At 42.8% G+C, this 235,145-nt stretch overlaps 7 protein-coding genes and 3 long non-coding RNA genes across 20 annotated transcripts; 6 read left to right on the top strand and 4 right to left on the bottom strand.

The window, feature by feature from the left end:
• The first annotated feature begins 4,575 nt into the window (after nt 1–4,575).
• rwdd1 (RWD domain containing 1) lies at nt 4,576–12,694 on the top strand. The gene is made up of 7 exons (XM_003454860.4): nt 4,576–4,783; nt 5,651–5,716; nt 8,327–8,457; nt 9,673–9,816; nt 9,915–10,047; nt 10,132–10,194; nt 12,144–12,694. Exons 1-7 carry the CDS (start codon nt 4,711–4,713, stop codon nt 12,254–12,256), a joined length of 723 nt encoding a protein of 240 aa, XP_003454908.1. The 5' UTR covers nt 4,576–4,710; the 3' UTR covers nt 12,257–12,694.
• A 4,667-nt stretch (nt 12,695–17,361) lies between these two features.
• On the top strand, nt 17,362–32,182 carry kpna5 (karyopherin alpha 5 (importin alpha 6)). Of its 4 annotated transcripts, none has more exons than XM_003454859.5 (14): nt 17,362–17,538; nt 23,732–23,865; nt 24,336–24,437; nt 24,523–24,622; nt 25,100–25,194; nt 25,843–25,974; nt 26,260–26,348; nt 26,424–26,523; nt 26,649–26,812; nt 28,691–28,769; nt 28,857–28,982; nt 29,070–29,197; nt 29,675–29,853; nt 30,474–32,182. In XM_003454859.5, the coding sequence occupies exons 1-14, from the start codon at nt 17,466–17,468 to the stop codon at nt 30,659–30,661; spliced, it is 1,689 nt and encodes a 562-aa protein (XP_003454907.2). In that variant the 5' UTR covers nt 17,362–17,465; the 3' UTR covers nt 30,662–32,182. The 4 variants fall into 4 exon arrangements, with proteins under 4 accessions (XP_003454907.2, XP_005459457.1, XP_005459458.1 ...); XM_005459400.4 differs by lacking the exon at nt 17,362–17,538 and adding an exon at nt 20,733–20,889; XM_005459401.4 differs by lacking the exon at nt 17,362–17,538 and adding an exon at nt 20,745–20,839.
• A 3,057-nt stretch (nt 32,183–35,239) lies between these two features.
• cnih4 (cornichon family member 4) lies at nt 35,240–40,900 on the top strand. The gene is made up of 5 exons (XM_003454858.5): nt 35,240–35,397; nt 36,718–36,786; nt 36,977–37,089; nt 39,119–39,259; nt 39,339–40,900. Exons 1-5 carry the CDS (start codon nt 35,329–35,331, stop codon nt 39,364–39,366), a joined length of 420 nt encoding a protein of 139 aa, XP_003454906.3. The 5' UTR covers nt 35,240–35,328; the 3' UTR covers nt 39,367–40,900.
• Nucleotides 35,434–36,570, bottom strand: LOC112848244 (uncharacterized). Its single transcript, XR_003222253.1, has 2 exons — nt 36,179–36,570; nt 35,434–35,758 (listed from the first exon to the last, which is right to left on the bottom strand). It is a non-coding gene; the product is annotated as an uncharacterized LOC112848244 (long non-coding RNA).
• A 12,465-nt stretch (nt 40,901–53,365) lies between the features above and the next one.
• On the bottom strand, nt 53,366–79,337 carry wdr26a (WD repeat domain 26a). Its single transcript, XM_005459396.4, has 14 exons — nt 78,667–79,337; nt 77,822–77,921; nt 77,623–77,679; nt 75,766–75,902; nt 75,364–75,461; nt 73,587–73,743; nt 73,195–73,333; nt 72,940–73,080; nt 61,886–62,005; nt 59,539–59,684; nt 55,724–55,802; nt 55,489–55,618; nt 55,094–55,288; nt 53,366–54,090 (listed from the first exon to the last, which is right to left on the bottom strand). The coding sequence occupies exons 1-14, from the start codon at nt 78,969–78,971 to the stop codon at nt 54,068–54,070; spliced, it is 1,827 nt and encodes a 608-aa protein (XP_005459453.1). The 5' UTR covers nt 78,972–79,337; the 3' UTR covers nt 53,366–54,067.
• Nucleotides 79,338–82,992: 3,655 nt separating this feature from the next.
• On the bottom strand, nt 82,993–148,966 carry adcy3a (adenylate cyclase 3a). 5 transcript variants are annotated; one of them, XM_003454856.5, is made up of 21 exons: nt 148,898–148,966; nt 124,816–125,937; nt 121,706–121,855; nt 117,956–118,086; nt 116,453–116,564; nt 112,367–112,494; nt 111,769–111,927; nt 110,291–110,456; nt 109,998–110,117; nt 107,325–107,467; nt 105,461–105,622; nt 105,129–105,216; nt 101,486–101,602; nt 100,977–101,257; nt 100,369–100,450; nt 97,992–98,150; nt 97,747–97,893; nt 91,869–91,982; nt 91,084–91,210; nt 88,000–88,124; nt 82,993–84,378 (listed from the first exon to the last, which is right to left on the bottom strand). In XM_003454856.5, exons 2-21 carry the CDS (start codon nt 125,488–125,490, stop codon nt 84,199–84,201), a joined length of 3,366 nt encoding a protein of 1,121 aa, XP_003454904.1. In that variant the 5' UTR covers nt 125,491–125,937; nt 148,898–148,966; the 3' UTR covers nt 82,993–84,198. The 5 variants fall into 5 exon arrangements, with proteins under 5 accessions (XP_003454904.1, XP_005459452.1, XP_005459451.1 ...); XM_005459395.4 differs by lacking the exon at nt 148,898–148,966 and adding an exon at nt 128,331–128,415; XM_005459394.4 differs by lacking the exon at nt 148,898–148,966 and adding an exon at nt 128,054–128,303.
• On the top strand, nt 138,358–140,310 carry LOC109204187 (uncharacterized). The gene is made up of 3 exons (XR_002063741.2): nt 138,358–138,826; nt 139,547–139,625; nt 140,205–140,310. It is a non-coding gene; the product is annotated as an uncharacterized LOC109204187 (long non-coding RNA).
• LOC109204188 (uncharacterized) lies at nt 140,700–141,587 on the top strand. Its single transcript, XR_002063742.2, has 2 exons — nt 140,700–140,761; nt 141,144–141,587. It is a non-coding gene; the product is annotated as an uncharacterized LOC109204188 (long non-coding RNA).
• A 62-nt stretch (nt 148,967–149,028) lies between the features above and the next one.
• preb (prolactin regulatory element binding) lies at nt 149,029–166,061 on the top strand. Its single transcript, XM_003454855.4, has 11 exons — nt 149,029–149,378; nt 150,797–150,898; nt 151,941–152,103; nt 152,438–152,633; nt 153,865–154,115; nt 159,455–159,535; nt 162,744–162,871; nt 163,572–163,745; nt 165,211–165,283; nt 165,362–165,521; nt 165,599–166,061. Exons 3-11 carry the CDS (start codon nt 151,969–151,971, stop codon nt 165,691–165,693), a joined length of 1,293 nt encoding a protein of 430 aa, XP_003454903.1. The 5' UTR covers nt 149,029–149,378; nt 150,797–150,898; nt 151,941–151,968; the 3' UTR covers nt 165,694–166,061.
• A 990-nt stretch (nt 166,062–167,051) lies between these two features.
• On the bottom strand, nt 167,052–214,464 carry hace1 (HECT domain and ankyrin repeat containing E3 ubiquitin protein ligase 1). 4 transcript variants are annotated; one of them, XM_005459392.4, is made up of 25 exons: nt 214,182–214,464; nt 212,995–213,039; nt 212,545–212,599; nt 212,214–212,303; nt 211,470–211,574; nt 208,107–208,182; nt 207,881–208,012; nt 203,259–203,341; nt 203,006–203,102; nt 202,811–202,912; nt 202,622–202,728; nt 200,398–200,548; nt 199,862–200,163; nt 197,455–197,523; nt 197,236–197,323; nt 192,751–192,862; nt 187,157–187,254; nt 186,874–186,961; nt 186,287–186,436; nt 175,002–175,198; nt 174,637–174,768; nt 174,142–174,240; nt 169,515–169,585; nt 169,296–169,409; nt 167,052–169,039 (listed from the first exon to the last, which is right to left on the bottom strand). In XM_005459392.4, the coding sequence occupies exons 3-25, from the start codon at nt 212,571–212,573 to the stop codon at nt 168,937–168,939; spliced, it is 2,595 nt and encodes an 864-aa protein (XP_005459449.1). In that variant the 5' UTR covers nt 212,574–212,599; nt 212,995–213,039; nt 214,182–214,464; the 3' UTR covers nt 167,052–168,936. The 4 variants fall into 4 exon arrangements, with proteins under 4 accessions (XP_005459449.1, XP_003454902.2, XP_019220184.1 ...); XM_003454854.5 differs by lacking the exon at nt 212,995–213,039; XM_019364639.2 differs by lacking the exons at nt 174,142–174,240; nt 212,995–213,039.
• Between the last annotated feature and the right edge of the window lie 20,681 nt (nt 214,465–235,145).

Raw genomic sequence — 235,145 nt, forward strand, 5'->3', positions numbered from 1 at the left:
GTGGAATTAAGACACAGTTCCAAAAGCAAACACAGCTGATCAGTGCTGAGAGTGGTCCTGTTGCTGAGGTTGGGGTGATCCTGTAATCTCTTACGAACTACCTCCAACGCTTCTATGACTGGGATGCAAGTGAAGACAGATGTAACATCTCTCTCTCACTGTACATGTACTGTTTATAAAATTAGGGAAACATAACCTGCACAAACAAAATAATTTGCAGGACAAATGTTTGACATCAATTTTGTTCGATTTGAAGAAGGTAGGGGGGCCAACTTCACTCACATGTGTTTATAAGATCTGGGAAACCTGCAGTCAGCTGAGACTGAAGAAGTCACTTGGATGAGTGACGAAACGTTTCTCCAACTGAAAATGTCCAGATGAACAGAATCAACCTTTTGGGATTTACTTACCTGGACGATTAAGCACGCATCAAGACGTTATTTTATTAAAATTTTTAAAATGATAGCAGCACAAACAAAAATTTTTGCAGCACAAACGTTTAACATCAATTTTGTTTGATTTGGGTAATGTGGGGGGGCTGGTTGACCTTTTGACTTTTACCTTTTCATTAATATCTTTAAAACAGAAGCAGCACAAACAACAATTTTAGCAGCACAAACGTAGCACAACTGATTGACACCCATTTTGTTTGATTTAATTAATGTGGGGGGGCTGGTTGACCTCTGATGACCTCTAGAAATTTTTATTAATATCTTTAAAATGATAGTAGCACAAACGAAAATTTTTGCAGCACAAACCAGCACGAATGTAGCACAAACGTTTAATACCACTTTTGTTGGATTTGAAGAAGGTGGGGGGGCCAACTTCACTCACATCTGCAGCGGTACTGCCGGCGGACAGACTCGACATTCCCAGCGAGCTGAGGAAGAAAAGACGGGGGTGTCGTGCTGGGAAGGAGCGCCGTCGCCCGAGAAGGAGACGTTATCGACCATCTCTTCCTTCTGTAATTATTGGAAACGTAAGATCTTTGCCCAATAAGATGGATGAGCTCACGTCGCTAACCTGGTCACAGAGGGAGTACCGGCAATGTAGCATCATGATGCTAACAGAGTCGTGGCTAACATCGCTAACTCCGGACACGAGCGTGACACTACCGGGATTCCAGCTGCTGCGAGCGGACAGGACGAGAGAGAGCGGTAAGAGGAAAGGAGGGGGACTGGCAGTGTTTGTGAATGACAGATGGTGTAACCCCGGGAACATCACTGTAAAAGAACAACTCTGCAGCAGAGACATTGAGCTGTTAGCCGTTAACATGCGTCCGTACTACCTGCCCCGGGAATTCTCGCATGTTATCGCGATAACAGCGTATGTCCCCCCCTCGGCCAACGCGGATGCAGCCTGTGACTCTCTCCACTCTGTGGTCAGCAGACTGCAAACACAATCTCCGAGAGCCCTTCTCATAATATCAGGGGACTTCAATCATGCCTCACTGGACTCCACACTGCCCACCTTCACCCAGTATGTGACCTGCCCAACCAGAGACAATAAAACAGTGGACTTACTGTATGCCAATGCTGAAGAGGCATACAGTTCATCAGCTCTCCCTCCCCTGGGCAGATCTGATCATAACCTGGTGCACCTCGTCCCTGTGTATGAGCCCTTAGTGCGCAGGGAGCCACCAGCCACCCGCACAGTGCAGAGATGGTCGGAGGAGAGCGAGGAGGCTCTTAAGGATTGTTTTGAGTCCACTGTGTGGGAGGTGATCTGTGACGACCACGGAGAGGACATCGACAGCCTTACTACATGCATTACTGACTATATTAATTTCTGTGTGGATAACACCGTACCTACCAGGACTGTACGGTGTTTCTCCAACAACAAACCCTGGATTACCCCAGAAATTAAAGCTGTCCTCAAGCAGAAGAGGAGGGCCTTCAAATCCAGAGACAAAGAGGAGTTGAAAAGGGTGCAGAGAAAGCTGAGGGGACTGATAAGGAATGGGAAGGACAGCTACAGGCAGAAGATGGAGAACCAGCTTCAGCAAAATAACGTTGGTGAAGTCTGGAGAGGCCTCAGAACCATCTCAGGCCACAAACATCAGAACTCTCTGCCTGGGAGGGATGTGAGGTGGGCAAATGAACTGAATCATTTCTTCAACAGATTTGATTCATCCATGAGGCAGTCTCCAACATCGGCTGCAGACTCACCCACCCCCACTGCTGCTGTTCCACCTCTGACACCTCAGACACTTCACACCTCCTCTACTCACCCTGCTCACTCCTCCCCACCCCCAACAACAGCATCCAATACACACTCAACACAAGGCTCCAGCCTGTCTCTCTCAACCACCCAGGTTAGGAGGGAACTGAGGAGGATTAAAGCCAAGAAGGCAGCGGGTCCAGATGGCATCAGCTCGAGGGTCGTCAGGTCCTGCGCAGACCAACTGTGTGGGGTGATGGAGCACCTCTTCAACCTGAGCCTGAGGCTGGGGAGAGTCCCACAGCTCTGGAAAACCTCCTGTGTTGTACCAGTGCCAAAGACTTCACGCCCCAAGGACCTCAACAGCTACAGGCCGGTGGCTCTGACATCCCACCTGATGAAGACCCTGGAGCGGCTGGTCCTGGCTCAGCTTCGGCGCCTTGTGAGCTCATCACTGGACCCACTTCAGTTTGCCTACCAGCCTGGCATTGGAGCGGATGATGCCGTCATTCACCTCCTACATCGTTCCCTCGCTCACCTGGAGACCGCTGGAAGCACTGTGAGAATCCTGTTCTTTGATTTCTCCAGTGCCTTCAACACTATTCTTCCCTCGGTTCTGAAGGACAAGCTGGAGAACTCTGGAGTGGACCATCACCTCACTACCTGGATTCTGGACTACCTCACCGACCGACCACAGTATGTGAGGACTCAGGGCTGTGTGTCGGACAGGGTCGTCTGCAGTACGGGGGCCCCACAGGGAACGGTTCTGGCTCCGTTCCTCTTCACCATCTACACTGCAGACTTCTCCCACAACTCCACCCAGTGCTTCCTGCAGAAGTTCTCTGATGACTCTGCAATAGTCGGCCTCATCACTGATGGGGACGACAAGGAGTACAGAGGACTGACTCAGGACTTTGTGGACTGGTGCCAGCTGAACTACCTCCAGATCAACGCCAGTAAAACCAAGGAGCTGGTGGTAGACTTCCGCAGGCACAAACATCCTCCACTGCAACCACTGAACATCCAAGGTATGGACATCGAGGCTGTGGACAGCTACAGGTACCTTGGTGTTCATCTGAACAACAAACTGGACTGGACTCATAACTCAGACGCCCTCTACAGGAAAGGGCAGAGCAGGCTGTACCTGCTGCGGAGACTCAGGTCGTTTGGAGTGGAGGGCCCACTCCTGAAGACCTTCTATGACTCTGTGGTGGCCTCAGCCATCTTTTATGGTGTGGTCTGCTGGGGCGGCAGCATCTCTGCTGGGGACAGGAAGAGACTGAACAGGCTGATCCGAAGGGCCAGCTCTGTTCTAGGATGCCCTCTGGACCCAGTGGAGGTGGTGAGTGACAGGAGAATGGTGGCTAAGCTGTCATCCCTGTTGGACAACATCTCCCACCCCATGCAGGAGACTGTGACAGCACTGAGCAGCTCCTTCAGTGGCTGCGGCACCCACGGTGTGGGACGGAGAGACTTCGCAGGTCTTTCCTCCCCACTGCTGTCAGACTCTACAACAAAGACTTTAACTGATCAAACACACACATCCACACATGTGCAATAACACTAATGTGCAATAATCTTTTTCTGGCATCGTTGTATTTTTACTCAGTTGTATATAGCAGTTGCATTCTATTTTTATCTTATTGTATATTTTATTCTATTTATTCTACTGTATATAGTATTTTATTTTATTCTATTCTGTACAGTTGTGTACAGTATTTTATTCTTATTGTATTCTAATTTTGCTATATAACTTTTGCACTGTCCACTTTCTGCTGTGACAAAACAAATTTCCCACGTGTGGGACTAATAAAGGTTATCTTATCTTATCTTATCTTATCTTATCTTATCTTATCACTTTTTGGCACCTGAGAAATCCTGTAGCCTTCCTGAAAAAGGACAAAACTGTCCACTGCCATTATGTGAAAAACGTCTGGGTGATAAAAATAAATAAATAAATACCAACAAAAGTGCAAAACAAGATTTGGTAATTTGACTGGTTCTTATATAGCTTATATAGATTCTTATATCTCAAAGTGCTTTGTACAACGTGCCTCATTCACCCATTCAGACAAACACTTTGGATACACCAATGGATGAATTGCAGATTGGTGGACTGAAGGTTCATGTGTTGAAGAGCAACTTGGAGTCAGTATGTTGCCCAAGGATACAGGAAAAGGGAGAACATCCCTGTTAGTAAAACGGTTCGTTTCCCTTATCTATTTATCTATTTGTTTGTTTTCCTCTAAATGATAATCGATAAACGAGCCGATTTTTTTTCTCATTCATAAAGAAAAATCGCAAACACACGGACGCAAGTTTTTCTCTTGTTCTTGCGTCGAGCGTGTGATCTACATAAGTCCAGAAGGTGGCGGTAATGTACGTTCAAAGCTGGTTTGCTAACCCCGCTAAACCCGAAAAGAAGAAGAAGAAGGAGAAGCGGCGGATCGTCGAGATAATCGATCGACTGTTTCAGCTGAGTACGCAGCACACAGCGAACGTATTGGTGATGATTTTACGAACTTCCAGATAACCTGTAGCTACACAAACATGACAGACTACGCCGAAGAGCAGCGGAATGAACTCGAAGCCATCGAGTCCATCTACCCAGACTCCTTTACAGGTCTGAATGGCACGTAACGTTAAGTAGGATTATAGCACGAAAGTAGCAGCTAGCTCATAGCTAGCAAGTACACGTTACTTAGCTTGCTGGTTTTGGTGCATGCTCAATGATCCAGGTAAGTAAATCCCAGAAGGTTGATTCTGTTCATCTGGACGTTTTCAGTGGGAGAAACGTTTCATCCAGGGGACTTGTTCGGTCTCAGCTGACGGCAGGTTTCCAACCTTAAATAGGACATTTGTACAATGACTGAAACTTTTCACGTGAAAAGAGAAAGACCATCTCTGAATCGAAGAGGGGGCCTAAGGGTACACCTGTCTCCATCTTACAATGCTGTGATTGCAGCCATTCCCCAACTCTCTGTGAATGGGACTCATGGTCAGTGATCAGTGGTTGTTGATCAATGGTCATGAGAATTTGCAGAACTGACCTCACAGCCCATTGTTATTCAGCGGTGCTAGTTTCAGTCATTGTACAAATGTACTGTTTATAAGATTGGAAGCCTGCAGTCAGCTGAGACTGAAGAAGTTGGATGAGTGACGAAATCTTTCTGCCACTGAAAACGTCCAGATGAAGAGCATCAACTTTTTGGGATTAGCTTGCTGGTGTTCTTGTATTTGTGAAAGGATACTCATATTAATGTTAAATACTAATACTATTTCTATTAGCACTCGGTAGCTGTTGGGAAAAGCAAACATTGTTATGCTTGCCTGAAGTCTTTATTGTTATTGGTATACAAATCTTTATTATTTCTAAATGTGAATACTGACAAAGAGAAGAGATTGGGTAACTAAGGCATATTTGAAGATTTTACCAATCAGTTATGAAATCATAGTAGTAGTGATGTTGCTAATGAGTGTGTACTTGCAGTGCTCTCAGAAGATCCCACCAGCTTCACCATCACGGTCACATCCGATGCCGGGGAGAACGGGGAAAGTAAGTAAACTGATGAATGTGGTTGGAAAACAGTGTTTTGGTAATAGCTAGCACTGCAGCTGTTATTATGTCGGGTGTTTTAAACTGAACTGCTCATTGGTTTCCAGGGCGCACTGTGGAACACTTTATTATATGTTATGTGTAGGTCGTGTCTTGTTATATCCTGTATGTTACCTAAATGTTGTGCATCTGCACTTTATTGTTGTCTATGTCTACGCATGGGACAGTGTGAAACGTAATTTCAATTCCTTTGTATGGCAAGTACATCTGAAGAAATTGACAAATAAAACTGACTTTGACTTTGACTTTATAGAATGTGTGTGTGTGTATATATATATATGCATGCGTACATTTATAGCATATATTTAAAAGCAACTTAACATTTGAAGTGGATCACGATAATAGGACAGTATTGTGAAACCTCTGGTGTGAAATCTATTAACACTGAGCCCATTCAGGACTACACTCTCACAGCAGTTGAAAGAACCAGGTCAGAAGGAACACTGGTCCCAGTGATACTGCTTTGCTTCTAAGGATGTTCCCCTGCATGGCCGCAAGATCAGTGGATCAGCTTTAACTGGCCTGTAACTGTTCACTTCTTCCTTTGCCTTCCTAGTTGATGTTTCCTGTGATGCTGTGGTTTTGGTGAGTAGGCTTGCCGAAGCATAGCCATTAATGCAGAGTCCTTTGGCCTCTTAATTGGGAGGAGCATCATCCATTTCAACACAACCAGAGACAGACACAGTTCCTCTGTCACCATCAAACTCTTGCTGTTGAAAGTAGGGCTGCCACAAACCATCATTTTGGTAGGCGAACTAGTCGCCGATTATTTTTGCGACTAGTCGACTATTAAATTAGCCGTTTATGATTTTGATAGTCGACTAATCGTGGCAGGCCTAGTTGAAAGATGAAAAAATTATTTAAATTTATTTGCAAAATAATTTTGAACTCACCAGAGAATTGAAAATATTAGTATTGCTGATGGAAGGAAATGATTATTTGGGGTTAATTTCAAGCTTTTCATCTGCTTCTGTCATGATGGTTCGTGTGCAGCCAGGTCACTTAACTCGCGCGTGGCTACCTCATGTTAACTGATTGGAAGTTTCGACCAATTCCATGTACATGCTGAAACAGGAATATTATACCATTAAAGACCTGGGTGACCTCGGCTTCTAAATGTAGATAAAACTTCGGTTATTGAAGTCAGCCCTATAACCAGTAATCAGATACTTAGTATTACCTTGGCCTCCAGTAACACTGTGATATTTCCTCTACTTTTAAGATTAGGCTTCAAACTTTTCCTTTCTGCTAAAGCATATAGTTAGGGCTGGACCAGGTGACCCTGAATCCTCCCTTAGTTACGCTGCAATAGGTGTAGGCTGCTGGTCGCTTCACATAAGCCCATAAAACTACTTGGATCAACTCAGCACAGTTTCCAGGGCTTTCTATTAGCACAGTACTTGGTACCAGCAGGTACTTTTTAGTACCTGCTCCGCTGGGATTCCAAGTGATCCAGACCGGTGCTAAATTGTGACATCGTCAGACTGCATGCCACCGATTGGCTGGTCAGTAGCGTCACTCGATGAATAATGAGAGCATCTTGTTCACGATAAAATCAAAACTGCCAGGAAACGGCTACAAAAACCGACGCCGGGGGGAGGGTGATGAAAAGCTCCCGACAGAGCAGCAGGTATATATTCACTTCAACATCCACCTTTGTTGTAGCGTTCGTGTCGCATATTAATTACCTCGCAGGACGAGCAGACACGTTGCTATGACGACAAGCACACCAGCAAGGTACTACTGGGTTGTAATGGAAAACCAGTTGAGTGGCGCTGATCCATAGCGAGTCAACCCAAGTGGGTACTAAGGGAAAAGGGGCCATAATGCACTGGGCAGTTCTTTTTAACTATGTCTTTATGCACTATTCATTAGTTAGTAGTAATCCAGATCTCTTCCACAGCGTGTCTTTGGCCCATCTTCTTCCTGTGGCAGATGGCCGCCGCTCCCTGAGCCTGGTTCTGCTGGAGGTTTCTTTTAACAGGAAGAAACCTCCAGCAGAACAGCTTTTCCTTCCCACTGTCACTGAGGCACTTGCTCATAGAGGGCCTGTGTCCCTGAAGGACCTGACACACGTTCACGTTCAGTGTTCTTTATTTGCTTCCACACTGTGTTTGTGTCTGTTTCACATTGCTTCAGCACATTGCAGTACTCCCAACTCCGACTGCTGCAGCCGCTCCTCCCTCCTCTCCGGCCCGGCCGCTACTGAAATAGTGAAGGGGAGGGTCTTAGTAACACAGCAAAGGCCACTTTAATGTACCCCACTCAGGGGCTCCAGGAACGCTGGGTAGACTGCATCGTTGATTGAGAAGCACGAATAACAGGACCCGTTACGTGACCAGAATGAAAGAAATCCTCCCGTCCACTAGTGAAAACCCCACTATGCAGGCACTAAGCTGGGGGGATACATGTGTATCCACCCTGTTTGACTTTACATGTAGTGAATAAAGAATAAATGAAAGTTTTATCTTTAGTTAAATAATAAAAAGAACTTTTTCATTTTGCACTCGTAAAGTTGTGGAACATGAACTGTCTGTTGTCTTTTTGCAGCTGTGGAAACAACTTTAAAGTTTACGTATGTAGACAAGTACCCAGACGAGCCCCCGCTGTGGGAAATCTATTCCCAGGAGAACTTGGAGGAGAGTGACACAGAAGATATCCTCACACTGTTACAACAGCAGGTCTGTCATTGGATTTATCTGGGCAGTCGTGGGTCTGGTGCTGGTTGAGGGCTAATTAGTGGCTTCTAGATCTTTCCAGATGCTTAGATGGAAGCCCAGTGCCTTGGATGACAGCTTCACTGCTGTGTGTCTACATTTGTGATTTAGATGAAGCTCAAACCTCATTAAGAGGAATCTGTGAAGAAATGGAAGAAATCCTGCTGAATCTTAAAGCTCCAGACTTTTAGAAACAACATTTGTACAGCTGGTCCATGGGCACGACTAAAGCAACATTTTAATGAAATATGATTCAGTCTGCATATTAATAACAGTGTATGTTCATTGAACTGTTCAGTGAAGCATGTCAGACATGCAGCGAGATGGAGACAACTTTAAAAGTTTACAAAGTGTTTAAAAGGATTGATAAATGTATTATTTTTATCAATATAATTCAGAGTATCAGATTGATGTAAGCTTTATACAGGGCATACACGAGCAGTCAGGAGTTTGGACATGACCTCTTATTTAATGGTTTTTCTTTATTTTTATGACTATTTACATTGTAGATTCACACTGAAGGCATCAAAACTATGAACACATGTGGAATTATGTAGTAAACAGAAAGTGTAGAATACCATAATGCTGTTTTCCAACAGTCTTGAAGGAGTTCCCACAGATGCTGAGCACTTGTTGGCCCTTGTGCCTTCACTCTGCGCTCCATCTCATCCCAGACCATCTCAGTTGGCTTTAGGTCAGGTGACTGTGGAGGCCAGGCCACGGTGCAGCACTCCATTGCTCATATATCTGATGTCTTCGTGTTGTATCTACAATGTCCAAAGTAGTAAAAATAAAGAAAAACCATTGAATGAGAAGCTGTGTCCAAACTTTTCATAGATTTGTCTGTGACAGTCAAATAAGAACGCATCAGCGGGAGGATACGCTTGATGAGAAAATTTACTTTACTTTCAATTTTGCATTTTTTATGTGAACTAAGAAGCTTCACAGGTGAGAAGTGAAACATCTCCAAGAACCTTACAGAACCTTTCTTTCCAAGCTCCTTAAACTACACAGCAATAATAATAATGATAGAAATGTAGGTGACATCAGACATCTCTCCATCTCCTTATTGCAAAAAAAAAAAAAAAAGAACCAAAAGTGTTGCACTGTTCTTGGACAGTTGGTGAAATGTGGCTCTATCAATGCAGTGTGCTTTGTATGTTTGTGTTCACTGTACAGGCAGAAGAAAACTTGGGCATGGTGATGATCTTCACCCTGGTTACAGCTGTTCAAGAGAAACTTAATACAATTGTTGATGTGATGAAAAATAGGCAAGAAGAGGAAAAGCGGAGGAAAGAGAAAGAGGCCCAGGAAGCAGAGAAGGTAGAATCCAGACTGGATTTATGACCATTCACCCTCTGCTTGAGTGCACACAATCAACCAAGGTTTTACTCCATTATAACAGTAGTTGCTTTCAACAGGTGGCTTTCCAGGGAACAGTGGTAACCATTGAAAACTTCCTGGCATGGAAAGCCAAGTTTGAGCTGGAAATGGCTGAACTGAGGAGGAAAAAGCAGAAAGAGGAAGAGCAGGCAGGAAAACCCAAACTGACAGGTACGTGGTGTTACTCAAACACATCAAAAACTGTAAAGATGATGACATACGTGTCCAGACTGAAGACCCTGCATCTGTCACCAGGTAAACAGCTGTTTGAGAGAGACCACAACCTGGACACATCTGACATTCAGTTCCTTGAAGATGGTAAGGACTGTTTCTGAGTGTTCTGCTTCTTTTTGTTATACGGACTAAACTGAGTCATTTATAGGACAGTGGAATCTAAACATAACACTTGTTTGGACGTCTGTGTTTGGAGGTATTCACTAGGCACATGATCAGTCATGATGGGCTGATGGATGGTTGTTTCATTCGGGATGGTGGTTTTGACACTCAGTAGTCCCTGACCTCCTCCCTTCCTATTAGTGTACAGTCTCAGTGTGCTGTGTCTGGGGTGAAACGCTCACGTTCTTGCCTCGGTCTCAGTGGCTTCCACCTTTTCCTTTGGCCATCCTATTATCCCAGCAGTGTTGATTGCTCGGATCTTGTTCTTCCCATTCAGCAGACTCCTCGGGTTTGCCTCACTCTCTGCAGGTATTTGGTGGTTGTAGTTTTCAGAGCTTCCTCTTTACGGTTTCCATTTTCTTGTGGGATTAAAAGATACTTATAGCTGTACTCAGTATCTGCAGTGTTGCCTTCTAGTAGTGCAATTCCCGACCAACATTTTTTTGTTACCATCCGACTACGCTTCAACAGTCCAAATGACATTCCGATGTTATTGCTGTAGATCCCAGCGGTGTCAGTCGACGGGTTTATCCTTCAGGAGTATGAGGTCTCTTGTCTGTCGTTACAGGGCGTTAGGTACGTGTAGTGACGGCCATATTGTCGGCAGGAAGTCGGACTAGTTTCTGGTGGATGCTGCCCTTTGTCACAGATTCTGTTATGGACGGTATCTAGGTGCAGCAGGTAGTGAAGGGTCTCTGTTTTGGTGGCATCAGGATTTCAGCTTTGCTTTTTGCGAATGTTGTGGTTCTCTTGGCTTCATCAGGTGGTGACCTCCAGCTTTCACTGGAGCGGTTTGCTGCCGAGTGTGAAGCAGCTGGATTCAGAATCAGCACCTCAGTTTCCGAGACCTTCTCATCTTGAAAGGGTGGAGTCAAACTCTGTGTCAGGGATGAGTTACTACCCCGGGTGGAGGAGTAATATACTTGCATATCTATATTAATGCTAATATATATTGTAATATATCTATATCACGGCTAAAGCACTTCTGGATGGATGCAAACTGCATTTCGTTGCCCTGTACCTGTGACATGTGCAATGACAATAAAGTTGAATTTTATTCTATTCTATTCTATTAAGTATGTCGGGGTCTTGTTCACAAGTGAGGGGAGAGTGGAATGTGAGCTTGTCAGGATTGAGCCACAGACTTTGTATCATCGTGAAGAGAGAAGTGAGCGTAAAAGCGAAGTTGTTGATTTACTGCGATCTGCCTTCCTACCCTCACCTGTGCTCATGAGCTCAGGTGAGTAACCAAACCAACAAATTTGCAGATATAAGTGGCAGAAGTAAGCTTCCTTTGAAGGCTCTCCTTTAGTGATAGACTGAGGAGCTCAGCTGTTTGAGAGTAGAGCCGCTGCTCAGATTAGGTGGTTCAGGCATCAGACTAGGAGGCCCCCCCTAACCTCCTGGGTGAAGCATTCTGGGCGTGTCCTACTTGGTGGGTGCTCCCATACAGACCCAGGACTTGCTGGACAGATTATATGTCTTGGTTGGCTTGTGAACAACTCATTGTCTGCCCAGATGAGCTGGAAGAGGTACCCAGGGTGATGGAAGTCTGGGCTTCAGACCCCGGTGACCCGAACCTGGATAAGTGGCAGAAAGTGGATGGAATTGCCTTTGTGTTTGTGTGGCTAGGGAGAAACAGGAACGGTTGAGCATGGATATGGATTGGCAGCAGGCAGAGACAAGTGAAAGGGAGAAAAAAATGTGACTTTCTAAGTGATATATCGCAATTAGCTGGGGGAAGATCTGATTGCTGTGTAAGGGTCACAGATCATCTGGGTCTGTTGAGAGAACAGCTGTGTGTGGATTTGGTAGGAATAATCTTTTTCCTGTGAAGTTTCTTCTAACCCCGTGGCTTTCTTCTTATGCAGCTGGAAACAACGTTGAAGTGGACGAGTCACTATTCCAGGACATTGAGGACTTGGATTTGGATGAAGATGACCCAGATTTTGACCCTATAGAGATGGGTAGTGATGAAGACTAAAGGCAGAGCAGGACGGTGGAATTCAAAGGCTTCAAGCATGATCGTAGGAACATGCTGCTCTTGCCCTGGACGCCGTCTTCTGGCCATTAAGGACATGTCTGCTTTTTTTTTTTTTTTTTTTTTTTTTACAAACTCAGAATGAAAGGAGAGGAAATTGTTTAAAAACACAGACACACACAACAGTTGGTGTTTATTTCAACTGCCTCGATTATTAACTCTGATAAAAATGTGTGTTCCCTCTGGGGGTTTGTCTTTAAGCTCATCCCAGTGTCAGCGATTTTCTGTCCAGGTGAGGGCACTAAAATGTCAGGTATGGCCAGAGAATAAAAGTCTTGCTTTGCTGAGGTTGAAGTAACTATACTCTATTACATGTGACCGCATTTCCAGAAAAACTGGAATATTTTCCAATGTGCAGTAAAAACATTCTGTGACAATAAATCAGGTGAGCAGTTATTTACGTGACCAAAGTAGGATTGTAGTAGTTGGACTGACTAACTCCAAATCTGAATTTGATGGCTGTAACACTGTGGGAAAGTTGGGCATGTTTAGCAGTTTGTTACATCAGTTTTCCTTCAAATAGTTTAATTTGGAAGTGAGTCTAAGATGTGTAGCAGTGGTTGCATTGTTGCTTCAACGGTCCTGGGCCGGAGCCTTTGTGCATATACATATAAATAAGATTAAATCACAAGCATATGTGAGCAGGTAGAGCATATGTGTGTGTATATACACACACATATATATACACACACTACCGATGAAAATGTTTGGAACAGCCCAATTTTTCCAGTTATTTAATGCAATTCAAGTTTAAGTCCAATGAATATCTTAAAATAGAACAAACAAGTGATGAACTGCCAGGTTGAAATAAAATATGTGGTAAACCAAAAGTGAAAAATAATGCACATTTCAGAATTATAAAAAAAAAGGTCTTTTTCAGGGAACACAGCATGGGTTAACAATTTAAAGCTGCTCTGCAGCAATGGAGACTCGAGACTTGAAAGTTGGTGCTACTAATTCCTGCAGGTCCAACCCCCTCTGTCTGTTGGACACACTGTGGTACCCTGATGAGCATCAGATGAACGGTACTGTACTGCAGAAAGTAGTGTGTTGGTACAGAAATGGTGAGAAAAAGGTCATTAACAATGGAAGAGAGACAGACCATCATAACACTTATAAATGTAGGTCTGTCCTACAGAGAAACTGCAAAGAAAGTCAAGGTGTCAGTGAGTACAGTTTCCTTCAGCATCCAAAGGCTCAGAAACAAACTGTGACAGGAAGGTCTGCAGACCCAAAGACACGACTGAATCAGTTACAGTGTGATAGGCGGCTCACAGGACAACAGCTTCAAGCACAGCTTGATAGTGGTCGTAGTAAGCAAGTCTCAGTTTCAGCTGTGAAGAGAAGACCCTTCACAGTCAGACCAGGAGTGACATGTTTAGCCGCATGTTCTCCTTAAATTGCTGGCTGTCTGAGTGGTGTCCCAGAAACGATGTGGGCTTCATAGATAATTGGCAAACCTTCTGGAGGAAACCTGGTCTTGTTGGGAGAGACGGCATCCATCCCACTTTGGATGGAGCAGCTCTCATTTCTAGAAATATGGACCAATTTATTAAACCCCCCAAAATATGACTATCCAGAGTTGGGACCAGGAAGCAGAGTTGCAGTCTTACACGCCTCTCTGCAGCTTCTCTCCTCCTGCTACCCCCCCAAAAACCCATCTCCATTGAGACTGTGTCAGCTCCCAAACAGAGAAAAAACAAACTAAAAACCAGCAATAAACAACTTAAACATAAAAAATCACAAAGAAAGAACAATACAGTATCCACATCTGAACCAAAGAGTAAAACAGTGAAATGTGGATTATTAAATATTAGGTCTCTCTCCTTCAAGTCTCTGTTAGTACATGACTTAATAATTGATCAACAAATCGATTTACTCTGCCTTACAGAAACCTGGTTGCAGCCGGATGATTATGTTAGTTTAAATGAATCAACACCCCGAGTCATTCTAACTACCAGAAACCTCGAAGCACAGGCCGAGGGGGCGGTGTGGCAGCAATTTTTCACACCAGCCTATTAATCAACCAAAGACCAAGACAGACTTTTAATTCATTTGAAAGCCTGATGCTTAGCCTCGTCCACCCCAGCTGTAAAACTCAGAAACCAGTCTTACTTGTTATCATCTATCGTCCACCTGGGCCTTACAGAGTTTCTGTCTGATTTCTCAGACTTTTTATCTGATTTAGTGCTCAGCTCAGATAAAATAATTATTGTGGGTGATTTTAACATCCATGTAGATGCTAAAAATGACAGCCTCAACATGGCATTTAATCTGTTATTAGACTCAATTGGCTTCTCTCAAAATGTAAAAGAACCCACCCACCACTTTAGTCACACTCTAGATCTTGTTTTAACATATGACATAGAAACTGAACATTTAACAGTGTTTCCTGAAAACCCTCTGCTGTCTGATCATTTCCTGATAACATTTACATTTACAATAATTGATTACACAGCAGTGGAGAGTAGACTTTATCACAGTAGATGTCTTTCTGAAAGTGCTGTAACTAAGTTTAAGAATATAATCCACCCACTGTTATCATCTTCAATGCCCTGTACCAACATAGAGCAGAGCAGCTACCTGAACGCTACTCCAACAGAGGTCGATTATCTTGTTAATAATTTTACCTCCTCACTACGTACGACTCTGGATACTGTAGCTCCTGTGAAAACTAAGGCCTCAAATCAGAAGTACCTGACTGCGTGGTATAATTCTCAAACACGTAGCCTAAAGCAGATAACTCGTAAGCTGGAGAGGAAATGGCATGTCACAAATTTAGAGGATCATCATTTAGCCTGGAGAAATAGTTTGCTGCTTTATAAGAAAGCCCTCCGCAAAGCCAGAACATCTTACTATTCGTCACTGATTGAAGAAAATAAGAACAACCCCAGGTTTCTCTTCAGCACTGTAGCCAGGCTGACAAACAGTCAGAGCTCTACTGAGCCAACCATCCCTTTAACGTTAACTAGTAATGACTTCATGAACTTCTTCACAAATAAAATTCTTATCATTAGAGAAAAAATTACCAATAATCATCCCACAGATGTAATATTATCTACAGCTACTTTCAGTACCATCGATGTTAAGTTAGACTCTTTTTCTCCAATTGATCTTTCTGAGTTAGCTTCAATAATTAATTCCTCCAAACCATCAACGTGTCTTTTAGACCCCATTCCTACAAAACTGCTCAAAGAAGTCCTGCCATTAATTAATGCTTCGATCTTAAATATGATCAACCTATCTCTAATAATCGGCTATGTACCACAGGCCTTCAAGGTGGCTGTAGTTAAACCTTTACTCAAAAAGCATCTCTAGACCCAGCAGTCTTAGCTAATTATAGGCCAATCTCCAACCTTCCTTTCATATCAAACATCCTTGAAAGAGTAGTTGTCAAACAGCTAACAGATCATCTGCAGAGGAATGGCTTATTTGAAGAGTTTCAGTCAGGTTTCAGAGCTCAGCACAGCACAGAAACAGCTTTAGTGAAGGTTACAAATGATCTTCTTATGGCCTCTGACAGTGGACTCATCTCTGTGCTTGTCCTGCTAGACCTCAGTGCAGCATTCGATACTGTCGACCATAATATCCTATTAGAGCGATTAGAACATGCTGTAGGTATTACAGGTACTGCACTGCAGTGGTTTGTATCATATCTATCTAATAGACTCCAATTTGTGCATGTAAATGGAGAGTCCTCTTCACACACTAAGGTCAATTATGGTGTTCCACAGGGTTCAGTGCTAGGACCAATTCTGTTTACATTATACATGCTTCCCTTAGGCAGCATCATTAGAAGACATAGCATAAATTTTCACTGCTATGCAGACGACACCCAGCTCTATCTGTCCATGAAGCCAGGTAACACACACCAATTAGTTAAACTGCAGGAATGTCTTAAAGACATAAAGACCTGGATGGCCGCTAACTTTCTGCTTCTTAATTCAGATCAAACTGAGGTTATTGTACTCGGCCCTGAAAATCTTAGAAATATGGTATCTAAGCAGATTCTTACTCTGGATGGCATTACCTTGGCCTCCAGTAACACTGTGAGAAACCTTGGAGTCATTTTTGACCAGGACATGTCCTTCAATGCACATATTAAACAAATATGTAAGACTGCTTTCTTCCATTTGCGCAACATCTCTAAAATTAGAAACATCCTGTCTCAGAGTGACGCTGAAAAACTAGTTCATGCATTTATTACTTCCAGGCTGGACTACTGTAATTCTTTATTATCAGGATGTCCTAAAAACTCACTGAAAAGTCTTCAGCTGATCCAAAATGCTGCAGCAAGAGTCCTGACAGGGACTAGAAAGAGAGAGCAGATTTCTCCTGTATTGGCTTCCCTTCATTGGCTTCCTGTTAAATCCAGAATTGAATTCAAAATCCTGCTCCTCACATACAAGGTCTTAAATAATCAGGCCCCATCTTATCTTAATGACCTTGTAGTACCATATCACCCTATTAGAGCACTTCGCTCTCGCTCTGCAGGCCTACTTGTTGTTCCTAGAGTATTTAAAAGTAGAATGGGAGGCAGAGCCTTCAGTTTTCAGGCCCCTCTTCTGTGGAACCAGCTTCCAGTTTGGATTCGGGAGACAGACACTATCTCTACTTTCAAGATTAGGCTTCAAACTTTCCTTTTTGCTAAAGCATATAGTTAGGGCTGGACCAGGTGACCCTGAATCCTCCCTTAGTTATGCTGCAATAGACGTAGGCTGCCGGGGATTCCCATGATGCATTGAGTTTTACCTGTCCAGTCACCTTTCTCACTCACTATGTGTTAACAGACCTCTCTGCATTGAATATCTGTTATTAATCTCTGTCTCTCTTCCACAGCATGTCTTTATCCTGTCTTCCTGCTCTCACCCCAACCGGTCGCAGCAGATGGCCCCGCCCCTCCCTGAGCCTGGTTCTGCCGGAGGTTTCTTCCTGTTAAAAGGGAGTTTTTCCTTCTCACTGTCGCCAAAGTGCTTGCTCATAGGGGGTCATATGATTGTTGGGTTTTTCTCTGCACCTGTGAAGCGCCTTGAGGCGACTTTTGTTGTGATTTGGCGCTATATAAATAAAATTGAATTGAATTGAATTGAATTGAATTGAATTGAACTTCCTGCTGTAGGTTTGACAGGACGAGCTGCAGCAAGAAAGCCAGATGTCAGAATCAGACAAAGAGGCTTGGCTGGCCCATGAAACACCACCATTGGACTACTGCAGACTGGAAGAAGGTATTATGGACTGATGGATCAGAATCTGGAATCTTTGGTTGTTAAGTGTTAGCAAATACAGAATGATTATCTGGTTGAAGGTAACTTCAGAGAGGTGATCAGTGAGCAGCAACATGGTTTCACTACATACGTGATGTTTCCTTTGATAGTGTTGATGAAGACAGAAGGTGTTACACTGTCTCTTTAGACAAGAACTGTGCTACTGTATGACGACTGGTTCCTATATAGTACATTTCTGGTGTACTTGACCCCAAGTACTTTATTCAGGGAGCTCTTTGGGTGTAGACATCTATTAAAGACTGTACAGAGAAAACCATGTTGGCATCATCAGCTGATGGATGGTGACGAGATGAGGTGATAGTCCTGCTTATACTAAAGTTAAAGACAAAAAGTCAAAATGATTCATCATCCATGATGTCACATAGACAGTAACTCAGATCTGCACAGCTTCTGTTTTAAACACTGTAGTCAGCTGCAGAAAGAGAACATGAGATTTTCTCTGACAGCATTCAATACAACCTGATGTAAGGTCAAAGGTCGTCACCTGATGAAATAAAAACTTCAACAAGGAATTCTTTCACACTGGGTCTTGCCAATAGTGTGTTATTTACCATAAAGTAATTCAGAGTCAGTCATATCTGAGTAATGACAATGTAATATATTGTGGAGGTAAGCATTACGACACCAGGTTCCCGTGCGCGCCGAAGACGTCCCTAAGACCGCTGTCATTACCCCCTTCGGCTTGTTCGAGTTTTTGCGCATGCCGTTTGGCCTGAAAGGTGCCGCCCAGACCTTTCAGCGGCTGATGGACTCAGTTTTGCGTGGGCTGCCGTTCGTTTTTGTTTATCTGGACGATATATTGGTGGCCAGCTGCTCAGCGAGCCAGCACGAGTCCCATCTGCGCCAGGTTTTCCAGCGTTTGGCAGCGCACGGCCTGATCATCAACCCTTCCAAGTGCCAGTTTGGGTTGCCTGTTCTGGATTTCCTCGGGCACCGCATTTCCGCTGAAGGTGTGGTTCCGTTGCCCGACAGAGTCCAGGCCGTTTCAGCTTTTCCACGCCCCACGTCGGTTAAAGCGTTGCAGGAGTTCTTGGGGATGATAAATTTTTACAACCGCTTTCTCCCCAGAGCTGCCCACCTGCTGCAGCCACTCTATGCTGCCTTAAAAGGTAAAACAGCCAAAGATCCGGTTGACTGGCTGCCGGAACGCATCCATGCGTTTTCCGCAGCCAAGTCTGCGCTGGCTGACGCCGCCCTGCTGGCACACCCGCTCCCGTCGGCGGAGATCGCGTTGACCACCGACGCGTCCGACGTGGCAGTGGGTGGGGTGTTGGAACAGCGGGTTTCAGGTCTCTGGCAACCGCTCGCCTTTTTCAGTCGTACGCTCCGGGATGCCGAACGCAAGTACAGTGTTTTTGACAGGGAGTTGCTAGCCCTGCACCTCGCGACACGGCATTTTCGTTTTTTCCTCGAGGGTCGCAACTTTACTGCGTACGTTGACCACAAACCTTTGACGTTTGCGATGTCCAAGGTCTCTGACCCATGGAGCGCACGCCAGCAGCGCCAGTTGGCGGCCATTTCGGAGTTTACCACAGACATTCAGCACGTGGCTGGTAAGTCCAATCACGTCGCTGACTGTCTGTCACGTGTGTTGGTTTCTCCAGTGTATGTCGGCGTCGACTACGCTGCCATGGCCGCCGAGCAGCATGCTGACCCGGACATCCTGGCGCTTCAGTCAATGAAAACGGGCCTCGTGCTGGAGGACACCCCGGTGTGGGACGGCGGTCCGCGCCTTCTTTGCGACGTTTCTACCGGCCGCCCCCGCCCGGTGGTTCCCCTTTCGTGGCGTCGTCGTGTTTTTGACTCGGTGCATGCCCTCTCTCATCCCGGCGTCCGGGCCTCGGTCAAGCTGGTCAGCGCCAGGTTCGTTTGGCCGGGCCTTCGCAAGACGGTGAAAGAATGGGCGGCGGTTTGTGTCCCATGCCAACGCTCAAAAATCCACCGGCACACGCAGGCACCCCTCGAACCTTTCCGTATCCCCGGTCGGCGTTTCGATCACGTCGGGGTCACCAATGTGGAGGTAAGCATTACGACACAGAGCTCTCAGTTCACACTCCTTCTTTATTTGTCTCCAACATCAACTGGACATATCGCGCCACAAAACAGAAGAACACACTTCCTCAACACTGGGTGTGAGTGGAGCCCTCTAGTGGTCCACCACAATATATAGATTTTTACTGTATAGCGTTCTACAGGACTGAAGGAGGTGCTGGTAAAGACTACGAGTCCTGCTTGATCCCTGCACTGAGATCTGGCACAGGACAGCTGTGATGAAAGACCTCTGCACCCAGGAGACACAGTTTGGTCCTGATGGTCTCCTCATTAGGTCTTTTCCAGGCTGAATGTTGACGATCATAATATCATCATATATATTTAATCTCTCTAATATTCTGGGTATTTATATTTGAGGTATTTCTTCTATTTTGTAACTTTGTTACATAATGTATAATTTGATTTAGTTCAGTCTGCTCCTGTTGTCTTGGCGCAGCTGTAACCACATCATTTCCTTAGGGATTAATAAAGTATACTGATTCTAATGTGGAATTTGGATCCTGTTATCAAATGCAAAAGAACAAATTACACTTGTATGAAACCTGCTGCTGCTGTGTTTTTAGATCTAACGAGCTGTAGAGTGCTCATGGATCTAAAACTGTTTAAATCTTCAGGTTTATATCATCCTCAGTCTTGTTTCAAGGACAACATTTAATTTCCAGGCAATTCTTTCACAGTACTCTGTGGAGTGTGCAGCTGATGTCATCTCTGGGGAGAGTGCTGAGAGTGCTGAAGCATTCAAACATAGAGACTATTAGAGTAACACAGGTGTGTCGCATTGCTATCTAATTAACAACAGGGCCTACAGAGTGAATGATTCTTATAGTATCAAGTTAACAATCAGAATCAGTCTATGCGAAAGAAGACCCCCTGAACACAAATCAGCGTGATGGGAATTACTAATAATGGCAGAAAAGCATCTTTGGGAAAAATGAAGAGAACTTTCTTGTCCCATCCGCTGATCTGTGACCTATACCGCATCAGACACCAGGGGGCGAAAGAGACGTTTGGCTTCATGTTTGTGGAGCGCTGGGTCGTCCATGGGGAAAATGGGGGTGATTTGGCGCTTTCGGCTTTCCGTACTATACCGGTGGACGGAAACGGAGGTGTTGTTGACGCGCGGGGTTTGCTGGGAAAGTTTTAGTTTGACGCCATTTTGGATTAAGAAACAGAGGGAGTAGTCGAAGCTGTAGGTATTTCACAGCCGTACGTGTTTCAGCTACATTAGATCTTCACTGGGTAAGAATCGGGGAAGGCTACGTAATAAGGGTAGAGTTAGTAAAACCGCTGCATTGAATTTACAGCAGAGATGTTGACCACAAGTTAGCATTAGCCATCGAGTTATTCGCGAAGCTAATTTAGGGTCTAACCAGGAATAACTTGACCAAAATCCGTTTTGTTTTGTTTCACGGAGTGAGGTTAGTTCCTGCAAGCCAGTAAAACGACGTGTTACGAAATCGCATAACGTGGGTATTCAATGTTCATGTTTTCTGTTAAATGTGTGCCTATACTCTCAAGAGGGGAGTGATTTAAGCAGTTAGGCATGACCTCCTTCCTGACCGGGAAAGCGGGTCGTGTCCACTTCCTTGATAAAGAAATATCCTAGTTTAGGAGCGGCTATCGCTGTCATTATTTACAGCCATAAGAACGCTTCAGTTTAGAAGAAAGTCAGCGTTATCGCTCATCATCTGTGGAGGTGCTCTTAAGATCTTGGGTAGGAGAACTCACTTGGAGGTGGAGATTGCTGTGACCTTAAATACTCTACAGTTTTCCAGGTTATGCTGCATGTCTTCTCCGACTTGCTGAATATTCCCGAAACGATTCAAACTTGGTGTAGATTTAGATGGAAACGAAGTTCCGAAGGTGAAGCCATTGTTCGAAAAAGCGCTTTACTTTTGGAGGTGTGGTTCGTTTTGTTGCAGAGATGTACCGTTTCTAGCAAATTCTGTGGGAGACTTGGACTATTGCTCTTTAATTGCTGTTGAACTGCTTCTATTGTGCTATTTTCTGTGGCTACAATAACAAATAAAAAACAAAAAAAAGAGTGCACTCTAATTTTGTAACCAAGTTTAAATAATAAGGGGTTGAAAGTAGGACTGCAACGATTCATCGAGTAATGCGAATAATTTGATTATAAAATTTACTTCGTTTAATGCATGGCTCTGAATTATGCAGATGAAATGTTAACTTGGTCTGAGACCATGTTTAAGTTATACAGCTTGGATGGAAGCGATACCTGCAGCAAAGAGGGGTTTGAGTCTAAAGGGCGACATTCATTTCAAGGCTTTCGTAACATTTTTCACATTGAAAGTGGAATTGGGTTGATATTTAAACATATTAAAATAAAAGCTTGTTTTACGACAGGTTGTGTGGTAAGCCCCGCCCTCTGTTCAAAGATGGCCGTTCACAGTGGACATAGATGCTTCTTTCACTCCTCTTTCCAATCATCTGTGTTCTCTGTCCAAAATGTGAACATTGGCATCCTTGAAAGAGTGACCTTTGACCTTTAGATGCAGCTGTCCAGCTGACAGAAACAAACAAAAGTCTAGATAGTGACTATAAAACCCGCTGAGAGCAGTCACAGGTATCACAGCTGGTGTATTTAACGTGTTCCTTGGTGTGTGGGGAGACGTTGACATGTGGAGCTTACCACAGTTTTCATGTTGACTTTTAAGCCGGTAGAATAAATTTGTGGTACTGCTACCTTTTGTGGCATAGTTTTATGGCATGTTTTGAAAAATACTGCATTTTGTTCGACATCCAAACGACAGCGAGTCTCATTCCTTCGCTCATCTGAGACTTCTGCTGTCGCCATAATTCTCTCTGTCTGGTAGTATATAAACGCGCATGCTGGGCACATTCCAGCCGGTAGGAAATTTTCCAGTTGGCAGGTGTGAATAAATGATGCATTTGCAGCGTGTGGTAGGAAAAAAACCTCACAGTGAATTACATGCAGACAGTTTTTACGATGCAGCCATTTTAACCGATGTACATGGAAAACCCCGCGATACATCGGGTATATTCGATATATCGCCCACCCCTACCTGAGGGTTGTTAGGTTGGACGCTGAATTATTGATATTATTATTATTATTATTATTATTATTATTAATTACCATCTACACCATCATGTCTTCTTTTCAGCAGCATAAAAGCGTTGCATCAAAGCACAGGGCAAACTCGAGAATGCTAATATGTTCGCTTTCCGTCACTGCAGACACCGCTTAGTCTTTTAAAGGTTTACAGACACAAACTCACTCATTCACTTGTCAAGACAGTGAATCGCCCTATTGACTAACTAGAGAAAGATAATGTGTCAGTGCCATCAACTCCTACTGTGCTTTACCAGTTCCTTTTTTTTTCAAGCAGTTTTAAATGTATTGGAAGAGAGAATAACAATCATTGACTCAGTATATAGAAATAATAATCATAGCATTACTATAAGGACTCACAAATGTCAGCAGATTTGTGGGGGCGATTGCTGAAATGATCGAATGGACATAAGAGAATGTAGTGTGTGTTGCTAGCAGCCTGGACAATCACAGAGTGGTCCCAAAGCCACTCTGTGTGCTTAGGTGGTGCCTGGTTTGACACTTGGCATTCAAGTTCAGTCTTTGTTTGATCAAGCTGCAAAAAGTTTTTTTAGGTACCGTTCCCCATTTCTTTGCCTTCATATGTTCCTGTCCTGGACACCTACAGACAATTTGTTGAACTTCATAGCTTAGTTTGTGCTCTGACATGCACTGTCAACTCTACGGGATCTTATAACAGCAGGCACGTGCCTTCCCAAATCATGTCCAATCAACTGAATTGTGCTTAATTTTGAGTGTCATGGCAAAGGCCGTATTTTAATCTCGTCCAGTGCAAGTAAATGTGATGAGGGTGTGAGGATAAATGCAAACTGCAGCTTTACTGTAGGAGCCTTTTCTATAATTGTCCCACACAAACCAAACAAACTGTATTGTGTTTCTATTTGTGCCGCGTACACGCTGCTTGTTGATGTCATTTCATATGTTGTAAACTCAAATGTACCGAGGCTTCAGCATTTGATGATGATTGCATCGATCTGCTTAAATCCTCAGACACAATGGCGAGTCCAGGGAAAGACAACTACAGGATGAAGAGCTATAAGAACAAAGCGTTGAATCCTCAGGAAATGCGTCGAAGGAGAGAAGAGGAAGGAATTCAGCTACGCAAACAAAAAAGAGAGGAACAGGTGATCTTTACTAACATTTAGTGTATAAAATGGAATTAAGCTTAACCGAGTTCAACACGTGTGGGACTGTTATGGTCCTGTTTGGACCTGCTGTGTTCTTCCTATCAGGGTGTGAGGTTTGCTCTCCTCTGCCTTTGCTGCCAGCTAACTGCACTCAGCAACTGGGGCTCAAGTTCCCATTAAAGTTTGAGTTGTGTCCATGTGGCTTCTTACTCGTCTGTGTGTTTGGTTAACATTTGATTTTACTGAGCTGTTGTTTTTTTGACAGTGACTGGATTGTGTTTCTCTCTTTACTTTGGTCCTGATTCTTCTCCGTCTCCATTTTCAGTCTGGACTTCTTTATAATATTCAGGCTGCGTCTCTGCTCTGATCACTACTGTCTCCTGCAGCCTTTCACTTACATTTGTACGTCTGTGCAGTTTTTTGGGTTTTTTTTAATGTGTCGTTTGGCTTTGTCTGTATGACTGCAGCTGTTCAAGAGAAGAAATGTCTGCATACCTTCAGCTGATGACTCCATGCAGGAATGTCCAATCCAAGATCCAGACATCAGCTCCACAGTACCCATCACAGGTGTAAGTGTAAACTCCCTTTCTCCCTGTGAGTTTGCTTTGCTGTAGTCTGAACTAAACATCAACTCTGTCTGATGCATTTGTGCAGGATGGAGTCATAACAGCAGATATGATTCAGATGATCTTTTCTGAAGACCCTGACCATCAACTAATTGCTACACAGAAATTCAGAAAATTGCTTTCCAAAGGTGTGTGTCTGTGACGTTTAATGGAAGATTCTTGTTTTTGTAGTCAGTTTACTAAAAGAGAAATAACAGTTTGGAGCAAAGTTGAACAGAGTAGCTGCAAAGTTATTTTATTCTGCTTTCACCTGGCTGTCAACAACAGACTCCGAGCTCTGCTCTGTGTGCAGCTTCTGTAAAGCCTCGTTTCTACAGGAGCAGTGCTGCCTCGGTATCAAAATACTAAAGTAATCATTTGCCAAACTTTAGCAATGTTGCACCACACCTGTACTGACTTACATAATAGAGATTAAACCAAGAGAAACACACGCAACGACCTGAAAAAGAAATCTTGCTCTTTGAGGTATTTTTCTGCAAAACACAAATTTAATTGGTTTTCTGAAACCGACCTGAACATTTCACAGCCTGGTAATCTGTCTGTGAAATGCCTTTAACCCTTTAGCAGGCTCGTGCTCAAAGTGTTCACTCGTTTCTTTTGCACAGAACCCAGCCCACCCATAGATGAAGTGATTTCCACTCCTGGTGTTGTGACTCGGTTTGTGGATTTTCTGAAGCGGAGTGAAAACTGCACACTACAGGTCAGAGACTCCAACAATACATTAATCTGAGAGTAGCAGGACATTCGGTCATTTGAATGTCTGAATAGTTTCACTATCAGATAACAGAAGTGTTCCTGTATCATGTGTTCACCATGTGACGTCTCCAAAACTCATCAGACGTCTACAGTCAGATTCATGCTTGTATTGCATGTATTTAACTTTGTCCTTTGATTAATTTGTTATTCATCTCAAAGCGAGTGGGTGACATGGTGTTTCACAGGGCAGCAGTTTACATGTTGTTTTGTTATTAATCACATTTGTATTTATTTATTATTATTAATAATACCTAGAATGTTGAAACGATTGGTGGGAGTTACACAGCTATTGTGAGCATTGAATTAAGAAGCTTTGTGAGCCTGTAAACTTCCAGTTATATTGTGAAAGTGGGCTGGGCTGGCACGCTTATTAGTAAAAACAATGAAGTGCTATTAGAACTCAAAGCTGTTTCTGATCAAGCGAAATGTCCTTATACTTTGTGGAGGTTTGTACTAGCGTCCCAGCAAAAACGACAGAGAATAATATTTCTGAAGACACTGAGTGTGCCAGTATACTCGTTGTCGTCGTCGTTGTTGTTGTTGTCGGCATCATATTGTTTTAACCGTTGTACACGGTGTGTGCTCGTAACAGTTCGAAGCAGCCTGGGCACTGACCAACATCGCCTCTGGGACCTTCTTGCACACCAAGGTTGTGATTGAAACAGGAGCCGTTCCCATTTTCATTGAACTGCTGAACTCAGAGTACGAGGATGTGCAGGAACAGGTGAGAGTCACACAACAATCCCTGCTTAGTTACAGGTGATCTGCTGTGATTTTTCACACACACAATGATCTGTATGTTTCCAAAACTAGCCTGAAATAGAAAAGCATCCAGTGAGTTGCCATCTGTATCGTGGATGTTCAGTTTCTCTAACAGTTTCAGGACTTAAGAGAGGAACAAACCTGAATCAGTGTAAACTGCTCTCATAGTGTTTGACTGGACGGGTTTTAGTCTCAAAGGCAGTCTGCTGGACTGTAACGTAGTTGAAGCATGTTGGCTGTTTTTCAGGCAGTGTGGGCACTGGGGAACATAGCGGGCGATAATGCTGAGTGCAGAGACTACGTACTCAACTGTGGCATCCTCCCATCTTTACAGCAGTAAGTGTTCGTCGTCTGTCTGCGTTTGTCTGACTGTGTCAGAGCTGTACTAACAGCTGGCTCTGCTCTGTGCAGGCTGCTCGCTAAATCCAACCGTCTCACAACAACCCGAAATGCAGTGTGGGCTCTGTCCAACCTGTGCAGAGGCAAAAACCCACCGCCAGATTTTGCAAAGGTCAGTCCAGTCATCGTTATTGAATACTGGAGCTCATTTGCCTTCCTCCTTCTTAAAGTCATATTTCCTGTCCTGATCATCCGGTTCCAATATTAAATTGTTCCTTGTCTGTGTTATTTTGTCAGGTGTCTCCTTGTCTCAACGTTTTGTCCAGGCTTCTGTTCAGCAGTGATCCAGATGTGCTGGCTGATGCGTGTTGGGCTCTCTCCTACCTGTCTGACGGCCCCAACGAAAAGATCCAGACGGTCATTGACTCCGGGGTCTGCCGCAGGCTCGTTGAGCTGCTCATGTACGACACTGACATACTCTTTGGTTGTTGTTTTTTGCACATTTGTTCAACTTAAAGGAAAAAGTCATTGCTCCCTAAATGTAAGAGCTGATTGCGCTGTGACCAAGCTTTGAGTGTTCCACATAACTGTGAAGGAATTTCAGCCCACTGTTCTTTGCAGAATTGAAGGGCTGTGGAGCCAAAACATAACGTCACAATTGGATTTAAATTTCCTGAGTGTAGCTGAGGTTCAGTGCGAGCTGGCTGGGCATTGTCCTTCACAATTTTCTGGGAGACAGCTGAAATAATTTTTCCATCCATGTTCTTTTAGTGTTACTGTTATGCTAGATGTTGGTGGGCAGTGGGATCATTTGAAAACTGCATTTTAGATTTATTTGGGTTATCTGATATTAACATTGGTTTGATCTGCAACATCTGAGTGTGACAAATCAGAAAAAAAGCCTTTTATTGAGTTATAGTTGGGCATTCAATTGATAATTGATAAGAATTTCTGTTTCCATTATGGATATTGCTTATCTGTTCTCATTAGCTTCACTTTGAGAGTCACCAACATCTCTGGGCACACTGGCCATTTGCCCAGTGTGCCGATGGGTTAATTGAAGGGACGCTCCACACCAGCCCTACAAGTGCTGACACAAGCCCATTCATTCATTTTCATTGCTGATACTGTACTGCCTAATCAACTTGCTTAACACAACCAGCCCCTCCCCTACCTGTAGAACAGTTTAGTGTGTTGAAAAGGCCACACTGAAAAGCTCCGAGGAAAAAGGATAAAGACGTGTATTCAGGAAAATGTGTCCAATTAAGCGACATGTTAGAAGCTGCACGGTCAACAGTAGGACCACCAACGACTAGTAAGCAGCCCTCACGGCCACAGGAGGCTGTGTCGTTAGGGTTAGGTGGAAACAGTGTGGGCTGGGTGTGGCATTTACTCAGGTTTATCATCAGTCTGGGAACTTGGCTAGCTTAATATTAGCATGCTGTCTCTTCAAATGCTTGCAAAGGGCTGAAGTTTACTGTCGCGCTTGCATTCTTTTGTGCAGTAAAATTAAAAGTATGCTGTAGATTGTGCAACTCTTTTTGTCCTTTGGCACATGAGCTGAAATCAGCTGATTGTAGCGATAAGCACAAACATATCTAAAAAACTGAGCTTCTGGAAATCGGTTCTTCATTCCCATTCCATTTCATTTTAAAACATGGTCGTTGACAAAAACCATAAGAAATTATTGGTGTTTGAAATAACACTGCTGAGTATGGAGCCACCAGTCCGAGGGCAAGATTCCTTTAATATAGTAAAGGGCCATGTTGAATGCTAAGTATTAGCTGAGACTGAGATGAAGTCCGATCGGGGGTGGTGACACCTAAAGGCAGCAGCCAAAAGAAGAAAACCGAAACAGTCATTAATAAACGAAGTACTATGGTGAATAAAAAATGATGTTAGGTGGTGCTGGATTTAAAAAAGAAGGGATCGGCATGTGAGGCTTTCAGGGTTAAACAGAAATGTTGGATTAACAGTCGACGGTATTAGTTTCCCTTGCAATGAGCCTATTCATGCACGGTTGAAAATGTTCATTGTTGTATAAGCTCCAGCTTTCAGTCCTTTGAGTTTCTTATTGGTGGTATGAAACTTCCAGAGTCATAGATTTTTTTGTTTGTTTGTTTTCTGAGAGCGTTTATTCTGTTCATCTGTGTTTTCTTTGGGAGACGCAGCGTCCAGTAGAACACAATCAGCTTTTTCTGATTTCGTTCCCTGGACGATTTGAAGCATCAAACTTTATTTTATCTTTATGGCGTCACATTGTTGCACAAAGAATCTGTCGTCTTTGATCCCGCGCGTCTCACCGTGCGCGCGTCTCACCGTGCGCCTTCTGTTTCTAGGCACAGTGACTACAAGGTTGTTTCTCCTGCCTTGCGTGCAGTGGGAAACATCGTAACAGGAGATGACATCCAGACTCAGGTAGAGCCGCTGTTTCCTTCATTGATGCTGATTGGCCTTTTCTCATTGACAGCATTAAGATCATTGGCTTCTCTATTTTCGTCTCAGGTAATCTTGAACTGTTCAGCACTGCCATGTTTACTCCACCTTCTCAGCAGCCCTAAGGAATCCATCAAGAAGGAGGCATGCTGGACTGTGTCCAACATCACAGCAGGAAACCGAGCTCAGATTCAGGTATTCTGCTGCGTCATCTCCGTTTGTCGTGGCGAGATGAAAAGCTGCTGTTCTTTGCTGCTGACCACGTTTTTCTGTTTTTGTCAGAACGTTATTGACGCCAACATCTTTCCAGTGCTGATCGAGATCCTTCAGAAGGCCGAGTTCCGCACGAGAAAGGAGGCTGCGTGGGCAATTACAAACGCCACCTCTGGGGGCACTCCTTCACAGATAAAGTGCGTTTACCAGACGTACCCGCCCTCGTCTTAAAAACACTTGAGTCACGAGATGTGAAGATTCCTCTTTGCTGTTTCCCACAAATACAAAGCTTGAGGCACGGTTCTGTTGCTAATGTCGATTTAGTTACAGCCTGTGATGAGTCATTAAAATCCACCAATGTTAGCTGAACACTGCTTCAGATGGTGCACCACACTCTGAAGTCTGAGCTTTCCTACAGACACCGTATGGATGTTAATGTGATTCATTCAGACTGTGGAGCTAAATCAACAGTGCTGATCTGAAATATTTCATTTTACATGTTCATATGTTTGGTTTATGTCAGATTTCACTGTGCTGGGAATTCTCTACACATTCCACATTGGTGTTGGTGTTCGGGGTTATGTTTAGGAAGTGGTGGAAATCCAAAAATCAATCGTACTTTATAAACAAAGTGAAATACTCCTGTGCACTAACGTTTGTGCTTTATGTGACAGGTATCTGGTGTCCCTGAATGCCATCAAACCTATGTGTGATCTGCTGACAGTGATGGACTCTAAGATTGTTCAGGTGTCACTGAACGGTTTAGAGAACATCCTCAGACTGGGAGAACAGGAAGCCAAACAGAATGGAACTGGCATCAATCCGTACTGCGCTCTGATTGAGGAAGCTTACGGTAATGCTCGGAAACCACCAACAGAAAATTCACCAGCTTTCATTCACTCTCAGAAAAGTGGAGATGTTCTTTTGTTTCATGTTTGGTTCCACACCCACTGTGTCTTCACTGCACCTCAGTGGGGTTGTTTTGTTTTTTTCATTTTGTCCCTTCTTGGCACCTCTTTGTAACCAAGCGTGCACGTCAAAAATCATGTTTCCAACAACGTATAAGTTAAAGTGTCAAATAAAAGCGAAAGCTTTGCTTAGGAAGTATGTATGTGAGGGGGGAAGGCAAAGTTTAGACATTTTAAGAATTACAAGGTTTTTTTTAGCATGTTGGTATTTTTTGTCTCACACTCGCTCCCATCCTTCTCTCACACACACACACACACACACACACACTGCTGAATGCAGTGGAGAGGAACTCAGGGTTCAGTATCTGACCCTGGTGTACTTTGGCACACAGACCGGAGCAGACGGGGATCGAAACACCAACACTTTGATTGGTAGATGCCTGCTGTAGCTCCTGAGCTACATCAGAACATACATTATATTCCCAGAAGTTTTCTCTCACCCAGTGTTGAAACTCCTGTTGTGTGAACATTGTCAGAAATCTGAGATTTGCTTCCATTCTTTCAGGATTGGACAAGATTGAGTTTTTACAGAGCCACGAGAACCAGGAGATCTACCAGAAAGCCTTTGACCTGATTGAACACTACTTCGGTGTGGAGGAAGAGGATGCCAGCCTGGCTCCACAGGTGGATCAGAATCAAGGCCAGTTTGTCTTCCAGCAACAGGAAGGACCCATGGAGGGTTTCCAGCTTTAATCCCACTGCACTTCCTTAGTTCAGTCTCGTTGGACTTGGAACGTCTCTGCGGCAGACCCATCTCTTCTCTGCTGTGCCAGATCTTCACGTGTACTATGCCTGAGATTTGTGAAAATAGAGATCAAAAGTTTGGCTCCTCTGGAGTCCTAAATAGAGAGCTGAGCTTTACTTGTTTCCATACCGTTGATAAAATGTCTCTGCCATTGAAAGCCGACTCAAGTTAAAAGGTTTTGAAACCTTGTTTTCAAATTTAGTGCTAAATCACCATGTTAAGCTTTCAGTGGTGTTTTTTTAATCATTCTAAATGATGTCAATATTTATGTCTCCAAGCCATCATCCATATCCCTTTGTGAATGTGAAACTACCTCTTCAGTCTCCAGAAAGAAGAGTGAAAAGGGAGAGAAAAGAACACAGAGCATTGCTTTTTTTTCCCATTGATGTGGAAATCGGAAATGAAATCCGGATCGGAAATGTTCAGATTCAGGGTCACCTGTAGAACAACACTATTGTATGTCCCAGCGCTGCCGCACTGTCCGTCTGAAGCAGCGGCACATCCACCTTTGCTTTTATTTCTAAACTCGAAGAACGTGGGCTGTTGTGTCTGCTGAGCACGTTTTTCCTTCACCTCTCACTGAAAGCAGCTGCTTCCTGGATCGAGTAGGCAGCCGGCCGGCCTGAGTTAGAGTCTATGACAGTGTTAGCTTTTCATTGCTGCTAATTTCAAATGTTCTTTCAGTTGATCCACAAGTTTTATCAGGACGTGGCAGGTAATGTCTGTTACACGATGCTGTGTGCAAAACTTTCTCGTGAGATTGTTCAGTTGTCCTGTTTGCCAGTTAGTTATCTGTCTTAAATTATTTCTGCCTGGTGTGATGGGATTTCCTGAGCGACCTGGAGGGTTTTGTATATTATATATACATGTAAGAAAGTGCAAAGACGATATTTAAGTGGCTGTGGGAATAGGTTATATGCAATATTTTTTCTGCTTGATATGCAGTTTTGACAGTTTCATTTTGAACTTTATCTTTGAATATTTCCACTTTATTTTTTCATGTTTTGTTGTGGTCGAGGTCTTAAGAAGGAAGCGGAGGCTTCTGTCCTTCTTCGAGCTCTGCCCCCGAACACTTTTGATACGTGTCGATTTGAGTACAGTGACATCAACTGGACGCAAAATCAGTCTATATTTATGTGAAGTAAAACTATTTGTAATGCAGAATTTACATCAAGCACATTCAGTCATATAGTTTTCTAATATTTCTGGTTTCTCTGTTTGTCTTTTTTTTTTTTGTAGTTTTGGGTTTTTTTCTGTTTGGAAGTTAATTTGCTGTGTTCTCGTCGCTCTTGGAGTCATGTATTTAATTGTCAACAGCCGATGTACAACAGTGTAATACTATAATATGCAGCCTGTGTGGTTCCTGACACACACGGAGACCTGAGGCTGTTTTAGTCACTGATCATGTGTGAGGCTGCAGCTATATGATGTAAAACAATGTAATAAATTTATCCATTGGATAAAAACTATGTGAGCTGTGGTGTGCTGCCAGTTTTCTGGAGGAAAGTTCTTGTCCTGTTTTACTTTGGCATTTAAAGTCTGTGAGGAGGAAAAACTGCAGGTGTTGCTGTGGAGTCAGATTGTTTCAAAGCCTCGCTGTGAACTGTTACTGGTGACGGCCTGTTTGAAGCTGAAGCTCCGGCACGTGTCAAAGAGTCAACACACGGCTTCAGAAACGCTGTGCCGAGGCGGGGGCTGAACAGAGTCACGTGATCAATGACGTCCGAAGCTTCGTCACTGCTTCAGTACCTGATTCAGTGGTTTATAAGGAACTGAATCACTGGTGGGATGTGTGCTGTGTTTGGGTGATTTAGTGTGGGAGATGGAGGATGCTGCCTGTTCCTAAATAAAAACCAGCTCCATTTTATTTAGCAACAGTCGCCTCAAGACGCATTTTAGTGTAAGGTAGACCCTACAATAATAACTGCTGATAATAAATCATCAGCAATTCTGCTCCCAGGTCTACAGAAGAAAAACACTGTAAATATAGAAGTTATAGTATATATAAATGCATCTGTCCCCTGGTTAATTACATAATCACGTGGAGGCAGGGACCTCACAGCACCTACTGTAAGATTGCTGTACATTGTTATATATAGTGGGGGGTTATTAGTAATAATCATCAAGAAGTCACAAGCAGGAGAACACCCCATGTGTTTAGACATGGAAGGTTTATTAATCAAAAATGATTTATTATTAAAATAGACATAACATTTTCACCCTAAAAGCACATGTTCAAAGCACCATATCAGCCTGATGTCAGACAGAAGCTGTGCAGTGATCAATCATAATGAAGCTGTTCATTAGAAGTTGTAGATTCAAGCTGCTCTTCATATTTGTGGCCACCAGATGTCACCAAAGAGCACTGCGTCGCATAGCTTCGAACCGTTTTTCACTTTAAGCTTCAATTCTTCAGAAAGCTTTAGCTGGCCATCAGTACGAGAAAGTTGAAACTAGAACTGGTACTCAAACACAGAGCACACAGCTCATGGAGAATGTAAGGCAACAACATGACAAAGAACATAATATATACACAGGAGGAAATCAAAGCAGGGAGGACACACCTGAGGACCACGGCTGACGAGACAGTGTCCAAATAACCATGACAGGAAGGCTCGTGGAGTTGGAATTCGTCCAATCAACTGAGAAACTGTAACTCCGGAAAAAGGTTCAGTACAAATGCAGCATTTTATGGATCGACTGCACTTTGCCTTCCAGCCCTCCAGAGGAAGATACTCTGACTTTATGGCATGTACTGCACACTCATCTGGAAATTTTATTTGTGGACTTTTTAATGTGCCTGAATGAAGATTCAGGCACTTATATGTCTTTTATGGATTCTTAGCGATAGAGGACAGAGAAACTTAACCCTTCCACAGGGTGTCCTCAGAGTCGGTGCGTCTCTGTTGTTGTTCATTGTGGTAGGTGATGGACGCAATGTTTATGGACTTTATAGTCATAGAGAGGACAAGAATCAAATTCTGTGGTCTCAAGACCTCAGCTCTTCTTTTTTCAGATGATGCATTTGGCTTCATTGAGCTTCACTGAGCTCATGCAAAGGTGGTTTACAACCAAATATTGTGGCTGCAATGACAATTAGCATGTTCTCAGGCCTTTTCCACAAGTGAGGGAAGGATGGAGCAGGAGACTGATGGACTAATGGATGTAGCATCTGCAGTAATGTGGCTGTGTGTTAGTCTGAATCTTAAGGTGCCAGCAGAGGTGGCTTACAGTTTGTAGCATAAAGGTCTGAGTTAACTGAGACTTAGTGCTGTTTTCTGTGTTTCTATATTTGATCCTGTGATGTTTTTGTTAACTTTAAATTTCAATCATAACATTTCATATCTGTAAAAATGTATAAACGTCCCACAATGCACTCGCCTGCTTTTGTGCTTGGATACAGTATGCACTGGATTTCTGTATATATTTTCTGTACCATTTATTTTTTGTGCAGGAATTATGTTAGTCGTGGAATTCTGTTATGGGTTTAGGCAAAACCAGAATGAAGAACTCGAGCGCAGACATGACCAAGACAGTAACTGTTTTAAAGATTTGACTGAGTTCTGTAAGACAGCATGAGAGGTTTAGTTCACAGCTGAAGGTGGTTTATCTGTTCACAGGGGAGAGAGCCACTGTGAGAGAGGGAAAGGGCGCTAATGGCAATGAACCAAAGAGGAGAGCTCCATGGAGTGAATACAGGGCTCTCTGAGTGCATGGAGGCTTTTGCTTACTTGCAGCTGTGAGCGAGTCGGAGAAAGGCGGCTGGTTTGTTGGCTTACAGGCGAGTGAGTCCCAGGACGGCAGGCAGGGAAGCAGTAACAGTCAGTGATCCAGTGTAGGTTCTCTCTTTGGCCCAGGGAAGGGTTACTGGAAACAGGAAGACAGAGATGTTAGCGCACAAGACCGAGAGGATAGTGAAACCAACATTTAGGAGCCAAATTGCCTCTCAGTGGATGCTCAACCCAGTCAAGATTTGTGAAGCTGATGAGAAACAGATAATCTTGACACTAAGACCTTACCTGATAGAACACTGTAGGTTTCGAGCAAAGGCTTTGTTCTTTGTCCCACACACCAATAGCATGTAAGAGTCCTGACCATAACACTGTCCTGAGTGTGTTTCCTCGTTATTGGCTCTTAAAACGTTTTTGCTTCTTTCACTGATGTTCATTACCAACTCCCCTTTAAGCATCTTCATTAGGCTAAAAGAAAATTCCCTCTTGCTTCTGCCTCCAGCATTCTGTCATTCCCCCTGCAGCCCTGTCCATTTCCCCATAACGAACAGCACACCGAGCATCTGTTCTGCTGAAGCAGCCTTATAATATTTTTGCTATTTGATGTTTACTGTCTCTTGTTAACCACAGAGCCAGCAGGAGTGCCTAAAAGTTCAAATTTTTGTTTTTTATGTTTTGTTACGTCGTTATTTTACGTCAATCTTGACAAAATGACAGAAAAAATAAACCACTGTTACAGTTTGTCTGGATCCAGGTTGTCAGGAGTCAACCATGTCCACTCCGGTCCGCTAGGTGGCAGCGCTGCATTAACACTGTCACAACTCCGGGCAGCACAAACGAGTCAACTGTCCGGAAATAAAAACTGTACTTGCGGAAAAAGGAACATGGAAGCGGCAGTGTTCATTTTGTCTCTTGTGGATTGTTGTGCGCTGATTTTCCTCTCCGTTTACTTTGTATCCTTTTCGATTCAGTGAGTCGGACGATGGTAATCGTCTGCGTCAAAGCGGGTTTCTGGCCGAGAGCTTTGCTGAAGTCTTCTCTCTATAAAAGAACAAAAATAATAGCAACCAGCTAGCTTGTTAGCCGCCTTGTTATGAGCGTTGTAGTCGGGCTAGTGTGAACGAACTTGAGACGAAATAAATGTATGAAAGTTTGTAGAGTGTTTTGAGTTAGGAGACACGAAGAGCGGCTGTCTGCACCCATCTCTGTACTGATAGTTTCATTTCACACTGTCGGGGTTTATGTTGCAGTCCCACGCAGCGCTGGGTGACATGCTTCACGAACTGGTTTGACTACATGTCGGTGAGGACACATCTGCTGAAACACATGAGAAATACGAACTCATTAGTTTTAGTAGGTTTGTACGGGGCTGCTGGGCAGTTGGTTTAAGAGCTCCATGTTAATGCGGAGTTTAATGTGTGGCGTTTAGTGTCAGCAGCTAATCGACTATTCTATCGATTAATCCACCGGCGTTTACTGTTGGTCGACAATAACCAACTAGTCCAAACTCAGAAACACTCTTAAGTTAAATTTGAGAACTGTTTAATAGAAAATGTCGAAAACTAATAAAGACATCTTAAGCCATAAAACAATAAATCGTACAGCCATTTTCTTCTGCTTATCTGAAGTCCGGTCGCAGGAGCAGCGGCAGCTAAGCCCAGACCTCCCTCTCCCCACCTCCTACAGTTTATCCGGGAAAACATTAGGCTGTTCCCGGCCAGCCGATAGATGTACCATCTCCAACATGTCTCGGGTCTACACCGGGGCCTCCTCGGTAGGACATGCCTGGTCGGAACTCCTTACACAGGAGGTGACAGCTTCTCCTATAGCCGGCTCCTCTCGATGTGGAGCGACTCCGCTCTCAACCCCTCCAGAATGACTGAGCTCCTCTCCCTATGCTGAGGGAGAGCCCGTCCACTTTTTGGACTGTATCGGCGATCTTATTCTAACATTGTTAACAAAAGATAAGTTCCAGATTCACGGATTTATGGTGCGTCTCAACAACGATGCGCCATCTGGTGGCAGATGGCTGCATAACATTTAGGACACAATAATTTACTGAGAGTAGGCATCAACTAAAATTTGTACATTTAGATTAAAGGACTTCTAAGTGTGGTACCATCTGGGTCGACTAGTCCAGCACATCCTTAGGATAATTGAAAGAACCACAGTCGAGGTCCTGAATGAAGCATCCCAGAGGAGCCCACCCGAGGGATCAATAAAGTTTTATCTTATCCTTTTCCCAGCACATCGTACCTTAACTTGAAATATAGATTATAACCTTGTCTGATCTAGAATGTGACTACATCAATGCTAGAGCCTGCTGTTCCAAGCTAAACAAAGTAAGTCTCCTTTGTCTTATTGATTTTATAGATATGGTTGATGATGCGGTTTATCTGTTACCCTCCATCGTTTATGAAATAATCATTGCTTCTTCTTTTCTTTTTGTAACTGACTGTAAAGAGTTAATGTTCACACTCAGATTTCTAATCTGTAATTCAAATGTTTGATGGATGTTTGTTTGATATTTAGTGGGTAATTCCAGAGATGGTTGCCCAGTGTCTTTCCACCATGCTCATGTTGGTCTCGATGCACTGGTTCATCCTCCTCCTGAACCTCCCTGTAGCAGCCTGGAACATTTACAGGTATGCCCAGTCTCAGCATCAGTTAGGTCCACCACAGCTACACGTGCATGTCGGCAATCCTTTCTCTTTTGTAGTTGTTCCTTTTATGTCACGTGGTTGGAAAAATAATTAAAGCAGCAATGATGGGGCCTCATTCAAGAGGCTCCTTGGGTTCTAAAGCCAAAAGGTAGAAATCCTAATGTTTAATGTGGACCCAAAACACTACATGTATACAGGCTAATATGAGGCCCCTCTCAGAAACGGACATAAATGTAACTGTGTAGCTGGATTTAAGAAATAAGTGCTTAAAGTTCTTCAAACATGTTTAGTGCCATCTAGTGTTGGCACAGAACATGATGTCACCAGGTTGGTTGGTTGGTGCTAATGCTGCTTACATTAGTTTGTGTTAGCAAACTAGTGACCAAAACAACAGCTGAGTGGAACATAAGGACACTAAAACTAAAAATGAGTCTGTGGGTGTCACTGCTGTATTGTCCCTAGTTACAGCAATGTTGTTATGTTTAAAAAACCAAGGATATACTGTCCACTTTCACTCTGCTGCACTGAAACGGGACTGCACTGTTAGCTGTAATGTTCATTTTTGAAAAGTACTTTATAAATGAGAACTGTGTGGAGGAGAGCCTGATTGAGTCGCCAGACCAACCAGCCTGAGTCTGACACTGGTATGTTCCTCACCAGGCCGGATGAACAAGCCGTACAATCTCTAAGCAAAGCAGTGCAATCGGCGCCATTTCATACAGTAAAAGAGTTTTTCTTTTCTCAAGCACACCCAGACACTTCAGAAAGTGTCTCTGCCTCGCAGTCACCATTTTATTTATTTTTTCTGATCGCACACATCGACCTATTTTTCCTGCGGGCGTGCTGATGGGATTCCCAGTAAGATACAATAAGACACAAGATACAATAAGTGCTTCAATAAGATACATAGTTGTGTTTGTGGTGTGCCTGTAGGAACCTGTTGTGTTGTTTACTGTTTTGCTTGGGAGACGATTGAAATAGAGCTGATCACATGGGCTGACTGCACTGCACGGTACATCCAGCCACGTGAGGAAGAATCAGTTTCTGACTCAAGCTTGTCGGACTCAAACAGGCTCTCCTCCACACACTGTATAAAACCGAACATTACAGCTAACAGGTGGATTTTCCTTTTTCAGTGCAGCTAGCCAACCAACGAGGAACCACTTAGCCAGAGTGAAAGTGGACAGTACATCCTTAATTTGTTAACATGAAACTCCTCGTTTTCCCCTCTGTTATTAGTTCTGTCACTAGTTACCTAACAAACTAATGCAAGTCCATTAGCAGCAACTAACCAATCAGATGATGTCACGTTCTGTACTGGCACAAAATATGTTGTAAAAACTAATCTTCCTTTCATATCAAACATCCTTGAAAGAGTAGTTGTCAAACAGCTAACAGATCATCTGCAGAGGAATGGCTTATTTGAAGAGTTTCAGTCAGGTTTCAGAGCTCATCACAGCACAGAAACAGCTTTAGTGAAGGTTACAAATGATCTTCTTATGGCCTCTGACAGTGGACTCATCTCTGTGCTTGTCCTGCTAGACCTCAGTGCAGCGTTCGATACTGTCGACCATAATATCCTATCAGAGCGATTAGAGCATGCTGTAGGTATTACAGGTACTGCACTGCAGTATACAATGTGTTGAATAATCAGGCCCCATCTTATCTTAATGACCATTAGAGGACTTTGCTCTCAGACTTTCTTTGTGCATCTAGGAAGCAGAGGAGCTGCAGTTGGTTACCAAAATAAAGGCTTGGATAGAATGTACTGTACCATCATTCAAACTTTTACATAAAGAGTGACAAATGAATCATTTCATCCAGAGAGTGATCGAAGCTCTTCCTTGTCATTTTCTATCAAAGAGCGGGGTTATACTGTGTAGGGACCCAGCAGACACCTTAACAGTACTAACCAGTGACTAAACTTTCAGTCACAATCGGTCAGCTGGAACAGTCTTACTGGTGCTTTGAGTCTGCTGGGTGTATCATCTTGATCCATCTCACCCTGCAGGTACTTGAAGGTTCCAATGGGAAACATGGGAGTGTTTGACCCGACTGAGATCCACAACCGGGGTCTGCTCAAGTCTCACATGAAGGAGGCCATGATTAAACTGGGTTACCACCTGCTCTGCTTCTTCATCTATTTGTACAGGTGACACAAGCACACTTTGCTGACACGTCCAGGGCTGTCTTAGCTGTTTGCACTTACATATCCGACTTTTGTTTTCCAGCATGATCCTGGCTTTGATCAATGACTGAGCCCGGAGCAAGAAACTGACTTCAGCTGCCAAATTCCAGGCTCCAGGGTTTGCTGTGTCCCTCTCACATCCTGTGCTCCTGTACTGTATGCATTTAATGTCTCAGAACAACTATTACATTTTTTGTATTGAATTCCAGAGTTTGACTTTGCCACATTGATATGGTTAATATTTAACCTTTCAAAAATACACCTTCATAATCTCCAACAGAAAGCACGTCTGTACTGTGAAAAACAATCACATTTATTTTTGAACCTCTCTGTTTAACAATAAGTCATTACAACCTCAGCAGCTGTTAGACATTTGCAGTCTGTTTCTTTACCAATAAAGATAAGCCCAGTCCCTCCTAGTAATGAGCTACTTTCAGCCTCATGATGAATACTTATTATTCTGGTGCTTTACACAAAGTATTGAAGGTTGCTGTAAGGACCTTAGCTCAACAGCTTCTACCAGAGTGGAGCAAAGGTTTGAAGAAGCTGAATTAAATCAAACTAACAGCGCAGGCCCTGCAAGGATCCGTCTTGGCGTAGCAGCCTAAGTTATGGCAGGGATCCTTCCACAGTGTGCTCGGGCTTTCTGCCCACTTCTTTTCACCTGGCTGGTCGCTCTTGTGCTCTAATGTGATGCAATCCATGTAATAACTATAACACTTCAGTTCATACTGTAAATTGTATTGTTTGTGCCACATGTAATGACTTTTTCCGAGCTAGTGATTCAATCAGTTTCACAGTTAATGTGGTCCTTTATTGTGTGTGCATGCTATGCTCCACGTCAGGGTTTAATGACAACTAACCTCCCATTAATAAGATGTTTCTATGATACTATTGCTGCAGTCTATCCTCAGCAGCGTCATAAGCGCACTGAATTAAGGGGCAGTCGGGATTCTGATTCTTTGATTGGCAAAGTTTCATTGTTCAAGTAAATGTTTGAAAGTTCCTGTTGTGTCAACATAATCCTATTTTTTTAAAAAGTAAACATTGAACCACTTATGTTCCAATCAATCCATTAAATGTCCAAAACTCCCAGTCAGATTTAGAGGTTTGAAACTGGCTCATTAGTCTGTTTTTGTCAGTATTTTGTAACTCAGACTTTCTTTTATTGTCTACACCAATAGAGATCAATGAAAGTGGCCCACTCCACGTGACTGACGTTGTGTATTTTATTGTGTAGTTTGCATATGTGCACTCACCTGCTGGTTGGTTTGTGACTGCTGCTCTTTGATTTCGACACTTTGTAACAAACACATTTACTGACAGTTTTCCAACGTTGACCTCAGGTGTCTGATTGCACTGACGTGTAGTTGAGGTTGGATAACTAATCCAGTTCTGAGACTTATTCTGCATACAGGACCAACCAGACACAACACACACACACACACACACACACAATCTGTCTGTTCCTTACAAACCTAACATGGTCACCTGTGGCAGTCATGTGCTGCTCCACTCTGAATGACAATCTGTCATCTTCCTGTGTGTCTGCAGTATTAGTACAGGAAATGTTGTGTTTACTGAATAAATTTTCATTCCATTACACTGCCTGGCATTCCTGTGATCAATAGGCCTGATTATAGTTGTTCTTTTCAGCATCCTTCTGCTCATCACCACAGTGTGAGAGAAATGATCTCCTTACTAAAACTGATTCTGAGGTGCAGTTTCACTAACTCGGGTGTAGAAACTGTGGCAGTTCAACTTCAGTCTGCACGTTTCAGCTTTTTTCTCAAAATAGATTTTCAACTTAATTTTGAAATTTCAACTTTATTCTCAAAATGATCAATAACATATTTTTTTCTTAATGTAACCTTGATACTCTGTCATACTGTTGAGATTAAATGAAGAACTTATTCTGTTTGCACAGAGTTTTAAAAAATTATTATTTATGCCTTCTCTCTCCTTTTGTTCTCCCTGGACCGTCCAATCATCATTTGATTATATTTTAAATTTTTATAGTTTTGATTAGAAGTTAAAGATTGTTTACTAGTCCTTTTAGCCTCTCTCAGATGTAATGAGAGGCAACATGTAATATCTTTCAGTACAACAACAGCAAGGAAAAACTTACGCATATCAACTAGGCTAGAGAGTGTTTATCAAGATCTAACAAATAAAAGGACGACTGCATCAAGAACCTCATAAGATTATTTGGTTGGGGCTGACCTCCTCAGATTAATCTGTGTAGCCAAATAATTATAATATAAAACTATTTTGTTGTTTACTGAAAAAACCACAGCTTGCACAGTCTGGTGTGGAAGAAGTGACGAAAAGCTAAGAGGGAAAGACAAAGTAAAAATCGATGTAGCAAAGTGTACCAAATGAACCAACATGTTAGCTGCTGCTGCTGCTGGAGCTCACAGCCACAGGAGGCTGCTGTTGGTAGCAGCAGCTGTGGAGATGCACAGGCAGAGCAACAGCAGTCCCAACACCAGAGTAAGGACGAGATGGAGGAAAGTGTAGTTAAGGTAAGGAAACAGGTGGAGAGATATAATAAGGGTGGTTGCGAATGATTCAAATGGGATTTCCAGATGCAGACAGACGAATGGTGATGGCTAACCAACCAGACACAGAGGTGGTGGTTAAGCAGAAGAAGACAGCTGTGGTGATAGATGTAGTGATACTGAGTGATAGCAACATCAGGAAGAAGGAACATGAGAAGTTGTGGAGGGTGAAGGTAACAGTGGTCCCCGAGGTAATCGGAGTACTCAGTGCGGTATCCCCTAACCTGGGCGAGTGGCTCCAGCAGATCCCAGGAACAACATCGGAGATCTCTGTCCAGAAGAGCGCAGTCCAAGGAACAGCTGAGATACTGCAGGACCCTCAAGCTCCAGGCCTCTGGTAGAGGACCCGAGCTTGAAGGATGTAGACCGTCTACACGGGTGGATTTTTTTTAATACAATCATGGTGGGCCACCAGTCTAACCTTGCTGAAGATCTTATTTATGCATATTACTGTGTTGCAAAAAAGCCCTATGATATGAGTCAGTCTCACAAGCATGTAGCATCATTGATCCTCATGCCTGAAGGAATGTCATATGCAATCATTACAAATCATAAGTATGGTAATGTTTCCATTTGGTGTTGCATCACTCGAAATATACACAAAATGTACACAATTTTTCAGACAGTCAACAGCTACAGTAGATATCTCAGGACTGATTTTCTCCTTAAAGAGTTGTAAATCAGTGGAGTGATTATTTCCTGCACATGAACAGCACTTAGTATTATTAGTAGTAGTAACAGAATGCTGAATCAGTGTTCACACTATTAAGATTTAAAACTTTATTAATACAAATGCTTTACAATCATTCAAATATTATTATCTAAGTCTTTATTATTATTTATATATTATTGCAGCTTGTTCTTCCGTGCATTGTTGTGAATACTGCGTGCTTTAAGCTGGAGAAAGCAATGACAGAGTGTCATCAGGCAGAATCTTCATGTTGCTGTGATTTGCATGTTTTTCTTATTGTGGTGCATTTGCATGGGTTTTGTTTTATTGGTTTTAGATTTTTATTTTGTTGTGTAAATATTTAACTGTTAACTTTTGTCGTGTCAACATTTTTTCCATAACCGCAGATTGGCTAATTAACACGACTGAGTAGCTGACAAGAAGGCTGGAAGAGCCAATCCGCTGCCGGGGAAGAGAGCAGAGCTCGAGATAGATGTTAGAGTTGTAGCTGTTCGCCACCTCCACTGCAGCCTGCTACAGAAAGAAGCCTGACATTGACAATGCAGCTCACTACGAGCCTTACACAGCCCTGTGAGTAATCTGCTCGGGGGTTTCTTTGGTGTGATGACTAGTGTCGGGCAGTGGGAATGTGTAAGATAGTGGCTGTACATGGCCAGTATTCCAGATCATGTCAGGGTTCATGTTTTCTTCTTTTTGAGATTATGGTTTGTAGAATATTCTAAGGTTTCGTTTATCTCCCTGGTTTTGCTTCCGATGGTCGTGCTCCTGTTTTGTGTAGTATTTGTCGTGTTCCTGGGTCGTTGACCCAGTGTCTGTGTCCTGGTTTTATATCCTTGTGTTTAGTATTATTCGTGGTTCTGTGCAGTGACTGCTGTGTGGTCTGCAGTGTTGGGAAGGTTACTTTTAAAATGTGTCCCAGTACAGATTACAGATTACATGCCCCAAAATGTATTTTGTAACGTATTTGAATACGTAACGTATTCGAATACTTTGGATTACTTAATATATTATCATGCTTTTTACAACTACATGAATGAACTATTGCTGTGTGATTTATTACTTTTACTGAAGGTTACTCACCATACCAATACCAACTGGATGTTTAAATCTTAATATAAATGAGTAACAGTAGGTGGACATTAGGTAAGGCTGCACTTTTTGCAGCGATCTCGTATAGAAAACTGTTCGCGCATATATAAAACAGGTCCGCGGCTCCGAACCGTAGTAAAGGGACCTCTGGCTGATACGTCGGGTTCGTGTTGGGCTCGTAGCCATAGTTTTCGGTGTTCCATGTTCTTGTCTATCCCGAGTGTATCCCGAGTTGAAGATCCTGAATCAAACAGATTCAGGAGCTGCTCCCAACAAACCAGGACGTGAATGCTTTCATCTTTAAATATGCATTTCTGTGATTGCTGGTAACACAAATAATATTTTATGGGGTCACTTAAACTTGTCTTACTTCCAGGTATTTCGCAGGAAAGAAGATAGACAAATTATATGTAAGTACGTCTTGATGCATTCTCAATTATCCAGGTAAGTAAATCTCCAAAGGTTGATTCTGTTCATCTGGACGTTTTCAGTGGGAGAAATGTTCAGTTGTAGTCACCTGGACGAGTGACGAAACGTTTCTCCCACTGAAAAGTACGGCGTAAATAATTTTCTGCATAATTGATGTTCTACTACTCCACTTTATTTTTATATAAACTTAAAAATGATACAGTAACTTTTCTCCCTTTCACATTTAAAAATTTATTTTGTTGGTGTTCTTGTTTTTAATATTGTAAATTTTAGGCCACTCAGAACGGTTCTTGGAAGGTTGCAATGCCTTATTCCCCTCGTCACCTTTTACATGATATATATGTGATATGTACATTGATGTATTGATATATATGATGTAAAAGGTGACGACCTTTAGCGGACATTCAGCACTGCACCAGTTAGTTTACACGTGATCACAATGTTTTTCAACATGGATTGTACTTGAAGTTGATTCCAGGGAAAAGAGGCTTAAAATGACTAATTAGGTAAATGACTTCCAGACATTGTCTCGCTACAGGAGACTCACATGTCCGAAACGTGCACACATGCCACAGCTCCTTCACACAGTCTGATGGTGCGTTCACACCGAACGCAATAGATGCGACCAGAGCTTCAGGTTTACATGTAAAGTCAATGGAGGAGCGCGATGAAGCGCGACTGGGGGTCGCGCGAAACTTCAGAAGCAGATTTGCGTCGCGAAAATGCTTTTCTGCCTGATTCGAGCAAACAAGTAGTGCGACTGATGCGTTTGAAGCGCGAAGTAAAATACGCGCTGCAGTTTGTGTGGTGCATTTTGTGCATTCGCGCTTATTGCGTCTACCGCTCGAGTTGGAAAAATCTGAACTCCAGCCTCAAGTCGCGCCACGACAACCAATCAGGAGCCCGGTGACGTGATGCTCTGACCTAGTTCAAAGGGGCAGGTCCAGCCAAAGCCATTCATTCTAGCCATCAGTAGTGGTGTGCGATACTGCATATTTTGGTATCGATCCGATCCCAAGTAAATATGGGCCAGTATCGCCGATACCAACACTGATACTTTTCAATAAATAAGGTGGATGCGTCATTGAATTGCTAAATCGCAATTTTTTTCATGACCTTAAGTGTTTTTTGTGATGTTTCCTTTTTTATTAATAAATAGTTCAAACCCAGGACATAATTAGGACAAAGTTTATAATTAATTAAAAAAATGTTTATTATTGTGGCGTGTCGTGGTCTGCGTTGCCGCTGCAGGTGAGATGGACTAACCTTCACGGCATCTACAATCATGCCTCGCCGGCTTAAAACCTGTGCGCTGCTTGTGCTGTTGTTGTTTTTGGTGGTGATGTGTACGGCTGGCAGCGGGAGAGCTGCAGCCGTTGAATGTACTGTTACAGCAACCGTGTGATTATTGTAAGAATAAATGATGCTGCGAAGCATGAACATGCCATCGTGTCTGCCGTGGTGGCTATCTTTTTTTCTTGCTTTTTATCTTAAGTGCACGCAAACCAGTAAACAAATTAAAACAAATACTGTTGATAAACTATAATACAAAAATTACAATTAAAATTCTCAACAACAAAAACAACTGGTAAAAATATAATTAATATGTAAACAACTTAACAACCCCCAAAGTGTCTAAGTCACGTCACGTGACAGCGCAACTCCGAAACATAAGAGTGGGGGAGAGGGAGCAAAGTGTGCCTGCTCTTCGCTGACACAGGAGCGGCGAGTCCAGCGACCTGGCAGCATTATAAACGAGCAGAACTCAAAGTAAAGAATTGATCTCACCAGGCTAGTATCGATCCGATACCGATGCCGACTTGGTATTGATACTATCGATATTTGGATCGATCCGCCCACCACTAGCCATCAGTAGTTTTCTTTTGAGGCAGCAGGTTCTCCAGGGCAGAAACAATGTTCTTATTTTTCTCCTCCTTCTCCCCTGAATCATTCCTGCCTGTGGCCATCTCCCTGTACAACTCCTCCATCTAACACACTGTAAACACTGCTATAGTTACACCCTTTTTACACACACTCTTTTCTACTCTGGAATATTCTCCTCAATTTTCTTGATATTTATTCATAATCACCTCTGTTAATCCTTGATATTTATAATTGAGTGATCTGCATATATTATCTCCCATCAGTGCCTATGCCATTCCCAATATGCGCTGGCATGACGTCGGGGCAGCATGAGTATGAACAGATGTTTTTTGGTTTTTTGGGGGGGTTTTGCCGATGCCCGTGATCAAGGGCATAGATTTGGTTTTGGCATTGGTGGGGACGGATGATTCAACCACCGAACACTGCCCTGTTTTTGTCTTTGCTTCTTGATTAAAAAAAGGAGAAATATAGTTGCCTACATATGCTATTCTACATGCTTTTAAACCATTAAAAATCACAATTCATAGTTTTAGATGTGAATTATATAATGTTAAATTACTATTAAACAAATGACTAAGTATTTTAGACTTTAGTTTACTTCAGCCATATTCCATATAAATCAGGTATCATACAAAAATAGTTTCAAATACAGTCATGACAATAAAAGAATATGACTTTAAGGACTGTTACGAAATCAGTTTCACCCCGGTTCTTTTTATTCCTCAGGCATCCAGAGACGGCACCGGACTCAGTAGTCATTTCACAAAACCTTTATTCATCTTTATTCATCTTCAGTTAAGCATGCACCTTCTAGAAGGGGAGACGTGCAAGGCCGGTGTCCCTCTGCAGATCTTCCACTCCTTTGTTTGTTACAGTCAGCTTTGTAGAAGCGACCCCATCATAAAACCCCCATGGTGTGCTGCAAACTCTGTGTCTGTGTGTGTATGCACGAGCACGTGAGTGCCTGTGTGTGCGTACCCGTGTGTGTATGTGTGAGTGCACGTAAGTGAGTGTGCATGTGGGTGTGGGTGTGTAACAGTCAAAGCACTGTGTGTGTGTCTCTGTGTATGTGACTTCCTGCCAGTCATAAAAGTAATCTCCTCACCCAAGCGACACCAAATTCCTTTAGACAACATAGAAAACAGAGTTATTACAAACACTGAGACCCCCACTCTGCATCCACTGGGCCATTGGCCTCTTGCTGTCTTACATTTATAGATAAGCATGTGGAGAGTCTCCTGCAAACCTACTTCTAAGTTATAACAATTATGAGTTTTTATTAAAGGTACAAGCATCAGCATCAGCAACCCCCAACTGTAACTTCCTGTCTCCTTTTATGACAGCAGACCCCCAGTGTCCATAAATTCCTTTCCCTCTAAACAATTACACACACTCTAAGGCCCAAAGTAAGCCAAACTGAAACACAGACAAATCCTTCCCTATTGCTCTGATCTACTGCTGGACCCTCTCATCTAAGCAAATTTAACACATTATATTCTAATAATTGTTTTCTTGTACTCACAGGACTTAACAACATTACTTCAGTTATAGTGCACCAACATCTCTGATACATTAGCACTAAGGGAACACTGAACGACCTGCTGGTTTTTGTCCATAAAACTACTCATCTAAGATTAGCACAAAGTAAAAGGTCTCTCAGCAACATTATGCAACATTTTAGGCACTGTTGCCCCGATCAGCTCAGTGAGCTGTTTATTCTAAACATGAACTACTGTTACAGCAACAGACATGGACACAACAACTCAATGTCCACTATGTGAAGCAGCCAAACACATGCCTTCTCCTCTCGGTAATCTATAGCACCAAATCATCAGTCAGTGACCTGTGACCTCGCCTCTTCACCTCTGAGCTACAACATGGCAGAGCTGCCTCTGTCACCTGATAAATAACAGTGAGACATTCCAAATACATGCAGTCACACATGTGCTTCAAATACAGTAATGAACCACCAAGTCATCATCCAATTTCACCTGTGACCTTGTGTCACCATTACTCTCTGAGCTTTGTGTTGGTTCTTCTGTCACCTGACAAACAGGACATACATGACAATAAGAATAAAATGTGGAGCTGCTGCAGTGTTTCTGTCGATGTGTGCAGATCTTGACTCATCAGTAATGTTTGTAGGGTGAGTGCACTTTTAAAACAATTTGTGCAAACTGCACTACAAGGTGGAATATTTGCAAAATCATGACTACCTCATGATATTTTGTCTCAAAAATGAACCCTATGAATATGTCAGTGCCATTAGGATGAAATTATTGTGTCACCAACACAATAATTGTTGGTGACACAATAATTTCACCAACAATTATTTCTGCACCGCTGGGTGAATGAGACGTTGACAGATCGTATTTTTCTTTCTATCAGGTTTGTTTTTCTTTACTCAAAGAGATCAAATTGTTGGTGGGGACATGTCCCTTCCGTCCATGCCAAATCTACGCCCTTGCCCGTGATGCCGCCCTGGGCAAACGCCCGTATCAAAAACCGCTACTGCGTCTGGCACTACTTCCTCCCACATTTCCGCTTCACGCGCGTGAAAATTACATATTTTAAAGCGCAACCAGTTCGCTTTGGACACGCTTCGAGGTGCGAATGTGCACGCGACCAGCTAGGGGCTTCTGGCGCCTTTTGGTCGCGTCTATCGTGTTCGGTGTGAACGCACCCTGATACAACTCAAAGCAAAGAGGCATAGCCATTGTAATGAACAGAAAAATAAGCTTCACTGTTACCAACACTAACACTCTTTTAGACTGAGAATCGCTAGAATAAGGATCTGTGTTTATGAGCCAAATGCTCTTCACAGCATGCAGAGGATCACCAGACAGGGCTGCTTGCTTTTGTTATTAAACTGAAAATACAGACCATAAGATAAGCCCATATGCTGATGATGTATTACTGTTTCTCAGGAACTCATAAACCTTGCTCCTAAAGATGATCACACTTATAGATATGTTTCAAAACCCCCACTCCACTACAGTCAGGTAACATTAAATATGTAGGTATAAATCTTTCTGCCACGCCCTGGTGTGGTGGAGTCATGTTCCTTTACTAAAAACTGTAGAGGATGATCTCACACGATGGAGAAAAACTGTTTGCCTCCTTCCTGACTTCCTATTTTTCTGTATGTTTGATGATCCAAAACATTTAAGTGTTGTTGAGATTAAATTATTTGAAGTGCCTCAATAAGGCTATGCTTTTTATTAATAAGTGTTATAAAGTTATATAGTATAGTATTAAGTGGATACGGCCCTGAAAAATAAAAGCATTAGACTATCTGTCCTTGGGGGGTAGAATGCTGTAGACTCTTGCTCGCGCTTGCCTGGGAGAAAAGTAGATAACAGGGGACCATCTCTAATGGAAAGTTACTGAGACACTGTTGTTTAGACTAGAATGAGAGAGCTTCTGGAATAAAACTGTATTAGGGGCACACCACCATTTTGAGATCCACAGCACCGTGTCATGCAGGACGCATATTGTGAAAGAGAAATAAAGAGTTAAATGGTCTACTGAGCAGTGTTTTGTCTTCCATCGGATGCCTCTGAGGAATCAAAAGAACTCAGTGAAGTGTTGAAATTTAACAGTGTGACAAACAAATTTAAGTATTGGACAAAGATAATACAAGTAAACGCAAAATGCAGTTTCTAAATTAAGATGTTTATTATTATTATTAAGGGGAACAAAAATCCAAGCCTACATGGCCCTGCGGGAAAAAGTGATTTCCCCGCCATCATACGATAAATTAACTGCAGTTTATCACATCTTTAAAAAGATGAGTTTAATTTCTCCGGCCACAACCTCTAGAAAGGTTAGAAAGTCATTTCTAAAGCTGTGGGACTCCCGCGAACCACAGCGAGAGCTGTTATCCACAAACGGCCTAAAACATGGAACTGTGGTGAACCGGGAGTGTCCAGCCAGCCAAAATTACCCCCAAAAGTGCAGCGACGACTCATGCAAGAGGTCACAAAAGACCCCAGAACATCGTCCAAAGAAGTGCAGGCCTCACTTGGCTCAGGTAAGGTCAGTGTTCACGACTCCACCATAAAAAGAGAGTGGGCAAAAATGACCTGCACACGGGAGAGAACCACTGCTGAGCAAAAGGAACATAAAGGCTCGTCTCACATTTGCCAGAAAACGTTGATGATCCCCACGATGAAAGCACTGAAAATGATAAGACAAAAGTTGAACTTTTTGGAGGGTGTGTGTATCATTACTTTTGTCCACCTCTGAGTAGCTTAAAAAACAAAACATAATGAAGACTTTGGGCCTACTTTGCAGAATTGTTTTAATTCAGCCACACTGGAGGGTTTTCAAGCATGAACCACTTTTTTAAAGGTCGTGCCACAGCACCTTCGGATCAGGACTTTGACCAGGCCACTCCAGAGTCCTCCACAGCGCTTTAAAGACTCATTGATAGTTATCGCAAACGCTTGATTGCAGTTGTTGCTGCTGAGGACGGCCCAACCAGGTTTAACAAGCAATCACTTTTTCACGTAAGACCATGTAGCTTTGGATTTTTTTCCACCTTAAAGACACCTTCAAACTGTATTTTATGTTTACTCTTGTTATCTTTGTCTAATATTACAGTTTTTTTGATTGAAACATTTAAATGTGACAAACATAAAAAAAACCCAATAGGAAATCAGGACAGGGGCTTTTCACACTACTGTATGTCACTGATGGGATATATATCATTAAAAGGATGATTCTGCCTAAATTGATTACTTGTTTTCACCGATCCTGAATAAACCCTCTCTTACTTGGTTTAAATCAGCAGCCTCCAACATTTAATAAACCATAAGTCTAAAACCTCTGCAAAAAACAAAATACAATGGAGGTCTAGAACTACCAAATTCGTATCACTACTTGTAAACCAATAGATTACTATATTTCAAAATGGATTAAATCCAGATTATTAGACAGCCTGTGGCTGAACTAGAAGAATTCTGTGGAAAAGCAAAAGTCTCCCACAGGCCCGTGGGGCGGGGCATCGAGGTGAGGGCACAACCCAGACCTGTTTGTCTTGTCCCTGTACTGTGTGTGTCTGTTGTAACTGAGTGGCTGTGCAGATGAGACTTGTGACTCATCTCCACACTCTACTCTGTGCTGCTCTGCACTCAGTGGTGCTCCAGAGTGGTGGTGTTGTGGGTGTCATATAACATATCATGCATACAGTCTTGTTGGAGAGGTGTGGTGCTGTAGGTAAATGTTTATCTGTACATGACAATAAAACTTAATCGATCCCTCGTTTCCTAATTAGAAACTCTGTGTACAACGAAGCAAAGGAGGCTGCACAGTAAAACCTTTTTTTAAAACCCCGAATGCTTTATTTAAAATCTGGACACATAATTCTCCTACAGAACTAGACTGAATAGTACAATCACTTTTTGCAATAACACATTAAAACTGAATTCCAGGCAAAAACTGCCTGCAAGCAAACACAGTTACTACTTTGGCTTCTTAACTGAAGAAGAGAAGCCTGAAATGATCCAAATAAACAAGCTGAAAGGATCACAGAAGCAGAAACGCAAACACCACGTGTGGGCTGTGGGACAGACGCTGTTGTGCACTGTGTGTGTGTGTGTGTGTGTGTGTGTGTGTGTGTGTGTGTGTGTGTGTGAGAGATGGAGGAGTGAAGCTGCTGATGGCTACAGTTATGTCCGGGGAGATAACAGGGTTCCCACCGTCTTCCAGCTGTTGTTCACAACTGGAAAGAATCTGAATAAACTTACAGAGAGTAAAAAAGCTGTTTGGATAAAAATTGATCTGCATTATTCAAATTTCAGTTTTTGTTCAAGACAATTAAACAAAGTTTCTGTTTCCAATTTCACCCAGGAGCACTGAGTGTGACGCTGTAAACGAGTCGTGTTAACAAACAGAAACCAGACGTGGGAAGCCTGAAACACAAATATGATAATAACATAACTGTATATCACACATGGAGGAAGACTGTTCTTTGACCCAAGACAGGAAACATTTGAAAAGAATAAGTCACGTTCTGTCATTTTGTTTGCTTCCTGTTGATGTGTTGAACATTAAGGATAAGACTGATGTTTTCTTTTTATCTTAAGATGTAATTTACAGAATGATGTGGAAACCAAATCTTTATTTGGAGTAATAAAGATTCCTTTAAGCTACAGAGATGCAGCGGCGTCACATGATATTACAGAGCAGACGATGCACTGCCTGTCTGACTGAATTAATAACAAAGAGATGTTTTTATGTTTCTGTCTTTACTGATCACACTGAGTAATCAAACACTGGAGAAAGGAGGTGAACCTCGAAGCTGCTTGGAATCAGGCGTTTCATTTAAGAGGATGTCACTTACTGTTTACAGTTTGTAGAGATGCATAGTCTGAACTGCACCTTCATCATAATGTTGACAGGAGAGAAGCTTTATGTAGATGTGCACAGCTAGAAACTTCAAAAACCCTCTGAACACCTGTTCGTAAGTCCACCATGATAGCACTTTATACACATTCACCATATTTTAAGTGCTTTCTATCTACCATTCATACTCCAATCATGCATCAGAGAGCAACTTGGGCTTAGTATCCTGTCCAAGGATATTTGGCTTGCAGACTGGGGGGACCAGGGATCAAACCACCGACCTTCCAGTCAGTACAGGACCGGCTCTACCTCCTGAGCTACAGCCACTCGTAAATGAAGGAAAGTCAGGAAAGTTTTTTTCTACTACAAACATTCTGTCAATGGACCAAAACAAACTGAGAAAAGCCAAATAAATGCACAACCCAGATCTCTACCACAGCGCTGTTTCACTAACAGTTCCAGGAAATGAACCTTCGGGTGGTCACCCCCTTTATCCAGCATGCAATATGCAATCAGTGTGTTCAAAAAGGACGTGCCAGCAGTTTTAGTTTAGTCAGCCTGGGTTTGTTAGATGATTGTATTATTATTATTATCATTATTATTATTTATCTACTGTTCATCAAGATTTAGTGTTGAAATCCTGATCATGTCAAAAGGTTCACTGACAGCTTCGTGTAAGAAATCAGACTGTTTGTTAAAATCCACTCACAACCAACAGTATCAATAAAGATGCCAAACGATGAAACAGACAGCAGTCTCTCTCCACACGCGCACGCACACACACACACACACACACACACACGCGCACACACACACGCGCGCGCACACACACGCGCGCACACACACACGCGCGCACACACACACGCGCGCACACACACACACACACGCGCGCACACACACACGCGCGCACACACACACGCGCGCACACACACACACACGCGCGCACACGACTGTTGTTTGTACAGAGGAAGGAAACAGGCTGAAACACAATCAAAGAGCAAAGAGTGAAAACATGACAGCGAATTAAAGGAAACTCCACACTTGGACAGAGGAAACGACATCCCATAATCCACGTATGATGGCTGACAGGTAATGCTCTGAAGACGACACAGTTGTACACATCAGCTGCTGTATGCCCTCACGAAACAGCAAAGCACTTGACACATTTGAACACTGCGAGTGTAAAACATGAGTTATCCATCAAACTGCAGATTCCTATGCAACATGCTCCTGGGACACGATTCTGTCTCTGGGTTTAAGCAGGAAAGCACAAAGGAGCCAAGCCATGAAACTCCACATTTAAAACTAAAGAACAAAACCAAAAACAGACTATAGCAGTTAAAAGATTCTCTTCGAGTGGGTCTCACTTCCATCAACCATCGCTGCAGCTATAGTTTCATAAAAGGTTCAGTGACGGGTCAAAAAGCCAGAGTTTCTTCATGTGAGAAGCTCAGACAGAAGAGACAAACCCTCCACCCAGCACCTAGCACTAGTCAGTGAACTACTCAGGAATAAATAATGTAATTTATAATAAAGCAGGAGGTTGGTGGTCCTGTGTGGTTCTAGGGAACGGGTCCACAAAGAGGAGAAGGTGGGTCAGATGTCCTGGAGCCCGGCCTCGAGTTCGACAGCTCGTGTTGTGACGTCCAGACGCGCCCCACTACAGGCCACGCCTTCAAGATGCAGCTGTCCAATTCCCAAAACGTCCCCACTTTATGCATTCAAATGTCTACAGAGTCTCAATGCTTTCAGGGTGTTAGCGGCAGATCATCAGCTGTCCATGCTGCAACACTCTGCAGGATAAGAAACACACACACGTTACTCATCATCATCATCATCGTCGTCAGTGATTAAAGGCTGCTGGGCGTCACTTTGACCAAGCAAACACTTGACCAACAGCTCCTGTGAATGTTAGTTACTGGTCATGTATGGGAGCTAGATAAAGGGCTTAACTGGTACAGATTAGAGTCCTGTACAAGTGCTTTGATTAATCAGTAAGACTAGAAACGCATATTAATGTAATTACATCACATTAGGGTTTTTTCTGCAAAGTTGCAAAACAAGGTAGAAATCTGAGTATTAACCTGTATTAGTCTAATAGGAGGCTCTAGCCTTTCTAAGTAATATTGTACAGGCTTTTAAAACCAACCCAGATTAGGAAGTGCCACGATCGAGGGGGGCGCTGCCGCGAGGGGTGTGATAAGATCTGACCTGCAAGGTCACTCAGGTGTCGGGGCGAGCAGGGAACACACCTGGGCGAGTCCCCTCACCCAGATCGACTGACTCCAGAACCCCCTGCATTATCTACATCTGCTGACTCTGAGGTGGTGTATGGAGCACAGGGACCCAACACTTCCTCACTAAGCTGCAATGATAAATAAAGCCAGTGTTTCCACACCAAAATTCAGTTCCTGTAATCACCCGTGTTCTACTGCTGCTCTCCTTGAGAGAGGAGAAAGAAATCTTTGTTCAAAATTCTTATTTAAATATTTTGATTTATTTATTTTTTTTGCTTTAATCTCAAATGTGACAAATGTGACTGACCACAGACATTAAAGAATACAAATGAATAAAAGTACAATATTGATGCTCAAACTTGGTCACAGAAGATGTTAGCCTTTGATTGGAACTTTGATTTTCAGCTGTGGGCCAATCACTGATTTTCCACAGAAGGACAGTTTGCCAGCTTCATTTTACCAGAATTCAATTTCTTTCTTTTCTAGCTGAGACTGCAGTTTACAGACCCTGAGATCAATGACCTGCAGCGAGACAAATGTGAAGGCTTCACTTTCATACCATTCAGTCCCTCTGCATCCTGGACATCCAGGAAGGGCGCAGGTCCCCAGATTCGGATGGTTCCATCGTCTGAGGCACTGGCCAGCAGACCGGGCACCACGGGGTTCCAGCTCACACAGTTGACTGTGCGGGTGTGACCAGTCAGCTCTGCGATGGGCAGCTCACTGCGCCGGTGCCAGATGTAAACTTTGTGGTCTGACAAGAGAGAGAGACGACCTCATCAGCAGTTGGTTGGATCACACTAAGGTGTGATGAGCAGCACAAAACCTTCTTTTAACATCAAGAACAACTTTTGGGATTCACTATTTGTATGAATGTCTCTTTTATAGTACAACATTTGTGGAGGACGCTTTTTGTTTTCTTCTTCCTTAGAACTGAACATGTTTTGGTCTAACCTTCACTACCACTGGCAATGAAGTCTTCATTGTGCCCCCCGAAGCAGGAATGGATGGTGTAAAAACCCTGGGTGACACCTTGGTACTTCCTCACCAGCACCCGGTCCTGCAGGTCCCAAAGGTGCACTCCCTGCGAATAAGAGGCGCATTTCAACAATCAAGACAAAGCTGAACTGAAGCAGCTGAAATGAAAGAACATGTGATACGAAATATCAGGAAGTAATCAGGAGCTCACCTGAGTAGCAACATTGAGCAGAGCTAACCTTCCATTTTTGGAAACAGTGAAAGACATAATGGGATGGTCCTCCTGCACTCTGGAATGACAACATACACAAACCAAGTTCATTGTAGAAATGAGGCTTCTTACTGCTCCTCCCTAATTCACTGATCATCACAAGAGACGTCTCAGCATATTTGACATGGCAGCGTTTTTACCCTCCACCCTGATGTAATCCTCCTGGCACAGGACTCTAGAGTGACACCAAACTTTTCAATGGTGGACTAAAAAAAAAAATCCTAGGTCGCGCCGGTGCGACTAACTTTTCGAGTACAAAATAAAAATAAAAAGAATCCGCAACTCTGAAAGTCTCCCTGTGGTCAACAACAGACACACATTATGCCCCTATCGTGGTCTAAACCAATCAGAGATAGTCAGGGGCGGGACCTCTCTGATTGGCCCTGTTCCAGTTGAAAGTGCAGGTGGAAGAGAGAGGTGAGTGGCTTGAAATAAGCGATATCAATTCATTAAATCCTGAATCGACTTTTAAATATAAATGTATTTTGCCAGAAACGCCAGAATCTCAGGTTAAAGCTCACAAAACTATTTCAACAACCACCAAACAGCAAATGAGAGCAGGTAAACCGATTCCACACAAAGACGTAAACACAGAGCAGACCGACGCATCAGAATCAGCTTTCTCTTTCTCGGCTATCTCACCCGATGGCCCGAACACGGACACGCTGTTGGGGCTGAAAGCCGACAGCTCGCTGATTCTGATGCGTCGGGTCCGCTCTGTCTTTACTCTTTTTGCGCTGATTCTGAGCTGCAGGTTTTGTCTCTCTCGAACCAAAATTCACTGAACCAGCAGCAAAAGAAGCAGCAAACTACGCTTCACATTTGATAAACATCGTCATGAATTCCCTCTGACTTTTGCTGTTTTGCTTCCACCACGATAAAAATCACATTTTAATGCACAGCTCTCTCTCTCTCTCTCTCTCTCTCTCTCTGTACTTCAAGAACAGTTTCCCGTCTCAAATCTCTGTTTTCTGCATTGTTCACCAGTCTATTACCCACCAGTCTACCATAGTTTACAGCGCTGTCGGCTGCTGTCTTTTTTTCTTTTTTTTTACTTTACTTTACCTCGGACAAGAAAGCCTCATTTCTGCTGTTCAATACTGAAGAAATTTAAACTTTTTAAAATTATGCAAAATTGCAGAATATTGTAGAATATTTTTAAGGTTATCTGCTATAAAACGCCAGACCAGGAAAATCTGCTTCATGTTCTGTGTTTTATTCTCAGTTACTTTGACACAAAGGCATCTGCTGTGATGTTCACATCTCTGATGAAGTCTCACATGTATCAGTGCTGATAAATGATCAGAATTATAATATTTCTGACTGTCTGAGGCTAAATTGAATCGAATCTAATGGATTATAGAAATCAGTGATGATACCCAGCCCTAGTGAGCAGCCTAGGCCCGACAGAAGTGGATGTAGCTGTGGGTAATAAGAAAAGATGAAAAGAACGATTGATAACTTTTTTGTTAAGTTAAGGACTGATCCGTCTGAAATTCATAGCCAGCTCTGACACGGAGCCATAGGAGCCACGGAGTCAGAGGAGGCAGATATGATGATTAAGTTTAACATTGTCTACAAAATTGCCAAAGAGTGCCAAAGCACGTTAAGCACAAGCAGTTTTTCAGTAAGTTATCTTTCTTGTAGAAATGTGCTCCAAATAAAGAACTTTGTGTTGACAAGATTGTTAGTTAATCATTTACAAATTAGTAGTGTCTGTATCGACAGCAATTTTCCCCTCCAAAAAAGTGCACATGTAAAACTGCGGTGTTAAGCGATGCGATTGAAAAATTTGGGTGCGCCTAACTTTTGTGCTGGTGCGCCTAAGAAAAAGGGTTAGGCGCACCAGTGCAACTGTGGCAAAAAGTTAGTCTAGAACCCTGCCTCCTGGTAATTTGTGACACCTTCCAGTCTTCAACCAGAAGCTAACAAGTCCAACTTTCACATGTTAGGTGAATATGTTCGATACTGATGACCACAAATGTTATTACAGAGATAAGAGCATGTCGTATGATTTCAAAGTGCTACACTACAGTGGTTGGAAATGTCCAGTTTGTGCATGTAAATGGAGAGTCCTCTTCACACACTAAGGTCAATTATGGTGTTCCACAGGGTTCAGTGCTAGGACCAATTCTGTTTACATTATACATGCTTCCCTTAGGCAGCATCATTAGAAGACATAGCATAAATTTTCACTGCTATGCAGATGACACCCAGCTCTATCTGTCCATGAAGCCAGGTAACACACACCAATTAGTTAAACTGCAGGAATGTCTTAAAGACATAAAGACCTGGATGGCCGCTAACTTTCTGCTTCTTAATTCAGATAAAACTGAGGTTATTGTACTCGGCCCTGAAAGTCTTAGAAATATGGTATCTAAGCAGATTCTTCCTCTGGATGGCATTACCTTGGCCTCCAGTAATGCTGTGAGAAACCTTGGAGTCATTTTTGACCAGGACATGTCCTTCAATGCACATATTAAACAAATATGTAAGACTGCTTTCTTCCATTTGTGCAACATCTCTAAAATTAGAAATATCCTGTCTCAGAGTGATGCTGAAAAACTAGTTCATGCATTTATTACTTCCAGGCTGGACTACTGTAATTCTTTATTATCAGGATGTCCTAAAAACTCCCTGAAAAGTCTTCAGCTGATCCAAAATGCTGCAGCAAGAGTCCTGACAGGGACTAGAAAGAGAGAGCAGATTTCTCCTGTTTTGGCTTCCCTTCATTGGCTTCCTGTTAAATCCAGAATTGAATTCAAAATCCTGCTCCTCACATACAAGGTCTTAAATAATCAGGCCCATCTTATCTTAATGACCTTGTAGTACCATATCACCCTATTAGAGCACTTCGCTCTCACACTGCAGGCTTACTTGTTGTTCCTAGAGTATTTAAAAGTAGAATGGGAGGCAGAGCCTTCAGTTTTCAGGCCCCTCTTCTGTGGAACCAGCTTCCAGTTTGGATTCAGGAGACAGACACTATCTCTACTTTCAAGATTAGGCTTCAAACTTTCCTTTTTGCTAAAGCATATAGTTAGGGCTGGACCAGGTGACCCTGAATCCTCCCTTAGTTATGCTGCAATAGACGTAGGCTGTTTGGGTCTTCCTAAGATGGACTCAGTATTTCTTATTATTTATTAAGATTAAGTATTAGACAATGATAACCTTAAATAAAGTAGTTTGATGATCTGAAACATGTAAGTGTGACAAATATGCAAAAAACAAAGTCGTGAATAACTCCAAGTTTGATCATATTTGGTTGCTTTGGAAAATATTTCCACATTTCTTTCATATTAATCACGTGTGGAGTGACAGAGTCCTTATAAGGAGGACCTGGTACAGGTAAGAAACGTATCAGCTGACACACATACTATGATCTATCTCATGGACGCACAGATATAACGGCCAAACATGACCTTTGTTGGCTGAGATCAACATACCAGAAATTAGTATCTGACATTCATTAAGACACTTGCAGCGAATATCTGTGGTTGTTTCTTAAATCTCATCTCATACAGGATAATTTCCTGAAACAGCTCCACTTGCTCTTTTGTCAGCTGATCCAATAGATCTATTTATTCCAGACTGTAGAAGGCAAACATCTCTACAACCAGTGTTTTGGGACTGAAGTGTTAAGTAGTTTCTCGGATCCTTGAAACTGTTGCAGAGACATCTCCAGAAAGACACAACAGATACAATTACTATTAAAGCAATAATGACTAATTAGTACTTCAGCTACTCTGATGACGTACATGTTTCTGTCTGTCAGGTCCTCAAAATTGTATCCTCGGATGCGTTGGTGGGTGTCAGATGCGAGGACTGTGCGGCCATCACTGAGACACCACAGGCACTGCACCCGAACTCCCTCCCAGGAGTCCAAGAGGTTTCCATCCAAGTCCTGGGAGTTCACCAGAAACAAAGCAAAATCAGGAGGACGTCAGCCTGAAAATGATTGTTATCAGCCCAGAAACACTCACTGGCCAGTTTTATGTTGGACCAGGTGGGACCTCCTTTTCACTTTAACACTGAATTAATTTTGAGCAGCACAGATTCAGCAAAATGCTAAAAAATATTTCTGAGGTTTTGCACTAAATATTTAGCAATGACCATGAGACACAAGTGGTCACCCAGATTTATTGGATGTTTTTAACTTGTGGTCCCTTTTTCAATAATAATAATAAAAACTAGAACGTGTGGCTCCCGGAGGGTTTGCAGTGGGACTACCCGTGGACTCAGACTGTAGCTCGATGTTAGTGGAAGCAAGGCGTTGGAGAGAAACTGCTTGTTTGTGTACAGTGAAAAAAAGGTGTGCCTAATAAAGTGGCAGCCTTTGGGAAATTGATGCGTGTTTATGTTAATCATGCTGTAAGTTCATAATGAGAAACAGAGTGGGCAGCAATGTGGAAAAAACTGTAAAAACTGTGAATAACCACAGACGGACAGACGGGTATAGTTTCTTTAGACTGTTTGAAACTTGTTTTTAAAAAAATCATCCTGTCATCATCACACTGAGAAACTCTGAGGCCAATAAATCAGTAACAACATGAGGATGATCAAATCATTTGAACACATCAAAGAAACACTGATGATATAAAAACATGAAAAGTTGTGACATAGTCTCAGGACGGTGGTGAATAAGACGGACACAGTTCAGACTTCATGTTTCGATTTATTCTTTAGATTTCTTTAAACTCTTAGTTTGTGCATAAGTCTTGAGTCACTCGTCATGTCTCTATGTTTGTATACAGGAGGCCAGACTCTCACCTACCTACTGTCATTTTTTTAATTTTTAAAGTGCTCTTCAGCTGTATGAGGCTGTTTAAACATTAGGACATAGATGACTATTAAAAAAAAGTGTTTAGGCTACTATGTGAATTCAATCAATTTAAAGCTTTCCTGTTTGATATGCAGTTTGTTTTTGTTGTTATTCTTGAAACCTTCAATTAGTTTCCAGGAGGAGAGTCCGAGCTCTCACAGTGACCCAAAGATAAAGAGACGGAGGTTTCCATGAACGCAGCAGACATAAACACACTAAGCAGGCATGTTCTGACTTGTCAGCAGAAATTACTTCTGCATATTTTTAAGTTACACTTTATTATAATGATGTCTTGTGAAGTCTTGTTAAATTCTCACTTCACTATATACGATGTGTGTGTGTGTGTGTGTGTGTGTGTGTGTGTGTGTGTGTGTGTGTGTGTGTGTATGTGTATGTGTATGTGTGTGTGTGTGTATGTGTGTGTATGTGTGTGTGTGTGTGTGTGTGTGTATGTGTGTATGTGTGTGTGTGTGTGTGTGTGTGTGTGTATGTGTGTGTGTGTGTGTGTGTGTGTGTGTGTGTGTGTGTGTATCAGGACACACAGACAGTCAATGATGTCTCTCTGCAAAAAACATGTGCGTGTATAACATACATCATTTATATAAAAACTGGCCACACCATTAAAACACCAGACTTTCCACAAATTCATAGTTTTATGTTTACATTATTGAACGTACCTGTCTTGTAGTGTTTGTGAGGCTCCGCCCTCTGTAGCTGTGCGTGTGTGTTAATAAGCTTGTGTTGGAACACACTTCCAACCGAATCAAACGGATTACTGACATCAGCCTCTTTACATTAAAGGTCAAAGTTTGGTTAAAGGGAAATCAGAGCTGTACTCATTTTCATTAATGTTTTTGTTGTTGATTTTTAAATTTATCATCTATTACTTGTAGTTATATTTATGACGTATTTTGGTTCTATGAAAATGTATGTTTTATTGTAAAATGTTTGTATTGTGATTGAAGCCCAACAAGGGACAATGGTTGAAAATTAGCAATAGTTCTAAACTTATGTGCGTTACATCAGCTTCATGTTTTGTACTTGGCCTATGTTAAACTGCACTGTCCCTTTAAAGAAAGAAAGAAAGAAAGAAATGTTCTGTGTGATGTGGATTCAGAGAAGCTTCTTATCTTGGTTGTAATGAGTGTTTTTTCATATTTATCAGTTTGAATCAGTCTGACCGTTCTCCTCTGACCTACGAGATGGAGAAAATGTTTTCTGCCTTTAAGGCTGTGTTGGAGCCTGTGGACACCGAGCAATGCCCATGCAGTGAGGATACTCACACACTGGTAGAACTGGCCCCTCTGGCCGCCGGTGACAAAGCGTTTGCCATCTGGATTCCAGGCCACACTGGTTAGGCTATCCTCGTGGGACTGACTCATCTTTGTTCGTAACTCCCCCGTCTGTACAGTCGAGCCCAGAGCACAGAGAAAAGATCAGACACCAAACATAATAAACACAGAGATGCAGTTTTCTCTGATTGGTCTATGAAAAGGTAAGATTAAAAAGGAACGTCTGGTCCAGGGTCCGGTGCAGTTTCACACGAAACTGCAGCAGCAGCTGGTGTGGAGCAGGACGTGTTTAAGGATGTGCTGATATTCAGTTAACAACCCAGTGAACTCTCACTCGCTCTTTAGTTTTTCGGTGCATAAACGCATCTCTCATGTCAGCCAGGTTTCTTGTAGTAGCTACTTTTACTCTAACAAATCCACTGTACAGTCTGCTCAGTGCATTGTTCACAAGTGAAAGCAATTTATTGATGTTGAGACTTTCATTATCTTTAAACATTTAGAGCATAAATATTCCAGGTAGTAGCTCGATAAACTGGCAACAGGTGCGCTCAGATGGACTACACGAGGAAACAGTTTTACAGTGTAAGCCTGATATTCCTCAACATAAAAACCCAAAAGAATTTAGAGTTTCTTCAGCTTTAGATACAATATCATTTACAGATTTAAAGAGTCTGAGGTCATGTTCCCTGCACTGGTTGCTGCGCAGCACTTTTATGGGAGGTCAGACTATTGAAAAGCTGGACTCATCACGCAGCCAAAGACTGAAGGATTTTAAACTTCCCTTTGACAGCAGACAACACAGAATATGGGCCCTTATTTTCAAGGCATGAACTCGTTGCAGTACAAGTAAAATATTCTTTTACACTTCAATAAGTGTAACTAAGTAACAGTTATTGACCCTAAGTGTTACTTACAGGGTCGCTTCACAGATTTCACACCGTGTCAGCAACTGTTTGTAATAACCACCATCTGCCTCTGAAAAACTAATCTGCTTTATGTTTTACTCAGTGTTAAAATGTCAAAATTAAATATTTAATTTATTTTTGACCAAAATGACGTACTGACACAGAGATGCTTCTAAATGTAAAAATGATGTTTGACTGTGGAAAAGAGAATTTGCTCCAAGGAAAAGCTTTGTGGGACCGTTTTTTAAGGCGCTGATTGGCAGAGGATCTCCCCATTACCACACAAATACATTATATATCATGTTGTTAATATTATGTTACACATATATCCAAATGTTTTGACAATGAAAACAAATCTAGTATCTTTATTTTCCCATTAAATGCACTCACCTGTGTCCTCAGATTAAAGGTTGAATGAATCATGAAATCGTAACACAGTTTTGTACTTGGTTCATAGCACTGGACCGCAGCGCTACCAGGACGGGACTGTGTGCGATACCAAGTTGCATAATGTGCTGCTGGACTGGACAGCGTCTGATGTGCTGCAGCTCCTGACAGTGTGTGATATTGTCTGATTGTGTCAGGCTGCCTGGATGGGAGGTGCACTGTATCATCAAGCTTTTGAATTGTCTGGCTGCCACACACTTGAGGCACCTTGGGCTCATTGTAGTCTAGGTTTCCCCTAAGTATCATCAAAAACCTTAAAACCTGAATCAGTGGTGGTGTAAGAATAGAAGGCAACACGAAGCAAAGCTGCTGTGGAATTTGCTACCGTTGTTTTCACCTCCCTCAGTATTCTGAGAATCTCGGAGCTCCTTATTGACAAATGATCAAAATGTCAGTAAGGTCTAAAAGTCATATGCTGACATGCTGCACAGGCTTGTTTTTAGTCATTATCTGAGTCGACACAACGATCAGTGGGGACTCTCCTATCTCTCACTTTCAAGTAATGCACAAGTATTTCTCACAAGCACACATGGAAACACCGGCAGAGACGACCAGTCTGAGCTGAACAGGTGAGGCAGCAGCATATCAAGGTGAACTGCTATACTCTACCCATATTTGAATAAGTTGTCCTGGCCTGTAATATACTGCAGATTTAAAATAATGGGTTATTCTGCATGAGTCTGACCTTTAGGCTGAGGTCACTGAGATTTGTAATGCACCCATGGCATCAATTTAAAAATCCTAATCTATGTTCTTCTCGAGTTATCGTGCATCAAAATGAAATAGTCTCATCACTTCACTTCATCTCTTAGAATCCAAAGAGTAATTAAAAAGTACTGTCTTATTCAAATGTTATTTAAACTGCCATTATATAGACAAAAAAAACAGTAAGAGACATTAATTAAGTCACCCAACAGGAGAAAGACACAGGACCTGACATCTGCAGCAGCGTACAATCCAAAGTTAAGGAAAGTTTCGCCCCCCACTGAACAACCTCTGACCATGACATCATAATTGTATTTAAACGGTATTGGTCAACCTCGAATGGCCTGTTGTGACTGGCCAGAATTCACCAATGATAACTTCATAAATTCTGCTTCTTTGGTTTATTTACGTTTGTTTTTAATTAATTGAAAACCGAAGGTAAGATCCATCTATGACAGGGCCGGGACCCTGAGGAACTCCAAACACAGCAGTAATTAAAGTTGTTGTTCATTCTAATACCATTTCTAATTATATGTAAGATTTCACAAAATAATTATTTAAGATTTACAATCAATAACACTTAATCCTATGGAGGAAGATGTACAGATGGGTTCATTCATCAGAGCAACACTGCTTTAGGTGTCATATTTTGAACAACACAAATATGTACAATAAAGAAAATATCAGAGAATAAATCCTATAAATATATATTGTAACATTAATTATGAATTATAGATATAGAAGACTCAGCAGGTTGCTTCATCAATTATCTCATGATGAGATGATGATGCTCAAACCCAAACTTCATCTTCGTATCCCCACACTGTTGCAGTTTCTGCACTTTAAGCTTTGATCTCACCCTCAGCTGCACTGGGAAGATAAAAAACTTTGTACTGACTGTTAAACTACATGAACACAGACTGTGCACACAGTGAACGCAGCTGTAAGGTCGCTATTCAGCGCTCAACTGAATTGTCAGATGTACAAATATTTGCAATTATGAGATTTGTATAAAATATTTGTCTAAGCCATAAATATGTTGGCACTCACAGTGTCCTGGACAAAGTTTCATTAAGACTGGTCCACTTGTCTCGGAGAAGACAGGGACTATATGAACACTAGGGATGGGTACCGGTGTCAGTCCTGACATAAACGGTAGTAACCAAACCGAAAAGCAGCGCACATTTCAGTGCTTTATTTCGGTGCTTTTTTTTTCCTGAGCCAATTCTAGCCAATCATTTTACGTTTCCGAGGATAGTAGGCGGGGCCAGGTACGTACGTTCTTTCAGAGCAGAGCTACAGATTAAAAATGCCCAAGGCGAAGCGATCAAAAGTCTGGCTGTACTTCACAGCAAAAGATGCAAACTCAGCAGCCTGCAACAAGTGCTTTAAGCTGATACTGTGATACTGTCAAAGGAGGTAACACCTCAAATCTGATGAAACACCTGGCGACGCATAGCGTTTTTTTAAAGCCGAGAAATGCGCCGTGTTTGATAGCTTGCTGCGAGACCTCACACCGTGCACATCTACTGCGGGTGTGGTGCCTGTTATCAGACCCGGAGTTAGCAACATCCCCCAAAAACCCGAAGAGTAGAGTCCTGGCCCCTAGCCCTGCCAGTGTAGCAGAAATGATGAGGATGATGATGGCAGCAGCAGCCGTTCTCCTCTGCGTGAGTAGCTTCATGTTGTTCGTGTGTAATTTACATTGAGTAGGCTAACCACATTATTACATTAATGCATGTAAGGTGAACTAGCAAACACCGTGGTAGTTGCATGCGGCTGTCTTCTTGTTTGATGGCAGATGCTCCCTTCACCCTGGCCAAAAAGGCTAAAATGACCAAAGTGGAAAACAGTTAAACATGAGAGGTTTTTGGACCAATTTTGTGTTCCCCATTCTTTAAGCACCGGTTTGAGCACCGTTTAAGCACCGGCACCGTTTCAAAAGTACCGGTTTGGCACCGGTATCGGATAAAACCTAAACGATACCCATTCCTAATGAACACTGGGATCATAGTACGATTTCTTTACAACTGATAAAGGTAAGATATATTTTAGAGCTTTTGTTCAATATTTTGTTGAAGAACCTTTCCCAGCTAATACAGTCTTTTTGAACAAGCTTGGCACACCTATGTTTGGCAGTTTCAGCCACTCTTCTTTGCAGAACCTCAAACTTCATCAGGTTAATGGAGAGCATCAGTGCACAGCTTTTTTCAGAGGTCTATCCAGAGATGTTCAGTCTGGTTCAAGTCTGCCGTCTTAGGGTCATGGTCTTGGTCCCAGTCCGAGGTCCAGTCTACTCTGCTTCAGGTTATGCCAGATCGGTGGCGAATAAGACCTTCATTTTGAAGGCTTTCTTTTCTTCCCATGCATTGGATTTCCTTTGTTTCACTGAAACCTGGACTTCACCCGGTGAGTTAAGCGCCTTTTCTGAACTACTGCCCGCTGGCTGTGCTTATTTTAGTGCTCCGAGAGCTTCTGGTCGTGGCGGGGGGTAAGCTGTTGTTTTTAAAGCACACTTTGAGTTTAAGCAACTATCCTTATGGACATGACACACCAGCTTCGAACTTTTGTGTGAACTGGGCCACTCGCCTTCGTTGCCGTGTAGTTTATCAGCCTCCTAAATATAACAAGGAGTTTTTATCTGAGTTTTCGGAGTTTCTCGCTGACTGTACATCCTGGTATGACCAGATCCTGCTGCTTGGTGATTTTAATATACACGTCTGTTGCCCATGAAGCCCCTGCCTAAGGACTTGATGGACCTGGTGAACTCTTTTAATCTTGTTCAATCTGTTAAAGGTGCCACTCAAGAACGTGGTCACACATTGGACTTGGTGTTATCATCTGTCTGTAACTTACATGTGGAGGATGCTGTATTCTCTGACGATATGCCCATTGTATTTGACGTTGTTCTTCTTAGTCCTGTTGTTAAACGGGCTGCACCTATGCGATGCTATCATGCCTTCGGCTCAGATACTGCTGAGCATTTTTCAACACTATTTGAACAACTTGTGTCCAGTCCCTCTGAGTCGTCCTCCGTAGATGGATTACTCTCTCATCTGGACTCTGTTTGTAAATCTGTCCTTGATGTGGTTGCTCCTCTAAGACTCGGGCAGTGTAAACCCAAGGCCAGTCTAACCGATTTTACTCGAGCCACTAGAAGAGACTGTAGGAGATGTGAAAGACGATGGAAAAAGGACAGGCTGTACGTCTCTCTGGAAGCTCTTAAGACAAGCTGGAAAGCTTATCAGAGGGCAGTAAAGGCCGCCAAAAACTCCTATTTTTCACAACTTATTGTTGTTAATTCACTTAACCCTCATGTTTTGTATAATACTATAAATTCTGTACTGAATGCAGAGGATCATGTTCTTTTGCAGTCTTCTGAGGTTATGTGTAATAAGTTTCTTAATTTCTTTGTGGATAAGGTTGCCAGTTTGAGATCCTCCACTTTATCTTCTGTTGACCCAGCTGTGCATGTTCCCTGTTCAAATTTGCTTGTTGCTTTCCAACCAATTGTTCTACCTGAACTAGAGAAGCTTGTGTTAAATGCTAAACTGTGTGGTTCTCCAAATGATGTCGTTCATTCCAGTTTTCTCAAAAAGGTGTTTCCTACTGTTGGACCACATATTCTGAACATAATCAATACCAGCCTCTTGTCAGGTCAAGTACCAAGCGAGTTTAAGCATGCAGTTATTCATCCCTTACTTACAGTGGCTTGCAAAAGTATTCGGCCCCTTGAACTTTCCCACATTTTGTCACATTACAGCCACAAACATGAATCAATGTTATTGGAATTCCAGGTGAAAGACCAATACAAAGTGGTGTACACGTGAGAAGTGGAACAAAAATCATACATGATTCCAAACATTTTTTACAAATAAATAACTGAAGAGTGGGGTGTGCGTAATTATTCAGCCCCCTGAGTCAATACTTTGTAGAACCACCTTTTGCTGCAGTTACAGCTGCCAGTCTTTTAGAGTATGTCTCTACCAGCTTTGCACATCTACAGACTGAAATCCTTGCCCATTCTTCTTTGCAAAACAGCTCCAGCTCAGTCAGATTAGATGGACAGCGTTTGTGAACAGCAGTTTTCAGATCTTGCCACAGATTCTGGATTGGATTTAGATCTGGACTTTGACTGGGCCATTCTAACACATGGATATGTTTTGTTTTAAACCGTTCCATTGTTGCCCTGGCTTTATGTTTAGGGTCGTTGTCCTGCTGGAAGGTGAACCTCCGCCCCAGTCTCAAGTCTTTTGCAGACTCCAAGAGGTTTTCTTCCAAGATTGCCCTGTATTTGGCTCCATCCATCTTCCCATCAACTCTGACCAGCTTCCCTGTCCCTGCTGAAGAGAAGCACCCCCAGAGCATGATGCTGCCACCACCATATTTGACAGTGGGGATGGTGTGTTCAGAGTGATGTGCAGTGTTAGTTTTCCGCCACACATAGCGTTTTGCATTTTGGTCTCATCTGACCAGAGCACCTTCTTCCACATGTTTGCTGTGTCCCCCACATGGCTCGTAGCAAACTGCAAACGGGACTTCTTATGGTTTTCTGTTAACAATGGCTTTCTTCTTGCCACTCTTCCATAAAGGCCAACTTTGTGCAGTGCACGACTAATAGTTGTCCTATGGACAGATTCCCCCACCTGAGCTGTAGATCTCTGCAGCTCGTCCAGAGTCACCATGGGCCTCTTGGCTGCATTTCTGATCAGCGCTCTCCTTGTTCGGCCTGTGAGTTTAGGTGGACGGCCTTGTCTTGGTAGGTTTACAGTTGTGCCATACTCCTTCCATTTCTGAATGATGGCTTGAACAGTGCTCTGTGGGATGTTCAAGGCTTGGGAAATCTTTTTGTAGCCTAAGCCTGCTTTAAATTTCTCAGTAACTTTATCCCTGACCTGTCTGGTGTGTTCTTTGGACTTCATGGTGTTGTTGCTCCCAATATTCTCTTAGACAACCTCTGAGGCCGTCACAGAGCAGCTGTATTTGTACTGACATTAGATTACACACAGGTGCACTCTATTTAGTCATTAGCACTCATCAGGCAATGTCTATGGGCAACTGGCTGCACTCAGACCAAAGGGGGCTGAATAATTACGCCCACCCCACTTTGCAGTTATTTATTTGTAAACAATGTTTGGAATCATGTATGATTTTCGTTCCACTTCTCACGTGTACACCACTTTGTATTGGTCTGTCACCTGGAATTCCAATAACATTGATTCATGTTTGTGGCTGTAATGTGACAAAATGTGGAAAAGTTCAAGGGGGCCGAATACTTTTGCAAGCCACTGTAAGAAGCCAGGCTCAGATATTTCAGTTATGTCGAACTTTAGACCCATCTCTAAACTTCCTTTTCTGAGTAAGATCTTGGAAAAGATTGTTCACACTCAGCTGATGGATTATCTAAATAACTCTCAAATGTTTGAAATATTTCAGTCCAGCTTTATGCCGTTTCACAGCACAGAGACAGCTCTCATAAAGGTTATGAATGACAGCGACGGACTGTAGTAAACATGTAGTGCTTATATTACTGGATATGACTGCTGAATTCGACACAGTGGATCACGACCTGCTGATCTCTCGATTACAGCATTGTGTGGGCATTTCTGGTGTGGCACTCCTGTGGATAAAATCATATCTGTCAAACAGGAGCTTCCAGGGCTCTAGACTAACTTTTTGCCATGGGCGCACCGGTGCGCCTAACTTTAAAAATTTAGGCGTACCGGCACAAAAGTTAGGCGCACTCAAATTTTTCAACCGCATCGCTTAACACCGCAGTTTTACATGTGCACTTTCTTTGGGGGGGAAGTCCATACAGACAATATTCATTTCTAAATTATTAACTAACAAACTTGTGCTTAAAGTGCTTTGTCAATATTGTAGAAAATGTTAAACTTAATCATCATCTCGGCTCCTCTGACGACCTGTTTGCTGCTGCCTGCTGCAGAAAGGCAGTGGGGAGAGGGGACACTTGGGCAGTGCATTTATTGCAGCATATAATGTGTTTTCTGGATACACTGCTGCTTTTTCAGCATTCAAAGATTGATGGCACCGTGTCAGAGCTGGCTATGAATTACAGACGGATCAGTCCTTAACTTAACAAAAAGTTATCAATAGTTCTTTTCATCTTTTCTTATTACCCACAGCTACATCCACTTCTGTGGGGCCTAGGCTGCTCACTAGGGCTGGGTATCATCACTGATTTCTATAATCCATTCGATTCCGGTTCTCAAAGTCCTGATTCAATTCAATTTAGCCTCAGACAGTCAGAAATATTATAATTCTGATCATTTATCAGCACTGATACATGTGAGACTTCATCAGAGTTGTGAACATCACAGCAGATGCCTTTGTGTCAAAGTAACTGAGAATAAAACACAGAAAAACATGAAGGAGATTTTCCTGGTCTGGCGTTTTATAGCAGATAACCTTACAAATATTCTGCAATATTCTGCAATTTTGCATAATTTTAAGAAGTTTAAATTTCTTCAGTATTGAACAGCAGAAATTAGGCTTTCTTGTCCGAGGTCATTTAAGTGAAAAAAGAAAAAGAAAAGAAAAAGACAGCGGCCGACAGCGCTGTAAACAACGTTAGACTGGTGGGTAATAAGCCAATGAATAATGCAGAAAACAGAGATTTGAGACGGGAAACTGTTCTTGAAGTACAGAGAGAGAGAGAGAGAGAGAGCTGTGCATGAAGTGGGATTTTTATCGTGGTGGAAGCAAAACAGCAAAAGTAAGAGGGAATTCATGACGACATTGATCAAATGTGAAGCGTAGTTTGCTGCTTCTTTTGCTGCTGGCTCGGCGAATTTTGGTTGGAGAGACAAAACCTGCAGCTCAGAATCAGCGCAAAAAGACGGAAACACAGCGCGGACCCGACGCATCAGAATCGCTGAGCTCCGACAGCGTGTCTGTGTTCGGGCCGTGGGGTGAGAAAGCTGAGAAAGACAAAGCTGATTCTGATGCGTCGGGTCCGCTCTGTGTTTACGTCTTTGTGTGGAATCCGTTAATGAATTGATATCGCTTTATTCAAGCTACTCACCTCTCTCTTCCACCTGCACTTTCAACTGGACCACGGCCAATCAGAGAGGTCCCGCCCCTGACTATCTCTGATTGGTTTAGTCCACGATAGGGGCATAATGTGTGTCTGTTGTTGACCACACGGAGAGTTGCAGATTTTTTTTTTTTTTTTGTTACCCAAAAATATTTGGTCGCACCGGTGCAACCAAATATTTTTTTTAGTCGCACCACTGAAAATTTGGTCGCATTTGCGACCAAATTGGTCGCACTCTAGAGCCCTGGCTTCTGTGTTAAGTTGGGTTCGTCATCGTCCTCTGTGGCCCCTCTGCCATGGGGTGTACCACAGGGATCTATTCTTGGGCCATTACTGTTTTTGTTGCATCTCCTGCGACTGGGTTCGATCTTTCGAAAACACAAAGTCTCATTTCATCCATATGCTGATGATTGCCAGCTTTATTTACCTTTCAGTCATTCTGATAGCTCCCCAATTAGACTCCTGCTCGACTGCCTTAGCGATGTTAAGTCATGGATGGCTCTAAACTTTTTAAATTTTAATGAATGTAAAACAGAAGCAATTCTATTCGACCTGAATCGTTCCTCTGATATCCCTGATGTTGACCTTGCTGCTCTGACCCCTCACCTGAAGAGCTCTGTTACCAATCTTGGGTTACAAATCGACTCTGCACTTACTTTTGATGGCCACATGAATGGGGTGATGAAATCATCATTCTATCATCTCAGGCGTCTGTCGAAGGTCAAACCTTTTCTTTCAAGTTGTGTTTGGAAACTTTTATCCATACTTTTATAACCTCACGCTTGGATTATTGCAACTCCCTTTTAATAGGGGTTGGACTGGGCACTCTGATGCCTGCAACTAGTACAGAATGCTGCGGCACGGTTTTTAACTGGTAGAAGGAAATTTGAGCACATTACTCCGGTTCTGGCCTCCCTGCATTGGCTTCCAATTGAATTAAGGATTCATTTTAAAGTCCTTTTTTTTGGTTTTTAAATCCATAAATGGTCTGGCACCTGCATATATGTCTGATTTGCTGAAGCCCCATGTCCCCACTCTTTCGCTCCGGTCACCTGAGCAGCTGTTGCTCTCAGTCCCCAAATCACGGCTGAAACTGAGAAGAGACCGAGCGTTCTCTATCGTGGCTCCAAAACTTTGGAATAATCTTCCTCTTCACATTAGGCAATCGACATCAGTGCTGGTTTTTAAATCCACATTTTTATTCACTGGCCTTTGACTCAGTGGTTCACTGGCTTCTATTTACTTATATTTTATTGTTTTTACTATGTTTATCATTTTATCGTACTTATTATTCTTATTGTATCTCTTATATTTCTGCTGTTCAGCACTTTGGTCAGCCTTGTGTGTGCTATATAAATAAACTATGATAATGATGATGATGATGTTATTATTAAGGATGTCTCTGCACATTGGTACATTGATTTTTGCCTCTGCCCTGACTTGTCTAGTCTCACAAAAAGTATCCCCACAGCATGATAGTGCTACGGCCATGCTTTGCTGCAGGGGGATTGGCCAGGTGATGAGCAACACCTGGTTTCCTTCAGACCTGACTCTCGGCATTCAGGTCAGAGTTCAACCTGTGTTTCATCAGACCAAAGAATTCTGTTTCTCGTGGTCTGAGAGTCCTTCAGGTGCCTTTTAGCAAACTCCAGATTTACAGGGGAGTGGTTTCCATCCGGCCACTCTACCATAGAGGCCCAATTGGTTAATGCTTTGAGCCATTCACCCATGCTCCCTCTTAGATGCACTGCTGAGTAACTTTGGAATACCGGAGAAAACGGAGAGTAAACCCACACGGTGAAAACAGATTGGTCAAAGAAAGGTCCTCACAAACCTCCTGGTTATGCTAATCTCCTTGCTACGAGGACAGTACTTCCTATTTTTCTGAATGTGGATCCCTGGTTACTCTGCACTTGTGAGGCTTTCCATACCTGCACATTCCACAGCCACAGCTCGGAGCAGTCGTCAGGGCCACAGGCTATCAGATAAGCATCATCAGGGCTCCATGCCAGGTAGGAAACACCATAAGCATGACCTTCAAGAGTCTTCATCAACTTCAGCTGCTGGATTTCCTGTGATCCAACACACAAACAACAATGTTCCAGTCATTACAACCATTGTAATAACTCACTGACTGATTGTTGCTATTCTGAAGTGTAACTCTTGATAAGCAAATAACTGGTTACCATGTCAACTTGCCACACAATGACTGTGGTGTCTTTAGATCCAGTTGCCAGTTTTGTGCCATCATTGGAGAACTTGCAGAACCAGACTTCATTGCAGTGTTCTGTGAGAATCTGCTGCGTGTAGCAGGGGAACTGTTTCCTGCACACACACACACACACACACACACACACACACCATATAAAGCCTAATCACAAACATGAGCAGATACACTGGTTTGCCAAACATACCTCAGACTTAGTGCATAAAGGAAACATATAGCTGACATATTCTTATCATCTAGATTACAGACTGTTCACTAATCTAAATGTTTCATCCTGCAGGACAGCAGAAAAAAAAAAGCACAATCAGTTGAGGTGGAGCACAGTATTTAACAGTATGTGTGTTTACTGACCGGCTGCAGGAGTGGTCCAGCAGCAGAGACACAGAGTCCAGACCACTGTCCAGTTTGGTGTTGTGGTAGAGGCAGCGCTCCCTCTGGAGTTCCACTGCCTGCTTCAAGAGAGTCTGCAGACGACGGGGAGGCAGCATCACTGACGGAGGCAGGTAAGCTGTGCACACACACACACACACACACACACACACACACACACACACACACAGAATGAATACAGAGCATAGAGCTGGAAACACTTTTTCATTTTCATGTTTGTGTTTAAAACAGACCTGTGTTAGCAGTCCGGCTAAATGTGCAAGCCCCCCCCCCTCTTATTATGCATTACTGCATAACTAAAAAAATGTAATGTGATTACAGTAATGTGTTACTTTACATTCCCTCGTGTGCACAACAACAGGACAAGCCCAGGGAACGCTGAGGTAGTAAAACAGGAGCTACTAGATCTTGTTTTAACATATGGCATAGAAACTGAACATTTAACAGTGTTTCCTGAAAACCCTCTGCTGTCTGATCATTTCCTGATAACATTTACATTTACAATAATTGATTACACAGCAGTGGAGAGTAGACTTTATCACAGTAGATGTCTTTCTGAAAGTGCTGTAACTAAGTTTAAGAATATAATCCACCCACTGTTATCATCTTCAATGCCCTGTACCAACATAGAGCAGAGCAGCTATCTGAACGCTACTCCAACAGAGGTCGATTATCTTGTTAATAATTTTACCTCCTCACTACGTACGACTCTGGATACTGTAGCTCCTGTGAAAACTAAGGCCTCAAATCAGAAGTACCTGACTCCGTGGTATAATTCTCAAACACGTAGCCAAAGCAGATAACTCGTAAGCTGGAGAGGAAATGGCGTGTCACAAATTTAGAGGATCATCATTTAGCCTGGAGAAATAGTTTGCTGCTTTATAAGAAAGCCCTCCGCAAAGCCAGAACATCTTACTATTCGTCACTGATTGAAGAAAATAAGAACAACCCCAGGTTTCTCTTCAGCACTGTAGCCAGGCTGACAAAAAGTCAGAGCTCTACTGAGCCAACCATCCCTTTAACGTTAACTAGTAATGACTTCATGAACTTCTTCACAAATAAAATTCTTATCATTAGAGAAAAAATTACCCAGAACCATTTCACAGATGTATCAAACATCCTTGAAAGAGTAGTTGTCAAACAGCTAACAGATCATCTGCAGAGGAATGGCTTATTTGAAGAGTTTCAGTCAGGTTTCAGAGCTCATCACAGCACAGAAACAGCTTTAGTGAAGGTTACAAATGATCTTCTTATGGCCTCTGACAGTGGACTCATCTCTGTGCTTGTCCTGCTAGACCTCAGTGCAGCGTTCGTGCAGTTTTTCCTTCCCACTGTCACCAAAGTGCTTGCTCATAGGGGGTCATGTGATTGTAGGGTCTACCTTACAATATAAAGCACCTTGAGGCGACTGTTTTTGTGTATCTTTAATGTAAGATCAGCCAAAGTTATGTCAGGTGCGGTTTTTGATTTTTAAAGCCTTTCAAAGCACTTTTGATCACACCTGCATACAAAGATCATTATTACTCATTTGAAATATTATATCCAGATATGTTGCTATTTGGAAAAAAAGGCTCCTTCCAGGGACAAATAATAACTGGACAACTTAAACAGGAAATAAATGCTAATGTCAACTGAGAACCAGTAAGACAACCAGTGGGTACTGCATATAGGAGTTACTCCTTTGCTTGTCAGTGTACACACACACAGCATGTGACCGTGTGAGTCAGACTGCACTCACTTTGGAGTTTGTCCAGCAGTTTGGTTCGCGATGCTGTGCCTTTGCCCTCCCACTCAGCTTTGGCTCGCAGATCCTCAGCATGACTGCACATCAGGTACCTACAAACACAACACCAGTTACTATCAGAAACACCCACGTCAGCTTTTACAGGGAGCACATACATAGATGGACGTTTTATTGTAAGGCTAATTCCTGTTTGAATTTTTCATGCATCTCAGCATCTTTACAGCTGCCAGTATCTACAAATGTTTTCAAGGCATCGTGTTTTAGACAAACTACACATCTGTCATCCATCACTGTGACACAAATACCCAGCATGTTATATTAGAATATTACTCTTTTTTCCATCATCATCATCATCTCAGAATCACACTCAGCTTCTTCGTGTGCTGGTGAACTGACCCGCTCAGGATGTGGATACGCTCCGTATTATATTTGAGAGGGGTGAGTTCGGCTCTGAGGACCTGCAGAGCCTCCAGGACCTTCCCATCCTCCAGATATTCCAGATATTTCTGCTGCAGGAGTAGGAACTTCATCCGCTGTCGAGGAGCAAAAACAAAAACAAGGATGTAAATCACCATATTTTACACAATGCTGACATATAATAACACAAATCTGTTGTTACTGAGCTTTACAATATTGGGACTCACGTCTGGCTATTTTAAAGGAACTTTAAACATCAAGTTGAAAATGTAGTTACCAACCAGACTAACAATGGTTGTTCATGCTGTGTCCATTATGTCAGTCTAACACAGGGATGTCAAACTCATTTTACAGTCAGGGCCTCATACGGTCTACTTTGATGTTACGTGGGCTGGACGAGTGGAAGTAGTTTAACTACACATTTAATCCCATCTAATTACAAGTAAAGGAAGTGCAGCTACATGTTGTAGTAAATGATCTGTTAGCACAACTCTCGGAGCTTAAACTATGAGACATAAATGTGTGAAATACCTCATCAGCCACACTGCACTGTGATTATAAAACTGGGTTAGTGTTCATTCACAGACATGTTCTTATTTATAGATTTTTATCTTGTTATTTTTTACACTGCAGTCACAGTGTAAACACAAGCAGACATTTCTAGTGTTGATAGTGTAATTCAACTGTTCATCTGTTATTTAATCACTGTGGTGTAGTATGAGTGGACATGTGGGAGCTCTTTAACAGCAGGAAAAGCTGAAAAACTTATTCAAATACAGTTTAGAGTCAAAAATGTGCACATTTTCCAAAGTCGACCAGGCTAACGTTCGACGCCCCTGGTCTCCAGTATGCATCTGCTTTGTGGGTGTTGGCTAATTGTCACAGCGCTGGCCATATTTTGAAGCAGTGTGTGTCAGTTTTGCTGGTCTGTGTTTTGTATGCATGTTCTCTGCCTACCTTTTGTGTATAGTAATGATAATAGTCTTGTCCATTTGTAAACAGCGCTGAAGCAGGGCTGAGCTGCCCATTTGTTTTTGTACAGTTTCTCTTGTTTATTAAATTAAAGGGTTAAAGGTCGCGCTTGTTTTTCGCTTGGTTTAGTTTTCACGTAGAGTTTAGTTAGCGCTCCTTTGGAAGGACTTCCTTTGGTTGTCATTTTGGCCTTTGCTCCCCCTGGAGGTTATGCTTTTAGCTCTGGTGTTATTGGTGGAACAATAAACCTCACCCTTATCTGTAAACTGGCTACTGGGGATGGGGCGGGGACCCCCTTTTTAACCCTTATGTCACTCCTGTACCCCAGACTGGGACATAACACTAACATTTAACTATTAATGAAAAGCCAGTATAACATCAAATGAGTTCCTGTGTAAAAATGCTGTGGACTGAAAACAAAACTGGGAAACTGACTAAAATAAAACTGCAGTAAACTGTCTTTTATCATTTCATCTCAAACTGCTCCATCTAATCTTAGTGGATGCAGTAAACAAACCCAAAACAAACCAATGATCATTGCTGAAGTGTGCAGACTATAGTAAAATAAAATGTGTGCTTTGGGTGTTCAGTAAGATTAGCGGTGCACCATTTGTCTGTCCGTAAGCAAACTAGCCAAACTTTATGAATAACCTGCAGGCAGCCATGTTTACTTTAGAAAAGCATATAAGGTGTGATGGTTGCAGTTCTGTTTGTTAGTGTACCTATATGATATGCCATCAATGTATAGTCTGTTCTCAATGAAAGAGGTTTTATTCTAAATCATTATAATTCTGGCTCAATGTTCAGACAACTGACTTTATGGTAAACTGATGTTGTCTGAGGCTTGTGAGGCGGTCCACTCACCACTATAGCACTAGGAGAATGCATCAGTGCCTTCAGCTCATTCAGATCACTCTCAGCCTGTATGAAAAGGGGAAATACAAACTCATCAACAGACAAGCAAAGAGATCACACAAACCTTTACTCGACCTAAACACAGTGCACAGACTACTGTAACAGCCTGCTGAAGATTTAAAAAGCAGTTCAGAGAACTTGGTTGCACCTTGTCCCACTCTCCTTCAATGACATGATTGCGAAACTTGGTGGCAGAGGGGTGTTCCAGTCTGCAGCCAGACTCTTGCATCAGGAGGTCCACCGTCTGACTATGAACAGTGAAAAGAAACATCCATATTAATACTACTGAGCATGGTGAAGCATCAGCACTCACCTGTGAGAATTTTAAACACACTGACTGGAAAGTTGTGTCATGTGTGAAATAAGAAGCTGTACTATATGAGACTAAGGTCCATCCTTCATATAAAAATGTAACAAGCAGGAAAATGCACAGGTGTGTCACTCATCACAGACTCCTTACTGTTTATACATACATACATATACATATATATATATATATATATACATATATATATATATATATATATATATATATATATGTTGCTATATGTAAACAAAACGTTTAGCCACTTATTAGAGGCCCATTCTAAACCAGGAAAGTCCCCACATATTACATCTGTGCAGGATTTTCATATTTAAAATGGCCATAAGTTGTGCGATCATGTTGGACACAGTACGATGTGTTCTTTATATTCGGACAGTTCATAGTTTGCAGATTTGCTTAAACACCACATATAAGACTTGCACCGTATCGTGATACACAGGTCCCGATGCCGTATAGTTGTGTCTGATATAGTTTATTAGCATGTATGTGACACACTGCGCGGGCCTACTCATCCATCGCTCTGCACCTGCAGCCAGCGATAAACGAGTGAGGAGGATCCATCCTGAGCATCTTCACTTCCTCAGGCACTACACGGTGACCTGCCGTCCCCGCGGCTGCTTGCTGTGCTGAGTGACATCAACACTAGCTACCTGAGCGGGCTCACTTACTTGAGACCTAAATCGTTCAGATGTTGTCCTATGAGCCTGATGACATCCTCCTCAGACTGAGACAGGCGCTTCTTCTTCTTGACCCCCGACCCGCCATCCGCCGTGCTGCTGCTGCTGTTGTTGTTGTTGTTGGAGGCGGGCTGGGCTGCCACACCGTTGTTGTTGCTGACAGCGTTGCCATTGTTAGTTACCGAGATAAGTCCGTTGGAGTGAGCGGCCACGGTGGAGGACGACTCACCATTCTGAGTACCGTTTCGACAGGAGAGCTCGGAATCCCGGTCCTGTCCTCCACCGTTAGCCTCCATGTTGCCCCGGTTTATATGGGGGTTATGATGCGTGTACGAACAGCTGACAGGTCCACGGGGATAGCCAAACCTCTGGTGCGGTTAGCGTGGGGCCCACTGACCCAGATGCAGCCGCAAATTGCAAAGCTCCCCCTGCGCCCGAGTCTCTGTTCGGCGGCGTCAGCCTGGACGATAGCCGGTGTTCAGCTCGGAGGACCAAGAAACAAACACCGGAGTTATTTGGAAAGCTGCATTTTGAGAATTTCGACGGTATTTAGTGCTGTCAGTGCTGTTAACGCTGCGTTCAGGCTGCGGAGTAGCGCTTGTTATTGTTGCTCTTAGACAGCTGCAGCCCTGATATGGCCATACGCGGTGACGTCAGCGGAAATTCCTTCACGTCGGTCGTTTGCTGTGCGTCACCGTTAGGCGTCGCTGTTTCCCCACCTGGGCTCGACCTTCACGTCTCCCAGCATTTTTTTTTAACAACGTGACGAGATAATTTAGGCCCTAACCCTTACCATCAAAGTCACATTTTTTACATCTACGACAGAAGTCCAGATCCATACTCACAGCTGTACATTTCGCTAGAATCATAACAAACATGGAGTTTGATCTCTGTACAAAGATGCAGTCTGTGCACATCTGTAGTCCCACTGCATACATGTATGGCTCAGACATGCTCCTAGTTTGTTAACCTGAATGTTTTCTTACAGTGTTTGCTGATTACTTTGACTCATTAATTAGCTGATCATCACTGTCTGAAGTCAACCACTCTCAGGAGATTTTGAGTAAATCACAATCAGTTGTCCCAATGTGCTGTGCAGTAATCACGACACTGAGATTTATCAGTATTATTCTTTAATCAGTAAGTGATAACCAACAACCAAGGAAAGAGGGCACATTAAATAAGAAATGATTTAACAAAACCAAAACAAAAGATTGGGAAGGTGTGAAAAAGAATACATGTTTGGACTCAAAATCAGAGCAGTAACAAGAACCACAGGAGGCGACTTGTTCTTTACTTCTAATACCGACAGCCGGAGTGTGTTTGTGTTCAGCTTAGAAAAAACCCCACACAGTTGCACCTAAAACATGGATTCATAGTCTGAGCTCATACATTATTGAAAGTGCTAGTTTGTTCCCAATCCTGAGATTCTTAAAAATAAAATTCAGAAAACAGCCTTAGTCCATGTTACGGCATTCAAATCTAAAGCCATTTTTTCATCATTGGCACTTTCACATCTGTATGGAGGAAAAAAAGCATCCCTGTCATTTCCAATAAATACATTTGACCAATAAACACTGTGTAAACTCTATATACAGTAAGAATACATCCTGTCCTCTTCGTTTTTACAAAGGAAAGAAAAAAGACAAAAAACATCACATTATGAAAATGTGAATTAAAGGGGAAGGAATGACTGAAACTTCTCATTAGAGAGAAGAGCATCTGGTGTGGAGAAGAACAAACTATTGCACTTTCTTCCCTTTTTACAGACAGTAAGAATAAACAGAGGAAAGAGCAGTGACTGCTGCTGTCATGTCAAGGCCATCGTGTACATCACAATTATACAGAGTTGTTGCTTCCTACTTCCTAAAACATCGTCCAAAACTGGGTCTGAAATGTCAACGAACTCATGTCACCCGTTCTGCTGTGCAGGTGGATTCAGGGAGCAGCTGATTCAGTTGACTATGAGACTTGGTCAGCTGAAGCTGTGTCCTTGGCTTGGGTGATGTTACCCGGCCCCTTACTTCACTCAGTTACAGTACAATACCAGCTTAACTAAGATTTGCATTCATCTAGAAGAACTGAGCTTCAGTGCAATCATTTGCATTTTCACACACGTTTATCTGGACAAGCTAAAACATCTCATTAGGAGACTGAACCTAAACTGAAGTTATAATAATTAAGCTAATGGCAGCACACATAACTATGGGCACAAGTGCAGGAAGGGCAGATCTTACTGTTTGTCCCATTTTCTCTCCTGAATACGTCTGACCTGTTGGTTAACTGAAGACAGAGATCATGGTGATCCAATCACTGGTTGCTTAAACTGGCTTTAGGTGACGCTCAGTGTCATCTGTTTGCTGGGGAAGGACCCCGAGTGTTTGTGTGAGGGTGAGAGATGCCTGTACAGCTCAAGTTATGGGACCAGTTTCATGAAGACAAAATGGACAGATAAGGTTTACTTGTATCCCCACAAGCATGAAGCCTGTATATTAGAGTTTTCCTCAGTGCTCCATCAGATGGGGAAACAGGTTCTGACTGTTAGTAGTTACACCCCAAGCAGCCGTTCAGAATAACTATGCTGTTTGGAGTCGCGGGGCAGGATGGGGAAAGTGCTACACATTGGGACTCACTGTCTCATTGTGCATCAGCAGTAGTGACATGGCCAGTGACAGTGAGGGGTGCAAAGGTACTGAAGAGAAGAGTCATTGGTAAGGCAAACCTCGGGCTGAGGCTATGTGGGGTTTGTCTCATCTCTGCTTTTCAAACAAATAGGAGAAGCTTGCTTCAACTGCAAGAACAAATTCTTTCATTTTAACATGTCCCAGCTGTCATGTGCACTTATAACATGGTCCACTCTCCCTCTTTAAAAATTCCTCTGCTATCCATCGTGTTCGACACAGCTTCGAGACACAGAAGCAGGAGAGCAGTACTGAAAGATGTGTCCCATTTCAGAATCAAGGAAAAAACATACATTCAATGTTGCACACTCTTCTTCCTCCACTGCAGACGAGCAGCAGTGCATATAGCAAATGAGTCTGTATGATCACACTGTTGTCTCTGACTGGTCTAATCCAACTCCTCAGAGGCAGAAGTAGTGAGTCTGTCAGGCTTTTGGTAACTGAGGATGAACTCTGGTATAGAGGCTATGCATCCAAACCCACCGTGTGTTCATGTGATGAGGAGATGGTGTCAAAACTGGTTAGTTACTAAAGAGGATTGTGAGAGTGCAAAAGAGAAATCTCTATTGTTTTAAAAAAAAATCAGAGATACATTTATGAAAGAGATGTAGCCCATCAGTGTATTTCTAAAAAAGTCATTCTCTCTTGCTGAATTCAAAGAGCTAATCTGGTTAACAGAAGCCAAAGATTTGGCCAATCTGCTGTTGGACAAAAAGACATTGAACCTGTGCTACTCTGATAGCCTCCACACAGTCTCAGTGTCTGGTTTATTCCCAACCAGTCCACATGTTTTTGTCTCCTGCCTGTCTTTACAATTAGAATCATTTACTTAAAATGTTTTGCTTAAGTCAAGAGCTTCTTTCAAGCACGCACTCATTAGTCACACAGCATCTGCCTCATGTCACTACTGCACTACCACGTCCGACCCAATAACAGTTACAGATCAAGTCTAATCGAATGCAGTCAGATTATCCGGCTGTGAGGCTGAGGCCTGTCTCGTCTTTGCTGAGAAAGAGAGAGCAGATTTCTCCTTCACTGGCTCTCTGTTAAATCCAGAATTGAATTCAAAATCCTGCTCCTCACATACAAGTTCTTGTGTTAACAGACCTCTCTGCATTGAATCATATCTGTTATTAACCTCTGTCTCTCTTCCACAGCATGTCTTTATCCTGTTTTCCTTCTCTCACCCCAACCAATCACAGCAGATGGCCCCGCCCCTCCCTGAGCCTGGTTCTGCCGGAGGTTTCTTCCTGTTAAAAGGGAGTTTTTCCTTCCCACTGTCGCCAAAGTGCTTGTTCATAGGGGGTCATATGATTGTTGGGTTTTTCTCTGTATGTATTATTGTGGGGTCTACCTTACAATATGAAGCATTTGAGGCAACTGTTGTTGTGATTTGACGCTGTGTAAATAAAACTGAATTGAGTTAAAGATTTATCTTACTGACTCACCTCCTGCAGTAAATTTAAAGCTTATGCCTAAAATACATTTTTATTGCTCCAGAGGAGAGATTTGTGAGAGTGAGAAAGAGACAGAGAGAGAAATGTTGAAAAGTTTGCTTGGACTTTACAAGCCAAGGCTAACAATCTTTGTTGGAACAAAAGCAACACTTCCTTTGCACATGTTGAAAATGTACACATACCATGGTACTCTAAAGGTGGAGTGCTTTTTAAATGCATTGCTTTAAGTGCTGAAGCAGAGACGGCTGTGTGTCAGACCTGCAGCTTTAAGGCCGTTACACACTGAGCGCACCGCAAAAAGCAAAAATACCACACTTTTCAGATGCACACACAAAACAGTGTTGCATTTTTGCTAAAGATTCATCCTTAAAAACGCTGGTCCTGATGTTTCTAAACAAGGAAACAAAGAAACTATGATTCAACAGAAGGCAGCAGCAGGGAGAACTTCATGGTCTGATCCAGGAGTGAAAGCTGTGCAGGATGGTAAAGGGACTAGTTTATACCTCATGTTTATACCTCATGCCCAAGCACGTTTTTTATTCTTATGTGCTTTTTATTTAATGTTCACACGTCAATGGATGCAATGGAGAGCAATTTGGGGTTACTATCTTGCCCAATGAAGATTACAGCAGGCAGGGAGCTAACTGTGAACCTTGTGATTAGTAGAGGACCTGCTCTACCTCCTGAGCTACAGCCACCCAGCATGTTAATGGGCCAGTTTGAGCTCTTGTTGGCAGAGTTGGGTAACACTGTAATACTTTACTATCTGTATATTCAGTACCTGGTTTCGTTTTGAGCTACAAGTGCATTTGGAGTGGTTTATAAAACATATCTGCACAGATTTTACACATCTGGTGTGTAAAGCAGTTACTGGGTGTTTCATTACGCTAAAGTTTCCTTTTGCTAAATGTTTCTGTGGCTATGAACACGAAAGGGTGACACGAGGACAAAAAGGAAAAAACTTCCAAATGATGAATAGTTTGTTCTACAGTATCTGTCCAATCAAGAGCAATTAGACAGTATATCTGTTTAACCTGTTTAACCCAATATAATGAATTTCCACATAACAACTCCTTATTTGAGAAGTAAGAATTTTCATAGATCAGTCCCCTCAGTGTCAGAGTCAAAGAATCAGGATTTCCCTTTAATCTCTACTTTGGTGCCCTCAGTTTCTAATCTTCTCAATTTATTCAAACAATCTTGATTTAAATATAAACTTCTAAACTGAAATCACCTTCAAAATCAAATACAGGCTTCAGTTCAGTTATAATTTCAGGTTTCCCAGGACTTTAAATCAAATCACTTCTTCCCCCTGCATGACTCTTCACACAGCCTATGACTGATGAGTGCATGAGTGTGTGTGCACGATAGACAGAGATAAGTCCTCAACTATCCACCACCTGATGTGGCAGAGTGACAGAGGAGCCATTGATAAATGAGCCTTGTTTGTCTCTTCCCTTCAGAAAATAAGTGAGCAGCTCTCCTTTCCCCTTCACAAAGATGGGCCCTCTCCTCACAAAGCGAAAACCATACTCCTTCAGGATGTTGTAGCAGTCCTCCACTACCTGAGGGAAACACACAGAGTACAAGAGTATGTCTCATTGCTTTTGTTACAGTTGAAATGGGGGAAACAAAGGGGACACAATTCAAAGCTGCAAATTCAAAACTTTGTTTGCATTTTTCCTGATTCCTGGGAACCTCCACTGGTTATGTTTGGTCACCGACAGTGCTCCCCGTGGATATATCAGCATCTGTCCCCAGAGTCACTTCACCACATTCTGACTATCTTCTAACATCTGTACATCCATCAAGTCCTGCTCCAGTTCTTGTACCCAGAGCTACTGCAGCCAGCACAGGTATGTGGGCTACCTGGAACACTTCAACCAGACCATCCCCCTCTTTTGCCCAGTAGACCTTATTATGATTCATTTTAGCCTGTGCCACCTGCACAGTAATGTTGGTCTCAGTCACGTGTGCCACCAGCAGCTGGTCATTAGAGTTTCTAACCCAGCATGTTAGAAATACCTTACTGGTTTCAGCTCTGGGAAGGAGAACAGCTTTGCTTGCTACAGAAAGGACTGGATGCTGTTCTTAGTCCTCATAAGCACTTGTCCGAGGATTACAAGATCTTATTAGCTCACTTGAAGTTTCCAAGTGCATTCTGATGTGCTAAACGATATATTCGTGACCCGACTCCATATACCAGTGTGCTGAGGGCTCTCGGACAGAAGTACAAGTGAACTCAGTGCCATCCTGTGCACACCACCCATAAAGGCAGGGGACTCTCAAGCTTTCGAAGCTTGGGTCTGTCATCTGGGGATGGTAACTACTGTGGATGGAGTAGCAGAGAGGTAACTCCAATGTGGATACCATGTAGACCGACTACTTATTAACGTGCTTTGAGGTATCAGTAAATGGTTTTCTACATAAGTGCTTTCTATCTAACATTCACACATATTCATACTCCGATGGATGCAGGATTAGTATCTTGTCCAAGGATATATGGAATGCAGACTGGATCAGCCAGGGATTCAACTACCAACCTTCTGATTAGTAGATGACCTGCTCTACCTCCTAAGCAACAGCCACCCCATAACTTTGGGAATACTGCTTCAACCAAGGCTACCTACAGTCTGGATCAAATTGCACTTACATCACTGGAGAGGAAAGTCAGTAGGCACTCTCAAACCAAGAACAAAGGTAGTTTATTACCCACTACCACAAGACCACTTGCTGTGGCCCATCCATCTTCAAAGGCAGCTGTAACACAGAAGAAAAGAGAGTGTTTCCATCCTTATTGCCCTTGTTGTGAGGAGCATTACTTGAGTGGATGCAAGGATTTCTCCAGGCTAGACGTGGCCACTGTGGTGGACTGGATCAGAGATACGAATGTTGTACGAATGTGACCGAAACCATGTTGCTGACAATTGCATGCTCAAGAAACCCAGCAGCACCTGTGGTGAGCAACACCTTGCACTACATGGCCTTGCCAAGGCTAAAGAGCAAAACCCTAATATTCTTACCATGAATACTGCGTCCAGTGTCATCTATGCTGACCATCACTATCAACATAGATGCAGACCTTTGCAATGCTGGATGACAGGTTGGAGAGAAAATTGTCTGCTCCCATGAAGTTCCTCGCCCTGCCCAGAGAGACAAGGTTGTAGCCCTGTGAACCATTGCGACAGTAAGTCCTACAGCTGAATGGAGGATATCACTGGATATGTTCACTAAAGCTGAGCCAAAGGTGTGGCATTAAATATTGAATGCATTCACAGCTCCACAACTAGCCCTAGCTAAACGATCCTGCCCAGTGGAAACAATCGAAAACAACCACCTACACCTAAGACTTCCCCTTAAAGGTCTCAGCCAGGTGAGACCTATGATTGGATCAGATCAACCTCACCTTATTATTCATGTTTGGCCAGTGATCCATGGGTTGCTTGGAGGGCCAGAAGCAGTCTGCACCAAGCTGGGTTCGGCACTGCAGCAACCCACCAGTAGTCTACAACAGTAAGCTGATAGATGCTTACACTCATCCTTATTCACACAGACAACATTGCTTTACAAAAACGTGGAAAGGCTGTGGCAGCTTGACATCTTCCCTTTCCACCTCCCCTGAAAGCACCTCAAGAAGCTGTCATGAATCAATAGCCAGTAAGCTGTGATTATGGAGGGACTTTAGCAGGTCACAGACATATAACCAGGAGGTCCACAAAGTGGAGAAATCTGTGGTGAAGTTGACTCCAGAGGAGGGGGAATGGTTCGACTGGATTCTGGTACATTCCACACCATCATGTGCACCACAACAGCTGTGGCTGTAGCTTACCCAAGGACCACAGACTGCCACAACTGACACTTTCCTGATGGCCAGATCCCAAGTAGCTCCTCAGAAGAAATTGTTCATGCTTCGTTTGGAGCTCAGAGCTGTTCAGACCACTGTGCAAACTGAGCATGCTCTACCGCTGCAAAACACCATGGACTGAATCCACTACTGCGCTGGGTTAGTTGCGCTCTGAGTCCTCTTGTTAAAAGGTCTTCAGTTTGTGCTGAAATCCAGGAGCTCACCAGTTCTCACCAGTGGAAATATATCATATCAGTGGAAATCCTGGATAATGGCATCACAAGGGGGAAGCAGCTCTATGATCTTTCACCAGCCTGCTGCTGGGCTCACGGTCCCCATTTTATTGCAACAAACTTCAGAGCACTGGCCCTCCCAACCAACACACCTGTCCTCACTACAATGGCTGATTTGCCCACAGAGAGACTCCACATCCACAAACCTGTATTCTGTTCAACTGGAGTTGATTGCTTGACATGAGAGCCTCTGAGGGATAATCTTTAAGTGCATAATCATCAGATCTGTACACCTTGATTTGCTGCTGACTCTGGGCTCAGACGCTTGCTTCGTGGTCTTGTGTCTCCTGTCGAGAACACCATTCGATATGTAGTCAAATTATAGAACCAATTTCTGAGGCAGCTCTCGAGAGTTGCAGGAGGCTTTCTCCACTATATAGCCCATTCTTCAGGTGCAGCTGGCAAATCAGAAGATTACCTTCCATTCTAATCCACCACACACATTTCTGATGAACCTGTGAGACTGAAATAAGGTAAGTCTGCACTCCAACCATCCCGAGGATCAGATTGTTCCTGAGTAAGCCCCCCGCATGGCACTCAGTGAGGTAGATGTGAAACCCTCATGGCTGCGCATCATTGGATACTCCTGATCCATTACATCAACTCTCCGGCTCAGGATGCAGCAGCAGGATGCCTCACTGCTGCAGGTGGTTTCTGGACAAGGTAACTTTATCACCAGTGGAAGACTGAAGCATCCAGGTCAAACAGAAGTCTCAACACACGACCGTGCCATAGGCCGAGCTGTCATAATTGTGCCCCCTCAGTTGCCCAGGCCCATGTCGCTGGTGGAAAAATCAGAAAAATGTTTCCTGGGAAGAATGGTATAGTGCTAGCAAAAGATCACACTTGTATACAACCAAGCTGGTTACTCTGCCTCAGATGCCAGATGGGAAGTCCTCCTCATCGTACAACAGAGACTTTTTGATGTGATCTTAAAAATGCCTAAAATAAACTTTATACAATTTATCTTGTCTCCTTTCTACAATAATCTCTTTAGAGGTTATTTAAACAATATTTGACTAAAGCAGAAGTCTGAAGTAAAGCAGTACCTGGATGTTGCCCATCACACCTGTGGACTCCATGCGGCTTGCCACATTTACAGTGTTGCCCCAGATGTCAAAGTGGGGTTTGCGAGCACCAATCACTCCAGCTAGCACCCCTCCCTTATTTAGACCTAAAAGAGAGTGTTGAAATATGCAACATGTTGAATTTAATTATAATTCAGTTCAGTCTGTTTATTTAGTTCCAAATCACAAGCAAAGTTGCCTCCAGGCACTTTATATTGTAAGATAAAGACTCAACAACAATAACAAGAAAACCCCAATCAGACAACCTCATATGACCATATATGTGGTGACAACTGGAAGAAGAAGATAAAAACCCTCAAGTAGAACCAGGCTCAGGGATGAAGACAGAAGACAGGACAAAGACACACCAAAGTGGTGCATAAACACAGAGTGTATTATGGGAAGCCCCCAGCAGCATAGCTAAGGGAGGGTCAAGAATGAGCTTTATCAAAAAAGAAAGTTTTGAGCTTACATTTTAAAGTATAGAGGCTATATGTCTCCCAAATTCAAACTGGAAGCTGGTTCCCCAGAAGAGTGACTACAAAACACAATAACTATAAAACTCTTTACAGTATTAAGCCAAGGTAGTCCCATCCAGAGTAAGAGTCCAGAGTAAGATTTTTAGGGCTTAGTACCATAACCTCAGTTTTATCTGAATAAGAAGCAGAGATGGTTGGAATTTTTTTTCATGAAGTTGTTACTAGTTAAGGTTAAAGGCTCAGTTCAGTCAGAGATCTAACTGGCTCCAATGCTTTAAGAAAATCAGGTTGTTCTCATTTTCTTCAATCACTGATAGTAAGATGTCCTAAGTTTAGGGAGCTCTTTTTTTATAGAACAACCAACTATTTTTCCAGCATAAATGAAGATCTTCTAAATAAGTAAATTGCCATTTCTTCTCCACCTTATGGGTTATCTGCCTTAAGATTCACATCTGTGAGTTATACCAGGAATTATGCACCGGGTTGGGGCTTTCTTTTCACAGGAGCCACAGTAGCCAGGGTCATGTGCAGTGAGGATGGAACACTATTAACAAGAAAATAGGACTCTGTGGAAGTAGAGTTTAGGTCCTGTAGCTGCTCTGCACTGTGTTGACCCATGGCATTGAATAAGATAACAGTGGAGGAATTATAACCTTAAGCTTAGTTACAGCAATTTTAGAAAAAAATCTTCATTGTAATTCATTATTATCAGGATGTCCTAAAAACTCCCTGAAAAGCCTTCAGTTAATCCAAAATGCTGCAGCAAGAGTCCTGACAGGGACTAGAAAGAGAGAGCAGATTTCTCCTGTTTTGGCTTCCCTTCATTGGCTTCCTGTTAAATCCAGAATTGAATTCAAAATTCTGCTCCTCACATACAAGGTCTTAAATAATCAGGCCCCATCTTATCTTAATGACCTTGTAGTACCATATCACCCTATTAGAGCACTTCGCTCTCACACTGCAGGCCTACTTGTTGTTCCTAGAGTATTTAAAAGTAGAATGGGAGGCAGAGCCTTCAGTTTTCAGGCCCCTCTTCTGTGGAACCAGCTTCCAGTTTGGATTCAGGAGACAGACACTATCTCTACTTTCAAGATTAGGCTTCAAACTTTCCTTTTTGCTAAAGCATATAGTTAGGGCTGGACCAGGTGACCCTGAATCCTCCCTTAGTTAATAATAATACATTTTTTATTTGAAAGCGCCTTTCAGAACACTCAAGGACACTGTACATGGTAGAATAATAAAAGCAACATAAAAGCAAGCAGTTTACACAATCATAAAAGCATAAGACATTAAACAAATTTAAAATAGCAGAGTGGAGAGGTTATGTGGGATAAGCTATTTTGAACATGTGAGTTTTGAGTTGGGACTTAAAGAGAGAGAAGGAAGTGATATTTCTTAAATCAGGAGGTAGGGAAGTCCAGAGTGGAGGAGCAGAGCAGCTGAAAGCCCTGCTCCCCACGGTGGCAAGACGGGGGGAGGGGACAGAGAGAGAAAGGGAAGAAGAAGATCTAAGACATCGAGATGGGGCGGTGATCTGAACCAGATCAGAGAGAGGTATGGAGGAGAGAGATGATGAATAGCCTTAAATGTGTGCAAGAGTATTTTGAAATTGATACGATATTTGACTGGGAGCCAATGAAGCTGCAGCAGGACAGGAGTGATGTGGTGGATAGAAGGAGTCCTGGTGATGATACGGGCAGCAGAGTTCTGGACATGTTGGAGCTTGTGGATGGATTTTTGAGTAAGACCAAAAAGAAGTGAATTACAAAAGAGTTATGCTGCATTTTGTTAAGATTTTACAAAATGATACAAATGTATGACAGCTGGGATAGGCTCCAGCGCCCCCCGCAACCCTGAAAAGGATAAGCGGAAGTGAATGGATGGATGGATGGATACAAATGTAGTTTTTTATCTGTTTTCGAGGCTGATTATTGAATCTTTCATTGACTGTTACATGACACTTGAGACTATAATAAGACAGTAAAGCCTGCACTAGTAAGAATGTCCTCTCCACCACAACCTCAGCCTCCCTGTGATGTTGGTCACCGTCTGTCTGCTCTTCATTACATTCAGAAGTAAAAGTTTCTAACACACCAGGTCTCTCTAGTATATTAAAGTTATACTTAAAGTTATATTTTAAAGTTAATTCAAGTGTCACAATCTAAAGCACACGTCTAATTTTAGTTCAGTATGATTCCAACTCATCCAACTCAAATATCAAACCTACGATGAACAGTTTGTCTACGATGCAGAGTAACAGAAGAATGTTCTGGTAGTCTGGATGAGCAGTACACAGCATGAATACAACATGTACAAAGATGAAGTCTGCAAGTTCAGCTTCGTTCATGACGTCAACCATTTGTTGGGTTTTGTTTCTACATTGTTTGAATCCACTGACCATAAGAGAGATAAAATATCTGCCAAAGGATTGTACTTTAATACATTTTTCTCATAAAGGATGACTCACCCCATGTTGTCCCGTCCTGTTAGGACTTTTATTTCTTTGGCAGATATTCAAGAGGACGTACCTGCACAGTAACACACACCTAACATGCAACCCTTTAACCATCTTAAGATTAGGACGTACCGATGCGCAGCATGAAATTGTTGAATGATTGGTAGTTGATGTTCATAAGTGTAACCTTCATGGCCAGCGCAAAGTCTGCAAGGTCTGCCAGGTGCTGCCAGCGCTCCGTGTCCGACAGCTCTTCCTTCTGTCAGACAAAAAGCAAACATGATTTGTAGAAACTCAGTTTTTCACTTGGTTAAACAGCTCTTTACTGTATTATAAAGTCTGGATTATTTATTTGGGTTCTGGTACGTAAAAACAACCGAGCAGATTGCAAGATAACTGGGAGTGAGCGTCTTTTTTTCCTGGTGACTAACTTTGAATCACCAAGTAGTCCAGTCATGTGTGTCCATTTTCTTAATTCAGCCTTTAATTTTTCATCATTCTCTGTTGTGCACGCCTGCTTGTATTTATAATGATATCCATTAACATTAATGCTTGTATAAGCCTCTTACCTCAGCATTAAACTATCATTAACAAGTTCTGTAAGTGCCTTACTCTCACCTAAAACTAAGCCTAACTGTAAAATTAAGCGTTGAACCTTAAAACGAGGCTTTCAACAGGTGCAAATAAAATGGTGTTCTCAGTCTCAGTTATGCCCTCTGCACTACAGTAAACTGTACCTGGATCCTAATCAGATCGTCTTAATCAAAAGAATATTTCCACAAAGAGAGTTGCACCAAACCTGCAGAAGATCTAAATCTATTCACACTAATATGCAATTATGTTCCTATGAGAGCTGATGTTGGCTCTGTCAGCCATGACACACAATGAAGCTGAAGAAGTCATGTGACCATACTGACCTTGATGGAGTTGTAACCGTTGCTGACGTCCGGGGTGACACCTGACGCTGCCATGTATGTGCTGCCAATAGTCTTGATTTTTGTAATGCAGCGAAACTGAGGCTCATCAAGCAGCTGACATGGACACAAGTGGGAGGTTATGTTTACATATACTGACAATTAAAGCTCAGACAAACACACTGCAAGTATTTTTTAGAAAGCACTGCACCCGGGACATCTGAGCAACTTACATTTCAACTTCATCTGACCACTAAACAGACATATTGAGGTGTTTGTAACTGTTTTTAATATTTCTATAACAGGAGTCTGCTATCCACACAGGTGAAAGAAAATGTGAACCTTTGGGAATTAAAAGATTTCTGCATTGACATCATGTAGATGTGGTCTGATCACCATCCAAGTCATAATTAGAGAATAGAGATGGACCGATCCGATATTACGTATCGGTATCGGTCCGATACTGACCTAAATTACTGGATCGGATATCGGTGAGAAATAAAAAATGTAATCCGATCCATTAAATATAAAAAAAAGCACCTCACAAAACTTGTGACATGGCGTAACTCGGCTCATAACCGTAGCAGTTGGAGCAGTGTGCGTCACGTGATAGAGCGGCTGTGTGTATTTGTAGCCTCGCTACCAAACCAGCATTTCATCTCCGAGGAAGTTATCCCAGAGAGAAGTAAAGCAAGTGTGTAAGTTCATCTCTGAATGTTTGTAAAGCGTTCCCACGTTAAGCTTAACAACCGATATATGGAGCGACTGCCTCTCTCTCTCCCTCTCCTGCTGCTACTTCAATCATGAAACTGATCAATGATCAGCTGATCGGCTTTTCTGTCGCGAGTCCGTCTCTCTTCTTTGTTTTTGGCCCACTTTGCACCAGAAAGAGGAAACCAGCGGCTGAACAACAGCAGCACGTTTAAGCTTGATAAGCTGTTGTTAGAATGTATTTAATATTACTTTCTACACCAGGATCCTTTTCTACGTAGCTGACGGCTGGTAACTGTGCAGGGGCGGATCTAGCAAAGTTTAGCCAGGGGGGCCGATAGGGCATGAACAGGGAAAAGGGGGCACAGAGACATACTTTTCTTTCTTATTCTCATTTAAAATGTCGAGCTTTTAATAAATAATTATCTGAATCTTACACCCAAAGTTTTAATCTGATGTAAAATGTATAGAAGTCCATTACTGTATATAGTAACTGTTAAGTCTAATATACCCTAGTAAGCTATAGTACTTTTTCCTTTGGGAAGGTACCATCTGTGCAGTCTGCAGTTCTGTTGAAGAAAGATGTTGAATCTATTTAATTATTCTTGAAAAATAATTTATTTCTGTGCATTTTTTTTTCACACTGCATCAAATTAAAGTTGATTACATCGATTAAGCATCATGAGGTGGAGGGTGGGGGGTGGTTCCCTATTTTTTTTTTTTACTGGGAGTTTGCAACCCTATTAGTTAGGTTGCTTAATATTTCTGCTAAGTACTCTTTAAAATACCAGAATAGGGAGGATGGAGCAGGTTTAAGTTTATTAGATTGATCAGTGTTGCTGAACTATGAAATATTTTGGGTGCAGTGTATTTTTTACATACAGGTATAACAGAATAGCTTTAGTGTTGTTGTTTATTTAAACTTGAGTATGAACTTATACAAAATGCAGCAAGATATTAAAAAACAGTTTTATTGATTAAAAAACACACTATATCGGATTCATATCGGTATCGGCAGATATCCAAATTTATGATATCGGTATCGGACATAAAAAAGTGGTATCGTGCCATCTCTATTAGTGACTGCAAGTAAAATCAAATTTAAACTAATATACAGAATATTTCATCCACAACTCTTTCTAGTGCACGAATCAACGCTGGAATCACTGCAGAAATTCAGCTAGCTCACAGATATTTGAGTTATATTTCTGATTTCAATGTCTGCTTTCTCTGCTCATAACCTTTATACAAATAATTGTCTCTCTTCCACAGCATGTCTTTATCCTGTCTTCCTTCTCTCACCCCAACCAATCACAGCAGATGGCCCCGCCCCTCCCTGAGCCTGGTTCTGCTGGAGGTTTCTTCCTGTTAAAAGGGAGTTTTTCCTTCCCACTGTCGCCAAAGTGCTTGCTCATAGGGGGTCATATGATTGTTGGGTTTTTCTCTGTATGTATTATTGTAGGGTCTACATTACAATATAAAGCGCCTTGAGGCGACTGTTGTTGTGATTTGGCGCTATATAAATAAAATTGAATTAAAATAAAACGGAATTATTGCTGTATCTAACTTAATCAATCTTATATTTGTTATCAGTGCTCTATACGAGCCCTGTTCTGTGTTGGGAGTGTTTCAGCCATATTGCCAAATACAAATTATTGCAGATGGAGACAATCTCCAGAGGAGGCTGAGTATTTCTAGTGAAGTTAAAGCTCAAGCAAAACCATTATTACACAGTTTTATGAACAACTTTAATGCTTGACTGACAAGCTGTGGCTTGTGGTGTTCATTGGGATCGTCACAGAACGTATTACAGACATTTCAAATACAAAGAACAATTCAGATAACTCCTATGAAGACAATAACAGGTTTTTCCTGGCCTGGTCAGGGGTACCAGGGCCCTGCCCTGGAACGAGGCATGAGGAGGCATGAGAAGGAAGAGGGAAAACGCCTGGTGGCTGGCCTTCTTTCATGGGGCCCACTCTGGCACACCCCAAGAAACCATATGAGCCATATGTTCGGCCATATGCTCTGTGAGTTGAGCGCTAGCAGTCCAATCCCCATCAGATCGGAGCTCGTGTTGTGAGGTTGAGAGAGACTGGCTACATACAGTCATGCTCACAGCTCAACATTCGGGAAGCAGTCTCCTGGAGAGGGGCTGGATTCTGTTCTAATTTTGACCCTTGGTGAGAGGTGGTGGGTAGGGGTGGGTATCTCCCTGGTTTGCTGCCCACACACTCGGGTCTTGGCCAGGAGATAAGAGGCTTGTTTCCCTCTGTCTTTGGTTAGGAACAGGTCCTGACTCATATCTGCATTTATGTTCCTAGCAATAGTTTAGAGTACCCAGCGGTTTTAAAGTCACTGGGTGGGGTGCTGGAGACCGCCCTATTTGGGCACGCCATCGTCTGCTAGTGGACATCAACATTCACGTGAGCAAAGATAGTGAGACTTGAGGGTTGTGATTGGGAGGAATGGTCTGCCCAGTCTGAACCTGAGTGATTGGAGGGGTTGTGGTACGGTGTTTGGCACTTAAGACACTCAGGAACCACTAAAAAATCTAATTTCTTAAACTAAATGGTTAAATTCCCATTCATACCCCTTGGAAACAAAAGTTAAAAATAGAAAATTCAAAATGCTTCCCTCATTTTCCTGAGAGAAGTAACATCACGCCTGTGGCTATAAAATGTAAAAACAATATCTACGATTGTTTTTCATGGAAGTGTCGAGTGACAGGAATGGTGGTGTCATTTGTCGTAAAGGAACTCCTGTACAGTATCAGCTCGTATGAATCATGTTTTACACCAAGGGCTTCATCACCTGTAATACAGTGTCCATGTAAGGAAGTCTATATCGGTGGAACATCCCTTTCTCTAAAAGCATGCATCAGATTACAGCACATGCCAGTGTCTCATTGGTGTATGCTGGGCACATATAATTGCTTGTTTGATTTTTCTGACTCAATATATATAATAGTTAAAATGCTATCTTGCCCCTCCCTTCTTTTCCTCCCCATCCCCGGCTGCCTCCCTCTTCCCGCTCCACCACACCCACCCACACAGGTAGGGCCTTGGGGTGCGGGTGTGTCACCAGGGTGCAGGGGAGGCATTCCCCCCCCTCTGTCCCCTTCTGGCCACCTGTGCCTCAATTTTATTTCACAACTTAGACATCCACATTATTCACACTCTCATAACACACACACACATATATATAGAGGGCCTTGAGGGTGACCACGTTAACGGCGTCCAGTGGACGGTCTGTGTATTCAACCCTACCTCTGGCGCCGGTGCCCACCTCTCAATTTTAAATCCATGTAGACATTGAGGGTTCTCGGGAGGGGCCGTGCTAACATCTGCTGCTCTCTGGCAGCAGCACCATGCCCTCCCTTGTTTTAAATGCACTTTAGAACAACACGCAGCAACACTACACATGAGCGGGAGGAGGGAGGTATGGGGTCTTCACACACCCCCGTTCTCTACTAGCCATCGGGGCGGGGGGCTGGGAGGAGGTGTTGGCTGTCCGATTGGCCTCCCTTCTGCTGCGGAGCCTGGGGCGGTCTGCTTGCCTCCACCCCGGGGGAAAGGGTCACATCTCTTGGGTCTGGGTGCCGTTTCCCCCTCTGGGGGCGAGGGTACCTGGACCCGGGGCATAGAGTATGTTTGGGGAGTATGATTGTGTGTACATGTCTATGTATGTCTATCCCTACGTTGGGTGAGTGCTGAGTGTTTGTATATGTGTGCATGAGGGTGGGAAAGCATGTTTGTGTCTGTGTGTGCCTGTTTGTCTGTGTCTATATGTCAGGTCGGGTCTTAGACTCCACCTCCCTGGGTACTCCCAGGCCCTCCAAGTGTGGAGGCCTATCTCCCCTCACCACACTCCCTGCTGGTAACTGATGCCCTCAGGGGTTGGTGCATTGGTGGTTCTTGGTGTCCGGGGCTGGGCGCTCAGGTATGCACCAGCTCACTCCCGGTGGCTACTTGGCGGGCCTGGTGCGTATCGCTCGGTCAGGCCTCTTCCGGGGCAAAGGGGGCCCTCGGGCCTCCGGCCTCGGTGCCTGCAACTCGGTTCACTCTGGCACAGCTGGCTGCCGGCAGAGCCGGCGGGCACGCCAGTGCAGCCCCCTCTGGCTTCTGCTCCGTGGCTACTGGGTGACCCCTCGTCTGGGGATCTCCTCAGCCCTTCCCAGGAAGGTGGCACGGATGCCCCTCCGGTGGTACTCCTTGGGCTCTCGCACTCTGGGGCCTCTGGATGTCTGGAGCCTGGATCTCCTCCATGCCTGCTTCATGCCCTGGGGGACGGGGCTATGGGCCTCCACACCCTCTAGCAGACCGTTACATGGGGAAACCTTTTGTATACAAGCGCGTTGATCCACACAGGTGTGCACACGGGTGTTCACTGTTCGTAGACAAACTACACCTTTCTTAGCTGCTACTTCAAAGCACATTGTGCGCTGTCTGTCCTGCGTGCTGCACAACAACTTTCAATATTTAGTATTTACTGCTGTTCACACTTAGCTAGATTAACGTGATGGTGTTGTGTTTAGTATGTTGCTTTGTTTTTTTGTTTTTTTTGCTTGTTTTCTCTTCTTTTTCTCTCAACAGGTGATCCAGGAGATTTTTTTTTCTCTTTGTCTTTGTAAGTGTCCTTTCTCACTGTCCCTTTTCCCTTCTGTTTTTCTTTTCCTTCCTCTCTTTCTTTCTCCCTTTCCTATCCCCCCGTCATGTCTGTCCCATCTGTAACAACTGAAAATAAAATAAATAATAACAACAAAGTTTGATCAAATGGACCAATACGGCAATGCCATGATGATCCATTTGGCAAAATAAATCCATTTGGTATCCTTGTTGGTCTTCAGACAACAATTCTGACGGCTAAAGAACCAAATGGGACAGACAAAAATAAATAAATAAATAAATAAATAAATAAATAAAATGCTATCTGTAATATGTTTTGTGATGACCCTGATGAAAGCCAAAAGCTCCACATGTGGCTGTAGTTTTAACCTCTTCCATAATAGTAAAGTGATGGGCAGGATAAGGTCAATGAGTAGTATTTTCAACTATGTGTCATGAAATAATCTGAGTTAAAGTCCCAGAGCAGCAGAGCTGGAAATGACCTGATCTGATTTCTTGAAGAAATCAAACCTGTATGACACTGAGAAAAAAAGGCACCTTACACTGTCAAAGTCTGAGATGATCTCGTTGAGAAAGCGTAAGCATTCAATGCCTCCGTTATTGATGCTCTCCTCTGTGTAAAAGTCAGAAAAGTTGGGGATAGAAGCAAACATGACTCCAATCTCGTCATATGACTGGCTGTACAGTTCCTGGAACAGAATGGATCATTAGTGTAGACAGAAAAGACTTCTGACAGTCACAGTGAGTTAAGGATGTGATGTGTTATCAGCAAAAGTGAACCTCTTACCTCGTCCCTTTTCTTGGATCCTAGGAAGTGTCGAGCCACATGTTCAGGCAGCATGTTGGTCACCAGTGCTTCGTTCCAGCGCCGCATCTCATACACCTTCTCCTTTTGTTCATGAACTTCAATCTTCCAGAGGAAAAGGGTACGGGCAAGCTTCTCCACCTTCAGGTGCCAAACAGGTTCTCATGTTAGCAATAGCCAACGACGAGCAATGAAATGCTAAAATGTTGCACATTAGCAAACCGCAGGGGAAAAACTGACTGGACTTCAAGTCATAAGGCTGTAATATAAAACTATTTTGCCTAAAGATATATTACTGACATGTATTCAAATAAAATAATATATATTTTATTTATATAAGTGAAAAAGCTATATATAACTCTTTCAGCAATTAGCCAATAAAATTTAGTTTCATCAAATGCAAATGTGTGGTTAATTTCCTAACCCTAAAAAAAGAAGGAAAAGGAACAACAAGTAAACAGTATGCTAGAAGCAGAAACAATGTAAGAAACCTCCACAGAAAGAGTCAGTCCTTGTGGAGGGTGGTCACCCAAAGCTCACCAAACCATGTGGCCCAATTCCCACAAAAGAGCTAATGTGGAAGTTTATAAAAAGCATGGCTGCTTGGACTGAACTGTATAAGAACACACAGCACATCACATCTTTCTGTGCATGGAGCAGCACCTCATACAAAGCTGCCACTCTACATTCATCACACTGCAATGTTTCGAGGAACATGACAGAGAGTTAAAGGCGACTTGGTCTTTAAAAAGTTCTCTACCAATCCCACCCACATGGAATTGACAGGAAAACAAGTCTGCTCCATGAAGGCACTACCATGCAAGGTCCCTCAGTGGTTTGAAACAAAGCATTTCTCTTTCTTATTGTGTTATTTTCTTTGCCATTTCATGGAAAATATCAGGTTCACCCAGAAATTTTCTTCGGTTTTAGACTATGAAGTACAGCATTTCTTTCTCTTTGAATTTAGATGCTACCTGTAAATAATGCTTTTACCAATAACCCACCTGTTGACGTTGGCACTATTTATAACTGTATTCCTTTTGTTCAGGCACCAACCTGCCTTCAGTTCTGGGGGACAGGAAAGAACTGAGGAGAGTTCAGTCCGACCTAAGGATGAAGCTGAACAAATGGACGGACTCCAACAGGAAGAAGCTGGAAGCTCTTAGGAGAAGGGACGTGTGGAGTGGGATAAAGAAAATCACTGGGTTTAAGGTGACAACCAGTGGGCAGGCCGGGAGATCAAAATGAGCTGAACTATTTCTTAAACAAGTTTGGTTCACAATTCTCTGGTGCCTCCTCCACCACATACTCTGGCCTCTACACACTGACTACATTCAGTGATTTTACCTTTCTCTGCTTCTTCCCCCAAGTGAACTCTTTGGATCAGGCATTCTCTACATCTGAGAAACTCTCTTTCTGACTTCTAGCTAGGTTAGGGGACAGCTGGATTAAAGACACCAGTGCAGGCCCCTGATGGAATCAGCCCCATGGTTCTGAGGACCAGCCAGCAGTTTGTGATCCTGAGTCACATTTACAACCAGACTATGAAACAGGAGAAGACACTGGCATTATGGAAAACATCCTGTCTAAATCTTGTAACAAAGACGATGGGAGCTAACTGACTATCAACCAGTTGCCGACGCATCAACATGTGATGAAGAGATTAGCATTGTGCCACCTAAGACCTTAGCTCGCACTGGGTAGAGCTCTGCCTGATTTGGTAATGTGAGTGCCAAAAGGTACTGAGTTGCCCTCGTTCCAGTTCATCTTGTACACCTATGTCTCTGTCTTGTATAAGTCAGTATATACATTATTATTTTTGGTATTATGTTTAATTTTATTTGTATTAATACTACTACTTCATCATTTCAACTGCTGTTAAAAGTATTTCCCAAATAAAGTATTTACAATCGATGTTCTCTCATTTGTTATCATGATGACTCCTGACGAGCCACAGACCCACACGCGTCAGGCTTTTCAGTTCTCATGCAAACACCAGATGAGCTATGAATTTCCCTCTGGGATCAATAAAGTTATTCTTACTCTTAGACACTGCTGGTTTTAGTGATAGAAAATCATTTAAAAAAGTATCAGTTGTGCATATTGTCCAATTACCATAAAATGATCTTCAACAATATTTTCAATTCAATTCAATTCAATTCAATTTTATTTATATAGCGCCAAATCACAACAAAAGTCGCCTCAAGGTGCTTTATCTATATTTATGGGCTTGGAACTGAAATATTTACCAGTAAACATGACAAAGAACTACAGATACTACAGGTCAGTACTACACAATACAAGACTACATACAGCATTTCCTTTACTTTAGTAAAGACAATAGACAAGCTTAACTTACATGTCTGGAGAAGTAATAGAAGCTAACCATCATAATGAAGATCATAACTGTCATTGCGAATTTAGATGGGACCAGAAATGACCTGCCAAAAACATAACAGGGAAAAAAACAACAGTCTGAAAATTTCTTCAGTGTATTTTCCACAAGAAAACACTGTTCCAAGACCTGCAGACACACTGGAGCTCTAGACAAATGTTACTATGTTACCCTAGCACGAGTACAAGGAAGGTATGGTAACATCCATGCCTCATTGTGGAGGGGTGCTGGAGCCTATCCCTGCTTTCACAGGGACAGGGACTTGGTAACATAATAGGCAGATATCAGAATAAGAGTCTGAACCCATCAATGGCAGAGCAAGCTCTTTTATACTGGAACAAGTGACTGGGTTATTGGTATACATATTGCAAGTTTCTTAAATGCCAGTTAGAGTCTGAAAGGTGGCCCAAAATTGTGAAAATGGGCTGGAGACAAAGTGGACTTATCTTTTGCATAAAACACACTGACATGAAACTGAGACTTGAATACACACACACACACACACACACACACACACACACACATACACACGTCTGCTTCTTACAGATCATACTGGGTGTTTTCTGATTCACCTGTAGTCGTGGAAGCGGGCCATGTCATAGCGGTCAAAGATGTCCTTCCAGCTGTAGATGTTAACGATGCCGGTGGCCACTGTGATGAGCAGCATCAGGGTAAGCTTAACCATGTGACTGACCTGAACCAGCATTGTGGTGGCCATCAGTGCCAGCACAGCAACGTAGCTGTAATATTTGGGATTGTTCAGGCAGCCTTCAAGGCTGGACACGGTGGACAACGAGGAGGAGGGAGCCACTGTGGTGGTGTCTGAGTCTGGGACCTGAGGCAGACAACTAAGCTACACAGTAGAGAGGCACAAAGCCATCAACTTTACCATTATTTCAAATTTGCAATATCTGTCACCCCACCATAAGCTCCACAGTTTTTACCTTTTATTGGCTCTAGTTTTATGTAACAAAATTTATCTTAAATCCTGCTTACTGAAAAAAGGTGTACTTAGCCTGGATGTTAAATTCCAAACAATGTCTTGGTTTTTTCAAGCTGTAAGAAAGAACAAAGAGCTCACCATGTCCATTATGTCAGCCATGGTTAGGATGAAAATGGCAGTCATGGCCCAAGTGTTGCGAGCCCAACGTGTGTGGTCAATCCAGGTGGAGAAAGACACCAGCTTTTTGGCAAAGACCTGACATGGAAGCCATCCATTTAGTAATGAAAGTTTTTATTCATGAACAGTCATACTGTCACTGTGACTGAGAAAAAAAACAACATAATTTGTAATTCAGTATTGTTCCTTTTGGTCAGAGATGGTGTGAAAGGTTAAAAGGAAAAAACTTCTTATGCGTATGTCAAACATTTAGGCTTTCTTTGCGGCAGACATACTCAAACGTTGTACTTCCAAAAGCGCAAGCACCCATCCAGATCACTGAGGCTCCGTCCACACTGAGACGGTCAAGGAAAATGCAGCGTTTTGAAAAACGACATTTTTGCGTCGCAGTGTGGACAGCGAACCCGGAGCCTTTTCGAAAACGATGACACATTTTAGTCATGTGATGCAGTCATGTGACCAATTAAACTAAGATAGCGGAGGGCATTGTACACCAGTTGTTTTGTTTGACAGCCTATTAAAGATTAATATCAGTCTGTACGTGCTCCAGACAGCTTTTCTTCAAATTCTTTAATTCTCACTCGCTTTTGCAACTTTGTACTTTTGTGTTACTCGCAGCAACAACTCCACCTCATTGCTAGTCCATTTAAAAAACTCGGTGCTTTTCCTCCACATTTTGCTGCGACGTTTCAAAGAGCCGGAAAGTAAATAAACGGCAGACAGAAATGAGGCAGGTCGAATCGTCTTGTGTTTCACGCATGCACAGGACTGGAACGTAAGCGTTTTCGGCCGTTTCAATGTGGACGCACAACTCTGTGAAAACGACTGGAAACGCTAGTGTGGACGCGGAGCGTTTTCAGACATATGCGCTGTTTTCAAATGTATCCGGGCTCGTGTGGACGTAGCCTGAATTTGCTTCCATTTGCATAGGTGTAAAAAATGAAGCATCTATGCTTGCAGACTGCTGTGTATCAAAGAATGGGTCGCTCTCAGGAGCTCATTGAATTCCAATGTGGTACCATGATAGGATGCAACCTGCGCAGCAAGTCCAGTCATGAAATTTCCTTGCTACTAAATACAGCACAGTATTACAACATTATATTATAATGGTATTATAACAAAGTGGAAGCGATTGGGAACAACAGCAACTCAGCTATAAAATGTTCGACCGCGGTCTCGATTGCTACAGGCCTCCAACATTAATGTGGCTTTTAGATTAGCCCAAGAACAGTGCGTAGACAGCGTCGCAGTATGGGTTTCCATGGCTGCGCAGCTGCATCGCACCACACCACCACTGAACTCGAGCATGGAGACGTGTTCTCTAGAGTGACCAATCAGGTTTCTCCATCTGGCACTTCCATGGACAAGTATGAGTTTGGCATAGGCCAGGACTCTGACTGGTGCTGTTTTTCAGGAGTTGGGCCCATTAGTTCCAGGAAAAGGAACATACCAAGACATTTGAGACAATTTCATGCTCCAGACTTTGAGGGAAAAAAATCCAGGCTTTCCTATCCAACATCATTCTTGTCTCACTTGGAACAATGTCATAATGAAGAATGGTTAAAATTCCCTTAAACCCAACCCTAAAGCTTTTGGAAAGGCTTCCCACAAGAGTTACAGCTGTTATAAGTGATGGGCCAACATCACAACAAAACTATGGATTAAGAATTTAATGCAACACAAAATATTTAAATTCTTGCAAAGACAGACGAGCAAATACTTTGGGCAATAGTTCATGGTTGAGGTACACAAACCTGCAGTATGCAAAAACTGCAACTGTGCATGGTAACAAGTGCATGGATGGGATTTATTAACATGACAGACACTTTTAGGTGTCTCTAAGCCTTTCACAACACCAAAACTGTGAATCTGGGCCATATAGATGAATGAATGCATTATTAATCCTCTCAGTTATGTTTATCTTTCTTGAGTAAAGATGACCACATACTTAGCCTCTTTAAACAGACACTGATACTGTAGGCCTATGACATTGTTATATTGGATGTAACACTGATAAGTCCTGCAGAGCTACATGCAGTGTTTATAGTGACCTTGCAGTTCTCGGTACATGTAATTAGTGTGTGCTGCTGCCCTGAGCTGAACAGAGGCCGTGACATCAGCTGTCAATATTCACCCAACTGCAAAATATCAATACATCTAAATTTCCATGAAGAGGGAGGATCAAAAGTACTGACTGAAAAAGTACTCTATGCTAAACACACGCCTTTTATTCAGTACATTTATATCGTCAGGCAGATGTGACTCAGACTTAAACTTTACCTGACTTTACTTACCTGAATTATATGTCAAAATTTAATTAAGACAGTTTTTTAAACATTTTTCCATTTTCTGTTTTTAGTTGCATATTAATTGATTGTTAATTAGATTTGTGATATCAATAAGTACGCATTATTTTTATATATAACGCAAACACACCACTGCACCCACTATCATCCAAATTTAAAAAGCAAAAAAAGGAATAATTTTCAAGGTTGGTCCTTATTTTAGTCATTTCGTATCTATTGTTTCAGCTCCTGTGACCTCTCAATATAATCTCTCTCTACCATTTCTCTCTCTATTTGTGACTCTATAGGAGACACATGTAAGTGATACAATACAGAGGTGTTTGAGAGTAGCAGTTATACTGATTCATAATAATCAGCGTGAAATTAAAGATACAGGAGGAAAACGGTTTTAAATCTGTGACCACATATGCAGAGAACGTTGTTTCTGTCATCTCCTCACCTTATTTGTCTAGTAGGTGTTTTTGTCTGTGAAAAACTGGGCTGTGTGAGGGGAGGGTACAGTAAAGACTGCAACAGGTGATACACTGTATATATGGGAAAAACCCAAACGCTCCAAAGCAAACTGAATAAACTTGTAGAACTGTAAGTCTGAATTTAAACATTTGAAGAGCCGATACATGATTTGTGCATTTGGGACCACATTTAGCACGCTATGGAAACTTGTTCTGTCTTACTTCAATGGCCAATTAGAATCACCAATTAGCTTATCATCCAATGTCTTTGGACAATGGGAAACTTGAATTTTAACCCAAGTGATAATCCTAAACCTAACAAAGTACTTTTAGCACCCAAACTTAACCAAAGAGCTAGCTAAAGGGAAACTAAACAATACATTAGATACAACTTTATGAAACCTAGACAAATAAGTGATACCTTTTCTATATCGTGTTAGCAATAAAAAATCAGTAGCAACATTAAAATAGCCTCACTCACCCCCCCCCCACACACACTAATATTTAAACTTACTATTTTGTTACTTTTTCAAATCCTTTTCCCAATAATCCAGCTTTGCCCTACCACACAAACATGTCACAAAGCTAGACCAAATTGATTTTTGTCCTGTGTGAGACAAAATGACACTGGTGGTTTCCAGAGGATTTACTGTGAGTACAATCAGAGGAGAAGGTAATGACCCATAAATCGATGAGAGGTCACATATATCCAAACTATCCCACAACTTGCTTGTGGACAATTTAATGAAACAAATTCAGTGTGTTATTAGTCGATTCTATACCTGAACAAGGTTGTAAAAATAAAAGAACTCTGTAAATGAAATCTAAGAATGTGTTATAACTCACTCTGGGGAAGATGGCAGCCAAAGAACAAATGGTCAGGATGAGCAGTAAGACTTCCCCCACTGCAAAGGTGATGTAGTTTGCAATCAGCCTGTTCCAGAACAAGTGAACACAGTGGAGAGAAATTAGTGATTCCAGTGCAACGTGGCAAAGAGCAGTGTTCCTAGATGGATCTCTCCCAGCACAGAGAAATAACTACAGTTATTATTTCCAGTTTACACTACCAAAGTGTTTAGGCTTATTTTTGCTTTCATTTTCTTTTGTTCTTAGGAGAGTAGGTGACATAAACCATCCTGCCCAAAATGTGAATTAGTAAAACAGACCTGTGAACTCACCAGGGGTCTATGAGCGCCTCCATCACTGCAGTAAAGAGCAGAACCACACAGGAGCAGCAGAAGGCAGCCCCACTCTGTTTTTCCTTCTCCACAGAGAAACGTGTTTCCAGCTCTGGATCCACAAACCTGAGGGACAGCTTGTTGGTGTGTTTCCCCTTCAGACTGAGAAACAACAAACTTAGTGACAGTGAATGTAGCACACTGGTTGTTACATTATTAACCATCTTATGAAGTGAAGCGATTGAAGTGAATGGTCTGTCCTGGACAGACGCGGTGGAGGTGGAGCTTCCATGATTGGTCACGCAGAATGTGGTTGCCTGGGTGAGATACCTCGCTTGGTTTTCAGAGAACCAGGGTCACAGCAGTAACCAAACCATACCAATGACAACATGGACTGATTAAGTCTTAATTATTTATGGTATTTTAAGACAGGTAGGTTAGTTTAGAGTAAGAGTTGCAGTTTGCCAATTTGCAAACAAATACTATAACATATTATACACCATGTGCAAGAAAAGAAAATCTCTGCAGTCTACTTGAACTTCACTCAGACATTTGGTTTGATCACTGGCTCCACTTTTCCCACATGTGTATACAGGATTGGAAGGTTAAAGATGATTAAGTATACTGCTCAAAAAAATTAAAGGACCACTTCAAAAACACATCATGGAATTTAACTGAAACTCAACTGATGGTTCCCTTTCAAAGCTCACGTGGTATCTCACAGTGGGAAGCACTCTCTGGTGTGACCAATCATGGAAGCTCCACTAGTACAACATCTGTCCAAAACAGACAATCACTTCAAGGACATGGCGTTCCCCAGCCCCCTTACAATAGCCAATGACCCCACACCAGGCATTCCTGTTTTCTTTCCTGTGAAGATCACAGGAGCTTACTTAGCTGTGCACTGATGCAGCCGTTAATGTAGTCCAGGAACATGGGTTTTTCTGGTTTTCAGGAATATCTATTACACTATTGCTAGATGTCAAAGCTAAGCTTTAGTAATTAATCAGAATGACAATAATTTAGGCAGCACAACGGTTAGCACTGTTGCCTCAGAGCAAGAAGGTCCTGAGTTCAATTCCACCATCAGGCTGTGGTCTTTCTGTGTGGAGTTTGCATGTTCTCTTTGTGGGTTCTCTCCACAGTCCACAGACATGCAGTTAGTGGGGTTTGGTTAACTGGTAACTCTAAATTACCCATAGGTGTGAATGTGGGCGTCGACCTGTCCAGGGTGTACCCTGCCTCTCACTCCTGCCACTCTGGCTCCACAGTGCCAGGCAGTGACAACCCAAAAGGGAATGTCAGGACTTCAGGTTTCTCAGACATCGGTCCTGCTGATGGGTTAATCACTTTCTGCTGCCCGGTCCAAGAGTAACTGTTGATATCTTGGAATTTCCTACATGGTTGGAGACTCAGCAAACGTTCTGGCAATGGCAGGTATTGATGTGTCATCTGTGTGAGTTGGACTACCTGTGCAACCTCTGTAGGGTAACAGCTATCGCCTCAACCAATAGTGACACTGATCCTTGCTCAATGCAAAACTAATGAGAAAAAAAAGTAATGAGGAAGGAAAAAAATGTCACCAAAAAACTTTGGCCTAAAGTAGAAACCCAGGAATGGCTGACCACCACAGCCTGACCATAACCTTTTATTTTCCACAAACAGTGGAAGATAAGTGACAAAGATGCTTAAAAAGTTGTGATCTCTCTGTAAATGGCATTGTTGGTGTGAGGATGTTTAAAAGTACCAACAGTCAACTTGTCAACCCCTCACTCAGTGATAACCCACTGAAGCACCAGCAGCATAACAAGAAACCAGTATCGCTGATCAGCACCTTCACAGTGATGTGAGGGTTTTCACTTACGCTTGAACCGTCTCTCTCTCCAGCAGAGCTTCATTAAGGAGTTTGTTGAGCTCCTGTTCGTTCTCCTGAGCATCAATCACCCGTTCAGCCAGGTCCCGCAGCCTCAGCCTCCTTCGGGGATTAGGAAACGATGGGTTCACCACCTGCAATCCAAAGGTTAGAGGACAGTTTAGGACAGTTTATTTCTTGCCTCCTAATAAAATGGGGTCTGCTCTTTATCCAGTTCATAATTATAGAGTAACTAAATAGATAAACACATTTAGACTGTCTTTGCTAAACACGCCTCAAAGTGCATGCTGGAAAAAATGAGGTGAATTCTGGGGGATCTAGAGCAACAAGTTTCATCAGATGTTTCCTGGAGCTGCTGATGAATCCTGCCAAACATTAAACTTCTAATCTCTTCACTCAACATTATCCCAGAATCCGTGGTCCTCAGACACCTGACACATGCTGCCACGTTGTCTGAAGAGCAGTGGTTTCTTTTGTGGTTGCCTGTTATTCAGTGATTACCCTGAACACATGAACACAAATTTAAATGGGTTTTGAATGTGATTTTTGCAAATGTGTTCTTGTTATTATTCTTATTATTTACCTTTTTCAGGAATGCACATTGTGATATGGTACAGATCTTTGCAGGATGCTCACTCTTAGAAAATGCAGTTTGTGTCACTGTGGAACTTTAGAATCCAGCTTTGTGCATCTAATGCTGCTTATTCTGTCGTAGTGATGCAGATATAGTTCACACAGATTCAACTTTGCTGCAAAGAACACACCACCACACAACCTACACTGTAGCTTTAGGAGAAGCCATTATGTTAACCATTAATAACCATTTAATATAATGTCTATTAAAGACACGTAAAGTTATATTTTTTATTATTGTTAATTTAGACAGATTTGTATGTATGAAAATAAAACCACATTTTAAGAGAATCAGTGCAGAAATCCTGATCATTCCAAGCTTTTTCCTCAAATGTATTAATTTATCATTTTTTTTGTCATGTTAACAAATAAATTTGACAGCTGCTCTGAAACAAATCTAATAGTGACTTTCTTCCTGCACTCATATCAGTTAGTTAAAAGTTTAGTTACAATTACATGAACAGAATAGAATAGCTCTTTATTGTCATTACTCCAAACCAACTGTGCAGGAAATATAAACAGTAAGACAACACTAAATACTACATTTATGCTGAATCGCCCTGCACAAAGTTCCTCAGCAAACTGCATGCTCAAAATAAACAAAACACATCGAGCGTCATGTGCTCTGAGCTCTATCCAATCACTACTCTCCACACACCGTTTACCTGTCAACAGTGAGAAAAAACAGCAATTTCAAATCTTACAATTTCATACGGTCCCCGTACTTGATAAAATGTGAAAAGAAATGGTATAACAGCAGTTGCTGGTTTGTACTGGCATATTCATGCTCATGTTTTTTGTTTTTTTTTTCAATTTCCAAATTTACAGATTGGTCCATATAATTAACATTTTCACTAAGAACAGTACAGGTCGCTATTTATACATTCAAAATATTTTAAACTGTGATCTCTTCTTACACACACTTTATACAACATGCCTCATTCAGATCCAGACATACGAGCACCTTTACCTGAGTGCTCTCTAACATTCACAAAATCAAAAAAAGAAAAAGCATCCGAGAGAAACTTCCGTATCTTGGCCAAGGATGCTTAACCTTCCAATTAGTGTCTCTGTGAAGGTTCTCACCCATCCAGGTCATCGTAGTCTAAGAGCTTGGAAAGAAAAGCATCTGGACTTCTTTAAGTTTCTTGAAGACGTTTCATCCGAGAAGCTTCTGCAGTTCTAACAGCAGCTGGTGGAGAGTCCCAGATTTAAGCCCTGTGGGCGGGTCCCCCCCCAAGAGGGTCATGGACCTCCTATTGATCCTTTACCTAATCACACGAGCCAAGGTGTGAAAGCAGGTGTAGGTCGCAATCAGCCAGGGTTTCGGGTGAGCTCACTGTGAAACCTGGCCCCACCCTATCATGTGATTTCCTGAGGTCAGATGGCCCAGGATGTGAGTGGGCGTTAAGGCGTCTGGGGAGGGAACTCAAAACTGGATTATAGATGGCAGACAGTTGGTGTCGTAAACCACCGCCCCTCTGTTCAAAGATGGTCGCTCACAGTGGACATAGATGCTTCGTTCACTCCTCTTTCAAACCATCTGTCCTCTCTGTCCAAAATGTGAACATTGACATCCTCGAAAGAGTGACCTTTGACCTTTAGATGCAGATGGACCGCTGAGTCTTGTCCTGTGGAGGTGGCTCTTCTATGTTGTGCCATGCTTTTTTGAAGTGGCTGTTTGGTCTATAAGTACTGTTCTCACTGAGGACTGTGGTAATTTTTGTGTGTTTGTGTTTAGAACAGCAGTGCACCTTCCCGTGTCAGCTGGTAATGTGGTGATATTGTGGTCTTTGCTCAGGTAAGTGACGACCTTCAGGTCGTCTTCCGATTAGTAGATGACCTGCTCTACCTCCTGAGCTACAGCCACGCTAATGCAAAATGGGAATGAGAATGCCAAAGTCTGGCACAATCAGAACAGACAAGGACAGGAAAAATAGCAGCACTGTGTGATGAAGGACTTTCAGGCACCTGTTAATGTGTGAAAACATCATTAGTCCAATCTAAGTCATGAGATGACTCTTTGGTTACCCTTGTGTCCAGTTCCTCTGGTTCCTCTGGTGTGGTGCAGGCTGTGTGGACACTGCCATTACAGTCTGTGGTGTTGATTAGCAGAGGAGAATTTCCATTGGACGAGGTTACGGACAGTTTCTAATGTGAAACAAGCAAACAGCAAGTACTGAGTTTATTATGAAGAACTGAATGACTTTTGTTTATATTATGCATTTTAGGACGTTCGACATACTGCCAGCAACATATTCACAACATGTAAACACTGACTATAGAAATATTTGCAGAGCAGGTATGGAGCGTGTTTTACTTACGACACTGTTAATGCCATTCTTTCCCAAAGGTGCTTTTGGAACAACCACCAGGTAGGTGTCTATGCCTCTCTCCCTCAGGTAGTCACAGCGGTCACCTCCATTCCCCGGCTCCACATCAAACTCACCATGAAGACACTCCATGGTGCTTTGTGAGATGTGAACTCGGCTGTACACACATACAAGGTGGCATAGATTACATGGGCCATCTTTCTACCAACTGTACTTCCACATTACTTCAAAGTGCTGTGCTAAGTGATGCTTTGTGTATGAGTATTTTGGGTTATGCATTTATTCCCAAATCTAAAATTTCAATACACACTAAATGTATATATGTGCACATTTAAAGCCTAAATTTGTGAAAATAATACAAAGACCACAAAGAATCAAAGCAGTTTAAAGTAAAACATTTGATGGTGGGGTTCACAGTATCAGATTTGTCCACTTATCTGGTTATCGGGAGGAAATCATGACAGCTTTTTAAAAATTCTTAATATAATAATATAACTTCCAATTATAAATGTTTAAAAAAAATAGCAAACCAGTATGAACAAATATCACTGACATTTCAGTTTCAACCAAAATAACCAGAAGAGAGCACCAAACTGTCGTGAATTTGGTGATACAAAAAACAGAGAGAAATCTCCCATTAAGGTGCAGAGAGCCTACTGTTAGCAGAGAGACCGAAAAATCACACCAAATAATTCATCGTTCACATGGTAGCAACTCAATTTAGGCATGTAGACATGGTGAAGGTGACGTGATGAAGTTCAAAGAAAAAAGACGATTTAAGTGACTTTCAACATGGTAGAGTTGTTGGTGTCAGACTGACTGATCTACTGGAATCACTTATCCCGAGTGTTTAAAGAGAGTGGCCCAGAAAAGAGGAAATACCCAGTGAGCATCAGTTCTCTGGGTGAAACAATGCCTTAATGGTCATTAAGCTTACAGCGAGGCAACACGTCCTTATTTACATGTCACGTCAACACAACATGTAAGCTAAGGACCAAAGTCTCTGAGGAAGGTTACCAGCACCGTCAGTCAGTTTTAAAGGCAAAAGTGGTTTAATCAGGTACCAGTGAGTGTATTTCTACAGTTTCAGGTTTAGTGTTTCCGATCTCTCAGTCAATTATTGCAGCATCAGAATAATTTGTTTCTGGCTGGGAATAGTCCTGTGACTTTTCTCTACTCTGAAACACACTTTGACATTTAGCTGATATAGACAAAACACGGCAAATGATTGAAGATGATATAAATGTTTGGTTCAGAGTAAGAACTTTGATAAATCGTGCATAATTCACATATCCAGTGAGCTAAAAACTAAAACACAGCACATCTACTTTGTGCATGATATTTACATGAGCCGACACATGAAAACACTCAAATCAAAGGAGAAACGGGGAAAATGGGACCATCTGAGAAACACAGTCCAATCAGTATTGATCAATGCAACTACGCTGTAGTGAAGCTGATGTTCTCACCCTGGGATCCCTCCAGCCTCCATTTTATTGGCCACTGTGACATCTGTGGACCAAACATCATACTGCCAACGTTTCTGACCCAGCACTCCTCCCAGGACCGTACCACTGTGCACTCCAACACGCATGTCGACATCTGTCTGGGTTTTCTCTCGGACATACCTGTGGTCAGTTCAGAAAGCAGCAGCATTAAAAACAAAGCAGCAGGAAGCACAGGTAGCCTTTTGTTGGTGTAATAATCAAGCTGTCTCAAAGCCTGATTACCACAAAAGAAGTAAAACATTCCAGCAACACAGGAAACACCGTCTGTGACGTACCACTAAATTCCATCCACCCATGCACAGCAATGTTCTGGAGTCTGACCAAAATGATGGATCGCAATCAATTTGTTTTTAATGACCTCTCACTGTTACATCACAGCTGCAATCCACAAAAAGTCAATAAGAGTCCATCAGTGTGATCAATCCCACACTGTGGACAGAATGACTAACCCACTACATCCCATAATAATGTAGATGAAACTGTCTGATCTTTAGAAAAGCTTAGAATCAGGCAGTTATCCCAGGCCGCCCCCTCCTCATGCATGCTCGTTCATACTCACGAAATGGCCTCCACCATGGCCAGGCCCATCATGATAGAGCAGGCGGCATGGTCATCCCTGTAGTCCGGCAGCCCACAAATACAGTAGTAGCAGTCTCCCAGGATCTTGATCCTTAGCTGGTGGTATTTCTGAAAGGTAGGTATGTTTTAGTCAGACAGTGTATAAAGATCAGACACAAATCACTAGCTGCTTATCCAGCTGTCTTTTTAGCAGGTATAACAGCAGCAATGGGTGACTATTAAACTGCTAGAAACACACACATGCAGTGGATGGCAGTTAGCACAGACATCAGCAGGCTGGATGGAGGCGAGCACACGGGCTGTCTTTTTACTTCATTTGCTCATAGGCTAAGCTTAATCTTGGGCATTAAGTCACGCCTTCTTTAATAAGAAATAATGCAAAGCAGCACTATAGTGATAGAACACTATATGGTTTTTAGGGGACTGCGAACATTATTGACATATTGTTAATGCTAACATATTAAGCTAGGCAACTTAGAAGGATAGAGCTCTGCTGTCACGCAGATACCCAGAAAATTTGTTTCAGACTGGTGAAACCTTATGTAAACTTTGACATTTGGGCTTATACACAACCAGAACTGGGGACATGTTCACAGCCAGAACGGAGGCATGCAATAACATGGTGATTGCAGTGGTATAAAACTCCTCATTTTCAGCAAAGAAGAGAATGAGCATTTCCTAGATGATGACAAACTGGGGTACAGCCTCATACCAATTAAGACAGGATCTCTACAGAGAGATATTTGCACATGAGCATGCAGAATCTGTAGATAAAATACAGGACTCTAGCACCAGAAGCTTTCTGGTTTTAGTTTGTAAGTCATGTTGGACTGTAAACAATGAACGGCATACAGAACAGTAAATCTTGCCTGGAGATAGGGCACCCACATCCTGTTAAACGTCAAAAGATCTCAATAAACAAAGTTTAAAGTATATTTTCTAAATATGGTTTCCACAGTGTCCTAGTGGAATTAGCCCTCCACGGTGTTGTAGTTCACACATTGGCCAAACAAACCAAACCCTGTTCGGGAGGAGACATGAATCCCTTTGGGGCTGTGTCAGCAAGAGCATCCAGCAGAAAATATCTGCCAAATCATCAAACATGTGCAACTACCCACTGTGGCAATCCCATGTGAACAAGGCAACAGCCAAAAGCAGCTTCTTCTAATAGTGCAATTATCCCTACCCTGAACGAGGTTTCAGTGATTAGGTCCTGTGTTGCAGGTGTAATCTTAGGTAGAAATAAACTCCTTGCTGTAAGTTTCTCCTTTACAGATTTCCTCATTACTGAATCAGCTACCATTAGCTTCAAATGTGCTGCCTGCAACCTGAGTTTTACAATTTTTAATTTTATTGTTGTTTACAATTCATTTCAAATCAATTTGATTTATTAAGCGGCACATTACAACAACAATCCCCTCAAGGTGCTTCATATTGTAAGATAAAGACCCTATAACTATACAGACAGAACGGCAACAATCAAAGTTTCTGAAGGAGGGGCAGCCATGGGGCCGACTGGGGCTGAGAGGAGGGAGACAGGACAAAAGACATGCTGTGGAAGGGAGGCAGAGATTATTTATGCTCTTAGCATGTTGGCCCGTTTGACTTCTAAAAATAAATACATATGCATAATAATAAACTGACATCAACACTGAGCCACTGACATGAAACCACAGCAACCATTGCTAAACATGGATATATATATATATATATACTTACCACAAAATTTGTGTTGTGTTGTAACACAAATTTATGTGTGTTTTGTTCTTGGCAATACAAATTTTTACCACTGGCAAGCCTGTTGTGTTCCCTTAAATGTGGTGCTACATGAAGGAAAATACATGTATGGATTGAGGAGCCACATACGTGGACTGTGCCCATGAAAAACTTGCCAATACTTGTCTGCCAATGCAGCTTATGCTGCTATTCGCTTGTTGTCATTCATTGGATGATTGTAGGCTGAAGAAATAAGAGATATTGGAAATTAAAAAGTTTATTCTTTTAACAAGCAGGGGCCTCAGTACCATGTGAAAGAACCATTGACAGCCAAAAAAGCCTGGCACCTCCTCCTCATGCTGGTCATCACTGCTGTGGGATGGCATTGCATTCTTCAAGCAGCATTTGTCACAAGTTATACAGTATGGTTGTTTTGATCAATCTGACACAAACAATAAACCTGAGTTGATCCTATAACTGTTCAATGTGGTTGACAGGACTGTAGCCAGGCCACTGCATCCTCTCCACTCCCAAATTTGGCAGGTAGTCTCCCTGCAACAATGACGGGCCTGACAACAGCAGCGTTGCAATTTTGCACGTCTTTATTGCAGCTGACCTGCTTCTGTGGCACACACAACACACCCCCAACCTCAGGCAACATCTTTTACAGGGGAGACATAATTAGATGATGAGGTCAGGTGTATGAGTCAGTCTCCCCTGACACCACATACGCTCATATACCGCTGGATAATCTGGGGATTGGCATCCTTCATGCGATGGAGCCACTGCAGCGGGGCATGATCCGAGCACAGGGTAAAAGGGCAGTTGCCCACCAGATGGCCAGGCACTCCTTCTCTACCGTGCTGTACCTGGCCTCCCACTTCAACAGTTTCCTGCTGATGCACAGGAACAGGCAATCGACCCCCTTACCTGCTGGGACAAAACAGCCCCCAGCACTCTGTTTGAGGGGTCAGTCTGCAGAATAAAAGGGAGGGAAAAGTTCAGAGGTTCCCCACAGAGAGTCTTCTTCACTTGCACTTCACAGGTCTGCAAAGCTGGCCACGAACCAGCCCCAAGAACCACCTCACCTCTTTTTTGGTCTTGGGACACGGGCAGGATGCGATGGCGGCTGATTTGTCCATCTGTGGCCACATCTCCCCGCCTCCCAAGTGGTACCCCAGATACTGTACCTCCCTCCATCCAACCGCACACTTTTTCAGGTTGGCCGTGAGCCCTGCCTGCCTCAGGGACCCTGGGAACGTGCCCATCTGCTGCTGTGAAAAAGCGAGCAGTGTCTAACCGGTCCATGAGCTCGTTGACCTGGGGCATGGGATAAGCATCAAACTGTGACACATCATTCACCTTGCGGTAGTCCACACAGAACCGTATAGACCCATCTTTCTTCACCACAAGAACCATGGGGCTACACCATACGCTGTGTGACTTTTTTTATTACTCCCATTTTCAGAATTTCGGAAAATTTCCTCTGAACAATTTGCCTCTCATGCTCCATGAGATACGGCCAGGCAAGGGGGAGAACATGTCTGCAAAACGCTGTTGTAATGCAGCAACATCTGCTCTCTGAGCCTGTGTGACACAGTTATCACAATGGAGAGAGGCGGGAATGTTTGAATTTGGCACTCTGGCCCCAACTCATCCCTCATCAACAGAGTTAATGCTCAATAATTCGTACAGATCTTTTATTGTGTGAGACGTGAATGATGTGCCCTGGTCAGTCAGCATCTCTTTGGGATCCGACTCGGGAGATGACCTGGAACAGTGCCTGCCCCACACTCTTTGCAGAAATCGTGCGCAAGCGGCACTGCCTCCGTATATTGCGTTGCATAATCCACTAGAACTAATACAAAGCGATATCCGGCACAAGCCATAGGACAACCAGATCAGTCAAATGTGGCATGCCTGAAGCCGACTTACCATTGTAGCAGACCATTGTTGTACCTGATTGTCAGCACCTGAGTACCAGAGGTCAAAACAACAGCAGAACCAGCTGTTTTTTATTGGCAGATAAGATTTGGCAAGTTTTTCATGGCTGCAACCTACAAATGCATTTTCCTTACAAATGCGGCACCATTTAAGGGGAAATGAACAGGTTTTTTCCAATGGCATAATATTTATTGCCAAGAAGCATTGTTACAACAAATGATTGATGTGTGACAATCATTTCAAAAGACCTCCCATAACTCACATAAAAGTTAGAGATGGATTCTAAATTAGTATTTCTTGTAATCTTGATGAATCCCATAAAAAGATTTCAGTCTAAACCTGAAAAATGTAAATAACAACAAATAACAATGACATCACTTTAGTTAGTTTACACTGTGAAACTCACAGCAGCTAGTTTGTCAAAGCGGGCAAAGAGCTCATTAAGCAGTTTGACAAGCTCCTGAGCACTGCAAGAAGACGACAGCTGGGTGAAGCCCACAATGTCTGCAAACAAAATACTGAAAGAGATATAAAAAAAAAACATACACATTACTGACATCATTCTTCTACAGTTACATTAAAAAAATTCTTCATGCACATTTTCAATACTTCAAGAAGAAGCTTAGTATAAGCAAATCTAATGGGACCATTGGCTTTTATTTTCAAGTTGGTGGCCTCTTTTTTTACAATATTCTCATCCATCAATGTTAACATATATACCACCCATGTCCCAAAGAGCAATTTGTAAATAAAGAATGCAATGACTTATATGCTTGTTAAAGCCTATAGTGTTTTGTTTGTTTGTTTGTTCTTTTACAGAAAATATGTCAAACATGAAAAGGCAAAACTTTTCTTTAAAAACATATGCATACTCATTTTTGAACAGCAGAGGGGTGGAAAAACCAACAGATGGTAAAAATGTCAAAATTCCAAATTCTTTTTGAAATCATAGATGTAATGTCTCGCATTTAGCTTGTTATCAGCACACTGTTGTTCACATGATAAGAGTACTCTGCACATCTGCGAAGGCATCGTTAAGATTGATCAATATATTATATAGCCTCACTCTAGTCTTACTGACTATTCAAAGCACTTTAGAGTACAAGCTACATTTAAAGCCAATTTAGAATTGTAACATCTGAGAGAAAGCACCGAAACGCAACTGACAGGAAGAATAAAGTATACAAAATCCAAACCTTTAATTTCAAACATGCAGTGGTCACAAACAATGAAGCTGGGAACAATCCCAAAAACCAGAGCAGGACAAAAAATGGCCTGTATTTATATAGCGCTTTAATAGTCCCTAAGGACCCCAAAGCGCTTTACATATCCAGTCACCCACCCATTCACACACACATTCACACACTGGTGATGGCAAGCTACGTTGTAGCCACAGCCACCCTGGGGCGCACTGACAGAGGTGAGGCTGCCGGACACTGGCGCCACCGGGCCCTCTGACCACCACCAGTAGGCAACGGGTGAAGTGTCTTGCCCAAGGACACAACGACCGAGACTGTCCGAGCCGGGGCTCGAACCAACAACCTTCCGATTACAAGGCAAACTCCCAACTCTTGAGCCACGATCGCCCACATACAAAAGACAGTTTGTAAAACACTCTGATAGCTCAAATGCAAAGAAATCAAAAGTAACACAAAGCCCAAAAAACACTGGTGGAAATTGTAGAGTATACAGTTGTAGTGGGCAACTGAGTGAATACAGCAGTGCAACTGGGGACAGGTGTGAAAGTCAACACAGGTCAAACCAATCCTGAGCCAAATATTAACAAGAATTGAGAATTACCAAAGGAAATAAAACCCAAATCCCCAAACCATGACAAAAATCATATGACTCATATTTCACAGACATGCAGAACCCTTGATGGTTTAAGTTTACAGAGGTACCACATTACCTGACATTTTCATGCCTGTACATGTACATGGTGTTGAACTGTTGCATTTCTTTCTGACTAGGTCCCTTCTTCATGTCCTGAAGCATTTCATCAGCTATGTGCTTTGGAAGAATGGAGAGGAGCAGACGCTCCTGTGGAAGACAAAAACAAAAGCAGACAGAGAATATTAGAAAACAACACTGGTAATAATCAGGTCCCTCAGAGAGAAGGCACTGGCTATCCTATTGCTTTTCTATTTGGCTTGAATATAAGGACACTTTGCCATGCACACTGGAGCAGCAGCACCAATCCGTCTGTCGATCTCCTGCTCCCTTCTCCGCGGTCACTTGTGAACAATGCCGCAAAATACTTGAACTCCTCCACTTGGGGCTGGAACTTATCCCTGACCCGGAGTGGGCACTCCACCCTTAAGCACCCTGCCCAGAGACTCCAAGAAGGCTGGGTACTCTGAACCACCACTCGGCACACAAGAGCAGACCCGAAGGCGCATGGAACAAACCCTCTCATCCACTGGGAGAAACCCCAACGTACTACAATATCCACCCTCACCCAGGACCAATTTGCCATGGGAGACCCTACCAAGGGGGCCCTACCGGACAACATAGCCCCTGGGATCCCTGGGACACACAAAGAAGGAGAAGGAGAAGGAGAAGGAGGCCAAGCCACAGATCCAAAAATTGCTGGAAGGCTCTCATCTGACCAAGGAACCTCAGATCTGGAGGATGTATTTCAGAAACAGCTTCTGAGCTACTTTGCTTTTTTCCTGATGACACTTGATAATAATACTCTTTGTAATGTGCATTCCAGCAGCATTTCACAATTATAACATATAGTGCAACTACAACCCTAGTTGTTCACTAGGTCATTATTGCACTTTTCTCAGTCTTTTAGGAAATGGCAGCAACGTTAAGAATGGAAAAATAGTTCAAAGGAAAGAACTCAAGAACTTACAGTGAGCAATACATAAGGGAGATAAGTAAAGGTCTAAAGGTCTCCTTAAGCATGACAAAGGCACCCTAACCCTAACCCCCTAACCCCCTTGCTGTGTTTACAGGGAGTTGACTAGCTCCAAACTGTTAGCCAGTGAGGCTGCAGTGTGTCAAGGAAATCCAAAAGTGAAATACAGGAGTTAACACCCAGTTTGTAAGGTTAAAGTAATACGGAGTGCTATAACAGGGTACATGTATATGTGAACTTTCAAATACAAATGGTACTAATACTTGAACTTTGTACTGATTGTTATGTGTGTTGAGATGAAAAGAGGAAGCACAGTGGAGCAAGTTACATTAAAGTACTAGATGTGCCAACAGCATGGACAGTGTGAGCATGTGCATGAGTTATGCACGTATACAACAGGTGTGAGGCATGAAAAATATTAGTAGTTAATATTAGTGTAGAGAGACAGAGAGCGAGCGAGCGAGAGAGGAGGTGATGCATATCACCAAAAGCATATAAAAGAGTGCGGCTAAGAAGGTTTGGGATTCTTCTTCTAATTTTCCATAAAGAAGTGGCAAACAACATCAGAAGAAAAGACTTGGAGCTCACAGTTGGAAATATCAGCAAGAAGCACCAGAGGATTAACCTCTCTGGACTTAACCACTGTGGACTTATGAACTGGAATTATAATTTTTGGCTTTTTCTCTAGGATCTTGGATTGCCGTCTCAAAGAAGCTAACCAAACTTTGTAGCGAGTCTCTGCTTCCCCATTTGGACGTTATTGGGCACAGCATGGAGTGGAGTGCATCTCAGTGCTGGATGTGCCTGCTCTCTCTCGTTGTTCTTAAGATTGATGTCAGAGATCGATAGCATAAAGTAGATTATTTAGATTAGGGTAAAATTTAGGTGATCTGATTAAGTGATTATTATTATTTGATTAAGCGTTGGCTTTGGTCCTGCTATATTGTATAGATAAAATATCCTCATTCAAAAGTCTAAATTGTGTTTATTCACTCTTTGTGAAATAGTAAAGGTCAAAACTTGCGCATGAGCATCAGAAAGTTCTTGCAGGTTGTGCACAGCCTTAAAATGTGTGCACGGGTCATAGAGAAGAGCTCCTGTTAGTGGGTGTGGTTCATGAATCGCACTTGAGTTGCGAGGATACCCAGTCAGATGAAGTAGGGTAGAGATCCCGAGTTTAGCAGTTAGAGCCATGCGAATCTTCTCATCACCAGCTCAGTAGTCCAGTTCCTTCATTCCCTGTTGCATAATATCACTGACCCTGCCAGTCCAGATCCTCTTTACAGGGATAACTGGCAGATCCAACAAGCATTTTTCTCAAACATTACACACACACACACACACACACACACACACACACACACACACACACACACACACACACACACCTAGACACACTTATTGTTTTTACATATTTCAAACACACCTTCACACAAGTACACACACAGACCGACAGGCGGGCTGGGCATCAGCAGCTTTCAATATTGTTATCAAAATTCAACAGAGAGGCCAAGAAGGATCAAACGGCTGAATAGGTTGGCTCTGTGATTACAGCTGACACTGACTCAGGAGGCTGGTTGCCTCGGCAACCATCACCAGTCAGATGCCTCTTGATTGGTCAGCAGCTCTCATCTTTCACCAGCCCATGCTCTTCCATCAGTATTCTGGGAGTTTCTTTCACATGTTTATCATCACTGTTGGGTTACTTTTCCTCTCAATTTCTTCTCATAGCACATTCACACTTGAAATGTCTTTCTTACTTGCACTCTCTCACAATCTCACACACACACACACACACACACACACACACCATCTGTTCCATAAATAATAGTAATAGTAATTTAGGCTGCCTAGCGGCCACAGATGCAACCGCAGAAGGGGAGCTGACTGCTGATACGGTAACAGCTCAGACAAACACGCCAACATACAAATAACGCGTACATATTTTCTAAAGTGAGTGCTGCTATCTAAACAAACAGAGGAAACACATCTATGAAGCCCTGTTGGTTTCATAAAGCCAGACAATAACTTATATTTGGTAGAGTTGTTCTCTGTGTTTCACTGTGGACTTGGGCAGCTCCTCCGACACAAGTCACATGTACTAAAAAGCGAGATACAAATTTTTATTTTAGCTGCCCAAATCACCACAGCAATTTCCCACATGCATTTAAAAAGTGCGCAGACACAAATTTTGGGAGCAATTCAAACATATAGGAAATGCTGGAATGTTCATACCACTTCACAAGGAACAAATAGTGAAAGTGAAAGCAGCAACATGTAAATAAATTACATTTTTTTTTACTGATTTTGAGCATAGAATTTAGAGTTTTATGTTAAATGTATTATTTACAGTCTAAAAACAAGCAATTAGTGGTTAAATGGTGATTCTAAATTGCCCATAAGTATCAATGTGAGTAGCAATGGTCATTTGTCTGTGTTAGCCCTGCATCAGACTGGCGACCTCACCAGGCTGTTCGCTGCCTCCTGGTTCCAGCCCACCGCGACCATGATAAGGCAGAGGACAATGGATAGGTGGATGTCAGAAATCTTTATTTGTAAATTTAGATTTGTTTATTATTCTCACTTAGATGAAAATAGGTGAAATGGGAAAATCTCAGTTTTGAATTTAGTTGTATTTGGTTGTATTCTGCACACCAATAGTTGCCCAGTCATTGTGGATATAAAAGCCAAACTCTGATTATCTTAAATATTCAGGTTTAGTTGTTCAATAATAAAATGAATCGTCAAAGACACAAGTTGCCTGTACACACAGTGCAGTGTCTGTCCTCTGACCTGTTGTTGACTCTGCTCCTCCAGGTTGAGTTTGACCTCCAGTGACTGTCTCGCCTCCAGAAAGGCCTTCCGATGTTTCCGATCGGCCATGTAGTACGACATGATGCCCACAGTGATGGCACAAACATAAATCACAAGGTTGGCTAGAAGCTTGAAAACAAGAAGTGAGAGTACATTCATAATTTCACCTCTTTGCACTCCTACAAGTTTATAAATTACTCAATTTACTTTTTAAAAATTCACATATATTTAAAACAGTACAGAAAATGGAAATCCTGTACAACTATAACCACCATACACTGTGAGTTTGCATGTTCTCAGTCCAAAGACATGCAGTCAGTGTTGTTACGCTAACTGGTGATTCTAAATTGCCTGTACTGTAGATGTAAATGTGAGTGTGAATGGTTGTCCGTCTCTCTGTGTAGCCCAGGGTGTACCCCATGGCAGGGATAGCTCCCCCCCAATCAGATAAGTAGAAGAAAATGAATAGGATGAATAGGAATGAATAAGTTTTTATTCCAAACGTGTAATTGTACATTTAAGGTGGGGTTTTGTTTGACAGTGTTTTTTCACACTGACAGTTTTATTTTAATGTTTCGCCCACAAATCCACAGTCACCCATCAAAACTACGCAACTAATTGATTAACTGCATAAACACTCACTGAGCTCGGCAAGAGTACTAATCCATCAGCTAGCTAATGTTACTATGGTACTCTTTTCTCTATGGTTGGACCAAGTCCTCTGCACTACTTCCAAGTACTTTGCAACCTGTCCTGTCCTGCAGGTCTTTCTCTTGTTTTAAATGTATTGTTTGTATATATGTATTCCTGCTGTCTTGTAACCATCCAAAAGCCTTCCTCGCGTAAAAACCGCTTTATCAGAGGAAAAAAAGGATGTGAAAAAGAAAAGTGATGCATTTATACAAGAGAAAGAGTTTGGGGATTTAAGGAGCTTCAAAACAGACAACCAGATAGCGTTATATCTACTCAATTAATAGGTAACAAAACCTGTCTGTGTTTTGTAGACGCAAACTTTATTTAATCCCACTCCAGAAAAATTAACTTGTTACAGCAGCACAAGAGACAGAAAGAAAAAGTGAATTAGAGATATATTAGAATAATAAAAATAGAAACACAAAGCACAGAAAGGCCAAAATACCATACTATGTACAGATGGTTACTATTTAAAGTAAAAATACCAAACAAGGCAAGGTAAACAGTTTTTTCTTTTTTTATATGCGTATAAAGTGGGAGTGATAGTAATATACATGTACTTTTATCCTATTTTGTATTGTACAGTCTGACTGCTGTCGGGACAAAGCACCTACGATAGTGCTCAGTACTACACTGTGGCTGTAACAGTCTGGGGATGAGACGTGTTGTTCATAACAGACATTGCCTTGGCTAACATATTCATCTCACCCACCTCCTCTATGGGTCTAAATGGTGAATGGACTGATTCTTATATAGCGCTTTTCTACTCTCCCGGAGTACTCAAAGCGTTCTATGAGCAGGGGTGTCCAAGTCCAGGCCTCGAGGCCTGGTGTCCTGCAGGTTTTAGGTCTCACCCTGGGTTAATATATACACACATACACCTATACATATATATATATATATATGTATATGTATATATGTATATATATATATATAAAAAAAACACCCAGCGCGCCCCTGCGGGCGGTTTATCCTTCAAGCTCGGGTCCTCTACCAGAGGCCTGGGAGCTTGAGGGTCCTGCGCAGTATCTTAGCTGTTCCCAGGACTGCGCTCTTCTGGACAGAGATCTCCGATGTTGTTCCCGGGATCTGCTGGAGCCACTCGCCTAGCTTGGGAGTCACCGCACCTAGTGCTCCGATTACCACGGGGACCACCGTCACCTTCACCCTCCACATCCTCTCGAGCTCTTCTCTGAGCCCTTGGTATTTCTCCAGCTTCTCGTGTTCCTTCTTCCTGATATTGCTGTCATTAAACAATTTAATTGAACAGAAAACCTATAAATGTTATATATATATATATATATATATATATATATACGTTTTCGGAGACGACCAGCTCGATAGCGAGCCGGGGTTCTAGGCTCATTAGAGTCGGTGAGAACACCGGACTCCCGGCAAATAGTTTTCAAACTCACCACCATCTTTCGCTACTCAGGTTAAACATGTAATATAAGTCACTTAGATAACTTAAAAATGTTATTGTTTGGCTTTTTTTTAGTATTTTATTTGTTCCTGAGTAAATCAGTTTGGCTGAGGAATAAAGTTATAGTTTTTGCACAGATGAATAAACGTCAAGCAGACAACTGATTATCAGAAGTGTGAGATGCTCGAGAATATACTCCGGTGTCCTGTTATATTTTAGATAGCAAGGAGCAGACGGCTGAGTTTATTAAACTTCACTGAAACAATCTGCAAATTTCATTAAAAGTGTAATAAACTATCATCTTGTCTTTATTTTTAGTTAGCACATACCTTAAACACTTCAAGCTGTAAGCTAATGATAGTTATATAAGAGCAGACGCATGCTGGTGCAATAAGCTGTACATTTTACGTCCAATGGATGCATGATCATCTGATTAGTCGACTAATTGCAAAAATAATCGGTGACTAGTCGACTATCAAAATAATCGTTTGTGGCAGCCCTAATGGATACTTATATTTATTACAGTGGCTGTTATATGTGAATGGCAGATTTAGTTACTGAGAAGTTGAAATAATAATTTTACCATAAATGAGAAACTTTTCCTGTTCATAATGCAGTTTCATGACTCTGGTTTCATCTGGATACTGGTCCATACTTTTGTTGATTTTCTTTTGGCGATCAAACACGAGTGTCAGGGCAGACCTGTGGCACTAATGTTAATAATAACTAATAATAACTACTGCTTCTTTCTAAACAAAATATATGAAAATAAACTTTAACAAAGAGGACTCTGGAGATTGTTCTGTCGACTGTGTAATCTTAGTATAGTTACCAAACCCATCCAGTATTAGTTAGTATGAAATATTTGGCTTTGGGGAACTTTACTGGCTGAACATCTGGCTACATGACATTAGACACAGGAAATTAAATGCATTAACAAACAGACAACTCTACCTTTCCCTCCAACTCTCACCTGTCTGCCAAGAGCTGCGCCATGTATGTCATCCTGCTGCTGCTGGGCAATGGTGACACCCAGAACCAGGGTATGGACCCCACAGGACACAGTGGTGATGAGCACAATGGGAGTCAGTCTCAAAGGCAGAGTCAGAAAAACCGAGAAACTGAAGAAAGCCTGCCAGCCTACAGTGTCGCTGGCCTGGTGGAAGCGAGCATAATTCAAACCCAGGTAGCAGAATATCTGAGCTGCTATGAGCACCCACAGGGCATAGGGCAACACCCGCCTGGAGATGCGGTCTGGCAGCAGCCCGAAGCGGCACAGCAGATAGAGAATGATATCTGCTGCCAGTCCCACTGATGCCACTAAAACAGAAGCCAGCTTATCAGCGGTGTAGACCACAGCACACATGAGGATGATGTAGCTGTCGAACAGCGCGGCAAACACGACGAGCACCAGCAGGGTTTCGTGTCTCTGCCGTCTAAAGTAGGTCTGATAAAGATTCTCCAAGGACTCGGGCGCAAAGGTCAGGCGCATGAAACGTGGCAGACAGAGGCAGCATCCCGAGGTCCGCACCGTGACCTCGTGTGTTCGTCCCACTGCCTGCCCGGGGTCAGAGGGCAACGTCACAGAGCAGTCTGCTGAATACTCAGCGGAATACTCGGGCTCAGAAAAGGCTCGGTTCCGAGGCATGGTTTACATTCAGCTGCAGCTACCAGTCTTCTTTTTAAAACAGTTGGAAGCATAAATCAAACACCGACCGAAGTCTCAGGTACACATCCTCTGAGGGAAGCCCACATGTGTGGCCGTGATCACAGCAGTGTGCTGACTGTCAGGACCTGTGCACTGGAGAGATGTCCTCTCTGCATCCACAGTCACTCCATCCAGTGCTGTCACCTGACGTGCTTAGCCTTCTGTCATAGGCCCAATCTGAGCACGCCTACTCTTCATCATCGTGATGTCCACCTCTGGTTTTTCAGCTTTGCAAATGGGACTGTTTCACCTGAGCCCGGTCGTCTCTGTATGCCACATATCAAAGTTGGCTGTATTAACATTTACTCAGCTGAATTTCTCTTTGTATGACTTCCTCGGGTTTCCATTTCTGTCACATGCTGTCCATTTCCACAGCTGTCACATGACCTGAATAAAGAAACACAAAGACGAAGGTCACCAGAGAGCAACGGGTAGAAGTGCCATGCTAACTTTTTTAACTGCTCTTTTTCCAGGGTGGAATCATTATACAGCAGACATCTTTAATGGCTTTAAATGACAAGAATCGGAGGGGGAAACATTTGAACTTATTTTGGATTTTCTCTCACGCACAGCCAAAATTATACACATACACCCCGCTAATATTTGGTTAAATGTCCCTTAGCAAGTTGCACCTTGACTAGATGCTTTTGATAGCCATGAAGAAGCTTCGGGCATAGTTCTGGGTGGATATTTGACCACTTTTCTTCTCTGCTGAACTGATAAAATTCATTTAAGTTAGGCTTTTAAGTATAGTCCACGGTGCTTCTCAAATGTCTTGTACAGTAGTTCCAGGCCTTCTCAAATTCACTCACTTTCAATCTGGTCCTTGTCCCTAAACATTTTCAAAGTAATGCTTTTTTGTTTGCTAATCTGCTTATCTTAACAAGCATAAACAAGGCACTTAACTTAAGGGATGAACAGCCGACAACTTTAAACTGCAAATTTAATCCATGGACTTTGCTACACAAGATGTGTTTACATATCTTGTGTTGAATCTATGAACAAAGGCAAAGATGGAAACCAGTTCAGCTCACAGACGACCACATGACTGAAGGCTATCGCAGTAGCGGCAGGTCTGAGTGTGACCCTCTGCTGCTCTCTCTCCCTCCTGTTGCACTAATAACTGTAAAATATATATCAGCTTAATAGGCCATGTGCCCTAAAACATGCAGGGAACCTGGACAAGTGGCAAACAAAAGAAGAAGAAGTGGTTATACAGCAGATGAACAGTATAATAATAATAACAATAATAATGTGTATGTGTTAGTCCCCGTAGGGAAATTACTCCTCTGCATTTCACCCATTCACCCAGTGAAGCAGTGGGCAGCCACCAATGAAGCGGCGCCCAAAGGCAGCAGTTTGTAGGGACGGCGCCTTGCTCAGGGGTACCTCAGGTTACCTTCCGATCATGGGGCAACAACTCTACCTAGTACTGACTTTTCAGCCCTCTGAAAGTCAGTGCCAAAACTTTATCAACGGTGGCTTTCCAGAAGCCCTTCTAAAGGGGGAGAGATGTCTGCAGCCATGTGTAAAGGATGGTGCAGGCTGGGTGTTTGGGGCTGCTGCTCAGTCAGGAGGAGTGGGGATTTCACCAAAACTGATAAGAATGCAGAAAAGTAGTGTCAGAGTTTGATCCATCACACAATACCAGAAGTGTTTTGGACAGTGGCTTTATTTTTCAGCATGGCAATGATCCCAAACACATATCAAATGCAGTAAGCACACTCGCGAAGAAAAATGCACAACATAAAAGTCTCAGTCAGAGATGATCCTCTCCAGACTGTAATATTATTGAAGCAGTGTGTGAGTATGAATGTCCTTCTAGAAGCCCGGAGAACTATTTCTGAAGACTACTAAAACATTTTAAAAGCTTATTTATGATAGTTCACCTGTGCTGACGATTAAAGGAAGTCATAGAAAATATACAAAAGCTCTGTTTGCTCTCTGGACTGCGTTTCCCTGTATGTTTACACGTTTCTATAAATCCCTGCACCCACAGCATTTCCCTTTTTTACAAACAGGCTGTCTGTAACTGATGCGCGGTGACAGATGGATGATTGTGTTTCCTGGGCTCGCACTTTTGTTAAAGACAGGCGGTGTGAAACGGACAGATTTTGGCGTTAGGGTCTCTCCACGCTAGAGCGAGGCTCTCCGCTGTGGGCCTACCTTGTTACATGTTGCGCTCCGACAGGTACACATGTTGTAAAACCACACTAAAAACAAACAAAAACCAGTGGACCTGTGTTGCCTGGGGACATTTCCACGTTCACGGTACCCGCAGTGACTAAAGGATGTGGGGTTCTCGGGTGGTACACGGCAGCCGCGCTGACAACAAACCTTTTCTATGGCTGCGTTAGCATCTGTTTCTGTCGAACGGAAACTTATCTGAAGGTGATTTCCACTTCGGCTCTTTGCTGTCTGCTGTATCCTTCGTGTTCACCTGCTTGAATGCAAGCTCTCCGTGGAGCTGTGAAACCACAGTCTGTGCTGATGCGCCGCTTACCGTGAAAGCATCCGTCTCCTGTGGGTGCTAACGTTACTCCCCTCAGACAGATATCAGCAGCCAGCCTGAAACGCAGCAGCTCACGTCTACCGGAGCCTCGCGCAAGAACGGATTCAAATGAAGATGGAAACAAACAATAATTAAAATCTAACGAGTCACAGAAAGTAGCCGTGCCTGGTGGCTCCGCCCCCACCCCCACTGTTTTTAACATTAATTATTATTAACGTTATTTTTATTATTTATGTCATTATTATTATCATTATTATTATTATTTTACCTCGGATGTTTTCCGCAGAAGACACGGAACAGCTTTATCACAAGCGCAAGCAACGATGCTTCCGGTGGCTTACAAAATAAAATCACTGCTCGCGAACGTTGAGACAGGAAAGGGCAGAAGTATCATTTAAAGGTATTTTAATGTGAACATTTCAAAGGCCAGCTATCGAATAATACTCTACAGGCCACACAACAACCCACTGTCTAAAAACAAACGGAAAATACGCACCGTTTGTATAAAATATTTATTTAATATGTAGTAACTATAATAAAAAGAAGAAGAAGAAGAAGGAGAACTGTAATAAGAACTTGCTAATATTTAATTTCCCATCTATAAAGTAATATAAATGATCTTTGTTACACTCAATGCTTACCTGTGAGCTTTTTTCTCGACTCCTCATTTTTTTTCTGTCCACTAAATTAATGCATGACAGTTCATAGTTAATTCGAAATGTAAGGCAATACCAAGATATCAGTGAAAGCTAAGTGCTCAGTTTATTTCAAAGGAGTTGAACAGAAATGCGCACCTTTTGGTAGGTCAGCCTACACACCTGCGGCACCTGCTGCTCAGCTGATAGAGCGGGTCATCTGCCAGTCTCGGTCCACCATTCCCCCAGACCACACTTGTTTAGGTAAGACAACGATCCCCCCCCCAAGTACATGAACTGGAGTGTAAATGTTAGCAATGATAAAAGTGAAGTAACTGGCTTAAATCAATTCAGTTTTATTTAGATGATATCAAATCACAATAGCATTCGCCTCAAGATACTTTTTGATGTAATCTCCAAGAGATCCCACATCAATACAGAGAAAACCCCAACAATCAAACCCCCAACAAGACCCTCTTTGAGCAAACACTTTGGGGACAATGGGAAGGAAAAACTCCCAACAGGAAGAAACAGGAAGAAGCAACACCAGGCTCAGGGAGGGGCAGCCATTTAACCTGACCAGTTGGGGGTGAGGGGAGGAAGACAGAACAACGACACACTGTGGATCCTGATCAAAAACGAGTCCAAGATTCCTCAGTGTTACTAGATACCAGGTTAATGACATTCAGAGTAAGACATAAGACATTCAGTAATAAATACTGACTGAACTTCTTCAAATAAACTTTGAAGTTTATTTTTCTACAGATAATCAGTTAGCTGTTTTAGAACTACTCTTTCAAGAATGTTTGATAAGAAAAGAAGGTTGTAGGCTGTAATTAGCTAGGACAGCTGGGTCGAATGATGCTCTTTAAGTAACAGTTTAACTGCTGCCATCTTGAAGGCCTGCAGTACATAGCTGATTAATAAAGATAGGCTAATCATATTTAAGGTTGAAGCATTAATTAATGATACGGCTTCTTTGAGCAGCCTTGTAGGGTTAGGTAATGGGGTCTAATGGTTTGGAGAATGTAATTACTAAAGTTAACTCGGAAAGATCAGTTGGAGAAAGGGAGTCTAAGGGGGAAACAGGCATACACAAACAATCCAACTCTCTCTCAGAACAGGCAGGCTAACCACAATTCAGGGAGGAAATTCAGGGAAGGTCTATACAGAGGAGAGAGAAGACAACAGGTCTGAAGACAAAAATCATTCCGCTAGACAAAGTATTTAAAGGAGTACCAAGGGACATCATTCACAAGGGCCTGAAACACTCTGGACCTGTTTCCTAAGACCGAAAGTCATCACCAGATACTTGAAGTGGTCCAGGTGAGTGTGGATGGCTGTCTTCCACTCATCCCACTCCGTTATCCTTACCAGATGGTAACCACACAAGGGAGTGTGTGACGAACAGGACCAGAGTCCGCTAAGTCTATGTCACTTTTAGAATCACCTGCACTGATAGCTAAGCTAAGCTATTTATTTCTCAGGATATAGTTATATTGTTACTTGTTATGGTTATTTGATATTATATTTTGCACTATACTACTGTATATTACTGTATACTTGTATTCTATTGTACATATTGTATATCTTATTCCGCTGTTCCTCTGTCTCTCTTGCTGCATTGAGCATGTGTATGACAAAAAATCCATAATTTGGCTGGATCCTTCTGTCATGAATACTGGAATGGACTCAAATGCAGGGCTTGGAAGAATCACATTAGTGCACACTAACTGTGATTCTGGATTTCACCAGAAAATGCTATGCATAATTAAGCAAAAGGATAAAATGGGACTCCAGGTGTCCAAGGGGGAAAAGGCATGCACAACAATCCAAGTTTCTCTGTAGAACGCTCAGAGAACAGGCAGGCTCACCACACGTCAGCATTCCAGGGAATTCCAGGGAAGGTCAGCAGAGAGGAGGGAGAAGTAGGGATGAGAAGATTGAAGCAGATGTTTTGACACTGTGTTGACCTTCCACAGAAGCACAGATGTTTCGAAACAGAAGCATGGTTCAAAACACCCGGATCACGTGACCACGACAAAACAAGATGTGGTGCACTTCACCGCAGTTTGACAGGTGGCGTACCTGCTGCTTCTACACATTGCCGGCACAAGGATTCCCATTTTTGAATAACCACACATATTTATGCTGGGTCTTGTAAGGACTGAATTCATGTTTTTGATATTACAGATTCAGTTTATCACACGTGCACGTGTAAAACCAAACAATACCTATCTCTCATTATTATTATAGCTGTAGATTGTGAAGACTAATACAGACTATTCAATTACTTAAACACTAAACACAAGTTTAATAAAATTAAATAGATACATAAATAATATACAGATATCTTATTTGAATGATTACTGTCAAGAAGAAAGAGATTGGTGGGCGAGCTCAATTCACTCATATCAGCAGAGAGAGAGAGCGACACATTGACATTCAAAGTTTTCAGCTCTGACTCCGTCAGTTCTTTTGTTTTTTTGTATTTTCAACTGAAAATGTTATTTGCGGCATCAGGTGACTTCATCCTCACTATAGCCTGTTACTCACATACCATGCCACCATAAATGATGTATTTATACTGTAAAAAGAAAAGCTAGAAAAACATTTCTTTATTCTCACTGACACTTCTGGGGTGAATATGTTATAAACAACAGGAGACTTGCAGGGTCAATATAACCAAAACTCCAGACTCACAGTGAAACATCATGCCAGTGTTACAAGGTGCAGCATCCACAGCAGGATGGAAAGTTTCTTCATGGTTCAGAGAATGATTTAAAGATGTGCAGGAACTGTAGAATCATGTCTTACACTTAGTTACAGCACAAAGATATCTACTGTAATGGAATATATTCCATATATATATATTATTGGGAAATGATCAGACAGAAGAGAGATTTCAGGAAACACTGCTAAATGCTGAGTTTCTATACCATGCATCAGAACAAGATCTAGCATGTGATTAACATGATGGATGCTTGCAGAGTAATAATTATAATTATAATTATTTTATCTGAGCTGAGCACTAAATCAGATAAAAAGTCTGAGAAATCCAATAGAAACTCTAAGAGATAGACAGACAGACAGACAGACAGAGAGACAGACAGACAGAGAGAGAGAGAGAGAGAGAGAGAGAGAGAGAGAGAGAGAGAGAGATAGATGAGAGAGAGAAAGAGATAGATAGATAGATAGATAGACAGACAGACAGACAGACAGACAGACAGACAGAGAGACAGATAGACAGATAGACAGATAGATAGATAGACAGACAGACAGACAGACAGACAGAGAGACAGATAGACAGATAGATAGATAGATAGATAGACAGACAGACAGACAGACAGACAGACAGAGAGATAGATAGATAGATAACAAATGAAATGGTCTTTTGAGTTTTACAGTTAGGGTGGACAAGGCTAAGCACCTCCTCTCCCCCTCCCTGGCCGGTGCTTCGAGGATTCTGACAATTAGTATAACTCTGGGTGTTGATTCATGTAATCTAATATAATTATTCTGCTGTAAGCAGGTTTCTGTGAGGCAGAATAAATCAATGTGTTGATCAATTATTTTTTCATGCAGTAATAGAGACTTATAAAACAAAGACCTAATGTTTAATAATCCATATTCAGCAGTTTTACTCTTTGGTGCAGTTGTGGATCGATATTGTTGTAACAAACCTACAACAGACCCGAATATGTTTCCATGGTTTTCAGCATCCTTTATTCATGGTTGCTGTTTTTACAGACACAGAACACAGACCAACAACAGCAACAGAAACTCAGGACGCAGTACAGACTTTAAGCCAGCGAGGCGTGATTGCAGATGCCACTCAGGTGCATCCGCCTTCCCTGCACCGGCAAAGCAGACCAGGCCCCGCCACAATTGTTCTTTCTTTGTGATATTTTTATGTTTAAATAGTAGACAGTCTGTAAGGGAATGGGTTTTTTGGGGGATAATGGGAGGAGAGAAGCTGCAGAGAGGCGTTTAAGACAGTTTGCTCTGATAAGTTTTCTTGTCCACCACATGACTGCCAAGCTAATGTGTTACAACACTTCTGGTTATTTAATGTGTGGCCAGGAACCAAGTCATGGACTTATAACTGATGTTTTTATGGACATGTTTGCTAAGAATGCCTCTCATGTGGCCGAACCGGCTCCTTCGGAAACCTAAACTCTGTCACGTTTTGAGACTGAAAGGACTGTGTTTAGCTTTCGCGTGACAGAGGAGATGGACGTTTTCAGACTGTTTCTCCTGAGACAGCTAGTTCACTTTCTAAGAACTCCAAGACTGTGAGAATGGATGATGTAAAGACTGTGTTTTCTGCTCTAAAGCCAGCTAATACTGTCGACACAAGACCTGAGTTAAGCAAAGTGTCACCCACTTCTGTGTGTTTTAAGGCTGTTCTCTGTGAGGCCAAGCTGGGCTCGGTGGGACTGAAACACTGGCCTAGTCAGGTCTGTGGTGGAAATTTCTTTATTCTATGTTTTCATCACACATTTTAACCATATCACTTTAGTAATTATAGAAGTACATTTTCACCAGTCGTATGCACGCAGGATTGCACCACAAACTCCCAGTGTCTGCTGGAGGCTCAGGAGAGCCGGTCCAACATTCCTCTGTGCCAGCTGGAAGCTCACACGAGGCCTTCCAGCCACTTTCCTCTTTGGCCAGAGGCTCTGGCAAGCCCTCTGCGCAGCCCCAGCCTGTGAAAGCCAAGCTGGCTGCAAGATCTGTGCAGCCTCAGCACGCTCTGTTCCAGCCAGAGGTCGTCGCGTCGTCAGGTCTGGCCTTGTCTGGTCTGGCACGCCGGCCATCTGCAAAACCGCCCAACGGTCTTTGGTCATACACTGTGGCAGAACGGCACTACCCCCTGAACCTGGGAGTGGTTATAGAGATGGACATGATCATGTTCAAAGTCCTGGGGATCATATCCAGGCTGCGAAGTAACTGGATTTTGCGGGAGGAGGTTGGAGGCCGGTTATCAACTTCAAGGCACTCAACTACCAAACTGTAGCTAACTGAGCCAGCTTGATCAACCTCAGGGAGCACTGAAGTCAAAAAATGAAAGTTTTGCATTGATCTTACAAATGGGTTTTTCTCCCTGAGGCTGGCCAAGCAGTCGCAGGTAAGATGGCATTCACACACAAAGGAAAAGTCTATGTGTGGCAGTGCCTCCCACAAGGATACAGGAACTTATCAAATACGTTTCAGCCAGTGCTGATGGAGGTACTGGTGGGCCTGGATGCAACAGTCTACATAGACACTGTGTATATTGCAGATGACACTGAAGAAGAGCACCCAGAGAAACTCCAACAGAAAGAAATGCCAGCTTGAGCAATTTCAGATGAATTACCTGGGAATCCAGTTATCCACACTTCTCTCTGTCAGATACAGAGAGAAGCTCAAACAGATCTGACCCCCATCATCAGGGAAAGTGCTGCGGAAAATCCTAGCACTCTGCAGCTATGTGGGGGACCACGTTACCAGCTACCAAAAGTATGCCAAATCCCTCTATGGATGTCAAGAAGAGGGATGAAGACAAAGAGGATAACAGTAAGAATTGGGTCGGACAACAACGGACCAAGGCAACTCGTAAAGGCTGAAGAAGGTGATACAAGCGTCGATGAGACTGAAGTTGAGGAACCTCACAATTACAAACCCGGTTAGAGGTGTAAATGAACTTGGTATCAAACTAACACTTGTGAGATATAATCATTGGTGAAAGCATCACAACAGATGCCACTGTGTCAAAGTAAAACAGAGGATTGAACACAGAAAAATATAAAGGGTTTTTTTCCTGGCCTAATTTTTTTTTTGTCTTTTATAGCATATACCCCCAAACTCTTCTATTGTGAGTTTTCTCAGTTTCAAACTGAGCTGATATTTGCAATTCAGCTGCCCCATGGTCCGTGTGCAGCCCGAGTCCACCGTACCTGGCCTATACTCCCTACCAGCGCACAGTGCATCTCTCTCAAACCGAGGGAGGGTGTTGGAGGGCTGGCAACACGGAGCACCTGTCCCACCTTCATTCGTGGACACTCCCGGCAGATGCCTCTGCAATGGGCTGAAAAACTTGGGAACTTGGGAAGGCCTGGGGGTCCTCCCCCTTCTTCATCTGGTGGAGCCAGAGAAGCAACCCGCTTGGGCTGAGGAGGAGTGGTGACAGCAGGGGCGAGGAGCCAGCCCGAGCAACCAGATGTTCGAGCGCCCTTTTCTTTTTTTTTTTGCCTGTCCTGTCCGCCAGTGTAGCCATCAGAATTGCTGTCTGATGGCCAAACAAAATGGCCATCAGATTAATTTTCCCAAGTGGACCAGTACTTTTGCTATACTGGTCCACTTGATAATCATACTTTATTAGATCTTTATTAGGAGCAACCTTGTCTGGTGCTCGGACTGACTCTGCAGCCTGTCTAGCAGATGGCGATGAGCCACCACATGCTCCTCATGCATAGCCACCAGGTCAGCCACCATCCGGGATCTGTCACGACATCACTGGGTTTTGGCACCACTTTAACAAGGACCCAGATTGAAAGTTTTTCCAGCATGTGACTGTTTTTATGTGTGCAAACCAGTATACATCATATTTAGTGGCAGGCTTTCCAGCTCAATGTTTTCCACTCTCTCCAGCTCAATGCTCCTCTCCTTGGGCAGCTTTCCAGCTGCCTCTTATCCAGTGCAGCACACCGCTCTTCTATCCTGTCCCAGCATCCTACTCATAGGGGAGACATGATTAGGCTATGGAGAACAGCTGTCTGGATCAGCCTCCCCGACACACACCCCGAGCCCACTGCTCCACCCCTCTCTGCAGCTGCCACAGACCACATCCCACCACAGGCTGTATGACCAGAGTGACACACTGTATCACTATACAGTCACCAACCTATCAAACTGAGGTACCAAGGGGTCCTGCCAAAGGAAAAGCAAACCAAAATCAATAACTGAACTGAACAGGAACAAACTGTCCTGAGGTTAAACAGACAGAAGGTCACACAACATGAGGGAGGAAGCAACAATGAACAGAGGAAGATGCAGACAATATGTCCACAGGAGGAGATGGAGGCACCATCTGGGACCTGTGAACAGATGCAGGCATGTTCAAGATCCTCGTGATGGGGAAGAGACCAGGCAGCTCATTGTCCTGTAAAATATACGAGAGCCAACACAAACTCGGGGTGGCATTTCAGTCTGATGAGGAGGAGCCATTATTGGCCCACAGTGACTGAAGATGTTCGGGACCCGGTCCAGCAATGCAAGCGGTGCAGACTGGCTAAAGATATTCCCCAGTAACAGGGTCCCAGTGACATGTAGCAATATTATAGTGCCCCTGGAGATCATTGCAATATGATGTCTGTGAAGGTTCTCAGTCATCCAGGTCATCGTAGTCAAAGGAGTTTGCGAAGAAAAGCGTCTGGACTTCTTTAAGTTGCTTGAAGACGTTTCACCTCTCATCCGAGAAGCTTCTTCAGTTCTAAGGTCAAATGGCCGAGAGTCCCAGATTTAAACCCAGTGGGAGTATCCCCCCAAAGAGGGACAAAGGACCCCCTGGTGATCCTCTAATCACATGAGCCAAGGTGTGAAAGTGGGTGTGGGACCTAATCAGCCCGGGTTTCGGGTGAGCTCATTGTGAAACCTGGCCCCACCTTGTCATGTGAGTTCCTGAGGTCAGATGGCCCAGGATGTGAGTGGGCGTTAAGGCGTCTGGGGAGGGAACTCAAAACTGGATTATAGATGGCAGACAGTTGGTGTCGTAAACCACCGCCTCTGTTCAAAGATGGTCGCTCACAGTGGACATAGATGGCCTCTTTCACTCCTCTTTCAAACCATCTGTCCTCTCTGTCCAAAATGTGAACATTGGCATCCTCAAAGAGTGACCTTTATCCTTAAGATGCAGATGGACTGCTGAGTCTTGTCCTGTGGAGGTGGCTCTTCTATGTTGTGCCATGCGCTTGTGAAGTGGCTGTTTGGTCTCTCCAATGTAGAGGTCTGGGCATTCCTCGCTGCACTGTACAGCATACACCACGTTGTTAAGTCTGTGTTTTGGAGTTTTGTCTTTCGGGTGAACCAGTTTCTGTCTGAGTGTGTTGCTGGGTCTGAAGTACACTGGGATGTCGTGCTTGGAGAAAACTCTCCTGAGTTTCTCTGATACACCGGCTACATAGGGGATGACAACGTTGTTGCGTCTGTCTTTCTTATCCTCCCTCGCTGGTGTCTGATCTTCTTTTCTGTGCCTCTTTGCTGACTTTATGAACGCCCAGTTAGGATAACCGCATGTTTTGAGTGCTTCCTTTATGTGTGTGTGTTCCTTCTTTTTTCCCTCAGGCTTAGAGGGAACAAGTTCTGCCCGGTGGTGTAGGGTCCTGATTACTCCAAGTTTGTGTTCCAGAGGGTGATGGGAGTCAACGAGGAGGTACTGGTCTGTGTGTGTGGGCTTCCGGTAAACTTCGATGTTGAGGTTGCCATTCTCTTCAATGTGCACAGCGCAGTCCAGGAAAGGCAAACAGTTATCCTTTGTGTCTTCCCTGGTGAACTTGATGTTTTTATCCACAGCGTTAATGTGCGCAGTGAAGGATTCCACTTCTTGTGTCTTGATTTTGACCCAGGTGTCGTCTACATATCTGTACCAGTGGCTGGGTACTCTCCCTTTAAAAGAGCCAAGAGCCTTTCTTTCCACTTCCTCCATGTAAAGGTTGGCTACAATAGGTGACACGGGGGAGCCCATGGCACAGCCATGTTTTTGTCTGTAGAAGCCTTCGTTGTATTTGAAGTATGTTGTGGTGAGGCAGAGGTCTAACAGTGTGCAGATCTGATCGGGTGTGAAGTTGGTCCTGTCTTCCAAGGAGCTGTCTTCTTGTAGTCGTTTTCTGACAGTCTCCACTGCTTCCGTGGTGGGTATGCAAGTGAAGAGAGAGACTACATCAAAGGACACCATGGTTTCATCTGGATCCAGGGTAAGTTTCTGGACCTTGTCGGTGAAGTCGGTGGAGTTCTTGATGTGGTGTGGGGTGTTCCCCACAAGAGGTGCCAGGATGGTAGCAAGGTGTTTTGCAATGTTGTAAGTAGCTGAGTTTATGCTACTGACTATGGGTCTGAGTGGGACCCCTTCCTTGTGGATTTTAGGAAGTCCATAAATGCAGGGTATGGCATCCCCTGGATAAAGGCGGTCCTCTCTGTCACATTTTGGACAGAGAGGACAGATGGTTTGAAAGAGGAGTGAAAGAGGCCATCTATGTCCACTGTGAGCGACCATCTTTGAACAGAGGCGGTGGTTTACGACACCAACTGTCTGCCATCTATAATCCAGTTTTGAGTTCCCTCCCCAGACGCCTTAACGCCCACTCACATCCTGGGCCATCTGACCTCAGGAATTCACATGACAAGGTGGGGCCAGGTTTCACAATGAGCTCACCCGAAACCCTGGCTGATTAGGTCCCACACCCGCCTTCACACCTTGGCTCATGTGATTAGAGGATCACCAGGGGGTCCTTTGTCCCTCTTTGGGGGGAAACTCCCACTGGGTTTAAATCTGGGACTCGGTGAAACGTCTTCAAGCAACTTAAAGAAGTCCAGACGCTTTTCTTTGCAAATTCCTTTGATTGCAATATGATGCTGGATAGGTCCTGTGGGGATATAAAAATATCCTTGTCCTCACACACTGTAAAAACGATAACTAGTAATTGTTGATTTGAGTAAAGTTTTCAAATTAAACTGACTTAGAAATAAAACTTTCCATTTACAACCTAAAATAGCTTGTCTGCCCAACAAATTTCTTCCATTGTTGTCCTAACTAAGATTTTCTAGCGAGCATAACAAAGATTATCAACTTTTGAGTAGATTTTTTGAGTCGAGTTGGGAACCGGTGGGAAACCCCGTAGGTGACTGGCACACGTCGTGGTCTGAATAAGTTTGAACTAGACCAAACAAGTCTGAGCAGACTGTGTGATAGTGGTTTGTCGATGTGTTCTGAACTGAAAACCTGCTAAGAAACTTTGAACAAACGTGGCCAAAGTTGGATGAAAATTACAATTTTTCGACCATTACGGATTTTACCTGGTCTGAAGTTGGAGTGTATTATTTGACCATTTTTTGGACAGGTGCGGGAGCTGCCGGCCATTTGCCCTAGCAGGTAAGCTAACGACATCTGTTATTAGGATTTTCTACAAGCGCTAGGCTGCATCCTCCTGAGGACCCAGGAGGGTGGAACGAGTAAAGCACTGAAAAAAAGCCAAACAATAACATATTTAAGTCATCTAAGGGACTTATATATCATGTTTAAGCTAGCGAAGGACCGCGCGGGGGGTTGAAAATGATATGCCAGGAGTTCGCTGTTCTCGCTGCTCTAGCGAGCCTTGAATCCCCAGCTAGCTATCGAAGCTGGTGGTAACAGACGTCTCCGAAAACGTAGAAGCATTTTTGCAAAAATGTGTTGTCTTAATAAACTGAGCAGATATTTGAAATTTACACAGCTACATTCTCGCCTGAAAATACCTTAAAAGTTTACTTTGTGACCCAGAAAGAGTAATAAGAGTAATATTAAAACTAAGTGGCTGCCGCCATTGTTTGAAACTAGAATCGGCTGGGCCGCGCTATGAATTCTGGCATAGGGTGGGCCACGAAGGATACACCTGACCTATCCTTCAAAGCTGTGGAAAGTATTGTATTGTTTTGAGAGCCTTTTTGTTGGTGGAGTATTGATTTTATGTACAATTCCACGGGTAGACGCGATCTGTACGGTCCGACTTTGCACATGCGCAGTAAGGATCGGGGAGTCCGATCCGTAACTTTTTTCTCGTTTTTTTTCTACATTATATTGAAATGTTTCATTATTGCAAACATTTTCTCTCAGGCGGAGAGAGGTCGTGGAGTGTCAGCCTATGGTATCTGAGGTCCAGGAGAGATGACCTGCGCTGTTTTCCTCTGAGGAGGTAAGACTGTCCTAATTTATTTATAATTTAATTATTATTCAAATTGGGCATGATTTATACTTATATTGAAGCAGTACGGTATTTGCTGGGGTAATGCATTGGCCAACTTTATTATCTTGTGCTACCACTCCAGTCAAGGCCCTTGCCAGTGTTATATTGAAATCCTTACCCTGAACATTTCTGCCAGTACAAGAGTCCCCATGCTAAATCGAAATTGTGAAACAGAAAGGCAATCTCATAATTTTGACTTAGCATGTATTTTTTTTCTTTTTGTGCTAGAAATAGGACTTCTATAGCCTGAGATTGTTAGGGAAAGAATACTAAGGCAGGTCACAGAATCTGATTGATCACAGATTTTGGTGCAACTTAGAACATAATATGTATTTTCATATTGATACTGGGTTTTGTGGGGGGTGTTTCTATTCCTGTGCAAAAGACGTATTCATGAGAGATTTTTGAAGTAGGCTTTGCTGTTGATAACACAGTCAGGCATATAACATGGTGCAGACTGTCCAAGACAGCTACCCAGGAATTTTCTGTGCTGAATAAATGACAATATTTGGTGAATGTATTGTTTAGATATCTGAAAATTTCATCGGATCACAAGCAAAGACCTCCTGGGGACCTTCAATGCATCCCTTGACAAAGTTGTGCCTGGCCTGCTGAAACTGTACTGGTCTAAGAAGGGAGCTCTTGGTGAGGAGATGGAAGACCTCCTGGATAAACTTGATGAACAGGTGAGTGAAGTGCTCCTTTATCTGACATTTTCAGAAGAGAGTATACTTTTCTCTTAACAGAAACTGAAAAAGATGTTGGCTTCAAACAAAACACATCAGTGGACATGTCAGTAAAAATGAATGTCATCAGTCATTGCTTTGTTCTTATTTGGCAGTATTTTATTTAATTTGTAAAACGAAAGTAAAATTGTTAACATGGTGTTGTTGTTGTTTTTTTTTGGGGGGGGGGGGTACGTTTTGCGTGTTGCTGGGTCTGACCTGTGCTTTACTTTCATTACTATGAGAGTTCTGATTTTGCATTGTGTATAGTACACCATGTTACTTCACTAATTGAAATTCTTGTTTTCCTGCCCATTTTCCTCAAGAGAAGATGCAACAGAGGTTTTCCTGAAGTGCTTAGTAAGTACAAAAAAGTAATGCAAGTAAAACTAATTGCTATGAGATGTTTTTAAAGGATGAGTTTATCCAAAATGGAAATGTACACTTTCTCAGTGCAGTCCAGATAATTTTATAGTGGGGATTGCAGTTGTCATAACTCTCACTCCTTTTTTTTCTGCTGAGCAGCAGCTGGGCATTGTTAGTGGTTGTTCCATAGCAGAAAATATTTTTGTACAAAACTCACAAGGTGGCATTAATTAAAAGAAAATAAGCTTTTTCTTCTTAAAACCTCCATGGGTCAAACGACCAGCATGGTATAGAGGTTAAAGTTAAAATCTTTAGAAATTTGTTTTGTCTTTAGTTTTTCTTAGCTTTCAATAATTCATATTTTACTTTTCTTCAGGACACTGACATTTTGGAACCAGTGTTGAACGGTGCATCAGTTGCCATCCTCACCATCCTACAAGATGACGATGCTGATACGTCTGTGCGAGAACATGCAGTTGTGTTGGAAGGGGACATTGTGCTACATAACATTCCAGATCTCTCTACTGCCCTGGCACACCTCTTTGGCCTTCTGTATGCCCTCAACATTGATTATCCAAAGCAGATGAGTTTTACCTTTGAAGCAATTCAGGCCATCTTATTTTGGCCTGGTCGGACAATATGAAGGTGAAGTGGATAAATCATTATTCGAAATGTAAATTTTAGTCAGATGAATCTGTATTGTTGAGAATATATGGTGAAAATTTGTCTTGTAGTATTTTAAAAGATTTGTTATAGTGTTAGTTTCCTCTTCATTGATGGTAACATTTCTAAGAACTTTTAACTTCCATAGTTCATCATAGTAAGCCTGTGTAAAATGTCAATGTCTGGGTGCATAGGCAATCGTTTGTGGCACTACCCTATTTAATGTGCAATAGTTATGTTCAGCTTTTACAAGACGGTCAGGGTGTGTGTGCATGAATTATTAAGTTGCTGGACACTTTTCTTTTTTGGTTCTGGACTCTGGAATTTTAACGTCTCTGCTGGGGTGCTCAAAGCACCCAAAAGAAACTGGCAACACGTTTTTGTTTGTTTGTTATTTCTTTTCTTTCTTTCTTTTTGTTTATTTTAACAGAAATTCACCCTACTACCCATGACATTCTGAAATGTACTGAAAAGACTGTTGAACAAAATAAATAAGCTTTTAGATAACATTGAATTGTGCTTTGTTTTATTCTATATCTATTTATTAAGTGTTTTTTCAAGTATAATAACAACATACATTTTCCTTTGTTTATATAGGTTAATTTTCAACTCACTGGAGTAAGAATTGTATGATTACTCAACAAGAATATCTGTGTTTGGTGAAGGCAGAAATACATGGCATTGAAACCAGAATTTCTTCGTTAGACTTCCAGGATTATCCTAATTAGGTGAACAAGAAGATCCAAGTTGGCAGAACTTGTAAATCTTAGTTGAGTCAACAACAGTTGGCGAAAGTTGAGAAAACTCAAAAATCTCTTGCATCATGTTGCCTTGAAATTTTACGTTTTCTCAACATTTTCTTTTTTACAGTGCAGACATGTTCACCAGGTTCACGATTGCTGTCCACACTATAACCATACAGCCAAGATGATGGTAAGCACCTTGTTAAATTTAATTTATTTATATATATATATTCAATTCACTTTTATTTATAAAGCACTAAGCCACAATAACAGTTCCCTCAAGGTGCTTTATAGTTTAAAGTAAAGACCCTATAATAATACAAAGAAAACCGAAAAACCCAACAATCATATGACCCTCTTTGAGCAAGCACTTTGGCGACGGTGGGAAGAAAAAACTCCCTTCTAACAGGAAGAAGCCTCTAGTACAGCCAGGCTCAGGGAGGGGCGGGGCCATCTGCCGTAACTGGTTGGGGTGAGGGGAGGAAGACATGTAGTGGAAGAGAATACAATAATAATAATATATATAATAATTAATGATTATACTACTAACACATATTAAATGAAAAAGTTTAGTGAAAAAGAAACACTTGTGCACCATGGGAAGCCCCAACAGCCAAGACCCATTGTAGTGTAACTAGGGGAGGATTCAGGGTCACCTGATCCATACAACTGTGCAGTCTGTGTCAGACTACATCTGCACTGGTGACCTGTTTGTGCATCTTGGTTGCCTTGTTTGCAGTTGAAAAGCTGTTGAAAACCTGAGCTGGTCCCTATGTATGCTGGGTCCCCCCTCTCTGGTTTGACCATGAATGCAGGAATGTCTGGGTGGTTCTGCTTCACTATTATGTAGAGGTTTGATTCCCATTTATCCTATATTTGTTACTGCCCCCGTGGCACACAGTCACCTAATCTAAGCAGTAAAGCCAAGGATTTCCTCCCTTTCCCCTTCCATTGTTTTTCATTTTGCAGTGAGCAGATACTGAATTCTCTTTTTTGTGACCCCATAAATGTTAGTAGGTTATTAAGCATTGATTTTTCCATTGTATCCCTGGAGTGAATCTAACAATTACACTGATTGTTGGCTATTAACTGAAGAATAACTACAGGTCCCATTTATGCTGATTTCTAGATTTGCTGGCTTAAGATATTGGTACTCACTGAATGTGACTGATAGCTCTGTAGTCAGTCACAGGTTGCTTCAATAGTTTCCAAACATGACCAATTTTTGAAATGCAAGTAGAAATGGGAGAAATGCCACTGAGAATGAGGAGATTCAAACTCCTGTCAACATACTGAGTATAGTAATAACAATTTTACAGGAATGCTGGGAACATCACCAAACCAGTTATAGTTTTGGATGGATAAGAAATGCATGGGAGCAAACCATAGGTTTAACGGACTGGTACGGAAGTTTTAACTGCAGACCTACAGTTTTCCATGTCTTAACTAAGACATGGAAAACTGCTAAATCTTTGTATTTTATGGTAACCTTAACAATGGAGAGACAGGATTAATCACAGTTTCAATCTCAAAGGGAACAATGTAATTATGTGCCAGTTTCTTAGACTCCGTTTGTAAAGGAATGCTCTCGGGACACAGCCAAACCTTCTGACCCAGTTGGTAGAGCAGAGCCAGGTCCCGATGCCTATCACCCAGCTGCTTATTCTACTTTTATGTTCTCAGGAGAGCAGACTGAGTAGACCTTTACAGACAGCAGCTTCTGCAAAGGTGATGCTGAACAGATGGTACAGGAAGCTACAGTAAGCTGGGAAAAGGGGAGGATGGTACTCAAGCAATACTTCAAAAGGTGATAGTAATGTTAGGTTTGACACTAAAGCCCAGAGGCCTCTGTCGAGCAAAGAGGCCATGTCCAAGTGAAGCCCATGTGTAACATTCTTCAGAATATCACGTGACCAAAGATAAATGAGGCCCCATTTCTCTGAAAACCAGACAGACACGGGGACATGACTGGGGAGATATAAAGGATAGCTAAACACTGAGGCACTGATGACAGGACACGTAGACAAGACTAGGACAGCACCAAACAGGAACTAACATACTCAAGAACCAAGAACCTGAAATATAAATAATGAAAACTCAGACTAGGAAATACTAGTAATAATGATAACTAGAACCTGAAAATCCCTAAATTCCAAAGGAAAGAAACAGGAGACCAAAACAAAACTCAAAATGCTGGGTCAAAGATCTAAGACCATGGCAGCAGCATTTATGAATGTGTGTGAATGTTTCACAGAAAGTACTTCGATAGACTTACATAGAAAAGTGCCTGTATGACTGAGGCAAGTTGTATAAAGATAGAAAAGCACCATATAAGAACCAGTCTGTTTACCAGTTAGCATAAGGAACATGATGTTGCTGTAAACAACATGGAAGATGTTTGTGTGCAGTCTGTCACTGTCAGGGTTCCTGGGTCGGTGACCCAGTGTTTTCAGTTTTGTCACGTTTAGGTTATGTTGCCACATCAATGTCCTCACTTCCTGCTTTTCCTGTGTCAGCTCGTCTCTTGTGTCATTAGCCAGATTATGCTCAGCTGTGTTCTCACCGGTCTCTCATTATCATCCGCATCAGTCTGTGTATTTAAGTCCTCAGTTTCCTCCAGTTCTTTGTCGTGTCATTGATGTTATTGTGATGTTATGTTGTCGGTTCCGCCTGCATTCAGTCAGCCAGCCATTCAGTCCTTCAGTCAGTCCTTCATTCGTTCATTCAGTCAGTCGTCCAGCCAGCCAGCCGTTTCCTACTTCTGTTCTGTTTGTTCACTCCATCGATAATAAACACCCACCTTCACCTACCTACCTGTGAGTCCAGCGTTTGGGTCCTCCTTCTCTCATCCACGCCTCCACGACACAAACCCCTGACAGAATGACACGACCACGCATTGTGGACCCAGCGGACTCGGAACTCTTCGAGCGGCAGGACGCAGCGCTCTCCATTTGGGCGGAGAAGCTCAGGTGGAAACAGCGGCTCTTCTCAGAGAGGGAGCACGTCTTTGAGGGGACTCGTCTGGCTCTGGGCGAGCCTCGGAGACGCCGCAGTCCTCCACCTGCTGCCTCACCTGCATCGGAGCATTCGCCGCGGAGAGTGGGCGTCACAGGCCAAGCTTCGGCTGCTCGCTCTCCCGCCGCTCCGCTCCTCGCTCGCCCGCCAGCCGTTTCACTCACTGGCTCTTCCACTTCGCCACGGCACAGTGGCTCCCACCTCGGCTCAACGGAGGCTCCCGCGCCAGAGGCTCAGCTGTTTACCCCGCCCGCTTCCTCTTCCCGGAGAAAGCGGCGCACACGCCGTCATAAATTGGACTATTCTCAGCAACTCCCGGTGGTGAGTTCCAGTGACTGTTTTCCACACCCTTCATCCAATTGTTCACTCAAAACGCATAATGGACTCATCTCCGATTCATGGGGAGTTTCCCTCCTAGAGGATAAAGTGGACTGGGAAGATTTCTTCTGCTCTGCTTCCCCAAAGACTGTTCAGTCAAAGACTGTAAATAGTGGTGGCAGAAGGACCAGAATAAATCCCGATAGACCTGTCAGTATCACTCACCCAGTCATTATTTCCACTCCTATCAGTCAGCCTACACCCACACCTGTGCCAGCTCCCAGGACGAGGGCAGCCGTGACCCAGTATACCTCAACACCCGCTTCTGTTCCTCGGGTGGGGGTGACTGGTGTCCAGCCACCTCCGGTGCCTGTCCCAGCGCCTAGGCTAAGGGCAGCCCGAATCCAACCTGACCATCCCAGAGGCCCAGCCGAGGCTCTCCAGCCAGTGCCCTCATGCTCTGGAGGCTCGGAAGAGCTAGCCTGCTTACCAATCAGTCCACCACTTCATCCACCGCCTGATCCAGCCTTTCACGCACTAGCTCTATCCCTGGTTAGGCTAGCTGAGGTGTCCCCTGCTCAGGCACCAGCTTTATTAGCCCAGGCTGTAGCTTTATCTCCCTCACTAGCTCAGTCTATAGCTCAGCCATCAGCCACACCAACCTCAGCTCCGTCATCAGCTTCGCCTACCTCTGTTCGTCCCTTAGCATCCCCACTCCAGTTAGTTCCCTCACCTGCTGTTCAGCCTCCAGCCCAGTCAGCTCACACGCCTGCTGTTCAGCTTCCAGTTCCGTCAGTTCACTCACCTGCTCTCAGTTCTGCTCCTGTCCAGTCACTTGCTCTCCAGTCTGCTCCTGTCGTCCAGGCCCCTGCTCTCCAGTCTGCTCCTGTCGTCCAGGCCCCTGCTCTCCAGTCTGCTCCTGTCGTCCAGGCCCCTGCTCTCCAGTCTGCTCCTGTCGTCCAGGCCCCTGCTCTCCAGTCTGCTCCTGTCGTCCAGGCCCCTGCTCTCCAGTCTGCTCCTGTCGTCCAGGCCCCTGCTCTCCAGTCTGCTCCTGTCGTCCAGGCCCCTGCTCTCCAGTCTGCTCCTGTCGTCCAGGCCCCTGCTCTCCAGTCTGCTCCTGTCGTCCAGGCCCCTGCTCTCCAGTCTGCTCCTGTCGTCCAGGCCCCTGCTCTCCAGTCTGCTCCTGTCGTCCAGGCCCCTGCAGTTCAGTCTCCTCCCGCCGTCCAGTCAGGCCAGTCGCCTCCCATCCGGCCGCCTGTAGCTCAGTCGCCTCCCATCCGGCCGCCTGTAGCTCAGTCGCCTCCCATCCGGCCGCCTGTAGCTCAGTCGCCTCCCATCCGGCCGCCTGTAGCTCAGTCGCCTCCCATCCGGCCGCCTGTAGCTCAGTCGCCTCCATCCGGCCGCCTGTAGCTCAGTCGCCTCCCGTCCTCTCACCGTCTGTAGCTCAGTCGCCTCCCGTCCTCTCACCGTCTGTAGCTCAGTCGCCTCCCGTCCTCTCACCGTCTGTAGCTCAGTCGTCGCCCGTTCTCTCACCGTCTGTAGTCCAGTCTTCTCTGGTCCAGTCGTTCATCCACCATCCTGTTCAGTTCCCGGACCTGCAGCCACAGCATCCAGAGCCAGCTGTGAGCTCTCCCGCTCCTCAGCCAGGGGCTTCCGTGCCCGCTGGCCTGGCCTGTCTCCAGCCAAGGGCTTCTGCGCCCGCTGGCCCTGCAGCTGTTGCTCCGTCACCGCCGGCTCCCATGCCGTCACCTGGCCCAGCTTCTGCTTTGCACGGTCCAGCTTCTGCCTCTGCGTTAGCCTCACCTGGTCCTGCGGCTGCCACGCCGTCGCCCAGGCCATGTTCTGGACGTCGTCGCTGGCGTGGCCGCCCACCGGACCTGCTCAGTGGCCGCCGCCGTCTTCCTCGCGGCTGCCCACCGGACCTTCTCCAGCGTCACAGCCGGCCACGTGGCCGTCCACCCGAACTGTTTCTGTTTGGACTCCGTCCCTCCGTCCTGGGCCCCCTCCGCCCGCCCTGTTCTGGTGTTTTTCTCTTTTGGCCGTCGGGTGCCGGCCTTTGAAGGGGGGGTACTGTCAGGGTTCCTGGGTCGGTGACCCAGTGTTTTCAGTTTTGTCAAGTTTAGGTTATGTTGCCACATCAATGTCCTCACTTCCTGCTTTTCCTGTGTCAGCTCGTCTCTTGTGTCATTAGCCAAATTATGTTCAGCTGTGTTCTCACCGGTCTCTCATTATCATCCGCATCAGTCTGTGTATTTAAGTCCTCAGTTTCCTCCAGTTCTTTGTCGTGTCATTGATGTTATTGTGATGTTATGTTGTCGGTTCCGCCTGCATTCAGTCAGCCAGCCAGCCAGCCAGCCCTTCAGTCAGTCAGTCCTTCATTCGTTCATTCAGTCGTCCAGCCAGCCAGCCGTTTCCTACTTCTGTTCTGTTTGTTCACTCCATCGATAATAAACACCCACCTTCACCTACCTACCTGTGAGTCCAGCGTTTGGGTCCTCCTTCTCTCATCCACGCCTCCACGACACAAACCCCTGACAGTCACACACTGTGTCTCTATCTCTGGGAATTACAGCGGCACAGCTATTGTAATTCCCAGAGATAGAAAAGAGTGTGAGATAACTGTAGAAGCCTTGTGACGTGGTATGAGCCAATGAACATTCACTAGATTTAATCGGCTCAAGCACATGTGCCTTAATATCTGATACCAAAACGTATATTCCATGTTCTGTTCTGATTGGATTAGTCAACACAGGTACGGTGGCTCATAACAGACAAATGGTGCACAGTGATCATTTAAGCAGAGGATCTACAATAACTTTAGTCAGAGATGGAGAAACAGATAAAACAGACAGGAAGGGAAGAAGAGAAGAACTGCAAATTACATGTAATGTCATCATTTTTAATCACATATTGTATATTATGTGTGTTGATAAATTATGTGTTTTCATATTGTGAAACATCCTGAAAAACAAACTAACTTGTGTTATTAAAACGTTGCATGAAAATCCTGGGCAGGATAAACAGATTAGCTGTGTGAGTGTGTCTGCAGATACTCGGACTCTCCCAGCTCATGGCATCTGGATCTGTTTTGGATCTGTTCACAGCAGCTTATTTTGATCTGCATATACACAGCTCTATAAATGCTGAGGCATTTGTAATGAAATATTTCTGATCTTTCTCTACATTTGATCTTCATGTTCTCCCTCCTACATTTTATCTACTCAGGTCACTTTTGAATAATTAGATTAAAAACGAAATGTAAAATTAGGATTCAGCTTAATCTAAATGATGAGCGTGGACATGATAATAAAATGATATATTTTATATCAAATTTCATTCAGTCTATGATGACAAGATGCTTCTGTCATGGTCAGCACTGGTCTTTACTTACCCGTTGCTATGTTGAATCGTAGTTTCGGGGCTCTATTGATGATGCCTTTCTGTCCCTACGATGGCACTCAGCAGAGTGAACCTGAGCGCTTCAGCGCGTCATTCCATTGAACCACACTGAATTCACTCTGATCAGCTGTTCTGGAGCAGGAAGCTCGGAGTTGTTCAACTTAGAATTTAGTTTTAAACTCAGTTTGTTGAACCTACTTCTTGGAATCAAGCCCCGGTCAACACACGACACCAGATGGTGGCGATGATGCACCGTTCGCTGTTTGCAAACCGCCATTTCTTCCTTTAAGAGAAAGAAGAAGAAATCTTAACGCCTGGTTAGCTGCTGACGTGTATGTGCGGGGAAGTGTCAGTGGATATTTCTGCAGCTATCGCTTAGTTCTTTCCGTGACAGTTCAAAATGAAATCATTAGATTGAGCTCGTACCTCGATGGTAAAATAAGAGCCGAGGATAGCGACGACTATCAGCACAGGTAGGTGTTCAAAATTTCAATCACTGAGAGGCTAGCCGGCAGAGCTAAAGTGCTAATTGTAGCAAATACAGCCGAATCGTATACATTAGCAAACCTTAGCTGTTTAAATACACCATTAACATGGCTCTGAATCCGTCGCTGCCACCGTTTCCTTTCACATCATGCTAGAGGTTTTTCATTCAGTCACTTACTGCTGGCGCTGCTCTGTTAAAGCATAAAGTCTGCTGTTTCAGTCCTGTGACAGACTGGCTTCTCAGTCATTCACGTTACAATAGTCTTAGGAGCTTGAAAGGAAGGTAACTGCACTTTTTTCAGGGTTTTTCTTTTTCTTTTTTGACGACATTTCGCCTCTTTCGTTTGATCTCTCCTTCGTTTCCCTTAAAACTGAAGAAACTGAAGAGACGAAACGTGTTTAAAAATCACATTTACCTTCTTTTCAAGTTTATATATGGGACTGAGTAGCTTCGTCAGTCCGACACGCCAGCATACATCGTCAGCTGCTTCAAGAAACACGATTACTGCAGTAACACAAAATCTAAAATGACCTGCAGAAACTTGTAATGCATAAAGAAAGAGTAAATCAGCCATGCAGCTTTTATTCCAATGAATAGAGTGGCTTTTATACAGTACTTTATTTAGTACTCTTTAAGCATTTCAGCTGCGTAAAATTCTTGGCCTTTTAAATTGGACGTGAAACACTACATATATTAAGTGTAATTTACACCATAGAGCCTTACACACAAAAGTCACAGATTTAACACTGTCAGGGACGCAAGATTTAAAAAGATCCATCAGCATCGCTACAGGAGGAAAAAAAATGCTACACAACATTGTCCTTGATTGTTTGGGATGTACCCCCCAACCAACCAAAAAACGCAGAGGAGCAAGTCTCGACTTCAGCTCGTTGTCTGACAAACAACTGGACAACAAACAGCCTCCACATACTCCTCTACAGACGCAGACAGTGTTAAATATGACATGTTTTAGAGCAGGGCTACAGTGTGTATATTAGGCTAATGCATGTAGTGTTTATGATACTGTTTATTCTCCCCTGTAATGTCCACCTGAGGGTAATATCTTGTACTCTTGAAAAAGTATCTGAGATAGTTCACTTTAACCTGATGTGCAGGTCTTGGGACCGTGGGAGGAAGCTGGAGCATCAGGAGAAAACCCACACAGAGAACATGCAGATTCCTTTCATAAGAACCGTTCTAACCCAGCACCCAGTTATTCAAAATGAACATTCACGCAAAACTTGTGTGTGTGCGCATGCTTCTGTTTCACACTTGACCTGTAATGGTTTGTCCATCAGTCTGCTGAGATGTTTTTCAGCCCGTTGTGTCTAGTGTTATCACAAAAACCCCTCAAACTTCTCCTACTGTTGTATTAATATCTAAATGCTGTTTTTGCCTCCTCAGGGTAACACAACGCGTCACACAGCACTGCTGCACACAGCTGCTGCCCTCACCAGCAGCTGAACAGCAACACACAGAACATCACTTTATGAGGACTTTCCAGAGGTTAGAAAGTTCCTGTTTAAACCTGAATTTTTTGCACTTATATTAGACGACTTGAAAATAGTTATAATAATACGAGCCAGAAGAAAGAGCACATTTGAGAAGCTTAAACTGATAATGGTTAGTCTTTTACTAGAAATATAACCTCTTCAAAAAAACCAATAAGGGAACACTTGATCATCACGGTATAACGTATAGTCGGTTTCACTTCAACTCTGGTGCAAATAAAAGTGCCAACAGGTGTGCTTTTGCAACAAGACAAAAGCGACACTAAATCTTTTTTACCCACTAAAGTGCTCGGCGTAGCGGCCCGGAGCTCTGTTATACTGTGGAGTAAAAGTAAAAATAGATGCAGCATATGTGAGAGAAAGGGAGAGATATAGACTCTGCAGCACTGTTCCTGAAATCATCATTAAAACCTTTACTGGGAAAAAGCCAGCCTTAAACTCAGGAGTGAAGACAGGCAAACTTGGTAGCTGCTGTTTGTTTTACACAGTGAAATTACACAGCTCCGATTTTACATCTGATACCTGCAGCAGACAGGGGCGAGTTTAAAGGGGGGCATGGGGTGTACTACACTATGTTAATTTCAAGGCTTTCTGAACATGTTTCAACTTGAAAGTGAAATAATATAAAATACTACATTAATATTTAAAAATAAAAGCTTTCTTTTTCACAAGCCAGTAAAAATATACATGGGCCATTAAGCTCTGAGCCTGAGGGTTGTAAGGTTGGACCCTGAATTATTATTAATATGAATTAATGTCTACACCATCATAACGTCTGTTTTCAGCAGCGTCTTATTAACGTCAGATAGCCTTCCAAGAAGACAGTAAAGGCCATTATTTTATGCCGTTTGGCTCATTATATCATTTAGTTGTATTGGGAATTGAAGTTGCTGGACTAGATGTGTTTAAGATGGTTAATGTTTGTACTGCTTAATAAAGTTCAGGGATGCCATCGGCATCCGCACAGTGTAACCTCTGTAGCTCCAGCAGAGGGAGGACAGATGACATCACAGATAAACTTACTCTGTTTTCCACAGGTGTGTCTTGACGGGTTTATGAGGAACAATGGGGAAGAAGAAGGTTCCAGATTTGTACAGAGCCCCCTTCCCCTTGTACTCTGTGAAAGTGGACCCTGACACAGGGCTGGTGATCATAGCAGGAGGAGGGGGGGCCTCCAAGACGGGCATAAAGAACGCTGTGGTCAGTACTGAAGATGGGTTTTGTACTTATTAAATAGTTGCTTCAGTGCAGTACTAAGTGTCGCTGTATCACTGTCCTAATGAGGCTCAATTATGTGATATAATAATGTATACCAGTATGATCACAGACAACATGCTATGGCAGTTTACATGCACACACGAGGTCTTCCTGTCCACTTGTGCTTTTCTTCTGGTATTTCCGGTTGACTCTCTGAAAACATGCTGTAGCAAAAATACTGTTTTGAGTGTGTTTGGTGAGAGTATCCTGATACATGACGTACACTGAGTTTGTATCCATAGTACAACAGTAGCAGACTGATGTTTGTGTTTTACAGCACTTCCTGGATCTGCAGCTCGTTGGGGAATACCAGCACAGTGCCAGTCTGCTTCACTCCCATGATACTGACACACGTGCTACCATGAACATGGCTGTAGGTAAAGGTGTGATTGCTGCAGGACAGGATGGGACCTGCTGTCTGATGCAGTTTAAACAGTGCACGCAGAAAGAAGGCAAAGATGCTAATAAAGATGGTAAGGCATACTGCTACAAGCTGAATATGCTAAAATGACACCTCTTTATTGTGTCTGATTTAATTTAATGTTATATTTACCAAACTCCAGCTTAGAGCTGGGCGATAAAACGATAACGATATGTATTGCGAAATAACTTTTTCTCGATAGAAAAATTAAACTATTGCCATAGGCCTCATCTCTCTTGTCCTCTTAAAAAAGAAAAAAGAAAAAAAAGAACAGCCAATCCAAATTAAGTAGCGCAGAGCCGAACCAATCACAGCCGCAGCGTCGCGTCACGTGACTTGTTACGTGCAGCACAAGCGCCAAGGCGCACATGTGTATTTGTTTTTGCAGCCGTGCAGCCCGGGTAATGAAGGAAAGGAGTTTGCCGACTAGAGAAAAATCAACCGAGAGCGTGAGCGAAGGTTACCGAAGAAAAAACAGATGATGGTTCCAATGCCGGAGAGCTTGTCAAACGGAAGGGCCACAGAAGTTCCGTAGTGTGAAGGTATTTCGGCTATTTCAAGTCTGACAAAAAACAGAGTAGCGCGCACTGTAAATTGTGCCGAAAGCAAGTCTGGATATACAATAAAGCGGTGCATGCTCAATCTCTGACTGAAAGCGCTAATTCGTCATTCGGCTTTTGTCAGACTAAAGTAACTGTTAAAACTGTTTGAAAAGCTAAGCTATACAACAAGGAGAGATTGAGAATTTCCTTTTAGTTCTCAGTTTATTTGATATTGACAAAAGTTAGTCAATTTTGTCTGTTCTTCTGTAAAACGACCTAAGATTTATTTTTAGAATTAATATTTTGTTTCTAAGTGGAATCGACAATTTAGTCTGTTTGTTTTTTCTGTTTTGAAACTTAAACACTTTAGCGGCTGCCTTTTGTGTAGTTTGCAATATTTGCCTTTATTTATCTGAAACTGAAGTCTCATGTTCCTTAAGTACATCTGCCCTGTTGAACTTATTATGGGAAATAAATATTTAAATTAAAACAAGCTGCTGATTATTTCACATTTTACTTGTGAGCAACGGCACATTTAAAACTTACAAATATAGTTATTTGGCTTATATCATGATATATATCGTTATCGCCTGAAATGAAAAAAACATATCGTGATATGAAAAAATCTTATATCGCCCAGCTCTACTCCAGCTACAGCACTGAGCATGAAGAAAAGGGTTTTTTGGTCTGAGACAAAAAACTAAACACCTGTTCAAATATAAAGTGTCCTCTGTGCTGCAGGGAAAAGCAAACAGCAGGGTAATGCCAGGCTACGAGCTGGGAAAGGAGACAAGTGTGGACAGGATGGAGTTACACCATCTGGAAACGTGTCAGATATGAAGGACGAGACGATTCACATCTCTGTGACTGCTTTAGCTGAAGTGCAGTCAGACCTGAACCCTCAGGATCCGCTTCAGAAAGTCGTCAGGTTCAGTCCTGACCAGAGCCTGCTGCTAACTGGAGGCACCGATGGGCACATCAGAGTTTGGGAGGTAAGACTGTCAAGCATTTCCCCTACAGCTGATAAACATATACATTTAGGTCCGCATAGACAGAGACGATGTTTTCTTCTAATTTTGGTTCTGTATATTACCACAATGAAACAACTCATCTGCAGTTGAAGTGCAGACTTTCAGCCTTAATTCAGTATGTGGAACAAAAAGATTGCATAAACTAAAACATTTCTTTCAAAAACACAATCCCGTCACTTCAGGGGCTCAACAGTAATAAATAAACTAATAAATAAAATATTGATTTCTAGTACTTGGTTGAGAACCCTTTGGTGGGAATCACAGCCTGAAGTCTTGAACATGGACATGAGCAGATGTTGGTTTCCTCCTTTCTAATGCTCTGCCAGGTCTTTACTGCAGCAGCTTTGCTGTGTGTTTGCGGGCCTTTCTGACCAAAGTTTAGTCTTTAACAAGTCCAATGCTTAATTGGGTTAAGATCAGGTGACTGATTTGGCCATTTAAGAATATTCCTCTTCTTTGCTTTAATAAACTCCTGGTTTCAGTCGATTCACTCAGTACAACACATAAGTATGGGATATCACTCCCTCACGTCTCCTGGCTGAAGAAACCTTTGTTCACGCCTTTAAGGCAGATGATGTGTGATGACACGCGCACGGCCCCGCCTGCACATATAACTGCTGTCATCACCGTCATCCCTCAGTTCTTACGCTCTTCACCTCTCTGAGAACACCTCTGCTGAGTTGGGCTAGCTAGCTGTTGCTAATTAGCTCCGTTGTCTGCCGACTTGAACTTAGCTTAACTGCCCCTGTTGGTGTTAGCCTTCACCGCGCAGTTGGTGCGTTGGCTGCCTGCGGAGTGCTAATTTCAAGTTTAAATGTGCAGCGTTTTGGAATGGACTCCAAACCGAAGCGAGCAAAGCAGAAATCTTCTGTTCGCCCCTGTCCTCAGAGATGCGGTTTCTCTTTGCACGACAGCGACCAGCACGATGCCTGTCATGTCTGCCTGAGGATCGTCCACGCTAGGAGAGCGTTGATGGAGCCCGAAGCCTGTGCATTTTTTCGCAAGCTCCGGCGCTCAACCCTGGAAAAACGGGTGACGTTTGTGGAAAAAGTGCTGGGACGCTCGGCTGTCGCACGGCATGACCCTCTCCTTTCCGAGTCTGAAGCCCCGGCTTCGTCTGAGTCTGAAGACGAGGATTATCTGGTCGATGTCCACGCAATTAGCTGGGCTGACCACATAGAATATGTTGACGGGTTAGCCGATGACGAGCCGGAACCATGCAGGAGCGCTGACGGGCTTCAGCCTGGGTTGAAGCCCGCCAGCGCTCCCCAGGAAGACGATGACGTGCTGGACATCGGCCTGGACATCCATGGTTTGTTGGAGGATGAGCAGGAGAGCTCATTGTCGGCCCAATGTGCTGCCGCTGCAGCACCGGTCGGCCACGATGACACCTCTCTTTTCTCCCTGTTTCGCCGTGCTGCCGAGAAGCTGCAGGTGGACTGGCCCTCTCTTCCGCCAGCTCAGAAGCCGTCGCGGTTCGCGGGTTTTTTCCTTCAGCATCATGGGACAAACCTCTGTCTACCCGCGTCACTGTGCCCGGCATCTGGACAGCACATGGATTTGGACGGCGCCGAGGAGGCTGACTTAGTTAACCCACCCCCTATCGAGCCGTCTCTGGCTGCTTATCTGGCCCCGTCCCATAACCATGGTGTCGGCAGCCCCACAACTCTACCATCCAAGCACTGCAGATTCTCTGCTTCGCAGCTGGAGAAGATTTATCGGGCTCAGGCCGGCACTGCTCGTGCCATGAGCTCCGTCACCATGCTCCAGACGTACCAGGCAATGTGCCTGGTGGAGCTTGGATCGCTGGGTCCTGATGACAGCCCGCTGGCACCTCTTCTTAACGAGATCAGAGTCGCCACAGAGTACATCCTCCGTGCGTTCCGCTGTGCAGCGTTCTCCGTGGGTGCTGCGGACCGTTGCCATGGGTTACCGGTTGCAGTTCCGGGTCAAGCTGCCTCGTTTCCAGAGAGTCGTAAACACGACTGTCGGCACCGAGGCGGCCAAGATACTCAGGCAGGAAGTAAAGGCGCTATTGCACCAAAGAGCAATACGAGACAAAGACAAAGGTTGGTACAGCCGTTATTTTGTTGTTCCGAAAAAAGGGGGAGGGCTTCGTCCCATCCTCGACCTGCGAGTCTTGAACACATATCTACGAGCGTACAAGTTCAAGATGCTAACACTCAGACAGCTCTTGAATGCAGTCGGCCCGGGAGATTGGTTTGCAACAATCGATCTAACAGATCTTAGCCTACCTAGACGACTGGGCTCTTGTAGCTTGCTCCACAGAGCAGCCGGAGACCAGAGATGGGCCGAGTATCCAAAAATTGTAATCAAGTAAGCGTTCTGCTGTATGGATCACTCTCTGAAGAGCTTTTTGGTCCTTAACACAGCTGTTCCCAAACCAGGATGTGATGTTCTGTGTGAGGATGCTCTCCACAGCGCCTGTATAGAAAATCCTGAGGATCTCTGGAGAGACCCTGAACTTCCTCAGTTGTCGTAGGTGATACAGGCGCTGCCTAGCCTTTTTGGTCTGGACCTGAATGTGGGCAGACCATGTCGGGTCTGAGGAGATGTGGACACCAAGATACTTGAAGGACTGCACCTTTACCACTGGAACTCCATTGATGATAATGGCTTGTAGTCTCTGTGCTGACTCCTTCTGAAGTCCACCACCAGCTCCTTGGTCTTGCCAACGTTCAGCTGGAGATGGTTGTCCTGGCACCATGATGCCAGATTCTTCACTTTGTCCATGTAGGCCGCCTCATCGTTGTTGGAGATGGCGCCCAACACCACTGTGTCGTCAGCAAACTTCACAATGGTATTGGAGCCGTGGGTGGCCACACAGTCTGAAGTGTAGAGGGAGTAGAGCAGTGGCGAGAGGACACATCCCTGTGGTGCTCCTGTGTTGATGGTGATGCTGTTAGAGACGCATCTACCCACCCTCACCACCTGAGTTCTGCCAGTGAGGAAGTCCAGCACCCATGCACACAGACGGCTGTTGAGTCCCAGATCCCTCAGCTTTGTGAACAGTCTGCTGGGCACTATTGTGTTAAACGCTGAACTGTAATCAACAAACAGTATTCTCACATAGTTACCCTGTTTCTTGTCCACGTGGCTGAGGGTGGTGTGCAGGACGTGGGCGATGGCGTCGAGCAGCTGCTGGAAAGAGTAGAAATGCTCCTGGCATCACACCACTTTCTGTTTACCATGAAACACACTCCTCCACCTTTGGTTTTGTTTGACTCTGCCGTTCTGTCCGCGCGGAGCACAAAGAATGAATCCGACGGAGTTGCGGCCTGGTCCGGCACGGTGGGGGTCAGCCATGTCTCCGTGAAGCACAGAATGTTGCAGTCCCTCATGTCACGTTGGAAGGTGACTCTTGCTCTTAGGTCATCGAGCTTGTTCTCCAGTGATTGTACGTTGGCCAGTAGGATACTGGGCAGTGGTGCGCGATGAACCTGCTGTCTCAGTCTGTTCCGAACGCCAACACGTTTCCCCCGGCGCTTCTTTGTTCTACGCCTCGGATGAGCGGCCCATTCTTTGTTGTTCTCTGCGCCGCGTAGAATCTTTGGCGGTCAGGATGGGTCGGGTTTAAAAGTGTCCAAGAATAAATGTGCAACCTTGTCACCGATGTTTACAAGTGATCTGCTGTCGTAGACTATAAGACTAGAGGATTTTGGAATGTAAACCAGTGCAAAAAATAAGTAAAAAAACTAAAAACGTGCATAGTCGGAGCGGAGCGGTCAGGAAGGCGTCTGGACGTGGCCGCGCCATCTTACCAACGTAACTATTTGGTTTGTTTGCCTGTGTGTTTTGGGTCATTGTCCATATGTGTTATGAAACGCCACCCCAATCAATTTGACTGGAGTTAGCTGCATTTGAGCAGACAGTTTGTGTCTGAACACGTCAGAATTTGTTTGGCTGCTTCTGTCCTGTGTCACATCTATAAACACTAGTGTCGCAGTGCCACTGGCAGCACTCCTAAGCCATCACACCGTCTCCATGGCTTTGGATCATGAGCTGTTCCACACCTTCTCCATGCTTTTTTTCTTGCCATCGTTTTGGTAGAGGTGGATGTTGGTTTCATCTGTCCAAAGAATATTTTTCCAGAACTGTGCTGGCTTTTTAGATGTGCTTTCTTTTGTTTTGTTTTCTTTTTTAGCAAACTCCAATCTGGATTTTTTTGTTCTTGAGACTTATGAGCGGCCTGCACCTTGCAGTAAGCTCTCTGTATTTACTTTCATGCAGTCTTCTCTTATGGTAGACTTGGATACGCCTACTTCCTGGAGAAGGTTGCTTACTTGGTTGTGAAGGGGTTTCTCATCACCATGGAGATGATTCTGCGATCATCCACCACTGTTTCCGTGGACGTCCAGGTCTTTTTGAGTTGCTGAATTCACCAGTGCTTTCTTTCTTTCTCAGGATGCACCAAACTGTAGATTTCGCCGCTCCTAACAGTGTGGTAGTTTCTTCAGTGGGTCTTTTCTGTTTACACAGTTTAAGGATGGCTTGTTTCACCAGCCTGTCTGTTCACAGCAAAATCTTCCAAATGCAAGCACCACTCCTCAAATCAATTCCAGGTCTTTTATCTGCTTGATAATGACAGAACAAAGGAACTGCCCACACCTGCCCATGAAATGGCCTTCGTCAGTTGTCCAATTACTTTTTGGCACATGTTAAGGAGCTGAAACTCCTAAACCCGTCATCCAGTTTAAATGTGGATAACCTAAAATGATAGCGATAGGAGAGTCTACACACTATGTCCATATTCACACACTATATTCCATACGCTATGTAACTATAACTGGAATGTTTCAGTAAACAGGTAAAATAAGTATTAATCACATCTGCAATTTTCTAAGTACGTATATTTCTAAAGGTGTTACTGACGTGTAATTCTCAGCAGATGTTGGTAACAGCCCATCCAATCCATGCATGCAAAGAAGTCAAGCATAGATCTCTGTAAATTATGTTTAATAATGAGAAATGGAACATTTTAGACCTGCCTTTCCTTAATGTTTTTTGAAAAGTCATGAAGCCAGCTGAAATCTATCAGTCATTAGAAGGCAATCACTTAGTGCACGCCTTGTTGTTGTTGTCGGCAGCAGTGGTTACTGAAGGTAAACATGAGCATTGGGGTCATAATCTGCAAGTGACAGGAACGTGATTTCACTATAAACCGTAATAACATATTTATTCTGTTATTTAGTGTAGTGAGATGTTGTAAAAAGGTGGTGTATTTGTCCTGCAGTGGAAGAATAAAACGATGTGTCTTCACCTGGTATGTCCTGTTTCAGTTTCCTTCCCTGAAGAAAAAGTTTGACTTCAAAGCACATGAAGGAGAGATCGAAGACTTGGATATAAGTCCTGGGAACAAGGTCAGTGTCAATATTTAATAACAGAATTTGCACCACTGGCTACTTAATCAGATACACCTGTTCATCTGTTCATTAATGCAAATATCTTATCAGCCAATCACATGGGAGCAAGCCAATTCAGTTTTATTTATATAGCACCAAATCACAACAACAGTATCAAATCGCTGTATATTGGAAGGTAAAGACCTTACAATAATACAAAGAAAACCAAGAAAACCCCAACAGTCATATGAACCCCTATGAGCAAGCGTTGTCCTTTTTAACAGGAAAATACCTCCCGCAGCTGTGAAAGAAAGTCAGAGGTTAATAATGACTAATAACTGAATGCAGAGTGATTTATAACCACATAGTGAGTCAAAAAGGTGACTGAAGAAGAAATACCCAGTGCATCATGGGAATCCCCGGCAGCCTACGTCTATTGCACCATAACTAAGGGAGGATTCAGGGTCACCTGGTCCAGCCCTAACTATATGCTTTAGCAAAAAGGAAAGTTTGAAGCCTAATCTTGAAAGTAGAGATAGTGTCTGTCTCCTGAATCCAAACTGGAAGCTGGTTCCACAGAAGAGGGGCCTGAAAACTGAAGGCTCTGCCTCCCATTCTACTTTTAAATACTCTAGGAACAACAAGTAGGCCTGCAGTGTGAGAGCGAAGTGCTCTAATAGGGTGATATGGTACTACAAGGTCATTAAGATAAGATGGGCCTGATTATTTAAGACCTTGGGGAGGATTTTAAATTTGCGCCAATGAAGAGAAATCTGCTCTCTCTTTCTAGTCCCTGCCAGTACTCTTGCTGCAGCATTTTGGATTAACTGAAGGCTTTTTCAGAACTAAAGAAGCTTCTCGGATGAGAGGTGAAACGTCTTCAAGCCACTTAAAGAAGCCCAGACGCTTTTCTTTCCAAGCTCCTTAGATTATGATGACCTGGATGACTGAGAACGCATGATCTGATATCCTCGTGTTGGTGTTGTTCCCACATCATCATAATAAATGTTGTTCCAGGTTCAACATTGCAAGTGACCAATCACATTGTTGTGACATAATACTTTTGCAAGCCAAGCGATTCATTCATTTATGAAATTCCAATGTCGCAAGGACAATATGTATAATGCTTACCGTTTATTAAAGAACAGTACTGAAATGCAAAGAATTCAAATTGCTGGATCGGTGGACAGAGGCGGTTTCTCGCAAGTTAAGTAGATTTTTTGTTTAAGGCGTTTTTTTCCGAAGTCGCAAAAGTATGATGTCACAACAATGTGATTGGTCACTTGCAATGTTGAACCTGAAACAACATTTATTATGATGATGTGGGAACAACACCAACACAAGGATATCAGATCATCCGACTGAGAACCTTCACAGACATATTGCTTTTCAGCGAGTTTTCAGGACATCCTGATAATAAAGAATGACAGTAGTCCAGCCTGGAAGTAATAAATGCATGAACTAGTTTTTCAGCGTCACTCTGAGACAGGATGTTTCTAATTTTAGAGATGTTGCACAAATGGAAGAAAGCAGTCTTACATATTTGTTTAATATGTGCATTGAAGGACATGTCCTGGTCAAAAATGACTCCAAGGTTCCTCACAGTGTTACTGGAGGCCAAGGTAATGCCATCCAGAGTAAGAATCTGCTTAGATACCATATTTCTAAGATTTTCAGGGCCGAGTACAATAACCTCAGTTTGATCTGAATTAAGAAGCAGAAAGTTAGCGGCCATCCAGGTCTTTATGTCTTTAAGACATTCCTGCAGTTTAACTAATTGGTGTGTGTTACCTGGCTGCATGGATAGATAGAGCTGCGTGTCATCTGCATAGCAGTGAAAATTTATGCTATGTCTTCTAATGATGCTGCCTAAGGGAAGCATGTATAATGTAAACAGAATTGGTCCTAGCACTGAACCCTGTGGAACACCATAATTGACCTTAGTGTGTGAAGAGGACTCTCCATTTACATGCACAAATTGGAGTCTATTAGATAGATATGATACAAACCACTGCAGTGCAGTACCTGTAATACCTACAGCATGTTCTAATCGCTCTAATAGGATATTATGATCAACAGTATCGAACGCAGCACTGAGGTCTAGCAGGACAAGCACAGAGATGAGTCCACTGTCAGAGGCCATAAGAAGATCATTTGTAACCTTCACTAAAGCTGTTTCTGTGCTGTGATGAGCTCTGAAACCTGACTGAAACTCTTCAAATAAGCCATTCCTCTGCAGATGATCTGTTAGCTGTTTGACAACTACTCTTTCAAGGATGTTTGATATGAAAGGAAGGTTGGAGATTGGCCTATAATTAGCTAAGACAGCTGGGTCTAGAGATGCTTTTTGAGTAAAGGTTTAACTACAGCCAGCTTGAAGGCCTGTGGTACATAGGTTATTTTCTTCAATCAGTGACGAATAGTAAGATGTTCTGGCTTTACGGAGGGCTTTTTTTAAAAATACGAGCAAAGAAGTAAAATTATTCAAAAGATAATTAACCTTTGTAGGAGTAGCGTTCAGGTAGCTGCTCAGCTGCTAAAGAAATGTGATTTTGATTTTGGCGTTGTTGTTGATGTCAGGATTTGAAAATAGAACAAATTGCTGGTTTACTGGGATTTTCCTGCTCAACTATCTCTCGGGTTAGAGAGACTGATCTGAAAAAGAGAAAATATCTCGTGAACGGCAGCTCCCTGTCAGAGGAGAATGGTTTAACCTTCGAGTAGACGGTCTACAGCAGCACACTGGACTACACTTCTACAATTGCTGTTACCAAAATTGGACAACAGAACACTGAAAAATCATCTAATTCAAAAGTACTTTTTCTACATCTGAGTGCTTTTTGTCTAATACACACACACATTAAGACTCTGAGTGCATCAGGAGCAACTTGGGGTTCAGTGTCTTGCTCAAGGATACTTTGACAAGCAGACCGGAAAAGCCAGCGATCAAACCACCGACTTTCCGGTCACAGCCACCCTCATGGCCTCCTTAGTCACTAGATTTCTGCAGATGTCAGTCCCTCATGGATGTGCAGCTGACATACAGCATCTGTGTGCTATACTGACAATATAGACCTGAATCTCTGAGGAATGTTTCAAGCACATTGTTGAATCTCTGCCACGAAGAATAGTTGGATGGGGTTCAGGCTCATACCGGCACGGTGTAACTAAGTAGCCAGTTAGTGTAGATTGGTTCATCAGTAACATTCTGTCTGTTGTCATATAGCATCTGGTGACCGTTGGTCGGGACTTTGCCTGCAGTGTATGGAGTGGCAACCAGTTGTCTATGAGTCTTAAATGGCATGAAACCATGTCTCAAATAGATGAGAAGACCTATCGATATTTGGCTTGCAGGTAAAACCAAATCTAGCTTGTTCTTCAATCAAAGAGCATCTTAGTGTTTCATACAGTACAGTGCACCCAGATAGCATTCATGCTTCACTTGGTCCACGTGTTGTTACAGCCTTATTCCAAAAAACACAATATCTCTCAGTGATACAGTGAAACAAAGTTTACTGGAAATTTGTGTAAAACAAAAAAAATAAAAAATGGAACACTTCGATAAGTATTCAGTCTTTGTGATGGAGCTCAGGTGCGTCCTGTTTTCATCACCTTTCAGGTGCATTACTCAAGAAAAGTGATGCAGCATGTTACTTATTTACTCGCTAGAGAAAGTAATTTGTTACACTACTTGTTACATTGCATTGAGATCTAAAAATGGCAGTGCACTGATGCTTGCCGTCCAACCTGATGGAGCTTCACTACGTGTGTCAAGCTTGTAGCATTTAACAGCTGAGCAGGCTGTACTTATGTACCAGTGTTAATTTTAGTCTTTTAGTTTTTAATCAACTTGCAAAGTTTCAAGCAAACTTTTTTCATTTTGTGGAGTTTGGTCTGCAGAACTCGAATGTGTAAAATAAATGGAATCCATTTTGGAATAAGACTAATAAATGAAAAAATGTGGAACAAGGGAAGTGCTGTGAATTTTTCAGGTGCACTGTACAGACGTCTGTCAGTAACAATGACTGCATGATTGTCTGTTCGCCTGTTTCAGGTTTGGAAAGGTTGAAGACCAGAAAGATGCCCTGAGACTTTACACCGTGCAGATCCCCCATAAACGAGACAGAAAACATCCCCCGTGCTACCTCACCAAGTGGGACGGCAGGAGCTTATTGCCCATGCTGACGGCTCCCTGCGGCACTGAGGTCATCTCCAGTCTGGCTGTCAGGTAACAGCTTCATAAATGCTGGCAGCAGATTGGCTGTTGTGTTTGTTGAGACGTGGTATGACTACAGTGTCTAACAAGGTTGCAAATCAAAAGCCCTCACATGGTGTTTCTGATTTCACAGACTTTTTAATCTGATTTAGTGCGACCTAAGCTCTACTCCTACAGAGGCTGATTATCTGGTTTAATGTTGCTACGTCCTCACTGCGTGCGACTCTGAACAAGTCTCAGATCAGAAGTCCTGGGTCTAACTCACAAATGCACAAGTAAATAATCAGTAAGCTGGAGAAGAAATGGCTTCCCACTAATTTAGAGGATTTTCATTTAGCCTGGAGAGAGCGTGAAAATGAGAATAGCTCGTTTTTTCCAGCACTGTATCCATGTCAACAAAGAGGCTCTGCTGACTGTTTTTTTTTTTTTTTTTTTTTTTTTTAACCTTGAATAGTAATGACTTCATCAATAAAGTTTTAACCATTAGACAAAACATGACTCGTAACAATCTCAGACTTCTCACTGTGTACAGCTACTTGCAATATCACTGATATTTATTATTTCGACTCTTTGTTTCTGGTTGAATTTCTGAGTTAACTTCCAGAATCACTTCTTTTACTCTTCACCCTCCGTGTCTGTTTTACTTTGTTCCTACAAGGCTGCTCAATGAAATCCTGCCATTAGCTAATTCTTTGATCTTAAATGTAATCACTCTTTATTAATAATGTATGTATGTACATTTAGGATGCCAATAATTAAGCTATTAGATAAAAAGCCATCTCTAGACCCAGCTGTCTTAGCTAATTATAGGCCAATCTCCAACCTTCCTTTCATATCAAACATCCTTGAAAGAGTAGTTGTCAAACAGCTAACAGATCATCTGCAGAGGAATGGCTTATTTGAAGAGTTTCAGTCAGGTTTCAGAGCTCATCACAGCACAGAAACAGCTTTAGTGAAGGTTACAAATGATCTTCTTATGGCCTGTGACAGGGATCCTTCTCCCACTGAAAACGTCGAGATGAACAGAATCAACCTTTTGGGATCTTAATATTATACATATTTACTAACTGTTACTCTCTAGTTGGGGGATCGAGAAGGTACCTCTGGGTTCGGGCAACAAGGATGTTGGCAGCGTTCTTTAGGTCCTGTGGTTTATGTGGTGATGACTCTTGCTCTGACACGTCCTACAGATGTTTACATTTGGATTTGGGTAGTGTGGAGGCACTGCTCCATCACTGTACTGCTTTAGCCTTAGCTGTCTTTTAGACGTCCCCTTTACTCATTTTCATCACTAAACTGGACCTCTGAACCAAGATGGCAACCACTACAATGCTAAAGTCAAGGTCTTCAGTCACTAACCATTAGCCATGCACATCTTTTAACAAAAGTGATTGGTGGTTCTCTGAAAGCACTTTTGCCTAACATTCAGTTTGGAAAGGGAAGTCGGACTTGAAGCTGTTTGCTTTCTTTCTTGTAGTGACTCCGGAACATTTCTTGGCCTCGGAACTGTGACAGGATCAGTAGCAATCTACATCGCATTCTCCCTACAGGTGACGCGCCACACTTACACATGCATAGATTCAACAAACAGCCATGTTGTTAACTTATAACGCGGTGTTTGTATGCAGAGGCTGTATTATGTACATGAATCACATGGCATCGTGGTGACAGACCTGGCCTTCCTGCCTCACTCCATGAGAGGCAAGAACATCAAGGGGAGCAATGAAACAGCCCTGCTGAGCGTAGCTGTGGACAGTCGCTGCCAACTACACCGTGTTGCCAGAAGAAGTAAGTCTTGCATCATCATTTATTAGACTTGTCTCGTAATCTCAGAGCCTGTTCATCATTTCCTGTGTTCTCTCCAGGATACTTCCCTGTGTGGCTGGTGTTGTTCTTCTGTGGTCTCCTGGTGGTGGGAGTCGTTCTCCTCCTACAGAACCTCTTTCCAGGGTTTATTTAAGTCATACATGTTGCCATGAATGAGCATTTAATCATCTCTCTGCATCAGCGGACCTCAGTTCAGCCTTCATGTGTCCCATCACTGCACCGTTACTAAACCAAACCTGGACGGAGTTAAAGGTTTATCATCGTTTAAAAGACGGGATCTTTATTGGATTGTTTTGTGAGGACTGTAAAAGTTTTTACACACATCGTCTTTTATTAAAAAAGCATTCACAGTAAATGATCCATTGACTTTGAGTAACTTTAAAAAAAGATATTGCTGCTGGTTGGCAGCAGAGACATGAATGATGACAGGAGCTGCTCATTGGTTAAACATGTTTTTGTCTGGATTCAGTTCAATATAAATAAAAATGAATCAAACTGAAATAATGTTTTTCATTGGACGTCTGAATTCAGACATTTGGTCTCCTGTGCGGGCTTGTGTCATGTTGGTAGAAGAATAGCAAATCTGGCTTTATGAACACCAGTCAGTCACCTGAACAGGTTCTTCAGCCTATGGACAACAATAAGAATTAAAAAACAACCTGATTCCATTTGGTTAAATGAAAACTAATCAAGTATGAACAGTTTACTTTGAACAGTCACTGTTGTGAAGCACAATCTCTAAATTTTACAGCAGTTACAGTTTTAAAAACCTGAAGTAACAGATCTATTTGACCACAGTAGAAACATGCTATTAATCTCACTCATCCACCAGGTAAATGTCTCACATGACCGGACAAACGTTTGATTGTTGGGTTTTTACCTTAGAGTATCGTTTGAGGCGACTGGTGCTGTGTGAATAAATCAACCGCATGCACACAAAGGTTATTTTAATTTATAAAGACACAGGCTGTAAACATCTGGCCTGAGACACAATAGACCAACAGGACAAATCATTAGTGATAGTATGTCTTCATCAATAAACTGCAAACTTTCCTTCTCGTAAAAAAAATAAATTGGTGGGAAAAAGTAGTGACGCAAGTCAAAAGGTCAGCTCGTGCTCTTGTTACATTAAGCAGTAGCTTCATTTCTATGATCTTAATATTTTTTCTACTATCAGCTGTCACGATGTTTAAGCCTCCAGCCTGGGCCTGGTAAGGTACCTCTGGTTCTGGTAACAGGGATGTTGGTGGATGGGTCTGGTTCTTGCACATCCTACAGATGTTCACACTGGGATCTGGGTAGTGTGAAAGCTGCACCAAAAACAACATGTACTTTAAGATGTTGTTTTCCCTCTCCTTTCAAAACTGCATTTCTCAAAGTTTTTTTCTTAGAATATTATTTGGAAAGTATTCCCAGCACTTCACTCGCCATGTTACAGCCTTATTCAAAAATGGATGAAGTCTTCACCTCACATTTCCACACACGAAGAAGTTTGCTTGGAATTCTTGAAACTTTATTACAAATAAAGCACATGTACCTTCGGATGTAAATACTGTGCAACACTGTAGAAGCACGTTTGGCTTGGTATTCAGAACACAGAATCTCGTTTCCTCAGGTGTGTTTTGCAAACTGTCGGCAGGCTGTCATGTGCCACTCTACCACACAGTGCAGAGAAGTGATTGTGTGAATATTGGACGACACTTCAGTAGAAAGGACACCGAAACAAATATAACTACCCAACTAAGAGCTTTCTTTTTTTGTTCCAAACTTCTTCCACTGATGGAGGACGCAGATGTTTGCAGCCTTGGATCCTGCAGAAATATTTGTACTTATTCTCAGCATGATGTATATTTTACAGTACTGCTTAAATTCTTAATTTATGATCAAAAACCAGCTTCTATTGGTTCTTGGCTTTAAATAATAAAATCAGTCACCTATGTAAAAAAAAATGCTAATGGTAGATATTTTCTGCCTCTTGAGCTTCAGTAGGTGGCACTAATCTGACGGTGCAGATCCTGTTTATGGGATTTAAACAGTAGTTACCTGTTGGTCTAAACTGATGACCTGAGTGCAGAGCTTTTGTGGCCATTTACAGCAAACACGAACAACCTGCTGGTAACCCCCCCCCCCAAAAAACCAAGTACAAATGTTTGCCTCTGCTGCTTAATGGCAACATGTCCGAGTGTCATTACATAAAATCACAAAGCAAAATATACATTTCAGTAAGAGACATCAGCAACACCAGTATCTGTATAAAAAACACATTTCAGGCTTGGAATTGAAAAAATATGACAGATTAAATGATCTCTACATTATTTATATGCTCCCTTTACAAATAGGAAAAATACAGCACTGATACATTAATGGCACGATGCCCATCTCTTTCAACGTATTTTTGTATCAACAATAACAAAACAAACTGAAAAAGAGTCCTGCTTTCAAAATGTCATCATCATCATCATCATCATCAGTGTTTTCAGTGGGAGAAATGTTTCGTCACTCATCCAGGTGACTTTGGTTTCAGCTTTCAGGGAGGAGCCTAAAAGAAGGTTTAAATGACAAAATCTTATTGAATACAGTTTTAGCGGTGCCATGACAACGTAGGACAAATCTGTCAAAGCAGGAGCCGCCTGTAAGAGGACATGGAGTCAGACGTTCACACATCATCTGAAATCTACATGTTTAAAGAGTTGTTCCGTGTTTGTGACTTTATGTTTAGTTGCTCAGGTTGGGTTTTTGTCACGTGACAAAAACCCAACCCAACCCAACCGTGAGTCACATGAAGCTTTGATACTTTGTGCAGTTGGTTGCTGTGTTAATGGCCATCCTAGTGTTGGCTTATTAAGTCATGGACCAAAGAAGAAAGAGTAAACGAATGATGAAGGCCTGAGACAGCACAAAAACAAAATGTGATTCCATATATTGTACCGTTCATGTGATATGTTTATGATGCACTTTGATATATAATCTCAACACAACATGTGTGTTGGTATGTGTTTTAAGTAGAAAATGTATCCTCTAAATAATGTTTTAATCCTAAATAAATATCTGCATGAAAAACCTTTCTATTAAATACATGATTTGCATAAATCACCCAAAAATGAACTTCTGGGTGCTGGTTTAGCTCAGCGGGATGAGCAGGCGACCGCATGCTGCAGGTTCTCCCTCTGCATTCCTGTCACTCTCTGTCTCTCCAATGAAAGCCGAAAAATGAAATCCTGGCACAGGCATGAAGGGAGATCTGGATCTCTGTTTAAGATGCTGGATTTTCCCTGTTTATCCAGCAAAAGAAGCAGCTGACTGCAAAAGAGTCGTCTGTGGAGGAGGGAGGAGATGGAGGCTGGAGACGGTCAAACCTGCAGACACTTCAGCATGCTCAGGCCATGGTATAGCCATAGCTCCCACAGTGCAAAGCCACCAGCAGGCGGTCCCTCAGGACCTCCTTGCTTGGGTATTCTGGAAGTTTCAGCATGTTGATACTGTGGAGGGGGTAAAGGAGAGGGTGGCGTCATGACCAACACAGCAGGGGAACAGCTCAGTCTTTACCAAAACAACTGCAGCTATATTAATTACCTGTATGCTTGGTTTGAAACTTTCTAAGAAAGAAATTATTTTATGTACTTTTTCCCCAATATTTATTATATTTATATATAATTTCTTTCTATTGTGAAATGAAGGGGGAATTAGAAAATGACAGCAGAAAAGTGGAGAAAACAAAGATCTGTTTCTGATTACCAGGTACTCGAGGTAGGCAGCAGGTTGGAGGTGTACGGGACTGCAGCAATAGTGAATTTCTGTAAACCGCTCCCACCCATCAGGTAGGCAAATCCACCATGAGGAACCCTGGAACTGGATGACGATTATATTAGTACCATTTACTTTAGAAGGCATTTACGCATTTCTATATTTAAAAAAAAAAAAAAAAGAACCGTAGAAGGAATCAAGCTGACAAACCTTCCCGTGACAAACTGAAGCAAGAGAACCCTTTCCTCCTGGGTCAGGCCCGTCACCACGTCCCAGAACCACTAGGGGGGAAAAAGCTAATTAGCTGGCGGCTAAAGGACATCCTGTTATTACTGACAATGATTAACTTCACTCTGTCTTTTCCTACAGAGCCATGAAGTAAAAGTTTCCCTATGTGCTGTATTCAGTATGTGTTCATGACAACATTTACTGGTCCAGCATTAATGGGGCCTTCGTAACTGTTCCGGTACGAGCCACTCGAGGTATTTCTACTTCAAGTCTTCACCCAATCACAACGAGCTTTCATCATACCCAAACGCTGTGATGTAAAGTTCACTCTCAGTCATTCACCTCCTACATCGTTCCCTCGCTCACCTGGAGACCACTGGGAGCGCTGTGAGAATCATGTTGTTTGATTTCTCCAGTGCCTTCAACACTATTCTTCCCTCGGTTCTGAAGGACAAGCTGGAGAACTCTGGAGTGGACCATCACCTCACTACCTGGATTTTGGACTACCTCACCGACCGACCACAGTATGTGAGTACTCAGGGCTGTGTGTCGGACAGGGTCGTCTGCAGTACGGGGGCCCCACAGGGAACGGTTCTGGCTCTGTTCCTCTTCACCATCTACACTGCAGACTTCTCCCACAACTCCACCCAGTGCTTCCTGGAGAAGTTCTCTGATGACTCTGCAATAGTCGGCCTCATCACTGATGGGGACGACAAGGAGTACAGAGGACTGACTCAAGACTTTGTGGACTGGTGCCAGCTGAACTACCTCCAGATCAATGCCAGTAAAACCAAGGAGCTGGTGGTAGACTTCCGCAGGCACAAACATCCTCCACTGCAACCACTGAACATCCAAGGTATGGACATTGAGGCTGTGGACAGCTACAGGTACCTTGGTGTTCATCTGAACAGCAAACTGGACTGGACTCATAACTCAGACGCCCTCTACAGGAAAGGGCAGAGCAGGCTGTACCTGCTGCGGAGACTCAGGTCGTTTGGAGTGGAGGGCCCACTCCTGAAGACCTTCTATGACTCTGTGGTGGCCTCAGCCATCTTCTATGGTGTGGTCTGCTGGGGCGGCAACATCTCTGCTGGGGACAGGAAGAGACTGAACAGGCTGATCCGAAGGGCCAGCTCTGTTCTAGGATGCCCTCTGGACCCAGTGGAGGTGGTGAGTGACAGGAGAATGGTGGCTAAGCTGTCATCCCTGTTGGACAACATCTCCCACCCCATGCAGGAGACTGTGACAGCACTGAGCAGCTCCTTCAGTGGGAGACTGCGGCACCCACGGTGTGGGACGGAGAGATTTCGCAGGTCTTTCCTCCCCACTGCTGTCAGACTCCACAACAAAGACTTTAACTGATCAAACACACACATCCACACATGTGCAATAACACTAAGTGCAATAATCTTTTCTGGCATCGTTGTATTTTTACTCAGTTCTATAAAGCATTTGCATTCTATTTTTATCCTATTGTATATTTTATTCTATTTATTCTACTGTATATAGTATTTTATTTTATTCTATTCTGTACAGTTGTGTACAGTATTTTATTCTTATTGTATTCTAATTTTGCTATATAACTTTTGCACTGTCCACTTCCTGCTGTGACAAAACAAATTTCCCACGTGTGGGATTAATAAAGGTTATCTTATCTTATCTTATTTAGCATCAGGATAACGAAACAGGAGGAGCCAGGGATCCACTGACCTTCCAGTGGGTAAACACTGTGGGGAACACGATAAGTTCCTGACAAAGTATTTTAAAAAGCCAAAGATCATCACAGACGCTGAGCTTGTGCGCTGACGGTCCTCCTCAGACTGGAGGATATGCAGTAAGTTCCTGCAGTCTTTGTCTTAGTTTGGTTTTAACGCAGTGCTGCTTGAACATCAGCTTTTAGCACTTTCTAATGACAGTGTGTACATGATGAAATCTTTGAAATTACTTTAAAAAACTCAGCTGGAACAACATTTTTACACTTCATCACATTACTGACCTGAGATTTTTCCTCCCTCTTTATTTTTTAGGATTACACAAATTGTCCAGTCTCTGGCTGCCCCTGCATCAGTATTTCTAGAACATGCTGCTAGTTTCACTACATTTATTTTTTATTTATATCTCAGTCTCCCAGCTGTCTTTGAATTCAGGCTGTATGTTCACATGGTTCCTCGGGTATTTAAAAGCAGAACAGGAACAAACCAGCACCCAGTTAGGATTTGTGAAACATCCACCCTCTCTACTTTCAAGATTAATTTAAAACATTTTGCTTTTCATAACGAGAATATCATGTTTTTTTCTTCTTTTCTCCTGTTATTTCAGTTATATTTGCATGTTTGAATAAAATTCTATCTATCCATCCATCTATCCATCCATCTATCCATCCATCCATCTATCATCCATCCATCTATTCATCTATCCATCCATCTATTCATCCATCCACCCATCTATTCATCTATCCATCCATCCATCCATCCATCTATCCATTCATCCATCTATCCATTCATCCATTTGTCCATCTATCCATCCATTCATCCATCTATCCATCTATCCATCCATCTATCCATCCATCCACCCATCTATTCATCTATCCATCCATCTATCATCCATCCATCCATCCATCTATCCATTCATCCATCTATCCATTCATCCATCTATCCATTCATCCATCTATCCATTCATCCATCTATCCATCTATCCATTCATCCATTTGTCCATCTATCCATCTATCCATCCATCTATTCATCCATCTATCCATCATCCATCTATCCATTCATCCATTTGTCCATCTATCCATCTATCCATCCATCTATTCATCCATCTATCCATCATCCATCTATCCATTCATCCATTTGTCCATCTATCCATCTATCCATCCATCTATCCATCATCCATCTATCCATTCATCCATCTATCCATTCATCCATTTGTCCATCCATCCATCCATTCATCCATCTATCCATCTATCCATCCATCTATCCATCCATCCACCCATCTATTCATCTATCCATCCATCTATCCATCCATCTATCATCCATCCATCCATCCATCTATCCATTCATCCATCTATCCATTCATCCATCTATCCATTCATCCATTTGTCCATCTATCCATCCATTCATCCATCTATTCATCCATCCACCCATCTATTCATCTATCCATCCATCTATCCATCCATCCATCATCCATCTATCCATTCATCCATCTATCCATCTATCCATCCATCTATTCATCCATCCACCCATCTATCCATCCATCTATCATCCACCCATCTATCATCCATCTATCATCCATCTATCCATCCATCTATCATCCATCTATTCATCCATCTATCATCCATCCACCCATCTATCCATCCATCTATCCATTCATCCATCTATCATCCATCTATCCATCCATCTATCATCCATCCACCCATCTATTCATCTATCCATTCATCCATCTATCATTCATCTATCATCCATCCACCCATCTATCCATCCATCTATCCATTCATCCATCTATCATCCATCTATCCATCCATCTATTCATCCATCCACCCATCTATTCATCCATCTATTCATCTATCCATTCATCCATCTATCATCCATCTATTCATCCATCCACCCATCTATCCATCCATTCATCCATCTATCATCCATCCATCTATTCATCCATCCATCTATTCATCCATCCACCCATCTATCCATCCATCTATTCACCTATTCATCCATCTATCCATTCATCCATCCATCCATCCATCTATCATCCATCCACCCATCTATCCATCCATCTATCATCCATCCGTCCATCCATCCATCATCCATCTGTCCATCCATCTATTCATCTATCCATCCATCATCCATCCATCTAGCCTATGCTGCTGGGGGATTCCCAAGAATGGAAAGCTTTGAGTACTTCACTCACTTTATGCTTAAACACCATTCTGCATGTAATCATTTGTTATTAATCTCTGGATCCTTCCATTTTTTTGTCCCGCATTCCTCCCATCACCCCTAACTGGTTGCAGCAAATTGCCGCCCCTCCTTGAACTGGTTGTGCTGGAGGTTTCTTCCTGTTAAAAGGGAGTTTTTCCTTCCCATTATTGCCAAGTGCTTGCTCAAAGGGTCCCCGTTTGATTGTTGTATTATTGTCTTTACCTCGTGTGTGATTTGATGCTGAACTGAACCAAATCAAAATGTGAAATGTTGAAATAACAGAGGAAGTCTATGCCTGTATTCAGGTTCTAGTACATTTTAGAAGGAACTGTGTTCAAAATTAAGCAGAGCGTGACAAATAAAAGCTATGTGTAAAGTCCATGTCAGCTTCACGTATTGTAGAGTAAAATGTTAATGTGAGAGGAAATCTGGCTGTCAGAGCAGGTGAAGAGATTCTCTGGTCAAAATTAGGAAACACTCAGTTTAAAGTACAGTCACAGGCACAGATTTAGTGTTTTTCAGGAATTTCAAAGGTTATTTTTCATAGTTTTGCATTTCAAACATTTATGTTAGGTGATAAATATTTTTTCTGAGAATTCTTTGCAAAGTACTCAATAAAAATATGAAGGTGTCTCTGGTTGACTCAGGTCTTGTGTTCAAGGATTTGGTTCTTGTGTGGTAGCAGAGGGGCCCACCTGGATGACTTGCTCCTGAGCGTCATATCCACTGGTGTAGTCAGTGTTCCTACACCAGTCCTGCACATCAATCTCTGGCATCCCTGATAGTAGGAGCTCCTGTATGTGTGCGCGTATATGCAACGATGCAGCAACGTGCAGAGAGAGAGAAAAGAAAAGATACTGAGACAAACACAACAGGAAAGCACAGAGCTCCTCCCACAGTTCAATGGATGGTTGAGCAATACAGTCAAACATGACACACACTGCAGTGGGACTATGTGTGACTGTGGCCAATTAATATGGCCATTTTACCAACCCAAACACCAAAAAGTGTGGTTGTACCTGGAAGCAACACGGCACCTCCACACACGAAGGCCCCAGCTGGATGGTGGATCTAATGCTGTTAAACCAACCAGCCTAAAATCTCATGGTGTTGAGGTCTGAATGTGGTGCGAGTGAGGAAAGAACAAGGATAAAACTAATAAGAAGAGAAACTTGAGGAGGAAGACTAACCAGTTCATATTCGTCAAAGAGCTGAATGAGCGAGGCGGGGATGAAGGTGTGAAATCCCTGCAGGAATGCATTTATCTGAGGCTGGATGGCTCGTGTCATCCTCAGCTCTGTCACTAGCTGCACATACTCGGCCTAACAGAAGAGGCACACAAAGACACCAAACCTGAAGAGATGCTGACTGACAGAAATGCAAAAGACAGAGTTTATACATACATGTCATTTTTAGCGCTCTGCGTTAAACAACAGCAACAGGAAACACTGTGGCAAATATAGATGACGTACAGGGTTACGCTTCATCCTTTCACCAAACAAATAAGTTCCTGAATTCCACTGGAACACGTCAGACTGTATTTGTGGTGACTGACCTTGTTGTCCTGGGTGACCAGGATGCTAGTCCCTCCAGGTTTTAGTGGCACTTCCTCCATCGCCCCAAACACATCAGTCTCTACTGAGAAGGTGAGCTCCAGGCCCAGATCGCTGATGTCGTTGTCCAAGATCCACTGCAGATTCTTAGCATACTCTGGATCGATAGATGACACGTCCTGGTAATTCACTGGGATACCTGAGAAACGCACAAGACAAGATGTCACGACTAGGGCTGGGCTATATCATACCGTTCACGGTAATACCGGTGTAATTTTGGGCAACGATAGGAAAATTAAATATCGCGATAGAATGTGGGTAAAACGCGCATGCGCAGTGCCTATGTTTACATACGCACATGGCGGCGACGCAGAATGAGAAGAGCGAAAGCGGATCGTTGAATGAAACAGATGAACCAGAATTGGTTTGTAAAAATGCTGCAACTTCAGTGGTGTGGAACTGGTTTAGCTTTCGTCCGTCAGATACACAACAAAGCACTATTTTTGGTAGCGCATGCTAGCGGGCCGTCGTTATTACCGTGTTGTTTGGAAAATATGGCACACTTAAAATCAATCCTTTGATTTTTCTGAAAATCGACAGTGTCCCTTATAATCCCATGTGCCTTATGTATGAATTCTGGTTGTGTTTACTGACCTCGAGACGATTTTATGTACACGGCGCTCGAAAATCTGTCAAATGTTTTATTATGACTTTGCTAAACTACGAAGCCGCACCGCTTGATGGATTGTCGGAGCATTACGGCTATCGTAGGCAGGAGCCTCGCGGAGATATACGTACTGTGCTTCAACATAATATTACCGTATTGTGTGTGTATAACCTCTTTTTAAGTTTTGTGGATATTATACATGGTTATGCTGAGGATATGTCGGCCAATTTCCACTGGAAATGCCTTTTGGTGGGGGGTCACGTGGCCAAGCCTTAAGATGGCAGCTTAGTGGGGTCGCTCCCAAGACAGTGTACAAACTTTCCATAAAAAACCCTTGTATACGCGGTTAGGGTAGTCTGGAATATACGGCACTGACATGTCAAAAGCTTCATCTGTGAAACAGTGTGAAATCTTTACCCGAAGACGCAAGACAGGCGCTACACCATCGACATCCGACACAGATGCTAACATGGCTAGCCTAGCCGAAGTTTTGGATGAACTCAAATCACTCCGGTCGGATTTTGGAGCCAAGTTGGACAGCATCGATGTAAGACTGACGGGGATGGCAGGCGCTGTGACTGCACTGGAGGGTAAAGTCTCGGAGGTAAAGCAAGACATATTGAACCAGGGGGCTCATATCGAGGAGGCCGAAGCCCGCATTGCCGAAGTTGAAAGCACACTTGAAAAAACAGAAACGTCACTGAACTCGGCTATCAAACGAATCGCACTTCTTGAAGCCAAAACAGATGATTTGGAAAACCGTGGACGACGAAAGAACTTGCGCATCTTCGGCATAAAAGAGGGAGCAGAGGGGCAGCAATCACTCTTCGACTTTATTAACATCATGCTTCCTAAGTGGCTGGGGCTAGCGCCCGACAAGTCATTCACACTGGAGCGAGTGCATCGCATGCTTGCCTCCGGGAAACCAAACCAGAGCAGAGCGGTGCATGTTCGCTTCTTAAAATTCCAAGAGAAGGAACTGGTATATCGGGAAGCAAGAAAACAACAAATTGCACATGATGGGGCCAAGATCACATTTGCGCAGGATCTGTCTGCGGAGACGGTTCGGATCAGACGGGGATTTCACCCGGTTGTCAAGCGGTTTATTGATATCAACGCCTTCCGTGGATTCCAGCACAACCCATGCAGACTCAGGATCCTGTACGGTGGAAAGATCCACCTCTTCTCAACACCTCAAGAGGCCGAAGAATTCTACAAGAATCTGCCGACGGAAACAGCAGAGGATGCTCATCACCAGTGAGTCGGTTAAACAATAGGTTAACCATTAAGACACTCCATAAGACTGCCTCTGCTTCAACATAACCGACCAGTAATTGAGTCACTGATGAGAGACAGATACAATTTTGAGTTCAAATTTATGTGGAACTTATGTTAACATAACTGGGCGTTTTTAAGCGCATAGTCGTTCTGAGTTTAATCGCAATCGTTTTGGGGTTATATATTAACAGCTAAACCTTAACTAAGTCTTTTTGTTTTGTTTTGTTTTGTACTACCAAGGGTAAACTTTACTTTATTATGGGGGAAAATCAGTATCATTATATGGTTAGTGTACACTGTCTGATCTATGGGGTTTTGGAGAGGTCGCGTTGACTAGTTACTCCTCAGTGATGTGGATTAACGTCCTCCAAATAATTTGTTCAAGGGAGGGGGGAGACATTTCCAACAAGGAAACGCAAATGTTCAATCAGAAATTGTTTACAAGCTCTTTATCTGGTATGTGTGAGTGTGTGAATGTATGTGCAAACCTGCTTCTTCAATTTTTACTTCATTTTGTTTATTTCAGTAAACAGTCTGACAATATTTTATGGAGAGGACAACTAAAGAAAACATTTTGAATGTTAATATTACGACCTGGAACGTTAGGGGGATACGGAAGCTCGTTAAGCTGAAACAAGTATTAAACCGACTAAAACATTTCAACTCTTGAATTATTTTCCTACAAGAATCTCATCTTACTGCATCAGAGATGCATTTATTAACCAAAAGATGGCAGGCTCAGGTATATTACTCTTCTTTTACTAGACATGCCAGAGGAGTCATTACTCTTATACATAAGTCAATCCCATTTCAAACTATGAGGGTGATTACAGATCCAAATGGGAGATATGTAATTGTGCAGGGCTGTATGTCCATGTTAGAAATAAACCTGATAAATATCTATGGCTAGGGATGGGTATTGATAAGATTTTAACGATTCCGATTCCATTTTCGATTCTGTTTAACGATTCGATTCTTTATCGATTCTCTTATCGATTCTTGTTTTAAAAAAAGGAGAACACTAAGGTCGATTAGCTTAGAACTGTTTTATATCTTCTCTTTCAACAAGATAGAAATTTAGGAGTAACATGGCCTTACAAACCCAACAGTGAGATCTTAAGAGATCCACAGCCTACGGCTCTTCAATGGGGTGTCACAGGGTCCCCGGGGAAAATTATAAACGTAAAATAATAAAATAAATATTCTTCTGTAGCAATAACAAAGTATAACATAAATTATTCTGTAGCAATTACACAAGAATATCCAGTAATGTCCCTGCCTACAATTAAACACATTCACTCACCATCTGCTGTGGCAAATGGCTGCAAGGTTTTGACCACAAACTTAGTCACTGCTCGGTGACATTCGGGCCTGAAAAGAGACGCTACCGGTGGACTGCAGCGACAACTGCCAGCGAGCGCCAGCCAGACTCTGTCTGTCTCTCTCATCACGGTCACCTAAATGCACAGTAATGGCAGGTTTTGTAATAAAGCAGATCGCGCTAACATAATATGCACTGTTAGTTGATTATTTACCTGCCGCATTAACGGGAGATGACGTGCAAACGTTACCGCTGCTGCTGCTGGGTTGAGATTCACGAGTCCGGAGCGGTTTTGTGAGCGAATGCTTTTGCATATTCGTAGTGTTTCCTCCCTTAATGAAATATCTACTTTGCAAGTATTGCAAGTTGCCCTGTTGTCATTCGTTCTCGCTCCGCAACGTGGTGATGTCATTCGGGGCGACTGGAATCGATAAGGGAATCGTTTGCAAAAATGGCAAACGATTCCAAGGAATTGAAACAGTGGGAACCGGTTCTCAACAAGAACCGGTTTTCGATACCCATCCCTATCTATGGCCCCAACGAGGATAACCCATCCTTCTATGAAAATCTATTTCTCACAATATCAACCTTGGAGGGCCTTTATATCATAGGAGGGGACTTCAATTGTGCCCTGGACCCTAACCTGGATAGGTCGTCTCAAACTGACACTACTCATACCCAGACTAGAAAAATACTTTTTAACTATATGAAAGATTTGAGAATAAATGAGGTCTGGAGGACAAGGAATCCAAATAACAGGGAATTTTCATGTTATTCTAGTTCGTATCAAAGTCATTTGCGGATAGACTACTTTCTTATCTCTACAGAGTTACTACCTTGTGTTGAGAACTGTTGGTATAACAGTATTGTGATTAGTGACCACGCTGCAGTATGTCTATCAGTTAAATTGGGTGAAGTTGATCAAGGTGTAAAGCGATGGAGGATGCAAACATTCTTGTTAAAGGACCCATCATTTGTCAAATTTATAGAAACTCACATTGATCAATATTTTCAAATAAATAAAGATGAAACCACAGCTAGTATTAGGTGGGAAGCATTTAAAGCTTACATAAGAGGGGAAATTATAAGCTACAGTAGCAACAAGAGTAAGCAATATAACCAAGAATTAAAATCGTTAGAAAGACAAATTAAATGTAATGAAACAGAATTTTACCAGAGCAATGATCCCACTAAACTGAACAATCTGACTATTCTAAGAGCCAGGTATGATAAATTAACAGCAGAGAAAGTGGCAAAAAGTTTAATGTGGACCAAACAATTATTTTAAGACCAAGGAGAGAAGGCAGGAAAATTATTGGCCTGGAGGATAAAAAAGATGCAAGCAGAAAAAGCCATCACCCACATAAAGTCCAAATCGGGTATTATAACAACGGACCCTTTAGAAATAAACGAAAATTTCAGAGAGTTTTATCAATCTTTATACAAATCTGAATATACAGGAAACAGAGAAACACAAGATGCATTTCTTGATCAGTTAAAATTTCAAACCCTCTCGGAAGAGGATAGAACAGCCCTCGATAGTCCTTTAACAATAAAAGACCTGTCAGAAGCCATAGACGACCTGAATAGCGGCAAAACGCCTGGCCCTGATGGACTTCCAATGGAATTCTATAAAACATTTAAAAATAAGTTAATACAGCCACTTCTTAACATGTATGAGGAGTCGTATAAGTTCGGAATACTCCCAGACTCACTGAGATTAGCTACAATAACCCTTTTATTGAAGCCAAATAAGCCTCCAACTGAATGCTCCTCTTATAGGGGTATTAGTCTTATGGGATGTGATACAAAGATTTTGTGTAAAGCACTCTCTAGGAGACTAGATAAATATGTGCCTAATTTGATAACAGACGATCAACAAGGTTTTGTTAAAACGAGACAAGGCTAGAATAATATAAGACGTGTCCTCAATGTACTTTATGAGAAAAACAATAGGGAGGACACTGCGCTGCTATCACTAGATGCGTGCAAAGCCTTCGATAGAATAGAATGGAATTATCTCTTACAAGTGCTCCCCAAATATGGACTAGGTGAAACATTCCTGAAATGGATCCGATTATTGTATACACATCCAACAGCACAAGTTTTAACTAATAATAACATATCAAAACCCTTTAATTTACAGCGATCAACCAGGCATGGCTGCCCTCTGTCACCAATTCTCTTTGTGTTAGCAATAGAACCTCTGGCCATAGCTGTGAGAGCAAATGCAGGAATATCAGGGATCAGAATTGGAGGAAGAGACCATCTAATTTCTTTATTTGCAGATGATATTATATTTTTTTTGACTGATCTGAAAGATAATGTTACTAAATTAGGGACACTAATAAAAACATTTGGAGAATTTTCAGGATACAAAATTAACAATTCTAAATCAGAATTAATGTTTCTTAATGAAGAAGAAAGAAGAAGCCCTGTGGTGACCACCCCATTTAAAACAACTACAACAGGCTTTAAATATTTAGGCATTAAGATCACCCCAAGCCTTAAGGACATAACCTCAATAAATTATGATCCCCTTGTAGAAGAGGTCACAGAAATGCTAAACCGTTGGACAAACCTGCCTGTATCTATGATAGGCCGGATAAATATCCTAAAAATGACAATTTTACCAAAATTTTTATATTACTTCCAAACACTTCTGTTGCCTCTACCAGCTTCTTTTTTTAACAGTTTAAACAAACTATTTAACCAATTTATTTGAAATAATAGGAAGGCAAGGCTCCGCTTACAGCTACTTTACTTGCCCTATGACAGAGGAGGTCTTCAAGTCCCCAACCTCAGATGGTATTATATGGCTGCCCAACTAACATCAGCCACCCATTATTTCTGCCCAACAACACCTCCAGCCTGGGTTGACATTGAGCAAAAATCTGTTCCAGATCTTCCTTTATACACTTTTCTATATTCTTCAGACATTAAGAAAAAATACGAGGAACCCTTTCTTGAAAAATACAATTATAATTTGGCATGCAGCTCATAAATATGTGGGCGATCCTCCATCGCTTTCGCAATTTACCCCTATTTGGGGAAATGAAAAGTTCACGCCTGGTAAAAGTGATGGAGGATTTAAAATATGGAAAAATAAAGGCATTCAAAAAATTAAAGACCTATATGCAGACGGCATGCTGCTCACATTTGATCAGTTATGTAAAAAATATTTAATACCCCCAAAACACTTTTTTAAATATTTACAATTGAAAAACTATTTGTCATCAAAACTGCAAAGGAGTGATGAACGTCCGCCATTAACAAAAATAGAGGAGGCATGCACTAAGAATACAAGAGGGAAAGCTTTTCTTTCTATATATTATAATTTACTGATGCTTTCCTCCAAAGACTCAGCAGCAGATAAACTGGATGCTTGGAGAAGGGAGATCCAAGAGGACATAGATGAAAATGACTGGAACCAGGCTTGCTTAAAAGCACAAAAACAAACAATAAACACACGCTTTAAACTACTGCAATATAAATGGCTCATGAGAACCTATATAACACCTGTCAAACTTCATCATATGTCCAATGATATTCCGGACATCTGTACTAAATGTTTCGTTGAAAAAGGAACTCTTCTTCATTGTCTATGGGAATGTCCTAAAATCCAGGACTTTTGGAAAGATGTTATCAAATATCTGTCCGAAGTGTTTAAGGTGAAAATCCCTTTAAAAGGAAAACTCTGTGTACTTGGAATATACCCAAGGGAATTTAAGCAATCGGGAAAAAAAACTAAATTACTGGACTATGGACTACTTCAAGCCAGAAGAGCCATTGCGCTATGTTGGAAGAGTATGGATGCTCCCTCCATGGGACTGTGGAAGAAGGAAATTGCAGTTTCTCTAGGCCTGGATAGACTAACATATATTGCCAAGGGCAAACAATGGGACTTTGTGAATATGTGGAAGCCATATATGGATATTTTAGGGAGTGGAGGTGAAGGACATTTATGAAGAAGAAGGGAAGGAGGGGAAAATCTTCTCTATCTTAACTCATTGTGTTTTTGTATTACTGTGAGTATTATGCTCATTTCTACATTTGAATGTGATGTAGGCAGGTTTGATGTATGGATGGGTGTGTGAATGTGAGGGTGTTCTATATTTGTTTGTATTGTGCTCTATATAAAAAAAAAAAAAATTCAATAAAAATATATGGAAAAAAAAGGAAATGCCTTTTGGTTAAACTGTCAGCGAGGAATTTGCACTGTTACATTTTTATATAACTTTAATGCACAAAAAACAGCTGCTTGTTTAAGTGAAAATACATTGATGGGGTTTTTTGCACTAATAAAGTTGTGGAGTTGTAAAGTATTTTGTCTAGTGTCAATTATATCGTCAGTTATATCGTTATCGCAAATTTTCAAATGTATATCATGATGAATATTTTTGGTCATATCGCCCTGCTCTAGTCACGACACAACGTAGCACTAGAAACAAAAACACTGGATCCAAGGAGGTGATATAATCTGATATTTAAAAAAAAGTCATATTACACTATAAAATCTGGGGAATTCGGAGGCCATGTCAACACCTCATACTCATTGTGCTCCTCATCCTGCTGAAAGACGGACCAATAATCAGGGTGTGCATGGTCTGCACTAGTGGTTGTGTAGATGGTACATGTCAAAGTAACATGCACATAAATGGCAGGGCCCAAAGTTTCCAGCAGAACACCGCCCGAGGCATCACACTGCCTCTTGCTGGCTTGCCGTCTTCCCATAGAGCATTCTGGCACAGGATGTTTCCTCAGGTGGGCGACGTAAAAGAAAGCATGATTCATCAGATTAAGCCACTTTTTTCCATTGCTCCAGTTATGATGCTCATGTGGCCATTATTAGCAGTTTTAGTGGTGGACACGGCTCAGCATGAACAACCCTGACTGGTGTGCAACAAAAAGTGATTCAGTGTGTATCCTGACACCTTTCTATCAGAACCAGCATTAAAACTTTCAGCGAGTTACAGTGCTTTATTTGGTGGATCGGAGCAGACAGGCATCACTCCCCACATGCATCAGGGTGCCTTGACCGCCCATGGCCTTGTCACTGGCTCTTTCTCTAACTTTGCTCGGTGTTTCAGTATGGGAATCACCTTGGCATGATCAGCTCCAGTGACATCATGTGTGTCCATGACAGATCTGTTGAGACGTGGTCAGGCCTCCGCCCCATCATTCTAACATGGCCAACCAGACGTGTTAGCTGGATTGTACTGAATATGTCCTCAAAACAAATGAACTTATAGTTACATTCTGTGGAACACCAATCACAGAAGAAAGCTGTTCCAGCGGTTTCCTGGTTTTAGTTAGCAGGGTAACCAACATTTGTGTAACTTAGGCTAATGCATCATGGCAAGCCTTTCTAGTCTCTAGCTAGCATCAGCTTGTTAGTAGGCCACAAACCATGCTAGTGTCACACCACATTAGATGGTTAGTCGATTCCAGGGCTTGGCTAGCATTAGCTTTGTCACTATCCGATTCGTACCGGAAACCTGATCAGTACCACGCATGCGCAAATGTTACGTCACTTCCTCTCTTTGCCAACATTGCGATGGTTAATATATTTGAATGACACGGTAAGTGCCCAGTTAGCTCGTAGCATTTCTTGACAGCTCTGCCTCTTTTTCGACTGCCCGGGACATTTAAACAATGGATACCTCCGTATACAAACAAATTCATGCTTTCATCTTCCCCCGATTGAACAACAGTGCTGTAAAATAAGAAGAATGGCACCTAATTACAGGCTTAATAATACAGACTTAGTAATATGTCACGTGAAGATTCATCAGCCAGATTAAGTGTTTACTGACGATTGACAGTGATAGCGGACATCACCATCAACATTCCAATCAATCCTCTCCACACAGACAAGCATAAACACACTCGACTATCACTAAATCAAATTTAACACGCATTTGTAATGACGCTACTTCAGTTTACAACAAGGCTCATTCGCTCGGTCAGTAAGTGGCGGCATCCTCGTACAGTGGGGAGTAAACTGCCATTAAACGAAACAGAAGAGGAAGAGAACATCTGCACATGCGCGGTACGGACCCGATCCGTAACTACCTTTTTTTCCGTTTTTGTCTACATTATATTGAAATGTTTCATTACTGCAAACATTTTAGGAGATACTTATTATTATTAACATCTTGAAAGATACTCTGACCTAGGGCTGCTCAATTATGGCAAAAATGATAATCACGATTATTTTCACTGAAATTGAGATCTGGATTATTTGACGATATTTATTTAACAATAACAATGTATTGAATAATGGCTTTAAAGACTGTCAAAAAATAATATAAAATAGTGTGCAAATACTGATTACAGTGCAAATGTTTGCAATATAAAAAATAAATGCAAAATGTAAACATCTATGTTTAGTGAACTTCAAAATACTGCACAATATTTGATCCACGTCTGACTCCGTGAACCCATAATGTTTCCACACCACTGAAATTGTTTCACCTCTTTTCAACCAACGGCAACATATTGTAGAATGCTTCGAGCGGAAGTAATGGCCTTTCGCACATGCGTGGTATGGATCGGGTTTCCAGTACAGATCAGGTAGTGACAAGGTTGTTAGCTTAATTGGTCAGCATTAGGTTATTAGCTGAACTAGCTAGTAGAACTCAGCTAACGTGTCATGACATGTTGATTTTCACAGTAACTAGCTCGGCCTTAACCACAGCTGCCCTGGTGTAGCTTAGTTTCACACCTTTCTGTTACCATGGCTACGGCTCCTACCCATGCCGGTCAGAATCGAAAGCCAAAGAGGCTTCATCCCACCCGTTCATTATGTGGTGCCCCCATTTAGAGCAGGGACACTCATGGCCAGGCTTCTCTGGCGGACCCTCAAGGCTGCCCCCGCTGTGCTTTGGTGCCAGAGAAGGTCTTGGAATGGAGGTTGAGAGTAGCAGGGACTAACTGTCAGGGTGCCTGCTTGCCAGCTGCTACTGCTACAAGTGATATGCTTCACCTACGAGCCACTACGAGCTGGGCAGACATGATTAAAAAAAAAAAAAAACACTCTCCTAACATTTGAGGTCCTCCCGGATCAAAACATGGGTTAACCGGGCAGCAAGGACACAGGGAGCGATGCCGACTCCAGCCTCAATGACCTGGAGGACATGGAGAAGGAGGAGGACTCCACCCAGTGCAGATCACCAAATGGGGCAGATGTTGCACCCCCAGTAGACAGCAACATGAGGTCAGAATACCTAGTTGCCAAGCTAGTTATCCCATGGCCAGCAGCCTAAGATATTTAAAGGGGAAAACACGACCTGTGTGCTGGCTGCTTCCACCAGCAAAGCAGCTTCTACCAGCAGTCCCAGTTGGCATGAAAGAAATGAGCAAGCTTCTGACCCAAGGGTGCTGGGTCACAAGCTGGAGATCTAAGAGATGGGCGAGCTCAGGCTGACCAAACCCAGAGCGGCAGGGCAATCTCAGCTTCTTCTAACATATCTCTGCCCAGGAAGACAGATTGCCTCAACACATTCTTCCTATCAAGGGATGTACAGGTATGTATGTAAGGATAAGCGAGTTTGGTGTGGAAGAACTTGACTGGTCTACATAGGCCAGTCCACAGAGTCCTGACCTCGACCTGACAGAACACCTTTGGGTACGTTGGAGCAGACACTGTGAGCCAGGCCTCACAAATATGCTTCTGGATCAAAAATTCCCATAAACCTTGTGGAAAGCCTTCCCAAGAGTTGAAGCTGTTATAACTGCAAAGAGTGGACCAATAGTATGTGAAATCCTATGGATTACAAATGGGATGCCACTCAGGTTCATATGCATGTGAAGGCAGATGAGCTAATATTTTTGTCAATACATTAAATTAAAGGCGTAGGGATATATTAAACTGTTTCTGGATATTATCACTTACACACTAATTTTTCCACGGATCCTGGAGAAACATTGAAGGGAGTTTCTCATCAGTCTGGCATTTGGTGCAAAACTCAAGTAAACTTTTTTATTACTTAAAGGTAGGTAACATCAGGTATTCTTACCGAGTATGTGTTTGTAGAATGAGCGTGTGAAGTAGATGTTGACCAGCTGCCGGTGGTACAGAGCGAGGCCCAGAATCTGACCAGCAAATCGAAAGTAGTTCAGATGGTCTGGGTTCACTGATGAGTTGCTGTTGGGTTGAAATGTTGTACCTGTGGATCATACACATGCACGCACGCACACACACACACACCTGCTTATCACAAAAAGTACACTTAGGTTTGTTTCAGCGTCTCAGCTCCTCTCTGGCATTTATTCTCTCCTCTCTCTCTTTAACACAGTGCTCTTGCACAGCATGACTTTCATGACTGGATGCATTTTGTAGATTAACTGGGGATACAGTCATGCGTTTTACTCTCACAAATTTGTAAGTTATGATTTTACAGAGGCAGCCGTCATTGAGCAAGTATTCGGGAGCCATGCTAGTTCCTAAGTGCGACTAAACTGTGCCCGGGCCCATCTGGTCAAGCACGTCAATACAAAGTGATCTTAATAGCAAGCAGTGGTCACACAAACATAGCATGAGATCACTCTGTGGATCACTCTGTACACCCGAAATCTTATGACTTAAAAGAAAAATGTCACATACCATCAGCTGACTGAGTGAACAGAGCGTAGTCTGGGTTGATGATCTCATTGGATAGAATGTCAAACCACTCCCGAACTACACCTTGGCCCTGAAACACACACACGTGCACACGTGCACGCGCACACACACACACACACACACACACACACACACACACACACACACACACACACACACACACGCGCGCACACACACAGAGATAGAGAGTACTCTGTATCTTTAATACAAACTACAATACAACTCACTGTTTATACTGTTAACAGCTGAATTGCAGACAACTCACCATACCCTCCTCGCCATGGAAACGAACAGCAATGCCTTGTTTGAGTTTTTCATTGGTGGACTTTGAAACCATCTCACAGCTACTCCTAAATATGGAATCTGATGGTGATATCGGGAAAAAGAATTCATATTTTGTAGAACAAACGTTTTCATACAGATCTTCAGCTGGGTTGAATGTTATTTATGATCAAGGGTCTTCTTGTCATTTCCCATTCAGGTGGTGCACATTTTGGACCTGTTTGTCTGACCAATGGTATTTTCAACCTTCAGTGGCCCAACTGCTTTGGGCAGACCTGCTGTATGTTTCCACGTTTGTTTCTGTGTTAGGACACTAGTAGACAGAGTTTATTAGATACTTTGTTACCTTTTATCATGTTACTTTAGGTTTTACACCATACAACACACATTCAACTTATAACTAGTGCCATGTGGATAAAGTTACATTTTAACCTTGTTTCTTTGAGTGAAGAGATTAACTCTCAATTTCATAAGAATGCAACTGATGATCCCACTGCTAGTCAGGGTGTATAGATACTTTTTTAACACACGCTGGCATACCCAGTCATGCCCCACAGCTTACCTGTAAAGCACTGGTGCTGGCATTAAATCACTGGTAGTTTGATTACAATGTGTCTCAGAGCAGCCTTAAAGCTCGAGAGACAGTCTCTAGGAAGCTGGAGACTGTATCTCAAGACTTTCCAGGTATTACATTTCCAGAGGTAATGGCATATGCCACAAATAACTATAGTGAATAGCAGGTAGCATTGTGTAGCTACAAGGTGGTCATGCCTTTGGTTGAGTGAGCCCAAGCTCAAAGACAGATGGAACAGGTCACACGCAAAGAGGCTGACATCAATCTGAGACTAGATCTGCTCAACCACCCGAGAACTCTTCTGAGTTAACCCCCTCTCAACATGATGCCTTTTGCTACATTCGGTGGCCTTGGTACATATGTTTCCCTGAGAAAGCAGAAAAGGGATCGATCCCACAGCCACAGTTTGGCTGGAGAGGAGAACCTAGCCAACAACTGCCTTACTGGGCTGATTGGTGGAAGCTGGCTGGCCAAGCCTGGGTAATGGTCAAGAGCCCAAAGGTCATTTGGAGGACTTCTGAGTCTTACTTGTGTGTCCTTGTGTTCTTCATTGTCAATGAATGTTTCACACATATGAAAAGCCTCCAGCTGGGGTCAGGTACTTCAACCAGGTGCTGGTTGAGGCCCTGGTGGATCCTACCTGATGTCTCCTGAATTCTACTTGGCAAAGCAGGGACCATCCCAACCCTGCTGTAATAATGGAATTGTGTCTGAACCAAAAATAGCTCAAGCCTCAACTGGCAGCTTTAATAAGTGTTCGAAGTCATCCTGCACCTGACAAGATTTGAGACTCTGGTAGAGGGACGTGATGGCTACCACAACAGGTGTCAGTTTCTCAGTATTTGTACTTGTGTGTATTTGTGTTTTTATGGACTGGTGAAACATCATCAGACACACCCCAGGTATGATTCCAGTTCAAAATACTCATGTTATGGCCTCTGTATGTCATTTTTCAAGAAATATATTTATACAGCCCTCATTTTTCAGGCTAGAGGGGCGAGAGCAGAAGCTGCTAATGATGCATGGTTAAAGGACATTTTTTGCTATATTAGGAAACTAACAAAGATCATATCCGTAAGTTTTGAGGTGTCTCGTATGTTTGGGGAAATGTACAATATGTCTGCATAATACTGCCTTTTCTGCTAATATGAAAATGGGTCTGCTGGGTAGATAATTTTCTGTGACGATAGTGGAGTACAAGGTAGTTTTAAACATGTGTAAACATTCACTTGTGCATACATGCAAATTATGCAAACATATAGTACACGTGTATTTATAGATTTATAAATTATTGTATTTTATTTAGTTAAGTTTATGTAAGTTAAGACTCAGTGAACTCAATGCAACCTTCTTGGTCCAAGAGTCTTTGTGAAAATACTTGATTGTTTAGCTAGCGGGATAAACCGCTTCAGATACAAAGAAGGAAGCCAGGACAGTTAAAGACTCTGATCTCCTAATCTTTGATCTATGTTTCCATGTTCTTTCACGATCCTCGAGTAGCTCAAAGGCATAAAAAGGTTTAGCAATAGGAGTTAACGTTAAAGCAGCACAGGCAAAGGTGGCTTTCTCTCAGAAAACAATAGACACCAAAGTACAAATAGAGGAACAGTTAGAAGCACTACAACAAGAAAAAGGAAAGGAAGCAGGATTGGCTGAGGCTGCTGAGAGCAGGTAAACGGACTCCACACAAAGACGTAAACACAGACCCGACGCATCAGAATCAGCTTTCTCTTCTCCCGACAGCACGGACACGGACATGGACACGCCGTCGGGGCTGAAACCCGACAGCTCACTGATTCTGATGCGTCGGGTCTGCGCTTTGTGTTTATGTCTTTTTTGCGCTCGATTCTGAGCTGCAGGTTTCGTCTCTCTCCAACCAAAATTCACTGAACCAGCAGCAAACTACGCTTCACATTTGATAAACATCGTCATGAATTCCCTCTGACTTTTGCTGTTTTGCTTCCACCACGATAAAAAAATCACACTTCATGCACAGCTCTCTCTCTCTCTCTCTCTCTGTACTTCAAGAACAGTTTCCCGTCTCAAATCTCTGTTTTCTACATTATTCATGCGCTTATTTCCCGCCAGTCTACCGTTGTTTACAGCGCTGTTGGCCGCTGTCTTTTTTTCCTTTTTTTTTTTTTTAATTAAATGTCCTCGGACAAGAAAGCCTGATTTCTGCTGTTCAATACTGAAGAAATTTAAACTTTTTAAAATTATGTAAAATTGCAGAATATTTTTGAGTTTTCTGCTATAAAAACCAGGCCAGGAAAATCTCCTTCATGTTTTTCTGTGTTTTATCCTCAGTTACTTTGACACAAAGGCATCTGCTGTGATACCAACACCTCTGATGAAGTCTCACATGTGTCAGTACTGATAGATGATTAAATCGAATAGAATCAGGACCTTGTGAGTCGAACCAGAATCGAATGGATTATAGAAATCAGTGATGATACCCAGCCCTAGTGAGCAGCCTAGGCCCGACAGAAGTGGATGTAGCTGTGGGTAATAAGAAAAGATGAAAAGAGCTATTGATAACTTTCGTGTTAAGTTAAAGACTGATCCATCTGAAATTCATAGCCAGCTCTGACTGGCCATCAATCTTTGAATGCTGAAAAAACAGCAGTGTATCCAGAAAACACATTATATGCTGCAATAAATGCACTGCCCAAGTGTCCCCTCTCCCCACTGCCTTTCTGCAGCATGCAACAGCAAACAGGTCGTCAGAGGAGCCAAGATGATGATTAAGTTTAATATTGTCTACAGTATTGCCAAAGAGTGCCAACGCACTTTAAGCACAAACAGTTTTTCAGTAACTTATCTTCCTTGTAGAAATGTGCTCCAAATAAAGAACTTTGTGTTGACAAGATTGTTAATTAATCATTTACAAATTAATAGTGTCTGTATCGACAGCAATTTCCCCCCCCATAAAAGTGCACATATAAAACTGTGGTGTTAAGCGTTGCGGTTGAAAAATTGGGTGCACCTAACTTTTGTGCTGGTGCGCCTGCAACCGTGGCAAAAAGTTAGTCTAGATCCCTGGAAGATGTACGAAAGTCTGTCTTTCTTCACACAAAGAATGATAAGAAGCTTTCCCCATCTATAGATCAGTAGAAAATCATACAGATGATGGCCAGAAAAGTTTATAAAGGTAGAAGCAAAAACTGGGTTGCTCCATTGATTTCCATGTCACTAGGAGATGGCAGACTTTGGAGAAGAAACAATACCCACAAAAAGATCTTAGACAGTGATCATGCAGAGTGGGACCCAGCTATGTAAATGGGACAGGAGGGGTGTTATCTGCAGTTTTTCGGCATATGGCACACAATAAAGCTTGGCAAAATAGTCTTTGACTCCAGAGCTCACTATGACGGAGTGTTTGTAAATAATGTCCTTCTCCCTTTCCATGATCTGAACAATAGTCTTCAGCGGGTCCTAGGGGGAGCTGGTGGTTATCAAAGGGGACACTGAACATATGCTCCACTGTTTTGCAGTCAAACATTCAAAGTGAATTCAAAGTTTATTTTGAATTAAAACCAGCAATAAAAAAACTGTTAGAAAATGTGAACTCTTTAACTGGGAGCAGAAATGTTGAGGTGTTCGTGGCAAAGCAATGTGACTGAGTGACTGTTGTTGCTTAACTGTATGAAGCTTGTTAGATATTATAAAACAGACCATAAAAATCTTTGGATGTTAGAAGACAAATAATAATGATCACAAATAAGACTAAAGACAAGCAGGTGTCCTTCAGACATGAAGAAAAGATGAATACAATAGTAGTTAGCACCTCGAGTTTCATACATATGTTATTGATACCAAAACATTTCATTGTTATCCATCCATCCATCCATTCGCTTCCGCTTATCCTTTTCAGGGTCGCGGGGGCGCTAGAGCCTATCCCAGCTGTCATAGGGCGAGAGGCGGGGTACACCCTGGACAGGTCGCCAGTCTGTCGCAGGGCCAACACACAGGGACAGACAACCATTCACACTCACATTCACACCTAGTGACAATTTCGATTATCCAATTAACCTATCCCCACAAGCACATTTCATTATTAAATGTATTTAATTAACTATTTCAGTATCGTGGGGTACGGTTCTTAACCACTTTCTAAGGTCTGTGCAATGTAAATTAATAAACTAATCATTAACTATTTACTGCACTTTAGCTGACATCACCGCTGGGAACATGCTGCAGTGGTTTTTGCAGGGTTGAGGCTCTCAAAGGGTTAAGCCGACACCAGCCTGGGCGGCAGGTGTTACGAGTGTGTAAGCTCAAGGGACCACAATCAGTATGCCAGTATGGGGAATCACAGCCACCAGTCATGAACAAAAAAGAAGCAACAGCCAGGCAAACAGCAATCCTGAGAGACGACCTACAGACAGACGCTCCAGTCATATAAGCTAAGCTGACTAAATGCTGTTGTTGTGCCCAAAAGTAATTGCCGATGTTTATGTATTTACTTACATTAGTAAATAGACTTTAGAGAAGAAGATTTATGAAGGAGTTATATATAAAATAAAGACATAACTTGTTTTGCAAGTATCTTCATGACTTGGTGTTATTGTACCTACATTATAATCAATCGAGGGCTTTCTGGCAACTTAAAGTATCTTTATATAACTGCGAGGTTACATTTGTTACAAATCAACACATGCTGCACCAGACTGAGGTGGAGATCAATCAGTCGGTGATTTCATACTAGCATAAGTGCTCTATAGGTACAAGAAGTATCTCAATGCTTTGACTAGCAGGTACTCAAGTCTCAAAAACATAAATAACATCAATGAACACACGTCAACATACTGATAATGATTTTTTATGACAGTATACCCCAAACAGAATAAAAGCAGAGTTAGCGATAGCTGTTCTAAAGCTATAGTAAAGATTCACACTGTGCCAACAACTCTCACATGGCCACATTCACAAACTCATTCCGTATCCATAACCCTGCAAATGACATCAGTGACTGGACATGAGCAGCTTAAGTGTGTCTGTACCTCTGTGGATGAGCAGCACATCATTCTCATTGACTGGACGATGAACCATGTCAGAATCTGGCTGGCCGGCCAACAGATGCTCGTAGAACCACTCACACCGATCCTTAAAGGGCTGACGGGAAGACAAGACTTTTTTTCACACTGCACAGCACTTTCTCAAACTAATTACCACTTGGCTGTGTTTTCAACGTTACGATTGGGGAATTTTTCAATCTGAGTTGATTTCTCAGGAAGTGTTTCGTGCTGAAACGCTCATCTGTAATTCAGAGACAAGGCTGGGGTCCATTTCCATAACATATGCCTTTATTCTCCAAGCACTGAGAGAGGAATAAGGAAGCCTGTAATCAAAACAAAGACCTACTCCCAGGTGAGCTATGATCCATGGGTAGCAGGACTTTAATGCTGCAGCTCAAATATGAATACTGAAGAGTTGGGATAATTAACACAACTTAGAACAGCTATTAAAAATTTATGAAGCAGAATAAACTTATCTTAAGACAAGTGTTCTCGCCATGGAAGGAACACTTGATCATGAAATGACATGGGGTGACTCAAAGTCTCACAGGACTACAAGATAAATAAGGTTTAAATCCATCGGCTGGGCGGGACCTCTCTGTTGGAGTTTGTACATCCTCCCCTTGGTCTGAGTGTGTTCTTTCAAGGTTCTCCAGCTTCCTCCCACAGATCAAAGATGTCCACTTTAGGTTTATTGCTAGCTCAAAATTGGCTGCAGGTTCGAATATGAATAGCAGTCTATCTCTCTGTATTAGCCCTGATACAAAAAAGTTCAGACACAAAAGGTCAAATGTGAAGACAGACTCTTTCCAGGTAAACACATGGATGTGACTTCAAAATAAACAGCATGGTAAAATAAAGTTATTTGGCTAAAGAAAACAAAATTGTCAGTGTTTTTCTAAATAATATCACATTGATCCAACTTTGAAACAGGTTCTGTGCATAAAGCAGTTTGCTTAGTACTGACTTTAACCACGTGTTTTCTGTCATTAAACTTTTATTGTTTCATTGTTTCATTGTTGGAACACTGGACCAGCTCTTTATCCTCTCAAGGATACTCGAGGGCGCATGGGAGTTTGCCCAACCAGGCTACATGTGTTTTGTGAACTTGGAGAAGGCATTCGACCGTGTCCCTCGGGGAGTCCTGTGGGGGGGGTGCTCCGGGAGTATGGGGTGTCTGGCCCATTGCTATGGGCCATTCAGTCCTTATACGACCGTTGCAAGAGTTTGGTCCGCTTAGCCGGCAATAAGTCGGACTTTGTCACCGATTCTGTTCATAATTTTTATGGACAGAATTTCTAGGCACAGCCAAGTGGCGGAGGGCTTTCACTTCGGTGGTCTCAGGATCTCATCTCTGCTTTTTGCAGATGATGTGGTCCTGTTGGCTTCATCAGGTGATGGCCTCCAGCTTGCCTTGGAACGGTTCGCAGCCAAGTGTGAAGCGGTGGGAATGAGAATCAGCACCTCCTAATCTGAGGCCATGGTCCTCAGCCAGAAAAGGGTGGAGTCCCCACTCCGGGTCAGGGACGAGACCCTGCCCCAAGTGGAGGAGTTTAAGTATCTCAGGGTCTTGTTCATGAGTGATGGGAGAAGGGAGCGGGAGACCAACAGACGGATTGGTGCTGCAGCTGCAGTGATGCGGACGCTTTACAGGTCGATCTATGCCCCTACCCTCACCTATGGTCACAAGCTGTGGGTAGTGACCGAAAGAACTAGATTGCGAATACAAGTAGCGGAAATGGGCTTCCTCCGAAGGGTGGCTGGCCTCTCCCTTAGAGATAGGGTGAGAAGTTCGGCCATTCAGGAGGGGCTCAGGGTAGAGCCGCTGCTCCTCCACATCGAAAGGAGCCAGTTGAGGTGGTTCGGGCATCTGACAAGGATGCCTCCTGGGCAAGGTTTTCCGGGCATGTCCCACCGGGAGGAGGCCCCAGGGCAGACCCAGGACACGCTGGAGGGACTATATCTGTCGGCTGGCCTGGGAACGCCTTGGTGTTCCCCCGGACAAGCTAGAGGAGATGGCTGGGGAGAGGGAGGTCTGGGCTTCTGTGCTTGGGCTGCTGCCCCCACGACCCGGCCCCAGAGAAGCGGAAGAAAATAAATAGATACATGACTGACTGACTGGGTGGATGGGTGGATGGATGGATGAATGGATGTTTCATTTACATCAGAATAACAAGCAGGCTGGCTACAAAGATCATTTTCTTCTTCTTTTTCAAGCGCCTTAAAGGATCTGTTGTCAACAAGTTCTGACAGTGTCTTCTAAGCCTAATTATGGTAGGCTTATGAAGTCAGGAGACTCAGACAGTAGGCCTGGCTCACATTCTCTGCTGTAATTAATCACAAAGCTGTTCTATGGGGTTGAGGCTAGGACTCTGTGCGACCAGTCAAGTTCTTCCATACAAAAAACCTGCTCATCCATGTCTTTATGGACTTTGCTTTGTGCACTTGATTTTGGGTGAGCGATTCAAAAGACCTCTATGAGAGAAAAACCTAGGGAACAGTTCATCCTGCCCAGGATAGGGTTACCAGGGAGCCGTCCTGGAGCCAGGCATGGGGAGGGTGCCCGAGGACGGGCACCTGGTGGCAAGGCCTTAGCCAATGGGGCTTGGCCGGCATAGCCCGAAAAAGGGACATGGGCCCATCCACTTGTAGGTCCACCACCCGCGGAGGGTGCAGTAGGGGTAGGCTGCAATGTGTGCAGGGCAGCGGCCAAGGGTGGAGATCCTGGTGGACTGATTCCCGGAGTTGCCCTTGGTGAGAGGTGATGGGTGGGTATCTTTAGTATCCCCTCAGCTTGCTCCCTGCATGTTAGGGTTTTTCCCAGTGGACAAGTAGGTTTGTTCCCTATGCTTTTAGGTCAGGGAACAGGTCCTGACTGTTGTCTGTTCTTCTGGACCAAATGACAGTTCAGAGTACCCGGTCTTCTTGAACTCCCTCATTAGGGTGCTTCACCTGGGGAATCTCTATCTTACTGGGAGACTTAAACGCTCATATTAGCAACAGAGAGAACTGGAGAGGGGGTGAGTGTGAGGAATGGTCAGCTAGATCTGAACCCGAGCAGTGTTCTGTAACGACAGTTTGTCTATAACAAACACCATGTTAGAACACAGGGGTGTCCATAAGTGCACGTGGCACCAGGACACCCGAGGTTGCAGGGTGATGGATTTTGTAATCCTATCACCAGATCTGCAGCAGTATGTTTGGGACACTCAGGTGACGAGCAGGGCTGAGCTGTCAACTGATCACCACCTTGTGGTGAGTTGGGTCAGTAGCGGGGGAGGATGCTAGACAGACCTGGGATGCCTAAATGTATAGTGGGGGTGTGCTGGGAACACATGGAAGAGGCCCACGAGATCTTCGACAGAGCTTCGACAGCATTCTGAGAGAGACTGGGGACACTGAGTCCAAACGGCCCATGTTCAGCACCTCCATTGCTGAAGCTGTTGCACTGAGCTGCAGCTGCAAGGTGGTTGGTGCCTGTAAAGGTGGTAACCACAAACCAGATGGTTGCTGAAGCAAAACCCGGGTGTGGGAAGAGTTCAGAGATGCCATGGAAAAAGATTTTTGGACTTCCTCGAAGAGTTTGTGGCAAACCTTTAAGCGACTGAGGAGGTAAAAGTGTTCCTCTGACTGCAATGTGTGTAGTGTGGGTGGAGCGCTGCTGACTTCAACTGAGGATATTGTCGGGGAGTAGAAGGAATACTTTGAGGATCTCCTTAATCCCACTGACACATCCCTGTAGAGGAAGCAGAGTCTGTGGACGAGGCAGTGACTATCACTCTGGGTGAAGTCACTGAGGCAGTTAAACAACTTGTTGGTGCCAGAGCCCCTGGGGTGGATGAGGATTGGACTGAATCCCTGAAGGCTTTGGATGTTGTAGGGCTGTCTTGTTGTATGTTGTAGAGGCATGAATGCCTCTGCTGCTGCCCCCATGACCCAGCATCAGACAAGCAGAAGAAGATGGATGAATAACTTACACATTAATTAATAAATGTGGGATCAAGAATGGGTGGTAGGGTCGTCAATGGGGTGACAATCACAAAATAAGGGTGATAATGAACTAAAAAATGTCAGGAAGTGTTACCACCTGACCTAGAACTCTGGGGCTTTGCCTTGGAGAAAATGAAAATCAGAGCTGATATAGAAGAAGAGATGCAGGTCTGCACTTCTAGTTTGCACCGTGGGAAGTCGGATGAAATGTTCCATAGAGAAATCTTTTGAATACTACTACTGCTGTACTTATTCTTAGGGTCTTGGCACACTATAGGAAGGAAGTGAAACTTTTCAGCAGAAATAAAGGGTGGTTTTATTAGCTCATCAAAATTATTTAAGCGTTTACAGAAACTGAGCTGTACCACTGTCTCTATAGGCAGAAGCAGGGCTAATGATGGCTGGCTTTACCTTTCCAGGCATCTCTCTTTCTCTCTTGTACATAATAGGTAATCATATATTTATCCGATTATGTCTTACCTGGCCTTTAATGATATGCATGAAGCGTGACATCAGCTCTGGACATTCAAGGAGAAAGTGGAAGTGGTTAAAGATGATCTTTGGATTTCTAAGGAGGTCCAGACAGAAATATGAGGGGAAAAATGAGAGAAATGAGAGTGGAAATCAATTCAGAGAAAATACGTTTCTGGATCAATTCATACTTTCTAATGTGTATGTTAAAGAGCCATGTTGACTCACCTGATAACGAAACACTTGAGCACATCATCATTGTTGCAGACAAACTCAATGAAGCGGGGTGATGTCATTCTGGGTGTGGAAACAGATAGAGGTCAGAAAGTACGAGAAACAGAAACCAGAGAAAAGACAGAGCAAAGTGAAAAGGGCAAGAGCCACAAAAACAGATGGACAGCTCACTTCAGCTGACATCTTAATAACAGTCCACATTTCCTTGTTAATTAAGCATCTTTATAGATCTAATCCATAAATGTCCACTAATAGTGTGGGAGCAAATAGGATGAAGCATGGCTGCTTCCAGTGGAATCTGCCTCAGATCAGTCAGTCTGACCTGACATGAATATGAAATATTTCATTTCAGTGCATTTCAGATTAACTCAAGCCACCAACAGAAAAGAAAACTCCCTTCTAACAGGAAGAAACCTCTGTGAGTATCAGGGTAGCCACCTGCTGCTACCTGCTGGAGCAACATGAGCCAGAGTTTAATAACTACCAGTGATTTAATGCAACAGCGGTGTGTAAAGACATGAGAAGTAAAAAGAGGTGAGTGAAGAAGACCCCCCAACAACCTAGCTATATGTTTTAAAAAGGAAGGTTTTAGGAAGGTATGCCTTCTGAATTCAGTCTGGGAGCTGGTTTCACAGACGAACCACAGCCTGACGGCTGAAGGGTTTCCTCACAATCTAAAGTTAGATTCTAAAGTTATAAAATATGTTGAATTTTGTTAAAAATAAGGCTTTGACCCGTGTTTTGACTTCCAGATAGATATTTGGTTCATAGTTTGCTATGGGTGTGTGCTTCAGTCAGTTTTTCCATGGAGTGTATTTCTTCTGCTCTATACAGCCGTGATCGGTCCTCGGAGGATCACATTTATCCTCATTATGACTTTGTTACTTACAATAGTAAAATTCTGAAGCGATGTATATCCTTATGCTGGGTACAAAAAAAACATCATTTTGGGTTTTGCAGGGATACCACGGCCAAATATGTCCTTGAAAATTAAGAGAACCTTATCCCAGAATGATTGCAGATTTATATACAACCATTAAGGTGATTGGAATTTGGTATCCGTATTGTCTCCAGGTGTTTACTTTTTCCATGTGAAGTAATAACGAAACTGATTAGACTGTTTTCAGATCAAAGTCTCTTCATCTTTTAGAGCTGTTTGAAGATTTCCAGTCACTTCCTGACAATTTCAAGCTCAGTTCTCTTTCCCCATTTGAAAACATTTTCCTTCTATGAATGTGGACACAGCTGTTAGTCTCAGTGACTGGTTACATATACCACTGTACTACTCCACCTGAGCACTACACATTCATACAAACACTCTTCTGTGTGAATGCTTGATCTAACATTCACACATATTCATACTCTGATTAACGCATCGAAGAACAATTTGGAGTTCAGTATCTCACCACAAGAAGATTTTAAAAACATTTGATCATTCGGTTGAAAGAATGTTTTTAATACGACTCCTTAGAAGAGACAGAATTTTGTGGCTGTCAATGGTCAATGGTAACCTTATTGTCCCCAACGGGAAATTGATTTGCAGTATGTCCATCCAGAAATATAAACAAACAAACAAACAAACACATCACATACACACAAAAAATAATATAAGCCCCGAGAAAACAACCTAAATTTTATCATCAACTAAAGTGCAGTGTGCAATGGCAACAACACTTATGGTTTAGTGTTATTAACCATGATAACAGCAGTAGGTACCAAAAGACAGTCTATGTCTCTTTGTCTTCACTGCAGGCACTTTATGACGACGACCTGATGGAAGCAGTTGAAAATCATTAAAGAGAGGATGATCTGAACACAACAGGACAGAGGTCGCCTTCCTCAGCACCTGCCTGTTATGAAAGTCCACAAGCTGGACCTGAGGCCTCCCTGAAATCTGACCAGCCACTTTAACCAGGTTGCTAAGTCTGGTCTTATTATTCAAGGACATATTACCGTACCAGGCAATGATACAGAAGGTTAAAACAGATTCAATAAAACTTTTATAAAAAAGAGTCATCATTTCAGATGAAACATTAAAACCTCTCAACCTCCTTAAAAAGTACAGTCTTTGTTGAACCTTTTTCACTGTAGCAGCAAGATGTGACTCAAAGGACAGAGCCTTATCAAGACCAACCCCCTTTCTGCCTCTGCTCAGAAAGACCTCTACATAACAACCACATTAGCAGCATTAGCATTAGCAGTAGTTGGATGTAGCAGTAGTATTGTAACAGTATTACCACAGTAATAACTAATGATAAATGATAAAAAGAAAATTAAACTCTCTGCATTATATAGCTGCATGTCTATTAGATTAAAACTGATACTTAACGGTCTCTATGTCAAATGATGCCATCTGATGTTTACTACCATTGGATCTGACAGAGGGATGCAGAGCTCATACCCTTGAGGCATCTGACAGGAGCAACACATGTAGAAAGCCTGGATAACAGCACTGAGTCGACTGGCTGTCATGGAGATGACGTCCTCCCCGTCAGCATACGCCTCCGATTCGATGACAATCTGATGATCCAGCAAGGAGGGAAGCTTTGGCGTGGACCCAGCATGTTCTGACTCACGCTGTTTCAGAAGCAGAGAGGCTATATCGCTGCTGGAGGAGGAAGATGGGTTCTTCCTATTCCTTTCCAGCTCTGTAGAGATGAGCACCAGCCACTCATCCAGGGAGTGCCACAGTAGCTCCAGAGGCTGCAGAGTGACAGACAGGGGACAAGAGGCTTGAGGAGGAAAACAGAGGATGCCTGCAGGTTCCATAAAGCCTAATTCAAGACTTCAGCTAGCTCAGACCAGACTATTCTACTCTACTCTAGCACTAACTCCCAACTTCTACCTACCAAAATAACAAAACTTTACAGTTGTACTGTCCTTTTTTTCTCTTCAACAAGAAATACAAAAGTCTTTGTACACTACTACATGTGTTACCTTAAAAACCTGGCTGCGTGGCGTCTTGTTTCCATTGTAGCCCATGTCATTGCCAGTGTTTGGTGATGAAGGCCCCAGGCGGAACACATGGCAGAAAATACGAACAATTCTCAGCAGACTCTTCATCTGCGCTTCATAACTGCTAGACAGGCTAAGAAAAAAAGACAGGAAATAAACACACCTTAGCACTGATTAACTATTGTAATAGTTTGTAGCAAATGCATGAACTTGGATAGGATGCAGTGTTTGTTGGTCTCCTTGTGTTGGATCTTTTCAGGCTTTATACGCCTTTAAAAAACTCTGAGTTACTGAACAGCCTTTTTCATGACACTCAAAACTGAGGTCGGGTGCATCCTGTTTGGAACCATCCTGGACCTTGGACTAGGATAAAAGTTCATCTTCCAACAGGAGAACAACCCTAAGACAGCCAAAATAATAAAGGGTGGTGTCGAGACCACCCCAAAAAGGCTGTATTTGCCCCTAAAGGTCGTTTAAAAGTTTTGACCAAAGGCTGTGAATACTTATACACGTTTTATATTTATTTGCTGCCCCTGCAACCCAACCCTGGATAAGGTTTAGAAAATGGATGGATGAAAAAAAAGTAACTGTCTCCTTAATAAACAGTTACCTTAAATTATTGCTATCTTTATACTCAGTGGTTTAACTGTCCTTGAGACATGTATAGAAGTTGATGTGAATACACTTAATCTAGCCATAGATCAGAGCAAGGGGTTAAAACCACTTATAAAACAGTGTCTGTTCCCAGAGTCACAATCAATGTTAAATGAACAGAATCCTTATAGAATATAGAGAATCAAATACTCCAGCAAGCACGAGTCAGGAAGGTGACCAAGATCCCAATAGAGTGATCTCATCTTCTGACCAAGTTAAGTGCTGAGTATACATAAGTAAGAACACATCTCTTAATGATAAACACATTTAAGTCCAAGAATGTCTGTCAACCAGCACTAGCTTGTCAGTCTGTTTATTCTATCCCTACAGCGAGGTATATTCTGCTATACAGATCTTTCTCCACAGCACAGAGAGTGAAACTGGTCACTTAAAGAAAGAAGGAAAGCACGTCAAATACAGCGAGCTTGTTGAAAAAAAATCTGCTCCCAAGTCCAGCGACTCCAGAATAAAAAAGGTTTTTCTTTCAGCCAATGACCAAAGGCACAAACAATGGTTAAGCTCATTAATTAAAATAATTAATCAACAGCCAAAACTCAGACATGAATCCAATCTGTGGACGAACCTGAAAATATCGTCACCGAGGGTCACTGGGGGTCACTGGGGTCAGTGCAAACCTCTTTCCCCCTCTGTCTGACTGGAATTGTGTACATGGACAGACACGTTCGCAAGACCATAAAACCATCTCTAGTCATAATTTTGGGACAAGTTAAAAGACTTGCACCTGATGATCTGAGAGGTCTAGTTGGATTATAGACACTGAGTAAGTCAGAGATGTACTGGGGGTTCTGGCTGTAGCAAGCTAAAGAGGTACTAATGATTACTCGGATAATCCGGCAAATTGTGTTATAGTAGACAAATCTGCTTGATATAAATACATGAACATATTTCTCTGAGTCAGTGAGAGAAGATTTTTTTTAAATATAGATATACTTTTAAAAGGTAGAAAGCAGTTCGCCTTCAAGCACCCTATCCCAGGCTCTTTGTCTGGTCCCTCACCCAGGACCAATTTGCCATGGGTGACCAGACCAGGGGGCAAATTGGTCCCCAACAACATAGCCCCTGCAATCCCCGGGACACACAAACGCCTTCATCACGATAAGGTAGTGATTCATGGAGGGGTTTCTGAAACATAATTGGTAATGATCATATATACTGTTCAGTTCTTTCTACATATTTTTAAATATTTTGGAAAGAAAGACTTGAATCCATCCATTCTTATCCAATTCAGAATAAAAACTGTTTTATATATAAAACAGTGATCTCACCACACTTCATGTTTGTACGTGTATAATATTCAAAACTATAATTTGTAGGCAATGTTTTAATCACCTCTCTGTTACCACTTTCAGTTAGAAGCATAAATTTCAGTTTATTAACAATAATGTTGCAGTTAATAATAAAATTCCTTTTTTCTAAGACCTAACATGAAGAAGTGTAAGTTTTAAATTGCAGCGACCCATTGACACAGTGTGTTTAATGGGATAAAATGTCCAAATTTTGGTGAAACGTACTCTAATATATGCAATTATACCTGAGAAGCTTGTGTCCATTGGTGGTAGCCACTTCAGCAAGACTGGTCAGGATCCTGTGGTAATGACTATCACTCTGCTGAGAGACATGTTCCAGGACCTGCCTGAGCTACACAAACACAAACACTCGTAACAAATCTAAACTATAAAATAGATTTCTGTGTGAAATCAGATACAAATACAAATGATACCATGTTCTCTTTAATGTCATTATTCTGCGTCATCTGGATGAGGGTCAAGAACAGCCTGCTGTGGTGCTGGATGAGAATCTCACAGGTTTCTCCATATCCTCCCTGAGGGGCGGGAAAAAAAACTCAGAGTAACACAAACCAAACAACAACGAAATAGGAAGAGAAAAAAATGCTTAAATGTGATGAAATGCTCACCTGCACACAGACATCCAGTGGAGTGATTCCATTGTTGTCAGCGATGTACTTGGCACCTCGAGAGAGAAGGATCTGGGCTGTGTCTCTCTGGCCATGGCTGAAGAATAATACAGACTGAGTTTCCAGCTGGATTCAAACGCAAAGCTAATCTGCTGGTGCGTTTGTAATCCCGAAGACTCAAGATGAAGTGTAAAAGAGCTCAGAGCAGACTTACTATCACTACTATTACTGTTATTATGACTGATGACATTACCTGCAAGCAAAGTAAAGAGGCGTTGCTCCAGAGACGTTTGGTCGGTTAATGTCAGCTCCACTTTCCAGAAGACAAAGCACCGTCTGAACAGACATGATACATGCTCATATCACATACTGGAAATATTTATTATTAGAACAAGAAAACAGGAGCTCAGCAATCAGTAACACAACAGAACTGGTTTGCAGTGCACTGGGGATTTACATTGCCAAATGGTTTCTAAATACTTCCTCTATGGCTGCAGATGTAATTTTCAGTCTGATTTCAAGTTTGAATTTGTTTGAGAAAAAAATGTTAAGCAAATAAATATATAAGTATATATATGTCACAGCTTGTAGGATGAGCCGTGTGGAATTATTAAAGGACCCAAAATGCAGGCAAAGGACGGATGATATGAGTGAATGTTTATTTTCAAAGTGGCAAAATGACATCAACAGGCAGCAGCGGTATGAGAAGCAACTGAGGAAACCTAAACTGGGAAAACTAAAGAGCAAACCTGAAATGATAACCAAACGGGGTGAAGGACAGAGAGACGCAGACAGACGCAGGGAAACCACTCAGGATGACGGACGGGATTAACGCAGACGAACCGGCAACAGGCAGGAGAACACACAGGGCTTAAATACACACAGCAGTAATCATGGGATGAGAGACAGGAGGGGAACACACCCGGGAGAAATCAGAGCTGACGGGACAGGGGAAACATAAACTGAACACACTCACATGAGACAGAGACCTTCAGAATAAAACAGGAAACTCACAGACACAGAGAACCAGACAAGACATTGAACTCAAGAGACAGATTCACAAGCAGACAGTGTGACACCATGGACAGACAGAGGGAACACAGAAGTGGGAGCAGGCAGGCACAGAACAAAACCCTAACAAAAGATATAACAGAATAAACAAGAACATAGAATAATATAAAGAAACAAAACACTGAGTCGTCAGACTCAGGACCATGACAATATAGGTGTTGAGCAACAGGTCATTTATTTCGGCAGATGTGTCTGCCATGGAATGAATAAGATGAAATAAGAAATTGATACATTAGCTTTTGAAAACGGCTTGTAAAATATTTATAGTTGTGTGATCTACTACCTGAGTTGTCCATAACAGAATACTCTGACCACACGTATGGACCCAGCAGATCGCAAAGACACATCTCCCAACGTGTTACTCCAGAAGCACGAGGGGTCGCTCCCCATGCTAACCCAACAGTTTCACGAATCAGAGAAATGGGCAGGCCAGGTGAACGATGCGCTGACACTCGCTAGATTAGTTCCACCAGTCCTGGCTAGTGCTCCTGCCCCCCCCCCAGCTCACAGCATCCGTCCCGCAGACTCCCAGTTCTGTCGGTGAACCCGCCCAGCTGGGTCACTGTGGGAATTTTCTGATTCAGTGCTCCTTGTTTTACCAACGGTTGCCTCAGGCGTTTCAATCAGCTCCCTTCTTGACTGTGTCCTGAGCCAAATCATATCTCGCCCTGCATCCTCTCGAGACCCTCTCCTATACACAGTTTAAGACCGTTTTTCACCATCCTGTGCACGCTGACGAAGCGGCTCAGCAGCTACTGTGGGCAGGGATAGCTCAGTGGTCGCCCCATGATCAGGTCGGGGGTTCAAATCCAGTGAACAGCTACCCTGAGCAAAGTACCATCCCTACACACTGCACCCCGGGCGCCTGATTAGTGGCTGCCCACTGCTTCACTGAGTGAATGGATTAAATGCAGAGAAAGTAATTTCCCCACGGGGATCAATACAGTATACGTTATTATTACTACTCAGTCTCCAGCAGGGTAGTCAGTCGGTCTCACTGTTTTCCATCAACTTCCACATCAAAGCTGCAGAGACTGGGTGGGAGAATTTGCGCGGTGCCTTTATGAGCAGTTTTAGCGAGCGTATGAAAGATGAGCTCGCCACACACGACCAACCAGACAGTTTTAAGGATTTGGTGAATTTGGCCATAAGGATAGATAACCGCCTTCGCGAGAGCAAGCGAAAGAGGGAGCAGGTCCCGCGTGGGCTTGGGTGGGAGCACTCCCGTGCACGCCACTGCTCGGACCTCTCCTTTCTCCGTTTCGGCCCACACATCGGCTCCGTCTGTCGACAATGCGGTGAAGCCAATGTAGCTGGGTCATACGAGGCTCACACCAGAGGAGCGCCGGAGCGGTTATGTTTATACTGCAGGTTTCTGGGGCATTTCATCTCCAATTCCTCCACATGGTCAAAAGGTAGCGCCAACCAGTAACTGTGGGGGTACTTCTGCATGGCACCTCTTCTATCTCCCGGGTTCCCCACATGCAACTCCCTGCCACCGTTTGCAACCAAACCGCTACCTTTTCTGTTTATGCAGTTTTAGATTCTGGAGCCGAACAGAATCTGATTCATAGTGACCTGGTGACCTTTTATTGATCCTCTCCAGTAATCACCGCAAGCACCTCCGTTTTTTTGTCTTCTCCTTCTCATAGTGTTAGGTTACTCCTGCATTGAACGCCACAGTCCTCACATTAATTGGTCCAGCCACCATATCGAGAGTTGCCACACTGTTTATGAGCCACTGTATCTCCTGCACCCGTCACTACCCGTGGACTGGCACCTGTGGAGGTTTATCATACCAGGGAGATGAGTGGAAGACTGGCTTTAATACTCCTCTGGGACAATAGGAGTATTTGGTAATGCCTTTCGGGCTGACCAATGCATCGACAGTTTCCTTCAGCTTCCTTCAGCCCTACAAACCGCTAATCTACTTGTGGATTACGATTTCAGACTGCATGGGTTCCCCCAGGTTATTGTCTCCAACAGGCGGCCACAGTTCATCTCTGACATGTGGAGGGCATTTTGCACGGCGTTGGGAGCAGAGGTGAGTCCGTCTTTGGGCTATCACCCTCAGTGTAATGAACAGACAGAAAGGGCAAACCAACAACCGGAAGTCACCATTCGCTTGTGTAGCCACAGCAAACCCAACTTATGGAGCGCACATCTAACCTGGATTGAAGATGCATATAATTATCTCAACTCTTCAGCTACTGGTTTTTCCCCTTTTGAAATCTGTCTCAGTTACCACCCACCACTACTTCCTTCTCAGGAACCTGAGATCGCAGCCCCATCTGTGCATGAACAGAGCGGTGCTACTTCGGACTGCAGTACAGAACCTGCGCCTCGTGGATTGGAGAAGGACCCCAACTCCTCACTACACCATTGGCCAACAGGTTTGGTTAACATGAGCATTCCTCTTAAAGGCATGTCTAAGAAGCCGCCTCCACACTTTCTAGACCCTTTTATTATCCAGCACATCATTAACCCGGTTACCGTTTGGTTGAGGTTGCCCTCCTCCATGAGGGTCCACACCATGAGGGGGGTACTTTTAGGACTTGGGACGGCGTGTGTACTTGTTGCGCTGTCATTTCCTTTTTTTAAGAGCAGGCGGCCGGGGCTCCCTCGGGACTCCCCAACACACCTGTAGAGCATCAGGCATCATCAGCCGGGGCATTTTAAGGAGCAGCACGGCTGACGCCTGGTGTCGGGCTATTGTGTCACCCACAAGTGGTACATGTTCTTCTACATGTCCTCTTCTACGACCAGAAAAGTGTTTATGAAGATCTATTCTGGCCTGTCTTCTTTCCTCCAGCTTGCCTCACTTCCTCGGCTGCCAGTTCACCTCTTGGGGCTCGTCTCCCTCTGGATATCTGTTTCCCTGTCAACCTGCGCCGCCACCAACCCGCACTCATCTCGCCTCACCCACCAGCTCCTCACACCCCCATCAGAGCCTGTAAACAAACTTGTAACAATTAAGCTCTCCAACTCTCTTACCTCACATAACCCACATCCTCCTCTCACGGTGTCCGTACACTAATCACTGCTCGCTCCTCTTTTCCATTGAATACTCGAGTAACTCCGCCTGACATCCATGGTAGCTCATACTGAAAGCTTCACAATCATACTGTAGTTAAATTAGATTCAGTTTTATTTATATAGCACCAGATCACAGCAACAGTTGCCTCAATGTGCTTTATACTGTAAGACAACCCTCTATGAGCATCACATGCTCATAGAGGGAAGGAAAAAACACCCTTTTAACAATAAGAAACCTTCGGCAGAAACCGGCTCAGCCGTCTGCTGCAACCGGTCGGGGGTGAGAGGAGAGAGATTAAATAAAAATTAATTTAATTAAATGCAGAGTGGTGTGTAAGTACATAGACAGTCAAAATGGTGAGTGAGGGTATGATCCAGCCCTATCTATATGTTTATGTCAAAAAGAAAAGTTTTAAGCCTAATCATAAAACTAGACATGTCTGTCTCCCGAATCCTAACTGGGAGCTAATTCCACTTGTAAATATCACAGGAACCACAAGTAAACGAGCAGTCTGTGGTCTACTGGAGTGATACAACACTGTGAGGACTTTAAGGTAAGATGGGGCCTGATTATTCAAGATACTGCTGAACCAAAGACAATAAACTGAACAAATAATAGAAGATGCAGACAATCATGCACACACCTAGAGCAAGTAATGTGATTACTAAGAGGCTGCTAAAGCTGACATGTGCTGCCAAGTTTTGATCCCTGTGCACTAACCAGCAGTTTATATATTTAATTAAAAAGGTTGCTTCTAATTTGCTTACTGTTTTGTGTCCGTTTTGACAGGCTACATGTAGCGCTGTCTGGCCCATGGCGTCTTCAACATCCACATTGGACACATGCTGGACCAGATCATGCAGGAGCTCTGTTCGCCCATTTACTGCTAACCAGTGGATCTACATCAGAGGTTACAGTGTCACTATCTCAACTACAGGAGTTCATTAAACATCAGTTACTTATGATTTAACAAGAGGAATGTAGTCGACTCACAGCAGTCAGGCCTTCATTGTTACAGATATTGACGTCAGCATTATATTCCAACAGTTTCCCCATACACTTCTTCTGTCTGAGGGAACAGTATAGGAAATGGTTTAGTAGCACTGGGCCTCATTTACTAATATTTACATGGAAATGTTCTTACCCTGTGCAAAAACTGAATTTGCACATTACCATGCATACGTTAATAAATCAGAATCATTTAGGACCAACAGCCTTGTATAATCTGCACATGAGGGGTGGCTGTAGCTCAGGAGCTCTAGCAGGTCATCTACTAATTGGAGGGTCGGTGGTTCAATCCCTGCTCCAGACTACGTGCAATATATCCTTGGGCAAGATACTAACCCCGAGTTGCTCTCCGATACATCCACGGGAGTAGGAATGGATTAGAAAGCACTTACATAGAACAAAAAAAGTATTGATGTGAATGGAGGAAATAGGCAAGTTGTATAAAGTGTTTTGAGTGCGCTGATAGAGTAGAAAGGCCCTATATAAAAACATGTCCCTCCATTTCTTTATATAAGGAAACACCTTTAGCTCCAGGCGAAGCACAAAAAGTGGTGACAATGTTGTAAGAGAGACCCCTGAACCTCTAAGGCCTGATTTAGATTTCTGCCAGTGATCTACATTGTAACATTGTAACAGGAAACCCTAAATCATGAGCTTCGACGTAACCCGAACTGCAACTCCCGAGAAATTTAACTACATGTTGGGTTGACATGGCTCCAACTATTGTGATTGACAATAGTGACTTCTTTTATGCTGCAGGTTTTGAATTTATCAGTGAGAGAATAATCAATCTATGGTTAAACAAAGTTAGCCTGCACTGTTCCATTTAGTGTTTTGGTTTCTTTACATTCATTTGATTGTTTTATTTTAATGTTGAATCTGTAAACAGATTCAACTGTAAACAGACCAAAAGGTAAAAATAAAAATTATTGTTATTATTATTGTTATCATTTATAACAGTAACGATATTAGTAGTAGTAGGATTCATTTTAAAGACTTGCATTTAAATTCGGAAGGCAGCCAAGTTAACATTTGCTCACATGTGTGATCAGAAGTACAAATAGATTCATGGACAGATTCCAAGTATGGAATATTGATCAATCCCTGATTTATGCTTGAAACGCTTTTATACATGACTTAATCACAGATTTGTGATTGTCATTGGTCTTTCATCAGCCTTTCTGTTTTACAGATTTAAACCCCATGACTCAGATTTAGCCATCTTAAGGTCCATCGACTACCAGTAAATACTAGAGATGGACCGATCCGATATTACGTATCGGTATCGGTCCGATACTGACGTAAATTACTGGATCGGATATCGGAGAGAAATAAAAAATGTAATCCGATCCATTAAATATAAAAAAAAAGCACCTCACAAAACTTGCGACACGGCGTAACTCGGCTCATAACCGTAGCACGTTGCAGCAGTGTGCATCACGTGATAGAGCGGCTGTGTGTATTTGTAGCCTCGCTACCAAACCAGCATTTCATCTCCGAGGAAGTTATCCCAGAGAGAAGTAAAGCAAGTGTGTAAGTTCATCTCTGAATGTTTGTAAAGCGTTCCCACGTTAAGCTTAACAACCGATATATGGAGCGACTGCCTCTCTCTCTCTCTCTCCTGCTGCTACTTCAATCATGAAACTGATCAATGATCAGCTGATCGGCTTTTCTGTCGCGAGTCCGTCTCTCTTCTTTGTTTTTGGCCCACTTTGCACCAGAAAGAGGAAACCAGCGGCTGAACAACAGCAGCACGTTTAAGCTTGATAAGCTGTTGTTAGAATGTATTTAATATTACTTTCTACACCAGGATCCTTTTCTACGTAGCTGACGGCTGGTAACTGTGCAGGGGCGGATCTAGCAAAGTTTAGCCAGGGGGGCCGATAGGGCATGAACAGGGAAAAGGGGGCACAAAGACATACTTTTCTTTCTTATTCTCATTTAAAATGTCGAGCTTTTAATAAATAATTATCTGAATCTTACACCCAAAGCTTTAATCTGATGTAAAATGTATAGAAGTCCATTACTGTATATAGTAACTGTTAAGTCTAATATACCCTAGTAAGCTATAGTACTTTTTCCTTTGGGAAGGTACCATCTGTGCAGTCTGCAATTCTGTTGAAGAAAGATGTTGAATCTATTTAATTATTCTTGAAAAATAATTTATTTCTGTGCATTTTTTTTTTCACACTGCATCAAATTAAAGTTGATTACATCGATTAAGCATCATGAGGTGGAGGGTGGGGGGTGGTTCCCTATTTTTTTTTTTGCTGGGAGTTTGAAACCCTATTAGTTAGGTTGCTTAATATTTCTGCTAAGTACTCTTTAAAATACCAGAATAGGGAGGATGGAGCAGGTTTAAGTTTATTAGATTGATCAGTGTTGCTGAACTATGAAATATTTTGGGTGCAGTGTATTTTTTACATACAGGTATAACAGAATAGCTTTAGTGTTGTTGTTTATTTAAACTTGAGTATGAACTTATACAAAATGCAGCAAGATATTAAAAAACAGTTTTATTGATTAAAAAACACACTATATCGGATTCATATCGGTATCGGCAGATATCCAAATTTATGATATCGGTATCGGACATAAAAAAGTGGTATCGTGCCATCTCTAGTAAATACGCATAAAGATAAAGGCTTATAAATAAGAATGTGACTCATCCAGTTTCTTCCATTCCACTCAGCATTTTATAAACAGTACTTACAGCACCAATGCCAAAAAGTTGATTCAGACTGAAGACGTCACTTGGATGAGAGACGAAACATTTCTCACACTGAAAACATCCAGATGACTAGAATCACCTTTTGGGGATTTCCTTACCTGGATGATTGAGCATGCATTAAGACATTACAGCACTAATCCACAAGGTCCTTACTTTTATAAAGTGCTTTGAGTGCTCCCGGAGAGTAGAAAGGTGCATTTATCAGACCATTTAACAGCCTGTTCCAAAGTAGGCTCCTTTCATTGACAGTCTTTGGTCTGATTTTTTCAGCTCAGTTTTCATTAATACTGAACTGTTTAACTTAATAATGTCAACACCTGGACTTTGTAAAACTCAAAAAGAAATGTCATGATTTGTTTTAACATTAGATAGTCAGCTTATCCATAATAGAAAACAGTAGATTCATGGTTGGTAGCACTGAGAAGATTGCAATTGGAAATCTTCCATGAAGCTCCACCCCAGTGAACAGCATGATGAGAAACAAAGTTTCCTGTAACACATTAACTAAATAAGCTAAAAATCCAGTATTGAGCCACCCTGACATGAACAAAAGTGTACTGCAGTGAATATAACAAGACAGCGTATTAGAAATGAACAGATTAAATACAGCCACGCACCCATTCCTGGCAGCAAGGTGCACAGGGGTGGAGCCTGAGATGTCCTGATAGTTTGGATTGGCTCCTCTCTTTAGCAGCAGGACCAGACACTCCACCGAGCCACAGCTGTACAGAGAAAACACAGTGTAACGCAGTGCAGAACAGCAGACTAGGCAACTCTCTGCATGTACACTGAATGAGAGCCTGTTTGTCATCTGTTTGACTAACTTTTGATCGTGCTACGTTACTTTTTTAGATCTTTTTCACTCTGTCAGACCGAATCATGATTTAAGAAGGGGGACAAAGTCGTTTGGACAGCTGTTTTCAGGGCCAAGCCCCGTGACAAATATATATATATATTTTTTTTTTTTAAAAAGAGGAAATTAAGAGGGGAAAATACTTTTTCACTGCACTGTATTTCACTGAGCAAGCACCTTTATTAGGAAATGCACAGGCATAAAGTGAGAACTACTTATTTTGCTGATTTTGGAATTAAAAGCGATCCAGTGATTGTTACTTGCTGATTTCACTAAATGCTTACCAGAGACTGAACCAGTGACAGCAGGCTGGACAGGTTTCTGTCAGCATCACATAAACAGGACTTACAGCACAACTTATTCCACAGTTTACAGTTTATTTTGAAACAGAAATAATTAAAAAAGAACTACTTTAAAGAACTCTCTCAAAATATTCAGTAAAGTAACTACGAATTAAATGTCACAGGTACATTTGTGATTTGATTACAGCTGTAAAAGTCTCTCTTACTTGGCTGCGATGTGTAGCAGACTCCTCTTCACCCGTCCAAAAGCATAATTCACATCAAACTTGGAGTTGAGCAGCAACTCTGACACGGATCTGAGGGAGAAGTGAACGTAAAAACATGTCAATAATAATCCTTCTGCAGCCGTAGATATGATGTGCAGAGGCAAGTATACTTTTCTACTGTCTAAAGTAAGCAGACACACCACAATATACGTTTCCATCTAAAGCACAGTGAGCCAAAACAAGCACCTCGAGGCCACTGTTGTAGTGATTTTGCCTTATATAAATAAAACTGAATTAATTAGTGATGGAGTACAGTCTGGTCCACGTGTACCTGTGCTGGTCTGCCATGACCATTGGCATGAGTGTGTACACCGCTGTCTCATTGTCTGTGGTGAGGGAAAATAATGCAGAAAATATGAGTGAAAGCTAACAACTGACAAAGACATTACAATTTATTAGCAACAACTCATCGAGTAATTTGAATAACTCGATTATAAAAATCCTCAACACAATGTTTTTGCTTCGAGGGCTCTGCAGCACTGTTGGCACCATGTAAGCATAAGTGTCTCACCCAAATTAGCCACTACAAACAGATTTGCAATAGAAAGTATCTATGAGCACGCATGTGAAAACAAACATTAACAATAAGCCCATTAACAGTGACAGCAGCAGTGAAAAGGTGGAGTCGTTACCGAGATGGTAAAGACTCACAGACACAAGCTCACTCATCCACTATCACACCGAAACACACAGACACATTCAAAAAAAGACACACACCAACCTCATCCAGGACACACTACGCTGTCAGAACTCCCCTTGTTTCCTACTGGAAAATGGGGTAAAAGGAATTTTATTTGATGCCTTAGTTTAGACTGCATGTATACTTTTTTATGTGACATTACTGTATTTAGACTGTTTATTTGTTTTGCATTTAGTACAACATTTACTTCAAAAACTTGTGTAACATACCACGGGAGCACCACTGGAGGGAAAAAACAATCCTTCCAAAGACATTCACTTGTGTCTAACACAGTCCAACATGTCCCAGAGGAGTTAAGCTGGGCTGGAATTAGGTGACTGAAACCATTAGCATATGACCGACATCGTTTTCATCCTCGTGGAACCGTTTATCCTCCACAGGGTCGGCTTCAAAAGTTACATTTTATTCCATCATGAACAATAAAAAAAGGTTTACTTAAATAAAGGTCAGAGCGAGGTCATCAGCAAATTATTGTTTCTTTCCCCTCAAAATCATTTGTTTCACTACATGTATTTTACCTAGTCGCCTGCCCGCCCCCTGAGCTGCTGTAAGAAAACAAGTAAACCTAAACCAATCTCACTGGTACAAAGCACCTGTTATTGTTGATGTCAGCGTGCATCAACAATGTGCTGCCCATGTGACAAAGAGTTGTTCACCTGTTCTTTTTCTTTATTTCAGTTTTACTTATATGGTGCCAAATCATATCTCTCAATTCGAGGCACTTTATGCCCTGAGTATTCTTTTTCAGTCCTGATGTAATTACCTCGCACCTTTGCATGTCATTAACCTGAGTGTACTTTACCTGATGCTTCTACTTTGACTTTTGTCCCATTTGCTGTTTGTGGGCTCTCGTCCTCTCCTTCCCTTTGCCCTCAAAAGGTCACAGCAGCTGGCTGCCCTCCCTACACCTGCTTGTCTCCTCCTGTTTCATCTATTCGCTGCAGATTCATTGTAAAGTCTTGACCACACGACATAAAGCCAGGTTGAGAGAACTGTTGTTTTGAAATTGCGCGATATAAATAAAACTGAAGTAAAAAACAGAATTTTGTCATTTTGAATCTTTACAGAGGGTAACTTCGTTTTCTAAGCAGCACACACACACACACACACACACACACACACACACACACACACACGTAATATCTGATGGGGAGATCACTTTTGCCCGTTATCTAATAAATGAATGCTCGGTCATACTGCATCGCTACCTTCCGGGAGTTCCACGGTCCTGGCCCGGCGAAGAGACCGGGTCAATCGACTGAGCTGTACGTTGAGCTGCTCCATCGCCCGTTCCATCATAGATGGACGGACCACGGGGGTAAAACTCGGGGGGAAGCCTCGGTCGTGGGGTCTGTATCTTTCTAATGCGGTTGTGTTGTTATCTGCTGTCTTCCATTAGCCAGGATGGACAGCAACTCGTTTCTGTGCTGGACACAATGATTTATGAGGCTGTTATTGCCATGTTCACACTTCCTGTTGTGATGACGTTCAAACGTGGTGCACTATGGGTGCATTTTGCTGAGGAAGGGTTCTAACTGTGACCCGGAAGTATCTCCGTTCCGACCATTATAAGAGCCGTTCCAATTGTTCAAATACTAAAGAAAGAGCTCAGCTGGTTAATAAAGAGGGACTACTTACTTACAATGAATTCCTTACACTATATAATTTTCCAGTCAGTGTTCGGGAATTCTCAATGGTGCTTGGTGCCAGACCCTCAGGTTCTTTAATGTTATATAAAAACACTGACAGCTTAATATCTACCTCAGTCACTCTCCCTGCTCCAGCTGAGTCAGTGAGAAAAATCTGCTTTTCACACAAACCTATAATGGCAATAAGAGAACACGTAGTTTATTCCAAGAACATATCGTCTCTCTCCCATATATAATATCTTACTGGAACCGATATGTTCCAGATATCAACTGGAAGACGGTCTGGATGATCCGCATGAATATCTGATTGTAAATAAGGTGAAGGAAGTTTTATTTAAAATTCTTCATAAATGTTATCCAGCCAGTCACTACATGGTAAAATTTAAAAGAGACATAAATACTAATTGCACTTTCGGTGGGGATCATCCAGAAACTGTGACACGTGTTTTTTGGTACTGTTCCTCTACACCATAGGTGTCAAACTCTGGCCCGCGGGCCAAATTTGGCCCGCAGCCTAATTACATTTGGCCCGCGAAGCCATACCAAATTACTATTAATGCTGGCCTACTGGTATTATACAGCTAATATATATATTGTTTAGTATTAAGCTTTGCTTGTTCCATATTCAGTTTTTCAGCAAAACTTGTTTGAGTCCATAAGAAAAGATTCATTCTTATATCTGGAGGAAGATTTTTTTTCAATAAATATTAATGTTGGCCCGCGACTTTGTTCCAGTTTTGAATTTTGGCCCACTGTGTATTTGAGTTTGACACCCCTGCTCTACACAGAGATTCTGGAAGGAATTTAGCAGGTTTGTTATTGTCCATATTTTAAGGGAGTTTTCTTTACGATGGGAAAATGATTTATTATGTTTCTTTAAGTTCCCCAAGAAGAATGATAAAAGTTTTTTTTATAATAAATTTGTTAATACTTTTAGCATAATTTTTTTTTATCCATAAATGTAAGTTTACTAGTACAACACCATATTTCTCTCATTTTCTTAAGGATGTGGAATAGTATACAATCAATATTAGACTCCACTAACAAAAAGACTCTCAAAACAATACATATATGTGAATTTTTGTGTGTATTCATATAATTATTTTTACCCCTGGTTTTGTGTGTTCACGTTCTGTTCTTTTGTATGCTTCATCTGTTTGTATGTTGTATACTCATTGTTTTGATGCATTCTCAATCATCCAGGTAAGTAAATCTCCAACCTCAGCAACAGGACCACTCTCAGCATCGACCAAGTGTGTTTGCTTTTGGAACTGTGTCTTCAGTCCACCTACTTCACATACAAGGGTCAGTTCTACAGGCAGAAACATGGGTGTGCCATGGGCTCCCCAGTTTCACCCATCGTGGCCAATTTGTACATGGAAGAAGTGGAAAAGAGGGCGTTGCTATCCTACCCTGGAACACCACCAAGCCATTGGTTCAGATATGTGGATGACACCTGGGTGAAAATCAAATCTCAGGACGTACTACATTTCACAGATCACATTAACTCGGTGGACCAACACATCAGATTCACCAGGGAGGATATGAAAAGTGGCAGGTTAGCCTTCTTAGACTGTGAGATTTCCATCAGTAATGGGGGACATCTAAAAGCTGACGTGTACCGTAAACCTACACATATGGATCAGTATCTAAGGTTTGACTCTCATCATCCACTGGAGCACAAACTGGGTGTCATCAGGACGCTACAACACAGAGCGAACACCATCCCCACTGACACAGCGGCCAGGGAGGCAGAAGAACAGCACATCAAGAAGGCCCTGAGTAAATGTGGTTATCCCAGCTGGACTTTTGTCAAAGCGGGAAAGGCACCTAAAGAAAGCTCCAGCTGATCCAGGAGAGAAGGACAACCGCTGCCCAGGCGAAAACCTGTAGTGATCCCATATGTGTCAGGAGTATCGGAGCAGTTGAGACGCATTTTTTCTAAACACCGGGTCTCTGTGGCTTTTAAACCCCAAAACACGCTGCGCCAAAAACTGGTCCACCCCAAGGATCGGGTCCCCCGACACAAACAGAGTAACATAGTGTACGCTGTTAAGTGCCAGGAGGATTGCCAGGATTTATACATCGGGGAAACCAAACAACCTCTAGCGAAGCGGATGGCACAACACAGAAGAGCAACCTCATCAGGCCAGGACTCTGCAGTCTATTTACACCTACAGGCCAGTGGACACTCTTTCAATGATGAGGATGTACACATCCTGGACAGGGAGGAACGCTGGTTTGAGCGCGGAGTCAAGGAGGCCATTTACGTGAAGAGGGAAAGACCTCTGAATCGAGGAGGGGGCCTAAGGGTACATCTTTCGCCATCTTACAATGCTGTGATTGCAGCCATTCCCCAACTCTCTGTGAATGGTACTCATGGACATTGATCAGTGTTCTTTGATCAGTGGGTTTTGGTCAGTGATTGTTGATCAATGGTCATGGGAATTTGCATAATTATGATTAAGGAACTGACCTCACAGCCCATTGTTCCTTCAGTGGGCTGGTTTCAGTCATTATGCAAATGTACTGTTTATAAGGTTTGGGGAAACCTGCAGTCAGCTGAGACTGAAGAAGTCACTTGGATGAGTGACGAAACGTTTCTCCCACAAAACGCTACGTCCAGATGAACAGATTCAACTTTTGGAGATATACTCATTGTTTGTTCAATAAAGTTTATTTAAAAAAAATACTAAGGAAAGGAACGTCGATGCTGTGTTGTTTTTTGTTTTGTTTTTTTTAAATTTATTTATTTATTTAGTCTTTGCACACTTTTACAAACGCTCAGTGGGAGATAACATTGGTGCAATAACATCTTGAAAAAAAGGAAATGGGAAAAAAAAGAAAAAAACATTTACAATATAAATATGTGAAGGCCGTTTTTATGACATTTTACATTTCCCTTTCTGGCAACACTTTAACAACCATGAGGCTTACTTGGTACAACAAATGAAACACATTCATTAAAAGGATAGAAACTGGGTCACATTTTCACATATCAAAGCAGAATCTTTACATGAATCCTTCAGTAATTCTAAAGATGAGAAAAAATACTTTAATTCAATCTTCAACCCATTTAGGGAAGGTTTTTTGTTTCGCCATTTACACTTATGGATGTGGTATTGGCCCATAATTATCACAACATGGTAAAGCATGGCATGTTCCTTAGACAGAATATCATTATTGTATAAAACCTGTGTTAGAGTCAATGGGGTCATCCCTTCTATTCTTACACTCATCCAGTTTATCAAATCCTGCCAGAAGTTAGTCGTTACTGAACAGGAAAAAAACAAGTGATCAATACTCTCTTCATTTTGTAAACAGAATCACATGGCTCCACCTCAAACCCATTTCTGCTGCTGGGTAATATCCATGGATTATTTTAAACTGCAATTCTTTAATAGAATTAAAGGCCAAAAAAATTGTATATTTGTTTGTTATTTAACATTACTCCGTTTTATTTTTGTGCTACTGTTAAAATCGTGAAATAATATATTTTTAAACATTTATTTATGATTTCATTGCTACAATTTTTATTAGTTAAAGGAATCTGATTCAGCTGTAAAGAAGGTAAACTAATTTGTCCCTTAGAGTAATATAAATAACTTTGTATCAAACTCAACAGAGGTTAGGGGATCACATTACAAACTTTGTTATATTCTCTAAGGGAACACTGAATGTTAAATTTGGCATTGAAAACACCTGTTTTGAGAACCCTACCTTTCTCATCAAGTAAATCTGTTATAAAGATGATGTTTTTTCATACCACTCTTTAATGAAGGACTTCCTATTAATTGTAATGGTCCCGTTATTCCACAAGGTGGCGCCATGGGGCATGAAGTTTTGGGCAAAAACCATCTTCCAATAAGATAAGACTTGCCTGTGATATTTGGACAGTTTGACAGGCAACTTCAATATATTAAAATCACATTTCAGGAGAAAATCCAACCCTCCCACCTTTTTGAAAATATTTTTGGGGATATGGAACGATATGGAATCAGGTTTTAAGAGGAAGGCTTTTATCCAGCTTATTTTAAATACTCCAACCCCATTGAAGAGCCGCAGGCTGTGGATCTCTTAAGATCTTACTGTTGGGTTTATAAGGCCATGTTACTCCTAAATTTCTATCTTGTTCAAAGAGAAGATATAAAACAAAGTTCTAAGCTATTCGACCTTAGTGTTCTCCTTTTTTTTTTAAAAGAATCGATAAGAGAATCGATAAAGAATCGAATCGTTAAACAGAATCGTTTAAATGGAATCAGAATCGTGAAAATCTTATCAATACCCATCCCTACACACAGGTGAACAAAGTGAGGCAGCAGTTTGCTGATTTCTGCCTTGTGACTTTCATGTTAATCAGCCTAGTAGTTTATAGGCTTTCTCCCTGCTAACGACTTTTGACAACAGTTTGTTCATATTTACGGTCTAATTGAGCCTCTTTCTTTTGTTTGTTTCTTTTCTTGTTTGTTTTTTTTGTCCTAGATGGCCTGACTCAGCAGGTGGGGGTAAACGCAGTTTCTGAGTTTGCCTTTGCTCAAGCAGTGCAGAAATGGCTTCGCTACGCTCCCGATCGGATGGGCGGTGCAGGACGCCCGACATCCAGTCCCATCCCGGAGTAAACTAAAAACAATAACTTGTTACTGATACATTTAACAAAAAGACTTTTTTTCTTTCTTTTTTTAAAAAATAAAATAAAATGTTTGTTTATTGATGCAAAGATGTCTATTGTCCCTTTTTTTTTTAAAAAATTACATAATGCCCGATGCTTAATATTATAGGGATGTTATTATGGACATGATAATTTATAAGATAATGTTCAACATGTAATGGTAATCCTGTTTTTGGATCATACACAATTGTCTTTTTCACAGGTTTAGTATTGATTGAAATGCGTGCTAAGTTCTGTTGATTTATTTATTTTTTTAATCATTATTTTATTGCTGTTTCAAAAGTTAACCACAGGTGCATAAGTGATGTAAAATCAGCATCAGAGTTTAACAATGATTTATTATTAACTGATGGTAAAAACAACCTCTCCTTCACCACTGGTAAGACAAAGGAGATGATAGTGTACATGAGGAAGAAGAGGAGGCCTCACCAGTTGCTGTTTATCTGTTTATTTATTCACACGTTCTGCTTCTCGGCATTTGTGACACTGAGGTATGAGGTAACTGCAGCTGAAGCCGTCTGCAGGCTGACTGTTCAGCAGAGGTTGGAATACTTCATTACTGTACTTCAAATTTTCAGATATCTGCACTTAAATATTTATTTTGCTGACAACTGTTTACTTTCATTCCCTCATATTTTGACATATTTTAACACAAGTAAAGATATTTAACAATATCTTTACTTTCTACTTCTTACATTTCCAAAATAGGCTCATTACTTTTAGTTTGAGACATTTTTTATTTTTATTTATTTCAAGTTTTTTATTTCCCAGACCTGCATGCCTTCAACAGCTGATCTGAGCCTATGGAAGAAAGGCTATCCTAATAGTGTATTAATTGCCAGGAGTGATTACTACATCAAGATGAATATAACGTATGAATCATTGATAGTGCCATAGTCAAGGGTTAAAGTGGAGCAATGTTTTTTTTCACCAGAGCAGGTGAAGATGTCCACAAGTTGTGGTCGCAGTGCTTCAAAGAGCAGCAGCACCAGCTGACCTGTGCTGAGGAGATCTATTAGAGCTCTCAATAAAAATGATTGTGAGTTGTGATTCTTTATCCCATGTTACACTAAAACCGATTTTAGGGTCCCTCCACTTTTTCAGTCACACTTTAACCTCTGACTGGAGTCATTTTCCTGTTTAGGTGTGGAGGTAGAGTCACTGTCCACAGGTCACAGAAAAAAAGAGCTAATGTAATATGTAAATATGTTCTATATATGTGATTCATGCAGCATATTTATTAGAAATAACATTTAGACAGAAATACAATTTGCATTCACATGTACTAATATAATTTTATTATATTATAATAGTACAATGTTGTCATTATCCTGGGTCAGCTGACCCAGTGTTTTGAGTTGTTGTAATTTATTAACAGTGTTGGTCAAGTTACTTGAAAAAAGTAATCAGTAACTAATTACGGATTACTTCCCCCAAAAAGTAATCCTGTTACTTTACTGATTACTTATTTTCAAAAGTAATTAATTAATAATAATACATTTTATTTGAAAGCGCCTTTCAAAACACTCAAGGTCGCTGTAAACAGTAGAGTAAAAAGCAACATAAAAGCAAAGAGTTTACACAATCATAAAACATAAACAAATTTAAAATAGCAGAGTGGAGAGGTTATGTGGGATAAGCTATTTTGAACAAGTGGGTTTTGAGTTGGGACTTAAAGAGAGAGAAGGTAGAGATATTTCTTAAATCAGGAGGTAGGGAATTCCAGAGTCGAGGAGCAGAGCAGCTGAAAGCCCTGCTCCCCATGGTGACAAGACGGGGGGAGGGGACGGAGAGTGAAAGGGAAGAAGAAGATCTAAGACAACGAGATGGGGCGGTGATGTTAACCAGATCAGAGAGATATGGAGGAGAGAGATGATGAATAGCTTTAAATGCGTACAAGAGTATTTTGAAATTGATACGATACTTGACCGGGAGCCAATGAAACTGCTGCAGAACAGGAGTGATGTGGTGGATAGAAGGGGTCCTGGTGATGATACGGGCAGCAGAATTCTGGATGCGTTGAAGCTTATGGATGGATTTTTGAGTAAGACCAAAAAGAAGTGAATTACAATAATCAATCCGGGAAGTAACAAGGCTGTGAACAAGAATGGCAGTGGCATGTGGGGTGAGAAAAGGACGGAGACGATTAATGTTGCGCAATTGAAAATATGCAGACCGAGTGACATTATTAATGTGTGAATTGAAAGATAGAGTACTGTCGAGGATGACACCCAAACTTTTCACAGAGGAAGAAATGGAGACCGGCGAGTTATTGATAGTAATAGAGAAACTGTTGGTTCTGGATAATGTTGATTTAGTGCCTACTAAGAGGAGTTCGGATTTATTACTATTGAGTTTAAGAAGATTAGAAGAGAACCATGAATTTAGTTCAACTAAGCAGAGGGTGAGGGAGGATGGGGGAAGAGCAGAATCAGGTTTAGTGGATAGATAAAGCTGGGTGTCATCGGCATAACAGTGAAAATGGATATTGTATTTACGGAAAATATGTCCAAGCGGTAGAAGGTAGATAATAAAAAGAAGGGGCCCCAGGACAGATCCCTGGGGCACGCCAGTGGTCAGAGGAAAGGGCTGAGAAGTAAAGGATTTGAGTTGAATGAACTGAGTGCGATCAGACAGGTATGATTTAAACCAGGCTAGTGGAGTATGGGAGAGACCGATGGAGGCTAGCCTACTGAGAAGAATGGAGTGAGAAATAGTGTCGAAGGCAGCGCTCAGATCGAGGAGGATAAGAATGGAAAGTAAGCCGGAGTCAGCTGCCATAAGAAGATCATTGGTTATTTTTATAAGTGCTGTTTCAGTGCTATGGGAGGGGCGAAAACCAGACTGGAACTGTTCATACAGATTATTATTAGTTAAATGTGAGTGGAGTTGTGTGGCAACTATTTTCTCAAGAATTTTTGAAAGGAATGGTAGATTGGAAATAGGCCGAAAATTTTCAAAATTATTGGGATCTAGACCAGTTTTTTTTTTTTTATATTGGGGTGATGGCGGCAATTTTGAGGGAAGCAGGAACAGTTCCAGTGATAAGTGAAGAGCAGATGATAGAAGATATGAGAGGAAGCAAAGAAGGTAGACATGCCTTAACCAAAACTGTGGGAATGGGGTCTAGCTGGCAAATAGAAGGTTTTGACTTACAGATGAAATCTGAAATATCAGTAACCGAGGGGAGCTGGAAAGCAGAAAAACAGTGTGATGGGAGAGGAATTACACAGGAGGAGCTAGATGGAACATCGGAAACCAGGTCTTGGTGTATTTTGTGAATTTTCTCGATGAAAAATAACATTAAAGAATCACAGAAAGAAGACGAGTAAAGGTGAGTAGGTAAAAAATCTGGTGACCTGAAAGAAGAGTTGAACAGTGAAAACAATATCTTGGTTGAGTCATCTTTTGAACAGATAATGGTGGAGTAGTATGCAGATTTTGTTTGATTAATACACTCCTTATAATATAATACATACATAATATGATTATTAAACATTTCCTTGTGGATATTCAGACCAATTTTCTTATAAAGGCGTTTAAGTCGTCGTCCTTTTGCTTTCAGGAGCCTGAGTTCAGCTGTGAACCAGGGTGCTGACTGAGAGAATGATACAGATTTGGTTTTGAGTGGGGCAACAGAGTTTAGAATACTACTGAGACTAGAGTTATAATAGGAAACTAAGTCCTCTTGGGTGAGCAGGTTATGAAAATGCAAATGGCTAGAGAAAGCAAAAGAAAGAGTATCAGGATTGATTTTCTTAATATTCCGAAAAGAAATGGTACGAAGGTTCTTGGTTATAGAAAAGGTCATTTTGACATTGAAAGAAAGAAGCAAGTGGTCAGAAATTAGCAGTTCATCAGCTTTGCAGTTAAAAGGAGTGAGTCCAGAGCAACAAACTAGGTCCAAAGTATGGCCCTTAGTATGAGTAGGAAAGTTTGTGTTGTTTAAAGCCAAAACTATCGAGGCAGGATGAGAAGTCTTTGGTGAGAGGATGATCACTGTTATCCATATGAATATTAAAGTCTCCCAGGAGTATTATATTAGGGGAAACAGTAGCTATGTGAGTCAGCAGATCAACAAAGTCATTTATGAAGACAGAATTAGACTTTGGAGGGCGGTAAATAACAGTTATGACAGTTGGAACAGGTCCTGACAGTTGACAAACAATGGATTCAAAGGAACTGTAGACAGGTACAGACAACGGCGTGACTTTCCAGTTCTCGCGATAGATTACCGCGAGACCTCCACCACGGCCGGACTTACGAGGTTGGCAGGTGTAAACAAACCCCGGGGGGGTGCAGTCGTTGAGCGGCGAAAAGTCATTGGGCTGTTGCCACGTCTCGGTCAAACAGAAAAAGTCAAACTTACGATCTGTGAGTAGATCCCGAATTAGATGACCCTTGCTCGTAAGCGAGCAAATGTTAAGGAGGCCGAAGTTGACAACGGTGTTGTCTGACTGGTCAGAGGTGTTAGCCGACCTGGGCAGGGTGGCTAAAACACTGTGGTCAGCAGCCCTGTCGGAGTTCCATGGAGGACGACGAGAAGTGGACCAGAGGGTCTGTATTGGCTTAGAGTCGTCATGGTGAAAATTCCGACGAGAGCCTCGGTGAATGTACTTTCGGCGAGGGAGGAAGGCGATGTCTGTGTGGAGATGAAGCGCAGCCGGCGATGGAGAAGCCAGGTGAAAGCGGAGACGGAGAAGCTCATCAGCTGAGTATTGGTGAAATCCAGCACTAGGTCGATAAGCCAATGACATAAAAATCCAGACCCACACGAGCAAGACGCAGAACCTGCCAGACCACATCATGCATAGTCAGGTAGGCCAAACAGTCAGGTGTACGGATCGGAGGGAGACAACGGCCAAAACAAACAGGCAGATGAACTAGACCCAAAAAAAACTCAGGCACTTGCAAAATTCGCTGGATCGCCAGTAGTATCAGCAGAAGGCAAGGTTTAAAATTTGTTAAGATGTATCAAAGAATATACAAAGAATATACAAATAAAAGATAAAAGATAAAAAGATACCGGTGAGTAGCGGCAGCAAGTCGCGCCAGCGTTCACTCAACCGGAAGTGGTTCCTAAGTAATTACTTAGTTACTTAGTTACTTTTTAAAAACACGATTTACAACCTGAATAGGTAATAAAGCGATAGATCTTTCAGCCCAATTCTACTTTTTCTGCATAATCCATCATACAAAATGTAATCAAATGGAAAAGTCCCTTTTTAAAACTTGTTTTATTAGTTTTAATCTTTTAACTTTATGCATCAAGCAAAAATTAAATTATATGCAACATTCTCTGACTGGAAGAAATTTGTTTAACATTTAAACCTATTTTCTGCACATTCCAGCACATAAAATAAAATTTTTTGTGTGTTTACACTCACTCTTTCAAATAGATGCAAGTAAAACACAGCAGAAAATAAATAAAGTCAAAGGCTAGTTGCTCTATTTTCACCTGTAAAGCAGGACTGGGGTAGGCGGAGGTTTGCCCTGGTGCAGGTGTGCCGCAGCGGTCACTTGAAGACTCCGCGAGTTTCTCTGTGAATTTCCCATTACAGTCATAGCGCACTCGGTGCTTGCTTGGAAGTTAAGGGGTTTTTTTTCGCTGTAAAAAGAAGTTTTCTTCCCACGCACAGCGGACACTAATGTTTTTGTCACTTTTTATGGAATCAAACTCAAAGTAAGGTCAGTACTTCCACGCTTTAAACGCTGCACGCTCATACTCTCTCCGCACTCGATATATTATCCATTGTTGATCTGCAGACAGCTGTTGGCACGAACGTCGCACTCGCTTACGTCACTGCCATGAGACATTCTCGCAAAAAACTCACGTGCCGTTTCTCAATTCTCAAGTACGTGAGTACGTACTCGTGTTCTCGGTTCTCGGCGAGTACGTACTGGCCGAGAACGCACGGGAGTACGGACTCGCCGAGAACGCGAGTACGTACTCACGTACTTGAGAATTGAGAAACGGCCTTTGTCTGAGTTTCGGACGAAATGCATTCTGGGATATTTAGCTGTACCAAGTCCACACAAGTCACCACCGATGCATGCTCGATAAAACGGGCGGAGCGAGAACACATCCGGGACTTTTTCGCGTTCTCGGTTTGATGTGTACTTCGAATTGGAACAGTACTTGGTCTCCGACTGATGACGTATCACGAGTACACGAGAACGCAAGTGCGCACAAGTACGCATATTGAGAAACGGCAACGGTTTTAGTAACGCAGTAACACAGCGTTCCTACAGGAAAGTAACGGTAATCTAATTACCGTTTTTGCAATGGTAATCCCTTACATTACTCGTTACTTGGAAAAAGTAATCAGATTACAGTAACGCGTTACTGCCCATCTCTGTTTATTAATGGGGTTTTAAGAAGTAGGTTTTTATTCCAGACTCTGTTACTTATGTTTTGGTTTCCTTGTGCTTGTCAGTTTTTCTGATCTCTGTTAGTTTCCAACTCTATTGTTTTATGTCTCTAGTTTAGTCATAAATGACTTTAGGTTTTTTAGTTCCCTTCGTCTTCTTTTACTCATCTTGGTTTCATCTGTTTGTGTCTCCATGTTTGGTTACATTTGTCCATGTATAGTTTGTGTGTCTGTCTCTTTCTGTTTTTATGCTTCCTGTTTTATTTTGGTGAGTTTGTGTTTGTTGTGGCCATTTTTGTTGAATGTTTATGAATCGTAATTTGTATTCAATTTTGTTTTTTCTTTAAAATTGTAAGAATATGCTTGCCTAGTTTTGCTATGTAAATTTGTAATTAATTTTACTCCCATTAAGGGATGGAGGGGTGTGGTGGAAATGTTTTTTGTTTGCTAAATGTTAGATGGGACGACGGGAGGGTTTAAAATGATTTTTTGACAATTTTTTGAACTTGTTAAAGCAGATTAAGTTAACTTTCGTTTATGTTTAAGTTGTAAGAAATTATTGGGTTGAATTTTGTTTATAATTTTCCATGAAATAAAAGGTATATAATTGTAAAGAATGAAGTCAGAAGTGCGCGCTCAAACAAACCTCCCGCTGCCACCCACAGCCTTTTCTTGGACTATTTTTTTGTGTTTTGGAACTTAAAGGCCGTGACCTTTAAGTCAAAAAATCATTTGGATTCGCTTGGATGGCAACTTGGAAGCTGGGGAGACTTGCAAGATTGGACTTGGGAGATTTGATCTTCGCAGGACGCACTGGAAAAATGACGCAAAGTTCGTGAGAAAATGTGACACTTTGTTTGGATGAGCAGAGGCGCTGAGCTGCAACAGGAAACATTTGTATTAAACAATTATCTTTTGGACCTTTTCAAAGAAATTTTGTGGTAGAAATGGAGGAGCAAGAACGAGAGCTTTTTAATTTGATTAAAAATGCAGAGCAATACACTGAAAGCCTTTCTCAGGGGGCAAGTTATCTCCTACACTGCTAATATGAAGAAAAAGGCCCATAAAGAATGACTCGATTTAGTCAACCAAATCAAAGAAGTAGACCTGCTCTATGCTAAGGTAAAAAGCCCAGACTTATAGAATAAGCGCGTGGAGCTTCAGACTAAATTTGATCTTCTCTTATCGCACTCAATTGAACATCAGCTCCTGAAGAGTAAGAGTTTGTTTTATATTTATAATAGGGATGTAAGAAAATATCGATACATCGAAATGTCGCAATATTTCGTGTAATGATACTGAATTGATATTCGAAATCAGTGTTATTGATTTTTTTTAATTGAAAAATTACATGCATTTACTGTATTTCTTTTGTACAGTATGTTGCAATTTAAACTCTGGCCACTAGTTGTTTGCAGTTTTAACCGCCTTCATGTTGACGGAAAAAACGAGGTCTCGTCATAACTGTAGAAGCGTCTAGTTTTCCAAAACTAATGAAGTAGAACAGTGGATGTGTTGCCATTTGTGCTAGCTAACTGATGAGTGAAGCCCCAGCAGCTTTCAAAGCTGATGTGTGGACTTATTTTGGAATCAGGACAAAAGAAGGCATAAAGACTATGACAAGAGCTATGCAGTCTGTAAAATCTGCAATGCCAGATTCAAATATCCGGGTAACACAACAAATTTATGAACACACGTGTCTAGACACCATAGCGACGTAACGTCAAATACTAATTTTAAAACGAAATGAGGTGATCCCGCTCAATGGACAATTGAAGAAGTTAACTTTTCGAAACAACCAGCAACTTCAACTTGTGCAAGAAAAATAACGCAGTCAGTACTTGTTTTCATTTGCAAAGACATGAGGCCTCTGAGTGTTGTGGAGAATAAAGGATTTTGGAATATGATTAAAACGCTGGAGCCCCGTTACACCGCGCCTTCCCGACAACACATCATGGACATCGCTCTGCCGAAGTTGTACCAATAAGTCAAAGCGACAGTGCTGGACTCTCTCAGCTCGGCAGAGACAGTTGCATGTCAATGCGACGCTTTGGCTGAATGGGGATTGAGCGCAAAGAACCTTGTTGTTGTTACCGATAATGCACCAAACATGGCTCTCGCGGCTAGACTTGCAGGCATGACACACATACAATGTTTTGCACACAGAATAGAATAGAATTCAACTTTATTGTCATTGCACATGTCACAGGTACAGGGCAACGAAATGCAGTTTGCATCCATCCAGAAGTGCTTTAGCCATGATATAGATATATTACAATATATATTAGCAATAATATAGATATGTAAGTATATTACAGAAATGGGTCTATTATGGTATGTTATAATGTACACGGTATGAAGTATGTTATGAATATTCTATAAGTATAAGTATGTACAGGCTGGAGTGAGTACAAGCCTGTAGAGACTATGAACAGGATATAAATATGAAATAAAAAAAACTATACAGAAACATGAGATATACAGCTATACAGAAATGTGAACTATGCAAGTTATAAACAGTTGTAGGATTAAAAATTATTGTATGTACAGAATGATTATTTACACAGAACTATACAGTAGTGCAGTTAAGATAAGTGAGATATGTGGATAATTTCTACAGAGGCTATATAAAGTGCTAGTGGTTGTGAGTGGTGGTTCAGTCCATGTTATTATTGTGTGTTTGAGGGTACAGTTGTCCATTGTGTGTGTGTGTAGGTGGTTGTGGGTGTGTGTATGTTCAGTCCATGAGTTTAACGTGGGTCAGATGTCAGGAGGCAGAGTTCAGGAGTCTGACAGCTGTGGGGAAGGAGTCTGACAGCTGTGGGGAAGAAGCTGTTCCGGTACCTGGTGGTCTTAGTCCGGAGGCTCCTGTAGTGCCTCCCAGAGGGCAGGAGGGTGAAGAGTCCATGTGATGGGTGACTGGGGTCTTTGATGATTTTCCCAGCCCTTTTCAGACACCGCTTCCTGTAGATGTCCTTTATGGCAGGAAGTGGTGCTCCGGCGATGCGCTGGGCAGTTTTCACGACCCTCTGCAACACCTTCCGGTCCGAGGCAGAGCAGTTCCCGTACCAGACTGTTATACAGTTGGTCAGGATGCTCTTGATGGTGCAGCGGTATGTCCAGCGGTATGTCCACCATCCTGGTGGACCACCTGTCCACCAGGATGTCTGAGGACAGGTGGTTCTTCCTCAGAGTCCTCAAGAAGAAGAGGCGCTGGTGAGCCTTCTTGACCAGCTTGGAGCAGTTGGTCGTCCAGATGAGATCCTCGGAGATGTGGACACCCAGGAACTTGAAGCTGCTCACACGCTCCACAGCCGTCCCTTTAAGTATAGAGATGAGACCCCTTTTTCTCTCACAGGAAATACTCTCAGCTGGTGGAAGGACCATGAACAGGAATACCCTCAGCTATCCAAAGTAGCAAGGAGTTTCCTATGTGTCTGTGAAGGTTCTCAGTCATCCAGGTCATCGTAGTCTAAGGAGCTTGGAAAGAAAAGCGTTTGGACTTCTTTAAGTTGCTTGAAGATGTTTCACCTCTCATCCGAGAAGCTTCTTCAGTTCTAGGGTCAAATGGTGGAGAGTCCCAGATTTAAGCTCTGTGGGAGTAGAGTAGGGGATCATAGGGGATAATAGAGGATCATCAGGGGGTCCTTTGTTCCCTCTTTGGGGGTTACTCCCACAGAGCTTAAATCTGGGACTCTCCACCATTTGACCCTAGAATGATTTTAATGATCTCAGTGAACTACTGTCTGTGATCTGTGTTGATTTCGACTGTGTAATTATTGTTGGGAATTTGGGGTTTTTTTTGCCTGTCACGTTTGGATCTTTAGCCATCAGAATTGTTGTCTGAAGGCCAAGAAAGATGCCAAGCGTATTTACTTTACCAATTGAATCATCATGGCCTTGCCATATTGATCCATTTGATTGACCTTTATTATAATTATGTATTTATTTTATTTTATTTTTCAGTTGTTACAGACAGGACAGACATGACTGGGGGATAGGACAGGGAGAAAAAATGAAAGAGAGAGAGGGAGAGAAAGAAAAATAGAGGGGAGAAGAGATGGTGAGAAAGGCGGGAAGAGAGAAAAAAAGAAAAGAAAGAAAAACAAACAACACACCTGGATCACCTGTATGGGGATAAGAAAAAACAGACGAGAAAACAAACAAAAAAGAGCAACATAATAAATACAACACCATTACAATAAACTAGCTAACAGTAGATAACAGTAGATACTATATATTACATGTTATTGTGCAATACGCAAGATCGACAGCGCACAATGTGCTTTGAGGTAGCAGCCAAGAAAGGTGTAGCTTGTGTCTGTGAACACCCGTGTGTACACCTGTGTGCACACCTGTGTGCACACCTGTGTGGATCGGCACGCTTGTATTCAAAAGGTTTCTCCATGTAATGATCTGCTAGGGAGTGTGGGGAGCCAAAGCCCCATACCCCAGGGCATGAAGCAGGTATGGAGGAGATCCAGGCCGCAGACATCCAGAGGCCCCAGAATACGAGGACCCAAGGAGGACCACCGGGGGGTAACCGTGCCACCCTCGTGGGAAGAACTGAGGAGAGCCCCAAACGAGGGGTCACCCAGGAGCCACGGAGCAGAGGCCAGAGGGGGTTGCAGTGACGTGCCCACGGGCTCTGCCGGCAGCCAGCTGTGCCAGAGAGGACCGGGCCTCAGGCCCAGAGGCCAGAGGCCTGAGGGCAACCCACCCCCCGGAAGGGGCCCCGCCAGGCCACAGGCACCAGGCCCCGCCAATCAGCTACCGGGAGTGAGCCGGTACATACATGAGCGCCCAGCCCCAGACACCAAGAACCACCAACACACCAACATCTCAGGGCATCAGCCACTGGCAGGGAGTGTGGTGAGGGGACATAGGCCTCCATACCTTGGAGAGCCTGAAATGTTCCCAGAGAGTCGAAGTCTAAGACCCAAGCTGACATATAGACACAGACGAACAGGCGCACGGAGACACAAACGTGCATTCCCACCCCCATATACACAAACAAATACTGGGCACTCACCCGACGTGGAGACAGACACAAATAGACACTGTACACACATTCACACTCCCCAAACATACTCTATATCCCAGGTCTGGGTACCCCTGCCCCCAGAGGGGCAAACCGTACCCAGACCCAGGAGATGTAACCCTTCTCTCTGGGGTGGAGGAAAGCAGACCGCCTCCTTATCTGCAGTAGCAGGGAGGCCCTGCATCCCAGACCCCAATCCAACGGCCACCTCCCCCTCCCAGCCCCCCAGCCCCGACGGTTAACAGAACTGGGGTGAGTGAAGACCCCAAACCTCCCTCCACCCGCTCATATGTGGTGTTGCTGTGTGCTGTTCTAAAGTGCATTTAAAACACAGGAGGGCATGGTGCTTCCTGCCAAAGAGCGGCACGGCTCCTCCCGAAAACCCTCAGTGTCTATATGCATTTAAAAGTGAGGATAGGGCACCAGCGCCAGAGGTGGGTTTGAATACACAGACCATCCTCTGGACGCTGTATAATGTGCCCACTCCCAAGGCCCTATATGTATGTGTTATGAGAGTATGAGTAATGTGGATTTCTAGGTTGCGGAATAAAATTGAGGCACAGGCGGCCAGAAGGGGACAGAGGGGCAGTGCCTGCCCTGCACCCTGGAGACACACTGGCACCCCAAGCCCTGCGTGTGTGTGGGTATGGTGGAGTGGGAAGAGGGAGGCAGCTGAGGATGGGGAGGGAAGAAAGGGAGGGGCTGACCCCAGTAGGCACCCCCACACTCTGGAACCCACCAGGGCAAGGGGGCCCAGGCCCATCTGGACTGGTGCCCGCAGCAGCAGCACCACCCCGCCCCACAGAGTCCGGGGCAGCCCACCCGACCCCACCGCAGAGAATTATTGTTGGGGATTTTAACATCCATATGGACAACCCTCAGGACAAAGGGACTAAAGACCTGAGTAACACTCTGGGCAACTTTGGGCTGACTCCGCATGTAACAGAGGCCACACATAATAGAGGACACACTCTTGACCTACTGATCTCCAAGCATTTCAGAGGTTACTGTGTCTGATGTGGGCCTTTCTGATCATTACTGTGTTTTCTTTGAAAGTAAAATCTCAGCCCACACAAATATATCAACAGCAGTGATCACAAAAGGGTGTATAACTGAACACAGTAGTGAGATCTTTAACCAGGTCTTCCCATTAACACCTGATCTGTCCAGAGGTTCAGTCAATGAGCTCGTCAATAGCCTCAATGCTAAAATGTTAAATGTAATGGACACTATTGCTCCCATTAAGGTGAAGGTTATCTCTGGAAGGAAAAAGTCTCCATGGAGAAACTCCACACTGGTGAAAAATGAAAAAAGAGAGTGTCGGAAAGCTGAGCGCAGATGGAGAAAAACAAACCTCCAGGTTCATTATGACATCTATAAAGAGAAACTTCACAATTATAATTCACAATGAGGAGTGCAAGGAGGTCCTACTTCTCTGACATCATCACCAAAAACAGTCATAATGCTCGGGTCTTATTTTCTACAGTTGACAGGCTAACAAACCCTCCTGTGTCACTGGCAGCTGAACTTCATTCGACCATGGCCTGCAATGACTTTGCCAAATTCTTCACAGAAAAAATCCAAAAGATTAGACAAGTAATTGGTACATCAACAGCAGATTCAAAAGTGCGCTCTCTCGCACTTTTCCTGTTTTTGTTTATTTTCTGCGCTTTTGGTCACTCAGACCACATCACTTTCTCCAGAGATGAACTGCTAAACATCAGGCAGTCGTCTCACTATAGTTCTTATCCATTTTTCACAAACCCGGAAAGTTTTTTGGAGATTTTAGTTGGAGGCGCAGCAGCTCTCTGTGGCTCCTGGAGGAGATGTAGACGGGGGACCCGCGCTGGTGCACTGGTGAAACTACGTCGGCGAGGATTCCGCACAGCACTCCCCTCCATTCACCTCGCGAATCTCCGCTCTCTTCCAAACAAAGTCGACGAATTACTGCTCTTAAACCGGACTAACAAGGACTTTGCACGCTCTGCTGCCCTCTGCTTCACTGAAACCTGGCTCAGTGAGCGAGTCCCAGACGCTGTCTTAAATCTGCCGGGCTTCCAACTTCACCGGGCGGACCGCGAAACGGAGCTCTCAGGGAAAACAAAGGGTGGTGGAGTCTGCTTCTACATTAATGAAGGTTGGTGTACTGATGTCACAGTGTTACAGAAACACTGCAGCCCACACTTGGAAAGTCTTTTCATCAATTGTAAACCGTTTTATTCACTGCGGGAGTTTTCTTCCTTCATGCTGGTCGGAGTTTACATCCCTCCTCAGGCCAACGCAAACAACGCACTGTGCGAGCTGGCTGACCAGATCACCACCCTGGAGAGGAAATTCCCAGACTCCTTTACAATTATCCTTGGGGATTTTAACAGAGCAAACCTCAACCACGAACTCCCTAAATACAGACAGCATATAGACTGCCCCACCAGGGACAACATCATACTGGATCACTGTTACACCACTCTAAAAGATGCCTATCGCTCTGTGCCCCGGGCAGCTTTGGGACATTCTGATCACTGCATGGTCCATCTTATTCCAGTTTATAGGCAAAAACTCAAACGTGCCAAGCCTGTAGTCAAAACTGTGAAGAAGTGGACTAACGCAGCAAAGCAGGAACTGCAGGACTGTTTTGACTGCACTGATTGGACTGTTTTTGAAGCTGCATCTGATAACCTGGATGAGCTCACGGACACTGTGACATCATACATCAGTTTTTGTGAAGACGTGAGTGTGCCAACAAAGACCTTCTGCACATACAACAACAATAAACCATGGTTCACCCCTAAACTCCAACATCTTCGTAAGGCCAAGGAGGACGCCTACAGAAGTGGTGACAGGGCCCTGTACAAGCAGGCCAGGAACACACTGACCAAGGAGATCAAAGCAGCTAAAAGGATCTACTCCCAGAAGCTGGAAGAACGGCTCTCAGCCAACGACCCTGCGTCAGTGTGGAGGGGCCTGCAGGAAATCACCAGCTACAGACGCCCCCCACCCACTGTTGAAGCAAACAAAGACCTGGCCAACGAGCTAAATACATTCTACTGCAGGTTTGAGACGGACAGACTCCCACGCCTCACCCTCCCCTCCCCAGAGACACCGCTTCAGACACTGACCCCCAACACACCTTCCACCTCTCCCCCCTTCACCCTCACCCTCTCCAATCCAGTCTCAACGACCACCCCCACCCTCCCCAATCCAGACTCAACGACCACCACCACCCTCTCCAATCCAGACTCAACGACCTCCATCACTCCTCCCACCCCCCTTTCCTCCTCCCTGAAACTCAGAATACACACTGAGGATGTGAGCCGACTATTCCAGAAACAGAAGCCCAGGAAAGCCCCCGGACCAGACGGTGTCTCACCCTCCTGCCTCAAGACCTGTGCTGAACAGCTGGCTCCCATCTTCACACGCATCTTCAACAGATCCCTGGAGCTGTGTGAAGTCCCATCCTGCTTCAAACGCTCCACCATCATCCCTGTTCCCAAGAAACCCACCATCACAGGACTGAATGACTACAGACCTATCGCCTTGACGTCTGTGGTCATGAAATCCTTCGAACGACTGGTGTTAGCCCATCTGAAGGACATTACAGGCCACCAGCTGGACCCTCTGCAGTTTGCCTACCGGGCAAACAGGTCGGTGGATGATGCAGTGAATATGGGGCTGCATTACATCCTGCAACACCTCGACCGCCCGGGAACTTATGCCAGGATCCTGTTTGTGGACTTTAGTTCAGCTTTTAACACCATCGTGCCTGAACTTCTCTCTTCCAAACTCTCCCAGCTCAGCGTGTCTCCAGCTACCTGTCAGTGGATCACCAGCTTCCTGACAGACAGAAAGCAACAAGTGAGGCTGGGGGAGATCACCTCTGAAACTCGGTCCCTCAGTACTGGTGCCCCTCAAGGATGTGTCCTCTCACCACTACTGTTCTCCCTCTACACTAATGACTGCACCTCCAAGAACTCGGCTGTTAAACTCCTAAAGTTTGCAGATGACACCACCGTCATTGGCCTCATCCAGGATGGTGATGAGTCTGCATACCGGCAGGAAGTTGAGCGGCTGGTACTCTGGTGCAGTCAGCACAATCTGGAGCTGAACACTCTTAAAACTGTAGAGATGACAGTGGACTTCAGGAGACATCCCCCAACTCTGCCCCCCCTCATCATGTCAGACAGCCCTGTGTCGACTGTGAAGATCTTCAAGTTCCTGGGTACCACCATCTCCCAGGACCTGAAGTGGGAGACCAACATCAACTCCATCCTCAAAAAGACCCAGCAGAGGATGTACTTCCTGAGACAACTGGGGAAGTACAGTCTTCCACAGGAGCTGCTGACCCAGTTCTACACTGCAGTCATTGAGTCTGTCCTGTGCTCCTCCATCACAGTCTGGTATGGTGCAGCCACTAAACAGGACAGGAGCAGACTGCAGCGGACTGT

The sequence above is a fragment of the Oreochromis niloticus genome, linkage group LG11 (assembly GCF_001858045.2).
Source record: "Oreochromis niloticus isolate F11D_XX linkage group LG11, O_niloticus_UMD_NMBU, whole genome shotgun sequence".
In the NCBI taxonomy this organism is placed as follows: domain Eukaryota; kingdom Metazoa; phylum Chordata; class Actinopteri; order Cichliformes; family Cichlidae; genus Oreochromis; species Oreochromis niloticus.

What these genes read in the sequence shown, in the direction of transcription:
- rwdd1 (XM_003454860.4), top strand. Translation starts at nt 4,711, where the DNA reads ATGACAGACTACGCCGAAGAGCAGCGGAATGAACTCGAAGCCATCGAG. An exon ending in CTACCCAGACTCCTTTACAG is followed by an intron (nt 4,784 to 5,650) that starts GTCTGAATGGCA and finishes GTGTACTTGCAG; the next exon opens with TGCTCTCAGAAGATCCCACC. An exon ending in CATTCAGTTCCTTGAAGATG is followed by an intron (nt 10,195 to 12,143) that starts GTAAGGACTGTT and finishes CTTCTTATGCAG; the next exon opens with CTGGAAACAACGTTGAAGTG.
- wdr26a (XM_005459396.4), bottom strand. Translation starts at nt 78,971, where the DNA reads ATGGAGGCTAACGGTGGAGGACAGGACCGGGATTCCGAGCTCTCCTGT. An exon ending in ACTGCTGGACAAACTCCAAA is followed by an intron (nt 73,744 to 75,363) that starts GTGAGTGCAGTC and finishes GTGTGTGCACAG; the next exon opens with CTTACCTGCCTCCGTCAGTG. An exon ending in GGGGCCAGTTCTACCAGTGT is followed by an intron (nt 59,685 to 61,885) that starts GTGAGTATCCTC and finishes GTGAACTCCCAG; the next exon opens with GACTTGGATGGAAACCTCTT.
- cnih4 (XM_003454858.5), top strand. Translation starts at nt 35,329, where the DNA reads ATGGAAGCGGCAGTGTTCATTTTGTCTCTTGTGGATTGTTGTGCGCTG. An exon ending in TTTTCCTCTCCGTTTACTTT is followed by an intron (nt 35,398 to 36,717) that starts GTATCCTTTTCG and finishes CTTGAAATATAG; the next exon opens with ATTATAACCTTGTCTGATCT. An exon ending in GCAGCCTGGAACATTTACAG is followed by an intron (nt 37,090 to 39,118) that starts GTATGCCCAGTC and finishes CTCACCCTGCAG; the next exon opens with GTACTTGAAGGTTCCAATGG.
- preb (XM_003454855.4), top strand. Translation starts at nt 151,969, where the DNA reads ATGGGGAAGAAGAAGGTTCCAGATTTGTACAGAGCCCCCTTCCCCTTG. An exon ending in CAAAGATGCTAATAAAGATG is followed by an intron (nt 152,634 to 153,864) that starts GTAAGGCATACT and finishes TCTGTGCTGCAG; the next exon opens with GGAAAAGCAAACAGCAGGGT. An exon ending in GGCACATCAGAGTTTGGGAG is followed by an intron (nt 154,116 to 159,454) that starts GTAAGACTGTCA and finishes GTCCTGTTTCAG; the next exon opens with TTTCCTTCCCTGAAGAAAAA.
- hace1 (XM_003454854.5), bottom strand. Translation starts at nt 214,272, where the DNA reads ATGATGGAACGGGCGATGGAGCAGCTCAACGTACAGCTCAGTCGATTG. An exon ending in CACGCAGCCAGGTTTTTAAG is followed by an intron (nt 200,164 to 200,397) that starts GTAACACATGTA and finishes GTCACTCTGCAG; the next exon opens with CCTCTGGAGCTACTGTGGCA. An exon ending in GTTCACTCAGTCAGCTGATG is followed by an intron (nt 186,437 to 186,873) that starts GTATGTGACATT and finishes TATGATCCACAG; the next exon opens with GTACAACATTTCAACCCAAC.
- adcy3a (XM_003454856.5), bottom strand. Translation starts at nt 125,490, where the DNA reads ATGCCTCGGAACCGAGCCTTTTCTGAGCCCGAGTATTCCGCTGAGTAT. An exon ending in GCTTTGACAAACTAGCTGCT is followed by an intron (nt 112,495 to 116,452) that starts GTGAGTTTCACA and finishes CCTACCTTTCAG; the next exon opens with AAATACCACCAGCTAAGGAT. An exon ending in GCCATGGTGGAGGCCATTTC is followed by an intron (nt 111,928 to 112,366) that starts GTGAGTATGAAC and finishes AACTGACCACAG; the next exon opens with GTATGTCCGAGAGAAAACCC.
- kpna5 (XM_003454859.5), top strand. Translation starts at nt 17,466, where the DNA reads ATGTCAGAATCAGACAAAGAGGCTTGGCTGGCCCATGAAACACCACCA. An exon ending in CCACAGTACCCATCACAGGT is followed by an intron (nt 24,438 to 24,522) that starts GTAAGTGTAAAC and finishes GCATTTGTGCAG; the next exon opens with GATGGAGTCATAACAGCAGA. An exon ending in GAGATGACATCCAGACTCAG is followed by an intron (nt 28,770 to 28,856) that starts GTAGAGCCGCTG and finishes TTTTCGTCTCAG; the next exon opens with GTAATCTTGAACTGTTCAGC.